This window comes from Cryptomeria japonica, chromosome 3 (genome assembly GCF_030272615.1).
Source record: "Cryptomeria japonica chromosome 3, Sugi_1.0, whole genome shotgun sequence".
Classification (NCBI taxonomy): domain Eukaryota; kingdom Viridiplantae; phylum Streptophyta; class Pinopsida; order Cupressales; family Cupressaceae; genus Cryptomeria; species Cryptomeria japonica.
The window spans coordinates 620,897,344-621,185,701 of record NC_081407.1 but is presented as its reverse complement, the minus strand read 5'-3'; the positions used below and the strand labels follow the sequence as shown (position 1 = coordinate 621,185,701).

The 288,358-nt window shown below is 36.9% G+C and overlaps 1 protein-coding gene across 1 annotated transcript; it reads left to right on the top strand.

The window, feature by feature from the left end:
- Window positions 1–51,790: 51,790 nt before the first annotated feature.
- On the top strand, window positions 51,791–201,319 carry LOC131060113 (endo-1,3;1,4-beta-D-glucanase). The gene is given in 8 exon segments (XM_059218472.1): window positions 51,791–52,267; window positions 114,232–114,253; window positions 155,792–155,912; window positions 156,122–156,158; window positions 156,161–156,211; window positions 156,442–156,531; window positions 156,736–156,836; window positions 200,808–201,319. Coding segments are annotated over 8 exon segments (714 nt in total). The 5' UTR covers window positions 51,791–52,116; the 3' UTR covers window positions 200,949–201,319.
- Window positions 201,320–288,358: the final 87,039 nt, after the last annotated feature.

The window sequence follows — 288,358 nt, the reverse complement described above, 5'->3', positions numbered from 1 at the left end:
AGGGACAAAGGCTTGCAGAGTCGTATTTGGTGATGAGAGCATTTCCAGAGGAGAGATCCAATGGGAGGATATGCTCATGTATTACGAGACTCTCCCCATGATTCTTGCAAGTTTGATTGGTGGTTTCATTTGTCCAGATGAGAGATCTTGAGGTTTCGCTGTTGGTTGGGGTGAGATTCTTTAGAGCATGATGCAACATCAGACTCGATATGCGTGGGGTGTTTGTATGCTTGCTCATTTGTATCATGATCTTCATCAGGTGGTTTTCTATGAGAGTACTAGTTTGTCGACATGATGCACACTTTTACAGATCTAGTGTTGGGAGCACATTGCTATTACGTGGCCTATCCATCATAGAGTTCATGGTGAGAGACAACCATATGTCTATTTGTATGCAGGTATCCTTACTTAGCATAAGCTGGGTAAGATGGAGTATTGGTGTTGGGTTCTAGATTCACTGGATAACATTATTTGGAGACCTTATATCGATTGTGATCCATGGATGGATGATGCACGAACATTACCATATATTATGCAGAGCAGATATCTCATTGGTCGGACTCCATACATTATTTAGCAACAGTTGATTAGTCACATTCTAAGATAGTTTGGTATCATTCATCCCATTCCTACTGGTGTCATGATATATGCACGATGGTACAAGGGTAGGCGAGATTGGGGACCTTCTTTGTTTTTTGAGATAAGACATGCAGAGTTTCTGGCTACTCCCATGGTGGCTTATGATTTGAGATTGCACATTCTAGATCCTAGGGTGACAACAGATTATGCTCAGTACATTCTTGCACATCCTTTTCCTCGCATTACTGATCCAGCAGATCCTCCTCCCAACTCAGGAGATGAGAAGGATGATTTAGATGATCCCATCATTAGGAGATGGAGATAGAGACAGGAGCTTAAAGTGGCTCAGGAGGCTGGAGGTGGTGGAGATGAGGGAGGAGATGGAGGTGGAGGCGGTAGGAGACCCAAACGGAGAGGAGGTCGGTTGAGAGTCCATGGAGGACCTTTTAGACTGGTTGGCAGGATTGGAAGACCACTTTCCATGGGTGGGAGAGAGGCATGATGGATTGGGAGGGATACTGGCAAGACAAGGCATGAGATCAGTGAGAGGGTTACCCTCTACAGGAGGAGGCAAGATTACTAGACTAGATGGGGGTTGCGGGAGAGGCATTGATTTTGGTCAGATTTAGCCAGACCCTAGGGTTATTGCAGCTCATGGTGGAGAGGAGGAGGATCCAGAGGATCATGTTCCTCTTATTAGACGATGGATTGTGAGAGCTACTCGGGCTGAGATTCCAGCAGATAGACAGGGAGGTGGAGATGAGGGGATTTGGGGTCATGTTCCTCAGCAAGAGAGCTTGCAGAGTCTTAGAGAACAGATGGATCAACTTAGATCATAGGTACAGACACTCAGATCAGAGAGGGATAGGGTTGTTAGGAGACAACTAGATACTCAAGGTCTCCTTGATCATATTCAGCAGGTTAGATTGGGCACTCTCTCAGCTGATACCGTCAGAGCATTAGTTTGGGCCCAGAAGGAGACATCACACTAGCGATGATTATATGATGATTTAGTCGCAAAGAGATAGAGGGCAGGTAGCTATGACAATACTATGAGGATGGATACTAGCAGCGATGGAGTCATGGGACCTCCTCAGAGGAGTGGTGATCGTGTGAGATAGGCATCTGAAGGATCTTCTCGCCCACAACCACAAAGACAGATAGAGTCAGGTGGTAGTGGCACATGACAACTATGACTTGATTTATACTGATGAGGCACTTGTATTTTTTATCTAATATCATTTTATACTTGGACTTTTTATTGTTTTATAATGACCTATATGCAGACATGGACTCTATATGATGATGTTTTATTATGCATGTTACTCTATATGATGATGATCTATATGCATTGATAACATGGATGATGTTATGATCTTTTCTTTTATTATGATGATGAAATGATGATGGAATGCAAAATGAAAATGATTTTTTAATTTTGATTTTGATGATCATGGATGCAAATGAAAATGATCACTAACTTAAATGATGCAAATGCAATGATCTATATGGGAATTCAAATGAATGATTGATTTTTATTTGTTTATGCATATAATGATGTGAAAATGTAAATGATCGATATGAAATGTTTTTGATTTCTTATATGTATATGAATCTAAGTGCAAAGATGCAACTAAATGACTTTAAATGGATAAAAAGAACTACAATGATAATGATTCTAATGCAAATAATAATGATGATTACTACATGATTAATGAAATGCACTTAATTGAATGCAAACTAATGCAATGATTGAAATGCAACTAAATGAGAATGAATTGAAATGATTCTAAAGATGAATGCACCTACAATGATCAAATGCAAATTGTTTTTGTTTGTCCAAGTATACTCAATCTTTATTCATGACCGTTGATTTATAAATGAAATGAAATGCTTATAATGCAATTGACAATGACTGCTTATAATGCAGATGAATAATGAGCTAATCTAAAAATGATCTAACTAAAATGATAGGTCCATTCTTCATGTGCTATCTTGTAACAGTGCTTGATTTCATCATTGAGCTTTAAAATGTTGTAAGAAAATACAAGCAACTTGACATAAAGATCCAAGCTGACCTGAGTATTTCTTACATGGATTTATCAAGTTAATACAAGCAACTTGATATGATGAATCAAGCTTACCTGAGTATTTATTGCAGAACAGACAAGGATTATCTCCTTTTATGCATGACATGGAACATCCTCCTTGATCTTTTGTCGATCATATCCTTAGACAAGTACATACCTTAATAAGAGATAAACCACAGACAAGAAACAAAGAAAATAATCATTTCCCATCATAGCTTCTCTAGTCATGGACATCCTTGAGTTGCATAGAGTACATGATTAGCAATAAAATAAAGCTATAAACATTGAATCTCGTATGTCATTCACATGTCCTCATGGTCATGAACTTATATAATCATCTTGATGAATGATCATTGATAATCCTTTATTACTTTCTGGTTGATTCTTTGTTTTATGAGTTTTGCGATTCAGTTGTCATAAAATTCCTTAATCTTTGTTGCTCGTTATTTGTTTAAAAACCCTAGGCGTTTTTGGTTTTTCTAAGTTTTCTAAATGTTTTGGATGTTCAAAGATTCAAAAGATCACCTTAGCAAAAGGAATTAGGATGAAACGAAAACTCATTATGTATGTACAAAGAATGATCCAAACCATGGTGGGATATAATGCAGATTGATTGATTTTGACAAAATCTAAGACAGTGACTACGACAAGTATGTAAAAGATTGATAACTGTTGGTAAGCTGCATATTTCTTGCTAATGGTTCAAAGCAAAGGATGTGAAAGATGAAATGGATGAGCTAGGATAGATGGATGCAATAGATGTGATGTGATGAAGTGGATAGGTGCGCAAAGTGATCTCATAGATGGAAGAACTCACTTTTTAGATAGCGCCTGTTTACCAGGTTTTCACTGTCTAAATTTATTGCATTTTTTCCATATTTTGATTTTATTTCTTTTTTCTTTTTCATTTTTTTATGCTTTTTAGGGATTTTCTGCTTTTCTAATTTTTTACTGATTTCTTCAGGACTTTATATGCTTTTTATTGATTTTTTTAAGACTTTATATGCTTTTTATTGATTTTTTCAGGACTTTATATGCTTTTTATTGATTTTTTCAGGACTTTATATCTCAAGCATAGAACTAAGATGGATAGAATTGGTAGGTTCATCAAACCAATCACCTTCAGGAGTCAATAACTTGTATGCTCTTGATCCATATGTTGCTACTATGACAAAAGGACCTAACTAATTTGGTTCAAATTTACCCTTCTTTTCTCGGTCTTGCTGATTTCTCGGATTCTCCCTTAGAACTACATCTCCAATCTGAAAATTGTGTGGCTTAACTCTTTGATTATAACTTCTTGTGATTCTTTATTGATATACCTTCAAATGATCTATTGCATTTTGGTGACATTCCTAAATCAACCAAGTTCTTGAAGTCTAGAGACTCGTTGTTCTTCTTCTGGTATAAGACCTTTCAAGGAAACTCGTAGAGAATGTATCTCCACTTCTACTGGTAATATGGCTTCTAATCCATAGACTAAGCAATATGGAGTTTCCCCTGTTGGTGTACGGATGCTGGTTCAATATGCCCAAAGAGAAGGATTTAGCTGAATGTGCCAGCCTTTTCCAGCTTCATTGACTGTTTTCTTCAATATTTTCAAGATAGTCTTCTTTGATGCCTCAACTTGACCATTTCCTTGTGGATAATATGGAGTAGAAAACGTATGTTGGATATGGAATTGCTCACATAGTTCCTTCACATCTTGATTTTTAAATGGTCGTCCATTATCAGTGATAATGGTCATAGGAACTCCATAGCGACATATTATATAATTCAAGATGAATGATGATATTTGTTTTCCTGTCACTTTTGTCAAAGGTATTGCTTCAATCCATTTAGTGAAATATTCAGTAGCAGTCAAAATGAACTTATGTCCATTGGAGGATGGAGGATTTATCTTACCTACCAAATTAAGATCCCATTGGGATAATGGCCATGAACCTGCCATAGGATACAGTTCTTGTGTTGGTGTGTGAATGAGGTTCCAATGGATCTGGCATTGTTTGCATTTCTTGGTATATGTAAATGAATCTCTCTCCATAGTAGGCCAATAGTAACCCACATGAAGAAGTTTCTTAGCCAATGTTGATCCACTTGAGTGTGTGCCACAAATACCTGTGTGAACTTCATTAAGAACTTTCTCAGATTCCTCTTGTTCGAGACATCTCAATAAAGTGTCATCTAGACCTTGTCTATATAAGATATCAGCAATAATAGTATAGCGAGATGATTGACAGATAAAATTTCTTCTCTAATTGCGGGATAGGTTAGGAGGAAGGAAATTCTCTTTCAAGTATTGATAGGTTTGGCCATTTAAGGATTGATCGGCTCCCGATATATGGCAGATCATGTAGGCATGCTGGGATTGAATGGTAGGGGTTAAGATATCTTCTACTAAGAATTCATAACACTGTTGATTCTCCTGATTCTACAAGAGAGATGCTATTGTAGCCATTGCATCTGCTACCTTTATTCTCATTTCTTGGGATCTGGGTGAATGATATTTCTTCAAAGTGTTCTTTAAAATCTTCTACTAACTATTTGTAGGGCATGAGCTTGTCATCCTTGGTTTGATAATCATTATTTGTTTGGTTGATGATAAGCTATGAATCACCATAGACATGTAATTCCTTGATATTCCATTCAATAGCTATTTTGAGTCCAATAACCAATGCTTCATATTCTGCAGTGTTGTTTGTGCATGGAAACTGCAGTCTATATGATTTTGGAATTGTGTGTCCTTGAGTTGTGATAAACAAAATTCCTACACCCGATCCATATTGTGTATAAGTACCATCAAAGCACAACTCCCAAAATTTTGAACTTATTATCAGAATGTCTGCATCAAGAAATTCAATGTGCAATGGTATGTTATCTTGTAAAGGTGCTTCAACTAATTGATCAGCAGTGACCTATGCTTTGATAACTTTTTGATCAACATACTCTATATCAAACTCACTTAGTACCATAACCCACTTGGCTAGTCTTCCTGTCAAAGTTGACTTGTTCAACAAATACTTTAATAGATTGACTTTTGCTATCAGCTTCATAGAATGAGTCAGCATATAATGTCGCAACTTCTGAGTTGCAAATACAACTACTATGCATGTCTTCTATATTGATGTGTAATTTAATTCATAGCCAACAAGTGTTCTACTGATATAATACACTACTCTTTCTTTTCCTTTTTCATCATGTTGTGCTAGGAGAGCTCCTAATGATACATTTGTCGTTGAGATATAAAGCAACAATGGTTTCCTCTTGATTGGTGATACAATTACTGGATTCATGAAATATTCTTTGATTTGTATAAAAGCCTCTTCACACTTTTGATCCCATTTGAATGGAATGTTCTTATGTAAAAGATGAGTGAATGGATGACATCTATCTGCTAATTGAGAGACAAATCTTCTGATTGATTTCAATCTTCCTTGTAAAGAATGCAATTGACTTACATTCATAAGTGACTCCATTTCCATGATGGCTTTGTTTTTTTTAGGATCTACTTCAATTCCATGAGCTGATATAATGTACCCTAGAAGTTTTCCAGAGGTTACTCCAAATGCACATTTCTTTGGATTTAATCTCAATTGATATCTTTCAAGCCTATCAAAGATCTTGCTCAAGATGTTCAAATGTTCTTTTCTTGTATGAGATTTTGCAAGTATATCATCTACATAATCTTCCATAAATGTATGCATCATATCATGAAAAATTATCATCATTGCTCTTTGATAAGTTGCTCCTGCATTCTTAAGCCCAAATGGCATAACATTCCAGTAGTAAGTACCCTATGCATAGGTGAATTTTGTCTTTTCTTGATCTTCAGCAGTGATTCTTATTTGATTGTATCCCAATAATCCATCCATTAATGAAAACATCTCATGTCCTACTGATAAGTCCACAATTATATCAATGCTGGGTAGTGGGAAATCATCTTTGGGACACACCTTGTTCAAATCTCTGAAATTGGTGCAAACTCTTATGCTTTTATCTAGCTTTGACACTAGCACTATGCTTGAAACCCATTATGGATAGGCAAGAGGTCTTATGAAACCCACATCTAATAGTTTCTTTAGCTCAACTTTTACAAGAAGCACAATGTGTGGATGCATCTTCCTTAGCGTTTGTTTTACTAGTTTTGCTTTTAGATCCACATTGAGATAAAGCATGATAAGATATGGATTAAGTCCTGGCATGTCTGCATAGGACGAAGCAAAATTTATCTATCTTTTTTTGAAAAATTCTATGCATTCTTTCCTCTCTTCATCTGATAATGATGCAGCAGAATGAAGTATCTTGGGATCCTTTGATGTGCCAATGTTTATTGCTTATGTTGGTTCTATTAGAATAGCAGATCTCTCCTGAAAGTATGTAGGGAGGATTTCAAACTTTCGATCTTTTGGCACCTCAAAGAGGTTTTCACCATTAGATACGTCCTTTATTTTTCCTCTTGATTGATCTAGTGTTGCCATGAAATGGTTTTCAGCACTAGGTCTCTTTCCTTGTTTTATTTCAAATTTGCGACTAGAAAGTTTGACATTCTCCCAACTGCAAGAAATGTTAATTGATTTTGCAATGGAAGATATCTTAGGTGTTATGGGTTCGACGACATTAAGATACACAGCTAAGTCATGGTCATTGGAAAAGACATCCAATTCAGGGTTTTCTAGGCTATCCCAATCAATTAGTTCTGGATGAAGAAGTGGTAAGTCATAGTCATTGTCAATGTTAGGTGCTTCAAGGTTCATGACATAATAGTCATAATTTGACGTAGAGTAGGTAATGTCATAGATAGAATGTTCTTGAGTATAGTCTCTCCCAAGTATTCACCAATCAGTTCTAACAAAATCAGTATTGGTATTTTGTGGTTCACACTCAAGTGACTCTTCATCTGATGTATGTCCCTTAAACGCATGAATTATATTAACACACACATCTTCAACACTGCAAGTTCCTTCTTGTTTAATTTCCATAGATTCATTCATATTTTGAAGTTGACATACTCATGTACATGATACATAGGATTCTTTTGCTTGATTTTGTCTTCTCTTGAACTCAGCTTCTTCTGGACTAAAAGTCAATCCTGCTTGACTATCTCTTAGTTCTTCTACGGTTCTTCCATACCTTGGTACATCTTGCTCCTCATTTGATAGAAATCTGACATTTCCTGATGTTTGATCAATATCTATTTGTGCTTCTTGTGGCGTTACTTCTTAGTCTTTTCCATCTTCTTTCTTTCGTTGTTTTACATATGCCTCTTTTCTTTGGATTCTGAGTTCTTCTTGTCTTCTTTATAATTATATCCTTTGTTTTGTAAAAGACAAGTCTTCATTTGTGATAGCTTCTTTCTCTTCATTCTTTTCTTCACTTGATACACTAGATGATAGATTCGTACCGCATTCATATTCATTGAATCTATCTTTGAACCATTGTCTAGGACTACACCACTATACCATACAAGAATTTTGTATGGTGTAAAAAGTTCCCCGATTTCTACCATCTCTACCTTTACTGCTTCTGGAATATCTTGTTTAGATTTAGCGTTTGCTCGTATTCTTTGAACTTGTTTACAAGATTCTTCTTCTCTTTTGATTGCAAGCTCTTCTTGTTGTTTCTCATACTCTTCTTGTTTCTCTTTATTGGCTACTATTTATGCTGCTTGATGTAGCTTTTCTTGCCATTGTTCTTCTTTAAGGATTGATTTCTTTCTCCACTTTGGTTGTTGATATTTATGTTGTTTTTTATTTGATTTTGGATATCCAAGTCTTATTTTTATCTTCTTTACATTGAGAGTGATGACAAATAGGTTCTGAAATACCTTGATGTCGCTTGCCAATTGGTCTTTTTCCTTCATATCTCATTTTTTGCATGATCTTATAACCATTACCATATCGCTCTATTACTTTATGGGAATATTAACTTGGGTAGTTGTTGCTAGAGTTTCATCTTCATCTTTGTATAGCCAATCAAGAATGTCCTTGTCTTCAGTTTCTTCTGCAAGTGTTCCATCTCTAACAAATGCTCCTTTAAACATTTCTTTTGATTTTTCTAAGATTCGTGATTGGATAATTTTAGGCTTTCCATATGATTTAGGTGAAAGTGGAAAATTATGCAAAGAATATTTTCCCACTCCTTCATCATTTAATTTGAGCTTTTTCTCAAAGGTTTCCCATAATTTATTTTCAATTTCTTTGGTAGGATATACTGATTCTCTATTATTTGGAACTCTTATATCTTGTGTTGGCTTCAGATTATTGCAATATTTGTTGTAGTATGCAATTATGGTGACCTCTTGTCCCTTATGAGGAAACTTTACACATTGGTGAAATGTAGAAGGAACTGCTTGCATGTTGTGAATTAATGGCCTCCCCAAAAGAATGTTATAAGAGAGATTCAAATCTAAAACCTGACACAATGTATTCCTTTCCACAAGTCCTATATTGATTGGTAACACCACAATCCCTATAGAAGAAAGATCCTCCTTATCATAAGCCTTAATGGTTATTTTCTTCTTTGGATCTACTGCATTTTCTGAATATCCCAAAACCTTTACTGAACTTAATGCACAAATTTTTAAGCTAGCTCCACCATCTATGAGTACGCATTTGACACAAGTTTTATTAATGGTGACTTCAACATGTAAGGGAGCATTGTGAGGATGTTGCAAGGATGCGTCATTATTTTCAAAAAAATGATAAGAAATGAGGGGCTATAAGGTGTCCCACCATGTTTTGGAACTGATCTACATCCAGGTCTTTTGAAACTGTTGTTTCCATGAGAGATTTTTCCAAAATTTCCTTATGCATGGGTGAAACTTTGAGAAGTTCCAAAATTGGTATTTGAGCAGGTATTCTTTGTAATTTATCTACTAAGTTGTATTGTTGTGAAGTGGATGTTTATTCTTTTGTTATACCCAAAAATATGACCTTCGCTTTGCTTCTCGTAATAACATTGATTGGTTCTAAAGGTGTGTTATCTTTAACAATGGTGACATTCACCACATCATCATATGTATAAGTGTAGTTCACTTTGGCTTTGCCTTTATCATCTTTGATTTGGATTGTTCACCTTTCTCATAATTTGGAAGCAGAGTTTTGAAGGCTAAGTGGGATTCGTTTGTCTTATGACTATCCGATGTGATAGTTTCATTATCGATTAAATCTTGGATAAGGTGTTTCAATCTTTAACAATCATTAGTTTGGTGTCCTTTATTTCGATGATAGTTGCAAAAATGATTGTCGTTCCACCAATTAGGCTTGACTTGTGGTTCATAACTTCTTGCTTCTGGTAAAATAATTAGTTTGTTTGCAAGAAGAGTTTTCAAAGTTGATTCCAAGGGTTCTCCAATGTTTGTGAATTTCATGCAAGGATTGGAGAAGAAAGACTTGGATTTATTATTTTTGTGACTGTTATTGTTTGGGTTTTGACTCGATAGATTAAAGATTGGATGATTTTTCATAGCATTACTGTCGTCATTTCTTGCATTGATGACATTCCTATTCTTTGACCAGAACTTGGTTTGTCATTGTTGTTGTTGTTGTTGTTGTTGTTGTTGTTGTTGTTGTTGTTGTTGTTGTGGTTGTTGTAGTTGTAAAGTTTTAGTTCTCCTTTCTTTACCATTGCGTCTTCTATTTTTAGACCATTCTCAATCATCTTGGTGAAAGAAGGAGGACATTGCATATTTAGATGATAACTCATTTCACTGATGAGATTATCAATGAATATGTCTATTTTTTCTTGATCAAGTACATCTCTCGGATACCTATTAAACATTCATTTCCATCGTTGCAAGAAGATCATAAAAGATTCACCATTCTTTTGTTTAATATTGCATAAATCCAACATTGTTATCTCATTCCTTACATTGTAGGAGTATTGTGAAATAAACCTATTCATGAGTTCTTCAAAAGATTTGATTCCAGATGGTAATCTTGAAAACCATTCCATTGATTGTCCATTTAAACTCCTAGGGAATGGATGCATTAGGTAAGTTTCATCATGTGCAAATTCCATACTCATAGAACAAAATTCCCTAATGTGATCTTGAGGATCAGATTTCCCATCGTACTTATCATATTTAGGGATGTCGCAATGCTGTAGAAATTGTATCATATTCAAACTCTTATCACAAGGATATGGGTAGATTTCTTCTAATGAATACTTCTTGGAGCATGTTCCATTTTGCATATCTTGTATCTATTGTTGTAGAGTTTGCATTTGTTGAGTGAGCTTTAACAACGAATTATCCATATGGTTTCTCCTTGTCTCTTCATAAGTTCTTCTATCATTACGCTTTCTTCTTGTGTTGTCATGTTCTTTTCTTGTTTCTTCACGACTTTCTTTTTTTTAATCTTTGCTATTTGGATCCTCTGTGTTTTGAGTGTTACTTGTCTCCACATCTTGTTTCAAGCTTTCTATGTTAAATTCTTGTGGCAATTCAGCTCCCGATTTTGCCAACATCAAAAGATATTTTTCTTTTTGCTTTGCCAATAATTTTTCCATTGGTCTATAAAATTTGAAATCTTGCTCAAGGTCCCTAATGGTGTTATTGACCGCTTCTTCATCAACAGTCGTATACCCAAAATTTTGGAACATCATATTATCTTCTTCCATTTGTTTTTGTTTTCTCGATTGTTCATACTGAGCTATAGTCCAAACTGGCACGTGATTGTTTCAAAAGATTTCCAAAGTTTTCTAAAGACAACTCAATAGGTGATTATTGGTTTAGGAAGATATGCTTTGTTGATTTTACCACTGTTGTTTGTTCGTTGTGATAAAGCGTCTCTTTGTTGAAAAGCATGTCTTTGCAAAATTTCTTCGTCAAATTCTGTCCCACGGGCACATAAATAGTGATGAATACGGTGTAGAAATGTCTTATGTTTTAACAAGATCTTGTGATTGATATACAAGAATCTTATTCTTTTCTAAGTAGCTTTATAACTGGGCTTTCTTTTCTTAAGGCGATACTTAAAAGTCATATAAGCATATGATAGTTTATAAGTTTGCTTGATTCCAATGTGACCGCAATTCTAATTTGATATAACCTAGGTTGAAAATAGGAAAGATATATCCCAGATAAAAGAACACAAGGTGGATTGATCAAGTTTCGTGATAGAGGATTTGATGAAACTGATAATGATGTTGATTTTTGCACTTAAGATGTTTGAATCAATATCTTGTTGATTGTTTTATGCTTAGGGAAGCCTTTTTAGAAATAGCCTGTTGGATTGGTAACCCAGTTATCGAACTAGTTTGAAAATGTGTGATGGTTTAAAAACATTTCTACTCAAGAAATGTTTTGATACTAAATTTGAGAATTTGGTTTGATATGCTTAGTCTCAAATGTGGGAAAACTTTTGTGCTACCTTTTTGGTCAAAAGGTGCTAGCTTATGGGACAAAAGCGCTATTTTGTTGCTTGAAAGCGTTGTTCTGATTGTGTTTCAATGATTCTTTCAATTTTTCTAGAAAATTGTTGGATTTTTGCTCATTTTTAGATGATGATTTTCTTCAATTTTTGACCATTTTCAGCATGTTATAGACATAGAATACACAATGTTTGAAAAACAAAATGCACAAGCAAGTACAAATCTTATGGCAAGCTGAGACAATAACTGTTGAATCTCACATGGGGTGTCCCCCAAGGCTACGCTATTCAAAGTGGATATTTAGTGCTTGACCCCACTAGCTCCACCCTCGACAATCACTTCTCTAGCACAACCAAGCACCAGTTTCCATGAAAACTGCCCATGGAAAACTTTATATCTCTACTAAGAACTGTATGTGTGTGAGCCGCTTCAGAGGTCCGACGTTTTCTGCCAACAATTAGAAGGATTTTGGCAACTAGTACAAGTGGTTATTAGTAAAGGCTTCTGGTCATGTGGCGATACATGCGACACTTTCAGCTCTGTAAATACAAAAGGTTCCCAGCCTATGGAGGTTACACTCCATAGGGTTTATGGGGAAACATTGTGTCGGTATGAACTTATCATCACATGTTGCTTGTGACTTTCATCACAAACACGGTTTATTTAGAGTGGATTGGAAGGACTCAGTATTAGCCAGTTTCCACTTTGGGTTGTTCCCTTCTCACTAGCCCCCTCAAGGAAGCTCGGGAAGGCAGGCCCTCTAAAGGTTACACATAAAAGAAAGTAGGTATGGTTTTCTGGTCACTGTATGATGGTGAGAGCATACTTACCTACTACTTCATCAAGCACGGAAAACACAAGTTATTTTAGCCCTCTAAAATCTATGTGCAACTACTTTAAAGAAGTCACTCAAAATGCAAGTTGCATGCTATCAATTTATCCCCTTAGTTAAGCTAAATGAGCAACATATGATGTGTTACTTTCCAAAATAGAACTCTTAATTAACTAGGTGAGGAAATGCATGAGATTTTCTTAAAAACAATCCTGAACATAGATATGTCAGTAGTTTAAAAATTTTAGTTCTTGGACATTTGGACCTGCAGGAAAATTTTGTCAGTGGCAAATAAAAGTGCTATCCTAACAAATGCACTGTCTTTCACCTCCAAAGCGCTAACCTAAAGGACAAAAGTATGAACCTACGACACAAAAGCGTTGCTCTGCGGACTAAAAAGTGAGAATTCACTGTTAAAACCGCTAACCAAAATGACACATGCGTCAACCTGTGAGACAAAAGCATTGTTCTAGGGATTAAATGCGTTGATTTGCAGACAAAAGCACTAACCTAAATGCCAAATGCGCTAATCTAAATGTCAAATGCACTAACTTGTAAGAGAAAAGCTCTAATCTATTGAATAAAAGCGTTGTCCAAATTCACACAAGCGTGAATCTAGATTACAAATGTGTTAAACTTGTTTTTGCAAGAACTAGATAGGATATTAGAAAAATATGTGCGAGGCTTGAGCCCCATGGTGGGTGCCAAAATGTGTCGACTTGAATTTGATCATCAGAATACTACCTGCAACATGTTAGTTTCACAAAATATAAAGGAAATGCTAGAGGAAATCCAAACTCAACCAATGAAACTACATGAAATAAATATAAAATAAAAACATTATTTTTACCTTCATGGTTTAAGTCTCATTGTGTCCTAACTCCATTGTTCCTGGTTTCAGATGACGTGCTCTCAAACAAGCACTGATAGCTTCCAAGATGGCATATGAAGAATAGACTGATAGTTAACTGATACTATTATATGCAATGCAAATGATTTAAGCTAAATGAGAAAATGCTAAATTGCTAATTGCTCCAAGATAAAAACTCACAGATGCATAAGTTTTCCAAATTGTTAACTTGAAGACTAAATTGAAGACTAACTCTTTCTCAACTCAAACTCCCATTTTTATAGACTTTTGAGAGGATAAGATGATGTGGCCTGGATCAACGGTCATGATCAAATCTGCAGATTTGGATGGTTGTGAGAAAAGGTGAAGGTTGAGAGAAAGGGGGAAGGAGAAGACAAGTGTCAGTCATCTCACCTTGACTGAGTTGCTGACTGAGGGAATCTAGGGATGGTTGGAGAAGATTTAGGCATGAGATGATAAGTGGACTCAAGTCCTTCCCAAGATATAGGGATGTTGGAGAGAATATAGAAGAAGGTTATGAAATATGTGTACGTACACAATATTTCATTTATTTTGGAAGTTGAAGATAAATGATGAATTAGTATTTAAGAAATATTAATATCTTTAGCCACATGATTGATGAGTTGGCAAAGGAATGATGAAGTGGAGATGGAAGGATGAGTTGGAAAAGGGATTAAATAAATTAGAAATTATTTAATATTTGAGACTATAGGACAGAAGAATAACCATTAAATATTAGATATTTAATTGATTGAAGGAATAATTAAATATTAGATATTTAATTAATTAGGGGAATAGGATAGATGAACTAATTAATAAAATATTTCAATTAAATTAATTAATAGAAAGACACGAAAATGAATTAAATAAATTAATCTATTCAAATTACTATTTAATAGAAGAATAAATATTAAATAAATATAAAATATTTATTTAATCGCTCATAGCCAATTTTTATGTGTATACAAATACATTCAAAAAACGGGCACCCGTTTTTAACAAATCGGGTGCCCGTTTAGCTTCGAACACCCGAATAAAAACGGGCGTAGGTTTCTGAAAAACATGCGCCCGTTTTTTAATGCCTCGGACACCCGAAGCGAAACGAGTGCCCAATTTGTAAAATTCGAGCACCCGTTTCTAGCGGGCTCTTTTCCCAACCCGCAGACTTCCTCGAGATTGGGACCCAACTTTGTGCATTTACCTATATGTTGTTTGAAAAATGGGTTTTACTACTTACAGTTTGTAGGTTGGTTTGTTGTAGAGAACATTATTTGTATTTTTTTGCGAGCATTTGGGATTTGTAATGTTTAATGACCTATTGTAGTTCATAGAATTTGGTTTAGCCACCACAGATTGAATTAAGTATGCATTATCACTTCTCTATTATTTGTTTTAATATTTTTCATTTTTGCTACTTGCTCATTTCTAGAGTTTTCAATACTGCAACCATTCATAAAAAGGGTATAGGGTGCAACAAATGAGAAAAAGTGGATGGGCTTCATCTCAGCCTTTTTAGCAACCATTGTATTCTTTAAGCAGTGTTAACAGCTAGCCATCAAAATAATAATAACTTTACTCTATAATAAATGAATTTTTTTGTTGTTTAAATATTTTTGTGAGGGTTTGGAATTTGTAATGTTTAATGACCTTTTGCAGTTCTTGGAATTTGGATGAACCACCATAGGTCGAAATAAATCTATATTCTCACTTATCTGTTATTTGTTGTAAAACAAATCCTGCTAACCATGGAGAAATTTGTCCCAGCCCACAAAGAATAGAATATAAGAAATCTTGCACATATAATGAAACCCTAAATGCCTTGCAAAGGGAAAATCACTCATAAGGGGTGTAAGTTTAGGGTTGTATCATAGGATTTTTTTTTACGAAAGATCTAGGATGACAAATATATATGCCTCTATGAAAAAAGTTTATTTTTTCAATAGAGAGAAGTCAGTGGCTAACATAAATGTACTATTTGTTACTTGTTTTGATTATTTTTTAGTTGTTTTTGGGTTTTGATTATTTTTGGTATGACTAAGAACAATAGTTACAATTTTATGAAAGCTCAATTTGTTTTGTATTATATGAAAGCTCATTTTGTTTATTTTCAATTTCATTATTGTCATTTAAAAAATATAAAATAAAAATTCGTCAATATCTAGCCTTGCTTTTTTTATTTCAAGGAGATGCTTTGACGTTTAGCATTGTTTATTCTCGGTACAAGTTTTGGACTGAGTGCAAAATGATCACCTTTCAATTCAAGCATTAATTTAGGTATTTTATTTCACTATTTTTTCCTTGCTGAGTACTACATTCGACACTTCTACAAGAAGATTTATATATTTTCCCTCCAATTACAGCTATTTCTAAGAGATGGTTTAGTTATTAATTTTGAAAGGTTTAAGCTAGAAAACATTGTGTTTTTTGTCATTGTTGGATTCAATGTACAACTTCTTATCACAATAGTTGATATTTTTTTAGGTCATTATAGAAAACTTGATTTCCTATGTGCTTGTCCTAGCAGTCCAGTTGAGAAGGGGTAGTTTTAATTAGGTTCTAGAATAGAGGAAGAAGAGGGTGAGGAAGTTTAAATTTTCAGTCTTTTTTCATTTCCTCAATAATTAGGTCAGTGTCTTTGTTGCTATTTTATTTTTTAGTATAATCTTTTTTTCAGTTATGTACTTCAAATTTATCTATTGCTCTCAATTCTTTGAAAACACTGCCACACTTGTATGATATCTATATGTTGCATCAATATAAAGGATCATCTTTTGGAGAGCTAAGCCATCATATTTTTTGTCGTGTCGGATGATTACTTCAGGTACTCAAAAAAAAATAGATTGACAAAATTCTTCAAATCTTGCACACATTTTGAAATGGAGATCACCTTCATAGTATGATGCAGGGCACCTAACACTCCAAGCATGCAATTTTGTTTCTTTCAAGTTTTGTGTGTTGAATTTATGATGTAATAATGGACCAACCATTTGGGACTCAGTAGATCCATGGTTGAGTTGTTCAAGTTTTCGTTTGAGTCATTTGTGTTCTGGATGCTGTCAGCCTGAGAAGTGAAATGCTAAGGTAGATCACAGGAGTAGTACTCCAGATGAATGTTATCATGTAATAGGGGTCTATTGTTTTGTGTTTATGTCTTCTAGGGTGTTTGAGGACCTTCAAGAGTCTTTAAATGCATTAGAGTGCAAAGTTGCATATTAGGAGTCAAAAGATGTAAAAAGTTGTTGAGCAACATTTTGCATTTTTTGCAAAAGTTGCATTTTTGGTAGATGGCATTGAAAAGTTGGTTGAACCAACAACATAAAAGCTAAAATTCACTTCATTGTACGGGTTGGACAATTGGGAATGCAAGAACAAGTTTTTGGTTTTTGAAGCAATCTTGTCTTTCACCGTTTTTGACAGTTTTATCTTGTTTTCATTGCTTGGTACAGTCCAGTAAGGACTTAGTTGAAGAATCTCATTGCTGGGAATGAGTGTTCATTGAATTTACTTTCCAAATATTTTGATTTGCAGGACTGATTGTCTATAGTTGCAGAGATTTCATCCATTCTTTGCAACTAGGTGTAAAACCCTTGCAAGTAGGGTTTAAGAGCAAAAATGACTCTAACCTAAGCATTCATTGATGGAACTTGTTGAAATAAAGAGGAATGCTAGGTTAGGGTCTGTACATAGGTTAAGGATGGGTTTTTTTGTTTTGCAGGTCCTTGTGGAGGAGAGACAATAAATCCCTAGGCTCACCGCTAGGAGTAGGTGAATTAGGACAACAGAAGAAGTGTGTTTTAAGAGCACATGAGGATTGGTGTAGGCCAAAATTTCCTATAATTGGAAATCCATGACTATGCCCTTGTAGAATCGCTAATTTGTTTGAGCAGGTGTTTTGACTGGTGAAGAGTTTTAGAACCATCTTTCCAAGTCACCTGGTGAGGCCTAAACCATTGAAATTAGTGCAGTATTGGAAAACCTATTTGTACAGACAACCTAGATGGAAATTTTCAGTATTGTCTATGAATCTAAAAAGGGTACTCAAATCCATAATTTATTTCTAGCCTTTTTTGGTAATATTTCAAACTAAGTCCCTAAAACCGCCAAGGGAGGGCTAATTCAATTAGGCCTATTTGAGCCCAGTAGAGACCAAGAAAGGCTAGGGAACCATGGTCATGGGTTTGGTGATGCTAAATGCCTCTAAAGACTTCAAAGATAATATGTAGTTTCATTTTGAGTCCATTGGAAGAGGTTGAGTGTTGTGATCCTTGCAGGAGGTGTTGGAGCTTTGGAGTGGTGTGTGTGTGATTGAGGTGGCAACCTCAATAGGAGTTAATTGTTTAAGACCAGTGGCTATACCTTGGAGGCAAGCCAAAGTGGTCCAGACCTTGGATGTCTCAATAGAAAAACACCTACTAAGTGCCATTGGATGGGCTTGAGTAGTTGAAGGGTTGAGTAAGACAAGTCAATCTAGTAGGTGAATTGGATCAAGCTCCAAGACTCTCTGCATCAGTGTGGTATTAGAGCCATTCTTTGAAAGATTTGGTGTATGTCATATTATGAAGAATCAGAAGAAAGTTCAATGCCTCCAAAGGCAATGACTCCAGAAGCCATCCGATAGTTGGTGGCAGAGATGATAGTAGGATTGAAGGATGCAGAAGGAAGTAGAGGAACTAGAGATGTTAAGAAGGAGAAGGGGAAGGTTAAGAAAGAATGGGGTGATGAGATTGATGAAGAAGTGGAAGATGGAGAGGAACCAACACTAGTAGCAATGCCTCAGGACCAAAAGCTATTCTTGGATGCAGTCAAATCCATCTCCAAAGATAACTTGGATGGATTACCCACATATGGAGGAAATATCAATGGAGAAGAGTTTCTAGATTGGATAGAGGCCCTAAATAATCACTTTGATTATAAGGAGGTAGCAGAGGAGAAAAGAGTAAATGTGGCCAAATCAAGATTGAGAGGTTTAGCATTAGTTTGGTGGAATATGATGCAAGAAGAAAGGATACAAGAAGGTAAGAAGAAGATAACTTCATGGGAGTGTATGAAGATCAAACTTAAGGCTCAATTCCTACTAGGGGATTATGAAGTTAAAATCCATAAGAGACTGCAGAATATAAAACAAAGGGACTTAGATGTGAATGCATACACTGAGGAATTCCACAAACTCAGTTTGAGGGCTAGGAAGCATGAGAATGAAGTGGAGAAGTTGGCTAGGTACTTTAATGGCCTTATACAAAACATAAAAGATGAGATAAGTATCCTCACACTAGACACTGTCCATAAGTGTTTTCAATTGGCCTTAAGGGCAGAGGAAAAGATCAAGAGGAGAAGTGAGCAAAATCAGAAACATAGAGGTGGTAAAAACTTCAGAGGTAGAGGAACCTTTGGTAGAGGGCAGCAAACATCAGGAAATGAAGAGCAGCAAAGCTAAGAAGGTAGTGGGGACTCACAAAGAGGAATATTTAGAGGATCCTTTAGAGGAAGGAGCAATTTTAGGGGCAGGTTTGGAAACTCATGAAGAGGGAACACAGTCTTCACCAGTAGGTGTTATCATTGTGATCAAGTTGGGCATACCATGAGTAAGTGTCCGAGAAAATCCTCAAGTTCATCAAGCTCTTACATGGGTGAAAGAAGGACTCAATTGGTGCAAGAGGAGGACACTCAAAGTGAGACCTCTCCAATCAACAAGGCAGGGCCAGTGACAGATGGAGAAAACTTAATGATGAGAAGGACAATGCTCAAGATACCCCAAGCTCAAGAGCCACCACAATGGAAAAGTTTGTTAGAACCACTTGTAAGTCACATGGGAAAATTTTTAAGGTGATTGTAGATTCAGGTTCCACTAAGAACATTGTCTCAGTTGAAATGGTGGACAAACTCAAACTAAACAGATTACCTCATCTCACTCCTTACGAGGTATCATGGCTCAATCGGGGTCAACATATCTTAGTTGATGAACAAGCATGGGTGGACTTTGAAATTGGTGAGTAAAAAGATAGATTATTATGTGACATATTGCCTATGGATTCTTGTCATTTGCTGTTGGGCCGTCCATGGCAATATGATGTGAGAGCTAGTCATGATGGAGAAAAGAAAAACTATCTCATCACCAAGAATGGGAAGAAGTACCAAATGGATCCCCTACTTGATCCAAAAGAGGAAAAGAAAATAAGTTCAAATGTGATACTAATGAGAGGTAAGGAGTTTCTCAAAGTATTGAAGCAGGAAGATCATGAAGGCCATGCGATAGTGTTGAAGCTTAGAGATGAAGCTAAGGCAGATCCAATGAGTGAAGTGCCTCCAAAGGTGCAAGGTCTACTCAAACAATATGCAGAAGCAATAGGAGATGACATACCTGATTCTTTGCCTCCAATGAGAGATTTAAACCATCAAATAGACTTAATACCAGGGGCCAATCTGCCTAATAAAGCTTCCTATAAAATGACACCTAGTCAAAATGAAGAGATCCCCAAACAAGTGCAAGAACTCTTAGATAAAGGGTTTATTAAGAAAAATTTAAGTCCATGTGTTGTTCCTACTATGTTAGTGCCTAAAAAAGGAGGAGAATGGAGGATGTGCACTAACTCAAGAGCAATCAATGAGATCACTATAAGGTACTGGTTTCCCATGCCAAGGATTGAGGACCTATTAGACAATCTAGGAGGTGCAAGCTACTTCACAAAGGTGGACTTGAAGGTTAGTTATGATCAGATCAGAATCAGACCTAGAGATGAATGGAAGATAACCTTTAGAACCAATGCAGGCCTATATGAGTGGTTGGTGATGCCATTTGGCCTCACCAATGCACCTAGTACCTTCCAAAGGCTCATGAATGAAGTCTTAGTTAAGTTTATTGGTAGATTTGTTATCGCGTATCTTGATGACATTTTGATCTTCAGAAGGTCCAAGGAGGAACACCTCAAGCATGTGGAGATGGTCTTGAAGAAGTTGAAGGGGGCTCAACTCAAGATTAACCTTGAAAAATGTGAGTTTTTGAAAACAGAGCTTGTATATCTTGGTTTTTTTAATCTCTCAAGGATGTTTAAAGATGGATCCAAGTAAGGTAGAAGTAATACTTAATTGGCCTATCCATAGGGGCATAAGTGATGTTGGAAGTTTTCATGGAATGTCATCTTTTTATAGGAAGTTTGTGAGAAACTTTAGCCATGTTTGTACTCCTATTCTTAACACCATTAAAGGAGGGATTAAGTGTCACTTTAAGTGGACAGAGGAAGCCAATAAGGGGTTTGAAATGTTGAAAGCTAAGATAGGGGAAATTTTAAGCCAAGAGTCGGGTCATCCTATAGCCTTCTTTTTAGAAAAGTTAAATGAAGCTAAGGAAAGGTACTCCACATATGACTTGGAGTTATATGAAATGGTAGAAGCATTGAAGAATTGGCGTCATTACTTGCTGCCCAAATAAGTTGTAGTTTTCATTGACAACCACGCCCTTAGTTTCCTCAATAGGCAAGAGAAGTTGAACTAGAAACACCTAAAGTGTGTTGAATACCTACAATCATATACCTTCACCATTAAGCACAAGAAGGGTACTGCCAACAAGGTAGCTGATGCATTAAGTAGGAGAGTCGTGACTATGCAGGAGATACGATTGAAAAGTGTGGGTTTGAGTGAGTTCAAAGACCTCTACAAGGATGATAAGGATTTTGCAGAGATATATAGTGTTTCTTTTGATTTTTCTAACACCTCACATGTCTGTTATTCAGAATATATGATACAGGAGGGTTTTTTGTTCGAAGGTCATCTTCTTTGCATAACTCAATGTTCTATGTGACAAAATATTATCCAAGAGAAGTAGCAAGGAGGTCTAGGGGCTCATTTTGGCATAGATAAGACTTTGGAGTAGGTTGGTAGGTTTTACTATTGGCCCAAGTTGCAATTAGAAGTGAGAAGGTTTGTAGAGAAATGTGCAATCTACCAAAGAGCAAAAGGATCATCAAGTAATGCAGGTCTATATCAACCTTTGGTCATCCCTCAGAGGCATTGGGAATTCTTGAGCATGGATTTTGTGTTAGGTTTGCCTAGAACCCCAAGGGGATTTGAGAGTGTGTATGTGGTGGTAGATAGGTTTATAAAAATGGCACATTTCATCCCTTTTAAGAGCACCAATGATGCCACCTATATTGCAGGCCTCTTCTTCAAGGAGATAGTCAAAATAGATGGTCTTCCAATCAGCATTATTAGTGATAGGGATGTGAAGTTTTTGAGCCACTTTTGGAGGACACTTTGGAGAAAGTTGGGAACCAAGTTATCCTTTTCATCTGAGTATCATCCTCAATCAGATGGTTAGACAAAGGTAGTCAACAGATCATTGGGTAACTTGCTAAGATGTCTTACAAAACAACATGGGTAGACTTGAGATTTAGTACTCGGTCAGGCAGAATATGCATACAATGACTCAGTAAACCATAGCACAGGTAAAATTCCCTTTGAGATAGTGTATGGATTTCATCCTAGGGGAATTTTAGAGCTCAGGGATCTCAGTTCAATGGCACCTAACAGTGCACAAGGGGAAAACTTTACAGAAGGTATTAAAGAAGTGCATGATAAGGTAAGGCAGTCCTTACAACAAAAATCCGAGCAATATAAGGTTCAAGCTGATAAAACAAGGAGGAATGTACAATTTAAAGTTGGAGACTTAGTGTTAGCATACCTTTGGAAGGAGAGACTTCCAAGGGGGTAGCCTATCAAGCTCATGATGAAGAAAATTGGACCTCTCAAGGTGGTGCACAAATATGGACAAAATGCATATGAAGTTGAACTTCCTCCCACCTTGGGTATATCTCATATCTTTAATGTATGTGATCTCTATCCATACAAGGGAGAGTCACATTCAAATCAGTTGGACATGCCATCACCGGTTAATGAAGAATGGGTGAGTGATTTGCCACCAAGCCAACCGGTTAAGTTGGAGATTATATTGGACACCAAGGTAGTAAAGAAGACAAGGAAAGGAGTTTAAAAGCACTATCTTGTCAAGTGGGAAGGGCTACCTAATTTAGATGTTATATGGATGTCAGAAGTAGATATACTTCAGCATGGAGTGGAGATTGTAGACCTCTTAACTCAAGGGACTTGAGTTCTTTGTCCCAGGGGAGTATGGTGCAGAGCACCTAACACTCCAAGCATGCAATTTTGTTTCTTTCAAGTTTTGTGTGTTGAATTTATGATGTAATAATGGACCAACCATTTGGGACTCAGTAGAGCCATGGTTGAGTTGTCCAAGTTTTGGTTTGAGCATTTGTGTTCAGGATGTTGTCAGCTTGAGAAGTGAAATGCTAAGGTAGAAGACAAGAGTAGTATTCCAGATGAATGTTATCACGTAATAGGGGTCTATTTTTTTGTGTTTAGGACTTCTAGGGTGTTTGAGGACCTTCAGGATTCTTGAAATGCATTAGAGTGCAAAGTTTCATCTTAGGAGTCAAAAGATGTAAAAAGTTGTTGAGCAACATTTTGCAATTTTTGCAAAAGTTGCATTTTTGGTAGATGGCGTTGAAAAGTTGGTTGAACCAATAGAATAAAATCCAAAATTCACTTTATTGTATGGGTTGGACAATTGGGAATGCAAGAACAAGTTTTTGGTTTTTGAAGCAATCTTGTCTTTCACCGTTTTTGACAGTTTTCTCTTGTTTTCATTGCTTGGTACGGTCCAGTACGGACTTAGTTGAAGAATCTCATTGCTGGGAATGAGTTTTCATTTAATCTACTTTCCAAATAGTTTGATTTGCAGGACTAATTGTCTATAGTTGCAGAGATTTCATCCATTCTTTGCAACTAGATGTAAAACCCTTGCAAGTAGGGTTTAAGAGCAAAAATGGCTCTAACCTAGCATTCATTGATGGAACCTTTTGAAATAAAGAGGAATGATAGGTTAGGGTCTGTACATAGTTTTAGGATAGGTTTTTTTTGTTTTGCAGGTCCTTGTGGAGGAGAGATAATGAAGCCCTAGGCTCACCGCTGGGAGTAGGTGAGTTAGGACAATAGAAGAAGTGTGTTTTAAGAGCACATGAGGATTGGTGTAGGCCAAAGTTTCCTATGGTTGGAAAGCCCTAATTATTCACTTGTAGAATCACTAATTTTTTTGAGCAGGTGTTTTGACTGGTGAAGAGTTTTAGAACCATCTTTCCAAGTCACCCGGTGAGGCCTAAACCATTGAAATTAGTGTAGTATTGGAAACCCTATTTGTACATATAACCTAGATGCAAATTTTGATTATTGTCTGTATCTCCAAAAAGGGTACTCAAATACATAGTTTATTTCTAGCCTTGTTTGGTAAGATTGCAAATGAAGTCCCTAAAACCGCCAAGGGAGGGCTAATTCAATTAGGCTTATTTGAGCCAGGTAGAGACCAAGAAAGGCTAGGGAACCATGGCAATGGGTTTGGTGATGCTAAAAGCCTCTAAAGAATTCAAAGACACTATGTAGTTGCATTTTGAGTCCATTGGAAGAGGTTGAGTGTTGTGATCCTTGCAAGAGGTGTTGGAGCTTTGGAGTGGTGTGTGTGTGATTGAGGTGGCAACCTCAATAGGAGGAGTTAATTGTTTAAGACCAGTGGATATACCTTGGAGGCAAGCCAAATTTGTCCAGACCTTGGAGGTCTCAATAGAAAAACCCATACTAAGTGCCCTTGGATGGGCTTGAGTAGCTGAAGGGTTGAGTAAGACAAGTCAATCTAGTAGGTGAATTGGATCAAGCTCCAAGACTCTCTGCATCAAATGCAATCTCTCTTTTGTTTCTTTTAAATTGATTACATTTTTGTTGTACAAATTTGTATATTTCACTATATTTACATATACAATGTTTCCCATTTTTTTTTCTAAAAAAAATTCCAATTCTTGTCAATTGTTGCTTACAAAAATAAAGTCCTGCAATTTCCTGTCAATTATTGTCAGACAATATGTCTTTGCCCACCATATTTTATTTGACCAATGGATATTAGTATTTAATTCATTTAAGTACAGCAAGTGGTCAAACAAAATGACTATTAATCTATTTTTTGTATATGTATTCTCTATATCAATCATCTTGCTTTTGAGTTGTCAAATTTGCATTCACATTATCATAGTCAGATTCTTACACATTTTTTCAGCATACATGATTTCCACTTTACAAGAGAGTGCAATACTTGACTTTCCGGATATCAATATTCTACATGGTTGGATTATTCATCCCTAGGTATAAATTTAAGAGGGACATCTTTGAAGATCAATCATTCTTTTATTCATTACTTTCTGATTTATAGGGAAAAATTATTTTGTTATATCTAAAAAGTAGAAAACTCAGTTTCATACTGATATAATGCAACACTCTTTATTAAACTAGTTACTGACCTTTATAATTTTATGTTTATAAGGCTATGATGCATAAAAATGGAATTTGGTGACTATGACCTAATCCCACTCTCATGTACACATAGTGGAATATGAAAGAGCCTAGGGAGATAGTTCATTTTGGCTACTTCTTATGAGGAAGAGAGAGCCACAAAATATCTCTTAGGGTTTATATTCCTTTGTTGTAAATGAAGAGGAGATGTGCAAAATATGATGATGCAATCAACTATGTTAGGAGATAAACAAGGAAGCAAGTATAAACTGAAAATGCAGGATCCGATTGAACTGAAATCGAGAGACTGAGTAAAGAGCAGGAAGGGAAATCCAAATGTGCACCTGTGACTGAATTTTGAAGCTGACTAGGTATGACCAGGGCGTTGGGTGCCTTGGTCCCTGAGACTGCAGCTTATTGTGCTTTTTGGAATCAGGTCCTGAAGGTCTAAACTGTTGAACTGCCCACAAAATCTTAAAAAGTGAAGGGGACAAAGGTGCCACACCTTGGTCTCAGAAAACTAAGACCTATCTTTGTCCTTAAGTTTTCACTTGTGTGTCTCGTCGGTCCCAAAATTCGTGCGTTTGTTGGATTCTTGTACCTACACTTGCAACTTGAAATTGGTGTCTAGGTGGCTACATATAGGGTTTTTTCTTAGTCAAACCCCTTGTTTTGGTGATTTGCAATTCCACAAATAGTTGATAATGTATTGAAAATGTGTGTGCAAGAATCTTGTGTATATGCAAGATCCTAAATGAGAGTAATAAAGAATCTAGAGTTCTACCCTATGCTTTGGAGAGCAAACCCTTAATGATTGTAAATGTAAATGTAAATGCTTCAAATAACAAATAAACTAGAGATCTAAAGCATGAATGTAAATTTGAAAATGAAGCTCACACAAAAACATGAAAATAACATGAAACCATACCAAACCCTAAGGGAGAGGTACAATCCAATCATCAGTCGGTGATCTCCTATTATTCTTCAATGTCTTCAAAGCTCCTAAGGGATGTTGAAAATGCTTGATGTAGACTTGGTGAATGCTTTATGAGTGTTTGATTTTCTTTTATAGACTTCATATAACCTATGTTGGCAATTGACACTCATTGGATTCATTTTGTTGTTATTGATGGCAACAAGATTAGATGAGAGTCATATACCAGCATTAGGAGGAATTCACCAATAGACACCAACATTGGAGCATCCAGGGTTGTAACCGGAACCAACACCGACACCGGCATCCAACACTTCAGGGAAGCCGACATCAAGGAAGATTTATTTGTAAAATCATTTTGTAATTATTGTATAAGGATGACATTGTATATCTTTTGTATTGTAAGCCGACATAAGGCATATTGTTTGTAAAGGGTATATAGGTCAGTGTGTTAGGTCATTATGGAACATATTAATATCAATCATCAAAAGTTATGTAAGTGTAGAACTTGTGGATGAGGATTGTGGAATTTTAAGATCATTTGTATGTGAATGTTGTATCATGCAATAATTTGTAAATATTTTGTAAGACATTCTTGGAGGAAAGGTGACATCGGTAGTAGTGTTTAGGGTTTATGAACCGGTACAGAGCAGAATTATAATCGAAACTCTTTTTGGCATAGCAGATGCATTTTGTGAGTTCATTTTTATTGTTTTCCTTTAGCAGATGCTTGTAGTCAGTGAGAATCTTTAGTGATGAGCAGTGTTCTCTAGGCAGTGTGCCTTCCTGCATGTGTAGGCCCCCTTCCTTATGTAATATCTTTCATATGGCCAGTGAATTGACATTGTGGGTCACAAATCCCACTGTGGTTTTTCCACGTATAAATTTTGTGTGTTATGGTGTTTATTCATGTGGATGGTCTATTTGCTTCAAGTTCTATGTTTATTTGTTTACCAGTTTATATGTGTATGTTTTAAAGGCATAAAATCTAATCTTACATACATAACACTGATTCACCCCCCCCCCCCTCTCAGTGTTCTTGGTTCCCAACAATTGGTATCAGAGCTTGGTACCTCAGAGGAAGTTTAACAACTTGAGGAAGATCCTGAAACTATAATCTTTAGGCATGGCTATGGAGAAGCAACTTGAGATGGCTCTTGAGAATTATGATGCTGAAAGGATGAAGAACTTGAAATTGCAAGATGAACTGAATTCTGCAAATGAATTCATTCTTGTCCTGCAAGAAAGGTTATCATCAAATCAAGCTAGAAGGAAGGAACTTTTGCAAAAACAAGATGATGATAATGCTCTCAAGGAACAATGTCAAAAGCTAAGTCAAGCAAACATGCTCATGCAAAATGAAATGCAAGAACTGACTACGAGGATGTCTAAGGATATTGAGGACAGAAAGAGGAAAGAAGAAAATCTTGCTACATCTCTGAAGAACAAATCTGAGGAATTTGACAGATTGGCTCATGAGAATGATATGTTGAAAACTAGTTTGGTGCAATCCCATAATAATGAATAAGAACTTGAAAGACGAGTAATATCTCTAAGAGATGATCTGACTACTGCAAGTGAGTACAAAGAAAATTTTAGGATCAGTGCTACACAATTGGATGACTTATTGCAAAGACAAAGGCAAAGTGATGATTCTAGAGGACTTGGATTTGTACAAGGTGAAAGCTCTGGTACTGTAGATCAGACAACCGATGTGTAGAACTCATCAGAATAGAGGGAACCAATAAGGTAATCTAATACTTATAAATTCAATGGTGGATGTTTTGTTTGCAATAAATTTGGGCATATGGCTAAACAATGTAGAAATAGAGAAAATCAAAACTAAAATTTTGTTCCTAGTCAATGCACAAATTGCAAGAAATATGGTCATAAGTCAGAAGACTACAGAATGAATGTTAAATGTCATGCATGTGGAAAGTTTGGAAATTTGGCTAATCATTGTAGGTCAAGGAATGACACCAGATATATCAAAGCAATTCAGAAGAACAATGTGACATGTTATGCATGCAACAAAATATGTCATATTGCTAAGTACTGTAGAAGTAAGACTCAACCGGTTAGCAATAATTAAGCAAATGAGAAAGGAAAGAAGAAGGTAGATGAAATACAACAAGATCACACCAAGAGACAAGTTATAAAATCTGAAGGACCAAGTGGATATGCAACAACACTGGTAACTCCACCGGTAGAATAGGGCATTCCTCCATTGACAAGAAATTCCACCGGTAACTAAGGCATAAGACTTAGGGGTTGGCAAACTCATTGCAAATATTACATATTCCCCAAGAGGAGATCCGAGGAGATCTGGAAAAGACCTGGAGAGTTGTGTTCATCATTGATGAAGGTTCACCCAGCACAACACTATGAAACTGACATTCCATATCTTAGATCGTGAAGCATTTATGACATAGAAAGATTAGGGTTTTTTCACTGATAAAAGGGGAAAGTGGATTCATTTTCACTCACTTAGCATTCAAGCATTCAAAGCGAAGAAAAGGTGAATTAAGAGCGAGCAAAAGCATTGTGAAAGGATTTTGAGAAGAAGCACTCAATCTTCCAACCAACGTTCACTTTCAGGTATTCTTCAAAATGGCATCTGGATTTTCAGCTCCTACTTTCATTGCAAATCCCATCGTTGTCAAATTTAAGGATAGGCTGAGACCCATCTTCAAGGAGGTTCCACTGATAGCTAAGAAGGAAGACTCTGCGGGACCATTTTCTAGGGTTCCTAACAACGTGATGTATGTTGAAGATGTAAGGGCATACATTCACTGCACCTTGGAGGATCTAGGCACAGAGGAGATCAAAGACATGTATCAATCTATGATACTGGGCAACTCTAAAACCATCAAAATGGAATACAAGGTCATTGAGGATCTAGGGTTAACTAGTATCCTATTCATACTGGAATTCAAAGATGAGATGATCAGATACGTTCTGAGAAGGGTTCACAACGAGTTTATCTGGTTGGATTGGCCTTACATGATCACCAAGGAGGCTATTCAAGCAGACACCGACTTACCCAAGGTCGGACAAGAACCTGGCAAGAAGGTCTCTAACACAGAGGTTTAGAAAGTCACCAGTGTAACTCATGACAGTAGATCAATGAGGACACAATCACTGACACTGATGTGAAATTTGCAAACATGATAATAGGTTATAAGGTAACTCAATCTACCTGATTGAGTTCTGTTGCTAGTTCTTGCATTCATGTTGCATATCAGATGTCGAGGAATGATGCAAAATGTGATTTGTGTGAATGGTTGAGAAGTGAATTGATGTTGAATCTTGGAAATATCAAGGGAGTTAAGAAAGGAACTTTTAGATATGGAAATCTCATTGTTTGTTTGATGCTTTACTTCATGAATGAGCTACCTAGTCTAGGAAAGAAGCGTTGGGCTCATGACCTACCAGTAGATATGCAGATCAAGGAAGCAATCACCAGGATTGGTACCGACAGAGATGAGAAACTTTGGGGTCATTTCAAAATACTTCAGGAAAACATGAGGCAGAGGGAGAGATTATCAAAGAACATTGTGGAGAAATATTCCACTGATATCTGTTTCATGGTGAAAACCGATGAAACCCCTATGGAGGTAGTAGAACCAAGGACCATGTGGGTCACAGAGCTTGGATATGAGGTGGATGATAACATTCTGGACCTCTGTGCAAAAATGCTGCTAGATGCCCCATGGGATGACAAAATCATTTTTGAGCAAGGAAATGTACTGGATACTGGGAATATTATGGATAATACTCCACCGACAGTAATGGTCACTGCACCAAGTGGCAAAGCCACTGGTGTAGAGGTGGTTAATGTAAAAGTAAAGGGAATTGAGACTACACCGACAATAGACATTGATTCCTCGATAAATATTTTGGCAATTGACACTTCTCAAGTTGAGAAGAAATCAATAACTGAGATTAGTCCCATTGAATTAATGATGGTAGCCACTCAAAAGCTACTAAAGGAGGGATCAATAGATAAGGGAATAATTGATCAATCAGTTACAATTTTGCACAGATTAATACCTGATTGCATGATTAAGAATGAAGCAAGCCCTTTTGGCAAGCTCAAAACACTAACAGAGCACATATCTAACAATTTTCAATCACTACAGCAGATATCAGACCGACAGGCATTAGAAAGATTCACTTTAGCTAAAAGAGAAGCCTTTGATCAAATCATTGTAAAAAAAAAGAAGAAAATAGAAGATAAACTCATTCTTATTGAGAATTTTTTAAAATAGTGTACAAATATCTATAGGGTCTGTTGTAACATAGAAATTCTTACAGGAAATGTGGATAGAAAATTGAAGGAGTTGCATGATGAGATAGCTAACATTGCAAATTCTTTTGATGGATTAACCTCTCTAACAACATCTATTTATGGTCAAATTTTGTCTCTAGAGAATCAATTTTTTTCTTTGGAGAAGGAGAGAGAAAAGATCATTCAAATAGAAAGAAGTCTTAGAGGACTTGTGAGTCCAAGATTGGATTCACTGGGTGTACATAAGAGAGAGTGTATGGATATGATTGCTAAACCCACACCAACAGAAGTATCAGAGAAGGAAACAATGGCACGCTTACTAAGTTTACTAGTATCCATATTTGAAACTTTCAAAACCGACTGGGATACATACCTACAGTTGCTGGATAATGCTTACCCAAAAATTTTGAAGTTAGTCAAGCTCCGGTAAAATATACAATATTTATTCATTCTTTTATTCTGAATTATTTAATTTTTCACCAGTCTTTGGCATTGATGCCAAAGGGGGAGTGTATATTTGTGAAAAATATCAAAATATCAGACAGGAACATATGGGAAGGATATCAGAATATCAGAAGGAGTGTATTGCTCAGGGGGGGCATATTTCAGTTGGACCGGCAGGGAATCCATTTTTCACATGAGTGTTGCCATCAATGCCAAAGGGGGAGATTGTTGGCAATTGACACTCATTGGATTCATTTTGTTGTTATTGATGGCAACAAGATTAGATGAGAGTCATATACCGGCATTAGGAGGCATTCCCCGACAGACACCAGCATTAGAGCATCTAGGGTTGTAACTGGAACTGACATAGGCATCAAACACTTTAGGGAAGTCGACATCAAGGAATATTTATTTGTAAAATCATTTTGTAATTATTGTATGAGGACAACATTGTATATCTTTTGTATTGTAAGCCAACATAAGGCATATTTTTTGTAAAGGGTATATAGGTCAGTGTGTTAGGTCATTATGGAACATATTAATATCAATCATCAAAAGTTATGTAAGTGTATAGCTTGTGGATGAGGATTGTGGAATGTGAATATCATTTGTATGTGAATGTTGTATCATGCAATAATTTGTAAATATTTTGTAAGACATTCTTGGAGGAAAGGTGACATCGGTAGTAGTGTTTAGGGTTTATGAACCGGTATAGAGCAGAATTATAATCGAAACTCTTTTTGGCATAGCAGATGCATTTTGTGAGTTCATTTTTATTGTTTTCCTTTAGCAGATGCTTGTAGTCAGTGAGAATCTTTAGTGATGAGCAGTGTTCTCTAGGCAGTGTGCCTTCCTGCATGTGCAGGCCCCCTTCCTTATGTAATATCTTTCATATGGCCAGTGAATTGACATTGTGGGTCACAAATCCCACTGTGGTTTTTCCTGTTTGAGGTTTTCCATGTATAAATTCTATGTGTTATGGTGTTCATTCATGTGGATGGTCTATTTGCTTCGAGTTATATGTTTATTTGTTTATCGGTTTATATGTGTATGGTATAAAGGCATAAAATCTTATCTTATCTGTAGAACACTAATTCCCCCCCCCTCTCAGTGTTCTTGGTTCCCAACAACCTACACTTTCACTTAATAAGAGGCTCCTTCAATCGCTAGATCTTGGATCCATAAAATGAGGAAAGGAAGGATTTATGTAGGAGATTCTAACACGTTGTTTTGAGTCATAGGCCAACTTAGAAATAATATTTTTTGCCAATCTCTTGGATTTGAATATTAAAATACTGCCAAAACATGTTCTTGAAATTCAGGAAAAAAAGTCAGGGCCATGTTGGTACCAACATGGTCCGAACACATGGTTTGGCCAACTTTTTGCCAAATTTTCAGAGAAGCAAGATATTGTGATTTCAAAGCAAATTCTAGGAGTATGTGGTAATTTGAGATGTCTAGATATGCGAAATTGGGCCTTGAAGGTCAAAATATGACATAATTAGGGTATTTGGTGAAATGATTAAGTGGAAGACTAAAATAAAAAAGGGGCACACCCAATTTTATGATGTGTAGAGGGATGAAAGAAGACTTTAGATTCAATGAAATTAATTAATTAAATTCTTAAAGGGAATTTTAATTTGCAAGATGCAAACACACTAAGGCGGGTGCTAACCTAAGCATGGAATTGTACCATCCAATTAAGGGTGTACAATTTACGACGCTACATTTATCCCCCACTTTAGCGGTCATATGACACTACATGCATATGCAAGCTAAAGTATAGAAAAGTAAAAATTCATGAAAAAGGATATATACATACGGTGTCAGACGAATCCCCCAGTTGTATCTGTAGTATTCTATTAGGAACAACACCCTACAAAACCATATGTTAGATAAAATCATAAAATCACCTAAATGCTTACTATGGAAGTGATAAAATTTGAGGGTAGCTATATGCCCCCCTATTTCGGCTTGCTGATTTAGTAAGGCGAAATAGGGTATCATGTTTACCACATCAAATTGTGAAAGGAAATTGATGACAAATGCTCACAATAAGATTTGATATAAGATCAAAGCTCATCATGGAATTTTGGGTAAGAAAGAGAACTAAACCACAATTCTTGTTAGACAACTCAAATAACTAGAGGACAACTGAGAGGGGGGGTGAATCAGTTGTCACTGGATTACAGAACTTTAAGCATTTAAATCCTTATTATCAGAACACATAAACTCAATACCGGAATGCATAAACCAAATACTAGAATAGCTGATATAGCAATTAAACATAGACATAAATCACAGAGCAGTTACCATCAATCCAAAACACATGACACCAAGATTTGTACATGGAAAACCTGACAAAGGGAAAAACCACGGTGGGAAGCCTACCCACAGTTAGTTCCTTCTGCAGTAACTATGTGATTACAATATAAGGGGCATGTACATGCAGGAAGGCCAACATCCTAGAGCGCATTGATCATCACAAAAAGGAGCCTCACTGACTACAAAAACATCGGACTACAATCTGAAAAGAAGAGTGAATTGCAAGTATAGCATCTCCTATGTTTGAATACAGTTCCGGTTAAACTCAATGCCAGAGGCCTTAAACCTCTCTTACAAACCCAATTTGATCACCTATGATCGACCAAACCTTCTGCATATGATTACAATAGTATTCACACATAGATAAACCTATAACCTTGACTTGTATATCATGCATAGAGATCTTACATCATATTTATAACAACCCAGGACCTAAACAATTAGGTCGGCCACCAAAAAGATAATACAATAAGTTCACAGGATAAACCCACAATCCAATGATCAAACAAGTCAACTTAGGCCGAAAACAATGTAAACCAAACATTAAATACCGTCGATAATACATCAAGAACATCCTCCAACACGTTACAGAAACCGGTCCATAACCTAGAGAACACCAGACCCAAAATAGGTTGTCATAAACCAAATCCAACACCACCGATGAACTAGAACACGAACATGATAACCAACAACATTCTGAAATCCATTTAGAAGTTGCACCAACACCACTTATCATGTGCATCAAAATATCTTCAACAAAGCTCTACCGGTAAAACCCTTACCGGTGACCAAAAGGCTTACTAGAACAAATGATAGCTCCTGAGTCATCAAATCCCGAACCAACTGATCGTGATACACATTTGAATAGCATGAAAGATAGATCCAAACCAATTCCACGAACCAAAGCATACTGGATCCTATCGGATCAATAACATAAACAACCACTCTACCGGAACCAACCGAAAATCGGTAAATAACCAAAACAACCGGTGTTGCCATCAATGACAAAACATCAATGCAACACATAATCAATTCCTTTTAATTTCCAACAATTCCAACACAATGAAGAGTGTGAGGATTGGATTTATCTAACACAAGATGAAATATTGAGTGGAATAATGCAGAGTTAGCTAAGGTTTAGAAAAAAATTACCTTTAAAATTATGAAAAAGGAGGAAGAGATCAGTATGCAAAAGACATCCACCTTTTAAGAATAGAAGGGAATATTTGATAAAGATAACATCTTGAAAAGGAGAAGGAGGAAAATAAGAATACACAACTTCTCCAATATGTAGGAAAAGAGGATTCTTACAAAAAAATTGCACACTTTCACTAAGGAAAGATTATTCATAAAAGATGCATCATTTCACCGAGAATAAGTCCTAAATAAGGTACCCATATTCTATACAATAGATAACATAAAATGAAAAATGCAACTCCATAAAGGAAAGGTAAATCATTGGAGAAAGAATAGAAGACTGAAATATCACCTTGGCCTCTGAAGCATAGAGGCAAGGGCATCAAAGAGAGATCATTTATAAAAATAAACATTCTTTAAAAGAAGGAAAGAGATCCTCATCATGGATACACATGTTCACAATATAGAAGGGTTCCTTATAAAAGATACCACTCAATGAAGCAAAGAATTTGGTGAATGATTAAAGACTTCCAACACCAAGGAAGAGGTACCAATTAAGGATATGCACTTAAGATCCTCATTAAGGATACTTGTTCCAATATGAGAGAGGGGATCCCTAATAGGAATATACACCTCTACAATCAATGAGAGATCCTTATAGAAGACACTTCACAAAAGGGAAAAAAATTTAACCACGGGAAGGAGAGATGTTTAAAACCACTCTTGCCCCCACACATAGAGACAAGAGATAGGACAAAAATAGGCTATTATGTTGCTTCCAAAGTATGATTGCACGTGAAATTGTACCATCATGAATGACAATGAGCCCCCAGTAAGTGAGCTATCAATGTCACATAATGATGAGAAATATAATAGTTAGTAATATTATTGAAGATATGACAAATTAGATGAAGAATTTTAATATGACACGTTAAATTCTCTACCATCCGTGAGATAAAAAATATGTATAAGGTGATAAAAAAGTCTTGATCAAGAGAGTAGTTTGTAGGAGACGAGTAGGCCACTAAGTCACGCTCCTCTTGCATACAAGAAACCTTAGGAGAAGGACAAGTAAAATTCATTAGGGCTTTATTTCTAGGAGAGAGGATATTAGAATGAATAGACGATAAAACCTCATAAGCGATATTGGAAATCTCCTGAGGAGATTCATAAAGAAATTACCCTAATTTCCTTGTGAGGGGGATGAGTGTTGAGAGACATAGAGGATGATCTAATGGAGATGAGGTCATCATAACTACTAAATATAGCATTCACATTGAGATATGGTCTTTTAGATGCTTTGGTGGGATTTGAAGGATTATATCCAAGTCCAAATGAAGCTTCATGCAGGTTATTTTCTAAAGGAACTTTAATGCCTTGTTCATTTGCGCCAAAACCATTGCCATTATATCCACTCTTATCTAAAATGTGAATGCTAGGACCATAAAGGGATGCCAAATCAGAAAGAGATGGTGGAGCCTCATAAGTCTTAGTGCTATATGAATTAGAAGAAAATTCTAAATAATTGTTTGAATTAGAAGTAGCCTTAAAATTGTTACTTAGTTGTTTAGACAAAGTGGGTTGCTTTTTAGGTTCCTCGGCTTTCTCTTTCTAAACTTTAGATCCTTTCCAAGAGACCCTATATTCTCCCACAAAATTAGGGTTAAAGTATGGAGATCCTCAATCGTCATCTGAGAGTACCCTTTTGGGAGAAAAGATATATTTGGGAGAGAAGATTCAGATTGAGTAGACTCCTTTTAGGGAGTCTTGGAATCACTCGAGGGAACAAGGGTATTCAGGGAAAAAAATATATTTGAAGATGTAGGAGAATTAGAAGAAGGGTTAGAAGTAGTTGAACAAGAATTTTTGGTTTGCAATGGGACATGTAAATTAGTATCACCATACAAAGTATGCATCTTGTTGTTGTAGACGAACTTGACGCTGCAATGAAGAGTAGAAGGGACAACTTGCATATTATGCAGCCAAGGTCATCCTAATAGAAGATTGTAGGTGATCTTATTGGGCATGACATGTATAAGTGTAGGAAAAATAATAGGTCCCACCTTAATAGGAAGGTTATAGTACCTAAATATTGTTTAGCAATATTATCAAAGCCACGAATAGTAAGAGAATCAGGTTGAATGAGAGATGCATCCACATCGATCTTATGCAATAAATCCACGCTGCAAATATTAAGGTCAAATCCATTGTCAACAAGAGTTATTATTATAGCATTACCATTGATAATCAAAATAATCATAAGATGATCATAATGGTGTTGGATCTCATGGGATGGCAGCTCATCTTGTGTGAATATAATTTGAGCTTTAGGAGTTCTTATAGGATTAATAAAAGAAACCATTTTATTAGGTGTCACTACGGGTGGTACATCTAAGTTATTTAAAGAATCTTGTAACATTCCATGACGAGTTTATGAAGTTTGAATCAAACCCCAAAGAGATATCTTGGTAGGAGTAGCTTTAAGTTGTTCAATAAGATCATACTCCTTACTAAGCGTTTTTGATATACAAGACGACTGTGGAAGAATAGGTTGAGAGGGAGGAAGTGAAGAAGAAATAACTAGAGGAGGATTAGGTTTCCTATTATTTCATGTATTATATGTGTGAGCAACCACATTGTAACTCTCTCGGGTGATTTTTTTAGCATACTCATAAGGGCTCCTAGGAGGATAACCTCCTTGCATAGTAATAACTGGTTTGTTAGGAGTGCAAAAGGAATCATTCCTATAACCACCTTGAACCACAAAGAGAGGCTTCTTTAGAGGTTGATAATTTGGAGAAGGACTAGCACCTTGAACTATGAAGAGGGGTTTATTAGGTGTTTCATCTAGTCATTCACATGTATCATATTAATTGAAGATGGTTTAGGAATATCAAACCCTTGTGACCTAAGATCATTTTATTGCTCCAAGGTGTCCTTATGAATTTTAGAAGAAGGATGAACATAATTCGTATGATAAAGATTATTGAAGGAAGTGTTGATGGTCTCTTCTTGCACCAAAATGTTATCATGGATAAGATAAATTTTGGGAGATAGACTAGAAGTGGGCATTAATGTTTCATCCCTAAAGGTAAAGTTATTGAAAGAGGGTATATTGTTAGTAGGAAATATCATATCATCCTCTATCACCAAATGATTTATATGGGAGAGGGACTCTCTAGGAGAAGGATCAAAATTACTCTTCAAAGTTTCATCCTTGAGAGGAAAATCCTTGAAAGAGATATTAACAATCTCTTCTTGAACTAGAGTATCCTCATGAGTAAAACCAAGTTTTGGAGAGGGGAGAGCATTATTTTTTAATGATTCATCCTTGGAAGGAAGGTTATTGAAATGAAAAGAAGGTGAAGTGTTGTTAAGGGATTTTCCAACCATATCATTCTCCAAAGGTTTACCCCAAAGAGGGAGACCGTTGAGAGAGGTGTTAAAAATGTCTTTTTGCACTATGATGTCTCCATTATTAAGTCCAATTTTGAGAGAGGGAATAACACAATTTATTAATTCTTCATCCTTGGAAGGGAGAGCATCAATACATGTGTTTCTAAAATCATCCTCTTGCCTCAAAATGTCTTGAATAGGATCTTTAGGAGAGAGAGCATTAAGAAAATCATTTATAATTTCATCTTAGTTCTCTAAGGAATCTTTATGGGTAAGACAAACTTTAGGAGAAGGACAAGCATATCTCCTTAATGCTTCATCTCTAGTGGGAGTTTTATTGAGATCAAAAGAGGGTATGCTATCAATAGGGAAAGTAGATATAATATCATCTTCTTGCACCAAATGATCCTCATGTAGAAATTGCATCTTAGGAGGAAAATGAACATCACTCTTCAGAGATTCATACTTAGGAAGGAGATCTTTAAAAGAAGTGTTCATAACCTCTTGTCGTACTAATGTGCCCCCATTGGTAGGACCAAAATTAGGAAAGGTAAGTCAATGTCCATCAATACTCTTTCTCTAAGAAAAGCATCATGTAAGGGAGGTAGGGTGACATTAAGAAAGGTATTTATGATATCATCCTCTTCCTCTAGGATAGCCTCGTGGGAGACACACATTTTAGGAGAATTATCAACATCATTCTTCAAATATTCATCTTCAGAACATGGGACAGTCTTGAAGGAAATGGTAACAACTCTTTTTTGCACTAAAATGTCCTTATGGATAGGAGGATATTTAAGAGGGGTAAATTGAAACAAGGGAGGCCAACCCATAACCACATCTATGAAATGAATGCATTATGACAACAATTTTCCTTTCTCAAATGATAACATATGCAAAATAGAAAATAATGTTCAATTTTTACCTCTGCAGGCACTAGAAGGTGAGATCTATAAGTGCAAAGTGTTCCTAAATCATATTTGAAATTATTGATCCAAATCAAGCAATCCATAAGTCCAATTTTGAATCTAAAAATAAGGGTTTTAGTGAGATTAACCTTTAAATTTTTCAAATTTGCAGGGAAATCAAACTTGGAAATGAAAATTTGAATTTGAAATAGCATAAACGCCCAGATCTGAGAACATAACTTAGAATTAAAGGTATTCATGTCAGGCTCACCTAAATGTGATCCATAAAAATGGAATTGGGTGACTAAGACCTAATCCCACTCTCATGTACACACAGTGGAATACAAAAGAGCCTAGGGAGATAGTTCACTTTGGCTACTTCTTATGTGGAAGAGAGAGCCACATAATATGTCTTAGGGTTTCTATTCCTTCGTTGTAAATGAAGAGGACATGTGTAAAATATGATGATGCAATCATCTATGTTAGAAGATGAATAAGGAAGCAAGTATAAATTGAAAATGCAGGATCTGACTGCACTAAAATTGAGAGACTGGGTATAGAGTAGGGAGGGAAATCCAAATGTGCACTTTGTGACTAAAATTTGAAGTTGACTGGGTCGGACCAGGGCGATGGGCACCTTGGTCCTTGATACTGCAACTTGTTGTGCTTTAGGGAATCGGGTCCTGAAGGTCTGATCTATTGAACTGCCCACAAAAACTGAAAAGTGAAGAGGACCAGGGCGTGGCGCCCTGGTCTCAAAAAACTAAGACCTAGCTCTGTCCTTAATTCTTCTCTTGTGTGTCCCATCGGTCCCAAAATTTGTGCGTTCACCGAATTCTTGTACCTACACCTACAACTCAAAAAATGGTGTCTAGGTTGCTATACAGGGTTTTGCTTTAGTCAAACCCCTTTTTTTGGTTATTTCCACCACCACAAATAGCCAATAATGTATTGAAAATGTGTGTGAAAGAATCTTGTGTGCATGCAAGATCCTAAATGAGAGTAATAAAGAATCTAGAGTTCTACCCTATGCTTTGGGGAGAAAACCCTAAATGATTGTAAATGTAAATGTAAATTCTTCAAATAACAAATAAACTAGAGATCTAAAGCATGAATGTAAATTTGAAAATGAAGCTCGTGCAAAGACTTAAAAATAACATGAAACCATACCAAACCCTAAGGTAGAGGTACAAGCCAATCATCAGTCGGTGATCTCCTATTATTATTCAATGTCTTCAAAGCTCCTAAGGGATGTTAAAAATGCATGATATAGACTTGGTGAATGCTTGATGAGTGCTTGATTTTCTGTTATAGACTTCACATAACCTACACTTTCACTTCATAAGAGGCTCCTTCAATCGTTAGATCTTGGATCCTTGAAATGAGGAAAGGAAGGCTTTATATAGGAGACCCTAACTTTGTTTTGAGTCATATGATGACTTAGAAATAACATTTTTCCCCAATATCTTGGATTTGAATATTGAAATACCGCCAAAACATGCTCCTGAAATTCAGGGAGAAAAAGTCGGGACCATGTTGGTACCAATATGGTCCGAACACATGGTTTGACCAACTTTTCACCAAATTTTTGGGGAAGCAAGATATTGTGATTTTAAAGCACATTCCAGGAGTATGTGGGAATTTGAGATGTCTAGATATGCAAAATCAGGCCTTGAAGGTCGAAATATGACATAATTAGGGTATTTGGTGAAATGATTAATTGGAAGAATAAAATAGTAAGGGGCACACCCAATTTTATGATGTGTAGAGAGATGAAAGAAGACGTTAGATTTAATTAAATTAATTAATTAAATGCTTAAAGGGAATTTTAAATGCAAGATGCAAACACACTGATGTGGGTGCTAACCTAAGCATGGAATTGTACCACCCAATTAAGGGTGTACAATTTACGATGCTACAAAGTCTATCCTCTTTATTACATGAATTTATGCTATTTAATTTTTTAGAGTATAGCCCTTTTCAAGTCATCTACCTAAACATAAGAATATGAATCTCATTCATAGCAATTTTTGTCTCATATCATGATGTCTCTTGCTAATAGACATATAGTGGGAATATCCATATCATGCATCAATATAAAGGAACATCTTTTGGAGAGCTAAGTTGTCATTTTTTTGTCGTGCCGAATCATTGCTTCAGGTATTGACAAATTTTTCGTTTGACAAAATTCTTATGTGTTTCCCATTTCTATTTTTACTCTCTCAAAAAATTCCAATTGTTGTCAATTATTGCTTACAAAATAAAGTCTTGCAATTTTTATAAAATCACTAATTTCATATGTAATATTGTAGGTTGATTCTTTGCCTTATTCATTTAAAACACTATCTTCCACATGCAATTGTTCATCTTGGGCCATACCCTCCTAAGAGAAAATTTGTTGGTTGAAAATTTTGTACACCTAGGGAGGCATGCAAAATTGTGGTTTCAGCCACAACATGTGAGTTGAAACTCTCCTAATTCTAAGGGAAGGCTCCCCCTTTTCTACTATTACAAATTAACTATAACACTAATTCAACTTGGTTAGGACAACATCCTTTTCTCTTTCTTCAAAATAAATGATTTTCTTTTCTCTTTTCAAAAAAGAAATCACAATTAGGAAAACAAATACAACTTAAGAAACTTTAACAAATACAAATATTCCTATACAAAAAGAAGTGAAGTTTTTGTGAAATTACAAAGTCTTATGTCACTTCCCTAGGACAAGAATGTAGAAATAAAATCTCAACGTATTTTCTTTCCTACTAGCTTAAATCTACCTTCTAGAATGATTAATATGATAACAATGTGCAACTTACAACAACTCAAAATTTGTTGGTTTGATGCTCCCCTAGATTGCTATAAACAAGAACACTTACAAGCACAAAGTCTTATAATATCTCTCTATTACTAACACTTATCTATTTTAATCCTCAATACTTGTAGCACAAAGTCTACAAAAGTTAGATCAAATCTCCTTTTATCAATCTCACTAGAATCTCAAGTGCATGCAGGAAAATATACCACTATGACATAAGAACACAACGAATATAGGAACAAGGTTTCAACACAAAGTCTGAAACTCAAAATTCCTTCTTGATATTGCTTGAGAAAATAATTTACAAGTATAAAACACAAATTCTGTATGACTGTAAATTTCTCCAAAGTTTTCTTGCATGCTAAAAAGATCTAAATTACAAAGAGCACCCTTTGATATATATCGCAGAGGGGCCAAGAGAAAAAAGTGGGAGAAGTCCAACTAACTAAGACTTTTTCCACAACCACTATAACTAACTATGACTTATTCTAGATGATAGTCCTATTGCTATTTAACTTGTAATTTATTTACATGTAATTACAAGTTACAAGAATGCAAGTAATGTGACTACTTGCAATTACAACTTTTGACATTACATGTAATTTGTCAAAAGGAAAATTACAAATGCATAATTAAAACTAATCTAAGTGTCTGAGACATGACTCTATTTACATCATCCTCTATTTAGGAGGTCTTCATGCTGCTACAAGTTGCTGACACTTGAAGTATCCAAGATTGGTGAAGGTATTTATCCAGAAACATCAACTTTCTCATTTGACCATGAATGGTAATGATAGTGACCTCATGAAGGAAGTCGATACTTGAAGATAATAAGCATTCTTCATTGGCCACTGTGATAATGAAAGTCATTGCTTTTTACCACCTAGTGCTGCTACAATGCATTCCTCTACTACATTACTCTTTCATTTGTCAAGTCCTCTTTGCTTCATGGTTCATGATATTTTGACCCTCTCTGTGCATATGACAATGTATTCTTTTTATTTGCATCACTATTGCCACAGACATATGACAACACTCACTTTTCCTCACTGCATTACATGCATTGAAATCCCTTGCAATCAAGTTTTAAATATCCAACTGTGAGTATTGATCTTTCAAAGGTAAAAAGTGGGAATGAGAGCATGTGGAGACAATGTGAATTTTGGATCTTGGGAGGTGGAATGCAAGTGAATCATTGCAACTTGAAATGTGGAAATGATGGAGCACAAGTAGAAGAGAACACTAAAACTTACACTTGCAATCAGGTCTTGGAGACCCGAATGCAAGTAAGCGAGCTTGCAAAATAGACATGAGCTTGCAATTGATTGCAAATGAGTGGTAGGGATGATTTTGCAATAAGAAAATGATGGGGCATAAAGGGAAAAAAATTGGTGCTTACACTTGCAATTGAGTCTTGAAAACCCAAATGCAAGTAAGCAAGCTTGAACAATAGGTATTAGCTTGCAATCGGAGTTGCAAGACCTGATTACAAGTGCAAGGTTTGCAAGGGCAATGGGATAAAATGCTTGCAATTCGGTCTTAAAATCTCGATTGCAAGTATGCTTTTTGAGTTTGTTGCCTTCATATTCCCCTTCCAAATAAGCTCATACAATGATGGATTGCCATTGGGTCTTGAAACCCTGATTGCAAGCGCAATATGTGTTTCATTTGATTTTACAAAACATACTTGTAATTGGGTCTTAGAAACACGATTATAAGTAGAACACACTTTTAACACAATGAGTTGACTTGTAATCAAGTTTCTAGAACACGATTACAAGTAAAGTTCCTTTACTTCCAATAAAATCCTAAAGTTCCTACTTGCAATGACATCAAAAAGTTCCTACTTGTAGTGACGTCAAAACATTCCCACTTGTAGTGACATCAGAAAGTTCCTACTTGGAGTGACTAACTTAAAACTCGAAATTGCACAAAAAACTAGGAAAATGAAAGAAAAACCAACCCAAACTTACACAATGATGACAAACACACCCACTGATGATTTGAAATTAACAAATAAGAGTTTTAAACCTCATAAAACATGCCTAAGAGAAGAAAACTATGAATTTTGACTAAAAATTTGTAGGGGTTGTCTATTTTTTTAAAATTAAAAAATTGATACAACATCTAGCTCTTACTGGGGGCTTCCTGCAATCACTGGACTGATTGAAGGGAGAAGAATCTAGAACTAGTAGTGTTGTTATCATCCATTGGGCTACAAAGTCAAGTAATAAAGACACATATGGCAAGGAGGATGATAAGATTGAAAACAAGATGTAGACTTGTTTAACCACGCTTATTGAAAAAGGATACTAACCTAACCTAAACAAATTGACCATGGAAACCCTCCTAAATGAAACCATTCACGAGCTCACCAAAGTAGCTGCACTTCCTTGGTAGCTTGTAATGCTTTGCATGATCATAAGTAGCCACAACCAATTGAAGCACGAACAATTGTACCATAGCTTGATGCACCACACCTTGAAAAAGACGAACAAATTCATCTGCCTCCTCAAATAAATCACACATACTGTTGTTGCAAAGTGGATCAATGAATTTGGATTTTCCCTTGCTCAACCATAGATGCATCCTTTATCCTTTCCTCTATTGTATCTTCATGCTTAAGAGAAAGTGTAACCTTTGAGGAATTGTCGACTTCCAACCAAGCTAGATGTCTTATAAGACATCCTCTTGAGAGGACAAAAACAAAACTCTTCTTACTAATTCCACCCGTATCAACTGCTCCCTCAACTATATCCTCATGCTGAATACAATGAGTTTTCTCAGGTGAGTTGGGTGAAAACATGGTTGCATTGCTTACATCAACATGGTGTTCACAAACTTCAAATTTAGGAAAATTTGAATTGTCATCAAGACTTGAACAAAATAAATCTATTATGTTTGTTAAAAGGTCTTCATCAAGTTCCTCATTATCTTCATGCATAATATGTTCAAGTTCATGACCTTGAAATATAGATGTAGTCTTTTCGTTTTGTTCAACTTGACTGGTATGTTCATGCATATTTATCTTTTCACATCTCATGATATGATTGTCCTCCTTTACTAGCACCTTGGAAAAATGAACTTCAACCTCTTGTTGTTTATTCCCTATGGTATCTGGCATGGTCTTTTCTTTTTGTTCAACAAATTTCTAGTACTGCATAAACCAAATATGAGAGTTGATAGAGCTATGTCTCCTCCTTCTCTTGGAAGAGATTAGCAGGATCACTTTGTTCAGATTCAAAGTTCCCCACTGCTGCATTTGTTGGTGGCGCCTTAAGAGAAATCCTTTTTGGCAGTGAAGGAAGCTTGTTCTGATTTCTAGCTACATAACCAAGAACAATATTTGGATATGGACTCCTTGGAATGCCTTTATAAAGGGAAGAGAATACATCTTTTATAGCTATTTGATTTTTGAGGGCAAGTAGCTCATTAGCCAACCTCCGCACCATAGGATTTGTTCTCTTGGTAGAAGATGATTCGAAAGGAGAATTTTCTCTAGATCCATTTGGATCTATCTTTATCTTACCCGCAAGGATAAGATCATTTTCAATGTCAATTGCTAAGGTTTGTGTAGCTGCAAGGTCTCTCGGAACAACCCTTCTCAACAAGAAACTCACCTCAAGCAACTGTGCATTGATGAAGAAGTACTTCAAAGTTTTAGTAGTGGGTTGAATCACCATTGGATTTCTATTAGACAGCTTGTTAAAATTAGCTACAAACTCATGCATCGGTTCCTATGGTTCCTTTCTCATTTGAGTCAGTTGTGTTAACAATGCATGCACATCCTCTGTAGGCTTGACCCTTTCCTTAAACTTTGTTCTAAGAGTAGCCCAGTTTTTTATGGTTTGTGGCTCGAGGTGGTAGAACCAATCTATAGCCACAACTTGTGGAGTTTCAATGAAAAGTATTGAACTGAAACATCCTCATGTTCAACTCCAAGAACATCACATGCAATATAAAAACAACAAGATGTTCATCCAGATGTTGTCTTCCGTTTCTAAAGAACTTGGGAATTTTCTTCCTCGAACCATCAGGAAGAGCATGTAATGACAAAGTCAAATTCAATGGACCAAAAACATTCCCCCAAGGACTTGGAGCAACCATTTTACATGACCCTGGTGAAAGCTTGAGAAATTACAATGAATAGGATACTGGTATACTTAAACCAAAAGCATGAGGCTTTTGGATGCGTATTGTATCTCCAACAGAGTCGCCAAAAACTATTGGTTGAAAATTTTGTACACCTGGGGAGACATGAAAAATTGTGGTTTCAACCACAACGTGTGAGTTAAACCTCTCCTAATTCTAAGGGAAGGCTCCTCCTTTTCTACTATTACAAATTAACTATAACACTAATTTAACTTGGGTAGGACAATGTCCTTTTCTCTTCCTTCAAAAAAGATGATTTTCTTTTCTCTTTTATGAAAATAAATTGCAATTAGGAAGACAAATATAGAAACTTAATAAACTTTAATAAATATAACGATGCTTGTACAAAAGGAAGTGAAGTTTCTGTGAAAGCGCAAAGTCTTCCGTTACTTCCCCGGGATAATAATGTAGAAATAGAAGCTCAAACTCTTTACTTTACTACAATCCTATCTTCCTTCCAGAATGATTAATATGATAGTAATACTTTCCAAAATGATTAATATGATAGCAATGTGCAACTTACAACAACTCAAAGTTTGTTAGTTTGATGCACCCCTAGACTGCTATAAATAAGAACAACTACAAGAACAAAGTCTTATAATCTCTCTCTATTACAAACACCTAGCTATTTTAATCCTCAATGCTTGTAGCACAAAGTCACCAAGAAGTTAGACCAAATCTCCTTCTAACAATCTCACCAGAATCTCAAGTGCATGCAAGAAAATATACCACTATGACATAGGAACACAATGGACATAGTAACAAGGTTTCAACACAAAGTTTGATACTCAAAATGCCTTCTTGATATTGCTTGAGAAACCAATTTATAAGTATAAAACACAAAGTCTTTATGACTGTAAATTTCTACAGAGTTTTCTTGCTTGCTAAAAAGAACCAAATTACAAAGAGCACCCTCCGATATATATAGGAGAGGTGCTGAGAGAAAAAAGTGGGAGAAGTCCAACTAACTAAGACTTTTTCCACAACCACTATAACTAATTATGACTTATTTCAAATTACAGTTCCATTGTTATTCAACTTGTAATTTGTTTACATGTAATTACAAGTTACAAGAATGCAAGTAATGTGACTAGTTGCAATTACAACTTTTGACATTACATGTAATTTGTCAAAAGGGAAATTACAAATGCATAATTGAAACTAATCTAAGTGTCTGAGACACGACTCTATTTACATCATCCTTTGTTTGGGAGGTCTTCATGCTACTACAAGTTGTTGGCACTTGAAGTATCCGAGATTAGTGAAGATATTTTTCTAGGAACATCAACTTGCATCATTTGACCATGAATGGTAATGATAGTGACCTCATGAAGGAAGTCGATAATTGAAGATAATTAACATTCTTCATTGGCCATTGTGATAGTGAAAGTCACTACTTTTTACCACCTAGCGCTGCTACAATGCATTCCTCTACTGCATTACTCCTTCATTTTTGAAGTCCTCTCTGCTTCATGGTTCATGATATTTTGATCCTCTCTATGCATATGACAATGCATTCTTTCCATTTGCATCACTATTTCCATCAACATATGACAACACTAACTTTTGTTCACTGCATTACATGCATTGAAATCCCTTGCAATTGGGTCTTAAATATCCAATTGCAAGGTATTGATCTTGAGAAGGGAAAACATGGGAATGAGAGCATGTGGAGACAAGGAGAATTTCAAATCTTGGGAGGTGGAATGCAAGTGAATCATTGCAACTTGAAATGTGAAAACGATGGAGCACAAGCGGAAGGGTATGCTGAAACTTACACTTGCAATCGGGTCTTGAAGACCTGAATGCAAGTAAGCGAGCTTGCCAAATAGGCATGAGCTTGCAATCAATTGCAAATGAGTGGCAAGGATGAGTTTGCAACAAGAAAATAGTGGGCCATAAAGAGAAAAATCCAGTACTTACACTTGCAATCGGGGTTGCAAGACCTAATTGCAAGTGCGAGGTTTGCAAGGGCGATGGGATAAAATGCTTGCAACCGGGTCTTAAAATCCTAATAACAAGTATGGTTTATGAGTTTGTTGCCTTCATATCTCCTTCCAAATAAGCTCATACAATAATGACTTGCAATCGGGTCTTGAAACCTTGATTGCAAGTGCAATATGTGTTTCATTTTCTTTTACAAGCGATAGGATAAAATGCTTGCAATCGGGTCTTAAAATCTCGATTGCAAGTATGCTTTTTGAGTTTGTTGCCTTCATATTCCCCTTCCAAATAAGCTCATACAATGATGGCTTGCAATCTTGTCTTGAAACCTCGATTGCAAGTGCAATATGTGATTCATGTGTTTCTATTTTTTGAAAATTCAAAACAAACTTTTAAAAGAATGAGTTGCTTGTGATCGGGTTTCTAAAACTTGATTACAGGTAAAGTTCATTTACTTGCAACAACATCCTAAAGTTTCTACTTGCAGTGACATCAAAAAGTTCCTACTTGTTGTGATTGAATCAAAACCCGGAATTGCACAAAAAGCTAGGAAAATGAAAGCAAAAACCAACCAAAACTCGCACAATGATGACAAACACACTCACTGATGATTTGAAATTAACAAATATGAGTTTTAAATTTTGTAAAATGTGCCCTAGAGAAGAAAACTATGAATTTTGAGTAAAAATTTGTAAGGTTTATCTAATTTTTGAAAATTCAAAATTGAGACAACAGGCTTCGATCTTGGTGTTCAATTAATAAACACATTATATTCACAATATCTGATCAAGAGTAAAGAATTACTATTTGGATTAAGTATATTTTTGCAGACAATAAATATAAACTTGTGACATTTTACAAGTTTTGTATAACTTCCGAAATGGAAATCATGTCATATTTTTGATTATAACATATTCTATTGATAACATCTCATCAATAGAAAATGATAACTATTTAGATTAAGTATGTTTCCCAAAAGATAAATATAAATTTGTGACATTTTATAAATTTTGTATAAACTCCGACATAAAAATCATGTCATATTTCTTTTTGTGACCATGCCTTCTTGCTTGTGTATTATTTGCTTAAAAAACAGTAGTTGTTCAATCAAACCAAACAATAGAACTAGTAAACCAAACAATAGAACTAGTGTAAGAATCTGCATAAATTTGCTTGCTTATCGAACTAAAGCTTCAGCAAATTGCCATTGCATGCTTATTACTCTGTAATATTTATTTGCTTGATACCAATCATTGTAATCTGTAATGTTTATTTGCTTGATACCAATCATTGTAATTGTCTTTTTTAGAAATCACAGGTCGGGCAAGGCCATCTTCGGCTTGACCTGATGCCTGAAGGAAAGGGGCCCTCCCAAGAGGGACCCGTTCCTCCAGGCGAAGGTCCTCCGACCATTCCCAACTCTAAGTATTCATTTCTATTCTTGCCCCTTCTTTCTTTTCCCCTTTTTCCTCTTCCTTCTATATGATCTTTTTTCTTTTCCCTTTTTCCCCGAGGCCCAATACCCCGACATCAGGAGGGGTATTGATTAGGCCTCGTCATTCTCAACCTGTGCCCGAGGACACCACCCTCTCCTATTTCTCACCTTTTGCCCTCATACAGACTACCCCTACCAATCACCTTCATTTCCTAGGGGGGTTTGAAAGTCGTGGGGCACTCCGAAATTCTCGACCCCCATTTCCGGTTTTCCTACTCCTAAACTACCCCCCGTGCCCCCACCCCCAGTTCAGTTTCCTACTGCATGCCCTATTTCCCACTTCCTTCTACCTACTCCCCGAACACCTACCTCCTCCCACCTACCTCTTGTGCACCTACTTCTGAACACCTACTTCCACTCCCCTACCTCCTGCCTCCTACTTCCTGGACACCTGCCTCTTGGCCCCTACTTCCCACTCCCCTACTTCCGGAAGCTGCCCAAAACCGGTAGCCCACCCCCACCCCCTACCACTGCCCCTAATTTTGAACCCCCAACTTTGCCTCTGTCCACTAACGGTCGTATAGCCTCTGCTCCAGTGCCGACTCCCCTACGCCCTGGCAACCGCTTTCCCCTTTTGGGGGGGCGGTCACGCCTCCAACTCTTTTCCCACCTGAAGGGAGGATCTACCTTTGGCAGAGAGCCTTCCAACGATACCAACTCCCCCGCGGGGTGGCCTCCCTCATCGGGAGGCGGGCCTTTGGTTTTATTGGTTTAGGGTCGGTTTCACCTCCAGCACGCCTATCCTCTGGTAAGACCGAAGCCCTATCTAGCAGGACTCTATTCTTTTTGTTCGCGTGGGTACAGTGCTCCTAATGCCGTTCCATACAGGACATGGGGACCAGGCCGATGGCCGAGGATATACGTCCATGCCTGCTGATAGTGAAGGAAAAGAGTCTTTGTCTCTACCAGGATGCCGGGTCCCATCTACCGTATACTGTCCTCGGCCCTAAGTATAGCCAAAGTTGCTCCATAGAAAAACGATATCCTTATGGAGAGGCCGGCATAGGACTATCTCTTTTGGCGTTTACACCTACCATCAGAGAGTCGTGTTCACCCTATGCCTATTATCGAACCTGACCACCTGGGACTCAAACCCAGACCCTACTTTCCACTCGTAGGGGTTGCACCTCACTGGTCACCTACGTCATACCTTCTTAGTTTTGTTGTTTTGTTTTGTTTTTTTCCCCTTGTGCGCACCCCCCCGTTAGGGGGGCGCTTGTCCCTTGTTTGTTAGGCCTGCCTCGCCTGAAGGGAAGGACCCTCCCAAGAGGGGCCCGACGTGAAGGCGAAGGGCAGGGCCCTATTAGGCTTGCCCCGGCTGAAGGGAGACGACCCTCCCAAGAGGGGCCCGACCTGAAGACGAGGGCAGGGCCATCTTCGGCCTGACCTGATGCCTGAAGGAAAGGGGCCCTCCCAAGAGGGACCCATTCCTCCAGGCGAAGGTCCTCCGGCCATTCCCAACTCTAAGTATTCATTTCTATTCTTGCCCCTTCTTTCTTTTCCCCTTTTTCCTCTTCCTTCTATATGATCTTTTTTCTTTTCCCTTTTTCCCCGAGGCCCAATACCTCGACATCAGGAGGGGTATTGATTAGGCCTCGTTATTCTCAACCTGTGCCCAAGGACACCACCCTCTCCTATTTCTCACCTTTTGCCCTCATACAGACTACCCCTACCAATCACCTTCATTTCCTAGGGGGGTTCGAAAGTCGCGGGGCACTCCGAAATTCTCGACCCCCATTTTCGGTTTTCCTACTCCTAAACTACCCCCCGTGCCCCCACCCCCTGTTCAGTTTCCTACTGCATGCCCTATTTCCCACTTCCTTCTACCTACTCCCCGAACACCTACCTCCTCCCACCTACCTCTTGTGCACCTACTTCTGAACACCTACTTCCACTCCCCTACCTCCTGCCTCCTACTTCCTGGACACCTGCCTCTTGGCCCCTACTTCCCACTCCCCTACTTCCAGAAGCTGCCCAAAACCGGTAGCCCACCCCCACCCCCTACCACTGCCCCTAATTTTGAACCCCCAACTTTGCCCCTGTCCACTGACGGCCATATAGCCTCTGCTCCAGTGCCGGCTCCCCTACGCCCTGGCAACCGCTTTCCCCTTTTGGGGGGGCGGTCACGCCTCCAACTCTTTTCCCACTTGAAGGGAGGATCTGCCTTTGGCAGAGAGCCTTCCAACGATACCGACTCCCGTGTGGGGTGGCCTCCCTCATCGGGAGACAGGCCTTTGGTTTTATTGGTTTAGGGTCGATTTCACCTCCAGCACGCCTATCCTCTGGTAAGACTGAAGCCCTATCTAGCAGGACTCTATTCTTTTTGTTCGCGTGGGTACAATGCTCCTAATGCCATTCCATACAGGACATGGGGACTAGGCTGATGGCCGAGGATATACGTCCATGCCTGCCGATAGCGAAGGAAAAGAGTCTTTGTCTCTACCAGGACGCCGGGTCCCATCTACCGTATACTGTCCTCGGCCCTACGTATAGCTAGAGTTGCTCCATAGAAAAACGATATCCTTATGGAGAGGCCGACATAGGACTATCTCTTTTGGCGTTTACACCTACCATCAGAGAGTCGCGTTCACCCTATGCCTATTATCGAACCTGACCACCTGGGACTCGAACCCAGACCCTACTTTCCACTCGTAGGGGTTGCACCTCACTGGTCACCTACGTCATACCTTCTTAGTTTTGTTGTTTTGTTTTGTTTTTTTCCCCTTGTGCGCACCCCCCGTTAGGGGGGCGCTTGTCCCTTGTTTGTTAGGCATAACAAACTAGAGAAGGTATAACGTAGGTGATCAGTTGGGTGGACCCTCATTTAAGAAGATGGGGTCTGGGTTCGAATCTTGGATGGTCAGGGCTGAAGTAATAGGCATAGGGCGAACGCGACTCCCTAATGGTAGGTGTAAACGCTAGTGGGGATAGTCCTATGCCGGCCTCTTTTTATCAATTTGAAAATTACCATCCTTAGGCTCTTCGTTGTACTAAAAAAAAACAGGCGCAACTGCTAGTTTATTATCTGTGAGGAACATTATCAGTAAAGAGAAATGATGACATAGGACAGGTAATTACTGGAATATTCGAGGATTTATTTTGGGGGTTACAGAGTGCAAGATAAATATTTATATGGCCTGGGATAAATGAGGATACAGTTCACAGCTGGTTTGTAGGAAAGAAGGAAAATGGCAGGTCCGCAGTGTTGTGAATCGCCTCCACCCCGAGACCATCCTATCGTCGGTGTTGGAAAGCTCGAGGCCTTCCATGATTTGACGGCTTATGTCACTGGCTCCCCCGACGCCAGCGCCGCAGTCATTCTCATCCCCGACATTTTTGGTATTCTTCGCCAAATTCATACATTCTTATCATTTTGTTTAGCATGTTTAACCGCTTTACTTTTTTGTCGATCTGAGCTTCTTATACGACTCTGTGAATTTCTTTTGATCGAGGGTTTCTGTTTTTACAACGCTCGTCTCGTCACGCTCTAATTCCAAAATAAGTTAGTTGCGTTTAACTTATTGTAAAAGTTGTGTGTTTATTTTTTAATTTTTCAGATTAAATTATATTAAATCAGGAATCAGAGACTAAAGGAAGAGAATAGATATGTTATGAATTAGTAAGTTGTTTTTGGATTTGATTGTGTATATCTTTTTGCATCAACCTTTCGGATTGATCATCAGGATGAAAGAGAGTGTCAAGAGAGTGTCAGACATCCCTTGACACTCTCTTTTATCTTGATGATAGATCAGAGTGTGATCCGAAACGTTGATGCAATAAAATATACACAATCAAATCCAGAAACAGCTTACTAATTCATGGATTGTAGAAATTTGATCAAATTAAATATTATGAATTATTTCTTAAGATAAGATACTGTTTTCTAGATGGATCACGTAGTTTGATCTAAAAAAATTTTAAAAAATAAAATTCAAACAGCATTATGGACTACAGAAATTATATGTTTTCTACCATAGATCATGTAATTTGATCTAAAATATCTGAAAAACTAAATTCAAACAGCTTTTAAATTAAACACAATTACATTATGGACTGCAGAAATTATGTGTATACTCTAAAATAAATTGTTGAAATCGATTGTGACCTACAACGAAGTCCAAATCATTCTTTAGCCTGAATGCCCTCTCAGTAGCACCTTATTCACTTATGCTCTATGATGCAAGAGGGACTCCTTCCCGCCTTTAAACTACAAAACACAAAATACTAAACAAATGCAAGAATCTCTGCTTCTATATGACGCAAGAGGGACTCCTTCCTGCCTTTAAACTACAAAACACAGAGATACTAAACAAATGCAAGACTTTCTGCTTCTAAATTAACATTTAGATTGCAACAACAAAAATAATTTTATTTGTTCATCGAATACATTCAAACACTTAATATCGAATTCTTCCATTATTGAAGACTCTTACAAATTACAGAACACAAATTCAGATCTGCATCACTCTCCTTCTGTGTATTCACCTTGTCATTTACAACCCACATGATTGCCTCTTCATTTACAAACTCTAGTGCCCCAATCCTTGGGGTCCTGTGCCCATACTCATACCTTGGGCACTATTTTTCTCTATTTTTTAGCGCTAGCTCCCTTCTGCTATGCGCACCCCTTCACTCTCAACTCTAACTCTCTCTTGGCCGATGTCCACACGCACCCCTCTTAGCTGACACCTCTCTTTTCCCTTCTAAAATTCTAAAGCATTTTTAATGAACTGACATCGCTTCATTTTCCTTTGTCAGTCCAATGACTTACCAGATTCCCATTTTGCCATCAGCCTTTCATTGACCCTGCGATCTGTTTATCTTCTCCTACACCCCTCCCTACCCGTGATGCTCCCTCGAATACTTTACTTTCTGCAGTTTTGACTTTGATAGCCGCCCACAATCGTAAGATTGGTGTTGCGTGTCTTCTTTCTGCTTTGCACAATCTTCCCAGTTTGCACTTGCCCCCTGCCGCCTCTTCACCTCATTTCTTCGTGGTCTTTGAAAGTGGAAGAAAGTTTCTAAAGCTTTTTCAACAAATCCATTCTTGCTTTGCTGCGATGAAACCACTGCTCACGGGCTTGTCTATGCTTCCTCATTTTTATGAATATTCACCAGGTAGTTGTAACTCTGGCAGAATTCCTCCCTCTGCTATGTTTTGATAGATACCCCGTTCCCGAAACTTCTACTCGCTAGGGTGCTGACAAAGGTTTTGGTTTTACACTAGCCATTTGCATTATGCTTAAAAATTTCCAAGGCATTTTCGATAAGCTCATTGCAGTCCAGGAAACAATGTCTTTTGGAGTATTCAAATAATTCATAGTGCAGCTACTATGACAGACAAAAATCCCCTTTTGGTTATGATTTGATGAATGCATGGGCTTAGAGGATGTTGGCAAATGTCATGGAAACTGGCTTTATACCTTTCGGTTGCATTTGCTTAAAAGTTTACAGAATTTCTAAATAAACCATTTGTGCATATCTCATGACCCCAAGAACTAATGTCTCCTTTTGATCTAGGTAATAGAAATTTAAGAGGTTTAGGCACTGATGTCAAAGAGCTAAAAGCTGAAAAGAGAAATGTCAAACAAAACCAAAACAAACTGAAACTGAAGAAGAAAATCTGAAAATGTTTTTGGTTGATATTGATTACCAGTCTGCCCGGATGCTTCTGCTCCTGCATCACTCTAGCCATAATGATTGATCGAGCTTGATATTCAAAGAAATAACTCGACAACCAGATATAGATTTCTTGGTAAGGATGAATGAGTCGCTAACGCAGCAAGGATTTTGGAGAGAATTTAACACATCTTAGTCCATGGTTAGGAACTTTGCTAAGATTTTTGTTGCCGTATACGGAAACGCTATATGGTTTCCCTTCCTTCAATCTGGACCTGCCATCAAGTTTTTTTCAAAGGTTCCCCTACAGCAGGTAGTGAGAAAACCACAGTTGGATTTTGGTGTGGAGCCCACTTTTCAAACTTCTTCACTGCCTTAAGTATTGACTGTGGAGCCACCAACAACGATAGTGGAGCGGTCTGACTTGGTTCTTCCGAAGGAGGAGGATTGGATGGTGGTTCCAATCACAATTTTGGAAAAGTTAAAAATAATTCTTCTTAAATGCTTAGATCAAGTAGTAAGGAGGATTCTGTCAGGTTGTAGTTGCTCATTTTGAACAAGATTGGTTTATAGATTTTCTTGGCACTCGTTGGATGTTTCAGATTCTATAATGTTTTCTTCTTGAACTAAACAGAGCTTTGCAATGCATCTCTGGTTTTTTATATTTTACATATTTTTATACAATGGGAGTGGCCCTACCCACAATTTCTAATTACAACAATAATAAGACAAAACAATTACTACAACAGCAATAATATATTTATTAATTAAATTAATTATCAATAAATATTTTTGTTTATTATAAATAAAGTCTTCCCTGCAATCCTATGCTTTCTATAGCATCAAAACCTCATAATTTTTGACTTAATCTTCATTCTTCAGAGAGCTAATGTTGAAGCTTGGGAATCTAATTGGTCTAAATGATGAAGGCTGCATAGTTGGAGTTAGGAATGTTATCATTCTTGAATCTTTTATATATTTTCTTCACCTTTTTAAAAAACTTCTTACAACAATTAGTGGAAACTTGCAAACATTTACAAAAACTATGATAACATCAACCACCACTCCACCCTCACCGCTTCTTCCACTCTCTAATAAGCTTGAGGTGCTTGTAACATATGAATTAAGAAAATTTGGTCTCCAACTTCCTAAAATTAAGATAAGAAAGTGTCAATTAAGTAAACAAAAACATTAACATGTATTTTAATAGTCTTTTTTACCTTCAATATGTTGCAAATATTCCTTCCTTCTTTCAAGGACAACCATTTGTACATTTGTCATGTTGTTTGTGTGTTCAAAGCATTGACACAAATCAAAATCAAAACTTTATCATGGCATAGAGAAACTTTGTTCTGCATCGGGACTCCTTGGCATTGTCCCTATGATGTTTGGTACGCCCCTCAATGCCCCCATCTGAAGGGGAGGCATTTTGTCCCTATCTTGGAGTCCCCAGGACATCCGCATCCTTGACGTGGCTTTATCTTGCAGGGATAGGTCTCTATGGACCATTGATTTTTACTCTCAAGTATCTAGGTGATCATATGTTTTTGAATTGGAAAACCCAAAATACATTAGAGATGATCATCGCCCATTTGTCTTGCCTTAAATAGAATTGACTTCAATTAATGTTGGTGTGAATGGGGTATATTTTCTAATCGATTTACCTCTTAGGTCTTATCCACACTAGTTTACTTAGGGCTCTATAACTTTATGTCTTAATTTATAAGATTAAGACACATGTCATAATTTTATATTGTTCTATGTCTCACCTTGGTCTATATAATCAAGGGGTTCTCGTTGTAATGATTTTCATATCATACTCATATATACATTGTGCCATTGCATACTTTGATAGAATGGAATTACTTTCATGTGTTTGGTCTCTCTTGTGCTTTCATTGAATCTCTTAGATCTTTGGTGGCTTTCATCATAGCTAAATCTTATGTGGCATAAAGTATTCTATGCCAACTCTTACATGGTATCAAAGTTCCTAGGATTGTTTTTTTTAGTCTTTTATGAAAAATCTATGTTGCATATCTCAAGCTCTTGAAAAGTTTACTATGTTCTTCTCTTGCATCATAAGATGATATGGAATTTTTTTTTTTGATAAAAATACTAAACTTTGGGGTTTTTTTCGTGGCTTGTATTGTAGGGTCCTGTTCCTTTTGTGGGGAAAGCAAAGTTTGTGGATCCGTGTTTTCTTCTTGGTAGTCTTGTTCACATTCTATTTCTTGTGTCAAAATTGAGGTGGAACAGTCAACATGGTCAACCTCTTTGTTACTTGGAAGGTTCAATGCCTGCGGAATTCTTTTGTGCACTTCCTCTATAGCTTTATGACACATTTTATACGTAAATTCAGAATGGGCAGTATTGTGGATCCTGCACCAATTTGGCAACAATAGATCTTGAATGTGGACATTTTCTTGCAATTCTGCCTTCAATTGAACACTTTTCAAGTCGAAGTTTTTGAAATTTTCAAACATTCCTTCGTTTTCATTTTGGGAATCTTGGCACTCTTCAACTGCTGCCTCGGTGGAATCAACCATCCTGTTGATTTCTTGAGTCAATCCATGTAACATTAGGACTTCATTCACCTTAGGCTTATAAGAACGTAAGTCTGTCTCGAGAAACAATATTTCATTGTTTTCTCCATATTCAGTAATCATTAACTTGAGCCTTGTGTGCTGCCAATCTTTATTTGGTTTGGCACTCCTTTTCACGGTAACCACGTGATAAAAGTTAGTAGAAATATATCCATTCAATCTCCTTGACCAATCTCTGCTTAAAAGCATGCCATATCAATTAGGTATATTGACGACTGAAATGTCGATACAACTTTGTTCTCTTGGGTCTGTTGCTAGCTGCATGTGAATGTTATTTAATTCTCCCACAACAGGAACTTCTGTTTTGTCCAATTGAGTAGCCTTTTTATTGGTCTATGTAGGTACTACTCCTAGTCTTTCACACATAGCGAGAGGTATCACGTTTCTAGAAGCGTCGAAATCTACTAAGCAATTATGTACAAGCTTTCCAAATATTCTGACGGATAATAAGAACGGAGCGGGCTCGCCCTTTCCTTGGTAAAAGACCACTAGATGTTTTTACTTGATTACTGACATCTTGATTCTTTTCTTCTTGTTCTCCCTGGACGATTCCTTTCTTCTGTGAAGTCCACGGAGTTCATTTGTCAAAATTTCTTCTTGGAATATATCCATGTCACTGAGAACTTCTGCTGTTATTTCTTCTTGTTTTGGAACTTCAGACGATGTTTGGACCATTCCCACAAAATTAGGAGGTCGTTGTGGAGCATCAAATGCATTGCACGACAATTCTGGTTCATCCTGAATTACGTTTGTATTTGCTAGAGCATTGGGTATATTTCTGTTTGGCATGTTTTGTGAAGTGTTCCTTGGGGCAATAGCTTCAGTCGAATTGCCTAAGATTGTCTCTCGAATCTCAGGAACTTTCATCAGCTCAATCAAGGGTAAGATGACCTTTATCCTTTTAAATTCTTCCAACACGTATTAACTTAATCTTTTCAATTCTTTCCTGGGACGATCTTTTGTTTGTGCCTGAGCTTGGTCCACCTGAGGGTTTGCTTCTCGCCTTTGCTCCAATTGTGGTATTGTAGTTTCTCTTGTCCCATTTGGTTGGGCATTCTGCTGGCGATATTCAGGCAAATCTCTAGGAAGAGACGATACATTAGTAGCGTTCGGATTTGGTGGGGTTTGGAAATTATTCGGAGGAATGGACGTGGTCAAAGGTTCATTATGGTGATTATTCCTTTGATATACCTTGAGTGGGTTTCTAGATGTTTGCTGAAATGCTTGCACTTCTCTAGTTCCTTCTACCAATACACTGTTATACAATGTAGGGAAACTATAACCATTAATTGTAGTTGATTGGTCTGATGGAATTTGAATTCCTGATCTAGCTTGATATTGTGGCACCTCCACTGGGCCATTTGCAGATGCAGGTGGGAATCTTTGATTAGGCTGGTACAACGCATACTCTTTGACATTTTCAAGGACAAGGGCTTGGTCATATCTTGGTGGGGGGACCAATTCATATCATGTCACTGGAGGATCCTTTGTATTCCTTTTCTCGTTTTTAAAAATATCTGCTGCTACTTGGAACTCATGACAATCCAATTCTTTGTGCTGATCAATGTTGTGCAATCTGCACCATCCTGATAGTGCAGCTTTAGATAGGAATACTTTATCAGAAGATGGTGGATTATCCAAGGGAGAAGGCATGTTCCCATTATTTGGTGTAGTATTCCACGTTTTCCTCTGGAATCCTTGATTGTTGTTGCGAAAACCTTGATTATTTCCTTGATTGCCTCCTTGGAATCCAGAGGAGTTTTGACCTTGGTAATTCCCTTGATGTGATTGATAGTTTCTTTGCATACTTTGTATTTGATTACTTTGACTTCTCAAATATGTAACTTTAGTAGATAGTTTCTTGACTTGGTCGATCAATTCTTTCATTTCGTCTTTCTCTTCTTGGGTTCAGATTGAGGTTGTGGCACTTTGAAGATACACTGGTTGTGGTGGTGGTGCTTGAGGAAGAGGTCCTTCTGGATGAAGGACCAATTGATTACTTGGGGTGGGAACCGGATTCATCACAGGTGTATGCTGAGTCAATGCCCGATTGATATCTTGAATTGATTTTGGACAGCAGGATTTTCCAAATAGTTGAGCCTGAAGCAATACCTACTCCTAGATTGTTGCTGATGGTAACTGATGCAGCGTATGCTTCTTTTAAATTTGTTGGGGCCGGATTCTTTGACTTTACAAACATAGAGGTAAGGCGGTTCAAGGCTACGTAATAAATTGGTAGTGCTGCAGCATTGTCCAAGTTGTAAGGATCTCGCAACCGTGTGTAGGCCTTGTGGAATCTATTGTTGAACGTGCTAATTGGTTCGTGTTCTTGCCTCTTCACTTCCACAAATTGCCTATACAAATTTGTTGGGGAAATTGGTGCCTTGAATTTTTCTAAGAAAGCATCCTTCATTTGCTGCCAATTACGAATAGAGTCAATTGGCAAGTGAATGTACCAATAAGAGGCCTCCTCATCAAAAGTGTATGGGAACAGCCTGCAAGTGACATCTTCTTCTTGGATATCTGTGTTCTCGAGATCTTCAAAAAATTTGATATGCTCATCTGTAGTTCGGCTCAAGTCACCACTATGTAATTTGGAACAAAACTGTTCTGGGTTCTTTGGCATGTCATGGTACACAATAAAGGTCATAGGCGATGCATTAGCTGGATGCCACGCCATTGGAGCATTTGCTTGATGTACTCCTGTTTGGATTGGAGTAACTGGCGGTGGAACTGCTTGAATTGGAACTTCTTGAATCGGGGTCTCCTGGGTAACTCTTGGAATTAAAACTTTGGGAGCTGGTGTTTGGAATAAACTCAAAATGTGGAATAAGATGGAAATATCTTCTTCCCTAGGCGTGTCCTCTCTTGATGGATTTTCTTCTTCACTTGACGCAACTATTCTTTCCCTTCGCTTGGATTTGGTAGAAGACTCTAATTCTACAAACTCTTTGGATGAGCTTGGAGCTGATCTTAGGACTTCGGAATTTGTCTAGTGAAAAAGAATTAATGCGATCCAATATGACTTTATTTAATTTTGTTGAGGGTTTGCAGGTGTTGGCTATGGGTCTGCAAGAGCTGGCTGAGGTTGTGTGAGAGGTGACTGAGGTGCTTGCTCTCTTTGTAGATGGAGTTCTCTTCTTATGTTGGCCTCAATATGATCAACTATTTCTTCTTCCTTCTCAAGAATAAAGCGCATTCAAAACCAGACAGGAGCGTTTCTTCGTACTCCCCACGCTAGGGTGTATAATTCTGTAATGACGTTTTCCTGCTTGTCGTGGAAGCCCAAGTCCGGCTGCAGTACTGGATTAGGATCCCTACCTGGTTCAGGAGGAGTGATTGGAAACACCATTCTGCATCATGTTTAATGAAATTTAAATTTACTACGGATGGGGAGGTGTTGATTGGTTGACAGGCTCAAGAGCTTGTCTTTGTATATCTATAAGAATTTGTCGTTGAAGGGCTAAAAATATTTGTTCTTCCAAATCTCTTTTAATCGCTTGGTCAATTTGTTGACCCTTTTCTTCCTCTTTAGCTATAACGCGGCTCACTTGTTTGAATTCAATGTAATCTATTTGGGACTTCCAAGCAAGCAAACACAACTGATCGATAATGTCAGACTGTCTTGGCTCCGGTTGCTCAAACGACAAATCAAAAGGAAACTCGCACGGTAACACCATACTGCTTCATCTCTACTACCTCAACTTGTGAATAGCAATTTGTTGTTGTTTTTGGGCCCTCCTTCTAGTGCCAATTTGTGTTCGTGTGCGTTTTATCATTCACAGAAGATTTAGAGTAAAATGTCAAGGACACTCTACCCTCTCTTGAACAAAATCACTACGTGTGCCAAGATTGCAAAGAAAGACCACACGGTAACCCCAAGGTTTATACGTGCGAATGGGTGACTTTATGTGGGATAGCTTCCTTGGTTATGTATGCTGAAATACAAGGGGGACTCACGCTCAACTAATATCATTCACAAGCTAGGACTTAGACATCTTTAACAATGTAGGCTCTCTCTCTCTCTCTCTTTTTTGAGTTTTCAAATTTTTGACCTCAAAAAAAAAGGACAAAAGGATAAGGGTTTAGATGTTCTAGTCTACTCCTAAGAACTCGAGAGACGGTAAAGATTGGGTGAAACCTATCAACTACACTCTGCTTCGCCACACTAAGGACAACTAGGCAAAGTGAGTGCAATCGTCTAAGGTTGTGCTTGAGATTTTTAGACTACAAATGATACCATCCAACGAACAATATTCACCCAAAGTAGAAGTTAAGCATCCATGATATAATAAGCTTAGGTTAACTTTACACATTGAATAAAAATCATTAGTTCAAAGAAAGTATTAGCAATAGTTTCACCAGTCTATACTATCAAATCCTTCATTCATTAAACAACTTTGAGAGCAAATTTACTCCAAACAAAACTGTTTTATGTTGAAGAAAGATATGCAACCATGCAACCACATGATAATAATAAGGCTTCAAAGCAAATTGCAAATGAACTCATATAATCAAAATAGCTCTAAGCAACAATTTCATAAATCTCTCCACACAACAAAATGAGAGAGTGAGAGTTTATATAGAGTTTGAGCAAACAAATGAAAGACTGAGATTGATCTAAGCTCAAAACACAACCCTAGAAAGAGTTTGTCATAACCCCTCTTTAGACATTGGATTATTGTGATTAAATAAATACGATAATTAAAACATTTATTAAATAACATCTAATAATATTAGAAAATCGTCTCACTTATGAGACTTCACGATCTTCCTCTAAGGTTGAAAGACGACGAGTAGGGGCTTACGCAATATCGGTTTGAGTGGAGATGATGGGTAGTTTGATAATAGTCATCAGTTATGGTTAGTAGCGATTAAGGAATAATATTGATTATCATAAGGAAGGAGTTAACAGTATCACCAATGTAAATTTATTAAATAATAATATATATACTAAAGGGACATTACAATATGCTAAGACGTTGATAAGCATTGGCAAGTATCAATAAATATAAGTTGGAGACAACGATTAAGATGACGGAAATCAACGTATGACTGGGCAGCAATTACATTGATAATGATGTTAGATTATACAGCAATCATAGCCGATATGGATATGGAGGAACAGCAATTATGATACGATAATGACTAAGTCACGGGAGAAGGCGATTAACTATGATATCTAGCAAACCAAGGAGCGGGATTATCGTCATATTAACTAATGCACATTGATTATTTGAGAATATTACTATCAGCATCAATTAAGGAGGCTGTTATAGTTGATATCCGAAAAGGCGCATCTAGACAGCAATTTAGTATCTTCAGTAACAATGATATACAAGGAAAACTAAACGATCAGAGTGCAGCGATTGATAATTATCATGAATGAATGTGATTATCATTAGATAAAATCAGTTAAGAGTACAAGCTTCATCAATAACTCGAGGTGCAATCAGAATTGTTAGGAAGGGTGCGTTTGTCAAAGGACATGGGATATGTCTTATCCCACGTAACCCCTCATTCAAGGATGGAGATATAAGAGACCAGTCATCATTCAAAAAGGGAATATATTTTTTTTGGGTTTTTATTACGGGTATCCAATTCGGCTTGGCTCATTGGAGCATTAGTCTCTGTGGCCCTCTCAATTACATGCGTAGAAATTCACATCAGACATAACATTAGATCATGGTTGCAAGGAACACGTCCATATTTGACACCGCAGTTATATCACTGTAAGTGGTATTATATACCAGCCACTGCATGATATAAAGGATCTCAGTCAGTAACAACAATTGATATTGCTATAAGAAATATCATCTTACTTTTTACTACATAAGACACATCGATATATCAGGAAGAACACATTGCAGGTTGGAGTACCATAAATTGGCATATTTCATAAGATCTTATCAGACACAACTCTATTTTGTCATCCAATCTTTATCCCTTATCAAAATAGGTGAAAGGGAAAGTTTAAAATATATAATCGACTTGGCATTCATCTATGTTGATTGCATTAAGAAAAGCAAGCGATGTTAATGGATTCATACTGTTGATTATATCATTCATGCTGTAATTGGATATTATGATCTTTGCTGCATTGGTAGTGATGCAATCTGTGGCTCCATCTACATCCCAATCATCCTCAACCTCCACTTCCTTCCCTTCCATATGCTGTGGACTTATTGTACTCTTTGCGATGGATATTAGGATGTGATTTGAGATGCAACCTTTCCCCTCCACGGGATATATAAAAAGGGAGGTCAGCGCAAGGATAAGGGGAGAAGTGGTGGACAGGGAAAAGAGTTTAGAAGGAAGTCTGGGAAAGGAGCAGACTGCGAACAGCAAGGGTAGAAATAGAAACCACTGCTGCATGTTTACTAACAGGTAAGTAATGAATATTGTAATTTATATGTTAATGAATAAATATTTTAATATACAGGTTAATAAATGAATATTCTAATGTATATGTTAATGATTATAATTAAATGCATATTTAATATATATGTTTCTGAATATAAGTAATGAATACTTTATCATATATGATAATGAATGGTTTTTTATATGTTAATGAATATGTGTAAATATGTTAATGAATAGGTGTAAGCATATGTTAATGAATAGGTGTAGATATATGTAAAAAATACATATTAATGAATGGTTAGGAATAGTTATTATAATTGAGAATATATGATAATGGATATTCACGAAAATATGTTAATGGATAGTTTCCAGAATATATGTTATGGAATACTAGGAATATGTAAATGTAGATTAAGGAATGGAAAATAGTAATAAGTTGTGAAAGGTAATATAAATGTGATTGCATGTTGGAGGCTATAGGGAGGAAACTCAACCCAATCATTACTCCATTTCCAAAACATTAATCTGCAACAAAAAAATATTTATAATGAAAACAACTATAAGAATTCAAATTCAATATGCCAAATGAATATAATAATCTGAATGTTTTTTGCAGGGTATTTTATAGGGAATTTTTAGAGGTATTAAGTAAGAAGGTAATTTGTCTTGTCTTAGTTCACCAACTATTTGTATTCTTTCCAAGGTACTAAGTAGGGACATTACAGAGTTTCCCAAAATAACATCGGGGGCAAATGCATGCTAGACAAGTGGCGTGAAGAGCTATCTCCTAGGAAGGCAGATCTCTATCCTCGCGAGACGCAGTGTGTTCGGTGAACCTGGACACGATTGAGCCGACCTCTTCCATGGTGACATGTGGTAGCATATTGATCCTGTATTCCCATCCATTCAAGTCGTTTGCACAAGCGACAAAAGCAATCTCCCATTCTAACTCCTGTTTTTGGAAGGCATCCTGGATGAACAAGAAATCTGATGCTTTGGTCGAATTTTGCTTTAGGATTGGTCCAGTGACGGTGAAGAAAATTTCCTAAGTTCTGCGTTTGAGATTTTCCAGCCGCATATCATTTTCTCGGATGGTCTCCTTTTCAAGCAAATTAGCAGTTACAAGGAAGATTTTTCTTTGTATTTCTTTAATCTGCTCTTTGGCTTTAATACTATCAGCCTTCACCCTCTCTAGGACTTTGCTTCGTGCAACCAATGCCCAATGCCATGCATTGAAATCATATGCAACTCCTGTTGCAATTATCTTTCCATCAATCAATTCCTGTTTAGGAACGCCTTTCAACACCCTAAGGCACAGGATAATTTTGTCCTGAACATCATGAAGGTTGGCCCATGCTTCTGCCATGCTTGCAATTTTGGAGAGTAAAAAGGAGGTTTGTTTGTATGTTAGCATCAATGTGTCCATGAATGTGGCTGCTTCTTCTCTTTTTCTTGCCATCCATTCTTTAGCCTCTCTTTCCGTCACCTTTTCTTCTTCAAGATTTTCAATTGCTTCTAGTGAGGAATTCAAAAGTGGAGGAGCTGCTGCATCACCTTGGTTAAGTGGCTTGGTCAAGTGCTGAATGTATTCCTTCAGACGCCCAATTTCCTTATTTTGTATTTCCTTTTCTTTCCAATCTCCTTGTCTAATCTTGCCTTCATGGAAGTGGTTGAATTGTTTAAATCTTCCACCTCTTGACCCTTTGTAGTTGGTCCCAAGTCGATGGTGGTGATTTTGTATTCTTGAGGAGTAATATCCTCCTTCGCCTTGTCCACCTTTGGTACAACAATCTGGACTGTACGACAACCTGTTTCATCTTTCTGGATTGTGGAAAACTTATTGGCTGGCTTCTTTGTAGCAACCTTTTCTAACGTAGCCAAGAAATCGGCTGTGTCGTCCTCTTCTTGGTCTTCCACTGGTACTTTTACTTTCAACCTTTCTTTCAACCAATCAGGAATTGTAGGCTGCTCAAAACCTTCCTCTTCCTGTTCATTCTCTTCACATGGTATATCCTAAACTCTTCTAAGAGTGGAAATCATCCCCTCTTGAAATTCTTCGCCCAAGATATCCATCTCATTTTCTGATTCTCGTGTCTCCGTGCCTGTAGGAGATGGAGGCTCTTCATCTTCCTGCTGGACGAATCCAATATTTTCCTCATGGATTGGAGAAGGAATCTTTATTTCAGCAAGTGGTTGATCCTCAATAATCATTAGGCTATCCAAATTCCTAGATGTAGCAGAATGGGATGGCTTTGATCTTTGCTTCTTTTGAGCAAGTTCTTCATTCACAACTTCCTTCCCCTTTGACCTTGAAGGTCATCAACTGCTTCCTTCCTTTTTCTTGAATTGATGCTTTCAATTGGCCTGACACTTTGAGATGCCCCTTCATTGGAAGAGTATGATTCCATGGCGCCCATCAAGTTATAAGTGAGAGTCACACCCCTTCACTTCAACACTTGGATTTGCTGGTCAACTCACCATTGTGAATACTTGACAATTGGCCGCATCAGGGTGGTTAGATTCTGGTTCTAACCATCTTACCGGAGAAAGAGGCCAATTTTCATTGAAGCGCAACTGAGTGTATTCTCCATTATCTTCCAATTGATCGGGCACACAAAGGAGCTCGGTTGTTCTGATCAAGCTTACTGGCAATCTAGACCACAGTCTTTTCCTGACTTCAAACTCGTCCGCAACATTTGCCCAAAAATCTTCCAGGTCAACTCTATGCCTATACTTCTCTCCATTTACTGATCCGATATGGTTGTGTGGATCGAAATCAACCCTAGATCGGTAAAATGTGAATGCATACCACTACATTTCCAACCTGACACTCTCAGCTGCTTGTGGTATTGGGCAAGACTCCATCATATTCCCAATGAAAAATGGAAAGGAAATAGCCGCCTTCTGCTTTGTTCTTTGGAAGCCTTGATATGTTTTCAATTGTCCAAGGACTTCAAGCAAGACCATTCTATTGGTGGGATAAATCAGAAGCTGATAAGGACATCCGGTAAATCCCTGGACTCTTATGAATGTGAATCTTGGAAACTAGATGAACCATGATCCATACTTGCTTATCAAACTCTTGGCTCCCTGAGTGAGCCTCTAATGGGTTCCTCCTTGCAATGTTCTGGTGATATACATCAAGAACGCATCATTTACCTGCTTGAAGTGGGCCTTTTTGCTCAGCTGCTGTTGCGGATAACAGTTATAGGACTTAAATTCATTCTCGCCATTGCCTACTATGCCTTTGCAAATCAGTCCTGTATATTTGTAGTTCCTTGCCAGTAGATAGATGATGTAGGAGCTCATGTAAAAGGACTTTGTCCTATAAATTTTTCAGCTGTTCATTCAGGTTCTCGTTGATTATCCAGGACCAGTTGAACATTTTAACTCCAGAGGTGATCTTGTCAATAAAATAATACATCCATGTTTTGAATGGCGCACCCTGGGGGCTGCCCATCACTCTATTCAGCAATAAAATGATATCACTACAGTCCTCTTTGAAGTCAGTGCAATGATCTTGTCAATAAAATAATACATCCATGTTTTGAATGGCGCACCCTGGGGGCTGCCCATCACTCTATTCAGCAATAAAATGATATCACTACAGTCCTCTTTGAAGTCAGTGCAAAATAATCTCTTTGGCACTTTCTTGAGACTGGGTCTTAGCTTTTCCAACCACAACTTATTAACATTTGTTGTGCAAAGTTCGGGCTGATCTTCATAAAGTCTTTTGGTTTCTTCCTTAGTTTTATATGAAGTCCGGTTGTAACTCGGAATCCCGAATGCTTCCTGAATGGCTAACTCTTTGAGATGAGCCAATACTCTTCCATTTGGCGCAATGATTTGCCTTTCTTGTGAGTTGTAATGTATGGCACATTCAACCATAAGCTCAGCACATTCCATAGCTGGTGGAAATCCAGCTGCTTGGATGATGCCATTTCTCATCATTCGACGAGCAATAGGTGTTGGCAAAAATCCATCTTGCCCATACATTCTCCTTTTGAAATCTTTGAAGTCCACATGCCCGAGGTTGGTGTTTGTAATGTTTTTCCATTTGGAATTAATTTTTGATTCAGGCTGCACCCCTTTACTAGTGAACTTCATTTGGGCTTTCCTTGAAGGTCCTCCTTTAGTTGTCATCAACTTTTGACTGATTTTAGTGAAAATTTGCCTTCAATTCTGAAAATTCTGTCTTTAACTCAGAAAAATCACTTTATTCTTTGGAAATTATGGCCTTCAACTCAGAAATTTCACTTTGTCTTAAAAAATTCTCCTTAAAAATTCTCTCTTTCGTAACCTTGGGAGAGAAAAAACCTTCGAACTTCAATCTTCAACTTGAAAATGAATTGAAAAGGACAAGTCAAATTGACATAGAGCTGGAGAAGTTTGACTCTTTTAGCAACTTCATGTTTTTCTTTGTATTCGTCGAATTTGGACTTGTTTTATTTCTTCCAAAATGGAAACTTAATTTTCTCTTTGAGCAAGTTGGCATAGAATCTTCTAGATACTTCTTGAGTTCGATTCGAAATTTCCGAAGTAACAAAAAATTTCCAAGTGTTGGATTTTTTTGAATATTTCTCTAACTTTTCCAAACCTTTATCCATGGCGAATTTATCCATGTGTTAAGACACTTTCTCATGCTTTAGCCAACATGGCACATCATTATGGCAATTTCCTCTTGGCGAACTTCTTATTTTCCAAGCCATTTGCCATTGATGGCATGGTGAACTTCATTTGAACATTGTTTTTTTTGACTTCCTTTGGCAGACTTCACCTTGTCTAAGCCAATGCCTTGGCGGGTTTTATGCTCGATTGGACATTGCGGACTTCACCTTGGGCTAGCCACCTTCACATTTCTCCTAGGCGGACTTCATAACACCTTGGACATTGTCCACTCTAACCTTGGGCGAACTTTACTATCTCTTGGACATATGCATGGCGGAGTTGGCCTTTAATTGGACACCTTTCCAAGTGCCTAGGTCGACTTTGCTGTTGGCTTGCCACTTTACTTGAAGGATGGTGGACTTTCTCATGTCTTGGACGCTTTGATCAAGTGCTAGGCAGACTTCATGAGCCTTTGGACATTCTTCCAAGCTTGGGCGGACTTTCTAGCTTCCATGCCAAGGTTGGGCGGACTTGAAGATAGTTTGGACATTGCCATTCATGCCTAGGTTGGACTTTATATCCTCCATGCCATCTCCCCTTGGGCGGACTTTGCTATGCCTTGGTCATTTGCTTGAGGATGGCGGACTTTGTCTTTGTTTTGCCATGTGCAAGGCAGACTTTGCACATGATCTGTCGTCTTCACCTTTGGCATGGCGAACTTCATGTTGAATTTCTTCCATTGCTATCTCCATTCGAACTTGTCCTTGGCATAGACAATAGATTTTCTTGCTCAACCATTCATGTTTATTTGGAACATCTGGAACAAAACCTCGCTTGGAGATTTTGCCTTGCTTTTTACACTTGGGAGGCACAAATTTTTTATTTTGAAGATAGGAATGCTATTGCCATTACTTGAGGGACCCAATCCAAGGTCAACTTTCAAAAAAGTTAGAAAAAGCAAAAAGCAAAAAAGCAAAAAAAAGCAGGCCAAAAAAGTTGCTTCCCGGATTGGTCCCAAAGTGCCAAAAATAAAAAAAGCAAAATTCCACAAAAATAGGAAGGTGTCAGAATTGACCTTCGGGCCTTCTAAGCACTTTTGTGACATCCAGACACAATTCTGAGCATGATTCCTCTATTTGACCTGGGATGACTCTTGAAAAACTCTAATTCTAAACTCTCGAAAATAAAGACTTATGAAATTGCAAGGCTAAGACAAAACCCTAAAAAGCAAACCATTGGGGGTCCCCATTTGCAATGGGGCGATGTGTGAAAAGGTCACAATAGGTCCTTTTAGAGCATATTAGTGTAAATCTGAGCTCATCATTGAGTTTAGAGTGTCCAAGAAAATTAGTCTAGTTTTCTTATTTTGTACAAATTGGACACTTGAGGCCAAATTTACAAGGGTTTGAAACTGAAAGGTAGTTGCTAGTTCTAGAAGATGGCTACATTTTTGGAGTATTTTGGGTCAAAATTGACCTTGCCATCGTGTCTAGAATTTCCAAGAACTTAATATTGATTATCAATTCGTCATTTATGGAGACTTTTTCTCAAGCTCACAAAAGAATTTTCGGCTTCTTTGTCATACTATTGATGTATAGTAAAAAAAATTGGTGATTGTGCAGGTCGTATGGAGGTAAAAATAAAATATTCTATTTTTTAAATTAAAAAATTCTCAAGTGCTTACATGTTATTGCTTGCATAGACCCTTTGTAGCCCATAGGGTGTTGTAAGTACCTGCCAATTGCTTTGTGGGTGCCATGTGGTGCACACCCCTACCACTCTATATTGATCAAAGAAACGAAACTTGGACTCGGCTCGGACTCGGCAAGGCCAAATCGGACTCGGACTCGGGACTCGGCGTCAGACTCGGCTCCAGACTCGGCTGGACTCGGGAAAGTGAAAAACTCAAAAAATTTAGAGATTTTTTAAGATTTAAAACTTGTTTCATGCACCCTTTATTGAATACACCTTAAAGACACAATAACATCATCAAACTCGGCTCATTTGATTACATACACAAGTATACATCAATCACATAAGCATAAATGCAAATTGTAGCTGAAGAAAATAACAAACATAGATATATAAATATTGTCAAATGTATACAATATTACAAAACTCATGGAATAAAAAATCCATGTCATCATATGATCATCATCAAATGTTTCATACAAATACCAAAGGTAAATACAACTACACGTCTATGGCTCAGAGGAGCCTGTACCATCCGGCCCCAGCCCCCTGCGAAGGCGTCTGAGGTAGTTCCTGGATGATTCGACTGCCATAGCTGCTCCCCGTGACACCATGCCATGCTCACCAACATTAGGAACATCCGTGTCACTATCTGCCTCTGAATCTCCTGTCTGTGCTCGTGCTCTCCGCTCCTCCTCTGCCATGGCTACAGTCTCAACCTCTATATCTACCTGGTCGATCCAATCAATGTCAGACTCGGAGGTTAAATTTTCTCTACTTCTATCGACACAGTTTCCCCCATATTTTTCGACGAGGGTTTGGGGGCAGCGCCCCCAAGGTGGGGTCAAGGGGCAGCGCCCCTTGCGCGCTTCCTGTCGCGATACAGGGCGAGGTCAAGGGGCAGCGCCCCGCGAGGCCAAAAAAACTTATTACAAGTCTGAATTAGGGTTTCTTTGAGAGTCTTCCTTAGGGCCTGGTTTTGCACTTGTTGCTAATTGGGTCTTGCTTGGTGAGTATCATTCTTGAAGGTCCAAGCTAGGTCAAGTTGGTGAGTGATAAAGTCTGGAATGTCATCCTGATCTTCAAATGCCCTGAAATTTGGCTAAGTCTGGAATGTCCTGATCCTGAAATTTGACTAAGTCTGGAAAACTGAAGAATCCTCCAAAAACTAGATTTTGCAATATAACTCCTGGAGGCCCGAAACCACTCTCAAACATCCTGACAGTATATATGGAATATAACTTAAAGTATAAGAAAGAAGAAAGATATAAGGAAATGTCACTTATACTTAAATGTTATATTCCATAAAATAATCCTGACGGAGAGACCAAAATGTGAAATTTCGCCCTTCCAAAAAAACTTATTACTTTTTAAAAAAACTTTTTAAAATGTTTTTTTTTTGTCATTTTATTAACCCAGCCAGTAGCCGAGTCTGGGGCTCAGGACTCGGCGAGTCTGGCGATTTTGAGCCAAAATCGCCAACTCGGCGAGTCTGGCGATTTTGAGCCAAAATCGCCAACTCGGCGAGTCTGGCGAGTTTACTCTCCAGACTCGGCCGAGTCCGAGTCCGAGCCCCTGGGACTCGTTTGGCCTGACTCGGACTCGGACTCGGACTCGCCGAGTTTGGGCGATTTCGGGCGATTTTCGTTTCTCTGAATTGATACATCCCCATTGTTGGCCAACATAGACGATGAAGAAAATCTCGTTAACTTTCTATTGAAAATAACTTTTCGGCCCACAAAATTGCTTCCAAGGTATGGATGGTGGTATCAAACCTCTAGACAGTTGTTTCGAGCATTGAAGGCAGTTTTCAAAAATTCATTAGCAGTTTTGGAATCCAAGCAACTATTCCAACCTTTGGTAAAATATTCTATTTGGTTGGTGTTGATGCCTTCATGGTGTCAGTAGGTCTTCTCTTGCTATTTGTCTCTTTCACTATTTGCATTTTGATTTTGACATAAATTTTAGAGGCTCCATTCTTAGTCATATGAGCTTTTTTATATGTGCAATCTTTTTAATTTGGAGTAGAATTTCACGAGATTTGCAATGGTGCAAATGATTTTTGATTTCGGTGCTTGTTTTTTTTAAGAAATTGTAGGTTCCCACAAGTGTTGAGAAATTCTTGTTTTGGGATCGTCTAGGATTTTGTTTGGGTTCATATGATAATATTTCTTGGTACATTTTTCTTTTCAATTTGTATAATTTTGCATGTACTATGAGTGGTGTAATTAGATTGATTTCATTCTATCAAAAAATTGTACTTTCATTTTTGGGACCAAATTTGGTATTGTGATGTACTAAAACCAAGATCACTTTGCTGATTTCGCAAGTGGCATCTAATAATTGTTCTAAGTATAAAGTGCCAAGATCATATATTGCTAGGGGGGCTTCTTGATTGAGTGAATTTGGAGGGGGGGGGGGGGGGTGGTAATCCTGTGATTGTGTTTGCTTTTGGTTTTTTGGGTTGCATTGTATTCTTCAAATTTTACCATGAAGAATGAAGATCCCTCATTTAACTCCTTACAACTATTCGACATGGAAAAGATCGATATGAAATCACTTAAGGGGTGAAAGTTGTACTAGGTATATGTTGGATTTTTTTCTAGAACCAACATATGCTAAGGAAAAGAGGGTATGGCTAATTGAATGTGACAAAGATTTTGGGTATATATGTGTATTTGTTTCATTTGATCTCGAATTCCATTTACAAAAGTGTAATACACCTAAGGAGGCTTGTGAATTAGTAGTAAATAAATCTATATAACTTTAGTTAACTTGTTCAGCACTTTAAATCTGAATTCTAAACTGAAAGCACCAAACTTGAAATCTTAAAACAATGCCACACAAAGAGATAAATGCACGAGAAAATATGTGGAAACCTAAGATGGGAAAACCACGGTGAGAAATGCTGCTAGGATCTACTGTCCTAATCCAACCTCACAAGTAAAACTGATTACAAAGCTTTTAGAGCACCAACCCAAGGAATCACCAAACCCCTTAACAAAGCACCAACTTTTCAAAGTTCCAATTGAATGTCTGAGCACCAATTCAGTTTTTCTACAACATCAATTTGAACAACACAGTTACATTAATGTTGCTGGTTCAATTACAATTTCACCATATTAACAACAAAAAACAATATTATGAGAAGGTAATTGGTAAAAATTAGATTGTATTAACAAATGATCAAACAATCATTAAATATAATTACAAGAACGATGTTTCTAAAAAGAAACAATCTAAATAGAAAGAATCTAAATATTTACAATATAATACATAATTGACCATTAAATGAATAATAAAGAATATTATTCTAATACCCTCCCTTAATGGTCAATCTATCAACACCACCAAGCTGCCCCTTGAATTTAACAAACTTATCTGGGCTGAGAGACTTGGTGAGAATGTCTATAGTCTGATCCGCAGTTGGAACATACTGCAATTGAACTGAGCCATCTTCAACAAGCTTTCTGATAAGTGACAGTGAGTTTCCACGTGCTTGCTTCTTTCATGGAAGACATGATTCTTGGCAAGTTTGAGCACTCCCTGATTATCACAGAACAAGGGAGTCGGACCTACTTGAGACATCTGCATATCTACAGGCATCCGACGAAGCCAAACTGCCTTAACTGCTCCTCGATACTCCGTTTATGTCGAGGAGAGAGCCACCGCCTACTGCTTTTTACTAGTCCATGTGACTGCACCAGATCCCAAACTAAACAAATACCCAGAGGTTGACTTCCTGTCATCAACTGAATCTGCCCAATTTGAATGTGTGTAACCACTGAGTGTAGGATCATGACTCCGAGTGTAAAGAAGTCCATAATCAGAGGTGCCCTTCACATAATGTAGCACACGCTTTGCTGCTACCCAATGATCAGCCTTGGGGGTTGTCATGAAGCGTGAAATGTAGCTCACTACAAAACTGAGATCAGGTCTAGTGGAAGTGAGATAGATGAGACTACCCACTAGTTGCCTGAATTCTGTTTCATCTACAGGGGGAGAATCAGACTTCCCCAACAACTTCAGTCCTGTTTTAATAGGTGTGGAAGCTGGTTTACAATCCTGCATTCGAAACCTATCAAGCAAGTTCCTGGCATACTTAGACTAAGAAATAAAAATGCTACCATCAGTTTGCCAAACCTCAACACCTAAACAATAATGGAGAAGCCCCAAATCTGTCATATAAAAAGCCTTGCACAGGTCTTGTTTGATTTCTGCAATCAAGTGTGCTGAACTACCAGTAATGATCAAGTCATCCACATAGACAACAAGAAAGAGAACATCATCGCCAGAGTGTTTGATATACAGATTACTGTCAGAAGGGCAACGTTGAAAACCATGAGCAACCAAGTATTGATCAATCTTGATGTACCACGCTCGAGGAGCTTGTTCGAGTCCATAGAGTGCTTTCATGAGTCTATATACTTGATGTTCTTTGCCAGCAACCTTGAAACCGGGAGGCTGCATCATGTAGACTTCTTCTTGCAACTCACCATTAAGGAAGGTACTCTTAACATCCATTTGATGGACTTTCCATCCAAATTGAGCTGCAATAGCGAGAAGAAGATGAATTGTACTCATCTCAATAGTAGAAGCAAAGGTCTCCTCATAATCAATGCTCTCCCGCTATGTGAATCCTCCAGCAACTAATCTAGTCTTGTATTTATCTAAGGTACCATCTGCATGATACTTGACCTTATACACCCATTTGCAGCTAATGGGCTTCTTCCCTGGAGGAAGATCAGACAGAACCCAAGTGTTGTTTTTCAGAAGGCTTTGGTATTCTGCGTCCATTGCCTGTTCCCACTCTGGAATCCCTTTTTCCTTTGTATAGGTCTGAGGCTCATAAATACTATGAATGTTGGCCATGAGAGCGAAGTTAATTGTATTTTGCTGCTTGCCCTTATTTCTGGAAGATCTACCCTCAATGAGCTCATCAGGACGAAGATCACTGATGGTCTTAGCCCATCACTTAGGCCGGAGAGTAGAAGTGCCAACATCAGATGCAGGAGGAATAACTGGAACCGGAGGTAGAACAAGTACAGGGGGAAGATTAGCATCATCTGAAGGAAATTCAGGTAGTGCATCATCAAATTCAGAATCTGCATCATCCCTCCCATTAGGTGAACCAAATGGAAGACAGACACCCAAATTAGAAGCCTTCAAAGGTTGATCCTCAGAATTCTGCTGAGACGAGGAAAGCTGAAATGGTCCTCGTTCTTCATCAAAGACAACATCATGACTGAAGATGAGAAGATTAGTGTCTACATCAATCAACTGGTAAGCCTTATGGTTGTCATTGTACCCTGTAAACATAAGCTTCTGACCCTTTGAATCCAACTGGGAGCGCTTGGCATTTGGAATCCATACATATGCAAGAGAGCCAAAAACTTTCCGATGATTGATCTTGGGTTTGCGACCAGTCTAGGCTTCCTTTGGAGTCTTCCCCTTAAGAACATGAGTGGGAGACCTATTAAGGAGATAGACTGCAGTAAAAACTGCTTCTGCCCAGTTTTTCTTGGGAACATTTTTGTGTTCCAACATAGACCTAGCCATTTCTATAATGGTGCAGTTGTGACGTTCTACAATGCCATTTTGTTGAGGGGTGTATGGTGTGGTTAACCGATGTTTTATGCCATGTGTATCACAGAAAGTGGAGAAAGCAATAGAACGAAACTCCCCCCCATTATCAGACCTAAGAGTAATAATAGAACAACTAGACTCTTTTTCTACTAAGACCTTAAATTTCTGAAATACAGGAAACACATCTGATTTCTGTCTAAAGAAAGTACTCACATTTTATGACTAAAATCATCAACAAAAAGCAAGAAATACTTGCACCCAGTAATAGAAGGAGTATTCATTGGATCACATACATCAACGTGGACCAACTGTAGTACCTTAGAGGCTCGCCATGAGTCACCATCCTTGAACGGTGTCTTGTGTTGCTTCCCAGCCTGACAAGCTTCACAAACTCGTTGATTCTGAGTTTGAATTTCAGGTAGGCCATGTACTAAATCTTCTCGAACAAGCTGAGCAAGATAGTGAATGTTTAGATGATCATATCGTTGATGCCATAGACTGGTGACAGAAGATGATATTAGCTGCGAAAGCATGCTCAAGAGAATCACCCGTATCCACAAGTTGGTAAAGACCGTGATCCTCAATGCTAGTAGCTACAGTAGTGCGTGTTGCACGATCAATAATCGAACACTTGTGAGCACTGAATATCACATCAAGCTGAGGAGAATGTTGCATAATTTGATTCACAGAGAGAAGGTTTAGTTCCATGCCAAGAACGTAGTATACATCGAGGAATATGAGATTCCTCCCACCAGACTATATCTAAACCTTGCCCTTGCCGACAACAGTATACTCTTCACCTCCTCCAAATATGACAAAATCAGTATAGGGAGAGAATTCTGTAAACCAATCACGCCTGTGAGTGAAACGTTGAGAAGCACTAGAATCTATATACTAGGTAGAAAATTTCACGTGGTCTGTAGGTCTTTTAGCAACGAAGGCGTAAAAGGCAGACTCTTTCTGCACTGTGTGCTCAACAACATTGGCTTTAGGCTGAGACCCCCCCGCTTTCGTTGTTCGAAAGATATCCGATTGCGACAATCCTTGATCATATGGCCATATTATGACCATAGTTGCACTGAACCTTCTTCTTCGAACCATCCCCAAACTGACTGAAGCCCTTCTGTTGAGATGATTGAGAGGATTGAACTTTGCCTTTATCCTTGTGAAAGGATTTAGCTGCAAAGGTTTGTTCTGAGGAGGATGGAGTGGCTCTGCTACCAAATTGTTGTTTCCAACGATCCCGTTGCAGAAGTTTGGTGCACAACTCCGGAAATTTCAGATCAACATTCGTAGATGCAATGTTGAGTCTCTATGAAGGCTCATAGGATTTAGGTAGACTTTTCAAGGTTATTACTACCATATCCTCTTTCTCCATTTTTCGACCAATAGCTTCGAGCTGATCTCGAATGTCCTTAATCTTTGTGAGATGTTCCTGTAAGGACATACGTTCATCCATCATGATGGAGAACAACTGGTTCTTCATGAAGAACGCTTGGCTTTTGTTGGATGTCTCATGCAATTCTTTCAGATGCTTCCAGATTTTTGATGCTGATTTACCAAAAGGAATATGAGGTAATTGGTCATCTGTGACAGAAAGCTTAAGGAGCATGACAGCTTTGTGATTCCGATCATCAAACTTGTCTTGATCTACTCTGGCTGCGGAAGGACGATATTCTTTTCCCAAAACAAGGTCATCAAGGTGACGAGATTCAAAAATAGTCAGCATGCGTTGCTTCTAGGTGTTCTAATTCTTGCCGTTAAATTGTTGACTGCCTTCCAACATCAAGTTGGTCAATGATGCTATCTTGCACGTTTCCCAATGCATAAAAAATGAAAGTCAAAGAAGAGGTGATAGCACGAAATACGAGGCATGAACCCCAATGCAAAAAACCAGATACAAGTACAAACTTAAAAAACAAATGAAGTATGACTGGCACGAACTTCGAGAAAAAAATATCGGAAGACCCATAAAATTTTGACAGAGACCTAGAAGAGCTCTCGAAAAACCCACAAGGAATCTGTGATTAAAAATTAATTTCGGCAAGAATTTGAGGATTTTCTGCAAAAAACCTAACCGAAATACACAAAAACCCTAGTCTGCAGAAAGATCCACAAAAAACAATTCTCGTCGCGGAATAATTTGCAGAGACGCAAAAATACGCATCGCATAGGGAAGAAGACAGACGAGGATCTGTCGTAGAATGTAGGTCGAAAGAGAAATCACGTTGCAGGTGGCATGGGAGGTCACAGAAACAGGCGACCACAATTTCACACAGGTCGTCACAGGAAGAAAATCCGTCAAAAAATGCAGATGGAGGTCGCAAAAAGAAAACCTGACGTAGAAGAAAATCGCGATTTTTTTCCGCCAAAAAGGTGCGAAAAACACAGGCTACTGCTGGTACGCGAGCAGAAGAAAACACCGTGCATTGCGGTTTTTAAAATCGCGCAGAGAGAGGGAGAAGTTGTGGAAAAATGAAGTCGTGGTTTTTTTTACAGAGCCACTGCTGCTGAAAAACATAGAATCAACTTTGCGCGACATGAGAAAAAGAAACATGCAGAAAAAATGTATGTTGTCGTGCAGGGAAGAAGGATCGCGGGCCGCAAACTCCAAAAAACCGACACAAAATGGCAGAAAATAAGTCACGGTAGAGAAGATCCACCACAAGCGCAAAAAATCGCAATCACAGGAAGTGGCGTTGCGAACTACAGAAGACGACACAGGTTTTTGAAACCCTTCTGCACTCTTCTAAAAAAATTTCTTCCAAAAAAATTTTACAAATTTTTTAATGTGCTTGCCACTTTGATGCCATATTATGAGAAGGTAATTGGTAAAAATTAGATTGTATTAACAAATGATCAAACGATCATTAAATAGAATTACAAGAACGATGTTTCTAAAAAAAAACAATCGTAAATAGAAAAAATCTAAATATTTACAATATAATACATAATTAACCATTAAATGAATAATAAAGAATATTATTCTAATAAACAAAACACAATATCTGATTGTTATAAACTGATTGTTTGCCCTCTTAGATGAACTGTATGAAGATCCACTTCTTAATACTGAAAACCTGCAAAGTTTCCTCTGAATGCTATCAACATTAATATACAAACTTGAGCAGATTCAAAACTGTTTGCAGAAATATTAAATAAATGTTTTAGAAGTGTACGCTGCCAAAACAATAATATGTGAAAGTGTACTCAAAATGTATACTAAATCTGAAATCTGTCTCTGATCTGAATATCATCACCAATCAAACTGAATTAGCAGTCCAATAACCATAAGACTGAAGATGTAATCTGAACCACAAAATCACCAAGTTCTTCAATGATTCAATGAAATCTACAGAGATTATATTATACATGTTTGTGCTTACTCATTCACAAGATTCACACACTCTTTGGCATGGTATTTTCTTGTTATTGGAACACTTACCTATTCTACAACTCTTTATCACTGGCAAACAAAGTCTCATTATCAATCGCATATGATGAAGAACATATTGAATTTCACACACTGAATATTCATTAACTCCAACCACATGATCTCTCACTCCATTTAAAATTTCTCCAGTCGAATGTATGAATAAAGAGCAGTTATAACTGAAATGGTTGTCGGAAGTTACAACTACTTAACACTTCGTTTATCTTGCTGAAGAATATTATATTTAATCAGCGATAGAATGAAAAAGGGAAAAGCAAACTCTTACGTAACAAAGATTAGTTACTTGTTTGCATTTACAACTCAAACCAATTTTTCAACTCTATTTTGTATAATAAGAAATACAAAATGCCATAACATTCTGAAAACGATCGATGATTCTGAAGCAAGATAATGCATTTTTCAACGCAATTGTTCCTAAAGATAACTGTGCAGCCCGAATATATCTTTCTGGGAACTATATTCTACAGAACAAATCATATGATAATACCATCTTACGTAACAAAGATTAGTTACTTGTTTGCATTTACCATAGATGAAAAACTCGGATTTTGCAATAACTCGGCAAGGCCAAAAAATTTTAAAAACTCGGGACTCGCCAAAACTCAGCAAAAAACTCGGCAAAACTCGGCAACTTTATCGAACATTTGAAAATACATTTTTTTTTTATATATAATTCAAAAACACACATTTACACCAAATTTGTATAACATATATGATTTCCATGATATATAAATCAAATTTTTTTGGTAATACATAGCAACAAATGCAAGTATCATAGCATAAACCAAAAACCAAGTGCAACATATGTATAAGAGTTCAATACATATCAACGTATCATAGTGACAGTCTCATAGAGTTATAGAGTCATAGACCACAAAACAAGAACCTCTGAAATTCTGATTACATATCAAGTTCAAAGTTTGGTATCAATGAAAATAAGAAATCATAAATTGCGTCTACGACTAAAGCTCAAAACAGATTGTGGCCGCTGGATGGGTGGTGCTGAAGTAGTGGCAACATCCTCAACACTAACAGGTGCCTCTGCTGCATGATCAACCTCCCGCTCCTCCTCACGTGCTGCCACTTCCGCATCCCATTCCTCTCCTGCCCTCTCCAACTCACTCAGCTGCTCATTAGTAAGGAATGGATCCAAATCATTATCAACATCATCAGGAGAAGCAACCCATTCTGCTGCATATGGATCAATGTCATCCAAGTCAAGTGCTTCATGTGAATCTTGCCCTAGCACCTTCTTCTCATGTAATCGAATGTTGTACCGCACATAGACAAGATCATTCAAGCGTTGTTGAGTCAACCTATTGCGCTTTTTTGTGTGGATGTTCTCAAAAACACTCCAGTTGCGCTCACAACCAGAAGCACTACAAGGCTGTGATAATATGCGGATGGCAAGCTTTTGAAGATTAGGCGTTGTGGCACCATAATCTTCCCACCACAAATCTGCAAGGATACAAAATGTGATTTATAACTTGTAAAGATTTCAATAATCTTAAAGAGAGAAATAAATGGTAAAAATTAAACATATGTTTTTTTTTTACTTGGTCGTAAGGTGGCTCTCCTACGTTTGCAATCAGGTGAAGAAAACAATTCCCCTAAGGCCTTCTTATAACTCTGCAACTCATCAAGTATCAGGTCTCGAAGGATCTCATCATCAACTAATCTCCGAATGCATGTGTCAAGGCCAATTCTAACCTCTGCATCTGCTCTGAAACTCGGAGAGTAAAAAAACTTGGGATTCAAGAAGTAGGCAGCAGCATGAATATGTTGGTGGAGTTGATGGTTCCACCTCCGATCAATTATGCGCCATATGGGTTCATACTGGTCTTGTTTGACCCATACAAGTGTTGAATCGCCTCTTTGGCCTTATCCATGGCCTCATATAGATACCCCATGGAGTTATGATCCCCATCCACCATTCGTAGCACCCTCACCAACGGTTCTGACACCTAGATATAAAAAATCTAACAAAATCAGCAGATTGAAATATTAGAAAATTAAATAATAAATCATCAATTAAAGTTTCAAAACTTACATTGATGATCTCCTCCACTATCTTGGCAAAATTAGTATCAAAAATGGCAATCACAACCTTCTCTGCTTCAGGCTTTGTAGCATAAGGACTCCCCAACCATCTTTCACTCACGAACATCCGCTTCAGGTTGGGCAATGTAGCAAGTATGCTCTGCAAGGTGAGGAAATTGGTAGCAAAGCGTGTGACCCCCGACCGCACAAGATCCTTACCTTCAGTGTGCTCTCTCATAAGATTCAGGACCCATGTGTGATTGTAGATGTATTTGGTGATATTCCTTCCATCTTCAACCACTTTCTTTACCCAACTTAGTTTCCCTATGTCCTCAAGGAGCAAGTCAAGACAATGGGCAGCACAAGGGCTCCAAAATAATGTCGGATGTCTAGCCATTAGAAGTTTGCCGGCTGCCACATATGCAGCTGCATTATCAGTCACAACTTGGATGACATTCTGCACTCCCACATCCATCACCACTTCATCCAACATGTTGCACAAGGTCTCCGCATTCTTCACTTCATTGGAGGCATCAATTGATTTTAAAAATACTAACTGTCCTCCTGAAGCAACTAGAAAGTTGATGAGTGTCCTGTTCCTACCATCTGTCCATCCATCAGAAAGAATGGTGCAGCCATTCTTTTCCCAAATAGTCCTTTGCTCTTCCACCAATGCATGAGTGTTTTGGACCTCATCCTGCAATAACGGTCCACTTACCTCGTAACGGCTTGGGGATTTGAACCCCTTACCTGCCACAGTCAACGCGGTGACCAATTGGTCCCAAGATGGACTAGAAATAGCATTGAACGGAACATCGTTGTAGATAAAAAATCTAGCACACGCCACCTTGGCTTGTTGGTGAGCCTCTTTATTCCATGCAGTGCCAAGCAATCCAGGTTGTGCACCAGGAGTGTTACGTGGAATAAAGAAGTTTTCCATGTTGCTGTCCAAAGTTCCCTTTGCTCGTATCCGTGGCCCAAGGGAAGAACCAGATGTCCCCACATCTGTATGTGACCCCATGGAACTCAAATCTGCCCTTGGGGCTGCCATTGCCTCTGCTGTTCTCTTTTTTGTTGCCTTCCTTTGATCATATGCTTCAAGCGTTGCTATTGCATCTCTCGTAGCCTCTTCAGTACATTCCGTACAGCTTGTGGTATCTCGGCATTGAATTTTTGCAAGGTGATATTTGAACCTATTAATGCCACCTTTTACAATTTTTTTGCAATGGTTGCAAAAAACATCTCCTCGTTTTGGACCTGGTCTCCCATGTTTCCAACAAGGGTCTCTCTTTTTGCCACCAACTTTAACTATAGAAGCTGAATCCATTTTCTTTCAAAAAGATGTGGAAAAGAACCTAGCAAAAGAGAGGCAACATTTAGAGATAAATAACATTGTTACCAAAAAAAATCACAAACATCCAAAAATTACAATGACTGTATAACTGTATTTTATTTACAGTCATCTATTAATAGATGACTCTCTAAAATTAAAATTTTTAATTGGTTGTGTATTTTTTTAAGTTTTTAACTTCAAATTTAAATTTAAATGAAATACTTTAATACACATTGACATTACACAGTTGACAGTCATTTCAAATGACTATGAGTATTTCACAATTGACTGTGTAATACATAGTCATTAATTACAATGTACATTAATGATTAATGTATTACACAGTCATCAGTCATTTGAAAATGACTATGTATTACACAGTCATTTCAAAATTTGAAAATGACTCTGTATTACACAGTCATCAGTCATTTGAAAATGACTGTGTATTACACAGTCATCAGTCATTTGAAATTTTGAAATGACTGTAATGACTGTGTATTACACAGTCATTTGAAAATGACTGTGTAATACACAGTCATTTCTCATTTGAAATGACTGTAATGACTGTGTATTACACAGTCATTTCAAATGACTGATGACTGTGTAATACACAGTCATTTGAAAATGAATGTGTATTACACAGTCATTTGAAATGACTGTGACTGTGTAATGATGACTGTGTAATACACAGTCATTTGAAATGACTGTGACTGTGTAATGATGACTGTGTAATACACAGTCATTTGAAAATTTGAAATGACTGTGTATTACACAGTCATTTGAAAATTGAAATGACTGTGACTGTGTAATACACAGTCATTTGAAATGACTGTGTATTACACAGTCATTTGAAAATTGAAATGACTGTGATTGTGTAATGATGACTGTGTAATACACAGTCATTTGAAAATTTGAAATGACTGTGTATTACACAGTCATTTGAAAATTTGAAATGACTGTGTATACTGTGTATTACACAGTCATTTGAAATGACTGTGACTGTGTAATACACAGTCATTTTGAAATGACTGTGTATTACATAGTCATTTGAAATGACTGTGACTATGTAATACACAGTCATTTTCAAATGACTGTGTATTACACAGTCATTTCAAATGACTGATGACTGTGTAATACACAGTCATTTGAAATGACTGTAAATTGTAATTACTAATGATTGTGTATTACACAGTCATTTGAAATGACTGTGACTGTGTAATACACAGTCATTTGAAATGACTAAGACTGTGTAATACACAGTCATTTTCAAATGAATGTGTATTACACAGTCTTAGTCATTCGAAATAAAACAATACAAAAAGATACCTGGTCGTGCGTGCAAATGCAAACAATACAGTCATTTTGACTGTGTATTCGAAATAAAACAATACAAAAAGATACCTGGTCGTGCGTGCAAATGCAAACAATACAGTCATTTTGACTGTGTAATACACAGTCATTTCAAATGACTGTGTATTACACAGTCAAAATGACTGTGTATTCGAAATAAAACAATACAAAAAGATACCTGGTCGTGCGTGCAAATGCAAACCCTATGCAAATCGCGTGGCGTTTTTTGCCTTCCGGAGTCGCGCGAGCCGCGAAATGGAATAAAGACTTCGGTTTTTTTTTGCCTGCGACTTAAGTCGCATTTTTCTCGCATTTTGTGCCGCGTTTCGGGCGGGTTTTGGCCATTAACGGCGATTATTTGCCAAAAAAATCGCGGCGAGTATATAAAAAAATCGGCCCGAGTATTTCCGCGATTAACTCGCGCGGCATTATGGATCGCGATTACTCGCGAGTTTTTGAATTGCTCGCCGAGTTTTGCAAGCCTGGCATTTACAACTCAAACCATTTTTTCAACTCTATTTTGTATAATAAGAAATACAAAATGCCATAACATTCTGAAAACGATCGATGATTCTGAAGCAAGATAATGTATTTTTCAACGCAATTGTTCCTAAAGATAACTGTGCAGCACGAATATATCTTTCTGGGAACTATATTCTACAGAACAAATCATATGATAATACCATCTTCTGAGACAGCATTCTTTCAGATTTCTTGGTCAACCATATCAAATGCAGATCGCACAGTTCTACAAAGAATTCAATCATTGAATGTGCCAATGACAATCAGGTATAACTGTCATTCTATCAATCTGAATAATCAGAATATTAATGTGCACATGACAATCAGGAATCACTGTCATTATATCAATATGAATAATCAGAATATTATCACAATCTGATCTGTATTTGACATATTTGACATCAATGATGGGACATTGTAACAGCTTGAGATGAACTATCTAATTTTTATAGTCAAGAGTGACGAGGTTTAGAGTTATCAAATATGATAATGAACTAGTGAGCCTTGATTCAAAATAGTTTTGATAATAGTTGAGATTATGTCACAAAGGTCAATGATCTAAGAACACATCTCAAGGGATGTGGTCATGATAAGAAGGAGACACAACTGGTTCTTAATGTTCTCTCCAAGTTTGGAAAAGAATATGTGGTTTTTGTTTCTTGCTTTCACACTCATTGAATTTCTATGGGGAAATCATATAACACACTTCTATTTGATCAATTTTTTGTAATTAATTCAAGAACAAGGGAAGTTCAAATGGGTCTCCTTAGTTTTCTAAGTCACAAGTTTTGATGGGTAGTGAGCCTAAGGTATATGAAATATGCCAGTGGCTGGAATTCAATCAATAACAGATTTTCCAAGAAAGCATGCCTTTGAATTGCAATGATAACTTAGAACTATAATTAGAAACTCAGAGCAGTCAAAACACTTCCCAGAATGGTTTTCTGAATTATACCAAAATATATAATAGCAGTTATATAACAACTGAAATCACCACTACATTCAAAAACCATATCCATAGTTCCAGGTATTGCAGACAGAATAATATTATCTGATTTTATTTGATAGAGGAAATAAGACTTTGAATAGCAGATTACATGAAGTACCCATTTGATTTGCGCTCTTAATGAAACTGAGTATGGAGGCAATGATCCCTATTTTGGTTCCTTATTGGCAGGTGTTGACAAACACACTGTCAATAAGAGCAATTGTTATTGTGCCTACTTGTATGCAAGACACTACCTACTGGGCAACTCAAGTCACAAAAAGGAGACACTTGGCAATGTCGTTAAGAAAGTTGCTACAGCTTTGCCCAAACCTGCTCTCCACCAGTCTACTTAGTCCCACCTTTAGTCTTTCACGAAGCGCTGCTCCCTATATACATGCGTGGGTCCACAGATTTGCAATAGTAGGCGCCCAATTTGTTCCACCCGCATAGCTTTGAAGACGGATGTCTATGGCTGATTTGCCCTGCAAAGGATATTGAAACAGAGTTAATACCATAAGCTTGAGGCTAAATTTGACTATGTGTGGGTAGGGGTATCGTCCTACCTCACTGGCCTGTTGGAGTTTTTGTTCCAGACCTGCCTGTGTGCACAAAGGCTTCAATTGACTAAGTTAGCATCCCTCAACTAGGCAAAGCACTCCCTAATATAGGAAGCCTATGTTGTGGTATGAGACCACCGATCCAAGGTTAGCCCAAAAGCATGTTGGCATTAGATTATCATTGATGTCAACAATTGAAGTAATGCACTGGATAGAGATGCATGATGATGAATACTCTTGATGAAGGTCAAAATGACATAATTGTTGTTGTTTTTGGTTGGCACAGGTTGAGTAAAGAATAGTGAGAACAATGCAAGTAAGTTGGATAAGTATGGAGTGTTCACTAGGCGAACTGGCTTGACTCTGACGAAGTATAACAGTAATTGCAAATCACGTCGTGTTTATCACCAAGGATTTCGGTGTGACTTTGTATTTCGGTGAGAGATCCAGCAAGTCTCCTCGACACCCTTGGGTCACACTGATATAACTGTAATTGCAAATCACAACGTGTTTATCACCAAGGATTTCGGTGTGACTTTGTATTTCAGTGAGAGATCTAACAAGTCTCCTCGACACCCTTGGGTCACATCGATAAAGATTTCCTTTTCGATGTGACTTTGCTTTTTGGCAAAATGCATTTCTATTCTTGCCGACCCTTGGTGTTATAGCGATATGAATCTTTTCGCTATGACACATGAGATGTCTTGGCGAATATGATATTTCTTGCGCAGTAGATCAAATGACGTGTTTTGCACAATGCCTCGTCAGCCCACAACAAGAAAGTCTGAATATAGATGATCTCATGGAATAATAAGGAGGAAGAAGGTGCGTAGTCCTGCCATCTTGTAGGTGCTGGTTGAGCGGTTGAGAAAGCGATGCGTATTGCACCAAATACCGACATAGAAGCAAGTCACAATGCCGACTCAGAAACGGTCCAGATTTTGGAAATCTTAGGTTGGCATGTTAACAAAATGTCTTGGGACTTGATTTGACAACTGGTTGATTCATTTTTGTCAAAATACAGATTGAGAGATGATAAGATCAAAGTATAAATAGACTGTATGAATGATTCTAACGCAGCCTAGGAAAGTGTGCATATCATGTTTTGTAAAATCAATGCAAACTATTTCTTGTTGATCTATGATGATCTATCTTTGACCCGAACTTATGGAGGTGAATGAAAAGTATAAAAAGAGGATACATGTCAGCAAAGAGTAATGGTTTTTAGGAGTGTTAATGAATTCGGAAATGAGATTAGAGCGTGAAGAACAGAGAGAGTATGTGTAGACATCACTGTGTGTATTTGACATCAAGTGAAGTAGAGAGCGGAGACTTGAGAAAAAAGAGAGGAAGAGACTTAAGTGCAGGACAAAAGATCAGAGTCCAGAGTATAGAGATCAGAGTGTAGACAACATAGAGGGTTGTACACACAGAGTGTGCAGAGAAAGAAGTCTAATCAGAGTAGAGATCAGGAATGTTGTGTGCAAAAAATAGAAGAGAATGAGTCAGAGAGAAGAGATCTATTCAGAGTGAAGATCAAAAGAGCATGTGCAAAGACAAAACAAAGTGAAGTGAGTTGTTGCAGAAGATCAGAAAGTAGAAGACAAATCCTGTAAGCATAAAAGAGAAGATTCAGTTTTAGATGTAGAAAACACGACGTGTTACAAAATATCATTTGTAACAAGGTATTCAATTTGTAGCTGTTACTACTTTACTGTAATCATCTGAGTGAGTGCTCAAATCAGGGGTTGGTGCTCATTTGGATTGGTGCCCATAAATTTTGGGGGTTGGTGCTCCTTTGGGTTGGTGCCCATAAACTTCAGGGGTTGGTGCTCCTTTGGGTTGGTGCACATAAACTTTGTAATCAAACTCTTTCCATCGTGAGGCTGGATTAGAGCAGAAGACTCTAGTAGCATTTTTCACCGAGGTTTTTCCCACATTGGGTTTTCCTCGTATATTTGGTCTTGTGGGTTTGCCTTCTATGTGTGTGCAAATTTATTTAGTATCTTTACTCATAGTTGCTTGATCTTTGTTATTAGAGCTTTAATTTTTAGAAAGTTCAAGTTTTTGAGTTATCACTGATTCACCCCCCCCTCTCAGTGACCCATTTGTGTTCCTTCAATTGGTATCAAAGCCCTAGGTTCCCTTGTAATAAAGCTTTCTTTAGCTTGGGTAGATCTTGTCTTGTGAACACAATGGCTAGGAATGAGTCCTCCTCTAAAGCATTTATGCTTGATGGCACTAACTATTCCTTCTGGAGCAGAAGAATGGAAACTTACTTATCCTCTCTAGTCTTTGATGTCTGGATGTCAGTGAAAAATGGTTAAACTGTTCCTCAAGTTCCTTCTATAGACCCTAATGCAAAAAGGGAATATGAGAACGATGCCAAAGCTAAGAATGCAATCTTAAGTGGTCTGTCTGATACAGAGTTTGTCAAAGTTTTGCACTGCACTTCAACAAAGGAAACCTGGGATAAGCTACAAAAAGTGTATGAAGGACATACCAAAGTGAAAGAAGCCAAATTGTAGAATCTAAGGGCTCATTTTGAAAGCCTAAAAATGAAAGCAGAGGAAAAGATAGCAAATTATCTGCAAAGAGTGGATGAGATTGTTAGTGCTATAAGAGGACTTGGAGAGGAAGTCAAAGATGAAGTCACTATCAAAAAGGTGCTAAGATCAATCCCTTCAAAGTATGAAACAAAGGTCTCTGCAATAGAAGCTAAAGATCTAAAAACTTTCTCCATGAATGAGTTATTTGGTTCCTTATCAGCCTATGAGATGAGGACAATTGGTAGTGAAACCTCAAAAAGAGAAGTTGCTTTCAATACTACAAAGAGAGGAAAATAAGAAGTTGTCAATGTGGAGGAAGATGACTCTAATGCTGCTATAGCCAACTTTGCAAGGAAGCTCAAGAAAGGTTTAGGAAAATATAAAGGTAAGCTCCCTTTTAAATGTTTCAACTGTGGTAAGATTGGACACTTTGCATCTAAATGTCCTTATGGAGAGAAGGATGAAGATGAGAAGCAAAATGTGAAGACCTATGGTAAAGAAAAGATGAAGAATTCTTTCAAGCCAAGAAGAAGAAATTTTAGAAGGATGAACATACTTTACACATTTGAGGATAATGCTACAGATGAAGAAAGTGTCTCTAATGAATGCTGTAGTAAAGATGAAATAGAAGTAAATCTTTTAATGGCACAAGAAGAGTTGTGTGATGAAGAAGAGGAAGTAGAAGCTGAGGTAGATCTTGAAGGTGAATTGTTAGTGCACTTGAAGAACTCAGAAAGGTAAGGAAAAAATACAAAAAGTTTAAGCATGCTGCTACTGAAGAACAAGACAGATTGTACAAATGTCCTGAGGAGTCTGAGCAAAACATTTCAGATCTGAGAATACGATGAGATGAAGCTAAGAGAATGTATGAGGTAACTAAATCAGATTTGGTGAGTAAGGAAAAGGAGTATCAAAAGATGGAGGAAGATATTATGAATCTTAGAAAGGAACTTGAAAAGTGCAAAGATGAACTTAAGGTAAGAATCAAGTATGAGGGCAACACTGATGCATTGGATAAAATGTTGAACAAATAGGAGCACTTCAAGGACACAGAGGGTGTAGGATTTGATGCTGGTCAATGTTCTACAAGTAAGAACTCATCAAGAAAATAAATACACTTTGTCACTTCAAGTGATAATGATAAAAGACAAACCTTCACAGTTAGGAATGCCCCAAGGAAGAAGATAGATTTGACTACAATTGCTAAAGACATGAAAAAGACATATGCTACTGCTGCAAAGAGAAAACATGCTGATCCTAAAAGAAAGGCCAAGGTGGATAATGATGGCTTTATAAAAGTCAAAGACACTAGGAAGAACTCAAGAAGATTGAGTTTCGCTGCTTCAAGGAGACAAATAAGAAATAATAATTGGTATGTACCTCAATTCCATGGCTATTGCTATTAATGTAATACTTATGGTCATAGAATTGTTGAGTGTAGGCTTATGTATAGGTCTCCTCCTAGTTATGAAAGTAGAAATCCTTTTGCTGCTCTTAGAGACGCAAATATTATTTGTTATCATTGTAATGGTATTGGTCTCAGATACCGGTTCTCCCCTATTTTGGCTGGGTCCTGGTCCTGGTCCGTGCCTGGTCTTGGTCCTGGTCCGGTTCATAGGGAACCCAGCCGCCTGGGCAGGACCCGGGTGGGACCCAGGGCGAACCCAGGAGGACCCGGGTGAACCCAAGCCCGTGGGTTCCCAAAATCGGGGCCCACGGGTTAGCAAGCATTTAAAAACAATAAAAAAACAATATTTTTAATCTTCTAATTACATCTAAACCCTAATCCGCCCCTCTATGATGCATTTCATGCATCAAAACATGCATTCAACCTATTCTACTTGCATTTTTGAAGATTTTTTCTCTACAATTAGGGTTCTTAGTTTTTGTATTTTTCTTCGAAGGTGACGACTACGAAGGTGTGAGACACGCATCAAAGGCATAGGAATCACTGGAGAAGAAAGATTTAGCCATTAAAGGTAAGTAAATCTGAATTTTTTTCAAGTTTTCAAGAATTTTTCCAAGTTTTTTTCAAATTTTTAAATTTTTTTTTAAAGTTTTTTAAAGTTTTTTTAATTTTTTTTAAAGAAGTCTTGTATATTTTTTTACACTTTGTATGCATAGTATGGGGTTATAATACCAAAATTTTAATAATTTTTTTCAATAATGTTGTGCGTTCTCTTTTCATTTTAGGTGCACTATTCATATAATCATACATAATGGCTGGAACTGGAAGTGCAAGTGCAAGCTCTAGTTCAGTTGCAAATGTCCGAAATGAAAATACCCCCTTTAAAATTGATCAAGATTCACCACTTTGGCATCATACAACAATGATCAAGCCAGTGTCTGGTGGTGGGGGTTTTGTTTGGCAATGCAACCATTGTGGCACTGAGTATACCAGCTCATACTATCGAGGGAAAGGCCACCTTTGTTTCATCCCTGGGCGTGGAATAAAATTTTGTAAGGGATCAGATGGCAAGGGGCTGTCAAAAGCTCTAGTTTTGGGATATATTAGAGAACAAGAGGAAGCTGATAGGAGAAGTAGCAAAGCAAAGACTGATCATCCTCTTGTCCATCAAAGCTCAATGTCTAAGAGGCCTTCTAGTAGCATTGGCTCCACAAGACCAGCTGGTTCACATCCTTTCATGCAAAACCCACCAGTTGATGCAGTAGAGAATCAGAATGTTGTGGCTTCACGGAAAAGAGGCCCATTGGATTTTGCCTTCAAAAATGAACTGAGAGAGATTGCAGATTCCAAAATTGGACGTTGCCTTTATGGCAATGGGCTTCCTTTCAACCTTGTTAGATCACCTTACTTTCGGGACATGGTGCATACTCTTTGCAATACACCTTCTGATTATGTTTGTCCAGGGTATGAAAAGGTGAGAACCACCTTATTGGCAAAGGAGAAAGCATCCATAGAGTCACAGTTGAAGGTCATCAAAGATACATGGCAGGAAACAGGTGTGACCATTGTTTCTGATGGATGGAAAGATTGTAAAAATAGGCCATTGATCAATGTTATAGCAGTGTGTCCTAAAGGGGCAATGTTTTTGAAAGCAGTGGATTGTGAGGGGCAAGTGAAAGATGCAAGTTTCATTGCCAATATCTTGATAGAATGCATTGACATGGTGGGGCCTCAAAATGTTGTCCAAGTTGTAACTGACAATGCTAAAAATTGGAGGGCAGCAGGGACTATAGTGGAGGCTACATATGGTCACATCTTTTGGACACCATGCACAGTACACTCACTCAATTTAATCATGCAAAAGCTTGGCACACAAATTGATTGGGTGAAAAAACTATATGCGGAGGGCGAGGAGATTCAAATGTTTGTGACTAATCATCATATGTCACAAGCCATTTTCAGGACCTTCTCCAAGTTGGAGTTGTTGAAGGTAATTTATAATTACTAATTTTAAATTTTATTTTTTAATTTTTTAGTTTTAAATTTGTATTTTTTATAGACTTGCATTTGATATATGTTGTGTATTTTGTTATGTCATTTTAGGTTGCTGAAACACGATTTGCATCTCACACGCTCGTCTTAAGACGACTTCTGAAGGTGCGAGACGCCTTGAGTTCTATGGTCATCAATAGCTTGTGGAGTGTATTGAAGCAGTCCCACACAGAAAGAGCTCTAAAAGTAAGAGCATTGATCCTTAGTGAGAAATGGTGGGATGATGTGGAATATGTTTTGAATTTCACTGAGCCCATCATGAGCATGATCAGGTATGCTGATACTGATCGCCCATGTTTGGGCGAGATTTATGATGGCATGGATTGCATGGTGGAAAAAATAAAAGAAGTAATAAATAGAAAAGAAAATGACCCAACGGAAACATTTTTCAAAGTTGTGCAGAAAATTGTTGTTGACCATTGGAACAAGATGACCACCCCCTTACATCTCTTAGTATTTGCTTTGACGCGAAAATTTTATAGTGCAGAGATGCTTGCAACACCAAGGAGGGTGCCACCATATAGAGATGCAGAGGTTGCTTCTGGCTATAGGGCTGCCTTTAAAAAGATATATCAAGATGAGGAGACAAGAAATATTGTCATGAGGGAGTTTGGCCAATTTGTATCTGCAAAAAATCATGATGTTGTAGCTCTTAATGCTAGATATGGGTTGGATGCTGATGAGTGGTGGTATGTACATGGTCAAGGCTCCATTTACTTGCAGCCTCTTGCAATTAAACTTAACTCCCAAGTATGTATCTTTTTATTTTTTATTTTTATAGTTTTCCAATTCCATTTGATGCTATCATATTTTTATTTTATAATTTTAATTTATAAATTTCTAATTATGTTTTAACTTTTAACAGGTTGCAAGTTCTTCTTCAGCTGAGCGGAATTGGAGTACATACTCCTTCATCCACTCAGTCAAACGTAATCGTTTGGGTGCAAAGAAAGCTGAGGATTTGGTCTACGTACACTCCAACCTTCGTTTGTTGTCACATAAGGACCCTGAATATAGTGAGGGTGTAACAAGGAATTGGGATCTAGCCCCTGAGTGTGCTGATTTAGATGCTACAGTTGCACAACTTTGCCAAGTCTCTATAGACGAGGCAGTTATGGAATTTGAGAGAGACATAGCTAGTGGGAGTGGCATTCCATTTGATATTGGTTCAATTGATGCTGAATTTGAACCACTTGATGACCGTGGGCTTGGGTTGGATGCTTCAGATGAAGATGAATATGGAATTTAAATCCCATAGATGGCTTGTAATTTGAATGTTTAACTTTATACTTTATTGTGTCATGACATTTTCACATTTTGAAACTTGAAACTTGAATATTATCTTTTTTGCAAATTATGAATATGATATTACATTTATGATTTATGATATATCAATATCAGAATATTTATTGGCATTGGCAATTATGGATCTATGATTTATTGATTTATGATTTATTTGTTATCATCTATGTATCATTGTATGGGAAAGTTACATTGTATGTTTGATGTTTCATATTTGTATGTTTGAACTGTGAACATATATAATTTTGATGTTTGAAGTTTGAACATATATATATATATATTAAAAAAAATTAAAATATATATATATATATGTGTACGGACGAACCCGTACCCGTACCCAATTTTTTTTTTGCCGAATCCGCGAACCCGTACCCGAATCCGAACTCGAATCCGAACCGGAACCGGTAACTTAGGTATTGGTCATAGAAGTTATGAGTATAGAAGATATAGTTTTCAGTCCTATGACAGTCCCCCAAGTTCATCATTCAAAATGTCAAATGTTATCATTGTCAAAATTTTGGACATATAGCAAAGCATTGTAAAATTAGAGCAGCTAAACAAAAGGAGAAAATGTCAACCTTGGAACCTGAAGCAAGTTCAGTTCAAAAAATAACAGCAGACAAGAAGAAAGAAACCAAAGAAGTTTGGGTAGCGAAAGAAAAGGACTAGGCTGAGTCAAGTTTGATTGTACAAACTCCTCTACATGCTGAAAGGAAGAACTTATGGGTATTAGATAGTGGCTGCTCCAATCACATGACCGGTGGTAAGAAGAAATTTATCAAGCTTAAAGATTGGAATGGTGGTTTAGTAAGATTTGGAGACAATTCCTCAATCAAGATAAAAGGCAAAGGAACTCTGAGCATAGATGGCAAACTAAAGGCACATGATGTGTATTATGTCGAAGGACTAAAACACAATCTGCTGAGTGTTAGTCAGATGTGTGACAAAGGATACAAGTTTACTTTTGATTCAAAAGGATGTGAAATTAGAAAACAGAGCAATGGCAAATTAGTTGCAGCAGGAAAAAGGACAGATGGCAATTTTCACAACTTGGAATGCGTTGAATCTCAGTGCATGATGGGACACGTAGATGAGAGTTGGTTATGGCACAGAATATTGGGTCACATAAATTTTGATGATCTTGTTAAGGTCAGCAAGAAAGGGTGTATGTGAGGCGCATACCACTGATCATCAAGCCAACAAATGCTTTTTGTGATGAATGTCAAAGAAGAAAACAAACTAAAGTGAGCTTCAAGACAAAAGAGTATTCAACTACAAGGCCCTTAGAACTTGTGCATACTGATTTATGTGGTCCTACTAGGACAAGAACACTAAAGGGATAAAAGTATTTGATGCTGCTCATAGATGACTTTTCAAGAATGACATGGGTCACCTTCTTGTAGGACAAGTCACAAGCTTTTGAATTCAAAATTTTCAGAAAAATGGTTGAAAAAGAAAGTGGATACAAGCTGAAACGTCTCAAATCAGACCGTGGAGGAGAATTCATATCAAATGAATTTGAGGACTACTATGAAAGGCATGGAATTAGAAGGCGATATTCAGCTCTTAGGACACCACAACAAAATGGTGTAGTGGAAAGGAAAAACAGGACAGTCAAGGAGATGGCGAGAACAATGTTAAATGAAGCAAATCTGCCTAACGTATACTGGAAGGAGGTAGTCCATATTGTTGTTTATACATTAAACATAGTTCAACTAAGAGTAAATAGCAGAATGACTCCATATGAACTATGGTATGATAGGAAACCCTTAGTCAAGTACTTCAAGGCATTTGGTAGCAAATGCTTTATCAAAAGAGATGAAGATGGTTTAGGTAGTTTTGAATCAAGATGTGATGAAGGCATCTTCTTGGGCTACTCTACTCACAACAAGGCCTACAAGTGTTTCAACAAAAGAATAAAGAAAATGATTAAAAGTGTAAATGTCAAGATAGACGAGGATCTGCACAAAGGAAATCAAAACACAATAAATCAGACTAAAGAACCATACATTGAAGATGCTTGACAATCTGGAAGTGAACAAGAAGAAGCACCTAGCAAGGCTCCAAATAAGTATGTTCAGAAAAATCACCCTGAGGATCAGATTATAGGGAACAAGAATGATGGTGTGCAAACAAGAAAGAGAGCAAGGAACAATGAGCAAGTAAATTTTTGCCTTATGACTGAGATGGAACCCAAGGCATATGATGAGACCTGCAAGAGTGAGAAGTGGATTAAGGCCATGGAGGAAGAGTTGCATCAGATTGAAAAGAACAAAACATGAGAATTAGTTCCTAGACGTGCTGATAAGAATGTCATTGGGACTAAATGGGTCTACAGGAACAAAATGAATGAGGAAGGTAAGGTCATAAGAAACAAAGCTAGATTGGTATGCAAGGGATATGCTCAAGTTGAAGGAATAGATTTTGAAGAGACATTTGCACCAGTTGCAAGACTTGAAGCAATTAGAATGTTCTTGGCATTCCCAGCATATAAAGGATACAAGGTATATCAGATGGATGTCAAATCTGCATTCTTGAATGACAATCTTAAAGAAGAGGTCTACATAGAGAAACTTGAAGGTTTTCAACTTCATGAAGATGAGAATTTTATCTGCAGATTGAAGAAGGCACTATATGGATTAAAACAGGCACCTAGAGCATGGTATTCAAGATTGGATAAACATCTTCATCAACAAGGATTCAGAAAAGGAAATGCTGATAGCAACTTATACATGAAAGAAGACGATAATGACATGATCATTGTTGTGGTATATGTAGATGACATCATATTTGCAAGCAACAAGGATATACTATGCAAAGAGTTTGCTGACCAAATGCAGTTTGAATTTGAAATGTCTTTAATTGGAGAGTTGTCCTATTTTCTTGGTTTGAAGATCTCTCAGTTAGGTAAAGGTATATTTATATCACAAACCAAGTATGTCAAAGATATGCTAAAGAAATTTCAAATGGAGGACAACAAGCGTGTTAGTACCCCCATGGTAATAGGATGCAAGCTTAGCAAGGATGATGAGTCACCTAATGTGGACCAGACATTGTATAGATCAATGATTGGTAGTTTCTTATACCTGATAGCCTCAAGACCGAACATTGTGCAAGCAGTATGCATGGTAGATAGATTCCAAGTTGCTCCAAAGCAATCACATGTGAATGTAGTAAGAAGAATATTCAAGTATCTGCAAGGAACACTTGATTATGGTCTATGATATCCAAAGATTGGTGATTTCAGCTTGGAAGCATACACAGATGCTGATTGGGCAAGATGCATTGATGACAGGAAGAGCACTAGTGCTGGTGTCTTCTTCCTTGGTGGTAGATTAGTCTCCTGGCACAAGAAGAAACAAGAATCCATCTCTTTATCTATTGTTGAAGCAGAGTACATAGCTGCTGCTACATGTTCATAGGTTCTCTGGATGAAGCAAACACTCAAGGACATCCATGTAGAGTATGCAGATCCAATCTCCATCAAATGTGACAATTCAAGTGCAATCAACATCTCCAAGAATCTTGTCATGCACTCAAGGACAAAACATATAGCAATCAAGTATCATTTCTCGAGGGAGAAGGTAGCTGACAAGGAAGTCAAGGTTGAATATGTAAGCACAGGTGAGCAAGTGGCTGATATTTTTACAAAACCTCTGCCCAAGGACACTTTTGAATATCTAAGACTGAGGTTGGGTGTTGGCCCTCCCTCCTTTAGCACTTAAAGGCTCATAGAGGTTTGTGGTTCAGGGGGAGTTCATAGCTTCAAATTATATTTCCTTGAACTTGTGTGGTAGTATGGTTCTCAGGGGGAGACGATCATTAACAGGATCAACAAATGATAGCAGGTGTTGCAAATGCATAGGCGCAGTAGAAGTGTATGTGATAAAACCGTTGTGATTGCAACCATATGTACAATGCAAATTGTCCCAGGGGGTGTGCCATCAATTGAGAGAAGAAGTTCAAAGGGGGAGAAGATGCATGGTTGAGTGAGGTTGGCAGTTGGTTGTCCCACCCTTTGCCATTGTTGTCAAAGGGAGAGAAGTTGAGGGATGTTGACATCAATGCCAAAGGGGGAGATTGTTGGCATTAGATTGTCATTGATGTCAACAATTGAAGTAATGCATTGGATAGAGATGCATGATGATGAATACTCCTGATGAAGGTCAAAATGATAGAATTGTTTTTGTTTTTGGTTAGCATAGGTTGAGTAAAGAATAGCGAGAACAATGCAAGTTGGATAAGTATTGAGTGTTCACTGGGCGAACTGGCTTGACTCTGACTAAGTATAACAGTAATTGCAAATCACATCGTGTTTATCACCAAGGATTTCGGTGTGACTTTGTATTTCGGTGAGAGATCCAGCAAGTCTCCTCGACACCCTTGGGTTACATCGATAAAGATTTCCTTTTTGATGTGACTTTGCTTTTTGGCAAAATGCATTTCTGTTCTTGCCGACCCTTGTTGTTATAGTGATATGAATCTTTTCGCTATGACACATGAGATGTCTTGGCGAAAATGATATTTCTTGCGTAGTAGATCAAACGACGTGTTTTGCACAATGCCCTGTCAGCCCACAGCAAGAAAGTCTGAAGATAGATGATCTCATGGGATAATAAGGAGGAAGAAGGTGTGTAGTCCCGCCATCCTGTAGGTGCTAGTTGAGCGGTTGAGAAAGCGACGCGTATTGTACCAAATACCGACACAGAAGCAGGTCACAATGCCGACTCAGAATCAGACTAGATTTTGGAATCTTAGGTTGGCGCGTTAACATAATGTCTTGGGACTTGATTTGACAACTGGTTGATTCATTTTTGTCAAAATACAAATTGAGAGATGATAAGATCAAAGTATAAACAAACTGTATGAATGATTCTAATGTAGCCTAGGAAATTGTGTAGATCAAAGATTTAAATATCTTAATCGTCAATAAATCTTTTGGCCAAAATTTTTAAAAAAATCGGGAATCGGCAAATTTATCGAACATTTGAAAATAAAGAATTTCTGAAAATTTTCTTGCTACATCTTATCTAATGTTTTCATGGTTGTGTTTGACGTTGTTGCCCAATAAAGAACCAATTTTGAAAACTCAAACCTTCACATCGTTTTTAAAAAACAAAATCAATCACCAATACTAATACTTAGTATAGAAAGTAGGAATAGATTCATATTTGTTCATGTTAAACTCTGCAAACCATGAAACCTAAATTTTAAATCTGCTATTTCATGTCAAACTCTCCAAACCGTCAAACTTGGGAAGTTTGACTTTGGAACGCTGGGGTGTTGTTGCAGTCTGCAGATTCGCAACACGCAGAAATCGAAATGAAAATCATGGTATATTTTTTCCTCCCGCGCGCCTACATTTGATGTCAAAACAAAATAAACTATTGCACGACCTTTTTTAGGGTTTTCAAAAAAACCGAAATTACTTTTCCAAATGCGATTTTCTGGCATTTACTCACGATTTTTTCCTGATTTTTCGCTGGAAAACATGTGATTTTCCCATAAAAATCGTTCCCGATTTTTTCTAAGATTAAATTGTTTGGGTTTTGTGCTCCCGATAAATTGCGATTCATACGATTTTTTGGTGATTTTTTCATCCTTGGTGTAGATCATGTTTTGTAAAATCAATGCAAACTATTTCTTGTGGATCTGTGATGATATATCTTTGAGTTGACCTAATGGAGGTGAATGAAAAGTATAAAAAGAGGATACATGTCGGCAAAGAGTAATGGTTTTAAGGAGTGTTAATGAATTCGGAAATGAGATTAGAGTGTGAAGAACAAAGAGTGTATGTGTACACATCACTGCGTGTATTTCACATCAAGTGAAGTAGAGAGCGAAGACCTGAGAACAAAGAGAGGAAGATACTTAAGTGTAGGACAAAAGATCAGAGTCTAGAGTATAGAGATCAGAGTGTAGACAACACAGAGGGTTGTACACAGAGTGTGTAGAGAAAGAAGTCTAATCAGAGAAAATAGGAATGTTGTGTGCAGAAAATAGAAGATAATGAGTTAGAGAGAAGAGATTTGTTCAGTGTGAAGATCAGAAGAGTGGATGCAAAGACAAAACATAGTCAAGTGAGTTGTTGCAGAAGATCAGAAAGTAGAAGACAAATCTTGTAAGCAAAAAAGAGCAGATTTTGTTTTAGATGTAGAAAACATAGCATGTTAAAAAACATCATTTGTAACGAGGTATTCAATTTGTAGCTGGTACTACTTTATTGTAATTATCTAAGTGGGTGCTTAGATCAGGGGTTGGTGCCCATAAATTGTGGGGGTTGGTGCTCATAAACTTTGTAACCAAACTCTTTCCATCGTAAGGGTGGATTAGAGCTGAAGACTCTAGTAGCATTTCTCACCGAGGTTTTCCCACATTGGGTTTTTCTCGTATATCTGGTGTTATGGGTTTTCCTTCTATGTGTGTGTAGATTTATTTAGTATCTTTACTCATAGTTGCTTGATCTTTGTTATTAGAGCTTAAATTTTTAGAAAGTTCAAGTTTTTGAGTTATCACTGATTCACCCCCCCTCAGTGATCCATTTGTGTTCCTTCAAAGCATTTATTTAAAAACTATTAAATTAAACAAAACAAAAGCACATATGTCGGCTTTGCCGAAATAGGAAATTGAACACTTTTTGTTGTTTAAAATTTCCAATTTATTAAAAACAAATAAAAACAAAAGAACAAAATCAGGTGTTGTAAAACACCATTGGGGCTCAATAGGCCACCCCTCAAATTTGGGTCATCATAGTCCTCTCTCCTCTAATTGCTTGACCTCAAGCAATTTCAGATTGGGATGATTGAAAGTCTCTATCCCTCCCCAAGTCGCATCTTCTAGTGGCAGTCCCTTCCATTTCACCAAGTATTCTAGAATCACTTTATTTCTCAACCTCGTCTCTCTTACATTCAACATTGTCTCAAGTTCCAAATTTAATTTTCTGTCATAATCAAGTGGTGGTGATTCCATTGAGGGGACAATCTGTTGCCCAAGGGCCGTCTTGAGGTATGACACATGGAGAGTATTGTGAATTCCGCTATTAGGAGGTAATTCAAGCTCATATGCTACCTGCCCAACCTTCCTTATGACTTTGTAACAACCATAAAAATGAGGTTTCAATTTTTTTGCTCTACTCCCTTTGATTGGAGACTGTCGGTAGGGCTGCAACCTTAAAAGCACCAAGTCCCTAACCTCAAATGTACGTTCAGTTTGATGCTTATCAACATAAAGTTTTTGCTGATTTTGAGCTTGTTGGAGGTTTTTCTTGAGGGCTTCCATAATGTCCTTGCTTTGCTAGACCATATCTTTACCACTGGGAACTCTTCTATTAGTCAAGATCAGATCCACAAAGGAAACAATGTCATAACCAGAGTGCCTTGAATGGGGATCCAAGTTGTTTTCTCTCCTGTCACATAATTTCTCAAGTAGCCCTCAATCCATTTGTTCACTATTTCAATCTGCTTATCTGTTTGTGGGTGATAACTAGTGCTAGGTGTTAGTTCTCTCCCTGTCAAACAAAACAACTCCCACCAAAACATACCAAGGAATCTGCTGTCCTTATCACTTACGATTGTTCTTGGCAAATTATGAAGCTTGAAAATCTCTCTAAAAAATTAAAAAACATATCAGCTACTTGTGGTGCTTTGAAATCCGATGACATAGCATGGAAATGAGAAAACTTTGTAAGTCTATCTACCACCACATACAAAAATCCTTACCTTGTACCTTTGGTAACCCCCTAATGAAATCCATTGAAATGCTTTCCCATTTTTGATGTGGAATGGGCAAAGGTTGCAATAACCCCATTGGAAACACATGCTCAACCTTGTTTCATTGACATTCCTTACACTCGCGCACATGTTGCATATCATCCTTTTTCAATCCCTTCCATGAGAAATGTTCCCTCGCTTGTATGTCTTGTAGAACCCTAGTGATCAGCAAGTGGTGAGTTATGGTAGGCTTGTAAAATTCTTCCTTTCATCTTAGATTTAGGTGTAATATACACACATCCCTTATAGAGGATTAATTCATTAATCACCTTAAACCTATCATCCTGCACTTTATCTTCTAACATATCATTTGTAAATGAATTCTTAACATATTCAACTGTGATCAAAGACTTCCAATTAGCAGATAAATTAGTAATAGAATGAAAATAAGGTGTCCAAGATAATGCATCAGCCACTACATTGTTATTCCCTTTAACATATTTAATGTCAAAATCATAGGCCAGAATTTTGCTCACCCATTTTATGCTGTCTATCATTTAATTCCCTTTGGTTAAGGAAGTTTTTCAGACTGTTATGATCAATCTTAACCACAAACTTGTTACAGACCAAATATTGCTTGAATTTAGTCAAAGCATGCATAATAGCCAACATTTCTTTATCATAGATTGAGAACTTATGCTTAGTCTCCTTTAACTTCCTACTTTCAAATGCTATGGGATGTCTGTTTTGCATCAAGACAACCCCTATACCTTCACCTGAAGCATCACATTCCAACACAAAAGGTAGTGAGAAATCTGGGGTTGCTAAGACCGGGCAAGAACTCATTACCTTTTTGAATTTGTCAAAAGCTTGGTGAGTTGTAGGATTCCATGTAAACTCTCCTTTCATTGTTAGATTAGTTAAGTGGGCAGAGAAACCTTTAACAAATCCTCTATAGTAGCTACATAGCCCAACAAGTCCTCTTATTTGCGTTAGATTGCTTGGTCTTGGCTACTCTTGAATATCTTTAATTTTTTCCTCATCTACGGTAACTCCTTGCTCACTAATTTTAAATCCCAAATACAAAATTTCTTGCATTCCAAACTCAAATTTCTTGGTTAATTCGATTCCTGTCTTGGATGTAACTTCTTACACCCAAGCCATCCAGGAAATCGAAGGTTAATTCGATTCCTGTCTTGGATGTAACTTCTTACACCGAAGCCATCTAGGAAATCGAAGGTTAATTCGATTCCTGTCTTGGATGTAACTTCTTACACCCAAGCTATCCAGGAAATCGAAGGTTAATTCGATTCCTGTCTTGGGTGTAATTTCTTACACCCAAGCCATCCAAGGAAGACCATATGTCAATTCCTTGCCTTGGATGATGCATCTCATCATCCAAGTCCATCCGAGGGGACTGGCCAGATCCGTCTCTTCTTGGATGAACTTAGTCAACCAAGCCATATATATGCATATAGATATTCAGTATATACTGCCTACCAGGGATTATCATAATCCCTCCATTAGGCTAAGGGAATTTCTTCCCTATAGCCTCCATCATATAATCACATTAATATTACATTTTATAATTCATTACTGTTTTCCATTCCATAATTTATGTCTTCATTTACATACTCTTTAATCTTTATATTCTACATAGATTCCTATCTTTATTGCTACATTCATATAAGTAATCATTAGAGATATATGTATTCATAAAAATGCATTAATATATATGTGTGTGTGTGGCACACATGTCCACAGACATATATACCGTAAGACTTCTTAACCCCTCTTACCTGTACGCGGATTGTAGCCAGCGGTTGGAGTTCGCACTGTAGATGTCGCCTGCAGATTGGGAGGCATACCACAAAGAACACAAATGTTACTTCCTGTAACTTGATAACAATTATGATCTGATCTTATCAATGGTGATTTCACTAGATGCTTTTGATTCCTTCCCTTTATATCTCTCAATTTGAGGGAGAGGTCACACCTCTTCATCATGTATGCCCTTTGGCAAGAGACACACCCTTTCACCATTATCACCCTTTGAAAGAGTGCAACTCTTCATTATTTATACCATTTGAAAGGGACACAACCTTTCTTAATCAAATCTGCACTTATTATTTAAATCAGATATGCACTTGTCATTACCAAATTATCCCCCTCTCAAATGAGGTTTTCTTCTCCCTTTTATATATCATTGTTGAGGGAGTCACAACTTTTCCTTTCATGTCTTTTGACTTTTCATTAACTTAATTAATTTTTAATTAATCATATTTAATTATATCATTTTATATTTTAATTTTATTATTATCATTTATTATTAAATTCTATTTCAAAGTGGGGATATTATTATAATTTATTATTAAATTCTATTTCAAAGTGGGGATATTATTATCATTTATTATTAAATTCTATTTCAAAGTGGGGATATTAGTATCATTTATTATTAAATTCTATTTCAAAGTAGGGATATTACAAGATTGCTGCTCTAGAATGTTCAGAACCTCATCCAAATGTTTCAAATGATCCTCCCAAGTTTTGCTATAAACCAAGATATCATCAAAGAAGACCACATTAAGCTTCCTTAGCTGGAGAATAAATACCTGATTCATACATGATTGGAAAGTTGTTGGTGCATTTGTTAGGTTAAAGGGAATTACCGAAAATTCATAGTGCCCATAATGACACCTAAAAGTTGTTTTGTGCACATCCTCATCTCTAACCTTGATATCATGGTATCCCGAATGCAAATCAATCTTGGAGAAGTACTTTGCCCCATGTATCTCATCAATTCGTGGGATTGGATAACAATTATTGATAGTTCTCTTATTGAGAGCTCGGTAGTCAATGGACATCCTCATTGTTCCATCCTTTTTCTTGACTAATACTACCGATGATGCAAAAGTGCTGGAACTAGGCCTTAGATGCCCCATATCCAACAATTCTTTAATTTCCTTCTCAATCTCTTCCTTGTACACCTTGGGATGGTGATAGGGTGTGATCATTATGGGTTTTGCTCCCTCTTCAAGTTCAATGATATGCTGGAAACCTCTATTAGTGGACAGCCTAGGAGGAATATCTTTAAACACCTTACCATGTTTATCCAAAATGGACTGAATTTGCACATTATTGACTCCTCTTTTAGAGTGTGTATCAATGATGAGACATTTAGCTGCCCAAGAAATTTTTCTCTTGTGGTTCTCTTGGCTGAGATCTCCATAGGAGCCTTACTAGATATCCCATGTAATACTACCTTCTTCCCATTATGTTGAAAAGTAATCTCCATAGTTCGATGGCTAGTCTCATACTTTTGCATACAACCATTGGCACCCTAACACAACCCCCATATCCATGCTGATCACATAAAATTCATCCTTGAGTTTATATTCCTCCATTGTTAGCTCCATTTGTGGTACCTTTCTAGTGCAAGAGATGATTGTCCCACTTGCTACCTTCACATCAGACCCTTCAATTGGTTGCGTGTTTAATCCAAGCCTTTTAACCACTTCTTCATTAATTTAATTGTAGGTAGCTCCGCTATCAATTAATATGGTTACCTTTTGCCCTTTCAAAACTCCTCTTAAATGGAAGGCATTATAACATGGTTCTCGCGTGAGTGTTGCAAGAGTGCATCCCAAGGGTCCTCCTTGGTATGGCAGTTCTATCTCCTTATTAGATTCGATGTTTTCACTTTTTGGATCTTCATCTGAGATTACCTCAATGTACCGAATCTGCCCTTTCCCTAAACAATGGTGTTTGGGCTTCCAAGGCTCTTGGCGTTGAAAACATAGCTTCTTCTTTTGGAGCTCATTTTGTGTGGCATCCATTTGTTTGGTCCTAATCGTATGTATTGTGTTCCTTAGGAAAGGCTTTCTAGTTTGCATAGTTGGAGCTGTTCTCTTACTGTTGAAACTATCCTTTGCAATTGAGTCTTCCAGGTTGAGGGCTGTTGTGATAGCCTCTTGAAAATTTGTAGGGTTTAGAGCCTTTTAATCCTTTGATGGGCTCAGCTAATCCTTCCACGAAAAGCACTATGAGTCTCCTATTCGTCACATCAGGCACCATGACAACAAGTTTTTGGAACTTAGCTACATAATCCTCCACCTTGCCTTCTTGCTTCAATTGTGCTAGATTTCTGAAACGAACTTATCGGTCGGTCCTATCAAATCTCTCGATCAATCTATGGCTGAATTCTTCTATGGTGGAAATCGCATCACGCCCTTGAGTCACTAACCCATTGTACCACCATTCGTGGGCTTCTCCCCCCAAGTGTAGGGTGGCAAACTTGATGGTCTCTTCCTTCTTTATTGGATTCAATGAATAATAAGTATCAAGTTTTTGTAACCATGATCTTGCTATTTTACTACTTATCCCATCAAAATTGGGGATTGTGATCTTTCCCAAACGATGTTGAATATCCTTCCTCATACCACCTTTTGATTTTAGTCCACAATATTCTAAGTAGGTCTAATTATTTTTGACTGCTTCACTCAAAGTGTTGTATTCAGCTAGGAGGCGATCCATTTCATTGGCCTGATCTGGTTGACCTTCATTAACTTCTTCATTTGTCAAGAATTTGGCCCTGAATGATCTATTATTAATAGAGATTCTTTCTTCCTCATAGTTGGACTTCTTTTCGCCAGAGCTGCTATGTTCGCCCTTTTCATTAGTAGGCCTATCAGTATTATGGCCTTGATTGAGGCCCCTCAATAGTTGCACCATTTCCCTCATGGTCTCCGAGATGTTGACATGAAATTCTTTTGATCTTTTGAAGAAAGCTTTTGCAGCGTTATCCTTATCTGCCACGGGGATCCCTTTCTTTCTCTCGCGTTGTTGGTACTAGATCTCCCTCTCACTCATTCACTTTCCATAGGTTGGCGAGATCAGAGGCTCTGATACCACTGAAATATGCTAGCGAATGAAATTCAATCAGTAACAGATTTTTCAAGAAAGCATGCCTTTGAATTGCAATGATTGTTATCACTTGAACCTGCACCCCTGTTTGCTAAGCTATCAACTCAGCAGGCTTGTGACACATGGGAACCCTCCTAGGCCTGTGGGTTGCCTAAAAAATGGAGTGAACCTCCAGAGTAAGCTGGTTCTTTTCAGATTCTGCACCTAAACTAACAATTTCTTCAGGGGAAAAGAGTAAGGAGGAGAAAATGCAAAACTAAAACTTGAAACTAAGGTGATTGCACCAGATGGTATTCTTTTTGGAATCTATCTAAGCAAAAGACACACAGTACAACAATGATAATAAACCCTTTTTTTTGCACTGACCAACAACTCATAACCCTTGCATCAATGCTTCATAAACAGGCTGGATAATCACAGTCCTAAGAGGGAAAAAAAAATCCTTTTTCACAACCTAAGACTATTAATCATTAAAACACAGCTTATGACCTGCAAGTAGTACATGTATTTCTGCATAAGGCATCAAAAGGAGATGTAAATTTTAAGGGGGGCAAAAGCCAACCACCAAAGAACTGACTAACCCTGAAGATGCAGTAACAAAGAAGGATGAGAAGTAGAGCAGCAAACCAAGCTATTATCCTTGCCAAACAGGTATCACCAAGCTTTATAAATCCTGAAAATGTGTTACAAAGACATCCATTCTTGCAGAGAGAACCAAAAAATTACAGTCTGCTCCAAGATGAATGAATCAGAACCCTTACAAAAATGAAGGCTCCCAGTATATATGCCTTTTCCCAAAGTTATCAAGAAGTCTCCACCTCCTCATTTTAGGTCGAGCAAACTCAAAAACCCTACCTTTTGGGCCTCAAAAATATCTCAAAAGGGATAAACCTGAGCCAAAAGGCTAAGTCATCCATTCTGCAAACATAAAACCTCATAAATGCAACATAAATGCTCCTGAAATGTCTCTGACAGGCCTGCAAGCCCTCATAAATGCAAAAATATCCCTCCCTTTGCCCAAACAAAAATATCTAATAAAGTGATTCTTCAAAAAAAAAGATTTATTATTCTCTGGTCAGACATTTGTTTGACTTTATTTTTGTTTATATTTAAAAGCTTTAATAATATAAAGTAATAGAATTGTTTTATTTAAAGCGACAAAATAAATAAATCACTTTAATAATACAATTTTATTATTTTTATTTATTAAATAATAAAGTGTAATAAAAAATATATTTAATAAAAGTGTTTAATTAACACTTTAATAAATAAATTTTTTTATTATATTTTATTATTTTTTAAATATTAAATAAAAATAATATCAACCTATGTCTGATCAAAAAATAATAAATTTTTTAATAAAAGAAAAACTTTAAAAAACATTGCTTACAAGTCTTAGAGGGCGCATTTCTTGAGTTTTTAAGGTCATCTTGCTAGGAAATTTGAAAGGAGAGGCGAAGTGATAAAAAATCACTTAGGAAGCCAAAGGATTTTACAAAATTTTTAAAGTGATTAAAATCACTTGGAGGCATATGCGAACCTCAACATGTGGCCTTCAACAATTTACGTGGCATAAGAAGGGAAAAGAAATAATGCGAAGACATTTTAAGGGAAACGAAAACCCTAAAAGCTCATTTGACTCTTCATTTTTTGTCTTTCGACAATTCTGGAAACGGCTCTGCATCTTCTGGGCGCCGCTTAGGGTTTGAGATGGGCGTGGAAAAAAAATGTTGATTTGCCCTCTGTTCTGGGCGCATTTTTGAGCGCTGGGCCGTCTTTTTGCTTGAGACCTGTTCCTCTCTCTTCGTATCTGCTAGTTTCGGGCTTATTTTGGAGCCGCTGTGGAAAACATGTTGTGTTTCTGGGTACTTTCTGGGTGTTCGAAGCTTGGCTTCCTTGCTTGCTGGGTGCTCCTTTCACCTTGCATCCGCTATGCTGCACAAGTCCGCCATTTTTTACCAATTCTGGAAGGAAAGAAAAGCTTTTTAATGTAATATGTATGGCTTTCTTCTCTGCGTTTTTTCCCTGAAATATTTCATGGCTCTCTTAAGAATTCCTTTAGTTTCAATTCACTTTACTCTTTCAGAGTTCCATTTAGTTTATGTACTCTTTGTTTACTCCAGTTTCTTCACAGCAAAGAACGCTGTGATAATTTCCAAAGGAATTCCTTTTTCCATCTGCTTATATTTGTAAAAATTCATTTATGTAATTTGCTGCACTTTCTGAAAAACTTAATTCCTTGGTACTGCAGGATTCTTTTTCCCCTTTCTATCATAAATATTAGAAAAATAGTCGAAAAACTGTGTTTTTCCATTTTTCTGTTTGTCCTTGCAATAGTTTTGATGCTCGAACATTCTGTTTGCTCTTTTGGTTTTTTCCTGAGACTCCTTCGACATTTATTCTCTTTGTTTGGCTGCTCTGAATTTTCAGAAATCAATAAAGCTGTATCTCTATCCACCATTAAGGATATATCAATATGTGACGCCATTGCACTTACTTTCTCCATATGATTTTCAGTACTAGCTTCTTCAATACAGATGGTGTTACATTTCTGATTAAATTTGCTATCATCTCTCATAGCTGCAAATATTGGGCTTTCAGGATCACTTATCTGTATTAGATTGTAGTCTTCTAGTTTAGGTGCAGTGCCATTGGCATCCTCTATTTCAAACTGTTCTGTTTTTTGCTCCATATACATACATTTATCACTTCTGTTCAGCAAGTATTTATGAAAAGCAGTTTCATTGTTCTGCATATCAAGTGGGATTTATTTCTTTGAGAGCTCTACTTCATGACTCCCTCCATTATCTAGATTATGGTAATAATACTTTCCTCTTCCCTAGTATCCAGAACTGTTGGAGCTTCTCCATATATTAGACTGGTTTCTGGGTTCAATTTATCTACAGCAAAAGGAAAGAAATGATACAGCACCTCCATGACACTTTGGGTGATTCATAACTAATGACTGCAATCAAAGTGTTATGATGGTATGCTGCTACCGTGAATGTCTTATGATCTTTGAAATCACCTTTCTGCTGCTCTATATGTGCTCTTCTTGGCTCTTATCGGTGTCTTGAATAAGGTTCACTAACATTGTTATTTTCCCTTGAGGGACCTGTGACTGCTCTTTTGCTAACTTTCCCATAGTGTACTTGGACTGTATTCATCTTTAAAGGTCACTGAGACCTTGTGTACCAAAACTATGCTTGCTAGACACAGTATGAAGACTGTGACATACATCATTTGTCCTTAAAGCTTTTCTTCTCTGTCAAACACCATGGCTGCTCATACTCACAAATAGCCCTTTACTGCATGGATTCACGTCCTTCTAAACCAGGTAGTGATTTTAATGATCTTATAGAACCCACAGCTGAAGGGATGCGAGAGGCAGATCCAGCATAAAGAAAAACTCTCTTTAAACTTGCACTCTGATTTGATTCAGACTGTTGCAATTGATATGCCACTTGCCAACCACCTCCCAATCCCATATTTTCGGGAAGAGAACCATTCATAGAAAATTTTATATGACCACTGTTCTTACTAGAGTTTTTCACATTTCCAGCAGACTGCAAATTATTTAAAAATCCAGTACCCCAGTTCATTTTTCCCTTGGTTGATTTACGTTCAGCATAACTTGAGTTATTTTGGGAAAGAGAAGGAGCCCTTAAACTATCAGCTTGATTGCTACTAAACCTGTCAAGCCCCCAGTCATGGTCTGACATAGGAGTATTAGGTACTGACTCTTCCAAAATACTTGTTTCTTCATCCTCTTCAGAATCAGTTTGATCCTCATGCTCTTGGTTCTCCAAGTCCCATTGTGAGCTTTCATGAGCCCCATCAATTTGATCGATATTTTCAAAAACAGGAATTTGTCGGAAACTTTCAATAAGTGCCACAGTAGGATCAATTAAACGATATGAATTTATAGGTGCTGATTCAACACAAGAAGCTGGCTCGGCTATCCATTCCTCCTCAAGGCCATATAGGTGAATTTGTTCACCATCTTGCTTCTGTTGTTCATTGCTTGTTATAGCTTCTGCAGGCTCCATCTCGTACTCCTCTATAGTAACATCTTTTCCAGACCCTGATCCCTCTTCCACCAATGTAAGATCATCTGCAACATCTTCTTTGTTGAGGAGCCTCTGTAAGGTTTGCTTTGCCTCATTCATTCTGCCCTTTTTTACCAGCCATGACATGATTTGATTGTATTAAACCTTGATTTTCCTCACATGAGCTGGGCTCAACCCTTGTGGGAGCCGCATTCATCTCCACTCATCTTAGTGAATTTTATGACCAGCAAACTGTCCTTTTTCCTTTTCCTGCGCATGAAACAAACCTGTTAGCAAAAATGCATATTTATGGTGACTTTCCCTTGATCTGATTTTGCCTTTTGGAGATTCCTTTGTGATGCGAGCTATATGCATTCGATGTACGTAGGGATCATATATATATATGCGTGCATTAGTACATATGTCAGAAATGCAACCAGCTATTGCTTAGAACAAAATGTTCTAACACATTGTTTGTTTCAACTTTTTTGCAGATATCAGAAGGAAAACATCAACGGACCGGGGTGGAGCAGCAAGGCAAAGGCTACGACGAGCGTCTCTCAACTGTTCCAGTCATTCAGGCAATGACTGGTTCCACTTCTGACATGCCTTATTTTTCTTTGTACTTGCATACATATATGTATATTTCCCTTCTGCATTGGATATACGTAGCTAGTCCCACGGCTCCTTGTGTGGGACGCATTTTGAAAATGAATAAAAAATAATTTTCTTTTGCAATGAGATGTTTTTCTTTGATGTTACAGAATAAAAGTGCTTAGAAACATCATCCTTAAAACACAAAAATAGAGAATAAGTATACACTAGCTTTCTTTTGTTCATGCTAGCATTTCTCAACCTATTTTTCAGCCAGGAGCGAAAAATAGGTAACAATGATAACTTAGAACTATAATTAGAAACTCAGAGCAATCAAAACACTTCCCAGAATGGATTTGTGAATTATACCAAAATATATAATAGCAGCTATATAACAACTGAAATCGCTACTACACTCAAAAAACTATATCCATAGTTCCAGGTATTGTAGACAAAATAATATTATCTGATTTTATTTGACAGAGTAAAGAAGACTCTGAATAGTAGATTGAATGAAGTACCCATTTGATTTGCATTCTTAATGAAACTAAGTATGGAGGCAGTGATCCCTATTTCGGTTCCGTATTGGTAGGTGTTGATAGACACACTGTCAATAAGAGCAAGCATTATTGTGGCTGCTTGTTTGCAGGATGCTACCTACTAGGCATCTCAAGTCACAGAAAGGAGATGCTTGGCAATGTCGTCAAGAAAGTCGCTACAACTCTGCCCAGATCTCCTTGAATTCGCTCTAACCTATTAAGAGATACCACAGGCTGTCCACTAGTCTACTTTGTCCCATCTTTAGTCTTTCAAGAAGTGTTGCTCCCTGTATACATGCATGGGTTCATAGATCTACGATAATAGGCACCCTTTCAATGGCACCCAATTGTTCCATGCCCACACATCTTTGAAGACAAACGTCCGTGGTCGATTTGCCCTGCAACAGATATTGAAACAGGGTTAATACTGTAAGCTTGAGGCTAAAGTTGTCTGTGTGAGGGCAAGGTTATCATCCTACCTCACTGGCCTACTGGAGTTTTTGTTCTAGACCTGCCTGCGTGCACAAAGGAGTAAATTAACATCCCTCAACTAGGAAAAGCACTCCCTAATATAGGAAGCCTGTTTCGTGGTATGAGACCACCGACCCAAGGTCGTCCCAAAAGCATTTATTTAAAATTATTAAATTAAACAAAACAAAAGTACATACTTCGGCCCAGCCAAAATAGAAAATTTAACCACTTTATGTTGTTTAAAATTTCCAATTTATTAAAAACAAATAAAATCAAAAGAACAAAATCGGGTGTTGTAAAACACCACTGGGGCCCAATAGGCCACCTCTCAAATTTGGGTCATCATAGTATAGAAAGAATCAAGGAATTCTAAAAAGAAATAAAACAAGAAAAGAACAAACCACACAAAGATAGAGCACAAAAAGAAGGGGGTTTGAGAATTTTCTCCTCTTGGATGTTAGCTCTTATAGAGTTGCTTCATCTTCTTTGGATGTTGTGAGGGAATCGTTAGGCCCTCTTGTTCTTTCTTTACATCATCATTTGTCATAGTTTGGCATTGGTGTGGAGACCCTTGAGTAGCAATTAGAGGAGGCATCTTTGCCTTTGGCAAGGTTTTGGATTGTCACCTTCATTAGTGTGGCATGGAACACCTATTTTGATTGTAGCACCTTTTGACACCAACATGGTGACATAGGAGCAAAGTTCAAGGACTTCACACATCTTGATTTTTTCGTTTCATATTCCTTTTAAGAAGGCGTGGATATCTTGCATACATTTTTCTTTTTGTTTCTTCGTAAAGGGAGGAATGTTGTTCAAAGGTTTTGGATCATCTTTAGCACTTATTGTTGAGCATCCAACATTATTGCATGAGATTCTACATTATAGGGAGGTTGTGTTGTCACTCTTCTTCTCTCTTGTGGGGGAGCTTTTTCCTCACATGGAGTTTTGTCCTTTTCATACTTTGGTAGAGCTCAATATATTTTCTTTCTTTTAGAGGGGTTTTTTTCCTATAAGTTTTTCTTATTTTTTCCATGTGTGAGAGATTCAGCTGTACATGGGTACCTAACACGACCTTGTAGCTGAGATCCACTTTGCATCATTTCATCTTTGCATGTTTTCTTATTGTGCTTAAGGGAGTGCTAATGTGAATGAGGTATCTTACCTAACCGGTTTACCTCTTAGGTCCTATTCACAATAGTTTACTTAGGACATTCATAGGGCATTGCCACTTTATGTCTTAAGTCATAAGATTAAGGCACATGCCATATCTTGCATTTTCCTGTGTCTCACCTTGTTCTATATAACCAAAGGGTTCTTATTGTAATGATTTTTATGTCATATTTATGTAAACATTTGAGTATTTGCATCCTTTGATATAATAGAATTATTTTCTCATATTGAGTCTTTTTTGTGCTTTCATTGAAACTCCTAGATCTTGGGTGGCTATCTCCCTAACCAAATTTTTAAATTGTATAGAGCATTCTATACCAACTCTTACAATTTAATGTTATTACTGTTTAACTTAGAAACCAAGGGAAATTTATCCATTTATGTATGTTAGGATTGTATTTCTTGAATTGATTTCTTTCCCATGAGAAGTAAATCATCAACAATTTGAAACTCCATGGTAGTATAAGAAGATACACCGACAAATAGGCTTTTTATTCTACCTAGTGAGTTTTCATATGCAATGTCCAACTTGATCCTTAAGTAACAAAATAACTATGGAGAAAGGGCCTTCTTGCTTGATCTAATGGGAATTATGAAAGAAAGTCATAGGGATCTCATTCATCAAAGCAAGCAATATTGTAGAGGTGATACAACAAAATGCCCATGACACCCTCTGATCACTAAATCCAAAATGTAATCAGAAAGCCTTTCATAGGATAATGAGGGGGTATCGTAGGGTTTTATAATGTCTACCGTTATCATGATATATCATTCCTTAGAAATCTTAAGAGAAGAAAAATGTTCTATTGTCAATATTTGATATCTGCAAAACCAGGTTATTCATGTGATATGATAGATGGAAGGAATATAAACTTGTCCATTAGCCATAAGTATGGCGATAATCTTATAGACAATGAAAATAGAAATAGGTCGGAAAACATCAAAATAAATAACATGTTGCTTCTTTAGAACAAAAGCAACAAATTCACTACTAATCCCCTATTTATATATTGCAGAATATAAACTCTTCGATTGTTGTCAATAGAACATATGTGATGATTTCCTAGAAAGCTTGGAAAAATTCAATGGGGTTACCATGGACCTAGTAGCCGTACACATCTGGAATGGCATAGATTCTAACTTTATTGTAGAAATTGGCTTCATTAATTCTTGATTTTTGGCCGGATTATCTAATTGCTGATGCGTCAGCTAGATTATTTGTGCTTCCATAATAAGAGGATTCTTGAAGAAGAGATGAGATATAGTGCGTCACCAAGTCAACTAGGTAATATAGCACTATGGACCATGAACTCTGATTTAGTTTAATGATTTTAACTGTGCTTCCTTTGTTTTATTATAAGTTCATAATCATAAAATTCTAGGAAATATTTGAAACTCGGCATGGAAGTTTAATGATTTGAATTGTATTTCCTTTGTTTTATTATAAACATAATTATAAAATTTTAGTATCATGTTTTTGAATAGTGACGAATTTGCTTGGCTTAGATATAGAATACTTGATAATGTTTTTAATAACTATTAAATTGTTTAATTATATTAATGAATATATGTTGGATTGCTAAATAAAGCTACTCCTTTTTTTTTGGCTTGCTTAACATTATTGCGTTCCTTCATTAGGTTCAGTGTACATCTGTTTGTACTTGTATATAGAAATATTTAATCTGTGATTTTATGCATCCTTAAGACTATCTCATGAATGGTAAGGAAGTGCAATGGGAGTAATGCATTTTGTTGAATTTGAAATATTCATTGCTCTCTAGGCTGACAGTTGTATGTTTTGTTTGTATGCTCTCTGTTGCAGGATATGAGGCTCCAATTTTAAGGTAAAATCTGATAACCGCTATGATCTGATGTTACAGATTGCTTTTCATAATGTATAACGAAACTAATAATTTATGTAAAACTTCGATGAAATATCTAAGAAGCATAGTAATTAGATTTCATTAAGAGCTGTGATAGGTGAGTAAATGCTTTACACTTTTCTGGTTATTACTTTTCCTTTTTCTGAAGAAAAAATACTGAGCAGAAATGACAAGGGAAATTATTATTTAGATTCATTATTAATATGGAATCTGGATACATTGATCTCAGAGGTCCTTTACTAGCAATTTATTTAGATAGTTTCTTTTCTTTTCTTTTTTAAAAACTATGCCTGGTAAACTTTTTAACGTAACCGGTGACACTGGCACGACACGCCCTTCGGCTCTACGTGAATGCTTTTGACCTGGAGCTATGAACTGGTGAAGCCACAGACGGGGGACCTCATCCCCACACTTAACATGATCAAACTCGCGAGCGCAACGGCCTAGCGAAAGCACAAGGCATGTGAGCTCAATGGCCCAGAAGGGATTTGAACCTTGGTGGCCGCTTCACCAACGAAGTGTTTTAACCACGACACTACACGTCCGAAGACATTTAGATATTTTCTTTCAACAGATTAGAAAGTCTTAAATTGTTATAACTTCTGGATATGCATAAAAAACTTAGAACTTGTAGTGGCAACTTTGAGAACATTGAATGCCTTGTATACAAGGAATGTGTTCGCATGAGGTAAGATTTAGTTATTGTCACAGAAAGCAGCGGTTATAATGTTGAATACAAAGAAAAATATCTTTAAGGATAAGAAGTTAGTGATAATAGCATTTCGTAAATAATAGATTCCAAATGGTGGACAAGTAGCAAGGAGAGATTGAGTTAGACAATCTAATTCAATCCATCAATGTAGACCAAAGATTGAAAATCCTTATGCAAGTCAATAAATATCACAATTTGAACTGTACTCAGATCCATTGATAGTAGAAGCTATTGCTAAAATTGAGCCTTATTCATAAACATTTCAACTTACTTTTTTTAACTATCTAGAATGGAGCCTTCAATTTCCAAATGCAAGATGATGTCTACAATACTTATGTCAAGAGGTGTAACTATAGTGGCAACAAGGGATGGAGTGTAATCGCATGAATGTGTTAACAAAAACTATTAAAGAGCTGACATACAACAATAATAAAAACTAAAATAACTCTTAAAGTAAATAAAATAACTATAAACTAACTCTTAAATAAATAAAATAGCTCTAAATTAAATAAAGTAACACTATTCTTTTAATATGGATATGACATAAAAGTAAAATATAAATATAAATATCATTTAGAATTTTTTTGAAATATAAAATAGCTAAAAAAATTCTCAATTAAAAGTTTTAATAAATAAATATTTCAAAATATTACTTCTTGATTTATTTATAAATAATTTTACTTTTATTATTTTTATTTACTAAAGTAAATTACTATTTGCTATTTTATGGATCAAATTACATTAGAATTTCAATATTTATTTTACTTACTATTTTTATTATAATAAGAAAAATAAATTTTCCAATAAAAATAAAATAAATAAAGAAAAAACAATGTAAATGAATAAAAACAATTCTTAAATAGTTCTAAAGTCAAACCAACATACATATCTTTAGAAAAATCTTTCTAAAAGACATTGAGAGATATCACTCTAGAGGCACCTATTCTACTTTAATAAAAATATAGTAAAAATCTTATAAGTATAGGTATGTCATAGATAATAATATCTCTTGGCAATTTTACATAGATTTTTCTAAAGATAGGTATGATAGTACAGTGATTGATAGGAATAGCTTTAGAAAACAGCCGTTACTCTTGACTATTGCAATATCCAATAGAGATAGCCAAATTCACCTCCCAATCATATAAGACCACTAGCAATACACACCTAGTCAATTCTTTAGCCATGTGGATTTGAAACTCATGTGGGGATCTTTAGATTTCATAAATGTAGGTATTGATTGCTTGAAATATAAAGGTTCTATTTATCTATACCTTCAAGTATGCTGCCACAAAGTTGAAGGGGCATGATGTCTTGTGGTGGGTCTCTATCTAGAAGAGTCGAGGTCAAAAGAATGTGTACAATCACACAGTGGGAGTGCATGGTGGCTCAATTCGAGGGGAAGTTTATGCCCACCAATTATGCGCTAGATTTGTTCAAGAAGCTCCAAAACCGATGTCATAGGGAGATGACTATGAAGGAATACATGGAGGTCTTCTATGGACTATGCATTTATGTTGGTCATAATATCATATAGAGTTTGACATTGAGAAAGTGTCTAGTTATGTAAATGATTTGCACATCTCAATTCAAGATTAGATTTGTTTACCAACAATTCATTCTATAATGGCTTATCAATTTACACTCAAGTTAGTAGATAAGTTGTCCCATAGAAAATTGAGTGCATGATGCAAGGGCAAGGATGCAAAGGGCAAATTGAGTGGTGGGGAGCCAATTTATGTGTGTGGAGGGTGAGCAAAACTCTTAATTGGGGGGAGAGAAGAGGAAATAAGGCTGCAACAAAGGTTTTAGTGGGACTTGCCATATATGTGGTAGGCAAGTTGTTGACGTGGCTAAAGTCGGCTGACCAACTCCTTCCGATCAACGCATAATAGAATGTTGTTGAGTATCCTTGTAATGTCCCCTACTAGGTTTAGGCTTGTTTTAACCATAACTAATCTATCTCAACATACTTATGACCTAAACTAAATCAATTAGGAGACAATAATATCTTAACATGAATCAAATCAGTGATATTCCATAGTTCAATCAATTAATTTATTAATAAGTAACTTGTCCATCTATCATGATCCATAATTCTTAATGCAAGTGTCAAACTTTGTTTCTACTGTAGTTGCAAGGAAGAAGAGGATGTGAATGTTACCAAAGCGCTTAGATACCAAATAGAAGAGGTTCCCTCAAATTTTACAGATCCAAGCCCTTACCCTATCTTGGGACCCTGTCCCTCAGGGTTCTTGGGACAGTGATCCCCACCCTCTCTTGGGAATTATCGTATTGTCTGCATTTAGCCTGCCCCTCTTTGGAAACATCTCAATTCCCAACTTCTTAAACAATGACAATAGTCACAAGAATTATATATAAACATATTATTCTTACTGTTTATTACCTCATGAGCTCTTTCCGATTCACAATATAATATTGTTATTTATCTGATATTCACTTTAAGAATTCTTTTGATTTATATTCTAATATATATTTGTCTGATTAAAATATTATTTCTATATATATGTATTTATATATATATATATAAATTCATTTATAGATATTATTATTATATATAACTGTAGAGCAGTTTTCAAAAGATATTATATTAATTATAATTATTATATTATTATCTTTATTTATATTATTATATTCTGCCTAAGAACATTACCGGCTTCATATATTAAGCATACATATTAATTGTATCCCTATGCATACCACCAAACCAAGGATGTGAGTGCCCGTAACTTAATAATAATTCTGAAAGAATTCTTTCCATGTTCTTTTCTTATTTTTCCCTTTTCCCATCTCTGCCGGAATGGTTTTGATCCCACTAGAGGGAGTACAACCTTCCTCTCTTTTTATATCTTTTTTTCTTCTTATGGTTCCATCTTGCTGCCGTACCCCTTTTACTCTACTCCCCTCTCCCTTTTGTATGCCTTGTTCAATGCCAAAAGGGAGAGTCACCTACTATTGGAAAGGAGGTGACCGTGGGGTCCTCAAAGGATCGGGCCCCACTAAACATTTCATATCAAATAAATATTAAGTAATGGATAATATTATTCATTAATAAATATAATTAATATTAATTATATAATAATAATAATTATTAATAAATATAATTAATATTAATTAATTGATAATAATACTTATTAATAAATATAATTAAATAATTAGTTTTTTATTGTTAAATTTATTTCATATTCAAATAAATATTAAGTTATTTATTAATTAATAATTTAATAGTAATTTAATTGTTATTCTTATATTACAAGATGGCATGGCCGGTTCATTCATATCTATGAACTCATAATTAAATAATTAAGATATAAATTATTATTTCACAATATGGGGGATACACAATCGTATCCTCTCTTGCGTAAGGAAATCCATAATGCTGTTTTAGATGATCAAAGGGGACAACCTCAAGGTTCCAAATGTCAAGTCATGACTGTAGGATAATTTAGTGGTTTGATGTGTTTTGCTGGAAACACAAGGGGACTTACGTGGTTAGATAGAATAAGCTTTGGTTTCACAAGTTCCCTAAGACTCTACAGTCTTAACCTCATCAAATTGTTCTTTGACATGATGCTGTTTATGGCTTCAACTTTTAGATTAAAAAAAGGGAAAAAGGGCAGATAGAGTAAGAAAGAGACTAGCTAATCTATCTAAATAACATATCCAGGTAAATAGATGGAAACCTTTTCGAAAACCAAATTTAATTTTGTCAGCAAATACAACACAACTATGTAAAATCCAATGCAATCTTCAAGGGAAACTACATTTTCAAGTCATTAAACATAAATGCAGAATTTTTACATCCACCCATTTAACATCTAATAACCGAACTAATCTTATAAATGAGTTCAGACTAACTATACAGGGGGAATGGCAATCAGCTAGTCCTTAATGGTATGAACTTGAAGATTTCTGTGAAATATTAACCTGAATACACTATTTTAAAACAAAATACATAGCATAAATTCAAATGATGAAGAAGGAGAGCATGCACTCACGTGAAATCATAACAACTTTAACTTCCATTAATTCTGTATAAATTTTAGTAGAGTTTCAACAACAATTCTAGAACTTACAAAAACAAGGGAACTCCAATCCCTTTATAGATTGTCAAAAATGGATGAATGGCCCAGGTTTAATCATACAAGTGGCCTAAATTCATCTTCCAAAGAATGGCTGCCCATACCTATTTAATAAGGAACATATCTCCTTAACAACTACCAACTAAATAATAACTGCCTATCATAAAGCTGCCCCCCGGACGCCCCCCCCCCAAAAAAAGTGCACTTGCATGGAGCTCAAAACTGAAAAGCACTTTAGTGGTTGGAAAGAAATAACTATCTTTGGGAAAGCATTTTTATGATCTTAAAGTAGATTCTTTCTCCATCCAAATAATCTTTTTAGATATCCCGGTTTGTTGCGCGCTTCACCCGAACATATTCTTGAAACTTTATGCACACAGGAAACAATTCCTTACTAGGAGGAATAGGCGGATTATGCATTCTGAAATGGATGCCCTCGCGATGGATGTCCATGACTCTCAGCTACCCACACCATTCTAATTGATAAGTTTCAAAACGTAGTACTTCTGCGTGTAGCTTGCTGACGAATTCTATGTTAGTCGTGGAGTATGTAGTCTTATTAGTCTTTAACTTGTCATTCCAACGCGATATTATATCATCCCCCTCCATGTTATCCATCCAGTCAGTGACCAAGGCCCTAAGGACATTCTCACCGATATTCTCGACACCGGACAAGGCTTCCTTGCTTTCCTCCCGTACTTTGCTAATGGTGCTTGCCATGCCATTCTTCATGCTAACAACCTAGTACCATTCCTTAAAAGTGCTGATACTATGGGGATCAAGGATTGCTTGCAGCATGGGAATCTGGGTGTAAGTCCAGAATAAAGCCCTCATGATGGGTAAAGCCATAACAATCGTTTCCTAGAATTTGAGGTATTCTTTCTTGACCTCTAGCATCTTTATGCGGGTTGACTCTATATCGATTGCCATGTTGAGTGCATCCTTGAATATTTGCTTTCCTCTTGTCTTGACGTTCTTGATCCATTCTCTAACTGCCTTAGCTGTGTTGTGTACCCCCTCCAACTCAACTGTAGTTTTCCGTGCCAGTGCCAATGGGGGAGTGTGAGATTCAGCAGCATGCTGTAGCGACTTCAGCAGATGATCTATGTATCCTTCAGCTTGCTTAGCATGAGCTCTATATATATCCTGTTCAACAGCCATTTCATCTAGTTGTCTAAGCATATTCTGAACAGATTCCTTGAATTCCTCTCTTTCTTGCTCTTTGGTTGCCTTCCTCAATGGGATAGATGTAATGCTGTAATTGGCCAATGTGACCTCTTCTGCTGGTTTGCCCTCAGACGGAGCAGCAATATGAATCGTTCGATTTCTCTGTTCGTCCTTGGTGATTGTGGAATAGATTCTCGACTTCTTCCCTTTGGTCTGAGATTCCCCTATTTGAGAAAATATGTCTTCCAGGTTGATTGGCGGCTTGACAGTTACATTTTGTTGGGCTCGGGCTAGCAACCACTCGTGAGGGATAGTTTGTCTTGAGGTGACTACTAACTCCCTGCCTCGCTCTTTGGATGCCTCGGCGAAATCACTGCATACCCGTGGTTGATCGGATGTGGAAGAAGGCTGATTAGGTGTTGTGTTTTCACCTTTGCTCATAGTTGAATTTTTGCCCACCTCACTAAGCAACTGTTGAGTAGCTTCTAATGCCGGTTGCTCTTTAGTCCCATGGGGCTCTTCAGTTTTATCCTCTTCTCTCTCTCTCCTTCAACTGTAGTACTACCTCCTGCATCACCCTTTTCTTGTTCTTCATTCTACAGAAATTCACGCTCCTTGACTTGATTTTTACGCCTATCCAAATTAATGATCTGTGTATCTGTTCCTTGCTCATTAGTTTGCTGCAGATCACTTGTTTCTTGGGCAACTAGATCATTATGTGGAAGGGTAGGTAGACAATCAATTTCGACTACCTCATTGTTTGAGTTGGGATCTTTTGATGAACCATGCCCCGTATTTCCATATCAGTGCATTGGCCTGCTTTGACAACCTTATATGCAATCTTCCTTGCATCATTCGGACCATGCACATTGTGAATGCATCATTCACGTGCTCATACTGGCCTATTGCATAAGCGATGTTTTTCTCCCTCTGAGCTATGTTGTAATAATGCAGCTGAGTGTAACAGTCGTATACCTTCACTTGATTTGGCCCATTTCCAATTTCACCCTTGCAAATCAACCCTGGCAACTTATGGTGTTTGGCGAACATGTAAACCAGGTAGGAAGTCATGGTGAAGTATTTCTTCTCTACGAGCTCGACCAGCTATGTGTGGATGTTGTCGCTTATGATCTGAGCCCAATCAAACAACCTTTCCATTGAAGGCCTACTCTGTGAAGTAAAACATCCACTCCTCAAACAGGTTAGAGTGGGATAGCCCCATGACTTGGCTAAGCAGTGTGACCATGTCCCTGTATTCCTCAATGAATTCGCTTCTATAGGTCTTCTTGACGATCCTAGTGCTCATTGCTCTCCTTACTTTGAACCATTCCTTGTTCACTATCCCCTTGCACTTGATGGGATCCATATCAGAAGCAAGATGGGCTTCATCTATGGTTACTGCGATGGCGCCCTTAGGAAGCGAGATGTCAAATGCTTCCCCAATAGCCTCTGGAGTGAAATCAGCCATCACCATTCCATTTGTAGTTACCACCCTGCTCTCTGGTCAATAGTGCTTTGCGGCCTCAACCACAAGCTCATAGTTCTGGATTGTTGGTGGGAAACTTGCTGTTTGTGCAATGCTGCTCTCTACCATCTGTTTGGGCTTTCCGTATGCATTTGGAGCATATACCCTTTTTTTGAAGTCTTGGAGGTTTATATGGCCTACATCTGTGTCTCCAACATTCTACCAATTGCTTAGGACCTTCGAATCTTTTATCACTCCCTGATATTGATACTTCATCTTTTCAAGCTTGCGGGTAATGTCGGCTTTGGATGTCTGCAATGTCCCTGCTGCATTAGGTGCCTTGGAAGACTCTGCCACCTGATTAGGCATGCATCCTGCACATCCAGACATGAATTACGAGGCAAGTTTGAGGAAAAATGTGGGTTAGCAGTGCCAGAAGACGGCTTCAGCATTAAAATTGTCAAAATAGTGTAATAATCAGAATTTGAAAGTACGCTAAAACACGCTATTTAAACAATTTGGATTCTGAAGATGGAGATTAAATGCGTTTGGACTTGAAAATTTGGTTAGTTGGTTTGTTGATTTTGAGTGAGTTTTGAATATTGCCGCTCCTATGTTGCTCATCACTTGGCAACTTGAGATTGGGCGATTAAGTTGAAAACGTTGTCGATCTTGGGGGAAATGGGAGATTTTATCAACAAGCTCAATTTATACTGCTCAGCTTCTAATGCCCCTTCACTTTATATGAAATTTGCGAAATTTAGACAAAACGCGTGATTTTTTCCTTAGGTTTCAAACACCCCTTCGCCTAGCCCTAAAACTCAAGCATCTAGACTGTTTTGGGCGAACTTTCTCTTTTTACTATTCTAGACGCATTGGTGGAAGTTGGGTATTTTGCTAAAGATGTGCGATCTTTTGTTGCTTTTCTTTGGGCTCTTTTATTGCAAAATAAATCAAAGACCGACTTTATATTCACCCTCACTTAAGTCAAACTCAAGCTTTCCAACACAAAGCATGATTTTGGTTTGAACGCCCTTTGTCCAAACAACTTTGGCCATGTTAGTCAAAAGGCGCGATTTGGACTTAGTTATAACGCCTCCCTTATCATTTTCTTTGATCAATACTCAGAGTTTTTAAATAAAAAGGGGCGATTTTATGTTGTGTTTTAAAACGTTCCTTATTAAACATCGCACATTTCAACTCATTTGTGCGATTTTCTTGTTTTAAAGTTTAGTTGCCCCTCTATGAAAATTCACGCGTTTCATATCTTTGCGAGATTTTATATTGTAACAAATGCCTTCCTTTTTAAAAATTCGGGTGAATTGATCAGAATGAGCGATTTTGTTTTTAAGCCTAACTCCTTTGTAAAATTTTGGCTATTGGACCCTTTTGAGCGAATTTGCCTTTTCAACGTCTTTCTCCTTCAAACTTTGAATTTTGGCCATTTCGACTAAAATGTGTGATTTGTTTCTTTTGACGAATTTTCACTTTAATGCAAATTTCGCCCCTTTTACGTGTTTTGTGCAATTTTTTAGTTTTAAGCTAGGTTGCCGGTTCGGGTTCGAAGAATCGGTACGGCAAAATTTTGAAAAGGGGTTTGGGTTTGTTTGGGTTCGTTAGTACAAAAACATGTAAATTATATATATATGCAGCCTATAAGCATGCATATAAAATTAGCATGTCACATAGCATCATATAAACAACAAAACCAACATAAACTTGTAATCATAGCATCATGATCATACCATAACAGCATCATATACATCAAGTTTAATATCAAAATGCTAAAATATTCAAGTATCATTGTTTCAACTTTCAACAATTTAAAGTTTGATCATCAAATGGATTCTCTAATTCATCATCCTCATTCTCCTCCTCATCATTGACATTGACATTAGATGAATCAATGCCAATGCCAATGTCACTTACACTTGCACTTTAAGTTTGCTCGCTATCTGAGTCATCAAATGCAACAAGCTAAGAAGTGAAATCATCCAAATCAGCATGTTTTGGCTCCATATCCCACATCTTCGTTTCCCCTTGCTTGTAGTCATGTTGCTTGTGTGAAATGAGCCAAGTTAATGTTTTAAAACTCACTTTTAGGGTCATATTTTAATTTTTTATGTGGTGGAATTAAAAAAAAATTAAATTTTGCAAAAAAAAATCCATTTTTGGGCTGTCAGACCCTTGGGTTCGACCTGGGTCCTGTTGGGTTCGCCCTGGTTCGAACCAGGCCTGTGAATCACGAACTTTGTCCGAACCATAGGTGAACCGGACCCGAACCTCGAACCAGGACCAGATCGGACCAATACCAGGGGTCTAGGGGGCCGAACCCGATAACTCAGGTTTTAAGCTAAATGCCTTGCTTTTTACAAAATTCGGCTATTTTGTGTATTTTGCACAGTTTTGGCTTTTGAGTTTTGAAATGCCCCTTTTACGAGTTTGAGAACTTCGACCATTTGGGTCCTTTTGGGTGATTTTTGACTTTGAATGCAAAACGCCAAACTCTTGAGAAATTTGGCCAACTTAGTTGAAATGCAAGATTTAAAACCAAAGGTTGAAACGTCCCCTATACTTGAAACTCGGACATTCTCGCTCAAATGGGCGAATTTTTTTCTTTGAACGCCTAACTTAAGCCTTGCCATGAAATTCGGGTTTCTTAGCTTAAATGAACGAACATTGTTTAGTCATCCTCTCAGTTGGCCACTTGACTACTTTGTGAAGTTTTGCCTTAGGCTCTCTTTTGTTCATGAAGGTTTTCTCATTTTCAAGGTGTGAACCCTCTAGGACTCGGGACTCAGGCTAGTTGAATTATCTTCTCCAAGCTCAAATACCTCACTGTTGTAGCTTACTCTGTCTAGTTACAAAATTCCTACTTAGGACCTCAACGAGGCAAACAAAGAAAAGGGGGCACCTTGTCGACGGCGGGGAGTGTGTGCAAGGCACAACACAAGTCAATGGGCATTTTAGTGCTTAAATGCCCTAGAAGAGCATGGTCATATAGAGATGTTCTTGCATGTTGCACAAGTTGATGAAGAAGATGTGTTGAGAATTGAAGCAGAAAGTGCAAACCTAGAGTTTGGAAAGAATTTAATGATTTAATGATGTATTGCTAAAACTTGTGCTTGAAGATAAGGAATCGTGGTTTATGAAAAGCCTTTTCAACACTAAATGCAAGTTGGGAGGAAAGTGTTGTAAATTGGTCATTGATGGAGGAAACACATGTAACTTATTGTCTATGGAGTTTTTGTAGAAGTTGGGATTAAAGATAGTCACACACCCCATGCTATATAGGCTTCCTTGGTTGCAAAATGGACAACTCATGGTGATAGAGTAGCATCTAGTTGCTTTTTGCACTAAAGGATATGAGGACATGGTATGGTATGATGCAATCCTAGTGAATACACCATGTATTTCTAGGTAGGCCATGGCTGTATGATCATTGTACAATGCATGATAGGCACAATAACCACTTCACTGTCAAGTATGGTAAGAACTTTGAATTACTTTAATGAGGGTATAGGAGAGTCTAGAAGGGCCAAGTGATGCTATTTTTAGCAAAGGAGTTCAAGTAGAAGGTAGGAGACTTGTAGGACTGCTATCTGCTTGCAATCAAGTCCATGTAGAAGGAGCCACTTATCTATGAGGAGCTTGAATTCATTGGGCTGTTTGAGGAGTTTGCAAATGTGATTGGTGTAGGAATACCAGATGGATTGCCACCAATGTGCAACATCTCACATTGCATCGGTGATATAGGAGCATTCGGTTCCATAGGCAATCTTGCTCACCCAAAAGCAAGTAGTTGTTCAATTTTGGTTTTCACTCTAACTTTGGTGTAAGTTTTCAAGATTTTCTTTCTTGGCATGTCTTTTTAGATTTTTTGCTTTAGGTGTTTCTTAGTTATGATGATTTCTAGTGAATAGTGTGATTATTATTTCTTATGTAATGTAAACAACTATTTCGTTCCCTCAGTGGTAGGTGTTGACTATCTTTTCTCTAGTCCATGTGGCACTTGGTTGTTCACCTTTGAATTTAGGTGTTTTGGTTGAACATTTTATTCCTCTTGGGCCCACATGCTTAGTGGGCATATTTCTCAAGCTGGGATCTTGTCTGTATGTGGATGATTTATTCTCCAAAGAAATGGCTTAATTAGATGGGCCCACATTATGATGTGGCTAATATGGTTAGTTCCCTGTTCTTGTAGTTTCATTGGTTTCCTTCGATTGCAATCTCGTAGCTCAATCTATTTAAATACTAAAGTATTTATGTGTGGGTCAACATATTAACTTAGTAGTTGAAAACTCCCTAGAGTCTTGATCGCTTCCTACACATTATATCCATTTCTCCTTTACCTTTACTATTGGATTTGTAGGACATAATTCTTCTACTGAGACGAGGGGGGTGGTGAATCAGTAGAAGAAAAGATTTCAGATCCTTAAACAATTAAATATTCTTGATAAATTGATAAGCATAAAATCAGAACTGAAAAGAATACAACCACACATAGAATCCAATACACATGAAATAAGTGGAAAACCCAGAATGGGAAAAACTACGGTGAGAAGTGCTGCTAGGATCTCCTGTCCTAATCCAGCCTCTCAAAGCAATAACGTGTACAAATTTTAAGCGCATCAATCCCAAGGAATCACTAAAATCCTTGTTAGAGAGCACCAATTCTTACAAAATCACCAGTTAACAATCTGAGAACCAACTCAGCATCCTTGAGGCACCAACCATAAGGATGTTGCAAACAAAATAACCTGTCACTGACTTTAAATCCGAAATATTGCACTTACAACATTTGAAGTATGCAAGTGAACTTTTACGCATTGAACATTGTCAACTTTCAGATATTTTGTTCAGTATTACATTTCTCAATGTTAGAGATATGCAAGCAAAATTTACACACTGAACATTATCAACTTTCAGATATTCTGTTCACACACACTTATACAATCTTATCAAAATACTAATATTGCTGCCATCCAACATTCACAAAATCGATCTTATTCATACTTTAAATTGATTCATCTTATCACAACCATATACTCACAACACTTTTTTAATCTTCCATCGTATGTTCTCTTTTGTAAGGTTCTCAGTCTTCTTAGCAATGTTCCCAACACCTCTTCACAAAAATCTTTTGTCTTTAAATAGAAAAACTGCCATCGGGTGAGTAGTTGGCATATAGTTCCAACCAGTTATAACCGATTAACAGATTGGGTAAGCAGTTGGCATACAGTTTCAACTGATTATAATTGATCAACTAAACAATGCTTAATGACCATCGACCTTTGGAAGCAATGTCATTAGTATTTTAGATATACAGTCTGTTTTCTAATCTGTTGTTGGTATGTACAGGTGGCACATTGCAGTTGTAACTAAACCAACTAGAAATGAAATATACTTTTGAAAAGACCCCATATTCATTATGCAGATCGAAAATGTAGTTCTTTCTTTTAAATGTAATGCTACCTTGATGCAAAAATAACATTAAAATTCTAGGATTAGTCTTCATTATGATCGATCTACTTCTCAGAGAGAACAAGGATAACGGAGTGATCACTCAACAAATACAAAATCGATGCTTGAAGAGAAAAATATTGTCATTACTTTGCTGCCTGAAGATTGTCATATCACCATTCAAGATAGCTAGATATGTGCACCCTGCATTTACCAAACTAGGGTTTCATAGAGTAGAAGTTCTGCAAATTTCATTGACATCAATGCATTTGCTTATACTTGACATCAATGACAAATTCTTCTAACAATCTCCCCCTTTGTCATTGATGGCAGAACTCCAATCTGAAAATCAACCACATTCTTCAAAAACAGTGCTCAAATTGTAACAATAAACTGCAATAATAAATATGCATTAATCATCAACAAACTCTGAAATTTGCATCAATGACAATCAATCTTGCATTTGCAAACTCCAATCTGAAACCAGACCTGTTCAATCTGTATCAAGTTATCAACACAATAATCTGAAAATAAAATGGCATTTGCAACAAATCTGAATCTGAATCCAACACAACAAATCTCAATCTTGGCGAAATTCCAATTTGAAAACCATCTCAGTCTCTGCAATAATAATACTCAATCTGCAACAACAGACTGTATCACTAAAACCGCCGCATAAACAAATTATGAAATCTGAAACAAATTGCTGCAATGACAAATTGTGAAATCTAAATCAACAACAATCAAAAACTTAATCTGCAACGACAACAAATCTGCGAAAATTCCAATTTCTCGCCCTTTGACATCAATGACAAAGGGCAAAAAGTAAAACTTAAATGGCAAGGGATAGGAAATAAAACAGTTGAAATACTTCCCCTGAGCAGATGCTTGCTCTTGAACTAAACTAGAGAGAAGGAGAAGCCAAAACCCCGAGCTTTTGACAAAGAGTTTCAAAAGTCTCCTTAGGAAGGGGTTTGGTAAAGATATTTTCCAATTGATCTTGAGTGGCAACATGTTCAAGTTTTACTTCATGATCTACAACTTGTTCTCTCAAAAAATGATATCGTATAAATATATGTTTAGTGTGAGAATGAAGAATTGGAATTTTAGAGATATTGATGGCACCGCCATTCCAATCAGTAAACTTGATGACCTATTGTAATGTCCCCTACTTGTTATAGGCCTGTTAGCAATGATTTTCCTATTTTAATACACTTATACTTGAATCAAAATGTTTAATGAGTTGACAAATACTATCTAATATCCTTAATAACAGTTCTTTTTTTTGAATATATGAAACAACTTATGATCTTAACTCTATCATACGAGTTACACTGTTATTTTTTAATACTAACAAAAGTGTATAATTTAAAGGTAAAGATTATGACTTACCTTGTATTGGAAGAATGTGGCCTTGGGTGAACTACTTGCACCCAAGGAAGCAAACACCTACATACATATTCCATTATTCTAATTAGATCTAACCTATTCAAGTAGATAGAGTTGGAACATGAGAGAGGTTGTGCAGGTCCGTTGTCTACCAAGCACAAGGAATGGTTGATTCTAACCTCCTTGCTAGACTTGGCAGCCCATGTGGCTTGCCCGTCAAGTCCATTACCTATACGCACACATGAAAGGGTTGCTTGGGTCCATTGTCTACCAAGCCCAAGGAATGGTTGCTTCTAACCTCCTTGCTAGACTTGGCAGACCATGTTTCTGTCCCTCCAAGCCTATTACCTATACACATTATCTTGTGAGTTTGGCATAGAGAGTGTAACTGGATCTTTGACTCCAAGAGTTCTTATGACCAATTGTGAGCCCCTCGTCACCACTAGATTACACCTCTACCCTCTTCCCACAAGATGCAACAAACAGATTGGACCACTTCTTCAAGTGCATATATCTTACAAGGAATAATCTTATATAAGTATTGCTATTGTGTTTACAAACATATCCAGTTATATATTTGTTTGCAGATTTGTATTAAATGCCTTGTCACATGAGGTCAGTTCATACCTTAGTCGTTGTTTCTACAAACTTGACTAATATGATTTGTGTTGATGCTTGGTTTTCGGCATATGTGATTTTTATGGTTCAAGCTGTTTTCAGATTGGAGTTTCGTCCTTATTCTTCCCTTTTCCAGAATTTATTCTTTTCCAAGATTATTTGATGTTTCTATTATGTGTTTCCTTGATCCATTCGGTTTGTTCTTGGATTTATGTTCCAACTCTTACTTGCTTTTGTCTGATTGTTTTCCTCCCTGGTTATGTTCGAATTCCTAGTTTGAGGCTGCCACTAACAAGGATGTTACTGCCTGTAACTTATTAACAGTTCTGATCTGATTTGATTGATGCTCTTCCCACTGGATGATTTTGATTCCTTTCCTTTATATCTCTCAATGTGAGGGAGAGGTCACACCTCTTCATCATGTATGCCCTTTGGCAAGAGAGACAACCTTTCACCATTAGCACCCTTTGAAAGAGTGCAACTCTTCATTGTTTCGGCTCCTTTGAAAGTGACACACTTTCACAATTAGATCTGTACTTCTTATTTAAATCAGATCTGCAATTCTGATTCCCAAATTTATCCCCCCTTCAAATGAATTCTCTTCTCCCTTTTATACCTCATATTTGGGGGAGTCACAACTTATCATTTCATGCCTTTTGACCATTCATTAATTTTAATTATATTCTTTTATATTTTAATTTTAATTTTAATTTTTATTCTTTTTGTATTTTAATTTTATTATTATTATTTATTATTAAATTATATTTCAAACTGGGGACATTACACCTATCTTCAAATTTCACTGCACCACCATTCCAATCAGTAAATTTGATGAACTTACTCTTATCACCAAACATGATTAGAGCAGCCGTTGTCTATTATCCATAGATTTTTCCTTTTAGCATGCAAAGCAGTCTGAACAATCATGGATTTGTCAGACTTCTTTCCTTCTTTCTTATTTTACACTTTTTTTTGTTTCTTTCTCACTTTTTTTTGGTTCTTTCTTGAAATTTTCAGGATCATTCAAGAACTTGTTTCCATTCCTTCTCTATTCTGCAAAACTCATGTTATGCTATCTTGCAACGTGACCAATATTTTCATAATAACAGATTACACTGAAATCTTTTAAAGAATCAAAAAAATTTCTACCAATAAAGTTAGTTCTCCATCTTGATACAACTCTACAATCAATTACCCCATGACCAAAATAATTGCAGAAGTTACAATAACCATAAAAATAGGGATAAAACCTGTTCATTACTGCTCTTCTTGTAGGAGGAAACCATTGTGGTTACCTTTTTTGTCTTCGTACTTGAACAAAACCATCACCATTATTCTTCTTACTGAAAGTATTACTTGTGCTAGAGGTTTGACCCTTGTCAAAACCCAAACCAGTTTTGTTTTTATATACTCTTTGACAAGCTAACATTTCATTCAACATATCATAACTCTTCTCAAATTTCATTCTACTTTCAGACGTTCTTTTCAATTGTTCAAGTTCATTTCTTAAAGTCACTGCTTCACTTTCTAATTTCAAATACGTTTTTTGTCTTTGTACTTGAACAAAACCATCACCATTATTCTTCTTACTGAAAGTATTATTTGTGCTAGAGGTTTGACCCTTGTCAAAACCCAAACCAGTTTTGTTTTTATATACTCTTTGACAAGCTAACATTTCATTCAACATATCATAACTCTTCTCAAATTTCATTCTACTTTCAGACTTTCTTTTCAATTGTTCAAGTTCATTTCTTAAAGTCACTACTTCACATTCTAATTTCGAACATTCTTCAGATTTTAACACAAGTTCAGAATTGATTACCTCTTCTCTTCTCTTGCCCTCTTCAATTTCAACTTTCAGATTGATGACCATTTGATTACCTTCTTCAAGTTCCTTCTTTAGTGCTTCTTTGTCCTTCAATGCATAAATATTTTGCTTCTTGTTCTCCTTTTTCAATCTTCTGATTTCTTCTAAAGCACATAACAATTCACCTTCAAGATCTATTTCTCCTTCTTCAACATCATGCGAAACATCATTACATTGATTTGTAGTAATTGATCCAATAACCATGAATAATGTCTAAGATTTTCCAGCATCAAACTCATACTCATTGCTGTCTTTTGAATTTGTGTGGTCTTCTTTGATATACAAGCTTTTCTTGATCTTTGAAGATAAAATAGGCTGGGAGCAGCTACACTTGTGTCTGAATAAAGGAATAGAATCAAAGATGGAATACTTTAGCAGATCAGGGACTGGCAAAAACTGTAAGAACTTTCCATTAGCTGCTTTGACAGACATAGGCCAATCGGGCACATTTCCTTGTTACGAAGAGCATCTGATCTTTAGAGTAATCAACTATAGTTAGATAATTAATCACTGAATAATGGTTAAGCAGTGCATTGATTTTAAAGATCAATAATACATTTATGCAATTATCAGAACACGGCTGCCAATAATTGCAATGAGTAAAGATAGAAGGCTTTCTATAATTTATATATGTATTCAGTCATGGCAAGAGAAGGGAGAGATCCTAAATAGGGGGAACGGTGTTGGGGTCACCCCTAAGTATGCCACCTCATATGCATGGCTGGGTCCACATGAGGCCAAAGGGGGGCGAAGGTGCTCTACCTTTGGGCTTAGGAGGGTTAGACTTAGGGCAGCCTATTGGGGTAAATCCTTATCCTCTCTACCATGGTGAAGGATGGAATCATGTGAGTAGGAGAAGGTGACATGATTGAGGGGGAACGGTTATAAGGATACCTCACTAGGTATGCCACCTCATATGTATGGCATGGGCCACATGAGGCCAAAGGTGGGTGTAGGTGCACTACCTTTGGGCCTAGGGTAGAGGGTCACAAGGACACCCTATCATATTACCCATCCCAGCTTACTATGACTAGAGGCTGCTTTAATTAGCATAGAGAATCTTACAATCAAATAGCAAGTTGTGATTTGTGTTCATGATTTCTGCATGTATAGTTTAATTTGTAAATGTTATTTACTTTTATATTATGACTGTATGCTGTTTTCTAACTTATTGCAGTATTTTCCTTTTAGAAGATAAAGGTACCCTCTCTCTAATCTTCCCTTATTAACGAAGAATAGTAATTAAAGGCAAAAACTAGGGAAATTATAGAAAGGGGAAATTACACATTTAAAAGGTAGCTTCCCTTTATACTTACCAAAATCCTTTTTCAGTTTTCTAACATGATTTGCAATTTCTTCATCTGTATCACAATTTGATTCATATCTTATCTCCTTTGCTTTCTTTGTTGCCTTAAATGCAACTTCTCTTTTAGATGTATCTTCACCAACCATTCTCATCTCACATGCTGTGAAAATTCCATTTAGATCATCAACTGTAGTTTTACCAAGATCTTTGGCTTCTTCAATTGCAGGAATTTTAGCATCATATAATCTCAAAACCTTTGAACAACTACAAAATATTTTGTGTCTTTTCCAAGACCTTTAATTGCATTTACTATCTCATCAACCCTAAGGAGACAAGCAATAATCTACTCTTCTTCTTTCATCTTTAAACCTTCAAACTTTGCCTTGTATGTTTGTAACTTTGCTTGCTTTACTTTGTCATCACCTTCATAGATACTCTCCGGTTTGTCCCAAATGGCTTTAGTAGTTTGACAATGCATTACTTTGAGAAATTCAGTATTAGATAAACCACAAAGAATTGCATTCTTTGCCTTAGCATTATTTTCATACTCTCTCTCTTCAGCAAGATCAGTTAGAGGAGTTGTAGGGATTACATAACCATTTACAATAGACATCCATACATCAAATTCCAAAGAGGACAAATAACTCTCCATTCTCATACTCCATAAAGCACAATTAATACCATCAAATAAAGGGGCTTTATTTGAGGAGGATCCTTCTAGACAAGCCATGTGTTCTTTATCCAAGATCTACTTAAGTTGATTAAGCCTTTTTTACCAAGCTTCAATATCAATTGTAGAACACAATTCTTCTACTGAGAGGGGGGGGGGGGGGGTGGTGAATCAGTAGAAGACAATTTCAGATCATTAAACAATTAAAAAATTCTTGATAAATTGATAAGAATAAAACCAAAACTGAAAAGAATGCAACCACACATAGAATCCAATACACATGAAATACGTGGAAATCCCAAAATGGGAAAAACTAGGAGGGCGGAGGGGTGAATCAATAGAAGACAAAATTTCAGATTATTAAACAATTAAAATATTCTTGATAAATTGATAAGCATAAAACCAAAACTGAAAAGAATGCAACCACACATAGAATCCAATACACATGAAATACTTGGAAATCCAAAAATGGGAAAAACCACGGTGAGAAGTGTTGCTAGGATCTATTGTCCTAATCTAGCCTCACAAAGCATTAATGCGTACAAATTTTAAGGGCACCAACCCTAAGGAATCACCAAACTCCTTGTTAGAGAGCACCAACTCTTACAAAATCACCACTTACCAATCTGAGCACGAACTCAGCATCCTTGAGGCACCAACCTAAGGAGGTTACAAACAAAATAACGAGTCACTGACTTCAAATCTGAAATATTACACATTACAACATTAGAAGCATGCATGCAAACTTTTACCTAAGTTGCCGAATTGAGTATGGGAATGGGGATGGGTATGTGGGTATGAAATGCTGGTATGGCAGAATTTTTTTGGGGGGTTGGGTACGTTTTCGGTACGTTCATACAAAAATAATACATATTTATATATACACACATATATATACATATACATACATACATACATACATACATACATACATACATATATATATATATATATATATATATATATTTACACACACACACATACATACATGTACATGTATATGTGTATATATATGTATGTATGTATGTATATGTAGGTAAAAAATAGAATTTAGTTTGTCATATAACAACACATATGCTAAACAAAACCATTACAAATTTCAAATTTGGAAACATAACATGCTAATTTAAATTTATTTTTCAATATCAATAAGATCAAACTAGAATCTCATGATAGATAAGTTCTAAGTTTACTAATCAGCACTGTAGGTCTTAAGAATATCAAAAAGATCAAACTAGAATCACTAAACATTTCGACATCTAAAAACACGAACCCTGGACGTACCCACAGGAGATTCGTTTCAGAATCCGATTCCGGTACGTTTCGTACCCAGAATCGCCCGAAAAATCCACATTAAATATAGAGAAAAAAGTACATTAAACGTTGTCAACTTTCAGATATTCTGTTTAGTATTACACTTCTCAATGCTGTAGATTTGCAAGCAAACCTTACAGACTGAACATCGTCAACTTTCAGATTTTCTGTTCACACATACTGAAACAATCTTATCAAAATACTTATATTAATGCCATACAACATTCACAAAATTGATCTTATTTATACTTTAAATTCATTCATCTTATCACAGACATATATACTCAGAACACTTCTTTAATCTTCCATCATATGTTCTCTTCTGTAAGGTTCTTAGTCTTCTTAGCAACGTTCTTAAAACCCTCACAAAAATCTTTTGTCATTAAATAGAAAAACTACCATCGGGTGAGTAGTTGGCAGATAGTTCCAACTGGTTATAACTAATTGACAGATTGGGTAAGCAGTTGGCATACAATTTCAACTGATTATAACTGATCAACTAAACAATGCTTAATGACCATCGACCTTTGGAAGCAATGTCATTAGTATTTTAGATATACAATCTGTTTTCTAAACTATTGTTGGTTTTTATAGGTGGCACATTGCAGTTGTAACCGAACCAACTAGAAATGAAACATACTTTTGAAAAGATCAAATATTCATTATGCAGATCGAAACATAATTCTTTCTTCTAAACATAATGCTACCACAATGCAAAAATAACATTAAAATTTTGGTATTAGTCTTCATCATGATCAATCTATTCTCAGAGAGAACAAGGATAACACAGTGATGTAATGTCCCTAGCTAATTTATGATATAAAATTCTAATACTTTCCACTTAGACATTCCATCAAACACTTGGCTGTCATTGTTTAGTCTGCTGATCTTTGTTTCAGGTTGACATCAGGGACATTCTAATGCTAATTCTTCGTGTAAGATTACTCCAATAGAAATAGAATAACATAGAAATATTATTGACAACAATCACAATGTATTGTGAGCAAATGGAATTGTTTATCAGGCACATCTACTTGCTGTCATTTTGTCAAATGAATGGCATACAACCTCAGAATACTGATCAAACAAGATGCAGTCTCAAAACTAATTCAATCCTTATTATGAGCCATTACAATATGCTGTCATAAGATTGATACATGGACTGATTTCAAAGGACTAAATCACAGATTTTCTGAGGACAAGGGACTGTTATAGACTCACACATATACAACTGAAAACAAAGAAATGAGATGCTAGGGACCTGATATAAATTCGCCCAAGGTAAGCGATGAAGATGCAAGCAATTTCCACTAGCAATGAGCCTCGAATGTGCTAGATCGAACCAAGACAGGTGCCGTCCCTGCTGCTGCCAATAGAAGGTCTGAGAACTAGATGAAATCTGCAAACAAGTGTCTAAATGCCACTCCATACTGATCGCCTTAGCTCCTAGGGTGTAGCGCCATTCACCAAGAGGTAGTTCGAAACCCCAACAAAGAGTTACAAGCAAAATCGAGGGTTCCTATCAGTCTGATACAAATTGTTTCAGACTTGTGTTGGATGCCAAATCTCGGCCAAAACACTTTCAAACAGCTTCCTAAAATGAATCGCCTTACTCCCAAGATGAAGTCGCTGGTCACCAAGGTGAAAATTGATGCATCAACAATATTCAATGGACAAAATCGTGGGTGACATGAGGTCTGCGCCAAACTGATGCAAGCCAGCAAATTGATGGATCTCACCTTCAAAATCCTCAATATAACATCACCCTTCTCTCTAGATAAATTGCTGATCACAATTATGAAGATTTGCAACAAACTTGCCTCCAAGTCGAAACCGTGGCTAATGTAGGTCTGAAGCAATCTCCCAAACTGTCATGAATTCTCCTTAAGCCCAATATGAAAAGCTGAATGCTATTCACTCTCTATGCAACCCTTCAGAGGGTCTTTCACCTCCTTGGTTATGCTGATCAAAGGGAGGTATTGTTCCCTAGGATCTATTCTAGCGGACAACCTTCAGCTCCACAATGCAAAACAAGAGATAACCAAACAACTGATGCCCAACATGTGTTTCCCCTGTTCTATTTATTCATTTCATAACTCATCATATTCATCTTCTAGAAGATAAGGTTAGGTACACTTTTTATTATTTAATTATACATGTTATTTATAATGTACCTTTAATTTATTAATTAAATAAAGCACACACGTCTCATGATACATGTTATTCCTTATAACATCAAAACATCAAATAATAATGAGATGTGTAGCCACCAATCACCGCCACGTCGACCCCCTACACAACTCCTTGGCCTACGAGGGTCAATTATAGGCCAACCTCGTGAATGCCCACGTGCTAAGGAGAAGGGGACATTACAAGTGACCACTCAACAAATACAACATTGATGCCTGTAGATTAAAATATTGCCATTACTTCACTGCCTAAAGATTGTCATATCACCATTCAAGATAGCAGATATGTGCACCCTGCATTTACCAAACTACAGTTTCATATAATAGAAGTTCTTCAAATTTCATTGACATTAATGCATTTGTTTATACTTGACATCAATGATAAATTCTTCTAACAGGGTTTGCATAGTTGGCGCTACTTCTCTCCAATCATTGCGTAATCCCATGAAATTTTGATAAAAAATTATTTGGATTTTTTTGGTTGGCGGTAGTCATAAAAGTTGTTGTAGTTGTGTCTTCATTCTAGGAGATCATACATTTAGGCATTCCTTTCACTACATGCGGCGATTTTCTCCTATAAATTGGCAAATGTCCATACTCTTAACTTCTAAGATGTGGATTTTGGGTGGCAACTACATTGCCTTATTGGTGCGTGAGCCTTATTCGTGGGCCTTTTGACATGTAAGCCTTTTCTCACCTCAAGATTGGTTCCTTGTGACAATTTCCAATTTCTAAGCATAAATCTTTTTTGCCACTGGGAATTACATATTATTAAGTGGTCATTTTGGAGTGGGGGAATTGGATTCTCTTTTAGCAACATTTTTAAATGCCTTTTACCTCTTTGTGACTTTTGTCCCACTCCTCGTGCTTTGATTATGGCTAGCAATTGCATTGTTGAACTATATGCAAGCCTCAAATAGAATAAAGGGGGTCATCTGTGAACAAAAAGGAATAGGAAAGAATGATAGGAATTCATAAGAGCTAGAGAAGATGAAAAGAACATTCATGCTGTTTTTCTAGTCTTCAAGAAGCCTTGTGGCTTGGGTTGCACACCTCCATTAGGAGAAACAATATTTGGATAGTGAAGATATTAGTTTGTTGTTGTTCTTCATAATTTTGGTTTCATCTTATAGACAAGCTTTGTGGTTGGTTTTGATTCAGCATCAAGGAATTTTATAGTAGTATATTAAAATGTTGGAACTGCTATTATTTGATTCCATACTTTTTGGGTGTTGTCATTTCAATTTGTATTTTGTTTGATATTGTGTGTGGCATAGATGAAAAAATCTGCAAAAAATCGTTTAACTCCCTATTTATCACGAGTCATTTATGGCCCCAATTTAATCTGCAAAAACTCTTGGGCAATTTTTTTGAAAAAATTGGGAGAAAAACTCAAATAAATCTGCGGTAATGATTTGTCAGGTATTCTTTTACTGAATACTATCATGCAATTGATTACATAACCTTGCACCTTGACATTTGCAAATAAATTAGTGTAATTGTGTACCTGTCCACAACAAGTTAAAAATAGATGCCTTTAAAGGATGTGGCATCTTTGTGGGAAGAATTTGAATCCTTTGGGTGTATGTGTGAGGAAAACTTCAGTATGGTGTTTTTGCATGATATAGTAGTTTCATGTGGAAGTCTCATGCTTCTTGAACCATTTTCTTGAAGGTATGGTGTTAAGGCTGCCAAAGTTCATCAATGTTGATGAGATGAGCTAAAATTTTGAAAGGCTTTGTGTGCACATGCCAATGCCAGCTATTGAACAAAGTATTTATTTTATGGAAGAGGTGAAGTAGAGAACTTTAATTCTACAAAGAGGAGATTCAAGGAATGCAAATCCTCTATAATATGTACTGAACTCAAATTCTTTTAGAGGTTACACTTATTTTTTTTGTATATGATATGTATTTAGCTCAAACTTTGATTTATATATGATGGAAATCAGTAATATGTTCTACAAATTCAGTGTATATGTGTGTTTTTCAAGAATATTTTAAAAATTATATATTTTTAAATGTTCGATAAATTTGTTGAGTTTTTTCCGATTTTTTGCTGAGTCCTGAGTTTTCAAAACTTTTGGGCCAAAAGAGTCATTTCTGAGTAAGAGTTTTTCATCTTTGGTGTGTGGGGCTGCAAGACCCTAGCCATGCCTCATTGGGCACTTGGGTTCTTGATTGCATCAAATGGTATCGGAACAGGTAGTGTTCTTTGGAATGTGTTTGAGTGTTCTCCAACAAACAGAGTACTGGGTATAAGGTGCAGGAATGGCCTCCAATATGTGGAAAGTAGGAAGATGGAGTGTTGGGGTACATCTTCTAGTCTCATATGGGTAGGGTAGAGGATATGTGTAGGTACTGGGAAAATAAGTTGTGGGTTGAAAGTGTATTGTCTTAGTGTATGAGTCAAGTTGTGTAATTATTGTGGTTGTGAGAGAGGTCATTGTCATTTGGATTGTAGATTGTTTGTGTGAGTGAAAATGTCTTCGAGAAAGAGGGTAGGAATGGGCTTGAGAAAGGTTATAAAATTTCTTCTATGGAGAGGAGAGAGATTTTGTATGGAAAAGAGTTGGGTGAGGATTTAGAACATAAATGTAGAAATGTTTGGTATGTTAGAAGTCTTGAAGGAAAGAAGAGTTGAGATGAGTAAGAGGAGAGAAGAAGAAAAGAAAATGGGAGATGAATACAAGCCCCTTGATTTTTTTGACATCGTTCTGTGTTTAGATATCGAGACAAGCAAAGAAAGAGAAGAAGGGGATATTGTCATGTAGGAGGAAGAAGATGAAGCAAAGTGTCATGTTGGTGGCACAAAAGAGGAAAAGAATGAGGCTGTAGTTGAAGCATGTCTTTTAGAAGGTATGGAGGTGGAGGTGAAGGCAATGGAAGATGTTGTAACTGATATTAATGAAGAGAAAAAAGTTGTAGAGGAAGAGAATGTAGTTGCACTGGTGGTTGGTCCTTTGGGTGACCGGGAGGTGTTGTTGTAATGTTCCCACTTTGAAATAGAATTTAATAATAAATAATAATAATAAAATTAAAATATAAAAAATATAGTTAAATATAATTAAAATTTCATTAAGTTAATGAATGGTCAAAAGACAAAATGAAATGTTGTGACTCCCTCAAACATTAGATATAAAAGGGAGAAGAGAACCTCATTTGAGAAGGGGATAATCTGGGAATCATAAGTGCAGATCTGATTTAAATAAGAAGTGCAGATCTGATTGTGAAAGGTTGTGTCCCTTTCAAAGGGCAGAAATAATGAAGAGTTGCACTCTTTCAAATGGTGCTAATGGTGAAAGGGTGTATCTCTTGCCAAAAGGCATACATGATGAAGAGGTGTGACCTCTCCCTCACATTGAGAGATATAAAGGAAAGGAATCAAAAACATCCGTGGACATTGTTGATGGTGTTTTTATGCACAATTGAACACAAAATAAAGTATTGAATACTCTATCCTCTCTTGAAAAAGACTTCTCAAATGCTGAAGATTAGTGAAAAGGATCACTTGAGATGACTCCAAGGTTCTCTATGTCAAGTCTTGACGTGTTGGATAGCTTCAATGGTATGATGTGATTTGTTGTACCTGCGAGGGGACTTACGTAGTTGTTCTTTAGATTCAATTCAAGCTCAATGGAATGACATTCTTTGAATGATGTTGCAATATCGCTCTCTTCTACTTCTACTGATCTTTGATAAAAAGAAAATGAAAAAGGAGTAAGGTTTAGGAATGCTAAGCTAATGCTACGAATGCAAGACAATGGACAATTTCAAGTGACCTCACTTAAGCTTTTCTTTGACATGTTGTAAATATCTCCACAATGCTAGTGCAATCTTCTAGGGATAGCTAGGTGATTTTCAAATCACTATCAAAAGCATAGGCACCTTCAAGACGAAGCATATCAACAATGGAATAACAATTGAAGTTAAGCTTTGGCTGGGATAAGTTCAATTGACTACACAAGACACTTCACCATTAGTGGAATACTAGTAGTATGAACAACGAGCTTCACTTTCAATCATGTACATACATCTTTCACTCATCTAAAATACTTAAAGCGAATTCTATTCTAATTTTTTGTCTTTTCAATATTAACTTCTCATAAAAGGATGAAGAAATAAGAAAATGCGCCAAAACTCAATAAGTCACCAATACTTAAATGATTTTATTAATTTTTGCAACATTGAGCAACAATTCTTCAAGACTCTTCTAATCGATCATAACCAGAGTTCCCAAACTCGACGCGAGTCAGGAGAGTTTGCCGAGTTGGCGAGTCGAGCCAAGCTCGACGAGTTTTGACAACTCATGACTCGGACTCGGCAAGTTTTGCTCATAACTCGCCAAGTCCGAGCTTCAGGACTCGCACTGCGACATGTCAGACATGGCAGACAGAAAGGCTGAGGCTATGGCTATGGTAGAGGAGGAGGATAGAGCACGATCCGACACAACCACAACTGATGTTGATCATTGTGGCACCTCACAGGCGGAGACTATGGCTACTCAGTCATCCAGGACCTACCTTAGATGCCTTTGTAGGAGGCAGACAAACTACTTTGAGGCTGAGGCTGAGGATGAGCTAGAGCTTCTACTTGATGATGTTATAGTGTCTTTAAGCTTTATTCAATAATGGGTGCATGAAACAAGTTTTAAATCGTTAAAAATCTCGAAATTCAAGGGTTTTTTAATTTTGTCGAGTCATTGCCGAGTCGTTGCCGAGTCATAGCCGAGTCACGAGTCGAGTCGGCCTTGCCGAGTCCGAGCTGAGTCCAAGTCTGGGAACTTTGTTCCTAACAAATGAAATGAGTTGAGCTTACATAGAGCTGCCACTTACAATGAATGACCAAGATTAAATTAGAATCGAGGGCCCAAATTTTGCCACCTAAACCCTAATTAGGGTTTGTTACAACCAAAATACCTTATTATTGCAAATTATTAAATATCAGCCAATGGGAATATGACATCCATTTGGCACAAAATACGAGGAACAATCCTCCAATAGGAAAATTGACATCACATAGGATCATAAAAAATTATCTTCTAGAATCTTGTTGCCCTTATCCTTTTCTCTTCTTGCAAATTCAACAAATCTGGACATCATTGATTCAATCTCAGTTATTGGAACTACAAGTAGGTTCTTAATTGTTCTTCCAAGCAATTGACCTCATCCAAGCTTGAGACGAAGGTTGTCTCTGAATCCGGCCCGAAATCTCTCATCTTGCTGGCAAGTACGATGAATGAGTGAAGATCGTCCAGCTGTTTCCCGGAAGGTAATCCATTTGTTCCAAAGAAGATAGTCTTTAGTCTCTCAGCTAGCTCCTTGACAACAATATCAATCCCTTCATTCTTCTTCTTCTTCTTCTTAAGAATGATCTTGGCCAATTCCAAGATCTTTTCATGTATCAAATTACTTGCCTGATCAACTTGAGTGTACCCACCACTGATATCTTCAAATATGAGTCTCCTCATGTGAAGCAAATTACACCATTTCTAGAAGTCAGGCGATTGCGTATCTTTCAATACTCCTTTGTTCACCAATGTTTGCTTTGACATCATCTTCATTACTTGCAATATGGGTATTGGCGAAATCTTTGGTGTAGACAAAGGTATCATATGCTTCCTTGAGTGCTTGAGTTCTTTCAAGAATTGCCATAGCTCTATCAAATATTCTTACTAACTCCCATATGAATGCATTTGCCTGTTTGAAAGTCTTATTGATCCAAGTGTCCATTAGTTGTGCCAAAGCTTTCATCTTTTCAAAATCATCAACGGAGTCGGGAGGAGGCAATTGAAGGATCATGTTGCCTCAACGGGTATCTTGAGTTGTTGGAGATGACTTCTCAATATACTGTTTTCTTTCTCCAACTTCTTATTCTTCTCTACTTCTATCTTAAGCATGTCATGAATTGTCTTCACCATGTCATTCATATCTTCTAATGCTTGATCAGTGTTGGGAGGACCTAGATCAATAGTTTCCAAGTCATAGTCTTCTGCTGTGATCTCATCCTTGAGTTTGTCAACTCTTGGAGTGGCAATCTAAATTATTCGAGATCCTTCACCGTCTCTTGTCATCTTATGACATTTTGGTTGCTTTCTTCTTCTTAGTTTCTTGAGTTCCATCTAGGTAGCTACCCAAATTAGAAGGATCCTCTTCTTCTACTATCACCTCCTTTGTCGATCTCTCCCTAATTCTTTTTCTGTCTCGTCAGTAGAAGACTCTACCTCTCCCATCAGTTGAAACGTCAGCTGAGTGCTTTGGGTCTTCAAAACATGGGTTTGTGCATCTACCCATCGCCTTGTGTATGATAGGATTGGCTTCATTAAATCCTTTAGGTTGGTGACTTCCACCTCAATCCAATTGATCTTTACTTCTTTATCCTTCTCTTGCTCATATATTGGTAAGAGACACCTTCCACTATCTAGTGCTTGATTGGGAACGTCAAAGACCTTGCTTGCTCTAACAATGTCAATAGGTAGCCTCAAACACATTCTTTTCCTTATAACTAGATCATCTTTAGCATTCATGAAATGATCTTCCAATTGTAAGTTATGTTTATGTCTTCTTCCACTTGATCTCTTGATGTCGCCATAGGGATCAAAGCTGTCTCTGGAAAAGTATGGAATGAGTGGAGAGACTTCAATTCTTCATCCACCTTCTCTGGCACTTGCAAGGACGGGCACACTTTCAATGATTGTCCGACTGAGATCGGAAATGAAATCCTTGTCTTGTGTTATTCTTCTGTACTTTGTTGTATGCAATCAATTGCCTCACCAACTCAATCAATATCAACCTGTCGGTAGGATACCTTGGTAGCATGTAGGACGGGCACGAGCATCCTTGTATTCTTATATAGGTGAACTTGGGAAACTGGATAAACCAAGCACCAAACTTCTCTATTAGCTCTTTGGCCTGTGGAGATAGTCTCTGATGAATGCCCCCTTGCAACGTTCTTGTGATGTGCATAGTGAAAGCATCATTCACTCTTTTGTAATGTATCTTGATAGGATAATGCAATTGTGTGTATGACTCACATGCCCTCAATTCACCGGCTCTTGTACTGACTGGACCTCTATAGGTTAATCCTGCATATTCATGAGCTCTGGCAAGTGAATATATGATGTATGAGCTCATATAGAATATCTTGGCTGCTCAAGTCACTTGAGTTGTATATCAATGTTGTTGCTAATAATCCTTGCCCAATTGATTCTCTCCTTTCCGGTTGATATGATCTCCATAAAGTAGAACATCCAATTCTCAAACAGAGATGCATGAGGGGCTCCTACGATCTGGTTAAGTAATGTGATTAGATCATTGAATTCTTCCTTAAAAGTCAATTTTGTGGAGCCTGGTGGGTATCTTGGATAAGCCAAGCTTTCTCTTCAATAGTCAGTACTTGTTTATGCCTAGGCATTTGTCAGGATCATCGTCATAGAATGCTCGTAGTGAATCCTTGCTCTTGTAGATCATGTTGTTGAATTTAGGTATATGGAATGCCTCACTAATAGCTTCCTCGAAAAGGCAGGCGAGTTCTCAACCATTAGATGCCACTATCATCCTCTTGCTCGTATCATAGTGCTTAGCACACTCAACCATCAACTTGTTGCACTGCATTGCTAGAGGGAAGCCTGCCGCTTTCATTATTCCGCTCTGGATCATCTTCTGGGAGTATTCGGAAGGCTTGGTGGTGTATAGGAGTCCTTGGAATTTCTTAATGTTGATTAGACCAAAGTTAATATCTTCTACATTGCTCCGGAACAACACAATCTTTGAATCCATTGCATCTCCCTTTAGGTCCTCCTTGATGGGAGGTTGTTGTGCTCCGGCCATGTCGTACCTATGAGATTTGTCCAAGTTAGCCTTGTGATATGGTATTAATGTTTGCATAGTGTAATCAATAACCTAGGATAAGAATTTCAGCTCTAGAGTTTAATGATTCTGTAAAATCTCAATATTGCCTAAAACCCTAGACTCTGCAAAACCCTAGATTGCAAAACTTAAACATAATCATCTAAATTAATAAATTATCCTTGAAACATTTAGATGATTAGAATGTGATGAATTAAAGCCTCCTATACCAAAAAACCTCACGGAAGCAATAAGCAAGGAGCTGGATCAGTCTTTAAGCAAAGTCTGATTTTATGTAAAAATCATCAAATTTCAGACCTGCAAATTGCTTCAAAACAGACTGGGAACTTCAATTTGGTTGCCTTTTGATAAAATTGTCTTTATAGATGAGTGTGCCTTTGATACCCACTGTTGGATTTCATCAAGTTGCTGATGTAGAGGTGATAAATTTGTTTCCAGAATTCACTGCTGATCAGCTTGCTGATATTTAAAGGAAACAATGTTGCTGCTTAATGACAAAATCGCTGATTGGAAGAAGTCAGTTCACTATGGTTGATTGATTCAAGTTTGATATCTTGAATGTCTTTGCCTCAGCCTCAGTCAAAATCGCCTTCAATCAGAAGTGAATTTGCTATAATTTGCAATAATGATCTCAACGATATCTGATCAGAATTAGAATCGCTATTCTTGGAGACAAATTCGCTGTAAGAGATGATCAATTTGGATTCCTCTAATGACTTTGCTTTCAATCAAGATCGTCTTTGCTCAAGGGATGAATTTGCTGTAGCATGTAACGAACCGCTGCCTTCAATAGAAAATGTTTTTGATTAAATGCATCTTTATAGTTGGTAGTTGGTTGAAGGGGTGTGGTAGTTCATCACAAGGCCGACATCATTTAAATGATTGCAATAAAACTCTAAGGCAGACTTGAATCACTAAATTCAAATTCAAATAAAACGTTTCTCTTCAAATCGTGGGGCCCATGCAAACATTATTTGCTTAAGTCTTGGGGGCCAATGACAGGTGCTCACCCTTAAGTCGCACTTCTTGTGGGGCAAAGGAAGTAATCAAAACCTTAAGTCGCACATTTGACCTATCAAAGGAAATGCCTTGATTCCTTAAGTCGCACTTTCAAGGGGTCAAAGGAAATGGTTAAAACCTTAAGTCACACTTTTCACCTATCAAAGGAAATCACCTTATTTCTTAAGTTGCTGATTTCACCTAGCAAATGAAGTGACTAAGACCTTATGTTGCACATTTGGGGTAGCAAAGAAATAATGTGATTCCTTATGTCGCACTTTTGACATAGCAAAGCAAATCATGCAATCCTTATGTCGCACTTCCAAGGGGTCAATGACTGAGCTTTGATCCTTATGTCGCACATTCAAGGGGTCAAAAGAAATGCCTGTTTGCTGATTGGAATGATCAAAGGAAGTCTTAAGTTGCTCATCTAGCCTAGCAAAGGAAATCGCTTGATCTCTTAATTCGCTGATTTGAAGGAGGCAAAAGAAGTGATTAAAAACCTTAAGTTCATAGATTTGATCATATACTTGAAGTGATTGATCTCCTCCTTCACTTGATATTGCTTGATCCTAGCAATGTCCTTGTCAAACAATGATGATCTTCAATCAAAAGTAATGCTATGCAAGACTAGGGCAAGGAAGCATCTAAAATGCTCAAGTCGCACTTTCAAGGTGGTAATGACTATGTTTTGAAGCTTATGTCGCACTTTTAGGGGGTCAATGACCAGGCTTGGATGCTTATGTCGCACTTTTGGGGGGGTCAATGACCGAGCTTGGATGCTTATGTTGCACTTTTGGGGGGTCAATGACTGAGCCTCAAAATGCAAACCTAGAATGCCTATCCTCTAAAGGTACCTTGCCCTAGCCAAATTTGTGTCTGACTTCAATCAAAACCAATGAATGATGTGAATTCCCGACCTTCAAAAATGCCAATTATGAGATCAACTCTTACTCATTCCCAAAAGGATCGGTCTAACAATCTAATCTAACAAACTCCTAAAACTTGAAAACAAAAGAGGGGTCCCCATTTGTGATGGGGTGATGTGTGAAATGGTCACAATAGGCATCACCATCGGTCAGATCAGATCAGATCTGTTATTAAGTTACAGGCAGTAACGTCTTTGTTCTTAGTGGTATGCATGGGGATGTGCTGAATATGTATGCTTAATAAATGGAACCTGATAATGTTCTTATGCATAATTTAATAGTAATATTAATATAGACTGCAATATGTATGACAGTGTAATAATGCCTTTCTATCACTAACTTTTCATATGACGATTAAGTAAATTATATCATGGAGTTTGTATTACCTTTCAATCACACAATCCAATTATGGAGGGAGAATACAAGGAAGCAAGAGCACTAGGCTCCAGCAGGTATGCCAACCTCGAGTGTGGGCCAAGAGGCCAAGTTGACGAGGTCCTTGGTGCACTTGGGCTTGTTGGAAAGGGATAGACTTGAGGCGCTTTGCGTGATTCTCTTTGAGCTCCAAAATGGGAATAGGTGTAGGGAGAGAAACGGTTATTGAATCCTTCATATAAATTGGGAAATATATAAAGAATGTTGAATATATGATCTATCATAGCATATTGGAAATGTTGACTAACTTGTGCAGGTTCCAGACTAAGCTTTAGTTGACAATAGTGTTCCTCTGTTGTATTTACTATTCACCAAAGTTGTGATTGTAGGTCAGAATATAAGAGGGTCCCATTAGGGGACATTACAGTTGTTAGATCTGGTGCAGCAAAGCAGAAAAAAATTGTTGGCTTTCAAGATGAAGAGGAGGATGAGAAGGTAGGTGTAGTTGCTGAAATTGCACTTGAAGTGTTTGTAAAGGAATGTGATGAGTGCAAAGGAAGTGGTGAATGTAGAAGAAGTAGATGAGGAGATGATGGGAAATGTTATAGAGTTATTAGTGATGATTTGTATGTGGATGCAATGGTAGTGAAGAATGGAGAAGAGAGTTTTGGAGGAGGATGGATAGCAATGGGTTCAATCCCATAAGAGAGGACATGGAGAGGAAATGTCTTCGTGAAGGAGGATGGTTAGTGATGGATTGAAAGTAATACAATATCAAAATATGTCACTCCTTTGTAACAACTTCGCTTAGAGATGTTTTGATATAACCCCTTACAAAATTACAAGACTACATACCTCCATCCAAGTATTTAATATATGAAAAAGCCCAAATCTGAGACTAGAAATGGTTTCAGAAAACCATGGGAAGAATACCATGGGTTAAATGCCATAACCAAATCCCCATGCAAGACTCCAATGCCTAATTCATGAGGGTCAACAAACCAAAATAGAATGTAACTCCCAAGTAATAACTCAACTGCCAAACTTGGATGTTTCACTTTGGACTCATTCCTTCTTTAGCAAAATGTTCTACGATGTGTCATAAGTTGGTCAAAATTCTTGATGACTTTTCTTGTCGACCTAGTAATTCTCACTTACATGCTCTCATGCACATCATAGAATCTTCTATATCTTACAATGTCATAGATGCTTTTACACATTTGATACATGACATTAGATGTTCTAATATGACATCATAATATTGCAAACATGTGACATAAAGTGCCACCTCAAATGGGATGCCCTTTCCCATGTGGGCACATAAATAACACAAAACAAATAAATAATTAAACATAAGGATTTGCAAGGTCTAGGACATGTAATGCCAACGATATTTAGGGTCAAGGTATTGTAGGGAATATAATTTTGTTCTTGTGCCTCATGCTATATTATTGTCTCGTTACATTTTGTCCTATCTCTGGGTCTGATTTGTACCAGATTTGGATTCTGCATTTGTAATGTCCCTTGCCAAATAAAATATTAGTTTTGTAAACTAATTAAACTCCTTTAAATTAGCATTTCTAACTAACCAAATTTGGAGTAAACTAGTTTCATAAAGTGTACATTAAATATGCAAGAAACTTAACCATACTTCCTGAAACTCATATGCAATATATATTTCAGATTATTATCAATAAATAGCATCCTATTTACTGTAATAAATTGCTGCTAACAGAAAACATAGAATCCAAAGAGCTGCATACAAAATGAAGTCCAAATCTGAAACATAAACTCACTGCTGATTACACTATTGTACGGATAACTTCAATAAATTCCATAAATGAGTTCATTATGATAAACAAAAGCAAAATACATGATATTTGCAGAAAACCCACGGCCTCAAGGTTGCCTTAAACTTCTTCTGCAAACACCACACTCAAACCCAAAAGTTCAAACTATAAAATTGAAGAAATCCTTAACAAATGAGCACAAAGATAATCTCTGAATGAGATTATTCTATGGTAATCCTTGACTCCCATCTTAGATCACCTGGTAATCCTCTGACTCCTGTCCTTAGATCACTTGGAAACCTTCAAACTCTTGTTCTACAGTCTCCTCCATTGGTTTATCAGCCATTGAAGAAACAAGTATAAGCTTTAATAAAATTTGCAACAACAATAATGAAACTTGGAGCCAAAACCGAGCATATATGAAACCAATTTCGAAACTCAAATTGGGTGACAAAATCTCACTACTTAAAATGGAGGAAACTTGCATGAAATGGACTTAATCATTTTATGGGAACTTCCATAAAGATGCTAGATGTCAAGGATACCCAAAGTTGCCAAGGAAACTTTCCAAAAACCAATCCACTGCTAGCCAACTTGCCAAATCCAATAAGATGCTCCCTAAAAGAAGTTACTAATTTAACATTATTTGTTGTGAGAAATTTGAATTTGCAACAAGAAATTTGAATATGATCCTGATTTACTGTTTTGGGACAATGGGAACTTACTATTTTTAGCAAGTTTCGACTCATGGAAAAAAGGGGACATGACAACATTGATGTTGATGCAAGTTTAGCTAGGGGCATAAATTTCAATGCAAGTCTGTCTCAAACCTAGGAGGATAAAAATTAACTAGGGACAAACTTGATGCATTTTGACATAATAATATAATATAATTATTTTTTGGCTCTTTTTTCCATATATTAATCACTCTTGTTTTTCTTAACATTTTACATACACAAAAAAATAAAAATAAAACCCTCCCGAAACAGAACCATTGCAGTAAACAATTCTTTAGGTGTCAGATGTTCCCATCCATCAAAGGTAAATAAGCATGCCTTCCAGAGTCTCTACTTAGGTTCTTGAAACATCCTTGTTTTAGATTAATGCCTGACTCACTGTTGGTTGAGTGTTTGAGCGAGTTGTTTGTTGTGACAACAAAAATCTCAAGCATCCCTCAAGAATTCATGATCTGCAACGGCTTGCTGTTTGTAGACCATGCCGTCTTGTTTAGAAAAATGTGTAAAGAATATAGACAGCTCCATTGTTCCTTGAAGCTTCTCCTTCTTGTACTTCTTTGTCCAATGATGGTTGATTAGTATATGCATGAAAGTGTGGGAGTTTTTGGGTGTTATTATCTATACTGCCATTGTTTTAAACTCATCCAACATTATTTGAACCTCTATAGGGAGATTTTTGGAGTATGAATAAATGAAACTTTAATAGTTGTTTTGTTTATTAAATATTAGTCATGGTTTTTATATGTTTTTGATATGGATGAACTAGCGCCAATTTTGTTGATGTGTTTTTTATGCACATGCAAACACAAAATAAAATACCTAAAGTATCTTATCCTCTCTTGAACAAAATCTCTCAGATGCTGAAGATTAGCTTAAGGATCATTCGAGAAGACTCCAAGGTTCATTAATGTAGGGTCACTACATGTGGATAAGCTCTGTTGGTTGATGTGATTATGCTGGAATCACAAGGGGACTTACATTTGAATGCATGAATGCTTGATTTGCTGGAACTTAGATCATTTGATGTTACAATCTGGTGATGCTTTTTGATCCTAAACTAGTTTGAGCTTGAAAAAATGGCAAAAGATGAAGGGCTAAGAGAGTCTATTCTAAAGCTAGAATGTGAGAAGATGGATGAATGATAAGATGGAATCCTACTGGGCAAGGTCTCACCATCAACTTAAACATTTTGACACAAGCTCAGTGCAATCTTCTAAGGATATTTCAAAGATATTCAAATCAATACCATCAAACATTGATCACCATTCAAGTTAATGCATAAGCAATGAGTGTAGACCGATTCAAAGTTAAGCTCATATCATTCCAGTTGATCACACAAGGCATACTTACAATCAATAAGAGGCTAGTGGTATGGACTAGGCGGATTCCACATGAATACATTCAACAATTCCCTCCATTCAATCTAATTTATTTATCATCTAACATGAAGATCTAACAAGAAACCATGCACATTGTAAAGAAACAACTTCAATGAAAATGGAGTTCATTTACAACTTAGGCAACAGTTTATGCCTTCTCCTCCTACTCTACTCTAATTGCTATTCTATTCTTCAAAAACTATCTATTCTTCTATTACTATTAACAATTAGCTAACTATTAACCTTTTCAAAATGAGGAGCTTGAGCTTTATAATGAGAGTTCATCGCAATGAATGGCTTAGATCAATTTCAGATCAATGACTGATATTTTACAATGAAAACCCTAATTAGGGTTTGTTATAACAAACTGAATTCAGCCAATGAAATGATTGCAACATTTTGACATGACCAATAGATAACAAGGGTAGGTGCCTCGAAGTCTGTGACATCACTGGTGAGTCAGGGACATTGAATCGAGACATGTTGAGGTAGACCTTCCCTGATTGGTAGAGATAGTGACTGGGACAATGACTGAGACGCGACTTCCAACTTGCACTTTATAGAATTGATTTGATTCATCATCATGAAGGGATGTTGAGAGATATCTCTTTATACTCAACATTATCCAGTTTTCTTAAAGTGATGATGATGATGATGAGAAGCAAACTTTGATTAACTCTTTTGAAACTATCTGCTCCCTCAATCATGCTTGATGTAGGTCTTGCGATGACTTTGGTTGATCCTCCTTCGTTTTTAACATACTTAATGAATGATGGAACTGGTTGAATGTAGCTCTTCATTGTACTGACTTCGATTCTTGGATTTCCGAAGGGAATGTAAGATTGTAAAACATCCTTCCATCATCTAGGTTATCCTTCCTTGATGGTCTAGTGCCTTGAGGTAGTTGGATGATTTCTCCTTTGCACTCCTGTGATCTCTCCATGTCAATGTGATAGAATGAGAACCACTCTATTGCTTGCAACTATTCAACATTTGAAGTCTTTCAACCTAGTAACATTTTAAGTCTTCTTCATGTAATTGAGGTGGTGAGAGGCTTTAAATACTTTGAGATCTTCTCCTCCTTGATGTTCTTAGCTTCTTGAAGAGGTTCTCCTTGTATCTTGCTTCATTGCGTGCAAAACAAACAAGCAAGTATCAAATACACTTGATATATAGATTTAATAAGAGCATATGTAGAGAATTCGTAGTCATGAAGGGACACTTGAAGTTGTTTTCCGCTCTTAAAGAGGAACTCTTGAAGTTTATTCCACCCTTGATGTTCATTAAGTTTCCCTCGTCTTGCGTTTGAATTTACTTTCATTCTTGAAATACACTTTTGCAGCTCAAAACATGAAGTTCCCTCCCCTCTGTCCATTCATGAAGTTCACTCTTGCATGCTGAGTTTGTGAAGTTTAATATGAAATTCGCTCGTGCATGCTAATTCATGAAGTTGAGATTTGCTCGTGTAGGTTTGAACATGAAGCTAAGATTTACTTATGTATGTTTGAAGATGAAGATTGCTCTAGATGGTGTGCACGTGAAGCTTGTTTCAATCAATTCGCTCCAATCTTCTAAGTCATGAAGTTCACCTTTATAGAAATTCGCTCCAAATCTTCAACTCCTGAAGTTCACTCCAAACCTTGAACTCATGAAGTTCACTTTAAAATCTCTCAAACATGTAGTTCGCCCAAATTATGAATTCATGAAGTTCACCTTCATAGGGAATTCGCTCCATTTTCTCAAATCATGAAATTCGCTTTCAACCTCAACTCATGAAGTGTATTTTGTATAAAGTTCGCTTCATTTCATTGATTCATGAAGCTCTTTTGAATGGAATTTGTTCCTAATCATCAACTCATGAAGTATACTTGCATGAACTTTGCTCCGTTTTCATGACTTGTGAAGTTCGCTTGAAATGTCTCAAACATGAAATTCGCTCCAAAAGGCCAAGTCATGAAGTAGGAAATTCGCTTCAATTTGTTAACTCACGAAGTGCATTTGAAATCTGCTCTAAGTGGTGTGCACATGAAGTCTTATTTCAATCACCTTGCTTGCTTGTCTCTTCCAAACATGAAGTCTGCTTGAAATTTGTGACTCATGAAGTATGAAATTCGCTCCAAAATGCAAAGTCATGAAGTTCGCTCCAAACTTGCAACTCATGAAGTATGAAATTCGCTCCAAAAAGCAAAGTCATGAAGTTCGCTCCAAACTTGCAACTCATGAAGTAATAAATTTCGCTTCAATTTTTCAACTCACGTAGTGCATTTAGAATTGAATCCATTCAAGGCGATTGCTATCAAACATCCTTCATTTCTCCTTCAACTTCGCTCATGTGGACTCGCTTATGTATGCTCATTAATGAGACTCGCTCCAAAATGTGAAGTCATGAAGTCGCTCCAAGAGGTGAAGTCATGAAGTTCACTCCAAGGTGGCACGTCATGAAGTTCGCTCCAACATGGCAAGTCATGAAGTAGGAAATTCGCTCCAATTGGTCAACTCATGAAGTAGGAAATTCGCTCCATTTTCTTGATTCATGAAGTATGAACCTCGCTCCATTTTCTTGACTTGTGCAGTTCGCTTCAAACTTCCTAAACATGAAGCTCGCTCCAAATTGTTGACTCATGAAGCGCGCTCTAAATCCTCAACACATGAAGTCGCTCCTATCAGCCATCACATGAAGTTCGCTCCTCTCCTTGAAGTGATGAAGTACGCTCCTCTAGCCTTGAGCATGAAGTGGATTTCAAACTTGAATAAATTTGTTGCTAGTAAACAAGATGCACTTGCTCGTCCTTGTTCATCATTCCATGAGCTTCTCTTTGCTTTTGTATCAATCTCCAACTCTATTTAAGGTGGTGAATCTCCTGCCGTCAGCTCTGTAAGTGCATAGTAATGGTCTGATCCACCCTCTTCATGTGATCGAATCTTGATATTGTCCCTTTGCCAAATGTGGATATTGATGTGTGAGTCCTCGAATTTGATCTGCCTTGGAGTGTAGTCTTTGAACTTCCTAATGAAATCATCTCTTTATCAGCTTTCAGTCCCCTTATCAAAACCTGAAAGACACATAATGAATCAAGAATCCTGCAAATAAAACAATCTTACACACCCCTAATGCATTATTAATTGTGCTTTCAAATATCAATTCAAATCTGGGAAATAACAATCTGCTGATGGAATTAGTCCTTGAAATCAGTTCTGATCTGAATTTTGATCCTCAAATTTGTAGCTCTGCCTCTCTGTCTGCTGCAATTCGCTGTCTTTAGATTGCAGAGCAGATCGTATCAATTGCTTTGATTAATGCCTTGGAATGAGGATGGATGTCCTCTTATATAGACGGTGGATGTTAAAGGGTCTGTTTTACTTTATCTTCATTAAAGTGACACATCTTCATTCATAGGCCAGCTCCTTATTTTTTTTTGTTGCCACACCTTGCAAGGACTGATGAGGTTGATACTTCCATCTTTTAAAATTCCTAAAAAACAAAACTTTTCATTCAAAATTTCTGGTGGGGCCCATGCAATATCAAAGACAAAAAAAAACATTTTTCATTCTCAGCCAGTGGTTAGTGGGTCCCAACAAGAGTCCTTAAGACAAATCTATTGAATTCTCCATTTTGGAGTGTGTGGAGCCCAGCATATAATGTGATACGGTGGAGAGAAATAAGAGGGGGGAGTGGTAGGAAATGTTAAGGGTAGCTGCTACGTGGAGAAAGAGGGGGAATGGGATGTTGGAGGAAAGGGGGACATAAGGGCTATAAATGATGGAAGTAGGAGATACGTGGGGTTAGGAGGTATAAGGGCTAGTGGATGGAGTTAGGGGAGGTTGGGGAGTAAAATGTAATGGGAGGTATAAGGGGGTAATCAAAGAGTAGAGGGGGTGAGGTGGTAGTTAGGGGAAAAGGTAGGAAATGGAAGGTGGGTTAGGATAGGATCGGGGGAGGAGGTAGAGTGGTCGGTAGGGGAAAGGGTAGGCTAAGGAAAGTAGAAGGGTAAAGGGGTGCGCGATGGAAGGTAGAGGATGTATGTGTGAGGTTATAGGTGAAGGGTAGGGAGGTGAATGAGATGGAAGGGTTAATGGAGGTAAAGGTAAAGGTAGTGGAAGGGGTAGGTTAAGGATGTGGGATGGAAGTTAGGAAATATAAGGTAGGCTATGTAGGTGAAGTAGGTTAGGATATGGGGATGGGTGGAAGGAAGGGTAGAGGGAGTATAGAAAGGTAGGTGGGTAGAGGATATGGTAAATGGAAGCGAAGCGTGGTAGGGGAGGTGGAAATGGAAGGAAATGTAATGGTGAAATGGTGATGGCAATGATGAGAAATGGAAATGGGAGTGATCGGGTTTGGGCACCCACTGAGAGGACTGGGAGAAGTGGAAGGGATTATGTCTTGGCTGGGCAAAGGGAGTGTTGAACCTCACTTCATTCTTAAGAGGGGGACTTGATCAGCTCCTGAGCAACTACAAACAAAAAGGTTAATAGCAAAGACTCGACAACAACTAACAAGTAAGCTAAGACGATTAACCTAAAAAGCGAAAAAGTGGAGGTCCCCATTTGCAATAGGGCGATGTGTGAATACCTCACAACAAATCCAACCCCCGATTTTCATTTGTTGGATCCTCAAAGTCAAACTAGGATCCAAAACAGAACTAGCAACTTAGGCCTTATGCTCAGGAAAGTTTATAATCTGATTTTTACATTTTCTATTCTTGTAAATAATTGTTCAAAATGATTTTATGTTTGCTTTGCCTTCTAAAGAACTTTTCTCCAAATTGTTTTTGTATTGAATTTGGAATTTATTGTTAATTGGTGTCATATGAAGCATCTATTCTAACACAGAACTGCATTCTTATGCTGTGGGCCTTTATAACACATCAAGTTATTTAAAATAGGTTGGAGTGTCTACATAGCTTTTCAAGGTTCATGCAGAACTTGGAATTTCTATATGGAACCTTAGTTCAATAAATCAGCATATAGTTCTTGGTGGTCTATTCATATCTGATAAAGTTATAACAAAACATCTCTCTAGAAAATGGTGAATATTATATTATATTATTTGTATAAACAAGACTGATTTGTGAAGTAATAAAGAGTCAATTGGAATAAGATTAAAACAGTTGAATGCTTATAACATTCCAATTTCTAAACAGCATTTAATTGTGGCTATAGGAAGCTTGCTGACAAAGTAGCGGAAGCTGGATACTTTGTGGTTGTTCCTGACTTATTTAATGGGGACCCATATGTCCCAGACCACGGTACCATTCAAGATTGGATCAAGAATCATGCGCCAGTAATGCTTCTTAATGGAAGATAATTTTATATGACAAGACAAATTTTAGTATTTGAAACATGTTTGCATTGTTTCAACTTAAAGTGAATTAGTTAAAAATTTGTTTTCTTGCGTTGCTCCTTAAATATCATAACATTACCACTGCTTTTTTTTGCCAATGCTAAAGTATCGGAAGCTAATGTTGATTAGTATTGTATACACTGCTTTAGGAGAAAGGATTTGAGCCCTCTGCAAAGATTATCGATGTTTTAAGAGCAGGGGCATAAGTACTATTGGAGCAGGTGGCTTTTGCTGGGGAGGTGAGAAAAAGTTTTGGTTTTTTCCCCTTTGTGAATGATTCACAGGAAAGCTAGACTTATTTTCAACTTCAGATCATGCCATGTTTCAGGGTGTATTGTATTTTCATTGAAATCTGAAACGGAATTATAAATGCTATCAAGTGATGTAGTGTATTTAAAATGTTGTGGGTCTTGCTATAAGCCTAGTTTTCACTGAAGAGCTTAATTGTCTACTGCATTTGTTGTTACAGCCAAGGTGGTAGTGGAGCTAGCCAAAGGGGTGGATATAAAAGCAGGGGTGTTATTGCATCCATCGCTTGTTAATGTTGATGATATTAAAGGTGAGAATGCAAAGCTGACTTTTGAATTTTCTTGTATGTCAATGTTAACCTAAGATTTTTGGGTTCTCTGCTGTGTGGTAGTTTATTTTATGGCTGTTTTGAGTGTTTCTAATTTTAAACTTTAACATTATTTACATTTGCATTTATTCTATTCTTAACTTTAGATGATGGATGCATATATGAGTATTTTCTTGTTTGCACCAGCGGTTAAAGTGCCGATAGCAATTTTGGGAGCTGAAAATGACAGGATGTCACCACCTGAACTTATAAAGCAATTTGAAGTTATTTTGTCTGAAAAATCAGAGGTACATGTTCCATTTTGGTTTCCCCATTCTTGCAATTTTTTCTTGTAAATTGCATAGTAAGCCAGTCAAAACCATTTGTGGAATTTACTCTCTCTAATGATGCTGAAAATGCAAAATATTTTTTTAGCACTACATAAGTTCCTTAAAATGTTGATATTTAATTAGTTCCTGCCATAGGCATAGGCAGGATACTAATGCATTCATTGCATCCAACTTTTTAATTAGATCAACCAATCATTGTATAGAATTAAAAATTTTGAGCAACATTTCTAGTCTATAATTACTTTTTTCCTAAGATACTGGTTCTTCCCCTTTTGGCTTGGGTCCGGGTCTTGGTTCTTGCCCAGTCCTAATTCTCCCCGGGTTCTCCTAGGGTTCCTTCCGGGTTAAAAAGTCTTTTTTTAATTGTTTTTTAATTTTTTTTGACCCGTGGGCCCCATTTTTGGGAACCCACGGGCCTGGGTTCACGCGGGTCCTCCTGGGTTCGACCTAGGTTCCACCCGGGTCCTTCCCAGGTGGCCGGATTCCCTGTGAGTCCTGCGACGTTTTAACTCTAATTCGCCCCTGTATGATTTTTTAAAAAAGACTTGAAACTTGAATATTATCTTTTTTGCAAATTATGAATATGATATTATACTTTAGTTATTAGTTTACTGATTACATTTGTGATATATGAATATTTATTGGCATTGGCAATTATGGATTTATCATTTATCATTTATCATTTATGTATGGAAAGTCACATTGTATATTTTATTTTTGTATAAATTGTATATATTAAACATATATATATATGTGTGTGTGTGTGTGTGTGTGTGTGTGTGTGTGTGTGTGTGTGTGTGTGTACGGACGAACCCATACTTGTACCCAAGAATTTTTATTTTTTGCCGAATCCGTATCCGAATCCGAACCCAAATCGGTAACTTAGCTTTTTTCATTTAATAATTTAAAAAATGTCATTTATCTTTCCCTCTATTGGTTTATGTTGGGAATAGTCATTGCAAAAATCAAATTATTATTATTTCTTTTTATTTTGTTAGTTCAATTTACGACTTGAATGACATATAAAATATTTTATACATCATCATAAAAGTACATTGTTGACTTTAACATTATGTTGTCTCCTTGAATGACATTTATGATGCCATTCATATCTATTCATCTAAATATACAATTTAAAAAAAATCTTAGACACTATGTAATTTATAAAATACCTTCTTACATATTTGCAACAATTATCATTTTTTTTTAACAATTAATCATATTCAATGTTTGATTGTTTTTAGTATTTTGTTATTTTTTACATGTCTATTATTTGTATAATATACAATACATTATTATTGTATAAAAGTAAATAGATACAAATATTTTAAAACTATGTATAATAACTCTAATTGATAACAACTTTTTACTAATTATACTTAATTTACTTTAATAATGATTTTTACGTCAAAAACGTTTCATATATGGAATCAACGAGCTATTTATTGAAATAGATACTTGTGAATTATAAAGAAGGGTGCAAGATGCTTCATTTAATTTTGATTATTTGTGTTTTTTAATTTTAACTGACTACTTGCACACAATTTTGAACCTAATAAGCCATGTGACTAATATAGAGAATTGAAAAAGAGAAATTAGCTAGATGACTAACAAATGCTCTATGTTTCCACTAATTTAATTGGAATAATCAACTACTTTACCTAACAATAACTACTATAACACTTATAGGCAAGAACTTGATGCTATGCATCTCTTGTTAATAAAAAGGTTTTGAAATATTGTTTTATGGTAATTTGTAAAATCATTGAAGCAACTATGCCATATAATGTACTTGTCCATTATTGTATTGGTTAATAGGCTTGAATTCTAGACAACTAGTGAATTTATTGAAGCTCATCTTTTTTGATTGGTAAAATGCAACACAAGGTTGCGAAAATTATATTAAATCAAAAAGGTCTTACATACATATTACATTGCAGATCTTTCAAAAGATCGAAGTTGCCTCTAGCAACTCAAAACAAGGATTAGTGTGTCTACATCTATGTGCCATATTTTACAAAAAGAAGACGACAAGGTCTTGAAAAAGACATTCAAGAACTTGACCCCAACTAGAGAGCAAAACAAAGCCAAACCGTCCTTAGCTTGCCATCATCTTGAAGCCGCGCCAAAACCCAGAGCTACAACCCATGCTATCAACTACAAAAGGCATGAGAAGCAAAAAAGAAGAGACCAACCACAACTTCACTCATTGTAAAAAGAATTTGAGTAGATAGTACCAAAATTCAAATTGAGCAATTGCAGATTGTCAAAATCAAGAATGGATGTGCACTCCTTGTGTGACCATTGGATTAAAGGAAGTGGATCTTCGTCAACCCTTCATGAAATATATTCAGGATCAAGCACATACCCATCATCAATCATCCCTTGTGGACTATCCACCAAGTACAAATCAACAACTTGCTCAACAGTAAGCCTGCAGTAATCCATCTTCACAATTTCCACTTCTGTACGGAGATCTACTCAGATATCCTCAATACGATGCACGTGCATGAAGGACTTTTTGATCTTTTCCTTCATACCCCGGTAATCAAAATCAGCTCTGGACTTAAACCTTTTGAGCTTAATTTCCTGCATCTCAGTCTCCATAGCCTTGGCTTTGACGGATGTGACAAGAGAATACCGGCCAATTTTTAATGTGTTTGTTGTAGAAATCTCCATTCCGACCTTATGTCTAACAGACTGATGGGCATGCACAACCATGATCTGTCTTCCCAACTCCATAAGTATGATCTTATTAGTCGGGTATCTAGGGAGCATGTATGGCTGCCCACTATAGCATCCGACTCTCATATAGGTAAAGGTCGGGAATTGAAGAAACAAGCACCCATACTCTTCACTCTTTCCCATGCCTCATCTGACACCCTTCTGTTCTTTAGAGTTCTGTCAAACTGGCACATGAAGTAACCGAAGAATGCATCTTGAACTCTTCTGAAATGCAATCTGCTCGGTCTCAAAGGGCGCTGATCATAGTATTCCCATACCGGTATAAGCGAGCGGTCACTCTTGGTAGAAAGACCAGGGAAATGTCTGAGTGATGCTGCCAAATACACTAAGTATGAATTCATATAGAAAGTCATGGTGGAAGGGACTGCTGCAAGTTGCTCGCACAAGGCATCGCTGATAATCTCTCCCCATGATATATGATGGGACTGCCTTATGAACATGACAAATTGGTACATCTAGGGCTCAAAAACATTAGAATGTTCAAGACCCATCATCCTGCTGAGGAGAGTTATGATGTCTCCAATCTCCCATTTGAAATCACAGCGGTACAACTTAGCCCACCTTGAGAAGGCAGCTCGTGGCTCATGAATCCACCTGTTAATATGATGTTTGCAGTCCTTTTCCCTTTTTACATAGTATTTAGCTGCACTATCTTTGGAGATTTCCATATAAACAGGTGCCGGTGGTATTTTGAAGACTTTCTCAATTGTGTCTGTGTCAAGGCGGATTATTGCTTCACCATCATCATTTTTAATGGTTCTCGTCTCCTTGTCAAAGCGATGGGCGCAAGCGAGAACAAATTCAAGTTCTAGGGCAGCCACTGGAAAAGAAGATGCGTGATGGATATGGCTGTCCAACAGCCGTTGCCCATTGCTATCCTGCGGATCCTCCACCCTCTTGACAAATTCTGACATGTCCACATGCCCTATCTCTGTATCTTTTATGTGATCCAAAGGAGAGGAAACTTGAGAAGGTGAAACCTCATTTTGGTACTTATCATATTTGTATTTCATCTTCTTTGGAATTGGAGATGACGACAAATCTGACATTGAAGGACAACCTGGTATATTGCGATGAAGACTTAAAAGTGTTAAAGCAACATCATAATCAACTGCAACTAACATTTTTCCTCCTTCAAATGGGAAGAACTCCAACCCTTGCACTTCACGTTTTTGTGAGAGAAAAATGGGAAATAAATGGGAAATGCTAGGAATCTTGACTTTGACCAATTTTGGATCTTGGGGAAAATTTTACAAGTATACAAGTTTGGGAAGAATGCACATGCAATCGGATTTTTAAAACCTGGATGCAAGTATACTTGTAAAATGGAAAATGGGTGAAAAATGAGAATTAGACTTGCGGGAAATTACGTGAACGGAAAGTACGGATATAGGCGATATGGATGGATAAAAATGGAAAGATTTTGGGGATGACATTTTCATGAAAATGGGAAGAAATTTGAACATGCAATCCGGTTCTAAAAACCCGATTTTGGAAGGATGGGTATTTTTCATCTTTGCAACTTGGAATTTCAACAAAAGATGGTTAAAAAATTTTAACCGTAAGGGAAGAACAATGATTTGCATCCAACTCGTAATCAGAATTTAAAATCCCGAACACAAGTAAAGAGGGAAAATGGGGAAGAACAATGCAATTCAAAAATTGCTTTTCAAAGGGAAAATTTCTCTCACAAAACCGATTTTTGGGGCAAGAACAACATATATACAAATCCACAATTAGAAAGGAAAATAAGAAAACAAGAAAACAAGAAAATGAATCAAGAAAAGAAAAGAAATCATACCTTGCTTCAATCCGAAATGCTTATGCAAAAAGGCAATGTAATGTCCCCTTTTCTAGGTGACATGAGATGAGCAGGGGTTGACCTACCATTCGAGTTCTTGTAGGTCAATGACATGGTTAGGGGACTCATTCTGAGGGTCATGGAGCTTTGCAGGGGCTCTGTGAGTCGTTTTGGACCTTCAGACGACAGTTCCTACATTTTAGGGAGGTCTCCTATTTTTTAGGGAGAACTGGCAGTTGACTGAATGACCACCTGGGGGACCAAGGAGTAGAGCAGGATCCTTTTGAGCAGTTACAAGTGTTTGGAGAGAGGTTCCTACTTTTTAGGGCGATTCCCTCCTTTTTAGGAGGTTGTGGCAGTTTCCATATTTGAGGTTCCACTGGACCATACCATGGTTTCAATTTCAGGAAGATTGGGTGTGTTTCCTAGTTTCTAGGAGCATCCCTAGATTTTAGGGATGGGACTGCCAGTTGGCCTATCTTGTCCGGCATCAGTCACAGACAGGTGACAAAGTCAAATCCATGTTTGGTTGGTCATTTTGGGCTATTATTGGATTTATGGAAATATTTTAATATATTTAAATATTTCCTAAGTTAGCGATTAAATAAATTAAAATAAGGCTATGTATAAAGCCATTTCAGAGTAATAAGGGGTTTTTGGCTTCATCTGGTTTGATATGCCTATGTGTTATAGCTCGTTGGAAAGGTCTTGAACTTTGCTACATGATTCTCACCTCCCAAAGTCTTTTTGGATGCTTGAAGCTATTTATTCGCAATAAAGTGATATTTTTCTATAGTTTGACGCCATAATTGGGAAAGTGTCACTTTAATTATAAAGCGCAAGCTTTATTATTCTTTAAGGTTCGACTTGCAAAGGGAAAGGAGTTATAAGGAGATGAAAACCTAATTGATAGCATCTTTGATCATTTTGAAACTTGCGAATTTGGGAATTGCTCTGGAAGAGTGATTTTGGTCTGGGACGCAAACCCTATTTTTGAACTTGCTGGGACGTAGCCCTCAACAGGAGTTGACAGTGGATTTATCCAGGATTGCACAGAGATTGTCAGAGGTAGAAGACACATCTTCTTGGCTTGAAGATTCAACATGCATATTGGGGGTTTCAACAGGGCGGCTGGTCTATTTCAGCTGGCACGTGATTTGCAGCAGCTTCCACGCCTCCTTTGCAACCACGCCTTGTTTGTATGTTGGCTTGAAGGGTTGTATTCAACTTATTTGGTCTTCCTTGTTCGTTGCCAGTAATATTCCTCCATCTGGCATCAATCCAGATTGAGAATAGCTCCAAATAAATGTATGGATTCTTGCTGAATGCAAAACTAGGTTATTTGCCTGGTATGATTTGCAGTATTTTCAGATTGCTTAAGTGTTCTTACATATGAACATTGTTTACTGTTTTATTTCACAGTTGTTGCTATTTATCATTTACTTCACTTATAACATCAAAACCCAAAAAGAAACAATACCTTTCTGCAACTTCTGTCTATTCTATAAGATCAGCAAAAAATTACAAAAATATATGTATGTTTAATTAAGAATTTACAGCAGCAAGTGCACTTGTCCAAATAAATCCCTACAAAGACTAAAAAAACCAAAAAGCATTAAGGGGGAAATAAAAGGTAAATTACAAGTTCTTTTTTTCAATAAAGTGCACTTGTATTTAGCCAAAAATTTCCCTACAAAGACCAAAACAAAGGAAATCATTAAAACTTGCAATTCAAGGAAAATTTCCCACCTGCAGTCAGGGAGAAAAAAACCGAAATTGAAGGAAAGACATAGCAAACGAACCCAGAATGCGACAAAATTTGAAACGTGGTTCGAGGATGAACTGAGGATTAAGCCAGTCCAAGGATTAGGCGAAATTTTGTCTCAGGAAGCGTGCCATAGAGTAAAATTTTCATTTTTTTTACAAAAATTTCATGTAATGGTCCTTCATTTTTGAAAACAAAAATGAGGACAACAAAGATTACACCATGCAAACCCTAATTAGGGTTTGACCCAAAATGACCTATGTGGCTCCAAGTAGTGGGCCTGTCAATTAATAAGGCATCACACCCATCATGTATTTAATGGCCCATCACTTCAAATGAGGTGCCCACTATGCATTAAATAGCCCACCACTGCATTATGCATTTAATAGCTCATTGCCCAAAATAGGGCGCCCATTATACCTTTCCTTGACGACAAATGCAAGGAATTTGGTCATGATGGTTGGGAGACGTTTGATTGGCCACAGAAGGTGACGAGGTGCCACCTTAGCATGTTGGATGCCATGTAGACCCGATGATCAAGGTTCTAACTTTGATTAACTTTTCTAAAATTATCTCTTCTTGATCATCTTCTTCCTTCCATGTACTTGCTTGGGAATTCACCTTCTTGGAGTATCCTTCTTTGCCAACGATTGCCATTCCTTGAGTCTTTCCCTTATGACTTTTGATTTTGGATTTCCGTAGGAAATTCTTCCTTCTACATTTGCACTTGAATTTTGATCTTTGAGGTCTTGAACCTTGAATGCCTTGAACCAGATGTTTGGAGTTTGAATGCCCTCCTTGACGTTTGGAATTGGAATTCTTCCTCGTTCTTTCCTGACTGGGATCTTGGATTTTTCGGAGGAAAGTCGAGATAGTTGTAAATTCCCCCTATTTGTACTTGCTTGAATCTTGAGGTCTTTGAAATGGGATTCTCTGGAATTGGAATTCTTTTATGCTTTTCAAGCTTCCTTGGAATGATGTCCTAGAACTGGAGAGATGAATCTTTGATGCCCCTTTTTTGTCCTTTTACTTGCTAAATGCCACCTTAAGCATTAAATTTCGTGCCTCGTGTTATTTCTCCACCTTGGGCACATATGAGATAGGTGGAAGGAAAATTCAATGCCTTAGCCAAATTTATATGTCTTGAGTACTTGAGCGCATCTTAGAAGGATAGGGAGGAATTTTTCATACTTAGCTAAATTTTGTTCATTCAATGACTTCATGAAGTTGAGTGCACTTGAAGCTTGGAGAAGGAATTTCTCCATACTTAGTCAAATTTCTTCATTTCTTGCTATTTTGTAGAAGGGTGCATTTGAAGTTTGGAAAAGGAATTTGTCCATACTCAATCAAATTTTTGAGTTTAGACACTTCTGAGGAATTCTTTAGCACGTATCAATCCTAGAGGAGGATTTGTCAACACTTAGCAAAATTTATCATTTCTTCCCTTCCTTGAGGTGGGTGCATTTCCTGAGGTATAGGAGGAATTTTGAGTGCTTGGGTGCCAATTCTATTCTGGTGGAAGAATTTTCTTGGATCGGGCACATTTTGGATGACCTGAAGGATTTTCCTCACTTGGTGAATTTCTATCATTTCCATGCTATGAGTGCCTAGGCGCATTTTGGACTTGAAGGAGGAATTCTTTGATACTTAACCATTTTTTCACTTTTCAAGAATCTTGGGATGCTTAGGGTCCGGAAGAGGAAAATTTCCAACACTTAGTCATTTTTCAATTTTCTAGGAATTTTGTCCTGTCTAGAGTCCGAAGGATAAGAATTTCCAACACAACCAATTTTTTACTATTTTCAAGAATTTTGTCCTAAAGGAATTTTGGTCATGAGAAAAAAAACCTCCTCAGGTGCAATTTAGGGCCCTGGGAGCTTACTTGGGTGCATTTTGGAGGTGAAGGAGGAATTTTGCGATTTTGGAAAAATCCTCCATTGCTAGTGATTTGCGCCCTCCTTGTAGTCCTAGTGCATTTTGGAGGCGAAGAATTTCCTCTTGCAGGGAAAATCCTCCTTGCCGTGGGATTTGCACCCAAGGAGGGAGGATGGGCGCAGTTGAGGGGTCATGGAGGAATTTTCAAGTTTTGGAAAATTCCTCCAACTTCATGAGGATTGCGTCCACTCTTTTGGATCTTGTGCATTTTGAGTGAGGTGAAGGATTTTTTAAACTTTGGAAGATTCCTCCTGTTCTTGGGAATTGCGCCCAAGAATAGATTTTCCATGCCTTGTCTTTTTCAAGGAGGATTTCTAGACTTATCCATGATATGATCATCTGCTTGCTTTTCAACTTTTTCGGATTTAGAATAAAAAAAAAACTTACTAAAAATAGCAAGTCCTCAAAATTCGCTCAAATTTCACTGGTAGCTTCCTTGAAGGGTTCTCTTATCAATGCTTCGCACAGATTTCACAATGCCCTAGGCTACTAACTTCATTTCTAAGTTTGAAGGATAAAAATCGTAAAATAGACAATACATGCTTCTAGACTTGGCCAAATTTTTCCAAAACACTTGTAGACTTAGCCAAAATTTGGTTGTTTTTGTTTCAATTTTTCATACCAATTCTCAAGGTTATCCTGACGCTTAGCCAAATATCTATCATTCCATTCCTCTACACATGAATTCTTTGTTCTATCACTACAATCTCTTCCTTGGATGATGATATCATCCACTCAACGATGTCCTCCTCTTGGCATCCAAAGTCTTGCTCCCCACAATGTACCTAAATAAGACAAGGGAACGTTGTGAAATACAAGTATCAATCAAGTTCATAGTTAGCAAAATGCAAAGTTCGAAGGATAAAGCAATAAGAACAATGCATTTCTCAATACATCAAAATCCTAATTCTCGACTTGATGACAATATTAAGGCTGTATCCTATCTAGGTTGTATATTCCTTAAGAATCCATTCCCTGCATAGTCATTTCATTACTTTCAAAGATAAAATCCAGATTGACAAGACCTTACAACTCATTCCTTGGGATCGGGAGATGACACAAACTTCAAAAGACTTGGCTTATTCAACAAAAAGAGGGGGTCCTCATTTGCGATGGGGCAATGTGTGAAAACGTCACAAAAATACCATTACTGCCATTAGTATTACTAATAGTCTCAATACAATCAACTAAGTGTAGACATAAGACAACAAGGAGGTGGACATCCACAAACCATCTGCAACCAATATCCATCTGTTCCTCTTTGCAACCTCTTTATACTAGTTAAGCAAATCTTGACAACAACATACAAACAATAGCCAATGCAGTCTTATTATCAAATCCTTAGCAATCTACTCAATCATAAATACAGATAGTTATGTCAGTTACATCACTATTGCCAACAAACACTTTCTCAACAACTGCAACACTAATCAAGAGTCAATCATCTCTACACCACTACATATCTGATAGGATAAGAACAAATATCTCTCCATAGAGCAACATCCAAATATTAGTATTGTCAACCATATCACCAAAGTAAATTAGATATCAACACCAAGATGGTGGACATCAAACCCAAAGCATCAACACAATCTGCAACAATCCTTTGCACAAAAAACATATTAGACACTCTGTACCATGTGACAACACTTGGCCAAGAACATTAGCAATAGGCAGGCAGACAACCGCCATAGAGAACCATCAACCAATCTCAGTGTAGACACCATACAACTTCGCCATTATTGTAGCAAGCAAGCTAGCAAGCTAGCAGCCACCATATCCAAAAAGACACCTTATCATCTGTCACCAGTCAGGGACCACATCATCAATGACACCTCAACATTTGTTACTAGCAAAGGACCATACATAGGACAACATATATTGTTAGACATCAGGTTGACATCAATGACAACACATATTGCGAACAAAAATTTGGGGAGAGGTTGAGGTTCTAATGTTTATAATTTTTTGTAGTTCTTTGTTTGGCATAAAAGGATGTGATTGTGGCTTCGGCTCGACCTCCATCTTGTTAGTAGATGACAATGACTCCACCTTTGCCTCATCAATTTTATATAGTCTTATAGCTCCTTTTGTTGCACCCACATCCTCCACTGTTTGCCTCTCAAAATGAAGAATATGGGGAGTGTTCATTCTGCCCTATCCAATGGCTATAAGGATCAATGCCATCCAAAACAATGACTTCCTTTGATTTGTCCTCTACCTTTTTAGTGCAAAGTCGAAAGTTGCATTGCACAAAGACAATGTCATTGGGGCGTTTTTGAGTTAATTTTTCTCTCTTCTTCGTGTGGGTGGCCTCAAACAAACTCTTGTTGCGCTTGCAATAAGATGCTACAAGGTTGGCACAAAATGCAAAGGGCTAACCTTTGAAGATTTTGGGGTATTTGCACCCCACTCTATACACCAAGAATCTACAAAATAAAATATTAAAGAGTTAGCAAGCAAACCATATTTTATCAAATTATTAATAATAAATTTGTAACTTGTGAGATGCATGTGATGTAAAGACCCATTTTTGATTACCGAGTGATGGGGTGGTTCTTCCTTGGATAGCTAGTTTTGAAGAAAAGTGCTCACCCCTAGCAATCTTGTAATTATGCAATTATTGAATAATGAGGTCTCTCACCTCAAACTAGGGTATCATCCTTTATATGCATGTTGTGAGGCCCTCTAAACCTCTCCCTTAGGATCTAAGAAGCTATCCCAATGGAAATAATTGGAATTGAGAAAGTACCCTACTGCATGGATGGGTTGGTGGAGTTGATTCTTCCACCTCTGATCAATGATCTCCCAAATGGATCAATTTAGGGTTGTTCCCCTTGTAATACTTCAGATGGACTCTTTGGCCCTATCGATGGCCTGATAAGAGTTTCCCATTGGGTTTTGATCACCATCTACCAAACAAAGGATTCTAACCAAGGTCTCCAACACCTACACTTTACAAATACAAAAAGATTAAGGTTACAAATTTATAATGAAAGAAAAAAAAATATTCATTTTGAATTTAAAATTGAAGTTTTGAGGTCACCTTCACGATCTTGGTAGCTCTTTGTGCGAAAGATTATCAAAGTTTACCCTTCCTCTCCCCTTCAGGCTTTTTTGAATATGATGAGTCTAGTTGTGCTTGACTCACAAACACCTATTTGAAGGAAGTCTACAAACCAATTATCCCTTGCAACATTAGGAAAATTGTTGCAAACCTTGTGACACTCAATCGCACCAACTCTTGCCCTTTGGTGTGATTTTTCAACAAATTAAGAACCCAAGTGATTATAAATCAATTTTTTTATGCTTCTTGCATTATCCACAACCGGTCTCACCCAATCAAGTTTCACGGTGTCCTCCGAAAGAAGGTTAAGGTAATGTGCTATGCAAGGAATCTCTTCAAGCAATCTCCTAGCCACCACATATACTGTTGTATTGCCAGTGATTTAAACTACATTCTCTATGCCCACCTCCATGACAACTTCCTCCAACATTAAACTCAATGTTCTTGCATTTTTTACTTTATTAGAGGTATCCATCGATTTCAAAAAAAAATACCTCACCATTTGAAGCTATCAAAAAAATGATAATGATGTGGTTCTTGTTGTCCATCCATCCATTTGAAAGAACGATGCAGCCATACTTGCACCATTGCTTATTTAGTTCTTCCACTAACTTTGCCTCTTTAGTTGCATCCATGAGCAACCTCCCACGTAAGTCTTTCCGAGAAGGTACCTTGTAGCCTCCGAATTGTCCCAATAGGGACTGCTTGCCAAATTAAAGGGAAGGCTGTTAAATACCAAATATTGGCACATGCCTTATCTGCTTCTCAATGCACCTCCCTGTTCTACCTTGTACCTTCCAATGAATGTTGTTCTCTAGGCATGTTTCTAGGTACAAAAAAGCTATGAAGTGTGCATGTAGGTGTTCTACTTGAAGTAGATGAAGTGGATGTCGATGTGTTTCATATGTGTGGATCACGAAGGGAGCTCATTATGCCTTCACAAGGTATTTCTTCATCTTTTTCTACTTGCATTAGAGGATCATGACTACTAACCATGGATGTTGCTATGGTTGCCCTTGTCTTCTCCCTTTGTAATTTTTTCTCTTCTACTAATGCAAGGTTTGCATTCATCTCTCATTTTATTTCTTTTGTGATGTTGGTATAGGGCTTGGCATCACAAAAAATAATGTCTGCAAGATGGTATTTGAAGTGATTCATGCTTTCATGATATAGCTTGTGGCATTTGATGTAAACAAATATCCTAGGTGTCGGTCTCTGTCTGAAATATTTCCAAGTGGAGTCTCTAGCTTTTGTCACAACCCTATTTACTACTTATCTATTTATTAATAATTTCATTAATTATTATTTATGAATATATATTAATGATTATGTTATCTATGAACATTGAATTGTAATTAAAATATTTTTGTTATTTATTAAATATTATATTATTATGATAATTAAAATGTCTTTCAATTTCTATACTATTATTTATTTAGTCAAAAATAGTAAGATATTATTAATGACTAAATTATTATTTTATTACCAATATTGAAATGTACATATTTTATTTGGAAGATCTTTAATAATATTAGGATATATTTATATATTTATTTTGACTAATATATTATTTTATTCTAATAGTGAAAGTAAATATTTTATTTAGAAAGTTATCTAATATTTTATTTATAATTTAAATGTTATTTATTCTAATTAAATTAAATATATAATTTAAATTACATATCTAAATAAATATCATTTTGTTTAAATATAAAATAATATAAAAGGAAATCTTTATGTAAAGGAGTATACGTTGAGATTAAAAAGAAGAATAAGTTAGTTTTAAAGGAAGATAAGATATAGGCATACGTGGGGGAAATATATTTTTAATTTTAACTTACATAGACTAAGCCTTCCATGTGAAGGTGAGTTGACAAATAAATTAAAAAGCAAGATAAAAAGTGAGTTGGCATAAAAGGATAAGAATTGGTAAGATAAAATAAAACAAATAATTATTATGGTTTTTATATTTCTTTAGTTTCTATTATGTTTTAAGATAATTAAGATAATTGGGAGGATAAGTTTAGATAAAGATAGACATGTTTCCAAGGATAAAAGATATCTTCTTGGATAAGATAAGATAAGATGAGATGTAGTAAAATAATTTTAAAAAACAAATAAATCTAATCCTCTCCCGAGTTTTCTATATAAACAATGAATTGTTTCTCATTTGGGGGTTATGTAATCTTTGTTTTTAAGTGCAACAATAAAACATAGTCTGGAAGGAGAAATCAGTAATTAGAGTCTAGTTTTGTCAGTAGAAGATATAAGATATAATGAGAAAGATATATTTTTATTTTTCTTTGTAAAGACAATTGCAGTCCATTGCAAGCTAAAAGAAGTTGATTGTAGAAAGGAAACTGGACTTATTACATTCAAGGTATATTTGGTGGTTTTTACTTTCTTTTAATGACAGATATTTATATTGTTACTCTCTAGAATTTGTACTTTTGTATTATCCTCACTGCTATTTTCAATATGATTGTAAGTGAGTCCAAGGGTTTGTGTTCTATTGGTTAAAGCATTGAGTTCTCATTGTGGAGATCAAAGTTCGATTCCCAAAGGGACATCTAATATGGAATTCAAAGTTGTAACTCTTAGTCTTCCACAATTGGCTTCTAGGTGGTTTCTAATAAGCGGATTCTAATTTGTGACTCTTGGTCTTCCATAGGTTGATTCTAGTGTGGTTGCTCGAAAAGAGCTAGTATTAGTGTCATGGTTGTGGTTGCTTGATATGAGGAAATATTAGTGTCATGTAATGGTCTCAAGTTGATGCTCGTACGAGCAAAATATTTGTAAATGATCTGGAATATAAAAAAAATATGATTGTAAGTGAGTAATCTTCACATACATGGTTGTATGTAGATGATGGAATCATCTATATACATCTATGCATGTTATGCTTATGAAGGATTCATGCACGTGTTTAGTGAATTATCATGCATGCCATGAAGGGCACTATATAGAGTTGTCTCTTGTAGGAGTTAAGAGAGTCTATTATTTGCTTTCAGATTAAATAAATTTGGATCATCTTTCCTTTTTATTAGTAGGTTGGCACGATAGTATGTGATATGCAATTTATAGCTAAGGGTTAAGTAGCTCGAATAAACAAGTAAATAATTTATTCAAATACTTCTATTTCTTTGAAATTGAGAATAGTTGGATCCTTGTGTCAATAAAGACTACAAGTTCCTATTGCTTGAGTCAAATATGAAATGGTATGTTTAGGGTCAAATTAAGAAAATACTTTTGGTAATAGATAGACTCCTTAGATATTAAATATCTAGGGATAGGAATTATAATTATCTCTTAAACTCGATTCAATATAAAGTACTTGATTGGTTGGGTCCCTTATAATAATGTTCAAAGTTACTTATAACCGACAAATTATATGGCATATTAATGACATGTTGATGAATTATGGCCATTTCTTTCTTAATTGGGTTATTTGAATGTTAGCAATATGTAGTATGAAAATGATTATCAAAGCTTGAGCTCTCATAGGTCTTGGAAGGATGTTTATCAATGCCTATTAAGGCTTATTATTATTCCGTGAATTCAATTACTTCACATATCTTATTGAAATGACTTTCTTGAAAGATGTAATCAAATTTTTATACATAGACTTGTGAATAAGCATAGATTTATGCATTATATGTACTTATGTGCCTTTCTTTACATATTGCTCCTAGATTTTTAGTTTGTATTAAGCATGAAAATGTCATATTCATATGTATAGTTTGGTGAGATTCTAATTGTTGACTAGATGAAATGCTGAAGATGCCTTTTCGAGTTATTAGATATAATGAGCTCTCTTTTAAGAATCTCACAGTTGTCTTCTATGAAATAAAGAGTGTGATTGAGATATTCATTGGCTTTCAAGAATAGATGCATGGATGCATCATGTGTTTTCTCCATATTGAGATAATTCTTGTTATGCTTACCTATTGGGATAAATTTGACTATGATTGAATTGAGGGCTTGAGATGACTCTAGATAGATAAGAAAAGATTATTGCTTTTATCGTGTTACGAGTATATATGAATCTTGTGTGGTCATTATATCATTACACTAGTGTCAGAAGGAAGATATAAGATATTGCACAATTCCATTACTCCTACCAGATTTACATGGTTAGTCTCCCTCGTGCTGGGTCGGGAATCTTTTGTGTCATGAAATATTTCGGGGAAGTGTAACTACTTCATGGTAGGGCATGTTGATGTGTTTTTTATGCACATGTGAACACAGAATAAAATACCCAAAAGTATCTTATCCTCTCTTGAACAAAGCTTCTCAAATGTTGAAGATAAGATTAAGGATCACTTGAGATAACTCCAAGGTTTATAAATGTCAAGTCTTGACGCGTGGATAAGATCGTTAGTTTGATATGATTATGCTGGAATCACACAGGGACTTACGTTGAATTGTCAAATTCTTGAATCGCTGGAACTAGATCATTTGATGTTGCAAGCTTGTGATGCTTTTTATCCTAAACTAGCTTGATTTGAAAAAAAGGGCAAAAGATGAAGGGTTGAGAGAGTCTATTTAGAATGTAAGAAGATGAGTGAGTGATTAGATGGAATCCTACTGGGCAAGGTCTCACCATCAAATTGAACAATTTGACACAAGCTCGGTGCAATCTTCTAAGGGATAATTCGAAGATGTTCAAATCATTACCATCAAACATTGATCACCATCCAAGTCAATGCATAAACAATGGATGTATAGCGATTTGAAGTTAAGTGCATATCATTCCACTTGACCACACAAGGCACACTTACAATCAGCAAGAGGCTAGTGGTATGGACTAAACGGATTCCACACAAATGCATTCAACAAATCCCTCCATCCAATCTAATCAACATGAAATTAAATTGAGAAGTAAAGATTATGCAAGTTGTTGAAGTAACAAATCAAATTCACCATAACTTCAATGAAATCAATTGTTCTTTACAACAAGGTTTGACAACAATATTTGCCTTCCTCTAATCTAGCTTCTATTCTAATCTAGCTACCATCTTAGCTCTGTTCACTATTCACTATTCTATTCACTATTTCTCCTGCGACTAACTATTATTATCTCTCTATTAACCTTTACAAATGAGAGGTTTGAGCCTTTTATAGTGCTCTCGATACAATTCAATGGCTCTAATCAACTTGAGATCAATGGCCGAGATTTTACAATGAAAACCCTAATTAGGGTTTGTTAAAACAAACTCAATTCTGGCCAATGAAATAATTACAACACTTTGGCATGACCAATAGATAATAAGGGTAGGTGCCTCGAAGTTTGTGCCATCATGAATGAGTCAAGTTCATTGCATCTAGACGTGCTGAGGTGGAACTTGTTTGATTGGTGGAATGGTGATTGGGATGATGACTAGGTTGCCACTTCAACTTGCACTTGTAGACTTGATTCATCACCATGAAGGGATGTTGAGAGATGCCTCTTGATACTCAACATTTCAAGTTCGTGCAAAGTAGTGGTGATGGGAAGCATTGATGTAACTGAGCCATTCCTCCATCCTCGCTTGCTTGCCTTAGGGTGATTGTATGACTTCTCCATCGCACTCCTTTGATCTCTTCATGTTTCCATGGTGCGGTGAGAGTTGAGATTCCTCTTGGGCATTCTTGTGCTTGTAAATGAAGTTTTCCCTTTTGCATGGTGGTATAGATCTTACAATCTTTCTCCTTTTGCTTGGCCATCACCATCCTCTCTCATCTGCAAAACAAAAAAAACATGATATCAAATACACATGATATATAACCTTGATAGTTCTTCTAACTTGATATATTCTTTGATTTTATATGTTTTGTAGGTTTGATAAGAGGATTTAGAGAAAATCCGCTCTCATGAAGGAGCACTTGGAGTTGTTTTTTTGCTCCTAGAGAGGAGCACTTGAAGTTTGCTCCAACCATGATGCTCATGAAGTTACCCTGAAATTTGCCTTTGAACTCACTTTCATTCATTTTCCTTTATTCTTTGGGTTCTAACATTGAGTCTTCCCACCATTTATTAATGCAAACATGATGAACTGTCCCTAGGGAAGGCCTCTAGAGGAAATTCGGTCCAAATGGTGTGCACATGAATTTCGCTCCAATCACCTTGCTCATGAAGTAACCTTATCTTGCCTATTCATCTTCTTAACTCAAAATCACTCCTTCCAAGCATTAAATCCGTTCAAAGCAATGTTCTCATAAACAATCTTGCAAATTTGCTCTTGATCACATGCACATGAAGTTCTCTCCCCTTGCTTTGAACATGAAGTTCTCTCTCCCTGCCCTGAACATGAAGTTCGCTCCCCTGGGCTTGAAGATGAAGTTCGCTCCCCTGGGCTTGAAGATGAAGTTCGCTCCCCTTGGCCTGAAGATGAAGTTCGCTCCCCTTGGCTTGAAGATGAAGTTCGCTCCCCTTGGCCTGAAGATGAAGTTCGCTCTCTTAGGCTTAGAGATGAAGTTCGCTCTCCTCGGCTTGAACATGAAGTTCGCTCCTTTGGGCTTGAAGATGAAGTTCGCTCTCCCTGCCTTGAACATGAAGTTCGCTCCTTCTTCCTTGGACATGAAGTTCTCTCTGATTTGAGTGCACATGAAGTTAGTCTTAAATCTCACTTCTCATCATCATTCAAAATCACTCTTTCCAAGCATCAAATTGGCTCAAAGCAATGTTCTTATAAACAATCTTGTAAATTCGCTAGGAACACATGAAGTAGAGTTCACTCTATAACCTTAACACTTGAAATTCGCTCTAGAAGCTCAGCACATGAAATTCGCTCTCCTTGACTTGAACATGAAGTCCGCTCTCCCTGCCTTGAACATGAAGTTCGCTCCCTTGGGCTTGAAGATGAAGTTTGCTCTCCTAGGCTTGAAGATGAAGTTCGATCTCGTGGGCTTGAAGATGAAGTTCGCTTCACAAAGGGGGTACATGAAGTGAAGTCCAAATCATAGTGGATGCACATGAAGTGAAGTGAAACTTGACACTTAGTGTTTTCTTGCTCACTCTCCTTCATTCCATTCGTTCAAGCTTGTTAAATCTAGGCTCATGGTGCATACGTACTTGACCCAATTGATGTTTCCCTCTATCAAACCTCTTTCTCTTTATGTTCATTTTGACTTCATTTCATCCGCAAAAGAAGAGCTATCCTCCTAACTCCTGGCTTCCTGACCATCTATACCCCTCTAATGCAAAGGCTAATAGCTAAGAACTCTAACACTACCCTAGAAAGTAGAAAAGAGTGGGGGTCTCCATTTGCGATGGGGTGATGTGTTAATACCTCATTGTAGGGCGGATATGCACTTCGACAATGTTATCTCTCATAAGGTGCTCAAGGCAAATAGATGTCAGAGTTCTTGTCATGGCGGTCTTCATGATTTGACCCCTATGTATTCTTTGTGATTGACCTTGTGGTCTAGTGTAAATGAATATTTTCCTTGTGTTCTGTGTTGATAGTAGCTTATGTAATAAACCTTATGTCCTCTAACTTTATGTTAAAATATAATTTCTCAATTCTAATCTTGTATATTGGGACACATGGCATTGACATATGCTTGTTTATGTACAATTTTGTGAATTGTGTTATTTTTAAATTACGAAGGTCCTTACAGCTTTGGTTGGATGAGTTCCTGAGATCAGTGTCAATCTTGAGATTGAGCCTGAGCTTGATCCATAGGCTTTTCTATTTGCCATTGAATTTAACCTACAAGTACAAAATGAAAGTACAACATTTTAATTTTTAATTGCTAAAGAAATAGCCAAAATTCAACATAAATTTACTATAAATCAGCATAAATTTAGTCTAAAACTAGTATAGATCAGCATAAATTCAATATAACTTAATTCTTTTATTCCCAAAAAATGGTAAAAATAAAAAAAATGATTTGTGTAGATCAAGAAAATACAAATTAATTTAAAAAATCAGCATAAATGAACAAAAAATGGCGATGAATTCAATTGTTTGAAAGTAAATTTCTAAATATTAAGTTTTAGGAAATTGTGAATTGTTTTCAATTTAGATGCTAGATTTTAGCATTAATGAACAAAAAATGGTGATAATTGTTTGGAAGTAAATTTCTAAATACTAAGTTTTAGTAAATTATGAATTGTTTTCAATTTACATGCTAGATTTTAGCAGCCAAAATGAATTTAAATGCTTGCAAAAAAGATTTTTTTTTTTAATAACTTGCCCTTAAAATTCTTCAAATTTGTCCTTCAAATCTGCCTAAAAATCCTTTCAATCTTCTCAAAAGGATGCAAAGTGTGATGGGGGTGGCTGGCTTTAAAGGGCAAAAATTTGTGTATTTTTAGTGTATTTGTTGCAATCTGTCTGTTGCCGCATATGTTGAGTTTTTTCCATGGACAGTTTTAGGAAGTACTCACCAAAAAAAGAGTACTTGCCAAAAACTTGGTGTTTTTGGTGCCATCTGCGTGTTGCCACATATGGTAAGTTTTTGTGTTTGTGTTGGAAATAAGCCACACCCAGACCGACGATGGACTGGTCCAAGAGGGGCCAGTAGCTCAGTGGTAGAGCACTCCAGCAGCGTATGGAAGGTCCTAGGTTCGAGTCCTAGCTGGTCCATGTCTCAACATGGTATCAGAGCCAGGTCCAAGCTAGGAGCCCCAAGCACACAAGAGGTGTGGCTTAAGGGGGGGTGTTGGTGTTGGAAATAAGCCACACCTGGACCGACGATGGACTGGTCCAAGAGGGGCCAGTAGCTTAGTGGTAGAGCACTCCAGCAGCGTATGGAAGGTCCTAGGTTCGAGTCCTAGCTGGTCCATGTCTCAACATTCTGCCTTGGACTTGTTGATGTTTAGGCAAGTACCCACCAAAAAAATGACAAGTTTGCTAGAAACTTTGGGAGTAGAACTCATGAGCTTCCTTGTGAGTTACTCAGCGGACCAAAAACTTTGCAAGTACTCATCGACTCAGCAAGTTCTTGCCAAGTTTGCCAACTATGCTCCAAATGGCTGTTGATAATTTTATAGCTGTAAAGTGCCTTTTATAATAATTTTTGAGCGAGATTTCTGTTGATCTAAATGCTCAATAGTCAATACTTGATGTAGAAACAACTTCTTGTGATCCTCTATAGAAGGCTGATTGAATATGAAGCTGCAGATATTTTTAGGCATTTTAGATCCCCCAAAGGGGAATCAATGCTCTCTCCAAGATACGCCACACACCCTCCAAAATACTCCAAGGCTGTGGTAGACTTTGTGAAGGTTTTTAAGCCTTTTAAGATGGAAATTGCCTCCCTTATAATAATCACAACCCTAACTAAAATGTTATCACTGCCTTTGCACATGTACCGTCAGCCCAAAATGGTATAGTTGGTTCAAATAAACATCATAATAATTTTAATAAATAATTTCTACTCTTCACACTTATAATAAATACATTTTGGGAATTTCAAAATATGATAAATTTGCCATTAAAACTATCTTCAATGACTTCAACAAAATCTACAAAATTAGTCTAAGCAAGCATGATGGGAGAGTGAGTGAGAGGAGCGTGCACGAAGGCGAGAGGAGGCAGAGCAAGCGAGAAGGAGACGGTTGTGAAGGAAACCCTAGGTGATGATGATTTTTGAAGATAACAACCCAAATTCTGAAAACCCTGATCCAGGATTTGGGGTTTCACCTTTTGGGGATAACAAGAATGTTTTCCGTGTTCCATTTTCTTGTGGATATGTTTTCAACGGTTGCTCATCTAGTGCTATTTTGGATGGTGCTAAAGCTTGTGAGGATTTTGATCTTGTGGAGGCTCCCTCAGTGGATTGTTGTCCGAGGACCTCTCTTTTCGTGGTTGGGGCTTGTTCCAGTTTTGATGGATTTGATATTGAGGATGGGGTTTTGTGGGAAGAGGATAATGGGTTTCCTTATTCACTGTTCTTTGATTTCTCTCCTTTTGATGGAGAAGACTCAGATGATGAGGATGTGCTCCTCGTGAATATGTTTTTGGAGGCTTGTTCAGAAGCTAACAAGATTGTTGAGGTGTTGGTGTTGGAGGACGTGGATGGTGACCTGATTTTGGTCTAAGAAGAGGGTTTCTTTCCCCTTCTCCTGGTCCTTTGTCATCCTTGTATCAAATTGTTACTGATCTATCAAAAACCCTTAATCCTGGCCAGGTTGATAAGGATTTTTCTCATATTGAGATGGAAGGAAATGGTGATGAAAAAAATATTGAGCTCGCTCAGAATGATAAGGGTTATGAAAATGTTATGTCTCCTATTGAGAAGGTGGGAAATGGTACTGATAAGCCTTTTGAGGAAGATATTTCTTTGGTGAGTTTGAAGTTAGTTTTAAGCTCTATTGTTTCCAAAGTTGCTACTTTGGTTGTTGTTCTTGAGCCTACTGTTGCTACTCCTGACCAACCCTTGCAACCTTTCTTGTTGAGGTTCGTACGTTTAGTGATAAGAGTGTGGATAGTGGTTATTCAGCTGTTTGTTCTGCTTGGGGCAGCAATCTTGTGGATATGGTGGATGCTCAGGTTTTACTTTGATGTTCCTGACTCCCTTCTTGCTGATTTGATTGCTTGTCTCAGGAGTTCTCTTGTTGGGAGATTATGTGGGAATTGACCTAATATTGATACTGTTAGAAGATGGATCCATCATGTTTGGAAATGTTGTGGTGAGGTAAAGGCTTCTTCTATGTTAAATAGTTTTCTCCTTTTTTCCTCTTCTTACCAAGATGTTTGTTCTAGGATTCTTAATGAAGGCCTTTGTTTTTGGGTCTAAATGGTCTTAGTCTTCATAATTGGTCTCTTGGTCTCAACCTGTGGAAGGAAATATTGTTATTTCCTATTTGGGTTTGGTTGCCTGGGCTGCCATTGGAATTTTGGAATGAAAATATTTTCAAGATAATTGCCAATTTTTTGGGGAAGTATAGTGCTACGGATAAGATTACAAAATTTAATAAGTGCTTATTATTTGCTAGATTTTGTGTGCTTGTGGAGAAAAATCAGGCTCTCCCTACCCATTTCACCCTATCCTCCATATTTGGGGATTGGGTGCAGCAGTTTGAGTATGAAGATTCTCCGATTATTTGTCATGCATGCAATATGGTGGGTCGTGGCCACCATTTTTTCTTAAAAAATAAGAAACAACACTTTGTTTGGAAAAAGAAGGATCAAATGTTGACACATAAGGATGAGCCTATCCCTTTTTTCCAGCAGGTTCAAAATACCGATTCTAACAAAGGGAGTTTTTTTGGGAGTGTTCAAGGATAGATAATGCTTTGGAGCCTAATGAAGGATGTGCTAGTGATTTTATGTCTCCTCCTTATCTCAAGAAAATGCGATTTGGGGTGAAGGATCCTTCCACAGTGCTCAATCAAAGCACTTTGGACCAATTTTTTAAACCACCTTGATTTTAGGCTAGTTCTTGTTTGCTCAAGTGTTGTTATGCCTCTTGCTGTTTTGTAGTTATTTTGTTGTTTTGTAGTTGTTTGTTGATTTGTTGGGCTTATTGTTTCATCTTTCTCTTTGTACAAGGGATTAGGGCCCTTTCAAAATACTTGCTTATCTAATCAAAAACAAAATCTACAAATTGAAATATTTAATTATAGTTTGTCCAATATTCATTTGAGAATTATTTGCAATTTTCAAAAAAATTGGAAGTTATTCACATTTAACTCAATTTCAAAAATACAAATAAGAACACTTGTGAATCTTGTTTGAATTCACCAAGAATCAACTAGGTGGGTTTTTGTCCATGAAACTGATTGCCAGAAGGGTTTTTGCCTTTTAGGTGAAGATTGAACCAAGATCAAACTCTCCAAGCTAGGGTTTGTTAAAATAAAACTCCAAGAATGCCTTTTCCTCCTCATTTACCTGTTTTTATACTTTTTTCGCTACTTTTTAGAAAGCATTTTTTACTTTTTTGAATAAAGTTTTTTTGTTGTTTTTTTTTTTTGAAAAAATATTTGTCTCCTTTTTTTTTCCTATGCAAGCAACGCTATTATTTTAAGTTTATATTTAAACTCCAAAAAGTCACTTTATAAAGTAATTAGTTAAATAAAGTTGCTTGAGCCTAAATAATTAAATTTAATTATTTCTACACAGTCATCAAAGTTATGGAAAATAATAAATAGCCCAAATATAGGAATTCTTACCCACCATCAATATCTTGAGTGCATATGAGATCGATCGATCTAAGTTGCCATTTTCCCAAATTGAATGACTTCTCTATGAAGTGTGGAGTGCTCCAAAAATGTCAGATTTACACACAAACGATACCATTATGCTCATTTGAGTTCTAAGAACTCTTTGCATTATTAGACTATCTTCCCTATAATGTTGGCACTCTCCAAGAAAGTCGGAAGTTTTTGAGGATGTTGGAATGGACCAAAAAGGGATATTACATTGAGAGGATGGTTCAAGAGATGATAAAGGTAGATATTATTAAGCATAGTCAGAGTGTTTTTTCCTCTCTAGTTGTAATGGTGTGTAAGAAAGACAATTCTCAGTGGACATGTCCAAATTATAGATAGCTCAACAAGTATACCACCAAAGATAAGCTTCAAAATCTAGTAATTGATGATTTGTTAGATGAGCTACATTGGGTTGTTTATTTTACCAAACTGTATCGCCATTCTAGTTATTATCAAATTAGAGTTTCAGATTATACACATAAATCAATGTCCAAAACCAACGTGGGCCACAATGAATTTCTAATGACACCCTTTGGCCAAACAAATGTGCCATCTATATTTCAAGGTATAGTTTCATGCAAATTTGTTTTGGTAATTTTTGATGACATCCCAATATATAGGAAACTTGGGAGGAACACTTGCAATATTTGAATCAGGTTTTAGACACTCTTGAACAACATTAATGTTATGCTAGCCATTTGAGTGTGTTCTTGGTGACAAATAGGTGGATTAGCCATGTCATATTGTTTTGCATGCAAGGTGGACTTTCACAAGATCAATGTCATAGAAGAATGGAAAGTTCCTAGGACACTTAAGAACCTATCAAGTTTCTTAGGGCTTATAAGTTACTATTTCTGATTTGCAATAATAGATTATAAATGGCATTCAAACTTTTTCTAAATGATTCATTTTAGTGGATTTAGGCAATTGCCAAGATATTGGAGAAGCCATAGGAAGCCATATGCACCACTTTAGTTTTAGCCACCTCGATGTTTTTTAAAATCTTAATTGTAGAATGTGTTGCTTGAGGGTATGGCATATGAGCTGTACTCGTGCAAGAAGAAATAATATTTGAGAGTTGCCAACTTAAAGGTAAGAGTTGGTTGAAGCCCATCTAGGAGAAGGGAATGATGGCTTGCTTTCATGTAGTCAAACAAAAGGAGATCATATCTAATGGGAAAACTATTTAAGTTTAAACTGGATCATGTTAGTCTCAAATATATTTTGGAATAGAGGTTGTTATTTGTAGAACAACAAAAATGGGTCACAAAGATGATGGGATATGACTTTGAGATCATATATAGGAAAAGAAAGGAGAATGTTGTGGCTGATGCTCTATCTAGGAGGAACGAAACCAATAGAGTCACTATTGGGTGCCATTTTCTACTGTAGGTAGATTGGGTGAATGAGGTACAAGAATGGAGGACACAAATACACAAAATCTCAGTCACAAGCTCCAATAGGATCCAAGTATGCTAGATAATTTTACGTATAAAGGAGATAATCAATGGTACTAGACCTTGTACTTGTGTAAGAACTCAAACTTTAAGCTCAATGTTCTAGTAGAGATCCATGCTTCTCCAGTAGGTGGGCATTCAAGCTTCTTGAAGAGCTATCATAGAATCAATTAAGATTTTTTTGGTGAAGGGCTCAAAGGAGATGTCCAAAATTTGTAGTAGAATGCATGGTATGTCAACAGAACAAGGAGATAATTAATACTTTAAGTTTAGACCTTTTGTAATCTTTATCTATTGTGAGGTCAAGGTGGGAAGAGTTATCCATGGATCTGATTACTGGCTTGTCTAGGTTTGAGTGTAAGAACCCTTCTGGTTCTAACTCTTCTACTGATGCAAATGCTGTCTTGTTTTTGTATTTTCAAAGGTTTTTAAGAATTTTAAGCAAAAAATAATAAGTGCATCAGGCAAGAAATACACATAAAACTGAATTGACAAGAAGTATAGAGCAACTGCAACTATATTAAGTATCAAGTAACTGCTACAATAGAAACTAATACATAAAACATACTCGGAGGTCCTTAGCTTATTTTAAATAAAGAATTCTGGAGTTTGCCAGCCAAAACTTGAAAACTAACCAAACAAGGCATACAAGTCCAGAGTGCTAATTCTCCAAGCCAAAAAAGAGATGATATAAGTAGAATATGCTAGGCATTGGGAATTGTGCAACCAGAATGCAAAATGGGAAGGCGTTTCAGCCCTCCAAGTCAAATGCCCTTCTTCAGGTCCACACGTGCCAGGCAAAGATTGTATGGCCAACAAGAAGAAATAGTACGACTATTTTATTGAATGCAAAATGCTGCTAATAAGGGCATCTAAACCAGAAAGCCCTTGTTGGAAAATTTGCAAATAATTGAATGAATAAACCTCTGATGTAGCACAATAAGACTCCTGAATGAAGCCCTCTCAGTTGCAATAATTTAGTTGATCTTTCACAGCCTCAAAATCAAAGATCCATGAAGAATTATCGTTCTTCAATAGCAAACCCTCTGAAACCCTTGTCTCATAAAATCCATAGAGAAAAAACCAAGCAATGTCGAATAATCAATAATAATTGAGGTTGAATTGCTTTTTTCTCTTATAACCCCAAATGGCACGAATTCCCAAAAAGGTATGTCCAATGTCATGTAAATACATTTAAATGTATTTAATTCTCTTTCTATAGTCTAATTTGCTTTTGGGCGTCCAAATTCACTTAAGTGATAAAAAAAATCACTTTATAATATTGAAGTGGCTTTTAATTTTAATAAAGTCACTTTATGACTTTATATTATCCATATAAGTTAATTAAATAACTTAACCACTAAAATATTAATATCTCCCTCAATATTCAATCTTTTGACATGCCTTCTGAAGCTGGGGTCAACACTGTATAACCCCCATGTGTCCAGGTGCCCTAACTAAAAATAGCCTATTGCCAGATTGACCTACTATAAACAGTAAGTCCCTCAACTAAGCCCACGCACTGATTGCAAAGGCCCTGGAACTGAACCCAAGACTGAACTGAAGAAGTGGAATTGGCACAGAGACTCTCTATCCAAACATGCTAGCCTACAAGAGTCCAAATAATAGGCTAACCCATCAACAATTGATGTTGACTAGAGTGGGGACATTACAGTCTGCCCTCCCCGAATTCGCTTGTCCTCAAGCAAACTCAATGCTAGATGTTGCAAAATGCGCTCACTCTCCCAAGTAGCATCCTCTATCGGCAAATTTCTCCACTTAACTAGAATTTCCCTGATGAATCGCCTCCAAAGATGACGCTCTCTAGTCTCTATGACGATCTTGGGTACTAATATCAATTTCCCCTCATCATCCAGGGGTGGTAAGTCTGAAGGAGCTATATGTTGTCCCAATGCCTTTTTTAGGTGAGAAACATGGAACACATTTTGAACCTTACTAACTGTCGGTAAATCTAACTCATAAGCCACTTCGCCAACTCGCTTGATAATCCTGAATGGCCCATAATAATGTGGCTTGAGTTTCTCCGAACCCTTCTTCCTAAGAGAGGACTGTCTATAGGGATGTAGCATCAGATACACCATATCCCCGATCTCAAAAGATCACTCAACCCTCCTCTGATCAACATATTTCTTTTGCTGATTCTGAGCCTTCTGAATGTTCTCACGAAGAGCTCTCGTGATATCCTATTCTCCTGTAATAGGTCCCCAACACTCGGTACTCTGCAATTGCTCATCAATAAATCCAGAAAACTAGGAGCATCGTAGCCATATAAAGCTCTGAATGGTGTCATTTGGATAGTCATGTAGTGAGTGGAATTGTAACAATACTCACAAAGATGCAACCACTTCACCCAAGCCTTCTTCTGCCTAAAAATGTAGTTCCGCAGGTATCCCTCCACCCATTTATTGACAATCTCAGTCTGCCCATCAGTCTGAGGGTGGTAGCTAGTACTCGGAGTGAGCTCTGTCCCGCATAGTCTGAATAACTCCTGCCAGAAGTTACCCATGAACCTACTGTCTCTATCACTGACAATGCTTTGAGGTAGCCCATGCAATCTGAATATCTCACGAAAGAAAAGATTTGCCTCCTGTGCAGCTGAATAAGTAGTCATGATTGGGAAGAAATGTGCATACTTAGTCAACCGATCAACTACCACATAAATGTTGTCTCTCCCTTGAGCTTTCGGCAAGCTTGTAATAAAGTCCATAGGCACACATTCCCACTTCCTCTCAGAAATAGGAATTGGCTGAAGCAACCCAGCAGGGTAAGTGTGCTCTTGCTTGTTTTGCTGACAAACAGAGCATTCCCTGACATACTGAAGAATATCAGATTTGAGACCCTTCCAAGTAAATCTTTCTCGTACCTGCCCATAGGTCTTAAAGTATCCAGGATGACCAACCATAGGTGAATCATGTAAAGATCTCAATACCTTGTCCCTCATATCTGAACCTGGGACTAAAAATATCCTCTCTTTGTAAATGATTAAATCATTCACAAGAGAGTACTTGCTGTCCTGTACTGTACCATCATTAATGGCAGAATCCCATGGATTCTTGGCATACTCTGCTAAGATCCAGTGTTTCCAATCCTCGGAAACCTCTGCCATGGAGCTCAAATGTGGATGGCGAGATAAGGCATCAGCAATAACATTCCGAGTCCCTTTGACATAGGAGATGTCAAAATCATAAGACTGTAACTTGCTGACCCATTTCTGTTGATGTTCATTTAGATCCCGCTGTCCAAGGAAACGCTTCAAGCTATTATGATTAGTTTTGATACAAAATTTGCTGCCAACTAAGTACTACCTGAACTTGGCCATTGCATGCATGATGGCCAACATTTCCTTGTCATAAATGGTGTAGCTCCTCTCAGGACCCCTTAGCTTCCTTCTCTCGAAAGCTATAGAATGACGATCCTGCATAATCACTGCACCAATACCCTCTCCACATGCATCACAATGAAGCTCAAAAGTTTTGGTGAAATCTGGCAAGGCTAGAACTAGACATGTAGTCATCAACTACTTGAACTTCTCGAAACACTCCTGTGCTAGAGGTGTCCAAACAAATGCACCCTTCTTTGTCAAATCAATAAGTAGTGCAGCATGTCATGAAAATCCACTAACAAACCGATGGTAAAAGGCACATAAACCAACAAATCCCCTAAGCTGAGTCAAAGTCTCAGGCATAGGCCAATCAATAATGGCACGAACCTTATCAGGGTCCATGCAAACTCTCACTGTTGATCATGTGACCCAAATAAAGAAGCTCTGCCATGCCCAACACACACTTGGACTCCTTGGCATACAAGGACTCCATGTCAAGTATGCCCAAAACAGTATCCAAGTGAACCATGTGCTCCTCCCAAGATCTGCTATAAACCAATATGACGTCAAAGAACAGTAGAATAAATCTCCTCAACTGAGACTTGAAGACCCTGTTCATAGTGAACTAGAAAGTAGCTGGTGCGTTGGTTAAGTCAAAGGGCATGATCAAAAACTCATAGTGTCCACAATGACATTTGAATGCAGTCTTCTCAATATCCTGCTCTTTGACACTAATCTAGTGATAACCTATCCTCAAGTCAATCTTAGAGAAATAACAAGTTTTGTGAAGCTCTCTATCAACTCATTGATGCGAGGGATGGGATACCTGTTCTTTATTGTCTTTTTGTTTAGCATCCAGTAATCAATGCACATCTTGAGTGTACCATCTTTCTTCTTCACCAAAAACACTGATGAAGTGAAAGGAGACTTATTCAGCCTTATGTGTCCCATAGCAAGGAGTTCTTTGATGTTTTTTTCAATCTCATCCTTCAAACGCTTTGGGTGCCGGTAATCATGATGGGCTTAGTGCCCTTCTCCAGCATAATGATGTGCTCTATGCCTCTATCAAGAGGTCTACTAGGTGGTATGTCACTAAACACCTTTGTGTTCTTAGCTCTAAGCTCCTGAACATTTGAATGATAGGGTGTTTTATGCTGCTCCTCATATGAAGGCATTAACTTACACTCTGCTACCCACTCTACCATATCATGTTTGATAAATCTCTCCATTCTTTTGAGAGTTATAACTTTCAAGTTGCTGTCCTTGATGGCTTTAAGTACATGATTTGTTCCATCCACCTTAAATTTCATTTCCATTACCCTAAGGTTGAGTTTAAACTCTCCAATAGCATGAAGCCACTTCATGCCAAGAACTACATCCGTGTTTCCCATGTTAACCACATAAAAATCTGCTCTAAACTCATAGTTATTAAGTTTCATAGGCAGATCCAGAATCATTCTCTCACAATTGAGAGTGTAACCATCAACAACTTTTACCTTTATTCCTTCAAACTCTTGAGTTTGAATTCCACACTTTTCCACCATCAAGCATCTATGAAATTGTGTGATGCACCTGTATCAAGTAAGGAAATGACTCTTTGACCAGCCAAGAGTCCACGCAACTTAAAGTAGCCTTCCCTTTGCATGCTAGATATATGAGCTTTTTGTAGCTCCACTTCCTCTGCATTTTCAACTTCATTTTCTGAGTTTTCAGTCTTTGAATCCTCATGATCAGCTTGCTGGTCTGTGTTATGAGTCATGTTTTCACCCTCATAAAACCATTCCGTATGCTTATTTTGACCTTTAAGTTTGAGAGGACAATCATAGTTTTGATCATAAGGGCCCTTGCAATAGAAGCACAACCTCTTCCTACGCAAATCATTAATTGTTTCCCTATCCAAAGGTGCTGCAAATTTCTTCTTTTGATCTCCATTTTCTGATTTCTTTGGATCAGATTTGCTGTCATTATAGGATGAAGATGGTTTTGAATTGTTTGAGTTGAACTTACTACATGAAGCTGTAAGTTCCATGCTACGAGATTCCCGCATAGCTTTTTGCTAGGTAGGGGGACCAAAAGTTTTAATCCATCCCTTTCAGAATTAATTCCTACCCTACTTATTCTAGCACCCACCCCACCCTTACTGTTTGAAAGGGTTCTAAAGGGCTAGCAGGCTAATTAACTAGGGGTGGGGCAACATAACCCCCCGATGAACCATGGGTTCATAGGCTCATAAAGAACCTCAATAAAAAGAATGACCAGCCTTCTCTTTGAGATACCTGTGACCATGACCGAGAGCCTTTGAAATTCACCAATATAAGGCTCCAAGTTGCCCATTTGTTTCAACCGAGCTAAATCTCTGAAATACAACTTTGGGTCTCTTTTGTCAAAACGTTCAACTAATCTATCAGTGAACTCTTGGTATGAAGTGATAAGATCATGATGCAAGGTAACCATCCCATAGTGCCACCAGTCATGGGCTAACCCATCCAAATGCAAAGCTGCCAACTTAATGGTGTCTTCTTCTGACATAGGATGTAGGGTCAAGAAAGTGTCCAACTTGCTAATCCAAGCTCTTACTGTGACTCTAACAATGCCATAAAAAGTAGAGAGTGTGAGCTTGTTGATTGCATATTTAAGATCATTAGTCTTATTCCATGGTTTCCTGTCATTCTAGTTCCATTTCTTGCTATGTTCCCTCTTTTGACTCATGAACCTGTCAAAGTTAAGATGATCCTTAACTCTTGGTGGTGATGCATCCCACTCATCTTGTAATGTCATCACATCATCTGTAAAGACCACATCACCTTCCTCCTCAACTGCGTCCTCTTCTTCAAGTTCATTTCTCACAAATATTGGGCGACCAACAACACTTCCATTCCCTTCCTGGTTCTGGTTATTACCCCTAGGCATGGTAAACTATTGTACGGCTATAGCAAGCTGTTGCAACACGTTTACTACTTGTTCCTACCCAGCCACTTGGCTTCTTAGTCCTCATTGTTACTAGGATTTATGTGTGGATCACCTTCATTCCTATCTCCCATGATTTCTAATGGCATCTCTTCAAATTGATCCTAGTTTCCTTGTAAACCAAGTCTCCTGCGTGTGTAAAATCCGTGAGGCCCAAACTGATGCTGATGCATAAGAACTTCTAACCCTCCAGGAAAGCAAGATTAGAGCTCTGATACCACTGTAAGAACCCTGCTGGTTCTAACTCTTCTACTGATGCAAATGCTGTCTTCTTTTTGTATTTTCAAAGGTTTTGAAGAATTTTAAGCAAAAAATAACAAGTGCACCAGGCAAGAAATGCACATAAAACTAAATTGACAAGAAGTATAGAGCAACTACAACTATATTAAGTATTAGATAACTGCTACAATAGAAACGAATAAATAAAACATACCTGAAGGTCCTCAACTTATTTGAAATAAAGAATTCTAGAGTTTGCAAGCCAAAACTGTGAAACTGACCAAACAAGGCGTACAAGTCCAAAGTGCTAATTCTCCAGCTAGAAAAGAGATGAAATAACTAGAATATGCTAGGCATTGGGAATGGTGCAACTGGAATGCAAAATGGGAAGGCGTTTCAGCCCTCCAAGTCAAATGCCCTTTTCCAAGTCCACACGTGCCATGCAAAGATTGTACGACCAACAAGAAGAAATAGTACGATTGTTTTATTGAATGCAAAATGCTTCTAATAAGGGTGTCTAAACCAGAATGCCCTTTCCTTATTGAAAAATCTGCAAATAACTGAATGAATAAACCTCTGATGTAGCACAATAAGACTCCTGAATGAAGCCCTCTCAGTTGCAATAATTCAGCTGATCTTTCACAACCTTAGAGTCACAAATTCATGAAGAATTATCGTTCTTCAATAGAAAACCCTCTGAAACCCTTGTCTCAGAAAATCCACAAAGCAAAAACCAATCAATGTCAAATAATAAAAAGTTATTAAGGTTGAATTGCTTTTTTCCTCTTATAACCCCAAATGGCATGAATTCCCAAAAAGGTATGCCCAATGTCATTTAAATACATTTATATGTATTTAATTCACTTTCTATAGTCTAATTTTCTTTTGGGCGTCCAAATTCACTGCAATGATTTAAAAAAAATCACTATAAAATATTTAAGTGGCTTTTCATTTTAATAAAGTCACTTTATGACTTTATAATATCCATATAAGTTAATTAAATAAGAGACACAAAACATTATGTTCTTGCCATTAATTTATAGTAGATAAAAGTAGAGTTGAAAATAGAGGGGGAGAGAAAGGGAGAGAGAACTAGATAGAGAGATAGAGACAGGGGGAGGGAGAGTTAGAGAAAAAAAATAGAGAGAAAGAGGTAGAGGGGAGAGATAAATGCTTCAAGTTCCTGTCAATAGTGTGTTTAGTTTAGTTGGGAGAGATAGAAAGAGGGAGGGAGAGAAAGGGGGAGAGATAAGTAGAGGAGGAAGAGAGAAAAGGGGAGGGAAAGGAGAAAAAGGGAAAGTAATAACTAGAAAGTGAGAGGAGAGATAGGGAAAGAGATAACTAGAGGGTGATAGACAGAGATAGAGAGGGATAGGGAAAGAGATAGAGAGAGAGATAGGGAGAAAGAGGTGGACAAAGATATGGAGGGAGGGAGGGAGGGAGGGAGGGAGAGAGAGGGGGGGGGAGGGGGGAGAGGGAGGCGGAGGGGAAAAGGTATGGACAAAAAGAGATAAAGAGAGGAGCAAGATGGAGTTAGAAAGAGAGAGAAATTAAGAGATAGAGATAAAGAGGAGAGATGGAGTGAAAAAAGAGAGGTAGAGATAATGAAACAAATAGTCTTAAATTAAATTAATTCGAATTACTTTTGATTATTATTTGTAATTTCATAAAAAGACAAATAATAAAAGCAAATTTCAAACTTAAATTAAAATTTAAATGAAAACTACTAAAAAGAAGAAAAATCAATTCGTAATTTTACGATTTATTTAATTCAACTTATATATAACTAATAAAAAAATGATTAATGCTTTTCAAATTTATATATAATATTTTATTTATTTTAATTACTTTTAATTATTATTTATAATTTTATTAAAAATATATAAATAATTATAGAAAATTTCAATATTAATAAGATTAAAAAAATCAATTCTTAATTTGACAATTTATTTAATTCAATTTATACATGATAATAAGAATTAATATTATTAAAATTTTCATATAATGTATATTACAATTAATTAATTATATATTCTATATTAAAATATCAAAAAATAAATCTTTTCAAACTTGATTTTTCTAACGTTATAGTATTGCTAAGAGAAATCTAAAATCTCATTATACTCTATCAACTAAATTTGCAATACTCTACATTAAGTTATAAATTTATATTTATTAAAATGTTACATTTTAAAATAACCATGCAAATGTAAGTATAGTAATATAAAATTAAAGAATGGTTGATTGAAAGACATAAAATTAAGTAAAAATACTATTTATAATGAATGAATGAATATTATATTACTATAATCTCCTTTCAAAAATATTCATTGCATATCCTAAAAACATATTTTATCAAGCTTGAATTATTTAATATAATATCTAAGAAGTAGATTTTTGTCAAGCTTGATTTTTTGACATTATGCATCCATAATCCCATTATAGTCTGTCAATTAAATTTAGACTATATTACCCTATAATTATATGAATGAATGTATATTATATTAATTTATAAAATATATATTACATTAGTTTAATACAATAAATTTATCTAATTTAAACTTTCTAAAAGGTGATCAATTACTTTTAGGAGGTGAATGGTCGATTAATAATTTTTTATGCACTTGGAGAGCAACCATGGTAAAAAGTGGAAAGGAAAAAATTGTTCGTCCATTAAAAAATTAGTGTCCATTTTTATTTATTAATTAAGATCTAAAGTTATAATAATTATATATGAAAGTTATAATAATAACTTAAGACAATAACTTTTAAAAATAAAAATAAAAAATAACTTAAGACAATAATAATGTATTAATGGAAATAACCTTCTTAAAGTTAAATCATTTGCGTAGCCCACCACAAACATCAATTTGTAAATTTAAATTTAAAAAAAATGGAAAAATAAACTCTAGATGTGACATAATGTCACTCAAAAATTTAATAATGCTTATATATGTATAAAAATATGTTTTTTTATAAAAATCTATTATTAATGTGACATGATGTCATTAGTAATAATAAATGATGTAATCTATGTTCTATGTATAATAGTAAAATAATTTGAAGTTAAAGATGATTTGACATAAGCTGATGTAATTATTTTTTGTTGACAAAAATTGAATTTTATGCCTAGTGAAAATAATATAGACCAATCACGTGACAAGTAAATCAATTTTTAAATAACTTTTGCTAAAAATTTTACAAACTTTTGAAAACATAAAAAATTATTTTAATTTGAAATTTTTAAAAAATGATTGGTTGAGAAGGACAGCGATTAATAACTATTTAAGCCATTTAAAAACATATTGATTGCTACAGTATCCTGCCATGGCAAGAACTAATAACTTAACCACTAAAATATTAATATCTCCCTCAATATTCAGTCTTTTGATGTGTCGTCTAAAGCTGGGGTCAACACTGTATAACCCCCACGTGTCCAGGTGCCCTGACTAAAAATAGCCTACTGTAAGTCCCTCAACTAAGCCCATGCCGACTGTAAAGGCCCTAGAACTAAACCCAAGACTGAACTGAAGAAGTGGAACTACCACTAAGACTCTCTATCCAAACGTGTTAGCCTACGAGAGTCCAAATAATAGGCTAACCCATTAGCAACTGATGTTGACTAGAGTGGGGACATTACATTGAGGGAAAATGTCATCGTGGTTGTTGTGCCAATTATGCATATTGTTTTGCTTTGTCATATTTATTTGTAGCAAATGCTATAGCAGCAACTTTTATTGACCACTCAGAAGCTACAAGGGATCCCAAAACTCATAGTAAGTGATCATGATCCTACATCTACCAATAATTTTTGGACTAATTTATTCTCTTGTTTGGCTACTCAATTTGCTTGCATCTCATCATATCATCTCCAATCAAATGGTCAAACTAAGGTGGCTAACGTGTGTTGGAGGGTTAATTCTACTGTTTTGCTTCTAATAAATGGGAGAGATGGGTGCAACATTTGCCTCGAGCAAAATGGTGGTATAACACTTCTTTCTACATTTCTTCCAAAATGTCTCCGTTTTAAGCTCTATATGGGTATCATTTACCATCCATCACCTCTGCCTTTGAGGGTACAACCAAAGGTTAGAATGGTTGAACACATTCAATGCTAGCAAGAGGTACGCAAGAGGGACTCTCTAGTTTGAGGGAGAACTTGGTAATGGCATAGAACATAATGAAGTAGCTAGTTGATCAGCACCACAATGAATGGTATTTTAAAATAGGAGTTGCTCTTTGTGCAATTATAAAATTATAAGTAGATGTCATTGGAACAATAAAAGAAGGATAACAAGATTTGACCTAAGTATCACAGCCCTTACAAAGTTTTATAGAAGACTGGTAGCGCAATATACAAATTGGAGTTACCTCAATCAATGGAAATGTATGTGGTCTTTGATTTTTTTTTTCTAAAAATGGTATTAGAAAAAGGGTTTCAACCTAGAAAGTGTTACCAAAGTTTGATACGAAGAGTAGAATCCTTTTGGAACTTAAGGAATCCTTTAGACATGGACCAAGAGACTGCGGACGAGGACAATTATAGAATATTTGATGAAGTGGAAGAATTTACCTAGTGAATATGTGACATGGGAGGATAAAGCATTCTTGTAGATGCATTTCTGCAGTTGTCAACACTCTGGACAACATTGGTTTTAAGGGGAGGAGCATTCTATGTGCTTAATCTATAGTGTGCATTCGGATATGTGTGGCCAACATGGGTAGCCTCCTTGCCCTAAATATGGTACATATAAGAGGTAGTAATTAGTATATTATCATCATATTTTGACATTTGTTCTTATTGGAGACTTTTGGAGGATGCCCTCTTGAAGTGTCTTATTGTTATCAAGTATTGGTAAGTAATTTCTGTGATATTCTCAAGAATTACCTATTATATTCTTTCTTGTGCAAGTGATTTCATTATGTTCTGATAATGAAGACAGTCCAGGTGCTCTGTAAAAATCTACAAAAAATATTACTTGAATAAAAACATCTTCAAAACCGACCATCATGGTGAAGCTCTCGGAGTTTGATTATCAATGACTCCAAAAATTTCTAAAAACTCGTATGTATGATCAAGAAATGTCAAATGGAACTCGTTACAAAAAGGTGGTAACCATGAGGGCAAATGAGAAATGCATGTCACTGAAGAACGACAAAAGAATTAGGACTTGCAAAAGAAGAGAAAAAAGCTTGAAATTCCAAAATGTATCTTTGCAAAAATCAACCTTGTTAAAATTAGAACCAAAAAGACAAAACTCGGAAATCTGAAACTTAAAAAACTCACAAGAACAAGGAAGACAAAAAATTTATCCTAGGAAAACCCTCCACCTGAAGGTGAAAAATCCAGCCACACAAATCTAACTTTATTAAAGGCACAACTCTAATACAATGCTCTTGAGCTTAACAGGCAATGAACTAAACAAGATTGTTAACACTTTAACAATCAACAGCATAAGCCAATATCATCTCAGAAGAGTGAAGACTTCTACCATATATCCGGCACATAGACTTTCATACATCAATAATATATGAGGAGGCAGTGATGATGCAGAACCACAAAAGAAGATAAAAGATTGCTGAAGGAGATATGATCAGATCAAAACCACCACACGGATAAACACACATATAATATATTCTCTTCTCAGAAATTCACGCGAGCGCTAACACCAAAAATAATCCGCAACATATCTAAATAACATATACAAGCCTCCAGGAATGTCTAAGGGCGATGAAAGTCAAAGAGCCCATGCTGCAAGCTTAGTGGTGGTTACATTACAAGCTGCTTCATAGACGATTACCAAAAAGAGTCGCACAGCTGAAGACACCACCATACCTCTTGACGAAAGAAATACGATAAAGGCAGAAGACGTAGCCACCAAGTACGTGACTCCCATGGAACCATAATTAAACCCAATGGCCGGTGACAGTTAACAAAAGATCCGTTACACTTCCAGCTTGGAGGAAACCAAAGAATCGAATGCCAAATACAATATAATCGAACAGAATAAACTAACTGATAAAAGGTAAGACATGATATCAACAAGACGGTTATAAAACCATCGCAAAAAAAAAAAAAAAAACACTCCTGCAGCTACAAACATTAACAAACCTGACCTAGAAAAGTTGAATCTCTAGCACAAAATGTCCAGATTGCAAAAAGTTTTGTAAGGAAATTTGGATCCAATGCAGAAACAAAATTTTATGTATAGTAGATGATTTACTCTTTCTTCTGGTATAATTTCAGGCCAAATGAAGAAATTTGATACCGGCATGCAACATTCCCAAGACAGCATAAAAAGGCCATACACGAGGAAAATATGCACCCAAATGATGCTTTTTGAAAATGAGGATAAGACATGCTATCTGAAAATATGCAAAAAAATCTACATAAATTGATATTAGAAGCATTTTGAAAACTTGACACCACCACAGTGTAGCTGGCTCCAAATTTTTTGGAAATTTCGTTTGTATGACCAAGGTATGTCAAAAAATGGAAATCTCTTAAAAAATGTGTGCCTTCATGAAGGTAAACAAGGAATATATGTTACTGAAGAATAATAAATAATTGGGACTTGAAGAAGAAGATAAAACTGTTTGAAATTCAGAAATATATCTCTGCGAAAAATCAGCAAGACCTAAAAAGTTGATTTTTTGGCACAAATCTTTATTTTATGAAGTGTTCTGTAAGGAGGCAGAATTTGGATTTGATGTAGAAACATAGGTTGATTTAGACAATTAACTTTCTTCTTGGACGATTTTAGACCATATGAATGTTTATTTTGGTATGATTCCATAAACATCTGAAAGGATCTGTATGAGAACAAAATATGCACTTGGAGTGAAATGATAGAATGATATCCATAATTAGATCTACATTTGGACAATTTTCAAGTCAAAAGATGCAGTAACGAGCATGCTATTAAATCCACACAAGTGCAGTGTCCTCTTCAAGCTTCCACTTACCAACACAACAAAGACCCAGCAAAAATTAATCGATTAAAAAGGATAGAAAAGTATAAAACAATAATTATCTACTAGCTACAAAAGGAGGCTGATCCATTCATAGGAGGGTTTTCCTATTATTGTAAAAATAATGCTAAAGCTTTAACTTAGATAAGCTTAACCATTATAATTTTAATTTACAAAAACTCAACTTTGGTTTCTTAACAGATGGTTTGAGTACACACATGTCTACTTGTAGGTGTGAATAGTCAACCAGATAGTTGTGCCTAACACTATTCAGTTAGAGGCTAATGCATGTATTTTGCATGTTAGATTACTATTCATATGGAGCCCAGATGTGTTCACACTGGCTTACTTATAACACCCTCTATAAGTAAAAATGGTGTAGATGGGCTTTAGTAATGAGCCTTGCAGAGCATGCACAAGCTTATTTCAAGGTTTATTGTTTGTAGTTTGAAGTTTATTGTTAGCATAATAGGATAGTTCATGGCTAGTATAATCGTTTGTTTATTGAATCTGAATTGTCTTGTGAAAGGTAGTTTGGAATGGTTGTTCTTGGGGTAATTGGCTTGGTTATTTTTCTTTTCCTCAGTAAAATCTCATGCTCTGCAGTCCATGGTGGGGTCAGAACCACTCTAGAAAACATCTTTGAGATGGAAAAAAGGAATTGAACTTTGGCTATGGTATGTTAAAGTTTAGAGTCTTGAGACACTTTATAAACAAGCCACAAGATCTTATATCCTAGAACTAACTCACTAATAAACACCTCACATTGCAATAAAATATTGGAGAGAATTTATATTAAAAAAGACAATAGTTGAATATAAAAATCTATCAAAAAAACTAATTGCAGATTCTAATGATTATTATAAAATATGAACCTTCACATATACAAGTGTACTAATTAGTCTAATCAAGAGAGAATAACAGAGGTGCTAAATGATATTCCAAGATAATCTTAAAACTTACTCGTGGCATTCACTCAAGCAATTCTAATTTAACAACTAATAGCTCCCAATCAATCTAGGTAAGTATTGTCACAAAAGCTTGCACCCTTGTTGAGCTATCAACTCAACAACCTTGTGAAACATGGAAACAACCCCAAAGTGTGGGACCTTGCGCAAGGGGTTTGAATCTCCGGAGAAGGCTAGCTTCCTTCTCAATCCAAGTGCAGGTGCTGAACCAACTCAACACTACAAATTATACTTCTGAACCTATCCTAACAGCTTGCAAGGGAAAAGGGAAGAGATAAATGCTTAAAATGAAAGGAGGTGATGCACCAAGATAAGAGATGTTTCTCTCCCCACCCGAAATGGCACAAAGAATCAACTGAAATACCAGGAGATGCACAAACTTCAGTTGCATGAATGACCTCAATGCATGTATGGAGGTTAGAACTTGCTGAATGTCAAGAGGAGAGAAGGTTTCCCACAAGTCACACCTAGAAATAGGTTAACACAACATATATGTGAAAGAAAGCCACAACATACACTTACAATGAAGGTAAGAACACATACACAACATGCATAAGTTGAAGTAAGGCAAGAATGATGATTTCAATTCATTATAAGGCCAATGGCCAAACTTACAGTTGCAGAAATGCAAAATAAATACAAGTTTTCAAGAAAAGTGAAAGAGCATAGAATAGCTCAAGCTAGTAGGGAGAGAACCCTTTACAATGAGGCTTAACAACCTTTATATAGAAAATTGGTTGCAGAGGAGAGACCATTGGTCAAGGAAGAGAAGCCTTGACCCTTGTGTGTGCAGAGGAATGTCAGACGGGGAAATGCAGGGAAGTGCATGCAAGCAACCCGACCATACCCTGACAAGGCAGTCCCAAGAAGGAAGGTACTTCTAGAAGGTGGATTGCCTGACCTTCCAAAGTCAGAACATGTAGGCATGACATAAAGGTCAACAAGTAACCATAAATAAGAATGGCCTTGTACTCCACCTGATAGAAATCCTGCCAAAATCATTAAATGCACCCCTATAGCTCCACAAAAGAAAGTGTACTAGTCGCAAGAGTTGGTGGAGCATCAAGGCTTTGAGTGTTGATCACGTCATCTGGAAGTATTGAAAGCCGTCAGAAGTCGGAAATTGGGAACTTCGGGGTTCCGGAGTTACTGGGGTTCCGGGGAAGGGAAGACTTAGGAACTGGGGTTCCGGGGAAGGGAAGACTTAGGAAATTGGGAACTTCGGGGTTCTGGAGTTCCGGGGTTTTGGGGAAGGGAAGACTTAGGAACTTGGGAACCTCAGGGTTTCGGAGTTACGGAGTTCCGAGGAAGGGAAGACTTGGGAACTTGGGAACTGGGGTTCCGGGGAAGGGAAGACTTAGGAAATTGGGAACTTTGGGGTTTCGGAGTTCCGGGGTTTTGAGAAAGGGAAGACTTAGGAACTTGGGAACCTCAGGGTTCCGGAGTTACAGAGTTTTGGGGAAGGGAAGACTTAGGAACTTCCATCTGACAAGACAACACTTCACACTTCATGATTCCATTGTTTTCTCTTTGATCAACTGAGGCAGCACTGATCCATAGAACATATCTCTGATCAGTTCTCACTAATGGACCAAGGGTGTCATAAAATGACAACAGTAAGATTGGGGCATAAAAACAACTCACTAAGTTTCAAGTGTATATTTACATTTTACCTATTTGACTAGGATAAGTGGGATAGTCTAGAATTATCCTCAAGTATTTGCAATAACAAATGAAAGTGAACCTAGGCCTATAGATTAACCTTAGTGAAACTTAACATGAAAAAGATGTACTATGTGCAATACACCAACATAATGTGACGAAAAGACGTGATGCCAAAATAACAGTTAAGGTAGGTGATCTAGGATTGAAAAAGAATAAATACTGTAATCAGAAGATTAGTGATGGACATATAATTAGAAGTCATGGAAGAAATTGGGTAACCCCCATTGTTACCAAACCAATTTTGATTGAGAATAGGTAATCGAATTAATATTGACCCAATTGATGTTTTACCAAGTCAAGATATTGTGACTGCTAGAACAAAGTTGTGATATCATGTTTGGAACAAATCTAGGCCATAAAAATTGGATGCTCCCAATTTATGCTGGATGCACTAATAGATTAAGCAAATGATAAAATTCAATCAAGTTACAATGTTGGCTCAGCTTCAGATGAAGATCAATTTGAACTTGACGTAAGAGTATAACATATACATGTTTGTTCAGAAGATGATTGTTACTTCAACCAACAACTACTATGTTGGCAAATGGAGAAGTATGAAATGTTTATACCAGTGTCAATTTGAGATGGAATCTTGAGTAAACACTAAACCTACTAGAAATGGAGGAGTTCATCCACCATACTTAATTGCTATTTTTATGAAGTGGAAGAGATAAGTGCACAGTATTTCAAAGTGAATCCAAAAGGGTAGGTCAGAACATAAGTAATTATGCTCTATATTTTGGAATTGCAGTATTGGAGAAGCAGAATTGAATAATCCACTAGCTAATGATTTTACATGAGGAATCCATCAACTATGCTGAAATAAGAAGAGAGGTCATTGGGTACAGAATTAACCAGGAGCACATTGGATGCAGAATCAACCACAGCAGCAATAAGGAAAGTTTTGCATGGAAATATAAAGACTTGGAAGAAGTACCATCTATGTTGAGTTTTCAAGAGGATTCATTTCCGGCTGGTTTGATTGAAAGTTGAATTGAAGACATAAGCACAAGTTATAAAGTGAGAGTTGTGAAAATTGTGATGAAAGAGTAAAATTATCTGGTTTTAGTTTTTATACGAATGGAATACTTCTTTATGTTTTGTATCATCAGCCCTGTGCGATAGCTTTGGTGTTCAGCTGCACTTAGTTACTGTTATTTCTGCATACATTTATGCTGTCATATACTAGTTTCTGTCTGGCAGTAATTTATCAGACAAATCTGCACGTGAATAGAACTAGGCTATTTCTCATTTGACCCATGTTAGGAATCCTAGGAAATGACTGATAGTCCATGATTAAACCTAACTTAATCTATATCAGGGAACACCATGAATAGAGCTTAAAAGTTAAAGGGACCAGATAAATCTGTTCACCATAAACAAGAAAATAATCCATGAAAACCTTTTCTTTTTCAATGCAGTTCCAACAGTCAGGTCATGATTGGAGAGACTTAAGAGAGATTAATGGAAAAGATTTTTAATATTTTATTCAACTGTGTAATGAAGGATCTCTGTGATTTGTGAAATGCACTTCTGAACTTGCTCTACAGTTGAACCGGAGATTGGAGGTACCATGTCAATCTATTTAGAAATATGGAGCCTACTACAACAAAAATGTTCTGGGATGATTATTGCTCCACCAAGGTTTGGCAGTAAAGATGAGTCTTCACAATAGTGGTGTGCATATTGTTAATACAGGTTTTTGGTACAGAGAAAAATGTTGATCATGCTTCTCACGCGTAAAAATTATCCTTATACCAAAACCTTTTGTTCTTGTCTTCAAGGTGAATTAAATTATTTATGCAATCTTTCCTTTGTTGGCAAGGTCCTCGCTTCGTAATAGTTGGACGAGTAGGGAAAGCTGCAAATTTTCATGGAACACAATTTGGTTGATTACTATTTGATTTCTGTGCAAGGCTACTTCTTATAAGGACCCTCCATTCTCAGCTTAGGGGAGTCGAGAATTTCATGTAGGAGTTGGCTTAGCTTGTTAATATTAAAAGCAACTGTATTTGGAAGGAGTTGACTAAATGCTTCTTGGGGGTATAGGCTTAAATTAGTTAGATATTAGCTCTTTTTGGTCAATCTAGGTAGAGTTTTCCTACAATATGGTTGGAATAGACGTTTTTCTTTAGTTCATGATATAATGTAAGATACATTTCTAAAAATAAAAGAAACCTAATCATTCAGATGGCTCTTTGGACTTCAAGACTGCAAATTGTAGCGTAAAACTACCAATGATGATTGAAGAGGCATTACAAGCCTATTCCTTTGTCAGAAATACAAGGAGAAAAAACCAGGTTGGCCTCCATGGATGTCTTAAACTTATTGAAACATAAGGGGAATGTTGATCTTATATGAGCTGTATGTGCTCTTAGCTAATGAAACTAATAGGGAAGTGTGCCTTATCAGAAAATTATGATAATTGTATCACATGAAATTTGCATGTCTTGAAAAGAGTGTTTAATTATGGAATTCGTGCCTGTTGATGAATGTGAGTTGTAACAGAAAAATACTTTTACATGGTAGTATACGATTACGCGTTATCCTTTAGTAACATGAAAAAATAAATATGCTGAGAGCCCTTGTATGAAACTTTACGAAGGAAGTGGTTTTAAAAAAAATGATCACAGTGCATAATGTCCCAGCTTGCTTTCAAAGTTGTGTTCAGCCACCCGATCCCCTGAAGATTGCTTCAATATATTCCTTTGTGAGATCTTTTATATACTAAGTGCAATGTTTTGACATTTCTTCTTTAAAGAGAAACGTGTTTAGTTGTAAAAAGATGATGCATGTGACACTCCGCATCCTTTTTCATTTCAGGTAGATAGCTTTGTGAACATCTATCCTGGAGTTGCTCATGGCTGGACTGTAAGATACGATGAGAAAGATGAAATTGCTGTAACTAATGCTGAATTGGCACAGAAAAAAATGTTGGAATGGTTTGAGAAACATTTGAAGTGAGAAGCTAATGCAAATATATTTAACTTAAATATTGAGAATGCACTCTATCTTTATTGCTAGTGCAAGATCAGTCTAGATTGATGAAATATATGTGCCCGATCTGAAGGCACATACAGTTTCTACTAAAGGAACTGCGGCCTTCCACTATTGCTCGTCTGTCGATTTAAAACGTCTTGGGAGCAATGGTGACAGTAATAATGGTGCATCATTCTCTGACATTGTATTTATCTGTAATCATTAATTTTTATTGTTGATTTCTACTAGTCTCGTATCGAGAAATACCAGTCTTATTAAAAAATGGCAAGTTAATTGTTTGTGTTGTAGAAATATTATAACTTACATTCATCAACAGAAATATTAGTCTTCTAGCAGTTTTCGTGTGTTGTAGAAATATTATGACTTATAAAAGACATTGTTTTGTATCGATTAGCATAATCTATATTATGTTCAAATATACCAATAAGTAACACTTTTTGGGGTGATTTGTGATTATTTAATTTTGTTTGAGAAATGGGTTGATAGGTCATTGGAGCCGTGATTTGTGATTATTTTTTAATTTTGTTGAGAAATGGGGTTGATAGGGCATTGGAGCCACCCTTTAGATAATTTTGATTGAGTAAAATAATAGAAGTTTGTTTTAAGTTTGTTATTTTGTGTCATGATAATTATAAGGAATCTATATATAAATTTGGTGATTTAAAAAAAATAAAAATAGTTTTTATCATTAACAAATTTTATTTTTCTTTGTTTTTTTGAAAAAAATAAATAAATTTTGATGGCAATTTTTTTATATACATTAAAATCTTGTGGAAAATCTTGGCAACTCTTGACAAGTAATAAGAAAATGTATTAATTAGAATGATGAATTCTTAAAAGATAAAAAAATAAAAAAATTCTTTGAAAGAGTAATATGATTCGAAGATGGAAATTGTTGATAGGTTCGAAGAGTAGATTATAACATTTAATTACTACCATTGATTTACAATATAATCTTATAGTTGTAATTGTATTCTCTGAGTTAAATTGTACTCACGTTTTGAAATATTCATTGTTGGAAATATGGATGGTCATTTGATGGTGTATATAACTCTACAAGCTTCAAGAGTCAATGCTCAGGAATTGATAGAGATAATGTTGTAGGCTCACCTTTTGGACAATTTTATAATTGCATTGGTGGCATCTTTCATGGGTGGCTTTTTCTTGTGGAAGATTCGTGGACTTAATAACTTGCAAGCGATAGGCTTAATGTAAATGCAAGTCGCATGTCAATTTGGCAGAGTTTCCCAACACACCACAAGCCTTCATCTTTGAAAAGGGTTGCCCACACGCCACATAGCAATCTCGTGTGTTTCAAAGAAGGGACCTCACAAGTAGAAGACACGTGCTAACCCTGTGAAGAAAAACAAGGAAAGAAAAAGAGTAATCGCAAAAGACCCTACCAGTATAACACGTGTCTAGTACATGGAGAAGACTCAGTCGTTGACAAAGCGACCTCATCATGCAAGTGAGGGTTGTTGCTTGTCAACAAAGCGGGAGACTCAGAAAAATTTGAACTCGAATGGAAAAGAAATTTACACCCATTCTTATTGTATGAAGGTTGTGGGTGATCCAAGTGGCACATGTAGACACTTAAAATTGTTCAATGCTTACAAATATCAATTTTATTAATTATTTTTCTATATTAATTAAATACTTTATTATTTTATAAATCTAATTTTATTCTTCGGATTTAATATTCCTCTTTCATTTTAAATCAATTATTCAACTTTCCTCTTAATCATTTAATCAATTGACCATTTTCTCTTTAAAAGTATTTAAATAATTTTATTATTAAATTAATCTCAATTATTTACTTTAATTGATCTTTATTGCTTAATTAAATTCAATTTCTATTTTTTCATAATTAAATAATTTCTTTAAATTATTTAATTATCTATTTATGTCCTCTAAAGTAAATAAATTAATCAAATTTCCTTCAGATTCGAAATCATTTCATTTGACATTTTTGAAAATCTAAATTTAATCCAAATGATATTTCATTCTAATTTTCTACATCACATGTCAAATTCCTAACTACCATTGACTTCTTGTTAACTCTCAATCAACTTTTCTTGGCTAATTAATCAATCCAGCTAACCGATCAATCAAATCAATCTTTTAATCAGTCAAGTCAATTCACTCTCAATCAAATTTCTTGACTAATCAATCAATCCTCTTCAACTCCCAATCAAATCACTTAACTATTTAATCAGTTCTCTTTAACTCCTCAATCAATCCAGTTGGTCTCTCAATCATATTCAATCAAGATGAACAATTCTCTTCCACCAACTTGTCACAATAAATCTCAATCGTTGATTAATTTTGTTCTCAAATCGATTTTAGCCATTCAATCAATCCTTTTGAAATCTATAAATTCGACATTAATCTTTCATTTTTTCAGTAACAACTATCTTTGAATTCTTGTGTCCACATATTGCAGGTTTTCATAACGCAATTCTAAGAGCCAATTTCCCGCAAGAAGCAAAAGAACAATAGAAGCATCATAATTAGATTCAACAGGGGGTTTTAGTGTTTTAATTTACTTTACGGTTGAATTCACTAAGTAGGCTTTTATTGTCATTACGTTCGGATTTTGGTTAATTAGACTAGGTTTAGTGGTTGCTTGATAATCTATTTAAAACAATGAATTTTCCCCATAAACAATTTGGTGAACCCAACGTGAATAGACAACCAACTGATTTTTATTTTTTCATGTGTTTGTAGATACAGGTTTCAAATTTCACAAACGTTTCTAGATTTTCACATTTGTCTTTACAATTTTCGCATTTGTGCTACGATATTTCCACATTCGTTAGTTCAAATTTTTGCAATTGTTGCTTATAATTTCACAAATCTAAATTGATTTTCGCATTTGTGACTAATAAATTTCGCAATTGTAAATTGATTTTTGCATTTGTGACTAATAAATTTCACAATAGTAAATTGATTTTTGCATCTATTACTCAAAAATTTCACAACTGGCTGTTCAAAATACTGCATTTATGAAAACAGGCATAACTTTTGCATAACATATCGGATTTTCAAACTTCAAAATGCGTTGGAAATGTGATTCGATGCCCTAAAATTTGGTATACTTATCTTTTTCATATCTATCATATAAAATTTGGAAAATTTGTTTAAAGTCATTCCTCCTTTTTAAAAATTCATTCTCTCATATCTTTTCCATACAAGATCTTTTAGTAAGATGTTTTTTCAAATCTATGAGTAAATCATAAGGAATTCACTCAAAACATGTCTTAAATAATTTTGATATTCATAATTTTGGGCTATTCTTATTGTGACTAACTCAATCTGTGTAGCTTGTCCTTCATTTGATGAAGACCCCTCAACTTAGTAACAATTTTCTTAAAAGAAAAGGGGTGGAGTTGAAAATACTAATCAATGTTCTTAAATGGCTAGCTTAGGGGTGTGTTTGTCGTTTATTAGAATAGATAACACTTGGATTTGATTCTTTAAAATTAACAATTTGCTTGATTGTCTGGTGTGTTTTCACATCATAGGGTGGACCTATTCTTGCATTTAATATCTTCACCCTTAACCTTCAAGATCTCAGGTGTGAGAGAAAAGCAACAATGATGTCCAACTCTTTTATTCTTTTTAGAAAAGAGCTTGCCTTGGTGGGAAAAATTACACACCCCAAGGGACGACTCTAAGTTGTGATTTCCTTCAGTCTACTATACAAATTGGCCTAGGTTAAAGCCAAAGCCACTTAGTGACGTTTATCTATACCAATGGTTCCCCAGTGCCCACATTCATGTGAGGTATATCAACCCCTTTTATAAGGGCTAGGATAGGTGTTGAGACATGGACCAGCTAGGACTCAAACCTAGGACCTTCCATAAACTGCTGGAGTGCTCTACCACTGAGCTACTAGCCCCTCTTGGACCAGTCCATCGTTGGTCAGGGTGTGGCTTATTTCCAACACCAACACCCCCCCTTAAGCCACACCTCTTGTGTGCTTGGGGCTCCTAGCCTGGACTTGGCTCTGATACATATATGGATGTCGGGCCGTCAAAGTTCCTCCACTAGGAACCAATTGTATGTAGAAGCCCAAAACCCACATCAGGTAGTTCAGGGAGTGCGGGTCACATCTCGTAGATACCTATCATGTACTTGTTAATACCAACCAGTGCTGAGAGGGGATGGGTGAATCAACACTTAATCAATTTTTCACAATTTAACTTTTATCTTAAAACTGCATTCATCTATAATCCAACAATATACTTAATCACTGAAGTAAAATATGCAAGCATGAAAAGTTGACAGTGTCACCAAGGAGTTATCTCGTGGAAACCCAAAAGGGAGAAAACCACGATGTGAGTAGGAACTCACAAATTTGTACTCTTCTGAAGTACGCCCTGTTAGGAGCCATCCCTGTTAGGAGATTACAAAGACACTGTTAGGTGCCACTCGGTTAAGGGATTTTGATCAAGGCCTGTTAGTGCCTTTACCCTGTTAAAGGTAGCCTGGTTAGAGGACTTAGAACATCGGTTAAGATGTCACCCGGTTAAGGGATTTATGTTGCAGTTGTTAGAAAACAATAGATGGATGATCTGTTGAATTAGCTACTGATAGCTTTATCAGATCTCAATATGCATCACACTCAATACACACCGATTGTGTCTTCTCTGCACAATATCGGTTTCCTTCTTTCACCTTTGGCTCTTCACTCAGCCGGTCATCTATTCCTCGGCCCTGCACTCTACCAATCCTCAGACCTTCATCTCTGCACTCTGTTGGTTCCCTAACCTTCGGCTCTACATTCTGTCGGTTCACTATCTCTCGACTCTGCACTTAGTCGATCTACTTCAAACACACTCTTTTGTGCTAATACCTTTTAACACTTCCTCTCTATCTGTTTTTCACTTTGGATCGCCTTCAACAAATTCTCCGTGTTGCAAGTTTCACGATCAAATTTTTTTGAATGAACTTCAAGAACACTTTACACATTTTCTGTCGACACCTTAAGGCAATCCCTCAATCAAACCAATCATGGATTTCGAAAGATTTCAAATTCAAAATCTCCCTCTTTCTCTGCACGCCTTACAACAATTTCGCCAAGTGTTCATCCAATTCTGCCACCGCATCTCCCAAAGATAGAAACTTCTAAGTCGTGTTCAGCCAAATAAGTGTGAACCAAAAAATCCACATGTAATCATGCTTGACTGCATGATAACTGAAATTTGACCTTACCAACATATGATTTGGTGTAGACACAAGCTCACCAACTCATCCTTTACCACTGCAACTGAATAACCAATCACCGCATCGAGATTTATGGTGATCACCTGTCTTCCTTCTGTCATACCGATGTACCGGTATGCCACTGCACTTCTATATTACCAGTTCGTCCTTTGATTGCCGGTTTGTTGTGCTAGCACCAAGTCTCTTCCCTTGTTTGCCAATGAGTTACCAGTTTGCATAGAACTTCAAGTCTTCTTGCCCGAGTCACCATTTGTGACTTCACTTTCATCAAAGTAACTGATCTTCCTGAATGATAGACCGGTTGGCTTAGTCTATTTTTCCTTGAGCTGATTGAACCTTTTATCATTCAATACCAATGTTGTTTCCATGTATTGTAACTCATCACTTTTGCTTACTAAAAAGAAACACCACTCTACCTGTACTACTTCATCAGTTAGTGTCTTCATCGGTAAGTGTTGGACATCAATGGCAAACCTTAGCACATATACTGGTTCTCTAGATTGACTGGTGTCAATGCCAACAATTCAACAATCTCCCCCTTTGGCATTGATGGCAAACACTTCAAACTCTGGCTAGTTAGATGCATGTTTCTTTATCTCTGTACCAGTCCAGTCATTCTGCCCCAAGTGATGAATATCTCCCCCTGTCATTGGTCATTATCTGATACAACAACTTCAGCTCAATCACTATCTGCCAATGCTCAAGCACTCTAATCATATCTCCCCCTTTGACAACAATGCTAAAGAGTCCTTTTTGAATGCTTACAAGACAGCTCCCCTTAACCGGAGTAGTCCAGTCTCATCAATCTAGTTGTTTTTTTTTAAAAAAACTTGAAATCATACCAGATTGATGTAGAACCCTATTTGCTTACTTTATTGAATGGAGAGGCATAACCCCCAACTTACCTCTGAGATAGTCAAAGATGTCCTTTTGTAGTGGCTTGGTGAAGATATTAGCCACCTGCTCGTTTGTTGGTATGTACTCTAGCATCACTTCCTTTTCTTGAACTTGTTCTCTTAGATAGTGATCTTTGATGGCTATATGCTTCGTTTTGGAGTGCATCACCGGGTTCTTAGATATGTCAATGGCACTGGTGTTGTCACAATGAATCACTACCGATCCAACCACTTTTTCTTGTATTCCTTCTAGCAGTTGTTTGATCCAAACTATCCGTGTGCAGTTGATTGCAACAACTACATACTCAGCTTCAGCTGTGGATTGAGAAATGCAATTTTATTTTTTACTTGTCCAAGATACAATCCTGTCTCCGAGAAAGAATGCACCTCCACTGGTGCTCTTCCTGTCATCAATGTTTCTAGCCTAATCTGAATCAGTGAAGACACTTAAATTGAAGTCTCCCTTGTGTGGATACTAGAGACCATACTCATCAGTTCCCTTTAGGTATCTAAATATTCTTTTGATTGCCATCATGTGAGTCTCTTTTGGGTTTGCCAAAAATCTGGCAACCAAGCCAACATCTTGTGCTATGTCCGGTCGACTATGTACTGCATACTGTAACTTATCGATCATGGATCGGTAAAGTGTCCCATTTACTTCTTCAACCTCATCATGTTTAGATAGCTTGCAACCTATAACCATTGGAGTTCCAACAGGTTTGCAATCTTCCATTCCAAAAGTTTTTAGAATTTCTCTTATGTACTTAGTCTGACTGATGAAGATGCCATTCTTTAATTGAGAGACTTGCAGACCAATAAAGAAATTTATCTCGCCAATCATTGACATCTCAAATTCTTGTTGCATTTGTTATGCAAAGCTTCTGCTCATCTCATCATCTCCCCCAAAGATGATGTCATCTACAAAGATCTCAGCTATTAGGTGTTTTCCTTCAGCTCCATTCTTCAAATACAGGTTACTATTATCATTGGTTCTTTTGAACTCTATGCTTAGCATATATGAGTGTAACCTCTCATACCAAGCTCTTGGTGCTTGTTTCAGCCCATACAGAGCCTTCTGCAACTTGCATACCGTATTCCTCCCATCTTCAAATGCAAACCCTTCTGGTTGTTCTATGTATAGTTCTTCTAACACCCCATTTAAGAATGCCGATTTGACATCCATTTGGTAAACTTTAAACTTTTTATAAGAAGCATAGTCCAACAAAATTCTGACCCCTTCTAGCTTGGCTACCAGTGCGAAGGTTTCTCCATAGTCCAAACCTTCTTCTTGAGCATAGACCTTACAGACCAATCTTGCCTTGTTTCTTATCACCTTATTGGTTTCATCCATCTTATTTCTTAACACCCACTTGGTGCCTATTACATTTTTATTTTCCGGTCTGGGCACTAGAGTCCATGTATCATTTTTCTCTATTTGCTCCAATTCTTCTTCCATGGCTTTGACCCAGTCATCATATTTTAGAGCCTCCTTTGCTGTTTTGGGCTCAAAAATTGAGAGCATACATCCATTCTCTCTTTCTCTTCTTCTGGTTAGAACTACTGCATCCTTGTCACCAATGATATTTTCTGCAGAGTGATTATTTCTGAGATATTTAGCCAATACCGGTTCACTCCTTGGAGCTTCTTCTACTGGTTGTGCAAGTTCTACTTCACAGGCTTCTTCATTAGCCACTTATACAAGACATTCTTCAGTAGGTTCCACAGGTACATTGTACTCAAACCCTTTATAGTCCTCCGGTTCACTCATACTGTCCTATTCATTTTTCTCAAAGTACTCATCTACTCTGACATTTGCACTTTCCACAATCTTACCGGTTCTTTTGTTTAAACACCGGTATACCTTGCTCTTTGTTAAGTAACCTAAGAAGGTTCCTTCATCACTCTTGGGATCAAATTTTCCAGTGTACTCATCCCTTTTGATATAGCACCTGCTTCCAAATACTTTGAAATAACAAACATTAGGTGAGTATCCACTCCATAATTCATAGGGATTTTTGTTTGACCCCTTCTTTACTTGTATCCGGTTTAAAGTGTATACAACAGTGCTTATTGCTTCTCTCTAGAAGATATGTGGGATTTTGTTCTGTATCATTAGAGTCCTTGCACAATCAATAAGAGTTTTGTTTCTTCTTTCAGCAACTCCATTCTGCTGAGGTGTTCTGGGTGCAGACATTTGTCTCATGATTCCCTGTTCCTCGCAGTAGTTCATGAAATATTGAGAGGTGAACTCTCCTCCTCTGTCTGATCTCAGGCACTTTAGATTCTTACCGGTTCCTTTTTCTACTCGAGCCTTAAACACCTTAAACATGTGGAAGGCTTCAGATTTTTTCTTCAAGAATACAACCCACATCATTCTTAAGAAGTCATCCACAAATAACATAAAATATCGGTCTCCATATAAACTCTTGGTTCTCATGGGACCACACAAGTTTGTGTGAACTAAGTCCGACACACTTTTAGATGAGAAAGTTTTACTGCTGAAACTGGTCCCGGTCAACTTTCCTAGTTGACACTCCTTGCACATAGCATTTTTAGGTTTTACTATGTCAGGCATACCTCTAACAAATTTTGCCTTACTGACTTTAGCTATGCTATCAAAATTAACATGACACAATCTTTTGTGCCACAAATAGCTGTCTTCTACCTTAGCCACTAGACAATTACCTATGGTGGTGTCTAGATGAAACAAATTTCCTCTTGACTGTTTATTGGTTGCAATCAGACTTCCAGATTTCTCATTTATTTTACATATCCCTTCATTGAACTCTAACCGGTATCCCTTATTGTTAAGTTGTGCAACACTTAACAAGCTATATTTTAATCCTTCTACCCAATAGACATCGTCACAATTTGTCTTATCATTCAAGGCTGTAGACCCCTTACCTTTTACTGCACAACGGGCATCATTTCCGAACCTCACTGTTCCACCATTGCAATCCTCCATGCTGAGGAATTTGTTTATGTCACCAGTCATGTGGTGAGTGCAACCACTATCGATCACCATTTCTCCACACCAGTTTGTGCTAGAAATCAAAGCCATATCTCCTTCCTCTGTGCTATCCTCTTTGACTACCCCAAATGCAATGCCATCTTCATCAGATCCCTGTGATTCTTCATCAATGACTCCTTCTTCTGCAAGATAACATTCCTTCTTTATCTTGTCCCTGTAACTTCTAAAATTATCCTTCATGTCTCTATCATTGTCAGGGAATCTTGAAGCAATATGACCTATCTTATTACAAGAGAAGCACTTTAAGGGTAGTTTACCTTTGTAATTTCCTTTACCTCTTGGAAATCTTCTTGCCAATAGAGCTTCAATTTCATCTTGCTCCTGTTCCTCAGAGAGTAGATTTTCACTCTCATGGGAATGATCGGTTCTGGTAGTAGAGCTACTACCGATTTCTTTCCTTCTCCTTGTGGGTGCATGCATCATGGATGCTTTGAAAGCAACATCAATCTTTGGTACGTTGTGGTCATAATTGCTCAATTCAAAAGCAGTCAACTTACAGATCAATGAGTCAAGAGTTACATTGACTTTTCCCAAGGATCTGAGTTCTTGGATAGCAGAGACCCTTATGGCATATTGTGGTAGCAGAGTTCTCAGGATTTTGCTAACCACATCATCCTCCTCTATCTTTCCTCCTGCACTTTTAATGGAGTTCACTACATCCTTTATCCTCTTACTATACTGCTCTATGTTTTCACTTTCTTGCATTCTCATCTCATCATATTTTCCTCTCAGGCTATCTACTTTGGCCTTTTGAACATGGGAATCTCCCCCATAGACTGTCTTCAGCTTATTCCATATTTGAAAAGCTGATTTCAAATCGTGTACCTCAGCAAATTCATTATCTGAAAGAGTGCTAACAATTAGATCCATAGCAATAGTATTTTCTTGCCTTTCCTTGATCTGGTCCAGAGTAAGAGTCCCTGAAGGTTCATTGTACTTAGTGATCACATGATTCCAATAGTGTTCACCTAGGGATCTTAGATAGAGTTTCATTCTTCCACACCATAAGGTGTAATTCTCCTTAGAGAACTTAGGACCCTCCTTACGCCTCATCTTGGATCTCTCCCTAAGCCAATTAAGCTTCTTCTAATTCTAGGGACCTGATGCTCTGATACCAATTGTTAATCCCAATCGGTGCTTAGAGGGGAGGGGTGAATCGACACTTAATCAAATTTTCACAATTTAACTTTTATCTTAAAATTGCATTCATCTAAAATCCAACAATATACTGAATCACTGAAGTAAAATATGCAAGCATGAAAAGTTGACAGTGACACCAAGGAGTTATTTCATGGAAACCCAAAATGAAGAAAACCACGGTGTGAGTAGGAACTCACAAAATTTGTACTCTTCTGAAGTACGCCCTGTTAGGAGCCATCCCTGTTAGGAGATTACAAAGACACTATTAGGTGCCACCCGGTTAAGGGATTTTCATCAAGGCCGGTTAGTGCCTTTACCCTATTAAAGGTATCCTGGTTAGAGGACTTAAAACATCAGTTAAGATGTCACCCAGTTAAGGGATTTTACAATAGGGACCTGTTAAAGTCCACCCGTTTAAGGGATTTATGTTGTAGTTGTTAGAAAGCAACAGATGGATGATCTGCAGAATTTTGCATCCATGCTTAATCATTGTCACATTCGTGATGCCTAATCATTTTCGCATTCATAACAAATCCTTTTCGCATTCGTGCATAATCATTTTCATGGTCGAACCCAATCTTTTTTGCATTCATCCTGTTTGACTATCGTAATCGTCCAAAATCTGTTTCACATCCGTCAAGTCCCAGTTTTGCATTTTGACTATTAAACCAGTTCTTTATAGGGTCAACCAAAATCTATCAATTGGGATCCAAATAATTTCAAACCTTGTGATCAATCGAGCTCTTAGAGTCTATGGGTGTATCTAGTTCCTCTTTTTCTAGTCATCTTAAATCTTAAAAAATCCAAAAACATAGGTGCATTTTAATTGCATTGTCATCCAAAATTCAAAAACATAGTGTCCACCTTTACATTCATTAGTGTACTCCTAAGAGCCTTTCATGGTCTATACAATTTCCTAGAGCAAGAGAAATCAAATATGTCAAGATGCCTCTTTCAAGAATGAACAAAATCATCCACCTATCTCTAGCAATGGCTCACTCCAAAGTGATTATATCAATGCCATGTATACCTCATGTGACTCCACACCAAGCAATAAATCTAATAATGATATCTTTTGAGTTTACCCCCAAGGGCTATCCACAGTACAAATCCAAGCTAATCCATTTTTTGTGCAGCTCCCTTATACAATTCAAAAATTCTAGATTCACTACCACCATATGCTCCATTCCCAATCAAACCTACTCCAAAGAGTCCCATTCAAAATCCATTCTTATAATGCCAAAGTGTTGAATCCTTCCAAGAACCCTCCATACATATCCAAACTCCTATCCCATGTCAAGAGGATAATCCAAAGTTAGAAGAAACAAGTCCTAGCGTAAATCAAGATCTTGATACCATGACTCTCCAATCCATTTCATTTTTTTATCAAGATCCCACATTTCAAAAATCTTATGAAGATCCCCCAATCCTTTTGTATTCCATCCACGATGATCCCCTTCCATCTCAAGAGAAAAGTGTCCTTCCAAGTCCCATTCAACACCCACCTCCTAAGAAAGATCATGATATCCCTTCCATCCCCTCCAATGATCCAATTCAAAATCAAGAGCAAAGCACAAACTCTAATGGTCTTCTTCCAAGTTAAGATGAAAATATCCCTTCGTTTGCTTGCCCTAATCCTCCTCATGACTGTAATCCTCCTCAAGATCTCACCACCCCTCTCAAAGCTAGTCATGAACCACTTATTTATCAAATGGATTCCTCCACTTTCATATGATCTAGTCTTCTTCATGATCCCATCATTCCTTCCATACCATATCCTCCTCAAAATGGAGTCGCATCTTGTTTCAAAAGTAACAAGTATCCCATTGCTAGTTTTTTTTGTGAAAACATGCAATATCAAGACAAAGAGTTAGGCCTCCATGAACAAGGTATATTAGAACCCCTTCATATCAAAGCAAATCTTAATTATCATGGTCTTGTGGTACACAAATCACTCTCAAAACATTGGCGCTCCTAGTAAATCCCACATTCATTCATCTAAATCCAAGCATACATAGTCCCTATCCTCCATATCTATTTTGGGTCCTTGTATCCCAAAATCAAAGACTTCCCCCCTTTCATCCATCTTAGGACCCTGCATCCCTCTATCCACTATCCATATGACCCCTAACTCACAATCCAATTACCATGTCATAAATCAAGATCAGCAAAGGCAAACACATTTGAGCACCTTCCAACCATATACCTACTTCAAACCATCCAAAATATCTCCATATCATTCCTATTCATCAAAGAATTTGATTCCCTTTGGAAGCAATTTGGATGCCAAGCATAAATTCCAGAAGTCCAAAAATCCATATCCATCAAAAGATCAACTTGTCCCATCTAAAAGACATGTAAACACAAAGAAAAAATTGATCCAAAAGAAAAAAACAATAACCAAAAGGCCACAAAGGCCCATTAAGAAAAAAGAAAAGCAATGCATCCCAAAGGACCACAAAGGAAAGAGAAATAAAAAACCATGTGGATTCTCAGGTCACTCATAGAAGCACAGTATCCAAAAGAAAAAAGAAAATTGGCATCCAATCTTGTTATTCACAAGGCTTCCTCCATCTAAACATCTCTCACCTTTCAAACCTATTTTTGGCCTATATGTTCTAAAATCTACTATCTTAAATACTCCATCACCTCCTTCATCCACTTTAGGTGCTTATGTCCCAAAATCCACATCCATTCCTCCCTCAAAATCTCAAAATCCAAAAGCCTCTTGTCCTCTACCACTCCACCACCTGTCAAGGTGTGTTCCAACGTTGATCTTGAAGAAATTTCCATCCACCCAAATACAAATCTTCCAACATCCTATCTATTATCGAACCTATTGTCCATCCTTCCATCCCTCCCATTCAATCCTTTGCATAATTCTTTTCCGCATTCCATCCTATCATCAATTTCATTTCCCTTTACCATCACCCTACCAACGTCTTTGAGTATACCTTCAATAGCCATGGTCCATTGTAGCACATATTTCAAGGGTACCATTCAAAGAACGAGATGTTGGATTCCTTCCACCATCTCTTATCATGCATCCATTATATCTCATATAACACAAAAAAAAAGAAAAAGAAAAAGAAAAAGAAAAAGAAAAGAGAGATAATTTATCTATTGGTGAAAACCACTTCTTGTGGCATCTTGGACAAGTACCATGATGAAAACCTGGCAAACAAGTGTCACGTGTAATCCATCATCACTTTGAACTCTATACTTGGGGGGGGAGTTTTATCTATGCTATCCTACCTACCACATCTCCCATTATCCCTCATCCACTATCCATCACCCTATTTACATCCATCTTGTTTATCCACCTTTGATTTTGACAAGGCCGAGGATCTTCATAAGCATTATGCATCCTATTTGCTTCACCTTATCCACACCCTTTAGTCCATATCCCTTATCTTATCCATTTCTTACTTCCATCATCCATTATCATCCTTGATCTTTCTTATCCTATCCAATCCTATCTGATTCCATACCTTGATCTTGATCAAAACTAAGGGCATAAAATGCAAAACATGTTTTCCAAAATCCTCTTGACATATCCATGCCTATGGACCACATGCCATTCATTGCACCAAGCTATCACCTTACCTCGCTATATCCAGTCCCCTAGCCTTGATAAACATGTTATCTCATTAGGAGATAGTCCTTGGAAACAAAATCAGCTCTGATTCCATTATAAGTTATCTCCATCTTTCACCTATCCATTTTCAGCCCACCTGTTCCTTCATATATTCATAATGTTCTATGGCTTGCTAGACATTGGAGAAAATAAATATATCTTGCTTGAGAATAGATCCTGACATGTCTTTTACCTCAATTAGTGATCTAGACATCTCTCAAAATCCAAAAATAAATTAAAAAATCATAAAATATCCCTAAAAAAATCATAAAAAGTCGTTAAAAAATCCATAAAAATCATAAAATGTCCTAAAGAAAAAACCAAAAAAATTGAATAACCATAAAATTTCAAAAAAAAAAAGAAACAGATCTCAACAATCTATAAAAATCATAAAATGTCCTAGAAAAATTTAAAAAATTATCAAATAAACCTTGAAAATCTTAAAAAATAAAAAACAATCAAAAACCCAAAAACAATCTATTATTGACTATTCATAATAAATTATCCTTTGCAAAGAAAAACATTATGCAAAACATGGAGCTTAACAAATCATGTATCAAAAGATAAACTACCAAACTAGCTTGCAACTTAATCGATCAACAATCTATTAGTTTTCAACATCCCTATCAAACAAAGTGCCTTTACGGATACATCATTCTTAGAATAGGCACCCTATCAGATATCATGTCCTACTAGAGATATCTTTCCTACAATGGGCATTCTATCACAATCATCCTATCCAGAAACAATTATTTGTGGCAAGAAGATCAGTATGGTCGTTGACTCGTTTAGTCCAATGAATCTTATCTTTATTGATTTATCCTTACATTGCGTCCCTATGCTATGCAAGGATTTCCACAAGTGTCTCAAGAAGTTGGGATGGTTCATGATCAATTTTCTTTGTTTAATGTCTGTGGTGTGTTTCATGAAGTTTTGGGGCACATGTATTTTGGGTGTCTGTGTTGGTACATTCATTCGACTAGTATCCTATGCAAAAATGAAAGTCAAGGATAATTATGCTTGTGACTTTCACACATACCTTTACCCTTAGTACAAAAAGCCTAGAATGGATGGATTCACTCTTTGTTTGCTACATGTCTATTAATACAATGGAAAAACATTAACACCTTGTTTTTTCATACCTCGATCTACAAACCTCCATTGATACATAATAAGGTTGGATGATAAAATTGTTGCACTACCTAAGAAGCACAAGAATCCATAATAGTTCATTTCTTTATATCAACTATTCTATTCATCAATAAATTCTATTCCCTAACATTCTTCACTTCTTACAAATCATTCTTTTGTTTCATAATATTTCATCATTCATCCAACTTCCATCTATCATTTCTCTTATACAGGATGTGTCCTTCCTGAAACCAGATGCTTTGATATATCATTTGTCTTATACAAGATGTGTCTTTTTCAAACCAGATGATCATCTATCTTTGTCTTATACACGATGCGTCCTTCCTAAAACCAGACTTGATCTTTACCCATCAATCCAATCATTCTCATCAATCAATCATTCTACAAATCACTCCAACTATTTCCTGTACCCAATCAAACCCATACTTGTCATTAACTAACTATTCTACTATCTCCCATATAAGATTCTTCTTCTTTGAGAGATCATTCATGCCTTTAATGCACAAGCAATCTCTTGAGAGGGCATCCTACCTCCATTTATCAGCATATTGAGGCATGCTTTTCACTTTTTCTTTGAAACAATGCTACTTCGAACATTGTCTCAAAGAGGGGCAAAATATAGACACCTAAAATTGTCCAATGCCCGCAAACACCAATTTTACTAATTTTTTTTTTTTATAAAAGTGGAGTATTCCACTAAATTTTTATTAATATATTTATTTTTTTACATAAGATTCAAAGAGCATACTAGAGGAAAGAACCCTGGGAAGAAAACCTCCTGTCACAGCTCATAAAATAAACCTATAGTATCTAACATATCACATATCAGTTTATACATCCCGCTACATACAAAATGCAGTCACAACACATATGAGATCAGCTTTACAAAGAGGCCATATGGAAATTAGCAAACCCATCGAGTAATTCTCAAAAAAAGTAGATTCCTCTGCTGCTCTCAAAGGAAGAAGACAAAAGATTCCAAAGCACTGAACCAATCCTCGTGAGCCAAAACCTTTCCTATATCTTTTGCTCTGTAATTCCTTTACTATACTGCAAAGCCAAGTGTCTTCATCACAGCTTTCATTTAAGAATTCAAATACCATGAGCTAGTGCTTTCCAACGAAGGAGAAGAAGGAGGGATATCAACATCAACAAGAACTGTAGGAGGCACCATTTGGATAGGCAAAACTGAAGTTGGCGAAGACCGAATGACATGCATCGATTCTAAGAGAAAGTGGATTCCTGAAAATAAATTGACAGTTGCAGCCAAACAATCTGGTGATACATGACCTAATAGAGCTACCATAGCAAACAAAGTATCATCATTTAGGTTAGATATCAAACCATTTCTTAAAATTGAAAGAAGTTCCCCATGCCAACCGGAAGATAATAACTGAGAACAAGATAGGAAACCACCATACTCAAAATTACCAAATTCAAAATGGTAATTAGATAATGCACTATCCAAATCATCAGTAGTGTAGAAATGGGAGTGGAAATATGCATCAAAAAGTGCCCTGACCATAGCAGAATCTAGCGGTACATCCATGTAGATAGTGATAAGACAAGATGCAATATCAGCAAGAGAACAACCAGAGCTTTCCACCAGCCATCGCTTTCCCAAAACCTTACGAAACTTCTAGAGAAATATCCAACGAATAAACTTGAAACAGACGCCCAAGCTTTTCATCATCAAAAGCATAAGAGTCTTGGAAATCATAATGCTTGTGAGGCATCAAAATGAGATAGCCCACTTATTCCATTAAAAAGATAATGCAAAGCCAAGAGAGAGCACATGAATATAAAGAGATCAAATACCATTATGAGAGAACAACACAACCATCAAAGGACATAGCAATAAATATTACCTCAAGCAAACTCACAACATACGTGCAAAAATGCAACCACAGGCCGCCACCTTCATAAAAAATGATGAAAATATCCACATGATACTTATAACCATAAATCAAAAGCATGCCAAACAATAACCCAAGATATCCACACAAGCGAAATCCCCCATATGAAACGAAAAACTCAAAAAAACTGCCACCACTTGAGAAGAAGATAAATGAAACAATAAAACTGAAAGAAAGCCATCCAGACATAGTACAACCATCATGAAATCAACACATGAAATCCGTGCAGTCATCATGAATTAAACAAGCAAAAAACCATATGACAATAATGCTAATCACGAGGCAAATTTGAGGCGTGCATAATATGATTATAGGATGCCCCCGCACACCACAAATCCCAACTAATTTGCAATAAAGGCAAACCCGTAACCAGACTGAGATTACACAGTAATGCAGTCATAATGAAGAAATGAAGACCCATCAACATCACAATGCTGCATGCCTAAATATAATCGTCATGCAAGGAACAAGGACGATCTTCTGCAAATGAGTTAGAAACAAACAAAGACAGTGTGAAAACAAAGTGAATAGCATGATTATAAGATGCAACACCACAAGTTCCAACCAAATGCAAGAAAGACAAAAACCCGTACCCAAACTGAGATTACACACAATAATGCAGACATAATGAAGTAATGAGGACCAAAAAGACCAACACCACCACATTAAGCTGCATACCTGAATATAATCACCAGGCAAGGCACAAAGTCGTGCTTTTGCAAATGAGCTAGAAACATTTAAACCAGATGAGGAGGTAGAGAACTAGAAGCCGCCTCAACCAAACATTGGATATCCTCATCCAATGCTTTATTGGCCAAGAAGTCTGCCACCTTATTAGCTTCCCTATAACAGTGTACCATAGTGAAGGAATTGAACAAATCAAGCTGAGCAAGTATCCTGTCCAACTAATACTTTAGATGCCAGGATTGGGATGAGCGATTAATGACCATGTAAAAAACAACCTGAGAATCACCCTCAATGACAACATCACAAATGTAACGAAAGAAGCAGATCAAGACCTGTAGAAAGAGCGTGAAGTTCAACCACATTGTTAGTTCCATAAGCAATACATTGGCATTGAGCTTTTATGATACCGGCCTTGTCATCAGAGACCACAATACCAATGGCAGATTTGCCAGGATTACCACGGGATGCTGAACCAAAGTTCAATTTAAACTTTGAAGCCGGAGGAGGCAACTAGACCACCTCCGCTCTATTAACTAAAGGTCGCGGTTTCGAAATTGCCCCACTAAAAGGGAGTGATTGTAAGGCTGCCCAATGTTTAGTCACCCAATTATCCCATGGTGTGAAAGTATTGTGTAGATTAGTACCCTTGTAAATGAAGGCCAGGACAGTTTCAGAAATTGACTTCTCTATACAAAAGAGCACATCTTGCAAAGGGGAAGGATGTTTCTTAAAAATCCTATCATTCCTTTCAAGCCAAATTTTCCAAATTAGAACACAAGGAGCAATTATCCAAAGACAAGCGTAAAATGAAGATGGATATAACATGGGCCAACTCAAGAAGTGAGATCTAAGGTCCCTGCTAAGAGCAGACCTCCAATTTAACTTATTAAAAAGCCAATACCAGCAATGATGAGCAAAGGGACAATGAAGGAAGAGATGATCAACTAATTCGAGGGACTCACCACACATGACACAAGGAAAAACCACAGTAATACCCAACCTATCCAATCTCATGCCAGTAAGAATTCTATCCTGAACAACCAGCCAAGCAAACGCCCCTACTTTGGGCAAACAGACAGCGTGCCAAAATAGCTTAAATGGAAAATCATCTCTTTTAACATTTAAAGACAAATAATTGTATCCTTCTTTGACCGAGTATTCCCCTGATTTTGAATAGGTCCAAATGAGTTCATCATCCTTCTCAGAGAAAAGTAATGGGCGTTTCTCAAGCTCATCTACAAATACGGACTTTACATCTTGATCCAACGGAAGAGACTCAATTGATTTCCATCTTTCCACGGGCAGGGAGCCCGAGGAATCTACAAAAAAATAATCAGCCACAAAAATGCCCCAGGAAGATTTAAGGATGGACATAAGGGGCGACCAATCCCTAAGACTAGAGAGTGTAGGGAAGCCATTCCATACTTCATCCCAAAACCTAGCCTTACGACCATTATGGATAAGCCAAGACAATCTTGGAAAAATGACAGATCTGCACTCAACCATGAAATTCCAGATCATAGACCCTTTGGGAAGTGAAGAAGTAGTAAAGGTAGCCTCCCTAGAGCAATTATTCAGGTACTTTGCAGACAAAATAGATGCCCATTTGGATGCAGGTTGCTTATAAAGTTTCCAAATTCACTTAGCACCCAGAGCCAAATTCTGCTTACCTAGATCCTTAACCCCTGCACCTCCTTTGTCCCTAGGAGCACATACCCTATCCCAAGCCAACAAGGGGATCCTATTTTTCTTATTCACATTATCATTCCATAAAAAAGATCCTATCTTACTAATTATTCCTCTATATTAATTAAATAATTTTAATTATATAATCAATCTAATTTTATTCTTCAGAATTGATATTCCTCTTTCATTTAAAAATAATTACTCAACTTCCCTCTTAATCATTTAATCAATTGACCATTCCCTCTTAAACTTAATTAAATAATTTTATTATTTAATTAATTTTGATTATTTACTTTAATTAGATGATCTTTATTGTTTAAATAAATTCAATTTCTGTTTTCTCATAATTAAATAATTTTTTAAAATTATTTAATTGTCTAATTATGTCCTCCAAATTAAATTAATTTCTCAAATTTATTTAATTTAATTTCAAATTGATCAATTTCCCCCAAATTCAAATTCATTTCATTTAACGTTTTTGAAAATCTAAATCCAATCCAAATGAAATTTCATTCTAATTTCCTACATTACATATCAAATTCCTAACTACCAGTGACTTCTAGTTAACTGTCAATCAACTTTTTCTAACTAATCAATCAATTCAACTAACTGATCAATCAAATTAGTCTTCTAATCAATCAAGTCAGTTAATTTTCAATCAAATTACTTGACTAATCAATCAATCCTATTCAACTCCCAATAAAATCACTTAACTTTTCCATCAATTCTGTTAACTCCTGACTCAATCCAATTAATCGATCTCCCAATCAGATTTAGTCAAATGAGCAATTCTCTTCCACCAATTTGTCACATTAAATCTCAATCGTCGATTAATTTTGTTCTCAAATCGATCTTATTCATTCAATCAATCCTTTCAAAATCTATAAATTTGGCATCAATCCTTCATTTTCAATAACCATTATCTTTGAATTCTTGTGTCCACATACTATAGGTTTTCATAGTGCAACTCCGAGAGCTAATTTCTTGCAAGAAGCTAAAGAACAATAGAAGCGTCACACTTGGATTCAACAGGGGGGTTTTAGTCTTTTAATTTACTTTATGGTTGAATTTACTAAGTGGGATTTTATTGTCATTACGTTCGAATTTTGGTTAATTAGATTGGGTTTAGTGGTTGCCTAATAATTTGATTAAAAAGACGAATTTTACTCATAAACAGTACACATGTCATGCGCATGAGAAAGCTAATGATGTGGGAGTCTCCAATGTAAACGTAGTTTTAATTATCACCACGATAAGATTTATACGTGACAGATATGTAGGCATTCTTTTGATTACAAGAATCTCTTCCAGCCTTGAGAGGTGGTTCTATTTATGAGTGCAAGTGCTATGTAATTAGGGTCGGCATTTTTTTTGTTTTCAAGAAAATAATTTTGGGGGGAATATTCAATTATTTGCAGCTCATGTATAGATCTTAGCATGAAATTTTCTTGAAAATGAATGTTTAGATTGTGCCTTGAGGAGTTTTGTGTTTGCTTTGTTTTTGTTTAAATTCTCTATGTCGGTAAAATTCATGAATGCAATCACTGTTTGTCAAATCTAGCTTTTATAATTCCTAGAATTAACCTATGAAGTATTGAACCATGTTAAATACTCTTTCATTCTTTACAACATCAACTTAAGGAAATCATACTATATTGAATAATGAAATCCATGAAGCGTGCTATACTCAAGTGAACCTTAACGGGTGCTTATCGTGGAAGATTTGAATGTCATGCTCTATGTCTTTGAACCTTATGCATTTTGTGTTGGCATTATGAATGAATTGATTATGTGTTGCATTGATGTTTTGTCATTGATGTCAACACTAGTTGTTATGGTTGGTTATCAACACTAGCTGTTATGGTTTGTTATCAACACTAGCTGTTATGGTTGGTTACTTGCAAACATGTTTTGGTTACTGGTAGAAGATCTAGTGTTACTGGCAGAAGAGATTATTTGTTGGAAACTTCCGACATGTTTGGATCTATGGAATGTGATTGGTTACATGTGATACGTGCTTCTAGAGCATGTTTTGGTTAGTTGGTATTAGCTTGGTATCGGATACTATCATACACTCTTGTAAACCCTTACTGGCATTGGTTTAAGGCTTTACCAATAGAGCTTTCACTGAGGAATCGTGACAGGATGCATAAGTGGTGTTGGTGTAGCTTCTAGATGGATTTCAGGATGTTGAAGATGTTCTTTGATCGTGCTTCAACTCCTTGAAGACATTGCTTTGGCGTGGTGGACCCAGAATAGGTCCAGTGCCTATCTAGGTTATGGACCGGTATCATGCTAACATGTACTCTACACGCTACCAGGATGTTTCAAGAGGATTTATGGATTTGTTATTGTTGTTTTGGTCTTAAGCCGACATGGCATATCATTGTAATATGAAATTATGTAATGATCTTATTGTAATATCTTTTAGGTGGTCGATCTAATTGGTTTAGGTCTTAGGATTGGTATAAATGATTGTAAGATCTCATTGTAGATTGTGTATCGTGGTAATGAATTGTAATATCATATGTGAAGGATCAAGTCGATCATAGGTGATCGAATTGGGATTAAGGAAGAGCTCAAAGGCCTCCGATATTGAGCTTAACCGGGACTGTAATCAGGCATGGTAGATGCTATTTCTGGCAGTTCACTCTATTGGATTGTTGTCCATTTATCTTGAGGTGGTTTTAACCTCTATAGTCAATGAGACTCTTTTGTAATGAGCAGTACGCTCTAGGAAGTGTGCCTTCCTGCATGTGTAGACCCCTCATTGTATCACATACTTTATGCAGAAGTATCATCTGACTGTGGTTTGGCTTCCCACCGTGGTTTTTCCCTTTCTGAGTTTTCCATGTACAAATCATGGTGTTATGTCGTATGGTTTCTTTGCATTGATTATCTGTTTAATTGTTCAGTTACATTGTTTACTAGTATCTATGTCTACCGACATCTATTTCTGCTTTACTGGTATTTGAATGTTTATGTGCTCCGGTTTAAGGTTGTATTGTGGATTAAATGTTATAAACTGTTAACAAATGATTCACCCCCCCCCTCTCAGTTTTTCATCGGTTATCCTAACAATTGGTATCAGAGCTTTGGTCCTCCTTTGCGGGAGCTTAACCGCTTGAGGTAGATCCTATGGCAGCTAACACTTCTAATCCACCGACAACTATTTTCAGAAGAGAAATCCCTAAGCTTGATGGAACAAATTATGGGATATGGAAAATTCGAATGGAGACTCATCTTAGATGTCTTGGCAAGGATATTTGGGAGATCACTAAGAAAGGATACAGACCTTATGATTTGGCATCTGGCAATCCTGCTCCTGCAGACTTGGATAAGAATATTGAAAATGATTGTAGAGATAGAGAAGCCCTCTTGTGTGCACTTACTGATCAACAGATCATGGGATTGACTAATAAATCATCGGCAAAGGTCATGTGGGACAAATTGCAAAATCTAAATGAAGGTGACCCTACTGTCAAAATTGCTTTACTTGATGGTTATCGGGTAAGATATGAAAACTTGAAAATGGAAGATAATGAGAGAATTGTTGTATTTATGGAAAGAGTAAATGAGATTGTTATGGGAATTCAATGTTGTGGAGGATTTCTAAGTGAAGATGAAATAGTTTCCAAAGTCTTGAGAGACCTTCCATCGACTTACAAGATGAAGGCAACTGCAATTAATGAGTTAAGAACAATGGCAGACACTTCAGTTAACAGAGACATTTGGATTGGGAAATTATCGGCTTTTGAGCTTGAAGAATTTGGATCTTTTGGAGCTATAAAGTCTGAATCTTCTTTTCATGCATCATCATCATCATCATCTACTAGAAAAAGTGATTGGAAAGTCCTATATGCAAAAGAATTGGAAGACGTGAGGAAAGAAGATGAAGAACATTATCAAATTGAAGCCTTATTTGCTAGAAGAGCACCTAAAGGACTGACTGGAAGTAAGTATGAAGGAAAAACACCTTTTAAATGTTTTGCATGTAATAAGATTGCTCATTTTGCATCTAGATGTCCTGAAAGGAATGCAAGGTTTGAGGAAAGAGTTAAGAAATCTTTTAAGCCTAACCAGAATAGATATAGGTTCAAGAAACGTAAACAATGCTACATAGCAGATGAGGAAGGAGTAACTGATGACTCTGGGGATGAATCAACATAAGACTCTTCTAGTGGATCCGATAATGGAAAGGAATGGGTGTTCTATGCTTTGAAGGAAGATGAACTAGAACTGGATATCAAGAATGAAGAAAAGGCCCGGGCAGCAAAAGTTGAAGATAAGGATGAATGGGTAATTGATAGTGGATGCTCACATCATATGACTGGAGATAAAGGGAAATTTATGTCCCTCCAAGAATACAATGGCGATCAAGTCAGATTTGGAGATGACAAGGGATGTATGATCAAATGTAGAGGTATTATTTCTTTGGATGGCAAGCATAATACTGATAATGTCTATTATGTAGAAGGTTTAAAGCATAATATTTTGAGTGTTGGTCAATTGGTTGATAAGGGTTTCCAACTTCAGTTTAAAGATAGAAAATGCAAAATCATTAACAAGATTGATTTGGAGATTGCAACTGGTATTCAAACAGGAAGTAATATATTCCACTTGAACACTGGTAATAGGACATGCTTAATTTCTTATATTGATGAGAGTTGGTTATGGCATAAGAGGTTGTGTTATGTTAATTTTGATTGTATTGTTAAGATCAGTTCAACTAAGGCAGTTAGAGATATACCTAAGATTATGAAGCCTCATAATCCGATATGTAAGGAATGTCAATTGGGTATGAAAGTTAGAAGTTCTTTTAAGAGCATACATGATATATCTAATGATGTACTTGATTTGATTCATACTGAGTTATGTGGTCCAGCAAGGACTAGAAGCTTTCAAGGTGATAGGTATTTCATGCTGATTATTGATGACTATTCTAGAATGATGTGGGTGACTTTTCTAAGGGATAAGTCTGAAGATTTTGACAAATTCAAGATCTTTAAAGCGAAGGTTGAAACTAAAACTGGATTGAAAATCAAATGTCTAAGATCAGATCAAGGAGGTGAGTTCACTTCTCATGAATTTAACAGTTATTGTGAGACAAATGGAATTAGGAGACAACTATCTGCACCTAGGACTCCTCAGAAAAATGGAGTAGTGGAAAGAAAGAACAGAACCCTTTTGGATGCAGCAAGATCTATGATGATGGAAGCCAAATTGCCTCATATCTACTGGAGAGAAGGAGTGAGTACAATAGTCTACACATTCAATAGAGTTCACATCGAAGGTGAAACCGGTAAGACCCCTTATAAACTATGGTTTGGACATACACCTACTGTTAAATATTTCAGAATTTTTGGAAGTAAATTCTATATCAAAAGAGATGATTCGATTGGAAAGTTTGATCCTAGATGTGATGAGGGGATATTCCTTAGATACTCAATTCAGAGAAAAGCATATAGATGTTATAATAAAATATTACAAAAAATTGTTGAGAGTGCTAATGTGAAAGTGGATGAGCAATACATAAATCATTCTATATCATACGACATGGAACCGAGAGTGGAAATGATCATAACTAAACCGACAATGCCTCAAACGATACAAGAAGCTAAGACAGTTACATCGACGCAATCAGAAAATTAAACTGTGACCAATGATCAGAGCAGTGAACCTGAAGTTCAGAAGACACCAAGGTATGTAAGATTAAATCATTTTGAAGATCAAATCATTGGAGATATGAACAAGGGATTTATGACTAGAAGGAAACTGGCTAGTGAAGAGGTATGTCTTATTTCTCAAGTTGAACAGGCAACTGTTATTGAAGCTTGTAAGGATAAACATTGGTTAAAGGCTATGGAAGATGAATTAGATTAGATAGAGAAGAATGAAACTTGGACTTTAGTTCCCTGACCTAAAAATAAAAATGTTATTGGAACTAAATGGGTTTTGAGGAATAAACTAAATGAGGATGGTCAAGTTGTAAGAAACAAGGCTAGATTGGTTTGTAAAGGATATTCTCAAATGGAAGGAATTGATTATGGTGAGACATTTGCACCTGTAGCTAGAATTGAAGCTGTTAGACTATTTCTTGCCTATGCAGCTTATAAGAACTATAAAGTTTATCAAATGGATGTTAAATGTGCATTTTTGAATGGTGAACTTGAGGAAGAAGTATACATTGAGTAGCCTAATGGATTTTCACTGACATATGATAAAGATATGGTTTGCAGATTAAAGAAAGCTTTATATGGTTTGAAACAAGCTCCTAGAGCTTGGTATGCAAGATTGGATAAATATCTTTTGAAGCTTGGTTTTACTTAAGGTAGTGCTAATAGTAATTTATACAATAAGATCACTGATGATGATATTCTGATTATTGAAGTATTTGTTGATGATATCATTTTTGGAGGAGAAGATAAATTATGCATGGAATTTGCTAACAACATGAAGAATGAATTTGAAATGTCCATGATTGGTGAGATGAAATTTTTCTTAGGTTTGTAGATTACTCAAACTGACAAAGGCATTTTTATTTGTCAAACTAAGTATCTGAGGGAATTGTTGAAGAAGTTTGGTATGGATAATTCCAGACGGGTAAGTACTCCTATGGTGAGAAGTGAGAAATTATCTATCAAGGATACTTCTACACCGGTAAATCCGACAAGGTATAAGTCTATGATTGGTGGTATGTTATATCTAACTCAAACTAGACCTGATATTATGAATGCAGTAAGTATTGTTTCAAGATATCAAAATAATCCTAAAGAAAACTATGAATGTGCAATAAAGAGAATATTCCGGTATTTGCAAGGAACAACAAAATATGGCTTATGGTATTCCAAAAATGATGATTTCACTTTATGTGCATATATTGACTCAAATTGGGTAGAAGATACTGATGACAGGCAGAGCACTTCTGGTGGAGCTTTCTTTCTTGGAAAGAAACTAGTTTCATGGATCAACAAAAAACAATCATGCATTTCTTTATCTACTGGAGAAGTTGAGTATGTTACATCATCAACTAATTGCACTCAAGTCTTGTGGATGAAGCAAATGTTGAAGGATATCAGGGTAAATTGTAGCGAACCGGTAGTTATCTACTATGATAACTCTGCAGCTATTGACATGTCTAAAAATCTGGTATTTCACTCTAAGACTAAACATATATCAATAAAGTACAACTTTCTGAAGGACAAGGTAGAAGAAAAGGAAGTCAAATTGGTTTGTGTGAACACTAAAGAACAGATTGCAGACATATTCACTAAACCACCATCTAAGGAATCATTTGAGTATTTGAGAGATAGGTTAGGAGTTTCTGCCCCTCCGACAGAGACTTGATTGATGTAGTTTTGTCATCAGTATGACATGCATTGTCAGAAATATTATTCATTATGGCATTGATGAGTGGTGCTACTACTTAGGGGGAGTAGTCAGCTTTGAGGTTTACATTATTTCTTTGATATTTTTGTCAGATTTCTGGCATTGATGTCAAAGGGGGAGAGATATTGATGTGAAAATAAAGAAAAATGAGTAGTATACATTAGGGGGAGAGATTTATTCAGAACTTTATAGAGATATCATTCACGCAGATTGTTGATTGTCTTCCACAGGGGGAGACTTGTTTGGCACTTCTTGGTACTTAGATGTTTTTCACATCTAGTGTTGCCATCAATGCCAGAGGGGGAGATTGTTGGAATTATGAATGAATTGATTATGTGTTGCATTGATGTTTTGTCATTGATTTGAACACTAGCTATTATGGTTGGTTATCAACACTAGTTGCTATGGTTGGTTACCTGCAGACAAGTTTTGGTTATCGATAGAAGACTTAGTGTTACCGACAAAAGAGATTAACTGTTGGACACTTCCGACATGTTTGGATCTATGGAATGTAATTGGTTACATGTGATACGTGCTTCTGGAGCATGTTTTGGTCAGTTGGTATTAGCTTGGTATTGGATACTATCATACACTCTTGTAATACCTTACCGACATTGGTTTAAGGCTTTACCGACAGAGCTTTCACTGAGGAATCATGATAGGATGGATGAGTGGTGTTGGTGCGACTTCTAGATGGATTTCAGGATGCTAAAGATGTTCTTTGATCTTGCTTCAACTGCTTGAAGACATTTCTTTGGCATGGTGGACCCATAATAGGTTCGGTGCCTATCTAGGTTATGGACCGATATCATGATAATGTGTATTCTACACGTTACCGAGATGTTTCAAGAGGTTTTATAGATTTGTTATTGGTGTTTTGGTCTTAAGCCGACATGGCATATCATTGTAATATGGAATTATGTAATGATCTTATTGTAATATATTTTAGGTGGCCAACCTAATTGGTTTAGGTCTTAGGTTTGGTATAAATGATTGTAAGATCTCATTGTAGATTGTGTATCGTGGTCATGAATTGTAATATTATATGCGAAGGATTAGGTCGATCATAGGTGATCGAATTGGGATTAAGGAAGAGCTCAAAGGTCTCCAATATTGAGCTTAACCGGGACTGTAATCAAGCATGGTACATGCTATCTCTGGCAGTTCACTCTATTGGATTGTTGTCCATTTATCTTGAGGTGGTTTTAACCTATGTAGTCAATAAGACTCTTTTGTAATGAGCAGTACACTCTAGGCAATGTGCCTTCCTACATGTGCAGGCCCCTCATTGTATCACATACTTTCTGCAGAAGTATCATCTGACTGTGGGTAGGCTTCCCACTGTGGTTTTTCTCTTTTTGGGTTATCCACGTATAAATCATAGTGTTATGTGGTATGGTTTCTTTGCATTGATTATCTGTTTAATTGTTGAGTTACATTGTTTATCGGTATCATGTCTACCGGCATCTATTTCTACTCTATCGGTATTTGAATGTTTATGTGCTCTGGTTTAAGGTTGTATTATGGATTAAATGTCATAAATTGTTAACAAGTGATTCACACCCCCCCCTCTCTCTCAGTTGTTCACTGGTTATCCTAACATTTTTTTCTCTTCCCAACAATGAAGAATTTGTGGCACTTTGTGTTCACCTTTTAGAGTTAGATGTCTTCAAAATTATTTCTAGGAAAGGTTTAAAGTGTTGTAAAAGCTTTGTGTCAGTGAATCACCTTAGTTTATTTTTTTTATGTTTATTCCTCTCTCCCTTTCCTTCTTGAAATCTGAAAAACTCAACTTCTAAAATGTCTGAGGTTGTATCTCAAGTCACATCAGGTTCCATACTTGTGAAACTTCTAGACTACGCTCATAATAAGCGACAGATTTGGAGGTCATCACTTTTCCTAGCACACCTTGTGGGACCTAAGATTTTCATCATTGGAGATCAGGTGCATTCTCCAACATACTTAGCCTCGAGAGGCACTTCTACAAGAACTTGGTGACTCTATTGGGGACATCAAAACAATTGCATATTTCTACAAGCATGTGTTTGAAATCCAAAATTTTGAGTAGATCCATTGTGTTGAATTAAGACATTGTTTAGGGAGCATGCGCTCAACCCATTGCTTCAATATGGAAAGAGATTATAAGCATTGCAATTTCCCTCCCCCTTTACATGAAAATACATGCCATTTTCCTCTTTACCTACAATCCCATATTGGTAATGGTGTTAATTTTACCCCTTGTGCCCTTGCAATGAAAAGAATTGGGCAGGCCCCGAATGTCTACCCCTTACCTACTCCCACATCATCTTTTCGACAATAAAAATTCACTTTCAAGTCTACCCAAGATATTAGTTTTGCCCCTTATCAATATGCTAACCCCCTTATCCCACATTAGAACACAACGAACCCTAGTAGTGTTGATATAAGGGAGATCATGTTGGATTTCTAGGAATGATTGAAATCCCTTAAGAAAGAACAATAATATTAGGACCAACTTTTTCTCCAAGCATAATTACAACAGTAGGAATAGGAGGCCCAAAATTCAAAAAGAAGTCTCTAGAGAGTGAGCCAAAAATTCTAGGTTTTGCTTAGGAGATACCTTTAGATGAATCACTAATTCCTATGAACTCCATACCTATTGTTTCATAGGGAAATCTTGCTCAAGAATCTATCCCTATTCAAAGGCTAGATTCCTTGGTCTTGTTTGTAGAAAATTTTCCTCCCACATGCTTTGTGTCGTGATACTATTTCCCTTTTTAAAGGTGGGCCCATGGTTTGGAAAGCAGATTTGTTTCTTGGACAAGATAAGAAGGATGAACAATCTATTAGTTTTGAGTGTCCACAAGCTCATAAAGATGGGATCCCTCACTTGGCAAAAGGTAAACGAAGATGAGCAACTACATCAGCAAGCCACTGGTCACGTACAAGAAAGAAGCAAGGTGAATCATGCTTCATATCGAATGATCTCCCCTTATTCTATGAAAATGAGAGAAAGTAGTATGCTTGTATTAATTTCAGGGGCAATTTCCAAACCACAAAGCAATGTAATGAAGCTTTGCGAGCAATCAAATTTTAAAGGTAGCCTAAGGGATAAAAATAAGGAGATTGAGGAAATTCAACTTTGGGGTGAATTGGAAGCCTTTTGCTAATCTATTAACATTAAATCATCAACTCCCATGGTGATAAAGCATGAGAAACAAAAAAGAGACAAAATCCCTACTTAATCAAAAAAATCTTCGTATTCAATCCCCATTGATCAACATATACCAAAGGAAGAAGTGTAGCTTTGGCCTCAATACTAATCACTTGGTGTTATCAAAAGGATGCACAATGAGGCATTTATCTCAACAAGAAGTTCACAAGTTTCCCTTAGTAACACAAATTCTTAATAATAAAGATGAAATCCAAAAGGAGTGGAAAATCCCTTACTTGTACACCACTTGAAGACAATATTTCCTTATAGGTAAATCTCATTGTTCTTGGCACTCAAAAAATATTTAGATAGTTATTTTGAAAAATCAGTTAGTGGTTTTTTGTTGGTGTAAATTATGTCTCATAATTACACTTTACTTAAGTTGACTTAGGATAATGCATCTCATCATAGTTTGGATATGAGACACTTAAGGAAGTGTGCATCTAGGGAAGATGGTTGTAGGAGAAATTTCACCTTTTGTGGTCTTATCTTGTTATTACATTGCACCTTCGGTGGGTGATCCACCTTAAGTGGAATATTCTATCATTTCTCCTACCTACCCCCATCTACCCTTGTATCTCATTGTACCACATGTCATGGTTGTGTTCTTTCTCATTTCCTATAGCCTTGGCTTTATAAGCAAGCTCATTTACATTGTATCTAATCCAATTCAATCAATCAACTCAATCAGTTGATGTTGGGTATTTTGCATCTTGATAGGAATATAGTTTATTCTTGTCACATTTATTTTCTTTTGTCTTGTACTTTTCATTGGCCTCTAAGATCTTGGTTGCTATAGGCAAATTCTCACATGTTATTTTTCTTTATCATTTTTTAATAAAGTTTTTTTTATATGTCAAAAAAATAAAAATAAAAAAAATTAATTTTTTTTCTTTATTAGATTTTAATAAAGTTTTTAAATTTTGGGCATTTAATAAATGTTTTAATTAAGATTTTTTAAATCTTTTAAAAATAATTTTTCATAGAATAAGCAAAACTGGGAACAATTTTTTTTCTTGTACACCTATCATACTTGTCTTGCAACATTCTCTTACCGACAGTTAAGGGTGGGGGGGGGGGGGGATCTATTTTCTCCTTTATATCTCTTGGCATCATTCCAATCAGAGGCATCTTCATTTGTAGTCTTCTACAGGGCATCTTTTTGGTGGCATCATCTTCATGTTTCCATATTTGCATTATCATGTTGGATTCTCTTGTATGAGCTATGTTGTAATGCACGGATATAAAGTGTCACACCTCTTTGTACTTTGTCATTGATGACATATTTGATGTAATCCTCTTGTACTCCATAGATTAGGAAATATCTTGTGAGACTTGGTGCATGATTCCAGTTGATACTTAGATTGTACAAGATTGTGCATGGCTCCAGTGAGACTTCGATTGTACCAATCTACTATTGATGAGTATCCAGTTGATGTTCAAAGTAGGTTGTCTCCATGTCCGATCTTCATTTTGTTGTAGTGGGTGATTCATCGATCATTCGTCATCGACATTGGTACCCGATTCCATCACTTTTTGACATTCTTGGTGCAACATTGACTCTATTTCTTCCTAATGGGGAGGTATTTTGGTCAACATCATTGGACCATCTTTACAGGAGATTCTACATTGAGGGAGGGCTTCATGGTCTCTCTTCTTCTTTTTTATGGGGGGGGGACTTTTTCCTCACATGAGGTTTTGTTCTTCTCATACATCATTGAGAGTATCATGTGCTTTCATCTCTCTTTTGGGGGGGAGTTTTTTCCCATTGGTTTTTTCTCTCTTTCTCCATTTGTGAGAGATTGCATTGCATTTGTACGTGGGTACCTAACATGGCCTAGTAGCCAGGACCCATCTTGCATTGTTAGCTTGAGTCTACATTCCCCTAAGTTACACTTAAGGGGGGGTGTTGGTGTAAATTATGTCTCATAATTACAATTTACTTAAGTTAAATTAGGATAATACATCTCATCATAGTTTACATATGAGACACTTAAGGAAGTGTGCATCTAGGGAAGATGGTTGTAGGAAAATTTCCATCTTTTGTGGTGTTATCTTGTTATCACATTCCACCTTCAGTGACTGATCTAACTTTAGTGGAATATTATATTATTTCTCCTACCTACCCTTGTATATCATTGAGCCACATGTCATGATTGTGTGCTATCTCATTCCCTATAGCCTTGTCTTTATTAGTAGGCTCATTTACATTGTACGTAATCCAATTCAATCAATCAACTCAGTCAATTGGGTATTTTGCATCTTAATAGGAATATAGTTTATTCTTGTCATATTTATTCTCTCGTCTTGTTCTTTTCATTGGCCTCTAAGATCTTGGTTGCTATAGGCAAATTCTCATAGTTTTGTTTAGTCTTTACTCATTTTTTGTAGGCTAGATTACAGCTAGGTTAGGATAGTTGTTGTTTTCTTTTCAAGAAGTGGTACAGTACATTTTCTTTCCTCCTCAAAAGGGTAGGTATGTATAGTTCTTAGTCTCTCTCCAAAAGAAGTGGTACAATACATTTTATTTCCTCCTCAAAAGGGTAGGTATGTATAGTTCTTAGTCTCTCTCCAAGTGTAGTCATACACACATTATGGCCCCTCAAGGTATCTCTGCATGGGATGGTTTAGGCGAGCAACCGTCCATTGTTTTCTTAAGGTGTTTCAGAGAATCCACCCTCTTTCAAGGACACCAAAATAGACGAACTCACAATAAAAGGCTTTTTGAGAAATATATGTGCAAGAAATTTGAACTGGTTGATTAATGTTATTTCACAACATAAGGTGGTGTTACATTTATCGAGTGATAATGACATGAAGGGATTGAAGCACACTCATATGTCTGTAGTCATTAGTTACTGAAGAACACAACATTCTAAGGATTGAGCTATTGCTTTAATTTTTCATCCTTCCTCATTCGGTTACAGGTACGCTCTATCCACTACCGTCTGTTGTACGCAGTGAGTAGAAAACCCTATCTTAAATTTATGCATGGGAAGATGAATGTTATTTTCACATTTTCATTAGAGGATATGTTCTTTATGATATTAGATATTTTATTTTCATGCTTAAGCCTTAGCAAGTAAAATCACCATTGCAAATCATTTTTGGTTTAAAGTGTTATTTTTGAAAATGCTAAAAATAAATTCTCGTGAAATCAAAAATAATATAAAACAAGAACATCATGAACATTTAGGGCATAGCCTATGCTAGAATTTTGCAAATTTTTTGAAATATTGTAAGCTATATATGTATTTATATGCACAACTTGTATAAGTATATACATTCTTTTCACCCCATGTATTAACCAAATTTAAAATGGGTCTTTACTTTTGCAAAATTCTGTTGCAAAAAGAGCGAAAGATAGTAAGATTATCAATTATTTAGAGAGGCTATCCACCTTGGTTTCTTTTATTAAGAAATATGAGTTAATGCTCCATATATGTGGGTAAATAATAATTGTGTAAGTAATTATTATCATGCAAATGTTAATAATTAGTAATATTATTGTTAATATAACAATATATATATTATGGTTCGTATGATTTGAGTTGTATATTGTTATGTGAGTAACAATCACAACTAAATAGGGATTTGGAGATAATCTCCTTCAATATAGGAGTAGACTCTCCTATAGATATGTAAGATGTATTAATTGGAAAGATGAAGCACCGTATTGATTGTGTTTAATTTTTTTGCAGCTTCTCTGTTTATCTTTGCTCATATTCTTAATATGGTATCAAAGCATTCAACTATTCATGTGCCTTGCAAGAGAATACTTTGGGATTGAAATTGCTATTATAGAGGCATCAGGATCGAATCTCTGCTGAATCATGGGCTTCATATACCCGATATCTAGCTAGTGTGCAATCTGGTGAATAGGAGCAAGGGGTGGAGAAGGATATCATTAGCAGTTTCCAGATTACAATGGCGTGTGGATTTCTTGTAGCCCATATCTGATCCGCTTCCCCTCCTTTGGCCAACCGTGTATCGTGTGTGCGCCTTTATTTCTCTTGGCTTGATCAATTGTAATTGTGCCCAGAGCTATATTTGGCTTATTCATCACAGACCATGTCTCTAGTTAACTAGATCTTCTCTTAGTGTCTGCCCATTATCTATTGGCACCTGATTTCAATGCAACTCAACCATTCCATAGATCGAGTACATTCTATTTTCTTTGTGGTTCGTGGTTCTTGTTTGAATGACATCTATTTTTCATGCTCGACAGCCATCTAGCTTAGGCAACATCTGCAAATCTCGTGTGAGCTTCATCCTAACTTAGAGATTTTGTCGCTTTGATTAGCTAGTTTCATTGTTACGACTCTGCTATTTCCATAGTGGTTGGTGTGGTGGCATCCTTTCCCAATTGCTTTCTTCAGGTGGTAGAGACTGCATAAATGGTTTGAGGAGATGGGCTTTATGAGCACTGTGTTGTAGAGCATTTTGAGTGCGCTGACTTGCAAAGCTACCTATAGAGGTCTGTGCGTTCTCTGTTTCCTTGTCTAGAGTATGTTGAGTTCTATGCTTTTGTGTAGAGTTGTGTTGTGGATCATGCATAATAGAGTCATTTAGTTTGTTGCTATATTTAAAAATTAATAGTAAATAGGTTTGTGAGGACTATACATTGGGCCATAGATTTTCCAATTCAATAAATAAAGAATCCTCTATATAGTGGATGCATTCTAAGTGTCCTCAGTTAGATACGTTGGCAATTTGGGTTATTTTGTATAGTTGGGTATTTTGTGTCATAAAGGTCAAGTTGTCTCAGTTTTAGAATAGAGTCCATCTTAATAGTCTTAAATTGTAATATCATAAAAATAGTCTATCTAACTATAAAGTATCAAAAATAAAATAAAAATTGTTTTTGATTGTAAATGGGTGCATTATCACTTGTAAGTGGCGTCTATTTTGTGGGGGAGAAATATGTTCTTTTCTCACAATTGACAAAATTGAGCTTCAAAGTTAAATTTTCTAAGTAGCAAATTAATTGGAGGATGGAGGAATTGGAGGTTGGAGGACAATCAGTGGCCTCTCGTCATTCATCAACAATAAGGTCGCATGCTGATATGGTGACAAATGTACAATATGCAATGTGTTTTGTTTTCATCTTTTTAGTATGGTGTGTGAATGCTGAAAAATGATTGTATTTGAGAGTAGATGACTACAAAGATCCTTTGACTACGATGATCCTCTAACTGTACTTCGTTGGAAGATGATCATTCACTTAATATGTTCATTGGCAATGGTGATCATGTGCAACAAGATCTAGACAACAAGATCCAAACAGTAGTATGTAGCCTGATAAGATTTTCTTTTAGTGTTCTTGGTTGTATGAACAAGTGAAAAATTCACATTGTAGGTAGGGGGGGGAAGAATAATAACCAATGTTCCATTCCCATTTCGTGTCAAAATGACTAAAGTCAAGGGAAGATTCTAGTGGCAGCGGTGGTTGTCTATGCTATTCGAGATCGAGTGGCAACAATTGATAACAATGACTACAATTAAGAATGTTGTGTTCTTATGGAATGCGATGTGAAACCTTTTCTAGTATGGATTTTTCAGATGTGTGATATGTATGTTGATTTCTATATAAATTCCCTAATGTACAAGCATAGTGGTGAACAAAAGCACCAAAGTAAAACAGTTCTTGGATCCTAAAAGGGTTTGGGGGAGGATCTAGAAGACCACATGAGATGGAAAATTGATGGGTTGTTGTTCATGTGAAGGTTTGTGGTAAGCCTGTTTAAAACTATTGAAGGAGAGACTTTCTTTTGTTTCAAGGTCGTGAGCGACGAGAATGGGCATGCCACAGGGGTGAGAATACTGCAGAGGAATGTGTGAATTTTTTTCTACCATGTTCAAATTTTCATTGATCCTTTACCTTCCCATTCCACTAATGTGATTGAGACTAATCATCTTGGCTTCTCTCCCAATGATCTTTGCCTTGAGTCTAATAATGTGATGAACCTTATAGATAAACCTAAACCTCCTAAGGACTTATGCATTACATTTGATCCTAGTGAGACTATTGAAGTACTCAATGACCCATTATATATCATGCAAGAATGAAATGAATACTCTCTCAAGGGGTGCTTATTGATCTGGCTTGTATGGTTAATGTGATAATTGAAGAATTTCTTTATACTTTACAATTACATCAAGTGACATATGATGAAACTGATGTGATAGTTAGAGTTTTTTATGGCTTCTCTTGTCCTGCTATCGGTTCTATCACATTTCCTATTGAGGTTTGCAATAAATTCTTAGATGTTGTCTTTGCTATCATTCCTAAATTCGATCATTTCGTGTGAAATTGGGACATCCTTGGTTCTCTTCCATGAAAGCGATTGCTTCTACTATTCATTCATGTTTGAAATTTCCTCATGATGATAAAATCATAACTATTAATCATAGCATGTATCAACCTACGGTGAGACATGGAGATGTTTGTCTGTTAGGATTAATGACAGTCCCAAAGATACTGAGAGGGGGGGGTGAATCAGTATCTAACTGGTTAGCAAAATATTTAAACTTATTAAGAACTTTGCATCCGAAAATAGTGTACCGGTAAATAATAATTAATGCAATAAACAGGAACAATAAAGACAACATAGAAAGCACACCATAACACAAGATGTTTAATGAGGAAACCCGGTGTGGGAAAAACCTCGGTGGGATTTGTGACCCACAATATTCACTCACTGACCAATGAATAAATATTACTTACAATGAGGGGCCTGCACATGCAGGAAGGCCAACTTCCTAGAGCTCACTGCTCAATAAGAGTCACACTGACTACAAAAGTTGATTATAAAATCCAATACAATGTACTGCTTCAAATCAACATCAACTATGCCAAGTCCTGTATAGGTTTAAGCTCATTCTATAACCAAAACCTTCGTTGTCAACTATATCTCCTTATACAAAAATATTATCGATATATTCTCTCCATGCATACTAAATGACCTATAAGATCTCATATATATATGAGTCTTTTACAATATGCCATGTCGGCTTTACAAAAGATAATTACATTTTTAATACAATAAACAAAATTTTATTCCCTGTCAGCTAGGGTGTCGGTATGCATTGTTGCTGATGTCGGTAAAGTGTCTGCCGGTGTATGTAGTTGTCTATGTCAGTGTCGGTAATTACCGGTGGCTTACCAGATGAATGCTAGAAGTTTGTCAGATGGTTGCCATCAATGACAACACCAACTATTCTCATAAGAGTGTAGAATGCCAACAATCTCCCCCTTTGGCATTGATGCCAACACTCATGAGAAAAATCCAAAAACTGTTCCAAAACTGAAGTCCAAAAAGTTACCAAAAAGATGTGCTCCCCCTGAGCAAATGATCTCCTCTGAATAAGTATTTTTCTCTCTCCACTACTCTCCCTTTGACATCAATGACAAAGGTTGTCAAAAATTGTCAAACGAGTGCAAAAAATTCACCTCAAACTTTGTAACCGGTTGGTTACAATCTGAAATATATCTGCCAAAACCAAATTAAGACTCTGCATGAATCTGTTGTTGTCATTCAGGGTTGCCTCAGTTTGTTGGATTGTGCCGGTGAGATGATGCATGTGCTCTTCCGGTGATCTTTCTCCTTGAAGTAATGCCTTAGAGATTTCATTTCTCAGAGAGATAAGGTTGTCCAACTTAGGACCAAGTTTATATTTAAGCTCTCTGGCATTAGCCTTAATCCTTTCCTTCTCTTTCTCAAATTTCTTCAATTTCTCCTCAAAACCTACTATTTCCTGCTCAATAACTAATATAGGTTCGGATGAACCAATTATGTTATCAGCTATGTCATCTATTTCCTTTTGTATTTCGTTTATCTCCTTTTCTATGTCCTGTGTCAAAAGATGTGGTTTGCATGTTTCTCTGTACAACTCTTTATATTCCAAAATTGTAGTATTCAATGCCGATAATAATGTATTCATGTGTTATGTGCACTTATTTATTGTGTCCTCAAAGAATTTATCCTTCTCCTTTTCAACTTTCTCTTTGAAGGTGTCCTCATTCACCTTATCAACCATTATTACATTGTCAGCAATAAATTTTGACAATGTGTCCAATTTACCTAAAGAATCCTTTACATGATCTATGTTACATTTCGGTGCAATCAATTTAAGAATTGGTATGGTGTCATCAATTGATTTGTAAGCCAATGCATTACAGTCCGTTATCTTCTTGATTGAGTCTAAAAGAACCTCTGTTACAGTAGTAGGTCTGGATTCACTTGATGAAGTGTCGGATGTCTGACCAACTACCTTAATTACCTATGTGCTACCAATATTTGTAACCATTTTGCTTGTGTTAACCTCTGGTGGATCAGTCTGAGTTTGCATTTCAACCAGTAAAGGTTTGTCTGATTGTTTAGGTATCTCAGTGATTACCGGTTTCTCTGCTTCAATATGTACCTCTTCCTCTGTATGCTCAACTGTTGGTATCTCAGTTTCAAAAGGTTTCTTTGTGTCAGTATCTATACCTTTAGTATTCTTCCCAGTATCCAATGGTTGCTTTGTTTGTAATGTTTGCTCAGTTTGTAATGATTGCTTAGTTTGGATCTCAACCTCAATAGTCTCTGCTGATTTTTCAACAATGTTGCCACTGTCAGTAATATCATCCTTAACCTCTGTACTGTCCTTATCTACAACAATATTCACTTCCTGTGTGTCCACGTTCATGGTGAATAGTATCTTAGATTCAGGATTAGTGTCATCATGTGTGATACCTTCACTATCAGTAACAAGTGGATCATTAGTATGTACCGGTGCAGTATCCAAAGGTGGTGGCAAATTGTCTGTTATCTTGATGTTCGGTATTCCACCAACTTTACCTTTCCTTTTGTCCTTATATACTTTGAATGTTTTCGTTGGCCTATTCAATTCCTCTTGTTTTTCCTTTTCCACAAAAAATATGTCCCATTTATCAGCAGTCTCCTCTGCAATCTCATTTACTCTACTTGTCGGTGACCACTAGCAAAAATGGATCTGTTAGCCTCATAAATCAGGTCATCAATGTTCTCTTTTGAGTTAATTGGATGTACAACTAGAAGTTTTTCAAATGTAACTTTCTTGTCCAATTCCATCATTGCAATCCTCTTTGCATCTAACCTTCCATAAAGTTCATTAGGCAAGTCATCAACAACTTCAATTAAAATTTTCTTGTATATATCCAAATGAAAGATAATATTGTTCTCAATGCTTTCCTTGTCTGAATCCTTGAAAGAATTATACAATTTACTCACATTAGCCAAATTACCATCATCAGTTATTTCATTTAACAAATCATCTAATGAAGGTATAATCGGTTTCTGTTTCTTCTTGGGAGTTAGTTTCTTAGCTGGTTGCCTTATTGCTTGTTGTTTCTTCCTTAAAGTCCTTGTTCTTTTGGGTGAAGGAGAGGGTACCGATGAAGGTTTTCTCTTCCTTTCAACTCTTTTGAATTCAGCTGGTATCTCATTGTCAGAAGATGTGCCAACCAGTGAAATGTGTGCCTCCAGTTGCAGTCCTCCCAACTCACTAGCCATTATACCAGTAATGTTCATAACATTTTCTTTGATTTTCTTTACCTTCTTTGATGCATCCCTAATATACTTTTCTCTTTTCTTCCTTTTCTTCATTGTTTGTACACCACTCTCAATAGTTTCAGCACTACCAAAAACTTTTTCAGTTGGTTCTCTAGGTGCATCTAACAAAGCTTTTGCATAGGTCTCAATAATGTTGAGATCTGCCTCATAACCCATTTCAGTTACCCAGATAGTTCAAGGAAGTACAACTTCCATCCATGTCTCATCCTTCTTGATTATAAAACAAATGTCTTTGTTGTATTTGTCCACTACACTCTGTGGTAGTCTTTCTTTGGTTTTCATTTTAGCTCAAAAAGCTTTAAAGTATTCAATTATGTCACTAGTACATTCAGACCTGATTTCTGAAGGCTGTTTGTCGGAATTGCAACAAATTTTCATCGGAGTGCTAACAAAATCAACCATCGAAAACTCGGCGTTGGACTAGTCGATGATGCCGTGCCCGTCGAAAATTCGACAATCCACTAGACTCTACCAACGATCAAAGAGGTCGTCAGAATCAGTAGATTTCGTCGCAAAACCGATGACATTTTGGAACTTTGCACCGAGGGTGATGTTGTTTATCTGATGCTTGTGTCATCAATCCATTCGGAGACATCATCGATCGTTCGACTACGAAGTGTCGTCGCCCGTACAGCATCCTCGTTGGATGTTTGTGTCATTTGAGTCGGAAGTGTGACAACTCTAGAACATTTCACCGATGAGAGCATCGTCGTTCGAAAGCTTGGTATTCGTCGTAATTCTGTCGATGATTATTTTTATAAAAAAAAACAATTATTATAGATGAGACCAAGCGATGTCTCATCGATATTAAAGAGCCATTGAAGGAAGGAAACGTCGATGAATTCCAGAAAGGACTCACCGAAGATAATAACTTCATCGACAAAAGATATCGAAGAAAGTAGAGAGGGTCTTCATCGACTGGAAAAGTTCTCAAGGAAATAATACTATCGGTGCAACATAAAAAGGACCCACCGAAAGGAGCATTTTCATCGAAAGAATAATATCAATACGAATTCAAAAGGTATCGATGAGACCCAACGATGTCTCATCGATATAAAAGAGCCATTGAATGAAGGAAACGCCAATGAATTCTAGAAAGGACTCACCGAAGATAATAACTTCATCGACAAAAGATATCGAAGAAAGCAGAGAGGGTCTTCATCGACAGGAAAAGTTCTTGAGGAAATAATACTATCGGTGCAACATAAAAAGGACCCACCGAAAGGAGCATTTTCATCGAAAGAATAATATCGATGCGAATTCAAAAGGTATCGATGAGACCCAACGATGTCTCATCGATATAAAAGAGCCATCGAATGAAGGAAACGCCGATGAATTCCAGAAAGGACTCACCGAAGATAATAACTTCATCGACAAAAGATATCAAAGAAAGTAGAGAGGGTCTTCGTCAATGGGAAAAGTTCTGGAGGAAATAATACTATCGGTGCAACATAAAAAGGACCCACCGACAGTAGTGTTTTCATCGAAAGAATAATATTGATCAGACAAAAGGAAGCTACATTGATAAAAGATATCGATGAGGATATAGGTTTTGAGGAGGTTAAAAGGCATGTTCTCGATATGCGTAGTTTTTCTGATGTAACTTTATCGGTGAAGAACGATAAGGGAAAATAAAGAAAAGCTTCGGTGAGATAATAGACTCATTCATCGACGGGGCATAGTGATATCGATGAAAGAAGTATTTCAATGGAAAAATAAAGGAAGACAGCGAAGCCCAAGGTTTCTTTGACATAAGACCCAATGGATATCAAATATGTTTCGATGAGGAGACAACCATACTAACCGAATACAGTATTTCGATGAAGGGAAAAAATACTTGATCGAAGTAATATTCGAAACAAAAGTATTGTCGATAGAAACAAAGAGATCGATGGACTAAAGAAACAAATGATTGAAAGACATATCCTCATCGAAATGATTAGTGATTGCCGCAAAAATCAGAAACAAATCCCACGGAAGGTCACGTCGCCATTAAATTTAAACATGTGCCTGAGTGATCGTTGTCCAAACCGCCATTACTAACTGATAAAATACACCATAAGTAGTGGATCAACATCAAAGGACACATCATTAAGGAATTCATAGGCGACGAACTGAAAGAAGGAATTGGGCGAATTCACAGATAAAGCTCAAGTAATTCCAAGTCAGTTGTTTGCACACAGACCTCTTTTTTAAAATTCAAATGGAATCATCATCTAAAACTAATAAGACCAGAAAGGGAAAAGAACCTATCACTACAGAAGAAAAACCTAAAAGACAGAAAAGGGAAGGGTGTTCTTTGGCCCAAGACCTAATTGACTTGTGGCCATCATCCAGTTTGAGGTCCAAGAAGATTAGAGCTAATGAGGAAGGCTTGGAGGACCGGTTTGAGGATCTTGGAGACATATGGACATAAGTGAGAGGGTATGAATTATTCATATATGGGTACAACAAAAGAGTTTCCCCTCAACCTATCAACAATTTATGGTGATTGAACTTAGGAAGGTTAGTTGTGGCTAATGTATTTGTGAATGTGGAGCTCATGAAGGCATTGGCAAACAATTATGACCCTAAAACCAGGACCATATATAACTACACGGGTGAACCAATTCTTGCAATCACAAAGGAGGTTATTGACACTGTGTTTGAGTTGGATTGGGGATTTGAAGAATTGATTGACCTCAAGAAGTTAACAAGTGAATATTTTAACCTAGAGAACATTTACAAAACGTGGAGACTCCCTATACACAGACCTAGGAATGCAGGGTCCTTAGTGCCACTAGGTCAGGATGACAAAGCTCCTTATGATGTCAACTCTTTCCATCCATATTTCAAGTATACCTATTGCTGTGTTGCCCAAGTGCTAGGGATAAAAGCCCATCCTTTGATGGATATTGCAGCCATGGTCATTTGTGCCGATTTGCAGTCTAAGGACCCCCACTTCTTTGATTTTTCTGCTTATTTGGTTGAGGTTTTGAATCATGGATTAGAAAAGTTAAAGGGGGATGTCATCAATGTTTATTTCAAGCATTATTCCTTACTTATGCATATGCTATTATATGTGGGCCAAGATGAAGGGTTATGGCCAGAAGAGTTATGTGTTAGGACATATGAAAATGCTGGGATGAGAAAACCGGTGCAACTATGGGTTTCTTCATGGGACCAAAGGTATGTAAATAATCAATATTGGTATTTTGAGTTCTTTGTCAAGCCATTATATAGATTGTTGGGATGCCCGTGCGATCATGCCCTTGCACCAGAGATTCAAAGATTCCTAAGACCAAAATATTTCACTGAAGATCCCTCAATTGAACACAATTGGGGAGATTGGTATTGTTTTTCAAACTGCACACAAGTCAAGGTATACGGGTTCGAAGGGAGACCATACTTACTACCACTTACAGTCCCTAACAGAGTGGCTTGTCTGGAAATTGTGAGGCAACTGTCAATAGTGAGTACATAACATCTGACAAGCCATGGGAAACAATTAGTTGTACCTGGGTTGTTAGTATTTTCAGATTTTATTGTGAAAAGTTCAAATAGTTATGGCCTGCTGCAGACAAAATTGGATTATTATGGCATGGGTATGGGGGATCTAAGGCCCAATTTCAATCCTAAAGGATACATAAGGATAGCCTGGTCATCACAAAAGCTGAAGGCTGGAGAGAATAAATCTTACCTACCAGATGACATCATTAAGAACATTGGCAGAGAAGAGGCCAGAGTGAAGCGAATAAAGTTTGAGAAAGAAATGCAGGCTTATAAATGGAAGCTTTTTAGAAGGAAAATGGATGAGAACGTGCTACAAAAGATTGAAGACCCCTTGGAGTTGGCCAACAAACTTATGGAGCATGAATTGGAAATACTTGAGGGAGTCCCACCTCATGTTTTTAGGGATTACGTTGATACTATTAGGAATACAGAGCCTTTGGCTCATATGTCTCCTGCTTCCACATATGGCATTGTTCTATTCACTCCTCGAGAGGATTACGCCCTAGTTATGCAGAGGATACACCAATAGACTTGGCAACGGGACAACTGAATGTCTGAGAAGTGGTTGACATTAGATTCTTGGAGCATGAGGATTTCATTGTTGATAGTGACTTCATTGCTTCCAAGGAGTTCACCACATTCCTCTATCAACATAAAGGATCTCAAATTAGGAATAACATGAGAAATAGTGAAGAAGAGTAGCAGCTTCAAAAGTTACAAGAGGAGATGGATCTTGTGATGAGAGAAATGACACCTGAGAAGGGAAGACAGTTGCTTAAGGAAGCTAGTGTGCTATTATACTCTATATGGGACATGAACTCTACCTTGTTGTTTGATGGATTCCTCAAGAAACAGGACCCAAGTAAGCAAATGATGCCAAAAGAGATTGATAAACTCTTTAGAGGATCAGGATATGATCCAGATCAAAAGGCTCTTCTACAGTGGGCTATCTATCCCAAAGATAAAAGACCTATATTGGTTGATACAAAAGAAGCTTTTGGACATTTGATGGTGCAGCAGGTTGGAAAGATTGACCCTAGAACAACTGCCAAACTAAATCTGGATGCAGCTAAACTGAACCAAGATCAGATAGAGTTTCTGGTCTGAGAAAATTCTACATACAAAAGCCTATATGAGAAAACCGATGAAGAAAAATAGAGGCTGCAAGCAAGATTGCTTCAGATTGATACAGGTACCAGTCAAATAGGGATGACATACGGTGTTGACAGAGATGCCATGGATGCTTGACAGATGCTATATATTGGAGGAACAAGGCCGAAAATACATCTCGGCAACTAAAAAAGGAACAACAAAAGATGGATAAGTTAGTTCTCGAGGTCGTTGAGCATAGATTCAAAAGTATGGTGCAGGTTGCAGAAATCTATTGGAAGACATACACTGGAACAATCAAAGCTTTGAAAGAGCATGAAAGGATTAGGTCTCGGTTGGAATGCATGATGAATGACAACAGTCTGATGAATCCAGGTGAGAAAATTGAAGCCAAGGCTTACTTGAAGTCCCATGATGAATTGGCAAATCAGTTAAGGAAAGAGATTCAAAGGCTAGATGATGGGAATACCCCTAGGGTGCCCTCTTTTTACAGTAATGGTGAGTTAGTATAATTGGAACGGTGGAAACAAGAGTTCAATGATGAGAAGAATCAAGCAGTAGCATAGTTGGATCGGGACAAAGAATTGTCACTTTGTGTTAACCATATTCTATCCAATCATTTCCAGATAGAAAGTGACATGAGGACACTAAATAATGACGTTCTAATGTATAAAGATGATATGTACATTTAACACATAGGAATGTTGAACTTGTTTATCTTCCAGTTTTTTAACAAAAGTGCTAATTAATAGTTATGTGCTGAAAAGCCACGATGCTTGGTGACAATGTATACCCTCATATAAATGAGGGAACTTTTGTAACAATAAGGATCATTAGAGAAGAATTATAATATAGCCTCAGGCTTACTATTGTACCATTTTGTGAACATACATAATATAATTAGTCGTCTTTCCTTTGTGTATATGCTATGGATTACTGCATCTTTCTGTAGGCAGTTGCTTGGGATATTATCTAAAGGAGATAAGGTTACTTGTGTTCTTCCTGTAAAACTCTGTGTTTGATATTGTGGATTTGAATAAAAAATTTAGTTGCGAATATAGTTTTGTATATAGTGCGCCTGCATATTATCTCAACCATGGTGAGCATGTATATGTATATAGTTTTGTTTATAGGTGGAAATCTTGAGGTTGAATGTCGAACTTGGTTGCTTTGATACCATATGAAATATTCCATTAATTCTATACTTAAAGAAAATAAAATGTGATCTATATTAAGATAAAAAATTGAGCATTTCAAAATAAAACATAACTACTTTAGTTGAAGGAGAAAACTAACTAAATGTTCTTCAACATAATAAGAATCTAACTAATTTATCTAAAAGGAAGGTAATCTTTTAACGATAAAAAATATTGAACAAATATTATTAAGCTAATCAATATGAGAAAGGAATTCAAATGGCAAGTTTCATTTTTGAGGGAAGAGATAAAGGTTCAGAGGTTACAATTCATTTAACCTTTCAACTGAAACTTTTTGTATCAAGGCTCCACATAGTTTGGAATAGGGAGAGCAATCATATTCACTATAGAATAGCTGCAATGCTCGGCTATTATGCCCTCGTGGGCTAGCAATCATATTCTATAGTGAATGCTATGAGGTTGCTACTCAACCATACTACGCACAAGATATGAATGCAGTATTCGATTTTCTTATGAATAAGGTAAGACAGTGTATTCGATGAAAAGTAACAGAATATCGTCGTGGTTTAACAAAAGTTGAGAAAGTAGCAAGCTTACTGTACAAAGACAATTTGCAACATGCATCAGGAGTTGTCCTCCTTACAAATAGTGCAACATTAAAAAGGTATTATGAAAGCTACAACCACAATTCAAAGAGGAAGCTTACAAAGATAGGACAAAGCTAGGTATAGTAATAAGTCAAGGCAAATACATAGTTGAAACTCAATCCAAAAAAGTGAAGAGGTGCAACAAATGACATGAGAAGTCTAAAGAAGTATTATAGCAATCATGAGTCAAGGATTAATGAAGAGATGTTTTGCATCCATGATACAATCCTTAAAAGCATCCATGATACAATCTCAAACACACTTTTTGTTGTTTTGTAACTAGTTTGGAAAATATTTATAATGGATTTGAATTACCAAAGGCAACATTTAAATCCATTAGGATTAAATAGGGTTGGGCCCTATCTCAATCTAATATGTAAAAAAAATAGGGTTGGGCCCTACTTCCCTTATATTCCTAACATATAATGTTCAAAACGCATGGACCTATTTACCAAACGTGTGGGCTAACGTGTGGACCTATCCTCATTATGTGGCATGTGAATTAAAGTGAGTTTAGGCACCAAAATGTATTGGGCCGACCCTATGTGCATTCCCTCTATCCTGTATAAATACAGATTCATTTTGGAAGCAAACTATTCAAGCAAGTTCACAAAAAAATACCTCTGCTCCAAAAGTGCGATTCAGATATGCTCTAGGTGCAAAATCTCCAGCTGTGCAAATTATCCTTGAAGGTCTGCAAACTCAGTTAGGAGTCAGCGAATTGTCATTGTATGGTGCGAATTACATCTGGTGGGTGAAATCCATTTGCTGTGCATCTACTATATGAAGATAGTGAACATCATTGATGGGCAGCGCAACATATCATCATAGAAGAATAGTGAACCATCATCGAAGGAACATGAATTCATTGTCTTGTGATTTCCTTGCATCTAAAGGACTGAGATAAGTCGGTTTATATCTATTGTCATCTACTGCTATTGTGCCTTAGCTGGGTCAGACTTGTAACTATAATTTCTATCTATTATAATCAGATCTGAAGATCTGTTGTTGTTGGGGTTTTCCTCCAAGGGGGAGGTTTTCCCAGGGTAGTCTTGTGTTGTGTGCATCTCTATTTATGTGCTTTATTTGTGTTACTGCACATTATCTACTTCTGCACCTATATGTTAAGCAATTGCAAATCTGATTACTAAAATCTAACACTTTTTACCATTCTCTTGGTGATTATGCCCAATTGTGTATGTCTTGCTTATGTATGAAAATGGCATTTTGCAGCTTTCCACCGACGATGTATTTGAGATGTCTTTGATTTAGATATGGCATGAGCTTAGTCGTAGATTGAGACTAGGGAGTTGGACCATCTTAACCATGGTACGCCTGCATATGTATATAGTTTTGTGTATTCATTAAAGATTTTCATTTAATTTTAATCAACTAAAGAGCAACATCCATGACTTACAAGTAATAAAAAAACTTACAAGGATGAGGCATATTCATTACTTACAAGTAATAAAAAAACTTACAAGGATGAGGCATATTCATAACTTTTGCAGTCCTACCTTGGATATCAACACTAGAAGCAACTCATATTGTTCATGTACAAAGAAGACAATATGGGAGTTCATTATACCCAGCAACTCGTGGTGTTGTTGTTCGTGTTGGCTTTGTTGGACCCTGCAATTAAGATTCAATATTCAATAAGATTAACTATGCAACATAATGAAATATTGAAAAGTGTGTTATCTTGTTGAGCTTCGCTTGGTTTCGAGAATAGTTTAATATTCTCTACTTAACAGGGCCAACCACGTGAAGGTGGAAGCTCATTTGGCTCCCCCCCCTAACATCACTCTAAATTCCCCGTTAACATCTTATAACATTCATTCATTCATTCTTTCCACCATTAATAAAATATAGCATTCATTCATTAATATCACATAACGTTCATTAACACATAACATTGATTAACATTAATTAACACGCAACATTCATCAATATTCATTAACACATATCATCCATAACCATTAATTAGCACATAATTACATTCACTAACACATAAAAATCAGTCATTATCAGATAAGTTAGATTACAATCATTTCTTTCTTTGTTTTTTCTTTGAAGCTATGAAAAGACTAAGTGGAACATCGGTTTCTTCATCATTTCCCCCCTCTGCAGATGTTCCGCCAACTGCTCGTGATCTCGATGTATGCCTAGTCCTATACTAAGGATGAGGATGCTGAAGCGAAGGGGGGTCCGTTGCAATAACAAAGAAATGGGTTAAATTCAAATAAAAAAATTATTACTATTACAAGTATTTCATTAATTTAGAGAACATATTTGTTGTGCTCTTTACCTGATGGGGCCACATCATTTTGTGTAGCCTCAACCTCAACATGCTGAACACCCTCTAGATCATCTGGAGTTGAAATACTAAAGGTTACATTAATGTTGAACACCAATTGCAATTATATGTGTTTAAAGCTATAACAGTGGTCCTCTTTACCTAAGTGGGGAACATCACGTTCTTGATGTTGTGTACCCAGATCATGCTCCACTTTCTCACCACCAACTACATGCTCTAAAATATTAACAAAAAAGGTTACATTAATTACTACTCTAATTACAAATTAAGATGTTTAATTCTATTAATAGCTAAATAAATAAATTTGAATAGCAAATGAATACCTCCACTACTAGGATGCACATCTGAACCTTCATGTGCAGGTGGTGTTTCACAATTAGCAGGTTGCATTCCAATGACATGCACATTGTTATCATTGCTTGCTTATTTAAAACAAATATAGTCACTTTATGTTGGAACTCAACATCAATTAGATTATTGGTAAAGTATTCAATTTGAAACAACTTCCATTTAGCATATTTACCTGTGTGATAGATGCACTTGAATGTTGTGTATGCCCACTCAATTCTCGTAGCCGATCAGCCACGACTGAATAGCCTTGTTGGTAGGCAATTCTCTTGTCATCTTCTGTGGGCGCTCTATTGAATTCAGACCCCTGCATTTTTGCTTGGTACCATGAATTTTGCTTGCATTGTTTGATAAAAAAAAATCTTTGCAATTTATTAATATTTTGATGTAATATTTCATTTACATGAGATACTTACAATTTGTGCAGCAAGTTTCATGTAACCACCAGAGTCGAGTTTGTGTTGCCCGTGCTTTTCTTGCCTTGCCTTGGTTACCTTTGAGGTGTCACTCAGTCTATAAAAAGTTTGAAATATGTTAGATTATATAAATATAAAGAGTAATTAATTAGTACATAATTACATTCTTAATAGTATCTCATACCTTCTTCTGGCATCTAGTGGTGTATTTCCTTTTTTCCTTTCAATTTTCTCCTTGGCATCCAAAATTAGATCCTTCCACTCCCTCTCTGGAATCATGGGGGGACGCTTGTACTTTAGGTTCCTCTCCAAATGGGTCATGTATTGGTCCCTCACATACTTTAGATATGTGCCAGCTTTTTCAAGGAGCTTGGTTTTGTCAAAGGTGTCATTTCCAAACCACTCAACGATTTGGTTTGTCAATTCATCTTTTAACCTTTTTTCTTGGTCATTCCACCTTTTAGAGCAAAAACAAACCTGTTAGATTCAGAAATGAACTGAAGCTACATTTACTACACTTCAAGAAATGGATCAAAGGAAAACTATTCTAGCAATGATATGAAATCAAAAGTGGATTAGGGTTAGTTCACATATGATGTACCACCTTTTACGTATGGTGGGCCCAAATATCTGCAATGCAATGTCACTAAGATGTTTATAGAAAATATCATTGCCTATAAAAAATTCATGGGATCATTAGTCCATAACGAGTGATCATAAAGTAAATTACAATTAGAGTATATATAATAATAATTTTAAAGTACCTGGGACCTTTTGTATCTTTAAGGGAATCATTTCTTTGTCGCTCACCACCAATGTGGCCTACAACCTTCCCGTACTAGCAAAATGAGAAGATCCAGTAAATGATGGTATGTTATCAGCAGTAGTCGCCTCTGGCACATCCTCATGTGCATCTCCTCCTGCAAAAAATGAATCCACTATGAAATGGCATTAGAATTCAAGAAAGAACGCTTGAAGGGAAATAAACACATGACAGAAGATAGAGCAAAAGAGGGATCTACCAACAGTGGGCGGGCCAATATGACGTGCACTAGAGGATGTATGCATGCTATTTGTTGTCGACATTGTAGTCAGCAATATAGGTGAGGGTAACCTTTGATGAGGCGGCGACGACATTTGCATAGTAACATTGACAACACCTAAAGAATAATGCATTAAATATATCAAACATTAAATATATGAAAATTGCAAGAATTGTAAACAAGGATGAACTTTTATTTTGAAAATTGACAGTATCAAGTATGATGTGTTTTGGGTACTCAAAGTGATAAGCCAAGCAAGTGATAATACAACGAAATTGTCATCACCTGAACATCTTGCAACACCCTGATCATGGGAACGACTTTGATGAGGGCAAATAAATTGCTATAAAAACAATACGTACATATTTTAGTTAATGACATAAAAGAGAATAAAATATAAACCATTATTGAACTTTAGTTATAATTAAAGCTTTCATTATTGCTTACTTTCAAGTTTTCTACTGTCCGAATCAATAATGCCACCCTCTCTTGTATCTCATCAGTGATAGGATGCATGGCTGCCAAAGAAACAATCTCTTTTCTAATTTTTATAAGAGGCATTTTAAAGAATTTCATAAGGTCTGTGGGATCTTCAGGGTCATCATCATGTAACTCTAATGATTCCACATCCCTAGAAAGGTGCTCAGGTACTGCAACTCCCTTTCCCTTTGCTCGAGCATCCGTCTGTGTCAAGAATATCATTAACAATTACAAAATTAGTAAGAATCACTAAAAAAAAGAACATAACAATGTAATAGTTTGCTTATATCTAATTTGTACAATTACAATGAGGTTTACTTGCTCGGTAGAAGTGTCGCAAGCTACATCTCTGTCTACGATATGTGATGGATCCATGTCGGCCTGTGACAAAGAAAAAATATAAAAAATATTAGTGAAATTAAACCAATAGACTTGGCAAAAAAATTCATAATAAAATGGTATATTGGGATTCATGAATTAAAAGGTGCATCATGAATTAATTATGTAATGGCATTAGAATTCAAAAAATAATGAATTAATTATGTAAAAAAAAATCTATCAAGAAGTCAATATTAAATAGATAATATACTAATCGCATACCTCATACATTTCATTCTTCATCATCATGAACATCAAGGTCATCATCACCAACATCATCATCATCATCATCATCATCATCATCATCATCATCATCATCATCATCATCAACAACAACGTCTTCACCATCATCATCACCATTATCACCATCACCATCACCACCACCATCACCATCACCATCACCATCACCATCACCATCATCATCATCATCATCTTCTTCTTCTTCTTCTTGTTCTTCTTCATCATCATTGTGAAACTATCGATCGTGATCATCATCCACTTCATGTTCTACTTCTTCGGTATCTTCTTCTTCCATCACATTATACTTTATCGGCCTTCCTCTTGGATCATGTCTAACAACAAATGACCAACCCGGTTTATGTGGAACCTATGAGTAAAATACTTGCTCACATTGGCTTGGAAGAACATAGGGCTTATCCCCAACTGGTTCAAATGACCTTGTATTTAGCATTATAAAACCATTATCATGTTCAATAACAATTCTATCAAGATCATTTTTATTCAATCGTAGCCTGTACCATTTGACGACGAACAAAACTAATTTCAAGGAATTAAAGTCACACTCAAGTATATCATCCAAAATGCCATAGTATCGATTTTGAGACTGTTGAGGATGAATGTCATTTCTCGATGAAATATTTGTCACCTCAAAGACTACAGTGATGCCAGAATCACAAGTTTTCTTCGTGTCATCCAACTTTTTTATGCGAAATTTATGACCATTGCAGCACATAGCATTGTGGTGTTTGACTTACGATATGTCAAACATGTAAAATTTATTACATTGTGAGTTGATAAACATATGGGTGATTAATAAATTTATACGTACCTGTTTATCTCTTAAACCATATGCTAAATCAATTTCCCTTTGCGTAACATTGGAATTTCCATTACGATGTGCTTCTTTAACCAATGAAGCCACACCTTCTCATGTTAACGTGCATCCAGAATGTTGACAACGTTCAATCCATTCCGTCATCCAATCAAGATTGTTTGCAATATACAAATGTAGTGCATCCCACTCTCGACCAACTATACAAAAAATAAATAGACGTCTTACAATCGATTTATTTTGAAGATTAAGAATTAATCAAATACAATAACATCTTATAATTACCTCTCACTTTCCTCAATCTACCTTTCCCCGTCAAGTACTCCCCTTCAAATTTGTTAATGGTGTTGGGATCCTAAATGTGATCCACGTGGATCTTTGCTGCAAACTTAGGAAGATATTCAAAAATGTACACCATAGTCTGGTATACCATATATCCCTCCACCATAGAACCCTCAGGATGTGCTCTTTGTTGAACCAAAGCCTTCAAAAATTTCAAGTGCCTCTCAACCATCCACATTGACCTAGTGTGCATAGGTCCACACAATTCAATCTCCTCAACTTGGTGTATGAGGTAGTGTTCTTGTGCATTGAAAAAAGTTGGAGGTAGACACTTTTGCATTTCACACATTAAATGAGGAATTTTTTTCTTCCAATATTTTATATCGTCTTTATGGATTTTTTAACCTGACAACCACCTACAAGGTATTCAAGACGCAAAAAAATATATTACATAACAAGTAAAACAAATCACAAATATAATATCTATACAACAAACTAAACAAATGTCACTACCTACCTCATGTATTTTCCAATATCATATATGACTTGCTTGACATTATTGTCGAAGTCGTCTGGGAGAGATAGAGGTAGAACGTACTGCAACAATTATAAAATTATCTTTTCATTTTTTTGTAACATAATGAAAAGTACACATACGCACAGTACTTAAATACATACTAAAAACACAAGAACATGAATTACCTTAATGAAGGTATGCCAATCATGCGTTTTCATCCCTGACCCAAATTTACTTTTCTTTGATATGAGATTGTTTATGTTCGTAGCAAATCCTGTGGGAAATTGAATTTTTCGTATGACTTCTTTTATAGCATTGCTTTGTTGGTCCATTAATAACCAAGGAAGCTCACTTATATTAATCTGGTCTCCATGGCTATTTTATTGAATGACATTTATCATTGCATGATTGGAATCCTGAATGTCACTACATATTTTGACAATTTTTTCTTTGTCACGCCTTCCATCCAATATTTTCCATATTGTCTCTGTTATACTCTTTCCAATATGCATACTATCAAACAAATGAACAATTTGTAATTGCTAAATTGTCGGGGATAACTTTTTAGTCCCTTAGGAAGGTGGTCATTAATGCCTTCACGACCTTCATGATCATCAATCACATCATCAGTAAACAAAACAAAATAGAAAAGATGTTTTATGACAAACCAATAGATGGAATGGCATTACCTTGACGATTAATTCTATTATATTCCAACTTCCACAGGTGAGGTGTCATTCTTCATGGCTTTGATGTATTCTCTTCTTTCCCATTGAAAAGATGTTTTTCAGTAGTTCGATACTTATAATTTTTGTGGAGAAAGTGCCTATACTCATCAAACATCCGCTTTCCTAAACTTTTTGAATGACGAGATTTCATCTTTGGACCACAAACAGGACATGCAAATTTTCCCTTTGTTTGAAGACCTACAAGATAATGTATAATTGGATAAAATATGATAATTTTTTGAATTATAATGTTCATGCACAACTTAAACACTATAACATACCACAAAAAATGTGTTATCCCCGGGGCATCGTGTATTGTCCATAGAAGCATCGCATGGAATTGAAATTGTCTTTGTCCTATTGGTCTAGAGACGTCATACATAGTGACACCATTCCATAACTCCAACAACTCGTCAATAAGAGGCTCGATATATACATTCATATCTTTAACTTGGTACTTACCTAATCAAATGAACAAAATATTACATAATTATTATGACCATTTACTGCAAAATTTATAATTAAATTTAGAGGACTATATTTAAACTCAAAATACCTGGAACAATCATTGCCAACATTATGTGCTCCCTCTTTATTGACATCCATGGAGGAATGTTATTGTTGATAACAAAAATAGACCACACTAAGTAAACAGATCTCATCTCTCCAAATGGATTGACACCATCCGCTGCCAATGAAAGCTTGAGATTACGAGGTTCTTCTTTAAGTGTGGCCACTTTTCCTCTATGTCCATAAATGTTGAACCATCCGCGGGCATTTGAATAATCTCATCTCGACTTCTATTGCGTGCATGGTAATCCATAAATTGTGCCAAGCTAGTGCACTTGAATAATCATTGCATACGTGGAATAATGGGAATATAGCGAAGAACCTTGCGAGGAACCCTTTTTGTTATTTGATCTATTTGATATCTACTGATATGACATTCAGGGCATTCAGTTCGAAATTCATGTTGTTTATGATATATAATATGATCATTGGGACAAGCATCTATTGCTTGATACTCCATTCCAATATCTTTCATAACAACAGATAATTCTTGGTATGAGCGAGGTAGAATATTTGATGGTGGTAACAAAAACTCACCTATCAATCTACAACAAAAAAATATAATATGTTATAATAAAGAATATTAATGGTACAACATGATTCACAGTTTATTATGACATATATGACATACCTTAACATACGTGAGATTTCTATGTTGGATAAACCATTCATAACCTTCAAGTTCACCAACAACAATATAGCGGAGAGAAGAGTTGCCTGCGAGCCTTCGTAAAGGGCCTCAGATGCCTTTTCAAGTAGAGGGACATCATGAACAACATCAAGGTCATCTTCATCATCATGATCAGCTGCGTGAGTACTAAATGAGTCATGGATCAATGCATTTGTACAATCATCTTCAATTGTGTTTTCTGGCTCATGATCGTCATCTTCCATGGGATCATTATTTTCAGCTTCAATATTCACATCTCCATGTTTGTCCACTTCGAAAACCCTATTCTCAAGGTTGTGTTGATCCATACCATGTGCTTCGGGGTGCTTGACCTATATAAAATTGATAAACATAAATAAACCGTGATCATGATCTCATCATCACGTGATTTATTATGTATATAAATTGTCGCCACGATATAATGAAAAAATTACCAATGGATGATAATCATGTCCACCTTCAATGTGACCATGTAGCCTACAATGTTTCTTTGTTGTTTTGATTAGAAGTCTTCTAGTCTTTAACCCCTTACAAATTTTGCATGGACAATAACATTTTCCATCACCTTTTCTTTTCAAGTTAGACCACAATCTAGCAATTGTCTCCTTATTGTGTTGTTCGTTGATATTGTCTGACATGGTCTTTCTTCACAGGCAAGAAAATAGAAATTATCATCATTGAATAGAGCATCTTATTGAATTTAGATTTCTAGTTTGCTTATGGTACATCACACAACATGGAAAACAAGAAATACTCAATAAATAACAGGATTCATTGATCTAGTATTATCACAATCTGCACTTGGCCTTCAATATTTTCTCCTCCTAACACTGTTTATCCATTACCTGTCAAGTACAGAACTCTAAAACCCGTGGCTATTAAAATACATAAGACAACATTGCAACATCTTATGATCATCTGTTATAAAACCAAAGCACTTGGGAGTGATTCTTTTGTTTGTCATAGTCCAGGAAAACGGTGTGTACTGGAGCCTTGAATGACTGACTAGAAAGATTTTTAATTCCTTTTCTTTTTCCTTCTGATTTTTTCACTGTCACTTCCATCCTCCGAGTCAGATGCCCTCGACCTTTTCTTTCTTCTTATTTTTTCATACTCATTGTCATGCTTTGAATTATTTTTCTTTCTTGGTGACTCCTTACTGCTCTCACTGTCAGTTTCACTATCAGAATCTGAGTCTGATGTATCAAAATCTGACGAACTTGATGAACTAGAAGAATCATCATTAGAGGTAGATTCATTTGACATAGGAATAGACTTTTGCTGCTGCATTACAAGCCTTGGCATATTCTTCAAATACTCACGTAAACTCTCAGTGATACCACCAAGACCAATAGAAGTAAAGAAATTGATAGCAAACCGTGAATTTTTGGGATTGTCCTTTGGAGAAATTGAATCAAAAGACTCCTGCATTGTTGGATCGTTCAACCTTTCATTAAGCAACAATATACAAAGCTACTTTGCCAGCTCCTGCAAGAGAAGCTTTGTATAAAAATATGGGAAGAGGAAGTAGTATCTTCCTTTGTCAAACATTTATAAGCAAGACAATGCCATGGAAGAGCATTTGTGCCAAGTAAGTGGGCCAAAAAATTTGCAACATTATGTAGTTTATTTGTTTCCAGTCTGTGTATCATAGAATACTGTTGTACAAAACACTTTTCAAAAAATTCCTCATAAATTTTATTGATCATACAGAATCTTTGCCCAAGAAGACCATAATAACGAAGCTATGTTCTGTCTTGACCAGGTTCAAGCTTGATCTTTAGTAGCTTATGACCAACTTCCTCAAAATCAACACTTGACATGATTGTCAAATAAATTAAACGTCTTAAATTGACCAAGTTTGTCTCTGTCTCATCCTGTATTCTCAGTGCTTCCTCACCTTCCTCTTCATCATCATCATCATCATCTGAACCATCACCTGAATCATTCTCCCCTTCCGCTTCATCTGAAGAAGCATCTCCAAGGATATCTTTCTTCAGTTTTTCATAGGTTGCCTCATGCTCTAAGAAATCAGAATCTGGCTTGAAAACATCCAAACTAGCTTCTTGATCAAGTTCATCTTCTAAGAAAACTTCATGTGTTAACTAATCTGGATGCACAGTTGGATGACCCCCGAACTTAGCTTTGCGAATTGCAAAAAGGCCTTCAATTAAAAACTGTACTCGTTTGTCAATTTCCCCCTCATGGAGAATACCTCTAAATCTTTCAAAAATCCCATAGAGACCTTTGGGTGAAAGGTCTTACAACAAAGAACCACATTCTTTCAGGAACCCAACAACAACCTCTAAACTGTCATCTGTGGGGTTCTCTAGTAAAAGGGCGAGAAGTTCCAAGGCAATGATCTCATGTGCAACTTGTTGATTCACTAAATGAGCTATGAATTTGGGTGTTGCTATCAACATGTGCTTGTCATTGTGTTTGTATGCCCTCTTAAGCTGCAAAATAATTCTTCGCAAAAGCAGATTGCCAACTTTAGGAAATTTTGTATTTACCACAACAACCAACCCAACAAAAACATTCGTAAATCCGGATGCCATTTGGGATTTCATACAAGGCTTGCAAAATAGACCCCTCCCATGGATGATATTCTCTACAAACAACTCTGGAATGATGTTCTTGATGTCAGATGCATTTACCTTGTTTACTAACCCATTGATACTCTTCCGAAGGGCATCCCATGTCATGCACTAGTATTCCACACTGCTCTTGTCTTCCACATCTTTCATCATTTGAGCCAGCTTAAATGGGGGAATGTAAACACCCCCACTTCTTCCAACACCCTTCTCAGATCCTCTTACAACACCTTCTCCATTCCCATTCTGAGATGGAGCAGACACAACACCAGAAGTTTTCACTTTCACTGCCTCTCTGTCCCTCTTGTTTCCAGAAGCCCCTTTACCACTTAATTCATGCTTATTTCGGTACATAAACCCATCAGGAACCATGAGTTTTTGCATATAAGCTCACCTAAATATTTTACAGTTATTTTTCATCAAGATTCCCTCAGGAGCTGGCAGATCTTGCTTCCATACTTTAATTTTGTTTTCTCAAAGGACAATCCTAAAAATCCATGCATTGCAAACAACTTTTTACATCTTTGTTGGTTGTGGTGGGGTCACAGAGAGTTTACATCAATAAATGAAGAACATGCCAATGCTTTTAATGCAACAGTAGAAGTCTATCTCTTCTTCAATATCTCTAGTGAAACCCCCCTGATCTTTTGTTGGAGTAGAATTTGTTATATTCTAGAAAGGGTCTTGTCCTTTGTTGATGGGCTATTCATCTACCTCAAGAAATAACTGCTCTTTTCTCCAACAAGAAGTGGAACTAAATGAAGATCTAGCACCATGAAATGAATCCTCAAAAGGATTACTATAGTTAGTTTTGGTAGATAATGATCTGGGTAAAATACTAACGTGGCTTTAGGAAACATTATGTACTAGCTTAGCATACTCTAACAACTTTGGTGCGACATGCTACATCCAATTAAGTCTCCATCGGTATCTCTATTGTGTTTATGGATTGGGATTCAATGTACTCTTTTTATACACAGATTTTACTTTCAACTAAGGAGGTTTGTATGTGCTTACTTGTCTTTCGATTGTATTCCTATTTCAAGAATTTCTTCTATCAACAAATCATTTGTTGTAAGTTGTACAAGTGGAAGCTTGAACATGCCTTCCATGCTAGCCTTGTTGATACATTCAACACCATCTTGTGCAAAAAATCTTTAGAACTCCACTATTTCATTGAAGAGTGAGTAGTAGGGACAATCTAGGACACTTACAGAGGTTTTGCAAGAGATATAAATAGACCTAAATATTATGGCATAATAATGATCAATAGGTAAACAGATAAGAAACTCTCAATATAAAAATGACTTTCTCAATTGTCTTTACTAAAAATGGATAGATCTGCTAATAATGGCTTTATGACTGTATGTCAACTTCAGACTCAATCCAAGAAGAGCTAGAACTAATATGTGATATCTAGATTTATGATCTCTATAATATAACAATCCCATAATTATGTTTCCACGCATCTATACCACAACACAAACATCATGCTAGTGTTCAGCCATAGCAATTGATATCCTAATTATAGAATGTGAAATATGCACATAACTATGAATAAAGATTAAGAAAAACAAAGAAAGATGCTTATTGCAAACATAAATGACTAATGGACAAGAATTGAATTCATTGTAGATCGTTTTGAATATCAAATTCACTTATTTGTGTGCATTTACTAACTCATGTACTTGTGGCCAACCATTTATCTCTTTCATAAATTAAACACTTATTAATAACATTAAGTGGCTGAGTAATTATGTTTTAGTTGAAATTGAAAATAAATATTTTATTTTAGGACAACTCACAGTATTCCCTATCATATTTTAGACTCTCAGTTTTGTTAGTAGTGGTTTGATGTCTTTGGAGCTGATCATTGCATTTCTTTAGTTACATTTGCCAGCGTACTCCCAGCCTATGCCAAAATGGGAGCTTTGGAATAGGGTATGGACATCCATCAAAGCATAAAAGATAGAGGAATTTTGTCAGATGTAGTTGCAAATGCACAAAATGGATTTGTTGAGAAGGCTTTAGAAACTTTCAAGCAAATGCAATCGGCATGTGTAAAGCCAAATTCCACAACCATTGCTACTATCCTCCCTGCCTGTGCCAAAATGGGAGATTTGAAATAGGGTATGGACATTCATCGAAGCATAAAGGATAGATGAATTTCGTTAGATGTTGTAGTTGCAACTGCCCTGGTAGACATGTATGCAAAATGTGGAAGCATAGACAAGGCACGTGAACTATTTGATAGAATGCCTAAAAGAAATGTTGTCTCGTGGACTGCAACGATTGTTGGATTATATGCACAAAATGGATTTGTCGAAAAGGCTTTAGACACTTTCAAGCAAATGAAATTGGAAGGCATAAAGCCAAATTCCACAACCTTTTCCAGCATCCTCCCTGCCTGTGCAAAAATGGGAGCTTTGGAACAGGGTATGGACATCCATCAAAGCATAACGGATAGAGGAATTTTGTTAGGTGTTGCTTGACATGAATGAAAAATGTGGAAACATGGACAAGGCTCGTGAATTTTTTGATACGATGCTGCAAAGAGATGTGATCTCATGTGAACAATCAACATGCGCGTATACGGGAGGAAGGGATTGCTGCTACAAAATTGAACGCTCACTCCTCAATCACAATTCTATGGTTTTACGAGATTAAACTAGGACAATTAACCACCACATGTATATTTTTTGCAACACGAAATTAAAAACTATGGCAATTTGAATCTACCTCCTATGCGGGATCACCTTCGACGCGGGTTTGATGTTCTTGGGGGTTGAAGTCGCCACGGACGCCTATGCGGGATTGCAATTCACAAATGAATTCCCCGCCTCTTTTTTTTTTAGTAATGGCCATTGTTGTCAAAATTACGACGAACTCGAGCACTTTTTTGAAAAAAAGAAAATTCTCATTGCTAATGCCTTCTTCGTCGAAACCAAATGGGCAATTTCCATTGGAATTACGACGAATGTGGGCATTTTTTCAAAAAAGATCAAATTTGGCCACAATATACCTTCTCCGTCGGAAACCTCAGTCTAAAATCTAGTCCAAATGCATTAGTGTGTTGTTATCCTTTGCAGTTCCCATGTCGGTGAAAGCCTCCTGTAATTGTTTTCCTATTGGTATGTCACATCCAAAGTATTTTGGTTCTGTATCGGGAATCTCCTTAGTGAAATACAATATTAGCATACTAAAAGATTACCAAAGCGAAATGTCCCTTTCTTATCTCCTTTAATCTTTTTCAAATTATCTATGAGTTCATCCTTCAGCCATTCACACACATCAATCATTGCATTGTTGTTGACCATTTCATAAGCACTATTAATGCAAAGACTAGAAACCGAATTAAGTTTGTTTGCATATGTAGTATTGTAACCTAAAACCATACTTATGAATCTCACATTGATGTCTTTGTTGTCATTCACTCTTAGATATCTACTATCTGATGTTGCTCCGGTTAGGGTCATTACTTTGTTGTTAGGAACTTTCTTTATTTTGTCTGGTCTACTGCCGGTTGAGGGTAAGCCAGTTACTGCCCTAATTGCTTGTCAGGTAAATTTGCAGACATAATCCAACCATAGAAATTCTCCATGTGCCCTACTTAGGACAATTGTCACTACTTCTTCCGTAAATTCAGGGATATTCAATATTTCAACAAAACCTAAAGTCTCCACAATCTTGTTCTCGAGTTTAACAATGCCATTTTCATCACAAATTATTGTTTTAAACATTTTCAACAATTCCTCAAAACCTAATTCTTCAATGTTGCACTGAATATATATCCTAGGGTCTTCAGCATAAGCTACACCTTTAGGAATTTTTGAAAATACCCCTATATGAAATCATCTGGCTTAGCTACTTCAGGAATAATTTTGAACATGGGCCTAGGGTGTTTTACATTTTCCATGATAGTAGGGTTCGCAATAAATTTGGGAGTAAAAAAAGAAGCCATTGAAAAATACCTTTAGCTGCCTGAAAATATCTGAATGCTTGAAAGAAATCGCTTCACACCTTTGCCTTGAATGCCTTCACTCAGATTTCATGCTCTTTGCTAATTTGAATGCTTGGTGAATCAAAAATGAGGGAAATTCGATAATTTATAATGACTTTTCTCTCAACAACTGCATTAAATGCTCGTCGGTTAAGTGAAAACTTAACACATCTGCCGGTAAAGAAGAAATCTATCTTCTCACCATCGACCGAGGGTAATTTGCATGATATTCAATTTGCTGCAATACCCCCAAAGGGTTACTTCTCAAGGGGATGAAGAATCTCCTATCGGTGGAGTAATACTCTGTTCTACTGGTGAAGAGACAATTTCATCAACATTCTGATCTTTCTTTCTAATCCATTGTTTTGAAAATTCTTGCTTTACCTCATCTACCTTTTCTTTGCCTTTCAAAATGGATCCTTTATTATTTGTCGGTGAAGTCTTGCTTCTACAGAATTTTGCAATATGTCCAATCTTGCAATATGTCCAAGCTAGAGGCAGATGGTTCAGAGATTCTTGCAGATGGAGGGGGCTCAGATAGTAAGGATCCCGATGCTCCCTTGGATTAGGGGGACCCAGGGGGAGCACCAAGACCACGTGAAGAGCGGCTAGCAGATGAGAGCGGGAAAGGGAAGGTCCAAACTTCAAAAACAGAAGCCGGCAACTCGGAAGGAGCTCAAGGACAACAAGAAACTAGTGGCTTAGAGAACACGGTGGAAGGAAAAGATCATCTGGATAAGGTTCTTTCATCGACCCCCGAGGATATTAAGGGGGGACCCAGTTTGAATGGACATACACATAAGTGGTCCTCTTTGTTTGGGGTTAAACCTAAAGGTAAATCCTCATCCCCTCCTATTAAAAACACCTCGAACGTGTCTCAGGGTAAGTTCACTATTGCTATTCCAAACCAAATCATAGACCAAAACATTGCTAGAATGGAAAATACATTGATCGGTAATTTTTTGGGGTCTAGACCTAATATAGAGATCGTTCGTGGTTTTGTCAAAAGAAAGTGGAATTTGAATGGTCAGGTTGATGTGGTTGAAATGAACAAAGGTTGTCTATCCTTTTCTTTCTCTTGTGATGAGGATAGAAGAAAAATTACTCTGTAGTGGGTCATGGGCAATAGGTAAACATATCATGTACATCTAGAAGTGGTACCCTAACGTAGCACAAGGAAATAATTTTTTGGTACAAGTCCCGGTGTGGGTTAAACTCCCTGGGCTTCCAATGGAATTCTGGGAAGAAGATGTTTTTGCAGGAATAGCCAACACCTTCGGGGAGCTTATCGCTATTGACTAGATTACGACATCTACAAGAAGGCTGATTTATGCTAGGATCTGTGTTGGAGTTGGTCTTGATACAAACATGCCAGAGGAAATAGAGATAGAATCTAAACTAGGGAAGTGGAAGCAGAACATTGTTTATGAAACAATCCCTTTTGCCTGCTTTCATTGTAAAAAAGTTGGACATTGGGCTAAAAAATGCCCAAGTATCGAGGGTAAATCCTACCTCCAAACTAAGGTTTGGAAGAAAGTGGATAGGCCTCTAAAAGCCTTGAAGTCCAATGACCCAGATCCAGAGAAATAGTCTCAGATTGGATGGATGGAGGAATATCTCACCAGTGAAGAGGGAAATGAACCAAAGAAAATAGATAACATTAAAAAAGATCATCAGGAGTCAGAGCTGAGTGATAAGGATTCAAAGCATGGAAAAAAAGTCAACAATCAGAAAGAGGAACTGGAAGAGGATAAGACAAAGTTAATCTCAGACACAGGTGAGAAAAAAGGAGATAAAAAGTCCACAGATAACAAAGAGGAAGGAGATAATTTTAACCTCGTCTTAAACTCTCAAGATCAAGATAAAGAATCAGACTGGTATCAGGAGGCCCAACCTGATAACATCCTGGGCCAAGGGCTATTGGGAATCTCATTAGCTTCCCCAGCAAAAGTAAAGCTATCTTTTTCAGAGGAACAAGATCCAAAATGGGGAGATGAGGAAGATATCAAAAAGGCGCTAGGAAAGAATGAAACAAAGCAGGAGGAAGAAGAAGCAACAGAGGATAAAAGAAAGAATAAGCAAAAAAAAAAGAATAACAATAACCTCATCAATAGTACACTGACTAGAAACACTAGAAGCAGGCTTGGGGATGTAGGAGCGCAATACACTTCTCCAGGAAGACATTCAAATGCCAAAAAGAGATCAATAGAAACAAGAAGGAATATAGCAGATGGTAGCCAAAGAACCATCTTTGAGGCAGGTATTTCTAAAAATCCATGAAAATCATCTCTTGGAATATTTGAGGACTAAATAGCCCTCACAAACATGATTTAGTTAAAAGTATGATTAGAGACAAAAACCCTGATATTTTTTTGATTCAAGAAACTAAGATGGCTAAAGATAAAGTTGAAAGTCTGAATATGTTCAAACATGGAGGAGTTAGTGGAGGGAGTTCAGAAGGTGCTTCGGGAGGAATTGTTACATTCTAGAACAAAAACAATGTTGAAGGTGAGATTCTAATTCAAGACAACAACTTGGCTTGCATTAGATTTAAGCACCATAAGAATGGAACCACATGGGTCCTAACTAACTTATATGATCCTAACACAAAGACTGGTAGAAGTGAGATGTGGAGAAATCTTATTGGGTTAAGAAGCAGGTTTGCTGAGGACAGCTAGATGATAATGGGAGACTTCAATACCCCCTTGAAGGAAAATGAGAAAAAGGGAGGAAGTCAAGCAAATATGGAAAGTAGATTGGACCTGATGGATTTCATAAACAATAATGCTATTCATGACCTGGAGCTGCAAGGAATCAAATACACTTGGACTAACAGAAGAAGTGGTGAGAACTTGATTCAGGTTAGACTTTATAGGGCTCTCCTTTCCTTAGATTGGTTTAACCTTCATGATTGCTCCTTATCTTCTCACATAAGGGCAGGATCAGATCATTATCCAATAACCTTTATGGCTGAAGTAAAGAATAGAATGAGACATTTCCCTTATAGATTTGAAAAGATGTGGACTAGACACCCAAATCTAGAAAGTAAGATCAAGGAATGGTGGCAAATTAGTATTGAAGGAAATGCTATGTACTGAAGAGGGGAAAACAGATTTGAAGGTTAAATGATCAAAACATAACGAAATAAACATGCAGAATGCTAAAATATCATTAAAAGACAATTTCACCTTGCTATTTTACCTTCTCCTTCGGATCGAGCTTGATGAAGTGAAGGCGACCCTTGATAATGCTCCACTTGATGTGCTCCTTTGATTGCTGGATGTGGATGGCTCTCCAATGTTGTGCACAAATGGAGTGGATTTGAAAAATGACAAGGATGAGATGATCGGGTTGCTAAGATGATTTCCTAGGCTCAAAAGGGCAGCATAAACTTACTGGATTTCAAGATGTTTAGAATGAAGGGATGGAGCCCTATTTTATAGGAAGAGGAGAGGAAAATGGATGGCTAGGATGAATTCGAGATGAAGGGCTAAGATTTACTTGTGAGCTCACACAAGGTCCAAGAGAGGGTGTGGAGACCAAGAAATATGCCTTAAAGGCATTTCGTATCTCCACACTCCATAAGATGCATTGGAGGAATTAAAAATTCTCCAAAAAAGGATATCATGGGGATTGGAGGAATAAAAATGAATTAAAAATTCCTTGGGAGAGGGGATACCTAGAGGAATGTGTGATTTTGAAAATCTTACATTCACCTAGGAAAAGAGCATTTAAAGCTAGTGGCTGGATGAAAAGGACAAAGAGTTGACTTTGTGGCTAATCGTGCTGATTAGCCATTAACGACTCATTAAGAGGGGGATTAGAGGAAATGTTAGGTGGGATTAATATTTGTAGGAGAATTTGACTAGGAGAGAGAATGAGTGGAGGGAATAAAAAATTAGAAGAATACTGTTAAGTGAGTTTAGGGAATTTCTAGAAGAATTTATTAGGTTAATGATGAATTAAGAAGATGATTTGTAGGAATCATGTAGGTTAACTAATTAATTGAAATTAATTAGCTAAGAGGAAGATTTGTAGGATTTGATTTTTTAGAAGAATAAAAAAAGGGATTGATTTATTAAATAAATAAATCATATGCTATAGTGACAATATTAATTATATTTAATTAATATTGAGAGGAATTTGAATTAACATAATTAATTAATTAATTATGCGAGGAATTAAAAATAATTAAAATAATTATTTTTAAGTGTCTACATTTTGCCCCTCTTTGAAGTGAGGTGTGATGACACATTGATTCAAAGAATAATCTTGTTTTGATGCTGATATTGGTTTGATAGGATGCCTCGGCTCTTGATTGATAGATTATGGTATGGTGATGCCCCCTCAGGAGATCAATTGAGGTATTTGATCTTTGGAGTTTTGCGAAATTGATATCCTGATAGATTTAATTTGATTCGATTGATAAGATCTAGATTTAGTCTGGTTTCAAGAAGAATTCATCTTGTATAAGAAAAAGATGATCAAAGTGTCTGGTTTCAGGAAGGATTTATCCTGTATAAGATATGATTGATCACAATATTTGGTTTCAGGAAGGATTCATCTTGTATAAGACATGATCGGAGTGTCTGGTTTCAGGAAGGATACATCCTGTATAAGACATGACTGATCACAACGTCTGGTTTTAGGAAGGATTCATCCTATAAGACATGATCAGATCACAATGTCTGGTTTCAGGAAGGATTCATCCTATATAAGACATGATTGATCACAACGTCTGGTTTCAAGAAAGATTTATCCTGTATAAGACATGATCGGAGTGTCTGGTTTCAGGAAGGATACATCCTATATAAGACATGACTGATCACAATGTCTAGTTTCAGGAAGGATTCATCCTGTATAAGACATGATCAGATCACAACGTCTGGTTTCAGGAAGGATTCATCCTGTATAAGACATGATTGATCACAACGTCTGGTTTCAAGAAGGATTCATCCTGTATAAGACATGATTAGAGCATCTAGTTTCAGGAAGGATACATCCTGTATAAGACATGAATCATAATCAGAATTGATTATGTGAGGAAAAAATAGAGGAAGAAAAATTAGGGTGGAAGGGATAGATGAGGAACAAATATGAAGCAGTCGTGAGGTATTTGGAAAGAAGAATAGGAGATGCGAGATCGCAGAGGAAAATGGGGGCAATTGAGAACTCTATGGGATTATTGAGTTTAGGATTCGATGGAATGATGGTGAGATTTTGTGCACAACAAATGTGGAGAGCCAACCTAGTTTGATGTTTCCCTGAGTGACTTGCACCACTGATTATAGAAATCAGGATGCCATGAGAAACGCAGGGTGTGAACTGACTCTGTAGACAAATGGGAATTTCTTGCACACAACAATGCAAGTGTTAAGAAACACTAATACAAAGTTGTGGGTTCGTGCAAGGAAACCTCAAACACAACGATATCTCTTGTACACGAGAAGGTAAGTGTTGATAAACACTAGTACCAGGTCATCGATTTATACAAGGATCGAAAACATACCATACTATGAAATATGCCCCAGTATGCACCTATCATAACGTACCTGGATATGGAAGAACCCAGGCAGTCGTAAATAGTGGCAGTCATAGGGCAAAAGATGCAAGCCTATATGAAAAGATCTAATCAGAATCTAACAAGTCTCTTCCTTGCGACCAAATGATACCTCTTGCCAAGAGTAGAACTAGGATGGACTTGGGATTGTTTCTCAAGACTTCTTGAAGCTTACACACAGAGGCATAAAATCTCAGTTTCAATGGGACATTCCTTGTTCATGACTCAGGCAACTTCATCATCATACGCATGTTTTATTGGGAGGCAGAAAAGAAGGAATGTTGTGCATGGGTGGGCTAGATGGCAGATTATTTGTAGTATCGACATGATAGATAGTGGATCCGGTTATTTACCTTGGTGCCTGCATAGAGGTTTTCACCAAGGTACTTGTCCATAGCGCCACTAAGTGGTTTTCACTAATGGACGAATTGTTTTTTTTTCTTTTTTTGATTTTTTAATTTTTTGTGTCAATTTAAGACTTTCTGAGGACTAAGCATAAATTTTTTGGAGGTGCATGATATTCATTTGATCATCTAAAGGATCGCCTTCAGGAGTAGCCAACTGATAAGCTCCTGATCCATATTTCATTGTGATTACATATGGTCTAAGCCAATTAGGCTCAAACTTGCCTTTCTTTTCTCTTTCTTGTAGATTTTTCTGATTTTTCATGAGGACAAGATCACCAACTTGGAATTCTTGGGTTCTGACTTTTTTATGATAACTCATGTGCAGACGGTTTTGATATACTCGGAGATGATTCAAGGCCTTGAGGCGCCTTTCATCTAACAAATCTAGCTCTTGTAAGAGGGCAATTCTGTATTCTTCCTCTGGTAGGATGTTTTGCAGCGATACCCTTAGAGAGGGGATCTCGATCTCAAGGGGAAGGATGGCTTCGGAACCAAATACTAGGGAATAAGGAGTGGCACCTATGGGGGTGCGGATGGAGGTGCGGTAGGCCCACAATGCAAGATGGATTTGGAGGTGCCAATCACGGCCCGCTTCATTGATTGTCTTCTTGAGGATTTTTATTAGGGTTTTATTAGAAGCCTCAGCTTGGCCATTGCCTTGGGGGTAATATGGAGTGGAGAAGCGGTGTTGGATGTTGAATTTTTGGCAGAGTTCTTTGACATCCTAGTTCTTAAATTGTTTACCATTATCTGTGATGATAACTTTTGGGATGCCATATCGGCAGATTAGGTAGTTCAGGATGAATTTGGATATTTGTTTGCCGGTGGTGAAAGTAAGAGAGATAGTCTCTACCCACTTGGTGAAGTATTCGGTGGCAGTGATAATGAATTTATGTCCATTGGAAGATGAAGGGTGGATTTTCCCAATAAGATCGAGCCCCCACTGCGAGAAGGGCCATGGTGTAATGAATGACTGCAATTCTTGTGACGGTGCATGAATCTTGTCGCCATGCTGTTGGCAAGGGATGCATTTCTTCACATAATTGTATGCATCTTCTTCCATTTTAGGCCAATAGTATCCTGTTCTCAAAAGTTTTTTAGCCAATGTGAGTCAACTTGAGTGTGCCCCACAAATACCCTCGTGTACTTTGCGTAACGCTCATTCTGCTTCTTGTTTATCTAAACACCTTAGGAGGGAACCATCAAAATGCCTTTTGAACAAGGTGTATGCAAGGATGGTGTAACGGGCGCATCGGCGGATGAAGGTTTGCTGTTGGGTTTTGGTGAGATGTGGGGGAATGGTGTTGTCTTTGAAGAAAGCGAAGGTTTCTTGGTACCAAGGGGACTCGGGACCAACGAGAACACACACCATTTCAGACTCTGGTAGGTCGTATGCTGGTATAAACAATTGCTCGACCAAGAACTCGCACTTCTGACTGTGTGCTGGCATTTGAAGGAGGGAGCCAATGGTGGCCATTGCATCTGCAACCCTGTTGTTTGTTCGTGGGATTTGGTCAAACTTGATTGCCGTGAAATGTTGCTTAAGATCTTCAACCATGGTATGGTAAGGAAGGAGTTTATCATCTTTTGTCTGGTATTCATCATTGACTTGTTTTATGATGAGTTGGGAATCACCATAGACTTGTAATTCCTTTATTTTCCAGTGGATAGCCAAACATAAACCTGTGATGAGGGCCTCGTATTCTGCTATGTTATTGGTACATGCAAAGGCTATCTTGTATGATTTGGGGATGCCATCTCCTTGAGGTGTGACCAATAATATTCCTGCCCCTGATCCATTTTGAGTGTAGGAGCCATCAAAATACAATTTCCATGTGGAGGATGTGGTAACATTCATAATGAACTCATCTGGTAATTCTGTGAGAAGAGGATGGTCGCCTGGAAGTGGAGCTTCAACCAACTGATCTGCAATGACTTGTCCCTTGATTGCTTTTCTGTCCACATATTCAATGTCAAACTCACTTAAGAGTATGACCCATTTAGCTATTCTGCCAGTGAGAGCAGCTTTGGACAAGAGATATTTAAGTGGATTGATTTTAGCAATTAATTTTGTCTTATTGTTTAGCATATAGTGCCGTAGTTTTTGTGTGCTGAACACTAATGCCAAACATGCTCTTTCAATGGGGGTGTAATTGAGTTCATACCCTACCAATGTCTGACTGATGTAGTAAATGGCGTGTTCCTTCCCTTGATCATCTATTTATGCCAATAATGCCCCCAATGCCACTGCAGTAGCACATATATACAAAATAAGGGGTTTTCCAGGAGCAGGAGGCATCAATACGGGAGGTGATGCTAGATATTATTTTAATTTCTCAAAGGCCTTTTGACATAGGCAATCCCATTTAAATTTTGTGTCTTTACACAACAGGTGTGCAAATGGATGGCACTTGTCTGCTCGCTGTGAAATGAAACGCTTGATAGACTGGAGTTTTCCCTAGAGACTGCGCACTTGTCTGAGAGTTTTTGGTGGAGGCATTTCCATAATAGCTTTTACCTTTGCGGGATCAACCTCGATGCCTCTGCGGGAAACAATGAATCCTAGTAGTTTTCCCGATGTGACACCAAACACACACTTTTTGGGATTTAGGCGCAGCTTGTATTTTTCCAATCTTTCGAAGATCTGTTTTAGAATAGGGACGTGCTCTTGTCTTGTCTTGGATTTTCCTAGCAGATCATCCACGTAGTCCTCCATAATTTTGTGCAAGAGGTCATGAAAAATTGTTGTCATTGCCCGTTGATACGTAGCTCTAGCATTTTTAAGGCCAAAAGGCATGACACGGTAACAGAAAGTACCCCATGGTGTTGTGAATGCGGTTTTATGCTGATCCTCATCTGCTATCCTGATTTCGTTGTATCCAGAAAATTCATCCATTAGCGATAACATTTAATGTCCTGCTGTAAGGTCCACAATCATATCTATATTTGGGAGCGGGAAATCGTCCTTAGGACAAGCTATATTTAGATCTTGAAAATCTGTGTAGATTCGGATGCCCCCAGTAGGTTTGCCGATAGGTACAATGTTGGAGACCCATTCAACATAATCTATTGGTTTGATAAATTCTGCATCTAACAACTTTTGGAGTTTTGCCTTGACCAGGAGTGTAATATGTGGGTGCATTTTGTGCAATTTTTGTTTTACAGGTTTTGCATCTGGGCGGACGACGAGATTGTGAACCACCAAGGCAGGATCCAACCCTGGCATATCGAAATAGGACCATGCAAAATTGATTTTTACCTCTGTAAGGAAGTTGATGAAGTCTTGTTTCTCGATTTCTGTGAGGGATTTGGCAATGAGCACATTTTTCAGAATGACTTCGGTGCCCATGTTGATGCTGTCTGTTTCTTCTATCAACAAATTTGATTTGTCCTGTGGAAGGTAACCAATGGTAGGGAGGTCAAATCCCTCATCGTCAAGTGCCTTTTCCAGGTTTTCACTTTCAGATACGCCCTTTGTTTTTATTTCTTGTTCATCCAAAGGTGCCTCAAGGAGGTTTTCACCTAGGGAATCATATCTTTTTCTTTAATTATCTTTTTTGTGGCTAAGGGCATTGACTTGACTACCAAAGTATCCCTTTTTGTGTAGTTGAATACCCTCGATCCTGCTACAATCTTCCATATTTTGCACTGTTAGGAGAGAAATGAGAGCATTATCGTCGGTGCAGATATCTAAAGTGGGTTTGTCTCATTGGCCCCAGTCAATGAGTTCAGGATGGACAAGATGTAGCTCATGTGAAGTGGGAGGGGTTACGGGGGTGATGGTATTGATGTAAGCGTCCAATAAGATATCTTTCTCATATTCATAAGGCATTTCGTGGAATTCCTCTTCGTCAGCGCTTTCGATATTCGAAGAAGCACTAGAAGAGGCACCAACGATAGTAATCTTAGGCACCGGGGTGTACCCCAAGCCTCTGTTGTATCTGTAGGAGATAGGATTTATGGGTGTTTTTCTTCCTTTCTCTTCTAGTCCCAGGCCGTGTCCTTTGTAACCCATTTTTTCAACTATGACAGATGCTTTTGGGTACATTTCTTTGGATATTCTTGCTGGCTCTTCATCCTCTTCCCTGTATAGCCATGAAGAAATATCTGCTTCGAGGCTCTCGTTATCAAGTGGGACCCATTGCTGGAAGGTGGTGTTTTGGCATTGCATGACTGGTTTTGGGTCCTTTTTGAGCTCTTTTGGTTTGCCAAATGACTTAGGAGAGAGAGGGAGGTTTCCTATTAATAAGACGTCCTCCAATTTGTATTCTCCATAGCCATTGTCCAAGATCTTGATTTGATTATCTGGTTGGGATGATGTGGAGGCAACATTTGATGTGTCAGATGGAGGTGTTGGCAAGGGTCTATTTAGTGGGCAATGATACAGATGCTTCCCCTCTAATAGTTTGCAATATTGAAAAGGTCGGGGATCACCTTTGATAGTAATCTCTCTTCCGTTATAGGGGAATTTGATGCATTGGTGATAGGTGGAGGGTACGGCCTGCAAGAAATGAATCCATGGCCTCCCGAGAAGAATGTTGTAGGGGAGATCAAGATCTAGTACTTTGGCAAGGGGTTTCAATTGTAATGGGGCCCACTTGAAGAGGTAAGGTGATCACACCCTTTGAAATTATTTCTGCATCATCATATGCCTTTATTGTGATCCTTCCTGATGTGTCTATCAAATCCTCAGAAAGTCCCAATTGTTTTATTAATTTGTATGGACATAGATTGAGCCCGGACCCACCATCTATCAGGATACATTTGACCTTGTGCTTGTGGATAAGAGCTTCGATGTGTAAAGGTTTGTTATGGTCTTCATCTATGGGAGCATCTTTGGAGTTAAATACAATGTGTTGCTGGGCAGCAAGGTTTCCAATGAAGGCTTGGAATTGGGTGGCGTTGATGTTATCTAGAACGCGTGATTGAGAAGGGCTTGTTCCAAAATTTCTTTATGGACCGGGGAGGTCTTGAGTTGTTCCAAAATGGAGATTTGCGCGGGTGTCTTCCCAAGTTGATCAAGGAGGTCATATTGGCGGGTGGAAGACATGGGTGGGGGGTTTGGTGGGGGAGGAACTCCTTGGATGGTGACTCTTCCTCGGCGTGTAGTTGCATTGCAGTCATTCTGGAAATGGGAGGTGGAAGGCGTGGCGCCTTGAATGACTATCCTAGCAGGATTTGGTTTGTTTTGGGAAGAAGGAGAATTAACTCCTTGGATGGTTATGACATTGACATTATTGTCTGCAGGTTCAATGTGACCTACCAAAAAATCAAAACCGGTTATGTGATTAGTGTAGTCATAACCCATTGCATTAGATGATGAGCCTTTTCCTTTATCATGCTTCAGGAAGGGTTCCTGGTACATTTTGAGTTTGTCATTGTTATTACCAGGTTTTGCATTTGCTACCTCAATCTCACCTCTATCAATGAGATCTTGTATGTAGATCTTCAGTTTCATACACTTTCGTGTATCATGTCCCTTGATATGATGGTATTCACAATACTCATTTTCATTATACCATCTTGGTTTAGGTTGATTGGGGTCAAACGGGCGAGTGATTGGAAAAACCACTATACCTGCTTGGACAAGTTTTTGAAACACCACTTCAATAGGCTCAGCCAGAGGAGTGAAATCTCTTGGAGTCCTGTTATTCGATCGGGGTGGTCATCCCTGGATTGAGACATTGTTGTGAGGTTTTTTGGATTGATTTGGATTGTCTCGATTATTGAATTGATGATTATTGGTGGTGGATTTTAGGGGAGCGGCCATGATTTGAACCCGCTTTGCATCAGTTATACCATCATTGACCACATTTTTGTTTTTGGACCAGAATTTTGGCTTGTCGTTATAATAAGAGGAAGAAATTTGTGTTGATTCTGGTAATGTTTCAAGGTTCCTTCCTCCAACAAGACATGTTTGAGGGCGAGGCCCTTATCTGTCAATTTTTGGAAGGATTTGATACATTGAGATATTAAAGGTCTTGAAAGTTCAGGCACCAAGTTCTTTTGGAATAGCTCAATTTGATGTTGTTCTGGCATGTCCCACTGAAATTTCTTGATAAGATGTCGCCATCTTTGTAAGAAATTGGTGAAGGTTTCTCCGGGCCTTTGTTTTGTATTACATAAGTCCATCATAGAAACATCATTACCCATGTTGTATGCATAGTGGGCCACAAATTTTTCTGCCAAGTTTGGAAAAGAGATAATGGAACCTCGTGGTAAAGATGAGAACCACGCCAAGGCATCTCCCATGAGACTCTTGGGAAAGAGTTTGCGAAGATAAAGGTCACTATAGGAGACTTCTTGGCATAAGATGTGGAATTCTCGAACATGGTCGCGGGGATGTCCTTTGCCTTCATACTTGGTGAATTTAGGGATCTCAAATCCTGAGGATATGGTGCAACTGATATAGACAGGTCGTAAGGACAAGGGCAAAACTCTTCGAACAAGTAAGTTTTCCTTTTATTAGTCCTTTGTTTCATGTCCTTGATGATATTCTTCATGTCTTGAATTTCCTTGATGAGGTCTTATTGTGGACTTTGATATTGATGAATTGTATTTGCCCCAAGAATTGGATGAACCAAAGAAGGTGCACCACCACCAATATATTGATATGATGAGGAGGTGGGAACGTGGGATGTGATGACCGATGTCACTGGGGTTTGAGGGATAGTTGGTTGCGGTCTGCCAACTGTTGTGACGGGATTGAATACGGTCCAGATAAAATTTGCGACATTGTTGGGAGGAAGGGAAGTTTGTGGAATAGAAATTTGTGGTTGAATAGAAGGAGGTGGTATAGAAGTTTGTTGGAGAATGGATGAGATCGGATTTGATAGTGGTATGGATGGTAAGGAGGAAGAAGGTGGGATGGAGACCATGGTGGGAGGTACTGCGGGTGGCATTGATTGAGCCTGGATGATTGATGGGGCTGCAATCGATTGAGTTTGAATAGTAGGTGCAGCACTTTGTGTGGGAGCGAGGTCTCCTTGTGGTTGTTGGGTGAGAGTGGATCTATTAAATTCAGGTGGAAGTTGAGCTCCATGTTCAAGGAGAGTTTTGAGAAGTGCAGTAGGATTGTGTTTAATAAACTTTTCCATCATCTCTTGGTTATAGAATCCGCTAGGAAAGTTTGCACTTCTGGACAAAGTTCATCTTGGTTAACCATGTCAAGATTTTGACTTTGATCTTGATCGCTAGGTTGCCCACTTTGCATATGATCTTGCGTGGGATCTTCATATAGGACACCAATGTCTGGCATGTCATATTGTTGTTCAACCATCTTTTTCTTTTGGGATCGAGTTGCGACCATACACGATATTTGTGATGAAAAGACTTAGGAAAAATGTGATGAAAGGACTTAAGAAATTTGTGATGAAAGGATTTAAGAAATTTGAGGATGAAAGGACTTGAGAAATTTGTGATGAAAGGATTTAAGAAATTTCAGGATGAAAAGACTTGAGAAATTTGTGATGAAAGGATTTAAGAAATTTGTGATGAAAGGACTCAAGAAATTTGCGATGAAAGGATTTGAGAAATTTGAGGATGAAAAGACTTGAGAAATTTGTGATGAAAGGATTTGAAAAATTTCAGGATGAAAAGACTTGAGAAATTTGTGATGAAAGGATTTAAGAAATTTGTGATGAAAGGATTTAAGAAAATTGAGGATGAAAGGATTTAAGAAATTTGAGGATGATTGATGAAGAAGGTATGGTAGTGATGGTTTAGAAGAAACTTGATAACTAGGTTGTCTTTGACATGAATATGACTTAATGGAGGATCGATTTGAATGGCAAGTTGTATGAAGGGATATGACCACCCTGATTTGGACGATAATAGGTGTTTCAAAGGACAAACTTGAATGTTGACGTAGAGGATAAACTCTTAGCTTCTCTCTTGGGCTTATGAAAAATGGGACGGACAGAGTTTTGACGCAATTTTGGATTTTGTATGGGTAATGACTTGGACAATTGTTTGTGTCTTGACAAATGTTTTTGCAAAGTGTTTGGGGATAGTGATGTGTTTTAGTCTACTCTTGGCAAGTATGTATCAAACAAAGCAAACACAATGATCAAATGCATATTATCTCAAAGACACTCATGCTCATATACAACATTCTTGAGGCTAGCAAGGACAATAGTCATTGGATCCCAATTGGTTTCCCAGCTACGCTTACCCAGAGCGGACACTTAGATGCTTGACCCCAATGGCTCCCCTCCACGACATTCACTTCTTAGGGCAGCCAAGCATCAATTCGCATGAAAACTCCTCATGGCAAACTTTGTGTCTCTACTAAGGGCCATAAAAATATGGGTCGCTTCGGAGGTCCGACCTCCTACACCAATGACTAAAAGGTTTTTGGCCACTATGAACAAGGTGTTTAGTAAGTCTTCCTGTTATGAGCTACTCTTCGAAGTTGTGCAAGCGCAATTGAGGCCTATAGCCCATCGAAGCACCAAGAACTTAGTCGTCATGCAAGCGTGATTGAGATCTTTAGGATCCTACTAAGCACCCAATGTGAGAGTGAATTCTCATATAGCCCCAACCATTAACCCTTTCGTAGTCAATGGCCTATTTATTATAGTGAGTTGGGAACCCTAGGTCCGGGTGTACTCACTTGGGTCGTTCCCCTCTTACCTTCTCAAAGAGCAAGTTGGGAGGGCAGGCCCGCTAGAGGTAAACACACAATCAAACAAGAAAAGGTTGGAGGGTTTGGATTTCTGATCGTCTAGTAAGATGAGAGCATACTTTCCTACCTTTACACTTTTCTTAAGGACACATAAGACAATGGTTCATTCAATTTTAATTAATATCTAGGTGCCTAATTTAAATAAATGCACAATATTTGGTTGAATCAGCTAGGCAACCTGCAAAACCACTTGATTAGTAGTTTGAAAAATGGAGTCTTCAAAAAGCGTCCTACAAAACAACTTGATTAGTAGTTTGGAAAATAAAGTCTTCAACAAGCGTCCTACAAAAAACAACAAAATGACAAAAATATTAATTTTTTTGATTTTTTGAGAATGAATAGAAAAACATGAATAATTTTTTTTTTACTAATGACAAATGTGGATTTGAAGAAAGCTTTGATGGGTAAATGGGGTTTGACTAGGTTTTTGCCACTTTCCAAGGGATAGACAAGTGAAAAATGGGGATTTTTGGAGGAGAGATGAAGGAATGGGAAATTTTTTCCAAAAGGGACAAATAAGTAAAAGTTGGAGATGGATAATATGAGAAAAATTTGGAGGTGATTGGATAAAAAGGGAAGGAGTTATGACAAACCCTAAAAATAGAGAAATATGGGATTTTGGGCTTCAAAAAGTGGATTTTTTGGATAATGCTTCCAAGGAAGGAAATGTGGAAAATGGCAATGCGGAGAATCTGGTGAAGTTTGGAGGAAAATGGAATCGAGATAAAGAAGATATGGCGAAAAAATAGAAAAATTTTTACTTCAAAAAAAAACAAAAAAAAACTTCGATTTAACATAGCAGACAGAAACCCTAGATTTAACAAAGCAGAAACCCTAAATTTAACAGAATAAAAAAAATGTCAAAGGTCCGGATTTCTGATTGTCTAGATAGATAAGAGCATAATCTCCTACTTTCACACTTTCCTGCGGTTAGACAGATTATATTTAAATAGAGCAGATAATAGCAAATGAAAAAAAAAAATGCAGACTACAATTAGCGCCTAAAAATTTCAAACAGATGAACAGAGCAGACAGTAACACTAAACAGATAGAAAAGTGTCAAAGGTCTAGATTTCTGATTGTCTAGATAGATAAGAGCATACTCTCCTATTTTCACACTTTCCTGCAGTCAGAGCATACAGTTGCGTTAAACAGAATAGAAAAGTGAAAGGTCTGGATTTCTGATTGTCTATATAGACAAGAGCATACTCTCCTACTTTCACACAGATTATAATTAAACAGAGCAGATAACAGAGCAAATAACAGATCAGATAACAGGAATTCAAATTCCCACAAAAATGCTCTCGCTAATCGCAGAGCTATTGTGTTGAAACTGGAAAAAAAACAGAAAAAGAACAGAAACAAAAACAAAAAAGAAGCTGTTGCGCAGAAATACAGAGCCGCTATTCTGGAACCTACAAAAAAGATTTTTTTTTTTTCTGCAATTGCGCTATTCTGGAACCTACGTCTCACAACTCACAAAAACTTTAAAAAAAATATTAGTTCTTAGGGACGTGGGTCCCACCGAGTGTGTCAAAATGAAGAGGGGAAAACAGATTTGAAGGTCAAATGATCAAAACATAATGAAATAAACATGCAGAATGCTAAAATATCATTAAAAGACCATTTCACCTTGCTATTTTACCTTCTCCTTCAGATTGAGCTTGATGAAGTGAAGGCGCCCCTTGATAATGCTCCACTTGATGTGCTCCTTTGATTGCTGGATGTGGATGGCTCTCCAATGTTGTGCACAAATGAAGTGGATTTGAAAAATGATAAGGATGAGATGATCAAGTTGTCAAGATGATTTCCTGGGCTCAAAAGGGCAGCATAAACTTACTAGATTTCAAGATGTTTAGAATGAAGGGATGGAACCCTATTTTATAGGAAGAGGAGAGGAAAATGGATGGCTAGGATGAATTCGAGATGAAGGGCTAAGATTTACTTGTGAGCTCACACAAGGTCCAAGAGAGGGTGTGGAGACCAAGAAATATGCCTTAAAGTCATTTCGTATCTCCACACTCCATAAGATGCATTGGAGGAATTAAAAATTCTCCAAAAAAGGATATCATGGGGATTGGATGAATAAAAATGAATTAAAAATTCCTTGAGAGAGGGTATACCTAGAGGAATGTGTGATTTTGAAAATCTTACATTCACCTAGGAAAAGAGCATTTAAAGCTAGTGGCTGGATGAAAAGGACAAAGAGTTGACTTTGTGGCTAGTCATGTTGATTAGCCATTAATGACTCATTAGGAGGGGGATTAGAGGAAATGTTAGGTGGGATTAATATTTGTAGGAGAATTTGACTAGGAGAGAGAATGAGTGGAGGGAATAAAAAATTAGAAGAATAATGTTAAGTGAGTTTAGGGAGTTTCTAGAAGAATTTATTAATTTAATGATGAATTAAGAAGATGATTTGTAGGAATCATGTAGGTTAACTAATTAATTGAAATTAATTAGCTAAGAGGAAGATTTGTAGGATTTGATTTTTTAGAAGAATAAAGAAAGGGATTGATTTATTAAATAAATCAATCATATGCTATAGTGACAATATTAATTATATTTAATTAATATTGAGAGGAATTTGAATTAACATAATTAATTAATTAATTATGTGAAGAATTAAAAATAATTAAAATAATTATTTTTAAGTGTCTACATGTACAAAGTGGTAAAAAAACTTAAGATTGTTAAAGTCAATGTGAAGAAGTGGAATAAAGAATGCTTTGGGAATATCTTTACTGCAAAAGCTACAACTCTATTAGAGCTCAAGGAAATCCAAGATGAGATTCAGAATAATGGTTATACTAATACGTCTAGAGAAACTGAAGATGCTATTCTTATGAGATATCATGATATTATAACTAAAGAGGAAACCTATTGGAAACAAAGATCAAGAAATGTATGGTTGAAGGAAGGGGACAGGAATACTAAATACTTTCATATGTCCACATTAAGACATAAGGCCATTAATAGAATTGTTCAGATCAAAGTGAATGGCAAATGTGTTGTAGAAGATGATCCCATGAGTAAGGCTGCTATGGAATTTTTCTCCAACTTACTTGCTAAGGATCAGAATCTGGATATACAGGCCCAAAGGGACCTTTTGAACAGTATACCTACCATTTTAGGGGATGATCAGAATGCTCACTTGACTGCTATCCCTTCCCATGATGAAATTTTGTTAGTTGTCAATTCCTTTGAGGGAAACAAGGCCCCAGGTCTGGACGGCTTTCCCATGTTCTTCTTTCAAATGTACTGGCATATTATTGGAGATGATGTTACCAGAGCTGTGAAAGAATTTTTTGGTGCTAGAAATTTTTACTTTCATTGCTCTAATCCTCAAAAAGATGGGGGTTGACTCTATGGAACTCTTTAGACCTATTAGTCTATGCAACTCTCTTTATAAGATAATCTCTAAGGTTCTTACCTCTAGAATTCTTAAGTTGCTCCCTTCCATCATCTCGCCCCAACAAAGTGGTTTTGTCCCGGGTAGACAAATTTTAGATTCAATCATCTATGTCCATGAAAACATTCATTCTCTGACTTTCTCCAAAAAAAAGGTTTTTTTCTAAAGCTGGACCTCTCTAAAGCCTATGATAGAGTGGATTGGGATTTTATAATGGATGTTCTCTCAACTTTTGGCTTCAGCGCTAAAAGTATTAGTCTTATCAGGCAGCTTGTCTCTTCAGCTTCTTTCTCTGTTTTAATGAATGGATCTCCCTCTCCTTTCTTTAAAGCTTCTAGAGGTCTCAGGCAGGGACACCCTCTATCCCCAGTTCTCTTTATCATTATGGCGGAATGTCTGGGGAGATGTATTGGTAAAATGGTTGAGAAAAGGGAGTTTTGTGGTTTGAATCCTTCCTTGGCGGATCAAACTTGTTCCCATCAGCAGTTTGTTGATGATTCTATAATAATGGGGAAAGCTACAATAAAGGATTCTAGAAGATTAAAAAAGGCTTTGGATAACTATGGAGATGCCACTGGTCAACTTATTAATTGGTCCAAAATCTTTGTTTATTTTATCAATACCCCAGAGAGAAGGAGGATTAAAATTAGTAATATTCTGGGGTGTCAAATTGGTAGTTTGCCTGCTTCTTACTTGGGGCTTCCCTTGTGACATGATCCTCCGGATACTTTCTAGGGAACCCTGGTGGATAAATACCACAAGAAGTTGTCTGGATGGAAGGGTGCTCTTCTTAGTCAAGCAAGTAAGGTTCAATTGCTGAAATCTACTCTTCAAAGTATTCTTCTTTATGCCATCAATTTGTTCAGAATCCCTACTAAGTATGTGGAGGCCATAAAAAAGATTCAGAGAACTTTCTTATGGATTGGGGTTGAGGAGAAGAAGAGAATGAACTTGATTTCTTGGGAGAAGGTCTGCAAGCCTATAAACAAAGGAGGTTTGGGCCTAAGAAGATTAAGAGACATAAATGAGTTCCTTATGGCCAAGTAGATTAAGAGAGGTTATAGAAACCAAAGAGAGTGGAAAATGATATGGGATAACAAATATAAAAGTCAATGTCCGACACTCCAAAGCTTTCTCAAAGCGGAGAGTATCCCAATTGGATCCAATATTTGGAAAAATGTCTCTAGAACAAGAGACCTAATTGTCAAAGGTGCAAAATGGAAATTGGGGAAAGGGAATCTTATCCAATTCTGGGATGACCCCTGGCTTCTAGAGACCCCTTTGAATGAAAACCCTGAGTGGAGTAGATTTCAGAATCAATGCAAGGAAAAATTTGGAACCAAGGTGGAGGATTACTGGACAGATGGACAGTGGAAGGACTTATCTCAAGTGGACCAGTCTTTGGGTAGTTTGAATAAAGTAATGAACTCTATGGTGAGGATTGAAGAAAAAGATCATTTAATTTGGAAACTCACTGCTAGTGGTACTTTTACAGTGTCTTCTCTATATCATCAACAGTTCAACAACATGGAAAGCCCATGCTGGGCTAAAGTATGTGTGAAAGGCCTCACCCCTAAGATTAACATTTTCTTTTGGACAACTCTTCAAGATAAAATTCTCACTACTGAGAATATCAGAAAAAGAGGTATTAGTATGCCTAGTTTTTGTATTCTTTGTAAGCAGAATGAGGAGACTATAAATCATATGCTCTTTCATTTCCCTTTTTCTACTGATGTATGGGGAAGTTGTTTGGAGCATTTCAAAGTTAGTTCGGGTTTCCCCAAGTTAATTCAGGAGATTTTCAATTCTTGGCATCATCCTTCAAGAAATAAATCCACAACCTTATTATGGAAAATTGTTTTACCTCACATGTGTTGGGACATATGGAAAGAGAGAAATGATAGAGTTTTCAGAGAAAAGACTACTAAGGCTAAAATTGTGCTTGAAAAAATAAGAAGAAGTATAGTGGAGAATATGAATATAATAGGCAGTATTGATAACCCTCAAGATAAGGATGATCAATTTATCTACAAAAAGTGGAGATTAAAGGGTCAAGAGAGCTTTCAGATCAACCTTAGAGAGGGTGTGACATGGATCAGTCCACCCAAGGGATGGATGAAAATCAATTTTGATGGGGCCTCAAAGGGTAACCCAGGTGTCACAGGATGTGGAGTGATCCTAAGGGATGAATGGGGAATATGCAAAATAATTAAAAGCATTCCCATAGGAAATCAAACTAATCATGTTGCCAAAGCCATGGCGGCTTACCATGGGATGATCCTTGCTAAGGAAGCTAAATGCAGTAAAGTGTGGTGTGAAGGAGACTCTTTAAACATAATCAATTGTTTAAACATGAAATTCCCGCCTTCTTGGTCTATTAGTAATGCTATTAAAGCTACTAGGAAAATCAACGATGAATTTGACATGTGTGTTTTTACACATGTGTATAGGGAGGCCAATTCTCGTGCTAATTGGGCAGCCAACCTGGCTTGCCAATCGGGAGACATCATTACTAATTATGGTGAAATGGATATTGAAAGTGAAATTAAATCTCTGCTTAATTAGGATCGGAGCCAGACAAGGAAAGGAGGTACTTTTAATCATTATTTCTAATGCTTCTTCCGCCTTTTTCGATGCAGGGTTTTATTGAAGATAATGAGCATTTATATAGGTGTCTTATCATTATCATCTGGCACGGATTTTGGGCGTTCTTACAGAGGACCCACAGAAACCAGAGGAGATGTTATCAAACTGAGAGAAGAAATTGCAAGGAAGGTGTTGGAAATATGGGAGGTAACAAGAAAAGATTCGAACCCACTTCTTGCTCTAACTAGAGAAAGAATATAGAAGTCTGGGATATCCTTCAATAGATGGGGCTGAACGTTTTCATGGAGCGGTTAAGTGGGAAAGACCTCACAATCACTAGTTATTTCACCAAGAACTGGAAAAATGGTAAAATCCTTATTGGTTCCCAGATGATAAATGTTGATGAAGAGGTCATTATCGAGGCCACTGGGATGACTACTGAGGGAATGAAATTTTACAGGGATCGAGGCATATCAGATAAAGTAGTAGATAAGTTTCCTGTTACGAATGAAGAGAGGAGAAAGATGATCAAAATTGACAACTCCTACCATGCTTCGAAGAGAATTGGCAGGCCATGGAGGTTTGTTTTATTTGCATCTATTGCTTACATTACCTTAGACAGTAGGTTTACCAGAGCCTACAGGCATCACTTTGTCCTGCTCGACCATTTCCGTCATGGGGAAAAGGTGAGTCTACCTTATTATCTAGCATGCTCAATGGATCATACTATTAAGGAGGTTTAGAAGGACCTCAAAGGTGACCATGCCCTCCACCAGGGGCTTATGGTCCTGGTTTATAAAATGTTTAAGGGGAAGTGTATTGAAAAGCCTATTAAGGGCAAAAAAGCAAGAGATGAAACAACGAAGAGTGAAGCTAGTGGATTTAACTTCGAATCAGAGACTGAGGGAGAATCGGAAGATACTAGCAAAAAAGGGAGGAATAGGGCCAAGAAGAGAAGGATTATTGTGGAATCAGAAATGTCAGAATCTAAAACTGAATCTTTTGAGAAAAATTTTGTTAAAAAAAAGAAAGGGAAAGCTGTTGGAAAGCAGATTCAGAGGAAGAGCACTAAAAAGGGTAACAACTCAGATATCAACCACATTCTGGTTGACTCTGAGGAGGAGGATAATGAAAACAAGAAGGTTGAGGGTAAGGATAAAGAAGGGGAGGGTAACCCGGTGATGGACAATATTGAGGTTGTGAATACCACAGGTCTACAAAAGGAGGATAAAGGGGATAAAAGTGGCAGAGATGATAATGATACTGTTAAAGCCTTCTGTGAGACCATCGCCACCATGGTGAAGGATATCAATAGTTTGAAAACTGATACGCAGGCCATTGCAAGAATTACGGTTGGTGACAAGCCCCTGGCTGAACATGTTAAAGAATTGGTTGCCATTCTGCATAATGCGGAAGCTATTGAATGTATGGTTGAAAAAATCATAGCAATGGAAAAAAAGGTCAATGAGATGAGAGATAGAAAGGAAATGAAAAACAAAATGGATGACTTTGGTAGCAGAATTGATAGGTTGGAACTCAATGTTAAGAAGATCGCAAACCAAAATTTCCAAATCCTCAAATCGTCTGTGGACAACATGAACATCCTCATAAACAGGTTTGAAAACAATGCCGAGAAGGATGGTGATAAAGAGCAACCAGACAAGAAGGGTCATGAAAGGAGGACCAAAGCTAACACAAAGATCAAGGGCGACATCAAAGGTCGTGAGCTGGAGGAACTGAAGACTTCAGCAAGCAACATGAAACAAATGGTTGTTCATGCTGAAGAAATTATGAATAGTATTTAGGTCTCTATTGGTGTCCTAGGTTCTATCTTTTTGTTGTCTCTGTGATTTCCTTTTGCTGTCTACTCCGGGTTTTTATGTTATGTTATGTTCGCTGATTCCTCTTGGTAGGATCATTTTGTCTTTTTGAAGTGATTAGGCACTTTATCTAGCTGTTCTGTTCTCCTGGCTTGTACAAGGTTCGGGTACCTTTCAAATACCTGCTTTTACTTAATCAAAACAAGTCACATTATTCTTCTGAATAGCTTTTCCATATCCTATGTTGGTTTGTTTTCTGCAATGATTAGATAAGTGCCCAAATCTTCCACAAACATAACATCTCACATTCATTCTGCAGTTTTCAAAATTATGACCAACTTTGTTGCATTTGGAACATTGATCGGTGGGTGCATTAATATTCTGGTTGTTTCTAGATCTACACTAATTTTCTCTATGACCATACTTGTTACAGTTAAAGCATTTCCCATTAAATTTATAAACACTCGATTGTCTTACCGGTTTACTATGATCATGATTGTTTGCAGTACCGAAACTTTCTCCAACTTCAAATCCAAGTCCATTAGTATCTCTATTAGGTTTCTGACTTTTTAGCATATCATCAAGTTCCTCTGAACTTTTCTTGAATTTCTCTTTATGTTGATTTGCAGTAGCCAACTCATTTTCAAGAATTCCCTTTTGTCTCATAAGTTCAGTTTTATCATGTTGCATGTGAATCAAATCTGTCTTCAACATATCATTTTCATGACTGAGTCTTAGATTTTCATTTTCAGCATCATTGAGTCTCCTAGTCAAGTCTTCTTCATTCTTCTTCCTGTCTTCAATGTCCTTACAAAACCTCATAGTCATATCTTGCATTTCATTCTTTATAGTATTGTTTTCTTGTCTCAACTTGTTCACAAGTTCATTAAGAGTTTCATTTTCATCATTATCATTCTGCATCTTCTCATGAAGTTCTTTTCTTTTATTTCGAGCTATAGTAAGATTTTCCTAAAGTCCTTGAATGAATTCCTGTGCAGTCCTCAGATCATCTTCAAGTTTGATATTCTTCAACTTCTTTGCATCATAATCTACAAGAGATCCTTCCAATTGTTTTCTTAAGTTCTCCATCTACACCGGTGTCAGAATCATCCTCAAGTTGTTAGGGTTTTGAAAATAGAGGACTAGGCTCTGATACCAATTGTTAGGATTAATGACAGTCCCAAAGATACTAAGAGGGGGGGTGAATCAGTATCTAATTGATTAGCAGAATATTTAAACTTATTAAGAACTTTGCATCCCAAAACAGTGTACCGCTAAATAAGAATTAATGCAGTAAACAAGAACGATAAAGACAGCATAGAAAACACACCATAACACAAGATGTTTAACGAGAAAACCCGGTGTGGGAAAAACTCGGTGGGATTTGTGACCCACAATATTCACTCACTGGCCAATGAATAAATATTACTTACAATGAGGGGCCTGCATATGCAAGAAGCCCAACTACTTAGAGCTCACTGCTCAATAAGAGTCACACTGACTACAAAAGTGGATTATGAAATCTAATACAATGTACTGCTTCAAATCAACATCAACTATGCCAAGTTCAGTACTGGTTTAAGCTCATTCTATAACCAAAACCTTCATTGTCAACTATATCTCCTTATACAAAAATATTATTCATATATTCTCTCCATGCATACTAAATGACCTATAAGATCTCATACATATATATGAGTCTTTTACAATATGTCGTGTTGGCTTTACAAAAGATAATTACATTTAAATACAATAAACAAAAGTTTTTTCCCTGTCGGCTGGGGTGCCAGTATGCATTGTTGTCGCTGCCAGTAAAGTGCATGTTGGTGTATGTAGATGTCTATGCCAGTGTCGGTAACTGCCAGTCGCTTACCAGGTGAATGCCAGAAGGTTTCCAGATGGTTGTCATCAATGACAACACCAACTATTCTCATAAGAGTGTAGAATGCCAACATTGTCTTGATTACTTTTGTTCCAAACAATTCCAGACTCTTCAACCTACAAGTGATGATCTCTTTAAATCATATCAAAAATGGAAAATGACATGATTTTATCCTTGAGTAAACCTAGAAATCCAACACTTAGTCTTCCTCCTGATGATCAAATGCCTCTTCTTATAGATAAGTCTATTCTTCCTGGACTAAGGATAGAGATATTCTTTCTCCTAAAGATGAGTCTATTCTTCCTCCCAAGGATAGAAAATATCTTCCTCCTAAATATAAGGATAAACATATTATTCCTCCTAAGGATAGACCTATTCCTCCTCATGATGGACTTGGTCTCCTTCCTACACCTTGAAGAAGTTGAGAAAATACAACTTCAGAGATCCCAAGAACACCTGCATGCAAATACCTATCACAAGAGAAGAATGGAGGCACATAAAGCAAAAAAACATAAATGCTCTGAAGAAGAAAATTATCATTCAGAAAGGGAATCAATTTAATTAACAAGTACAATACAATCCTTATAAAAGGATAATAGCAACCCTAAAGAAACCCTAAAGGGATAATGTGTATTTAATAATTAGAATACTTACAATATTTATTAAATGCCTAAGTTTAGCTTAAGCATAGAGTTTAATAGACTAATAATTAAATAAATAATTATTAGCTAATAAAAGATAACTCTAACACCCCCCCTTAAGATGAACTTAGGGAGTAGCTAAAAAACTAAATGCATGAAGCAAAAAATGCAACTACATGATGAAGGCAAATTTGGGTCCTGACAACAAGGCCTGATGATGTACTCAATCACAACCAAATCTCTATGAACCAGAGAAATATAGAAAACCACGTGGGAAAAAACTCTACTCCAAAAAGAGATGGAAAAGCAGGAAGAACACCACTGAAACAGGAAATAGCTGCAAACACCGTCGAAGAGTAATTGCTCATCTGAAGAACCTCCACTGAAATAGAACATGACCAGGTAGAGAAGACTATAATCTGTATGAGTGCCCTCAAATGACACTACTCAAATGAGAAGGCAAATAAGGCAAACAACTGAAATCGAAGACACAGATGGCATGAAAAACCAAAGCCTGAAGAACTGATCAATCGAACCACGGAAGCATTAGAACCAACATGATAGACCTCCCCATAATGCTGAAAAGGGAGAGGGACAGGTACACCGAAAAAAATGACCAACAAGAACTGCATGATGAAGAACTAGAAACATTGAAGCTGCTGAGAAAGTACATGGTGTCATGGAAGGAACACTCACTTGACACACATCATGAGGTGAATGTCATGGAAGGAACACTCACTAGACAAAGGCAGATGGCAAAAAAGGCAAACATCAACCCCCTCATGACACTTTATCAATAGTGCATGTACAACAAGGCACAAGATGTGCATGATCCCAAGTAAACAATGCACGATGGCACTTTATCTCAGTGCGTTTGCATAATTATAATGCTACAATGATAAGAAGACTGGAAATAGAAACGAGAACCAAAATAGAGACATCCTACCCAGATAAGAGATCCCAAGACCTGAAACAACCAAGATATCCACCAGAGTGCTGAAAAGCAA